The following is a 288,358-nucleotide window of genomic DNA, read 5'->3' as shown; positions in this document are numbered from 1 at the left end:
GAAATGAAAATTTGTCTCATGCGAGGATCGCTTGCCAAACAAGGATTGTGTTCCGAACTTCGACATCTTCTTCTTCTTCTACTTTCTATACAGCTTTCTTGTGCAAATTTTGCCACCTTGCTGGTTGCCGCTCCTGCTTGGTGCCCTTCGAACTTTCTATACATGTTGGAGAAAACATTTCATTGTTTTTGCTCAAAATGAATTGAAACTTCAATCGAAATCTTGGATTGACGTTCGAATTGGTCCAATACTCACTCCGCTTCATTGTCTCATGCTCTTAAAAAGTCACATGGGTTAAGGTGCAATGTGCGAATACGAGTAACTGATCCATTACTACTCATAAACGATGGAGTGCTACTATTTGTTGGAACATAGCCTTCAGAATGATTCTATATTCATCCTAAGTTGAGGGCCCCTAAAAGCTCGGGGCCCCTGGCCCTGGCCCAGTGTGCCCATGCGTAAAGACGGTACCGTCCAACAACTTAAACTAATAATTATACGAACTTTAAACGTAATGTGCAAATCTGGAAAGCAACCAATCGCCCCCAAAATTTACACAGCCGTTTGGAGCCACAAAGTGCACTCAAAAGGAACTGTGCTAGAAAATGGCACATTTGGAGCTTCCCTGCTGCACAGCTGCCACAAATTTGGCAACCGGTTGTGAATCTGGTAATGGTACTGGATAAAGTGGATTAGCAGGTAGATTTCCGTAGATGAGCGTTCCTCGGCGCGTAGTCAACCGTCTTCTAACATAACTGGTTAATATTAGTTTTTTCTTTGTATGCGCAAAGAATTCTCTGTGTAATGGTGCTATTGCATTATCTTTTGTATTACTGGATCAGGTATGATCAGGATGGGTGGTTCAGCCCTCACTACTATTTGAAATGCCGGAAAGATAATGGTCTTAGGGTAATTAAATAGGAAAGTAAGCAATACAACTTAACCGTGTATAGACATAAATGTGATATTGTTAGTTTCTGTCAGAAGTGTATTTATACTAAAGAGCCTGTTTTAATCCACCTAGCAGTGCAATTGTGCCTTTCTCATTTCTCTAAACTATGGCTCGGTGGCTGGTTATGTTCAACATAATTGTGGAAATGTCCATTACATTCTTAGTACACTTTGCATTTATACACAATGGCTTCTATTATAAAATCAAAATTTTCGAGTGTTAGATGTCAAAAATTACGTCCAAAATGGCGGCTTTCTCGAAATAAGATTTTTCGAATCTGCGGCATTCTCGTTTTTTAATCATTCAACCAATTCGCGTTTCCTTTAAGTGCAGTATAGTTAGCGTACTTTTACATGAATTTTTTTTATCTGTGAACCTAAAGTTGAAGCTGATCTTGTACTACGCTATATTCCTCCTTAGTGGGGAACAATTTTGGTAAAAATTATTTTCTCTCCATTAAGGAGAAAATTGTTTAAAGCCATCTTTGCGCGTGAAGCCCACAAAACCCATAACTATATTAGTTATGGAATTTGCGTTTCGACTTCGTCTCATCAGAATCCGACACTAACTTAGTGACAGGACTAAGCAAGCGCCGATTTGACGCTAGCTCCAAAAAACCACCCCGGTGGCACGGTGATAGTTTCCTGAAACCTCCGTTTGTTGTTGTGATGGCGTTGTTGTCAGCAAATTATTAAGCTACATTCATACTGTTCATACGTATGGCGTACATGCATACTGTTATAAATATTTATTAAAAGGTTCACAATGTTATTCGCATAAATTGAATTTGTTTCGAAACAAAGACTGAGCAAAAAAATTAGGTGAAATAAGAAACGAGTGGAAATATCGATTGGAGAAGCAGTATATGATAAACCTACACTAGAGTTGCGGTGTGCAAGGAATTTTCAGGGGTATAGAGTAGGCTTTCCAATCTGTAACTGTATTAAGCCCTTTCACCCTCGCTTAACTAAACTGGCTCAACTGCTAAGCGAGAAGAAACTGGCCCTTAGTGTGTTTAACGATTTGTTTTGATCCACCTACTATAATTTTCTGATAGGTGTAGGAAAACAACTGACCCTAATCAGCCTAATTATTTTTGTAATTGAACCTGAAGGAGTATTTTATGTATCCGGCTTTAGTTTTACAGGGGCACAGAGCATTTTAACAACATTACAAGTAGGATATGGGACTCAATTCCTATATTTGAATTGACCATTTGACAATAAAAGTTAGAGAGAAACGAACACCAAGTAGTGTGTGTGTGTGTGAAAAATATTGAATGAAACTCTGCATCGGATATCTAACTATCTGATGTGAATTAATGGTTCGAGATGTTATCGTAACTCCATCAAGGATGATTGCTTGAACGAATTTCATGGCAAAAATGCGGGGAGTCCACTACAAATATTATCTAACATTTGAAAAACTTTTACGAATAAGCAATCAAACCTAGCATCTTCAAGACAAGTAAATATTAGGAAACTGAGTATATGCGGATGTGCTCAAGGTGTTTTTATTACGTCCATGCGATTTTGTCGAAGATAGCTCGTAAAGGAAATGTAATGATTGTGCAACTAGTCACTATGGTGGGACAAAAATTAGATTCCAGCTCCGAGCAACTTTTTAGGTACCATATGAGTCCTAGAACAAGTGTGCAAAAATTGTGCTCGACCTCTGAAACTATATTTTTGTACTCACTGTTTAAAGTTTACATGGGATTTTGCATGAGAAAATTTACTTTCACAAAATAATTCCTCCAGGAGTCGCCCATTACTTCCTAAAAATAAATAGTTATGTGGCTTTTATAGGAAATTTAACAAAGAAACAATGTCTCGAAAACCACGAAACGATCTGACGCTTGAGAAAAAAGTTATGGCGAGTGACCGCAAGGCTTGCCAAGGACATATCTTTGTGAAACAACTAGCTCCATTGTATCTTGCTCGGAAGAAATTGAAACTTGCCTTGACATATATTATGTGACACGCACATAAGTTTCTAGAATTCCAGGTGCATCGCTGCATTTGGGGAACTGACTTTTCTCTCACGCCCATACTGAACACCAGTGTGGAACCGCCGCATCTACACTTAACATGTACCTTCTGATTGCACGGGTTGCATGGTCCATGGTAACAAATAAAATATATTTATTTTTTCTAGCACCACTGCTATTGGTTATCCAATTCTACGCAATTTTGTTTTAATCTTCTCTTAATGTGTCTAAATCATTTATCTATGCTATTTGGCCAAGGCCATTTTGCAAGAGTTTTGAGGGATAAATTGTGGCTTCTTTTGTACATAATAAGAGAAAGTTAAAAATTTTGTAGATAATTCGACCGTCAGAAGCAGTGATGCTATGAAAAGAAAAAATTTCATCAATCTTCAGGGCATCAAATGATTTTTGCTTAATAACTTTTTCCACAGACATCAGATCGCTTCGCAGTCTTCTAGACTTTGTTTCCTTGACAAATTTTCTATAAAAATCAGACATCTGTTTACTTTTAGAAGGTAACGAGCGACTCTTGGAAGAATTAATTTGCAAAATACAATTTCCCCATACGAAGTCCCATGTAAACTTTAAACCGTGGGCGCAAAAATATAGTTTCACCGATCGAGCTAAATTTGCAGAGTTGTTCTGGGAGCTAAATGGAACCCAAAAAGTTACTCGGAGCAAAATTTTATTTTTTTTTAATATAACCATGTCCCACTCTACTAGTCACACATGATGGTGTGATCGAAGATAGTTAAAATACGAAAACCAGAAAAGTGACATTTTTGAAAAAATTTAAATTCCCAATTACAGAAATATTAAGAACGCTGTTTGATAGTACACGATCTAATGACAAAGTAAGCTTATGCCAATAGTGACATTTAAGTGTAGTTCCAACAGTAGCATACTATTGTAATGTTTACTGGAAATTATGAAAAGTCGATCAATTTATACGAAAGTATCTTTTTTCCTTTTTTATTTAGACTATATCAGCGGCCGAAAATAAAAGTCGCAAGGACAGAATATGCTTCGTAAAACCCGTTTCAAATATATTAGAATAAAAAAATCGAAAATAAGCTTCAAGCGTAAAAATCCGACAGATATCCTTCAGCATAAGAATCGCTTAAAAAGTTCTCACCCATTAAACTCGGCAAGGATGGACCTCAAGTATAAAAACCGGTTAAAAATAAATAAATCGTATGCAGGAGCATCCGTATATCGTGATGTTCAAGAATAAAAAGTCGGCTAAAAAAACTACTTTGTAATAATCGGATATATTTTTTCCGGTTTTAATATTGAAGCCGACTCTTAAGAAGGAGAGTCCCAGTCCGTTTCTTATGCTTGAAATTTATATTCGGTTTTTATATTCTAACATATTTGAAACGGGTTTCATAAAGCATGGTCTGTCCTTGTGACTTTTATTTTCGGTCGCTCACATTTTACATGTTAACAACATTTTTACTAACTTTATACTATATGTACTAAGTCAAATCTCAAATACAGTTAATATACTGCAATAACAACGAGTCAGTGTCACGGTTGTAAAGAAATGTCATTCTCAAGTTAATTCCAATTAGTGGAACACCCATTGACAGTTTCTTTCTAACTGTAGTAGTTTCTGAACAGACCCAGACATAAGCAAGTACATCTTTTTCGACGAAAAGTCACTACCTCTAAAGGTTCAAACTTGATAACTTACTCTAATTCTACAATATTGAATGTTTGCACAGAATATTAGAATGACAATGAGCCGTTTTCTCCACAAATGGAAAGATGATATTCATGTTTTCGTTATTTTAGTGTAATCATTACGAATCGAAACGAATTTCAAACCCCGAGAAAGATTTGTTTATTAATTGGTACTTGAGATTTTTTGCCCCTGTTTGTGCAAAAATTGTATCGTTGGTTAAACCAGAGAAGAAATTTGCTTGCAGTGGTTGTTTTTCAACAAGTTTTTAAGCTTCGTGGAAAGCCAATAAAATTTAAACACTAAACTTATCAATAAAATAATTCACTATTTCTTCAAATGTCGTTGCTCTGCGATTTTTTTACCAACTGCAATCATTTTATACGTTTATTTGAGGTTAAACCATGTGCAGTTAGCATAATGACGGATAAAATAATAAATTGTTTAGTAAATAGTTATTACGCACAAAGACGATGTCGTACAAAACTAGATATGAACATAGCTTAAACGCATTTGCTGACAGCCAATTGAACCAAATGACAGCCGTGTCACCGGGGTGCAAAAAACGGAGACACAATTCGTGTTCCCGAGTAAACCGCTAGTCAAGCGTGATGTCCCGCAAGAAAAGGGCCACATTTCATTTTCTTTATTCTCGTTAGTATTAGTTAGAGATTTTGGGTGATTTGAACGTAAAATGAATTGTTGAAAGCTTTTTGAAGGTATGCCCTAACTCAAAGGTTTTTTGCATAATTTGATTTTAGGAACTATATCCGGTTATTTTCGTTTTTCCAAGAAACGCCTGATGTTATGCATTGCATTACTTTTAGTTTAGTTTTATTCAATCCGCGATCACGCTATACTCATTGGACAGCTTCTATTTTTTTCTTTAAAATAAGCCTATGCTAGTTTTGCGAAAACTTACGATAAGCAGTCATAATTTTAAGAAACTGTTAATGGAGACGCATGGTTATTACTGATATTAAATTTTAATAATCAAAAGATTGCTATGATAAAGACAGTAATAGCTCAAATAATATTGATATCATGGTCTATGCCGGTTTTACTAGTAATCAGGAGAAAGGATCCGAATGGAAAGTATGGTTTCCTAGATGGTAAAGGTATTCAGAATGTTTAAAATCCAAAGATGTCGTTAAATGTTTTTTAGAGTTATTTCTTGATAACTTACCGTGATTTTTGTCATTTTTTTTTGTTCAAGCCAATTTTTGTGTCATTAATGCAATAAATTCCGTATTTTCACCTACACCGCTCTTTTTGGAATTAAAAAACGAGAAAACGATATATTATGCATTTCTTTTGTTTACAAAAATTGATCAAACGCGTGGGGTGTGTTTGTACCCCGGTGCAACGTTCTAAGGTAGGAAAAGTAAGTGTAACGTTCTAGGGCAAAAAAATTGAAGAAAATGTAGTCTTCATATCAATTAACCCAGTGGTGACTTTAACGTTCCAGAATTAGACAAAAACATCTTATTTGATCCGAAAAAAAAATTAAATGATCATTTCTGAAGCACCATAATGACTACTGAAAAAATCAATATAAAATACAAAGTACTTACTTTTGAGCCACCCTAACAAATAGTAATGTAAATTTCTAATACTTTTATGAACAAAGGAGTTTGAGAACTCACACCCCCCCTTAAGGAAATAAAAGTTTTATTTATAAGTGTTATTATCAAAACAATTTATGGCATGAAAGTTAATGTATAGAAAATTTATGAACAATTTCGATAAAATGGATATTTTTGGGACACCCTAATTAATAGTAAACGGTTATTTTGAATATGTCAAAAACGTATTTAGTGTACCAAAATTAAATAAAACGGTCCTATTCAAACTGAGACGACAAAGTTTTGACTTTAGTTCACCTTTGATTCTAAGTTGTACCATTGTGCAGTACCGGCACGCACGAGAGTATAGCTCTTTATTATCCAACGAGAAAAAGAAAAAGACGAATCGATGTTAAATTTTCGAACAATGCTATATCTCCACTGTTCTCCAACAGATCTTAATATTTTGTAAATGCGTCCACAAGATCGGTTAATATTATGACATCAAAAAGCAAGTTTCCCGTGACATGTTTATTTTACCGAGACGATTCGATCGTTGGAAAATTTGTAGCACCTCCTAGCTTTCAGTACCTCAACAACTAGAACCTATCCTTCAAAATAAGATAGTACGAGTAGGTCGCTTGCATCATCGATCCCAATCTTGCGACGTTAACAAAGTAAAACTTTGCAGCAGTGATGCCGGATTTTCTTTGAGCACGCTGAATTACCAAAATAGCACCTTTCTGCATCTCGACAGACTCCTGGTACCACGGATATCCGTACATCGCATCGACAACTTTAGATGCCTAAAGGCGATAGACCTTATAATAAATTTCAAAAAAAATCACTTTTACGTTCCAATAAATCACCTTATCGCTAAGAAGGGTTCCGTTGATGCAGTACACAACCATTTCTCCGAACAGCACAACAAATAATAGGATCACGTTGGCCGCATTTGGTCCGAAATTCTGAAAGAGATCATAGAAGTTACTGCCGATAGCCAAGAATTGACGGAATTAACAAGACCGTCGATATGTAAATCATCAGCAGACACCAGATCAATATACAATTCATCGTTTGGTTGATCAGAATGAGGCTGACAGTGGTTTCCAAGTGCTCCAAATATTTCAAAGCTAAATTATGCAGCTCAATTATTTTTCGAAGTTCGTCTCGACGTTCGTTGGGGTTGACCAATTGTTCCATGGCAGCGATGCGTTTAGCTACCAAATCAAACAATTTAGAGCCGTATTGAATAATTACAAGGAACACAGCTCCCTTAATGGTACTTTGGTAGGCCGAACATGCAGACGCCGGACAACAGAATATCATATAGATTGTATAATGGAGAATGTTGCGTCGAATATCTAGCCAGTAAAATCTGTAAATTTAGAAAACGGAGGTTTATCACCTAATGATAATAATTTGTTTATGATCTTATTCTTACTGTACTTCCATGACCAGTAAAAAGTCGCCTCTCTCCGCTTTGTCCATGAAACACATTTTCACGATCGTGGACACTATCGGGGCACTTAAGTACATAATTAGCATGAAGCATATATAGACAACGTACAACAGGCCAAAAATATGCATTCGTCGATTAAACAACTCAATCTCCTGCCGTAATGGTAGCGGCCAATCCCGATGCAAAAACCGCTCTAAAACCTTAATCAACTGTTCGAACGATTTTCTTCTGTAAACGAAAATTACTATGGAAATGCAATTTTCTGCCAGGAAAATCATCTCCGCTAAGTTTCGAGCCATCGAATCAAATCCAACCTGGCCGGAGCCGAGAATGGCTTTCGGGCCAATCAGTGCAACCACTATGCACGATTGCAGTAGCCCGAATCGGTACCTCTCCCGACGGTTACCCCAGAGACCAATTAGGTGCAATAGTGTCAGTCCCACTGGGAGCACTCGCTGGTTCGAGGCGAGTGTTTTGTTAAAGAGCAACATCATGTAAACTGAGGACAAATTATTAAAACGGATAAATTTATGGTCGCCTTGACGGTGTTGCAATCAGTGTTGCCATATGAAAAGATTTATCTAAAAAAGATTCCATGAAAAATACATAGTTACACACAAAAAAAGTCACAGAAAACAGATTTCCATAGTCGAACAAATAAGTTTAAAACACTTGTGTGAGTATCCGTTAAAACACTATGTCAGCCATTTTGAGGTCTTTATGGGATTAGCTGTCAATTCAATTAGATTCAGTAGTGTACCTAATGGTAGTATCACACTTAAACACTTTAACGCTCAAAATTGATGTCTGCTCTCCGTGACAAAAACAAAACTGCATTTATATTTGAATTCAGGCTATTCTTGCAGTTTAACTTTTTTACTGAATTCAGCACAGGTCACTCGGGACTAAATGGATAGCAATGAGTCTAGGTATGTACAATATGCAAACTAGGCCCGATGACGGATCCAAGACATGTTGTCTTGAATCATATACATTTGGAACAACATCAGATGTTGCTTTAAGCTGTTCTCAACTCTATACGACAGTTTTCTCGACACCACCCGCGTGGTTTGGCCAAACTTGTGTCGAAGGGGGTCAATTGTGATGTACGTTCTGGAAGTACGTTATTGGCATGAACAAATACATGGAAACATCTTTTTCCTGAAAACCGCTGCCCACCGGTGGGAGTTGGGATAGTTAACACACACACATAATTCAGCACAAATCACTCTATCAAACTAAATCTAACACATGAATTGGTTTCGTATATGTTACTGTTTGCCAGTGATTTCAAGTGATAAACGGAGGCTAGGAACGCCGGTTTATTTATTTTTTACTCGTTTCGAGAATTCTGTGTTTACGCATAACCTTCAATTAAAAGGCAGGAGTTCTGCTTAAATTTTCATCGGGTAACTTTCCATTAGTCATCCATGCATGAGGTTAGCAAAGCTATATTATCGTGTTCAATCATTTAGTCTTGGCGCCTATACTGACAGAGAAGGAAAAATCGAAGTGCGTCCGGTACAGCATCTGACCCGGAATGGGCGGCTAAGGGAAACAAGAAGTCGAAACGTTTCTGCCTGAACTTATCCGGAATCTCTACCGAACAGAATCATATAGCAAAATTATAACAGAATGCAATTTTCGTAGCACATTGTGCTATAAACTTGGTCTCGTTAGTAGTTAGAATAACAGAAAACTGTAACCAGAATCAACGCGAGAGTTTTTTTATTATCTTCTGATCGAGTTTATTGCCATAATTGTGATAATTTAATTTTTGAAGAAATGAAATTTCATTCCACCAAAAGCCTATAACAGTAAAACGGTACATGTAGGATAACATTATACTGAAAAAGTAATCACTACAGTTATTCTTTTTTGGTTATGGGACAGACATTAAAAGTTTTTTTCGAACTCCAAATGCAGAAGCACATTTGGCAGCACTGTGCAGTACCGATCAAGGACAAATTTGTGTTGAGCTGCACAATTCTTACAGCAAAAAGAAACTTATCATGTTATTATTAACAGCTGTGGGTTTCGCAGTTCAATTAATAGTAATTTGTTCTTCAATTGTGTTAACAAACCGCTACGATGAATGGTTAATGCAAACAGAATTTCAGTTAAATAAATTAGAACAAAAATCAATGAAATTTATTCCGAGGAAAAGGATTATACGCTAACGGTTTTACGATTGGCAAGAAAATTATTGTCCTTCATCCCGTAAGGAATTTAACCATTCATTTTGACTGATTTTACTTCTTTAGTTGTTGCGGGAGTAAATCATAACGCAGTTAACCCATTATAACCCAGCTATGCTAAAACTTTAGGTAATTTATAAATTACTTCGTGAGCCCTCATATTTTGCCGAATTAAGTGTGGGAAAAATATAATATCCACTTTGGAACGTTTTGTTGCGAAAAAAAACTAACGTATGAAATTTCATACGCTGGGCTGATAGGGTATCAAAAAATCATTACATAGAAAATTCGGCTAAAATCTTTATATTTAGCATAAAATCGAACAATATCTTCAACCTTGCAAGATCATTCATTTAGCAGCTTTTTGTTAAAGATTTTAACACTTCTCTCCTCTTTCGTGCCGTTTCGTCTCATGATTGGTTCGTTGCATCAAACCATCTTTCCTTCAAACTTTGTAATTATTTTAAGAAATAGAACATTTTCTTATGAGAATTTACATAAAAAATATTCTGGGTAGAATCAGGCATGATTTGCAACGTATTAAGCATTTGTTAGCCTTGAATGCACTGATTCAACGTTAAAATCAGCGAGAAAGTTGTGAATCCCCTCCTGGTCCTAAAGAAGAAATAATTTTGCCTTAGGAAAAAAGATATCGGTTCAGCCTAGCGTATGAAATTTTATACCTTGAACTACCAGCAGAATTTTCGCAATTGTTTCACCAATTTCTTCCATTTTTTCGCACTGAGCCACATCTTTCACATTTCTCATGACCATTCGTTTACAATCCGAAACAAGAATTAGTGATTTAGAAGAAAAAAATAATATATATTGTTCATATTTTGGTTTGAATTTTGTCCAACATTGACATTCGAAAACACAATGGAATTTTATAAAAAAGATTATTGAGCATACACATTATAAACTAAAGGGTATTAATTAACGTTCACAGAAGACCAGAAGTTTGAAAACGCCTTTATTGTATAACAAGTATGATCCTGAATTGTGTTGTTTTTGCGCATGAAATTTCATACGCTAGGACATAATGGGTTAAATTTTGAATTTTGTTTCGCCCTTCTATATTGGTAGCATGAAAACATGACTGTTCCGCAATTCGAATCACGAAGGAAACGTTTTTACGTGCACATAATTGCAATTAAATCCGTTATAAAATATTACACAAATTGTGTGGCTTGAGTATGACATTTTAAAATTTTTATCAATATCTACAATATCTCATTTTAAAAAACGCCCCTAGCACGTGTTCGATCAGTTTAATCGGAATTAAATGGCACGTGCGGGGCTGTGCTCACAACGTTTGTTAACATGAATAATTCAGTGAAAAGCTAACAAAACCAAGAAAAAAAAATCATAGTTAATTGAACTGTGAAAACCACAGCTGACAATGATAGCATGATAACGATTTTTGCTGCTAGAATAGCGCAGGACAATAATACATTGATTCATGATCGGTCACGGAGATGCACATAGTGTTGCCAGTATCAGTATAGAGATTTACAAAATAATCAACTACATTTTAATCGATCCTAACACATTATAATTTTCAAACTATGTCTTTCAATACTGTCTTCACTTTGTCTCATCAGTATCATGAACTAACTTAGCACCAGATAGACGCTAATCCAAAAATGCAAACGTCCCGCAAGTACAAAAGTTACTGATGAGAAATGAATTTTGTCCATTGCATTTTGTGATTCTTCGGATTCAGAGTTTCTTGATTCATGTATTTTCTAATTACGGGACGCGAGAATTTTACGATTTATAAGTTATTAAATTAATCCCAGAAATTGTCAATTTCAGTTGTTCTAAATATCTGAATTCCTTATTTGACACATTTCTGAGTTTTGGTTTTCTTGAATCTTGACAATTTTTCTGTTTAACTATCTATTCCTATTTATTGCTTCTTCAATGTTCGGATTTTTTATGCCTTCGCCCCAAGTTTTCGATATGTTTTTCGCGGTGAGACGACACTTCAATTTTTGTATAATCTTCCGGAATAATTAGTCCTAGGAAACATGCATACCGGGATTCATCGATTACGTTCTGGACTGCTAAATGATTTGACTCCTCAGTTTCTCAATTGTGTGACTGCTGGGTTGGGATGTATAGTCGATATACTGATAGTTTTAATTATTAGTGTCAAGAGCGGAGAGAAGAGCGGTCATGAAATCATCTTTCATATTTCTTATCTCAGCGTTGATGCTACTGATTGAGATTGGCAAAGTTGTATTATTGCGCAGCATAGAGCCGAACTACGTCGTCATTCACCTCTGATACATAACTCCTATCTCTTACGTTCCCGCGGTGCAAACCGGGGTACAGGCCACCTTATGCCGTTTTTGCTTGAACCCGGGACTGGATCGGGTTCTATTCCCAACCGCTGTGACTATTTTAGGCAGCTCAAAGTTATTTTCGGGTATTTTGCTATTACTTTTTGGTAAGATTCTATTGTCTTTTTGGTAAAAGGCCACGCAATTGCGCATGGTGATATAAACCCTAGAACGTTACATGGGGGTACAAATGTACCCCAGGCCATTTTTGGAGCCGCGTGAAGACTAGAACTCGGCATTTACCAACCTGGGATCCTAACCATAATTCAATTTTAAGTTCATAGTAAGAGTAGGAAAAAGTAGTAGAGTCGGTTTGCTTTTGGTCTTCGTGTAAGCAGGAGTCAAAGTTAGTGTGGGGTACATTTGTACCCCAGTGTACGGTTGCCGTTAATGTTTTGTTCTGTCAGTGGAAATGTGACTCGTGACGATGCCAATTTAAATACTGGTTGTTTTACTACTTAAGTAACAATTAGTATTATGTAATCATTTTTAATCATTTATTCAATTAATTCAATTTAATTTTGAAGTTGAAAAAAATTTGTTCTCATTTACGTTGCATTTAACTTTTTTGGTTCCTATTTTTTATAGTTTTTATCGATAATCTGCGCACAGTAACTGCTTCAACAGTAGCGTTGCGTGTTACCAATGATTACTGATTAGAAATATTTTTTTATTTCAATTTACTTCCCATTTCGTGGTATTTTCCAATACCCGATTTTTCGATTTTCACTCTTCCAAATAATTGCACCTTTTCAAAAATATCTAAATTCAATTTTATTCCGTTATTGGACCAATCTTTCAAATTTTAGAATCGTTTGATTTTTTTCAAATCGGTCGAAAATTCGCAAACCGCGATTTTCTGGCTTCTTTTTTGTTCAAGTCAATTTGTGTACCATTGTTCAATAAATTCCGTACCTACACAGCAGTTTTTGCAATTAAAAAACAAAGGAAATGTAAACGATGGAATGACGAATTTCGGTAGCTGTACAACTATGTGCATCACACAATCAAACACTTTTTCATTATGTGTGTTTTGTAGGATAATTCAGTCGATTTCTGTGATAGTATTAGTATCAAACCAACGGATTTTCGCCCATTCCCAGCCGGAATAACGGATTTTTGCTGGGTAGGCTGGATAGCGGAAAAAAAATATTTAGGCAGTTTCCGGATCCGGACCAGTTCCCGGATCCGAACCAGATCCCTGATCTGGACCAGTCCCCGAATCCAGCCCATCCCCTTTTCCCCTTAGCAAGCCCGGACCTGAACCAGGCCCAGACTTTGTTAGACATTGTGCCTAGATCCAGACAAGTGTCTGAATCCGGACCCTCGGTACGAATACGTAGCTCCAAACCGTAAGTCTTGCTTCCCGTACATGACGGGCAGGACTGTACATTAGACTGGTTCAATTTTTGAGTTTTAGCTCCACCAGGCTCTACTGATTCATTTTATGGCCCTTAGTAATTGTGCAAGTTTTGGTACAGATCGGTTGTGTCTACGGACCCTCCAAAAATTTCAAAGTTTATATGGAAGTTTGTATGGAAAATCGGTTAACAATGAAAATAAATTCATAAAAAATCACCTCATCAATCAATTAATCAGAACACTATTTATTTCTAAAGATATTTATCTACTGAATACATTCGGGCAACATTGTAAGTTTATAAAAATTCGTGGAGAAAAGTTATTACCTAAAGAAGCAAAATGACTTCAAAACAAGTGGATTATATTATTAATCATAGCAACCCTGCTTGAATAGCTCCATCGTTATACCAATGTAGACTAGACTTGCCACCCACTGCTCGCTTAGGGGAGATACAGCTATTCAAACAGGGTTGCTATGATTAATAATAAAATCCACTTGTTTTGAAGTCATGGTGCATCTTTAGTTAATAACTTTTCTCAACGAATTTTCATAAACTTACATTGTTCCCCGAATGTGTTCAGTAGATGAATACCTTTAGAAATAAATAGTGTTCTGATTATTTGATTGATGAGGTGATTTTTTATGAATTTATTTTCAATGTCAACCCATTTTCCATACAAACTTCCATATGAACTTTGAAATTTTTGGAGGGTCCGTAGACACAACCGATCAATACCAAAATTTGCACAATTACTAGTTAAAAGTCAAAAATTGAACCAGTCTACTGTACATGTTTAGTGCAGTCGCTACCTTACCGTTGATGTCCGTGATAGAAAAGAAATTTCAATTTAACACCGACCGAAATGTCCAGCTACTATTCTGAGTCGGTTTTTTTTATGACTGTGCTTTGAAGCTAGCCGAGTGTGAGCCGATCTTCAAATACGAAATGTGATAAACTCTTCTTTATCCACATTGTGTTCGCTTTGTTCGATGCGCAATACATTTTTCGAAGCGAAATGCTACACGCTTCTAGACAATCCGACGCGGCTATGTTTATTGTATAAAAATTGATGAAACATGAGTGCGATGCAGAGAGGATTTGAATGTGTCGGTATTGTCGTTTAGGGAATTTTTTGTTGGGATCGTTTTAGTATCAACCGTTTTGCTATTAGAGCATTCTTTTCTTATTACCGAAAAGGTATTACAGCCGAGTTTTGGGTGCACCCTCGGTTATTGTTTTGTTTTATTCTCTTTTGCTTGTTTTCCTATACTAAAACATATATGAAAAAGATTTTCAATTCCATATCAACTTTTGAATAGGGCTAATAAGATTTGTAAACAAACTATTGTTTTGCTGATGTCTCTTATTTGGTTATAATTTCGCAAAAAACATTTGAAATTGATTCTACCAAGGGTAAATATGTTGATTCAAGTGTATTTTTCGTGAAATTCAACTCGGCAGCGGAGTAATGAGCGAAAGAAGTTTGTTTACAAAAATCTCATTAACCCTTTTGAAGAATTAATATTGAATTAAGACTTTTTCTCGTTGTTTGCCGTGGCGATTTCAGTAATTTCAGCAAATCCAATTTCAATGCATTATTCATCAAAACACCGTTGCTAATTCCTAAGAAAAAATAAGGAAGAAGCCTCCCGTTTGTCAGCTGTCCGGAGTTCAAGTTACTCGATAAAAATTCTCGGAATTGATCGCGGACGACTTTCGGGCATAATGTCAAGATCATGTTGTCTCTACCAAGCCATACCTCCTCATCTTTGCCTTTTTCTACTAACACAATTCCGTTGAGATGCAAAGGTAGTCTCGGTCTCTATCAACAGTGAGTGTCGAACTAATATTCCTTTCCTTCCCCGATAGAACAGCATTAGACGTGGTCGGTGTCGTCATAGGCCATTTCATGATTTGCTCCTCCCAAGCATTATTTTATTGCCCATTGTGCATTTTCACTCACTTTTTCGGTCAATCACGAAGTGCAACTACGGACAAGATCGATTGCGAATATGAAGTAGCACCATGCGCGTTTAGTTATAGCTGCCTATGGCAAAACGAATCACTGGCGAGTAGAATCTGCATTTATATTTACTATTATTGAACGTCAAATTTGTAATGTTCTGAGAAATTTATTATCTTAACCGGAAATTAGGATCAATCGGCGGCTAACTCATGGGGAAACAAAAAACTTAATGGTGGCAGTTTCGAACAACCTTGCCCGTCGTACTTAACCAAAATTTCTAATTTTTTATAAAAAGCCATTCATGCAAGGCAGTTTTGTATAATTTATAACATGTGTTAAATTAAGCTATGGTAATTGGCAATTCGTACTCGACAGTTTCCATGACGTCACCCACGTTACTGGTTGGTACGGTCAAACTTGTGTCGAAGGGTGTCAAACAAGGTTTTCTGACACGTTCTTTATGTCACATCATCAGCATTAGGACGATCTATGATGAGGTATCTAATTTCTTTTATACCTCAGACTATACGGTAAGCGCGTCAGTAGAGATGATTCGACATATCTAATGGAGCTCTCGGAACGACTCCAAACTTTTTAAAATCCGTCAATGGCTTCAACAGAACACACAAGATTTTTGCGATCAATTCTTTAAGATCGTGGAAATTCGTGTATTTTCATGAAGGAATCCGGATCATGCAACGGCGCAGCCAAGAAACAGAAAGTGCTTGTTTCATATATGCACCACTAATTTGATAGTGGCGCTAATATACCATCATCATATGAGTGTCAAGAACAACGAAACCTGGCGAAAGTTTTTTTAATGGAATCTACCATGTTTTCTGTTTAGGTCTCATGGAACAAAGACAGTCTCTAGAAATGAAATGTTGCTTAAACTATCTGCTGTTAAAAAAATAAACGACGTGCCTTTTTTTAAATTTGAGTCGTCATAATGCCACCAAAGTACCACTAATTTTATGAGTTCAATGTATGGGAATTGTCAAATCCGGCTGCAACGGCCTTTGTAGTCAATGGTTGAAAAGCATCTCGTGGATCGCAACTATGCCAAGAATATACAAATCGTATTGCATTGAAATTTAATTATCATTTGAATTCATGTTTCTGTTTACAATATACATAGTTAAAACATTATAATTAAATATGTAGCAAAAAGTACTACTATTCAGTACACTGGCGACACACATTTTTCGATTTCTCGCGACTGTTAAAACGACTAATCAGGATCAATAGATAGTTTTTTACTATCTCTACTTCCCGTACTCTACTCGCTTTGCCGTAGATACGATTTGCTGTACGCTTTAGCCAAGTTTCACGCGTTTACTTCGACCGCGGCCTAAGTATCGGTTTTAAAGTACCTGTCGAAATTTGTATTCCATAATAGAAAGTTGAACCAACATTTTCCGATAAATTCCTGTTGACTTGGTTTATTACCAATTACCATGAAAAATAAATCGCAATGAGATTTTAGATTTGAAACACGGACGGCGACGGCGGTTGAGTGGTAAGCGTGACCGCCACTCATTCCAGTTGTCCTGGGTTCAATACCAGCCGAGGTCGTTGAGATTTTTTAAGATGAAAAAATCTGTGAGGTGAAAAAATCTGTCCCCTGTCTATGAGTTTGGTGGATCAATTTCTAGTCCAGATAATGGAGTCACCTCTCTGGCGTCGGTAAAGAAGAAGTGATCCAACTTCTATACTAACAAAAATTCCTCCTCCTGTGATACTTGTGGAGTGCGCAGTAGTATATACGGCCTCTAGGAAAAGCAAGTATCGAACTAAGCATTCCTTCCCTTTCCTTCCGCGATCTACGTTCGGGCCTGGCCGGCGCCGGTATTCATCAATACTTTAGGATTACCAGGAGTTGCACATTGAAAGATGTTTCGAGTAGCGAGCATAAGCATAATTATCTACTTATTCTCTGTGCAACTTCAGCTAGTCAAGATCGACAACGGAGTAGCAGCCAGGGGTGGTCGCACAAGCTCACAAGCTCAAATCTGGTTTGGAACCATTTTGAGTCTAAAACCAATTTAAAATAGAAACTTTTATTAAATTTTTCAAGAAGTCAAAAAATTTTTTTTGGGGGGGGGGGGAGGTTCGGACCCCCAGGACCCTGCATCTGGATGATCCGCCACTGGCCAACCAATTCAATTCAACTGCCGTTTGGTCGAGTCCAACTTTCCTAGAGACTCTCACATTTTTAAATCAAAGATGGCGACGTTCGGTTCCAGTCTTCCCTGGACACAACCTCATAACTCTTTTGATTATTAATCATATTGATATTTTAATTTTAGAATTTTTAAGGTGAGAAAAATATGCCAAAGACAGTATTTAAATACTCGAACATCACTCGGTTCGTTTCCCAGAGCCTATCGATAGACAAAATTGGGGACTGCTAAAAACGGGTCTTTAATGTATGTCTCTATGGAACAAACAAAAATGAGATTTTCGGGAGAAAATTAACAAGTAAATGACAGAAATTTATGTGTTAAATACATTTTGTTGTATGTTGTATCTTACAGTCTTAAATGGCGCCATCTGGTAAAGTAAAATTTTCTATGGGCCTAACAATTAGGGTGTTTTTAAACTAGCTGAGTAGATTCCACGATTTACACGACCAAAAGTAGCCATTTTGGATTCTGAAATGACGTCACTCGTCAATTTCCGTCATCTACTTATCACACTCGTTCCAGAAATATCCATATTGTTAGTGTTTTGGACAGTTTTATCCAACCAGAAGTGGCTATCTTGAATTTCAAAATAACGTCCCTCATCGATTTCCGTCATCTAGTTATCACGCCAGTTTCCAAAACATCCAATATCCGTCATGTACCAGTCAAGCCAATTGCGAGAATATCTTGATTCACTGCGCTTGCATTTTAATCGTTTCATTTTATGTGCTATTCTTTACAGTGGTTAAGCATGTATATCTTTAGATCTGTGCTCAAAGACGACCTTAATTGGCCTGTCGGATGTCACAGGCCACTTAAGGTCGTCTTGAACTTCATACTATATAAAACATTGTATCATAAACCTTAAAAACATGCAGAGAAAAAAAATCGTCAATCGTTATTACGCTTATATATCTTAGGTTCTGTATTTCAAAAAGATCGTGGATGACCATAAACATCAATTGGATGCAATTCCTCATTGAACTTTGTAATATGACTCTCCATGAGTAGGTATGTACCGCATCCACATACGAACGGAAGATAAGTGGATTCGTTTGTAGATCTTTAGACCTTCACTCCAAGAAATTCTTGGAATACCTGAAACGTGAGTAAATATGAACACGCCTACTTACCAATTTAATACAGAATAGTTTTTAAATTATACAACCATTCAATTTTGTAAAATGCTTTTTCGAAAGAAAATACTATAAGAATGTGAAAAGAATTTTTTTGCGATCTATATCCCAAATAAGAAACTCTTTTTTTGTGAACCAGTTCAATTTACAAACCCCCGGTTTGGTTCGAAAATGGAGGTTCCAGTGGTTTAAGAATCGACAGCTAAGCCTTTTGAAATAGAAGTCAAAAATTATCCAAAGGCGGCCAGGATCTACTTTACTATTGTTTCGATTTCGAAAAAAATAATATTTTTGCCATTCCCGACAATTCTATCAATTTGGCAACACTGACAGCAACACCCCATCGCCCAATATAAATTTATCAGTTCCGATAATTCGTCAACAGTTTACACGATGCAGCTCTTCAAGAAGTCATTTGCCACGAATCAGCAAGTGCTCCCAGTTGGGCTAGCACTACTCCGCCGTATTGACCTCTGGGGTGACCACCGGAAGTGGTACAAATTCGGACTGCTGCAATCGTGCATGTTGGTTGCGCTAATTGGTCCGAAGGCCATTCTCGGCTCCGGTCAAGATGGGTTTGACTCGAAGGCGCGCAATTTAGCGGAGATGATTTTTCTGACTGAGATTTGCATTTCGATGATGATTTTTTTCTATAGAAGAAATTCGTTCGAGCAGCTGATCAAAGTTTTAAAGCACTTTTTGCAAGAGGATTGGCCACAACCATTGCGGAAAGAAATTGGGTTGTTCAATCGGCGAATGCACATGTTTGCCCAGCTGTACGTTGTTTATCTAGCGAGCATGGTTTCGGTGTTTTTGACCGCCCCGATAGTGTCAACGATCGTAAAAATGAGCCTGGTTGACAAAGCGGATAGGAGTGATTTTTTACTCGTTATGGAAGTACAGTGAGTATAGTATTTAAGTTTAATGACGAAACACTCTGTAACATGAAATCGATTTTCAAACTTACAGATTCTACTGGCTGGACATTCGACGCAACATTTTCCATTATGTAATCTACATGATATTCTGTTGCACGGCGATCCTCTGTTCAGCCTACCAAAGTCTCATTAAGGGATCCGTATTTCTCGTGATTATACAATATGGTTCAAAATTGTTTGAATTAGTATCGAAACGCATCACTGCCATGGAACAACTGAATGGCATAGAAGAACGTCGTAACGAACTTCGTAAAATAATTGAACTACATAATCTGGCCTTGGAATATTTGGAACACGTGGAAACCACCGTCAACTTCATTCTGATCAATCAATCGATGAATTGTATACTGATCTGGTGCTTGATGATGTTATACATTTCGACGGTATGAATTCATTAATTCAATTCATTGCTATCGAAAGTAACCCTTCTTTTCAGAACTTCGGACCGAATGCGGCCAACGTAGTTCTTCTGTTCATTGTGCTGATTGGCGAAATGGTTGTGTACAGTATCAACGGAACTCGTCTTAGTGATGAGGTGATATGCTGGAATAAAAAACTTAACATTGTAATTTTCATTAATTTCAATCGAATTCAGGCATCCAAGGTTGCAGATGTGATGTACGGGTATCCGTGGTACCAGGAGCCTGTCGACATACAGAGAAGTGCCATCTTGGTGATCCGGCGTGCTCAGAAGAAAACCGGTATTACAGCGGCAAAGTTCTATTTCGTGGACGTGGCGAGATTGGGATCGATGATTCAAGCAACATACTCGTACTATCTGGTTCTGAAAGATACGATCTAGTTTGGGGAGTAGATATCTAAAGGATTTGGTTTGGAACGCGTCGATTTTAAAAATATAATATGGAAGTTTATATTATGCATGGCAATTTAAATCAAAATCAAAAAATAAGAAAAATCGCCTTTCAGAACTTTAACGGAGCAGAATGGAAGCCAGAGATTCTTTGTGTCATTCATATTTGAACATTCCAAGTCATTATCTAAAATAAGTGAAATCAAAATGCAACCCCTAATTATACTATTTAAGTTAAGATTTGTGCCCTTCACACAGAAAGAGTTGTTTCATCAAACTTTTCGCCATAGAGAGAAATATAGCACGTATCTAACATCCGCTAATCTGACCTTCACAGTTATATGCCATTATTTGAGGATGAAGAGTGCTTCGGTTAAGAAAAGATAGTGCTGAAGTATGACATGTTGAACGCATGTTTACCATTCGAACTCCGTTTTCGAGTACCTATATGTTCTCTTTGTTAAGGAAAAAAGAGAATTTCTTTGAAAAAAAAATTCAAGGAAAATAGGGGGAACTCGGCCAATTCGGACTTAGTAAGGGTTTTGACCTATAGAACTGGAACGTGTCAACCGATTCACAAATAAATATGTTTTCCTGAAAGCCTTTTCAATTGCGCACATTTTTTAAGGCGACTTTTTCCTATCTTTTCACCCATTTCTTATCGATTTTTTGCAATAGAAATGAAATCCTATTTCGGCCAAAGTTATTCCTATTTGATTTTCACTAAACTTTGAATTGTGTAAGGAAATGTTCTCTTTAATAGATAAAACTTTGAAGTAAATATATAATAAAAAGTAAGAGCTGGGCCCAATTACCTAAAAATAGGTTATGAGCTATAACATTGAAATATGTTAACCGATTTGCGAAAACTTATGTTTTCCTAATAGCTCGACCGGCTGCGCACACTTTCCTTTCAAGGTTTTTCGCGATCGCGTATCAAATCGTTATACGGCAAAAAGTCCCTATTTGACCAACCCATATTCTATTATTCACACACCGACTAAACGAAAACAGTTAATAGTCTCGCCCAAAACAAGATAAAAGATAACATCCGACAGATCCAAAATTACGATAATACATTTGACTAATTATATTGTTGTTGCCAACAAAAATCTTGTTTTTTGATTTACACATTTTTAAAAAAGGGCTCCGAAACAACATTCGCTCGTAGCGCACGAATACTGAGAACCGCAAAATTTTGTGAGATAAAACAGAGCTACATGACATGTTACCGTTCGGATACTTTGCCCCATTAAACCAGCTTAGAGAGACAAGAGAGCAAGAGATAGAAAGGTGTCATACCGAAGTTCGGTATGAACGAGCACCTGATGCAATAGGAGTAATGCCATAAATTAATCGATTAATTGTAAATATATAAATTTGATATCGTATCTTAGAGTAACTTATATTGTAGGTGTATATTTTAAATGCTCATAGCAATATACTAAATGTTAAGTAAAATTATATAATAATAAAAATATCAGTTTGGTAAAATTTATAGTAAAATTATTGTTAAATTAAAGCACGAGAAATATTTTGTTATACACACTGCCCACAATAAACACTAAACATCATAAAATCTACCATAAAAAGGGGAATATAGCTTGGAAAGGATAAAAGGGGAACTGGAATGACAAGGAAATTGGGTAAGGAAACAGATCACTACTGGCATAGAGCTAAGGTCTTTTCCACTTTGACCGCCATTCGAACAACAGCTAAAACACCATTAGTGGAAATGTAATTCATTGTAAAGATGTAGTGAAAATGGTTGAAGGATTGTAAACGGAGTATCAGGTAGATGACGATGGATATATTATCATTCATCGGTAGCAGGCTGGATCTAATTTCCTATACACCTATTCGCCTCACAGGACCCATTAAATTGTTGGTATAAACCGTGGTATAGAAACCCGAAGCGTGCCACACTGTTAGCGGGAAAATCAGCGAGAACGTGCAGGTAACGCAGGGACGGATTGCCAGATCAGCAGCAAGCACACCGAAGGAAAAACAGCGGAAAACGAATCCCATACGGTAAATTGATCGCAGAACCAATTGCCGCAGTAACAAGAAAGGAGACATTCCACAATGCGCCGATGGAAGATTACCCCCCCCCCCTTCTACCGAGAACAGTTCCAGTATTGCCGGCCGGCCACACGCTTCTACAATCACACTCACACACATACACCCCGTCAGTTTTAATAAATAAGTTTAAATGTGCTTCTAGTGTTTTGTGCCCCTGATCAGTGTTCCATATATTGTCCCCAAAGCCGACCTTGAGCGAAGAATCCCTCAAGCTCGAGCTAGCCACTTAAAAGAGGTGAATGCGAGCCCACCCCGGATGGTCCCCGTGGCTTGACCAGGGACTAGGGGCTTTTCCAAGGTTGGCCATCTGCCAGCCGGTAACAGACAACCATAGGAATGATATATACGCCTTTCATAATATTACCATAGCTGAGAAACAGCTGGGGGTCCAAATTGGCCAGCGGTCCGATTTGGGCCTACTAATAGTGAGCGATCATATAAGGGATATTTTTATCATCCTTTTTTTAAATTGAATTAATTGGAGACATTTCGAAAATAACGCATTCTATGTCTGCCTCCAGCTCATCATCTGCTTGTAGTTTGTCAGTGAAGTCGAGAAGCTTAACGCAAACCCATAAAAAATCCTAGGACGCCAAATCGTATGAACGAGCCAATCGTCGTTACCGTTCCTTTGCACATCAAACTAATTTCGGAAACAACGCCATCAATTTCGACAACCCTAGCGGGAAGATAGACACAATAGTCCTTTGTGAAGAGCTTGGAGAAAGCAATATCGTATACCCGCTTGGATCTAGCCAATAAGACTGTGAGTTTGGTTACAGTTGAAAATTGCTCCTTCTGGACTATATTAATATTTGATACATTCAGATTCGACCTCCATTTGGTTAACCAAAGAGATAATGGCTATCGAACGGGATCAATACCGAATGCCAATTGGCCGAATGCCAATTGGCCGAATGCTAATTGTCCGAATGCCAATTGGCCGAATGCTAATTGTCCGAATGCCAATTGGCCGAACTGTGAGTTTGGTTACAGTTGAAAATTGCTCCTTCAGGACTATATTAATATTTGATACATTCAGATTCGACCTCCATTTGGTTAACCAAAGAGATAATGGCTATCGAACGGGATCAATACCGAATGCCAATTGGCCGAATACCAATTGGCCGAATGCTAATTGTCCGAATGCCAATTGGCCGAACTGTGAGTTTGGTTACAGTTGAAAATTGCTCCTTCAGGACTATATTAATATTTGATACATTCAGATTCGACCTCCATTTGGTTAACCAAAGAGATAATGGCTATCGAACGGGATCAATACCGAATGCCAATTGGCCGAATGCCAATTGGCCGAATGCCAATTGGCCGAATGCCAATTGGCCGAATGCCAATTAGCCGAATGCCAATTGGCCGAATGCCAATTGGCCGAATGCCAATTGGCCGAATGCCAATTGGCCGAATGCCAATTGGCCGAATGCCAATTGGCCGAATGCCAATTGGCCGAATGCCAATTGGCCGAATGCCAATTGGCCGAATGCCAATTGGCCGAATGCCAATTGGCCGAATGCCAATTGGCCGAATGCCAATTGGCCGAATGCCAATTGGCCGAATGCCAATTGGCCGAATGCCAATTGGCCGAATGCCAATTGGCCGAATGCCAATTGGCCGAATGCCAGTTGGCTGAATGCCAGTTGGCTGAATGTCAATTGGCCGAATGCCCATTGGCCGAATGCCAATTGGCGGAATGTCAAACGGTATAAGTCCAAACAATATTCTGCTAAATGATGTTCGGCCAAACGGCATTCGACCAAATGTCTTATTCGGTCAAATGGTCCAGTCGACCAAATGACCCATCAGGCCAAGGGCAGCATTGGGCCAAATGAACCATTCAGTCAAATAGCATTCGGCCAAACAGCATTCGTCCGGATGGCCCTTTCGGTCGAATGTATTTAGGACAACCGGCGTTCGGCCAAACAGCTTTCAGCTAAATGACAAAAATACGATTACGGCTTAAAAGCCTACTGTCAAAATTCTCTTTGAAAGGAAATTCTGGACAAACCGTTACTGGCTAAACGCAGTTCATAGCAGTTAATGCAAGAGAAAACTTTTTTCTTTTGTTTACTATAAACATCTGTGATTGGCGGGTAACAGTTTGTATGAGATTTCATTTCAAAGAGCCGTAATCATATGTTTGTCGAGATTTGATCTACGCATATTATACATTTTCGAAAAGGGCACATCAATACCTTTCGAACTGTTTCAATCGGATCGTATTTGAACAAGATATTGACAAATAACTAAAATAGTGCCCAAAAACACCTTTTTTAAAGAAATCTTGAAAATTCACGCAGTGCCTAATAACATCACCAGTTTTGTCGGATTTTCGTGATCTTAGTCTTAAAATTCACGTGAGAAGTTTGCCTGTCACATAAGATTTTAAAAGATTTTTTTTGCTGATTTATTTTTTTATGAAAAATCAACCAAAAATTAGTAATTTTACCGAACATTACTTTTTTGACTTTGGTTGCTCTTAACCCTAAATTGTTGATATTTTATCCTAACATGTTATACATTTTTGCATTGGGGACATCAATACCTTTCGAATGGTTTGTGTTAATCGGAAGATTTGTTCCCGAGATATTGACCAAAAACGGTTCTTTGAAAATGAATATGGTTTTCATGCTCAGCTACCCAAAATTGACTTAGAAAACATCTTTTTTTCTTAACTTCATACAATTAACCCAAAATTTGTAAACTAGTGTAATTTACTGCTTTTCTGCGATATATTATATTACTAAATAAGCGTCACTTCTACTGAGATCTCGGCAAATGCTTTATTTGCTGTGTAAAGCTCGGTCAAAGTTGCGTAAAAACTGAGATTCGGTTGAACAAAATTAACTGTGTAGAACCGATAGTTACATTAAATTAAGCATTTTTCGAAAAAATAATGATTCCCACCCAAGCCCCTTCCAAACAATATTTCTGGCTACGACGAAACTAAATTCCTTCTGACAACGTTCCAACACAAGAATGCAAAAATTGTTCACGCCTCGTGTATTTCATATTCGAATACTTTTGAGTATGTTTATGAATCCTGATGAAAATTGAATCCACTAAATAAACAATCCACCCGGATCAAAACTCTGTCCAGTTCGATTGCTTGCTAAGACAACTAGAAACGCTACAGGAATTGAAATCGAGCGACCACATCCATCTGGAATAGACTTTAGTTTAAATATGCACAGTATTACAAGCTCAAGCGAAATCAGAATTATTAATCAAACTAGCAACTGATTCCGTCAGTTTTAAATCAAGTGTCTTGCCAACACATCGTGTCATGGCGCTGAATAAACCTTTTGGAAAACTATCGTACCCCAGTTTTAAGAGAAATGAAAAATTATGGAGCTTGGTATGTCAGGGCAAACTACGTAGCATAAAACAGAACAAACGATAAATGAACAATTAAATAAATGTCTTCGGTACGTAAAGTATAACTTTTTGTAACGTGCCCACACAAAAACTGAATATGTACCTACAAGTTTGTGGTTTTGATTTTATTACTCTCTGTGCCGTGTGTTGAGGTGGTGGGTGTTTTGTGTGAGGCAAAATTTTATGCCAATTCGAAAAGCCATAACCATAAAGCGCAATAAAACTGTTGGTCCTTCAGTCACAATATGTTTCCGTTGTGAGCAGTGAGTACGGGTAGATGTGAATTAATGGTTGATTATATAAAGTTTGAGCTTCGTATCCACTGAAATGAGGTTATTTTCGTATTCACGTAACAGACTGACTCAGCTGAAATCCAAACAATAATCTCGACATTTTAGTACTCAAATGTAGTTGGAATGCTCCGGAAAACAGTTACGAACAAAGTTACGAATTAAATGCACTATTTTTCCACAAGTTAATAATAGCACACTTTTTGGCAACGTGCGAATGTTTCGGTTTCCGGAGCAGAGTAGTATAGTATAGTAGCAAAGTATTCTACTCAAGGTAACACAGCCCGCCTAGCTTAATTATATGTAAGGTATTTTGTTCAGTTTCATATACATTGTTTTCAAAAATGCATAAACCGTTCGTATCACAACCATTCCAAGAGTAACCGAATGTTCCGCGAACTTTTCAAATTCATGCATCAGTTTAATCACAATAATGTAAATATGACGCACACATTTTCGTTAAAATTAAGTGCGAAACGATGAAAATTCTAATTAAGTGCCACCGCAACCGATTCCAACTGTGTTAAAAACTTTACTTCCCACTGAATTTCACAACGCCCTGTTACGTTCGAGCTGAAGCAAAATTTTCCTCCCCCACTAAAACCACAACAACGCCGGTCCTCATGCGGAAGCTCCGTTAGTCGTCGGGGTAAGGTACGGGCGTAAAGTAAACAAATAAATAACTGCCGGAAAACTTTTCAAACAACAAATCAATTCGCTACTAATGGACACAATTTCCACGTGTAACTTAATCCCTCGAGTTGCAACTGTACGGCAATCGGCGCGGCGGCGGAACTGCAAGCTGGAACAAAATTCCAGACAGACTTTTTTTGCTACCATGCGTTTCCCCAGCAACTCGATCCGATTACCGACCGCTGCTGTCGAGGAAATGGTAATGAAGGCGGTAATGAGATTTTAATTGATATACTTTTTTTTCGCTAGCTAAAAATATTTTCGCTCAATTAGCAATTATGGAACCAATTGACGCTATGCGTTATCAGGGTAGCTGACAGGCGTTTGATGGAGAAGCGCTAGATGCCACCGCGCTTGACTTTGTTAGTGCTTTATTAGCAAGTTTAGCTTTCCTGTCATGTGAGCAGGATAGTCAATAATGATTGATAACCTTCGGGCTGATGATGGAGGACAAATGATGAATGAATTGGACCGTGTATGTGGATAATTTTTCTTGTGCTATTAAACAGGAAGAAGGTTTCTATGGTGAAAACGATTCATTGAATCAATATTTCCCTTTTATGATGTTGCCTAAGATGCCATGGTCAATCTGAATGCTTTTGTATATAAATTTTCCTAATTAGCAGCTATAATAACAACTATGATGGAGACGCAAGGTTAACTGTATAAAATGAAGGTCCAAATGTTTCGATCGAACTTAATTTAACTTAACCAAATATAAATTACTAATTAAATCACACAATCCCATCAAATTTAATTTGTAAAAAAACTATTCTTGGCTTTGTTACAGCAAAGAATAGTGATTAACGTTGAAAACAGACATGCTTTGTATTATCTCAGAATCGATAGCGTCGAAAACTCAAATGCATTATTGTTACTATCATTATTAGCTTCATTAAGAAGATTTTCAGTCTGCTAGTGACAAGTTGATTTCCGCAACTGGAAAGCAATCAATGCGCCTATACAAATGCGTCGTTCTGAATCCATTGTTTGTTTTACCCTCCTCTTGGGATTATGTTGAGATAAGCTGTCGGTTAAGGGGTTGGCCTGCTTTAGAAGGAAACTGTTCATCGCGATTGGATGAAAATGAAAGAAAAAATCTTAACTTTTTGAAAATTTAGATGTATTTGTACATATATTTGAGGAGCTCATTTTTTTCCTTTGAACAATTTCACTGAATGGCGTGAAGTGATTGAACATTGCAGTTCCTAAATGACGGGAAAAGTGCAGCGTAATTCATGTTCAAAACAATGAAACTAGAAAAATTTTCAATTTAAAACATAATTTCTGGACGAACCTAAAAACCCATAGTATTACGCAAAATTGCAATTTTTTGAGATTTCCTATAAAATGCGTGCTATCTGAATAAAATTTTAAAAATTAAAAGTGTCGAAAACTCAATTGATGGGAGAATGGCACGGTCTTCCGTGCACTTGTATACCTGTTTTACGTTCCTATCCGCGAAAATACTTTGAATTGGGTTTTGAAATTGTTGTGGTAAATCCTTGGACAGTTTATCAATTAATATAAACAATAAGGTGAAGAGGTTTTTGGTAGTGAGTATAATCTTTTTAGAGATGATCGTGATTTACCTTTAACTTAAAGAATGTCAGGTGGAGGAGTTCTCATCGCAGTTTTATCTATATTTAATTCTGATCTTATTGTTTCACCAAAATTCAAAGAATTTGAACATGTATGGGTTAAAGCACATATCGCTGATGAAATCCACATTTTCGTCTAAGTGTACTTTCCACCGGATCTAGCTTGCAAATCAACATATGAGATTTTCTTTCAAGCAACTGAAGAAATAATCTCTAATTTTCCTCCAGAATTTAAAGTTCATATATATGGTGATTTTAATCAGCGCAACTTAGATTTTATTCCTGACCCTAAAAATGAGAGCATTCTACTTATATTCTACCATTTGAGACTAGGTTAGTGAAATTTGGTTTTCATCACCGAAGTGGTTTTGGATCTGGAATTTGACTGGAACACTGGGACTTCCGGAATTATCGATAGTGGACAGTACATTCCAATAATTTTTGATTCGCCATCAGTGATGTAGGCCTGCGAAGTAAATTTCTGTTTATTTCAATAGATTTTAAATCTTCGAGGTATTACAATTGTACGGGTTTATATGAGAAGTTCCTATGTGACCGCAATTACCAACCTGTAACTCCGGAACCAAAAGTCAGAACTGAACGAAATTCAATAGCATTCAATGAGAGTATTATATTTTTCATTTGAAATCAAGTTTGTTAACATCGGTTAAGAGTTTGCTGGGAAATAGGTGTGACATTAGTTCGGAAACTTTGCGAGTTCCCAGGGGGCATCAAGATCCATCATAGGTGTGATCAATATTACTTCAATTGGTCATTAGTGATCTAGACCCGCAAATTCAAATAATGTTGAACCCATTTGAATATGTATTACATTATTCGGACATCATAGGGTTACCAGTTTACATGGGAATTTGCTGTGTGACCACACTCTTCAACCCGTAACTCCGGAACCGGAAGTCCGATCAACTAAAAATTCAATATCGTCTTATGGGAGCGTTATACCGTTGATTAGAAACTAAGTTTGTGAAAATCGGTTCAGCTATCTCTGAGAAAATTGAGTGAAATTATTTGACACACACATACATACACACAGACATTTTGCGATCTCGACGAACTGAATCGAATGGGACATGACACACGGCCCTCCGGGGGCCTCAGTTGGAAAAGCGATTTTTGGAGTGATTGCATAGCCATTCTTTATATGAGAAAAGCAAAAATCAACACAATCGTTATTTAGTAAACAGTGCATCTAAAAACCCAGTTTGAAATTGTTGTGGTAAATCCTTGGACAGTTTATCAATTAATATAAACAATAAGGTGAAGAGGTTTTTGGTAGTGAGTATAATCTTTTTAGAGATGATCGTGATTTACCTTTAACTTAAAGAATGTCAGGTGGAGGAGTTCTCATCGCAGTTTTATCTATATTTAATTCTGATCTTATTGTTTCACCAAAATTCAAAGAATTTGAACATGTATGGGTTAAAGCACATATCGCTGATGAAATCCACATTTTCGTCTAAGTGTACTTTCCACCGGATCTAGCTTGCAAATCAACATATGAGATTTTCTTTCAAGCAACTGAAGAAATAATCTCTAATTTTCCTCCAGAATTTAAAGTTCATATATATGGTGATTTTAATCAGCGCAACTTAGATTTTATTCCTGACCCTAAAAATGAGAGCATTCTACTTATATTCTACCATTTGAGACTAGGTTAGTGAAATTTGGTTTTCATCACCGAAGTGGTTTTGGATCTGGAATTTGACTGGAACACTGGGACTTCCGGAATTATCGATAGTGGACAGTACATTCCAATAATTTTTGATTCGCCATCAGTGATGTAGGCCTGCGAAGTAAATTTCTGTTTATTTCAATAGATTTTAAATCTTCGAGGTATTACAATTGTACGGGTTTATATGAGAAGTTCCTATGTGACCGCAATTACCAACCTGTAACTCCGGAACCAAAAGTCAGAACTGAACGAAATTCAATAGCATTCAATGAGAGTATTATATTTTTCATTTGAAATCAAGTTTGTTAACATCGGTTAAGAGTTTGCTGGGAAATAGGTGTGACATTAGTTCGGAAACTTTGCGAGTTCCCAGGGGGCATCAAGATCCATCATAGGTGTGATCAATATTACTTCAATTGGTCATTAGTGATCTAGACCCGCAAATTCAAATAATGTTGAACCCATTTGAATATGTATTACATTATTCGGACATCATAGGGTTACCAGTTTACATGGGAATTTGCTGTGTGACCACACTCTTCAACCCGTAACTCCGGAACCGGAAGTCCGATCAACTAAAAATTCAATATCGTCTTATGGGAGCGTTATACCGTTGATTAGAAACTAAGTTTGTGAAAATCGGTTCAGCTATCTCTGAGAAAATTGAGTGAAATTATTTGACACACACATACATACACACAGACATTTTGCGATCTCGACGAACTGAATCGAATGGGACATGACACACGGCCCTCCGGGGGCCTCAGTTGGAAAAGCGATTTTTGGAGTGATTGCATAGCCATTCTTTATATGAGAAAAGCAAAAATCAACACAATCGTTATTTAGTAAACAGTGCATCTAAAAACCCAGTTTGGTTCAACAAGGAAATTATTAATTTAAAAAATCGGAAGCAGAATTTTTTCACTATAATCAGGATATTTTGGAAAAATACCTCAACATTCGCGACGAACTAACTTTAACTATTTCTTCGGCACTAACTGTATATAATGCAAAAACTGAAAATGAGATCAAGTCATGCCCAAAAACCATTTTTAATTACATCAAAACTAAGTTGAATTCATGCAACTTCCCATCAAAAATGTCTTTGGATGGGAAAGAGGGTGAAACTTCAAAAGATATTTGTAATCTCTTCGCAACATTTTTCCAAGAAACTTATTCTAACTATTCAGACAATGATCGTGACTTTGAATATTTTTTTTATTTTCCTGATTATTCAAGAGATGTTGGTGTCGGTCACATTAATGTTCAAGACATCTTGTCTGGTCTCAATGATCTAGGTGCCACTAAAGGCTCAGGACCTGATGGAATTCCACCTGCTTTCATAAAGAGTTTAGCAACTGAGCTCACCTCACCTTTATTCTGGCTGTTCAATAAGTCACTATAATCTGGTACTTTCCCAAAAGACTGGAAAAAATCTTTTATTAATACCTATTTATAAATCGGGTAAAAAATCTGATATTCACAATTACCGCGGAATTGCCATTCTATCTTGCTTTCCCAAACTTTTCGAATCCATCATAAATAAAAACATTTTCAGCCAAATCAAACATAAAATAACAAATTCACAACATGGGTTTTTTAAAGACCGTTCAACTAGTACAAACCTTTTAGAATTTTTTGATTACTCGTTAAATGCCATGGACGAAGGAAATCATATAGAAGCTCTTTACACTGACTTCAGCAAAGCTTTCGATAAACTGGACATTCCCATGTTAATTTTCAAACTTGAAAAATTGGGAATCGAGATGAGACTCCTCAATTGGATTAAGTCGTATTTAACAGATCGCCAGCAAATGGTAAAATTCTATGAGATGAAATCTGATATAATTAAAGTTACTTCGGGGGTTCCTCAAGGTTCACACTTTGGACCTCTTCTTTTCATTTTGTATGTCAATGACATCTCTCTTATTTTAAAAAAACATTAAAATTCTCATATATGCGGATGATATGAAGCTATTTTTAGAAATTAGAAATAATAATGACTATAATGTTTTTCACAATGAAACACAAATATTTTATACATGGTGTTGTAAATGTTTACTGGAATTAAATGTTAAAAAATGTAATCTCATTACTTTTAGCAGAAAACGAATCACGACCTCCGTGTCAATTACATTAGGTAATCAAATCGTTCAGAAATGTGATAAAATAAGAGATTTAGGAATTATCTTAGAAAAAAACTTAACATCTGTGGAACATTACAACACAATTGTTCATAAAGCTAGTAATATGCTTAATTTTATAAAACGCTTCGGATATCGCTTTCAAGATCCTTACACAATTAATACTTTTTACGTAGCATATGTTCGGTCTATTTTGGAATATTGAAATTTGTTATTTTATGTTTTGAACCTATTGTTTGGTCAGCATTCATAAAAAACACGAAGTGAGAATTGAGTCAATTCAAAAGCAGTTTCTATTATATGCACTACGCAAGTTAAGATGGACAGCATTCCCTCTTCCATCTTATGAAGCACGTTGTATGTTGATAGATATTCAATCATTAAAAGAACGTCGTGACTATGCTATGATCTCGTTTCTAAACGATATCGTCATGCAGCGTACTGACTCATCATACATATTGTCAAAATTAAATTTATATGCTCCTACTCGTCAATTACGCAATAGAAATTTGTTCGCGATAGGTCATCACCGTACAGATTATGCTAAATTCGGACCACTAAACCAGATGATGGCTATGTATAACGAGCATTGTGAAAGTATTGACCTTACCATGCCACGAACAAGTTTAAAACAGTTTTTGAACTCTTTGCGAAATCATAGTACATAGGAATAGTACACAGTATAGTATATAAGCAATTAATGTTTGTGTAATGTAGTCTACAATTGATTGACGAATAAATAAATAAATAGCTCGATTTTACACTCTTATAACGCAGGTTACCCCCTTAAGGTAACTGGAAATAATGGCGAACGCTGTGAGAAACGTTTTGGATTTCAATGGAACCTCCTGGAAGAAAAGTTAAGTCGATTGTATTATGAACACATAATCGGGATGTCGATTTATTCACTTTCTGTTGCATGCGTATTGATGCGACGGGTGTTTCTGATTATTTTATGCCACCGACATATCTCGCAGCCGGTTACATTATTTACAGAAAGAACGTAAAACAACTACGTGCAATTCGCTTTCAATCATGGATGGATCGCTCCAGTACATTGAAGAGGCCAACCCGAGCAAACGAATAGCCCATATTACTCTCATGGCCATGGTCCACTTCCACCGCATGGTGTGTTGATAGTGTTTTGGGATCAACCCATGAAAATATCATGTCCATGGTCCGGTAGAGCCTATATAAACACCATATTTTGGTGTATTTATGGGTTATTGATACCATTTAAGAATGTTTTCATGGTTGTGAAACTTGGCACGGCCGATATTTATGGTCTTTTTAAGGTGATGTATGGTGTCTGAGCCATGAGAATTTACTCAGGAATACGCTACAGCGATGAAAATAAAATTAAAATCGGTTTCAACCTCAATATCCAAACTCTTGATCACCTTTGTGTCAAAAGAGGGTAAAACGCGATGTTTGATTCTGCTATTAACCGCTATTGCAAATGCTCCACCGAATCCAACAATTCGATCAAATCACTTAACAACAAAATTAGAGTTCCTCTTCAATTTGACATATATTTTAAAAAAGTTTCGGTCACAACGGCAGTACACCCAGGTTTGCGCGTTTTTTACGAGTTTTTTTTACGCGGATTTTCCAATTAACGCGTTTTTTGTGCGGATTTTCCAATTATTGCGGTTTTGCAAAAATATCCTAAGTCCTTTTGAATGCAAAAGACTTTTTTCTGAAATTTTTTTTTAAATGCAAAGAACTTCGAAGAATTTTGACAGTTCTTATTTTGCGCGGATTTCGCAATTACACCGCAAAAAATATTGAATGCAAAAGACTTAGAAGATTTTCGGAAAGATGGAAGAGACGGGTCTGGAAGACTCCTTATCGTCCGCACTCCAACAATATGGATATTTTCGGAATGGTCTTGAAGAGTAGGTGCCAGAAATTGATTGAAATCAAAGATGGCGACTTCCGGTTTAGTGAAATTCGCTATAACCCAATCAATATGAGTATTTTCGGAATGGTTTTGACAAGTGGGTGCTAGAAATTTATGTTTGACGCCACTTTAAAATCAAAGATGGCGACTGCCGGCTTAGTGGAAATTCTCTACAACCCATGCAATATGGGTATTATCGGAATGGTCTTGAAGAGTAGGTACCAAAAATTTATGTTTGGCGCCGTTTTTAAATCCATGATGGCGATTTCCGATTTAGCGAAATTCGCTATAACCCAATCAATATGGGATTTTTCGGAAGTTGAAGTTGTAGTACAAATAGTTTTAATTAAACAGTTGAATTTACTTAAATTTAAGCAATATGTTTAATTTGAATAAATTCAAACCCCCAACTCACACCACATACGTCTCTTTCTTCTCTATCTTCCATTCTAACCGCACTCTTCTGTATGAACACATAAAAATATTTTGCATTTTGCTGGTTTATGATTAGATCTTATATTTGAGGGTGATTTAGATGATTGCACAGATTTTTCATGCGGGAATTTCGGTAAACCGGAAGTCGCCATCTAAAATTTAAAAATAACGCCAAACATCGACGTTTGTCTGCTACTCGCCAATGGCGCCAAAAATCAATTTTTCATGGAAAACTTTGCGGAGAAGTTGCAAATTTATTTATTTCTGGCACCTACTCGTCAAGACCATTCCGAAAATACTTATATTGATTGGGTTACAGCTAATTTCGCTAAACCGAATGTCGCCATCTTTGATTTCAAAATGACGTCAAAAAACAATTTCTGGCATCTACTCTTCAAGACCATTCCGAAAATACCCATATTGTTGGCGTGCGGAAGATAAGGAGTCTTCCAGACCCGTCTCTTCCATCTTTCCGAAAATCTTCTAAGTCTTTTGCATTCACTTGCAGAAATATTTTCTCAAAAACCGTGTTGATTGCAAAATCCGCGCAAAATGAAACCTGCCAAAATTCTTCGAAGTTCTTTGCATTTAAAAGGACTAAGAATTTTTTTTCAGAAAAACTTAGAATATTTTTGCAAAAACCGCATTAATTGCGAAATCCGTACGAAAAAAACTTCCAAAGTCTTTTGCTGAGAATTTTTTTTTACGCGGATTTTCGAATTAACGCGGTTTTTACATGGCTTTTCCAATTACGCCATTTTTACCTAGATTTTTCAATTACGCGGTTTTTTCGCGGATTTTCCAATTAACGCGGTTTTTACGCAGTACGTATCCCCCGCGTAAAAAAAACCTGGGTGTATATACCTTCAAGAAGTTAAAACATTCATCTTTGCGCGAGCATCCCAATTTAATAAATACAACGTGTTCAATTTTCTTCCACCGTTTTTATCCTGGAATTCTAAATTTAATTGTCAAAAAGCACTTACAGATTCAAAACATTGTCCATTGCTCGCGACCACTTTCACCCATCTCTCCGCAATTTTCGGATCCCGTCTCGAAAATAGCAGACGTCCTTCGATGCGATCTATGATTGGATCCATTTTTCAAGTTCCCCGTACGAATCAAAATGCTAATCCACCAAGCCGTGCGCCATGGAACGAAACAGATGGTAGTCGGAAGGAGCAATATCTGGGGAGTACGGCGGGTGAGTTAAAACCTCCCATTTCAGGGTTGCAAGGATGTCTTGGCCACTTTTGCGACATGTGGCCGAGCATTGTCATGCCGTTGACATGTCTCTCTTGGTACTGTGGATGATTTCCTTCAATGCTCGACTTAATCGCATGGTTTCATTCGGTTTCAGTAACTAGGGAGCCAAACGTCTAGCATTATGCAATGTTAATTCCCAAAAAGACGAATCTCGCGCCAATGTCTGAACAAATCTTGACAGCACCCTATCAGATTTTAATGAAACTTTCTGTACATAAAAACTTCGCCACAAAAACCACTTTGCATACTTTGTTTTTCCAAAAATGATCTAGAAAAGGGTCAAACTTTTTTACCATTTTTTTCAAATGTCTATAGTCTCAATATGACAAAACCTACAAAAAAATGTTGTAGGAATGATTTTTATAAAATTAGTCAATTTTTTTAATAAAAAATCTTCGTCGACTCCCACACTGAAAAAAATCGATTTAAAAAAATTAAAGTTAATTTACAAAAAAAAACCATCTTTGATTTGGATGAAATGTTGTGCCAAGATAAATAATTATGTGCCCTACCTATCGTCAAAAATTCAAGTTGGGCACTTTCAAGGAAAAAAAGTTATTTCATTGTCCAAACTGAAATTTTTTCCGTGTATTTTTATCGATAACTAAACCAATGAAAGTCATAGTCATCTCAGAATTCAATTTTCCAATTACTAGTTGTCTGATACATGCAAAAAGAATCAGTAACAAATTTAGTATTCGTTTCGCATATTACCCTGGTTACCTGTACCTTACCTACATCGATACTCAATTTACCAAATAACAGTACTATAAAACTAAAGCCATGAAGCAGTCCAGTAACAGCAGTTGTGAAGAGCAATTCTAGTAAAATTATCATTATGGATCAATCGTATAAATCAAAGTTAAACAGAATCAAGTGCAGTGCAAAGATAAACAATCCGAAGTGTAATCGTAGTAATTTACGTCCGGAAGTTGCCATCTTGGATTTTAGCATGGCGTAAGACATAAATTTCTGGCACCTACTCATCAAGATCATTCCGAAAATACCTAGTCAGTCTAAATTCTAGACTGTGAACTGTGGACTCTGCACTCTTCACACTGGATTCTAGACACTGGGTTCTGACGTTGATATTCTATGGACTCTGAACTATGGTCTCTGGGGTCTTGATTCTGCAATCTGAAATTTAGACTCTAGACGCTGAACTCTGGAATCTGCATTCGGGACTCTGGATTACGGACTCTTGGCTCTCCCCTCGAGACTCTGGGTTCTGGTCTCTGGACCATGGACACTGAATTTTAGATTCTGGACTCTTCACTCTCATCGCTGGATGATGGACTCTTGGCGCTGGCCTCGAATTTCTGTACTATGCACTCTGTACTCTGAACCATGAGCTCTGGTAGCTGGGGTCTTGATCCTTTACTCTGGAATCTGAACTTTAGACTCTGGACTCTGTACTTTAGGCTCTGCACTCGGGTCTCTGGATTCTGGACTCTGGGCTCTCTCCTCGGGACCTTGTACTCTGAATTCTGGTCTCTGGGCTCTGTGCTTTGGACTCTTAGCTCTGGACTCTGGGCTCTCAACTTGGACACTGGGCTCAGTATTTTGGGTTCAGGACTCTGGCTCTGAACTCTGGTCTCAGGATTCTCGTCTCTGGACTCTGAGCTCTTGATTCTGGACTTTGAACTCTGGATGCTGCACTCCTCACTCTGTGTTCTGGACTCTCGCCTCGAGATTCTGTATTATGGACTCTAGATTCTGGGTTCTAGGCTCTGTGCTCTGGAGTCTGAACTCTTTCCTCAGTATTTTGGGTTAAGTACTTTGGACTCTGGATTCTGGTCTCAGAACTCTGGACCCTGGGCACAGTAATTTGAGTTGGGACTCTGGACTCTGTACCCAGGATTCCCAACGCTGTTCTCAGCACTCAGAACTCTGGACTCTGCATTCTTAACTCTGGATTCTGAGCTCTTGCCGCGAGATGTAGACTGTGGACTCTGGACTCTAAACTATGCACTCTGCATTCGGGACTCTAGATTCTGAACTCCGGATTCTGAGCTCTCTCCTCGGGACTCTGGGTTCTGTTCGCTGGGCTATGAAGTCTAAACTCTGAATTATTGAATCTGAACTCTGGATTCTGGATTCTGAACTCTGGAATCTGGACTCTAAACTCTGGTCACACTAATTTGGGTTGGGGGCTCTGGACTTTGGGCTCAGGGCTCTGGATTATGTGCTGAGGACTCTCGGCTCAGTATTTTGGGAGAAGAACTCTAGACTCTGGTTTCTGGTATCTGGGCTCCAGGTTTTGGACTCTGGCATCTGAGCTCTGAACTCTGAGTTCTCTACTCTGCGCTGTGGACTCTGAACTCTGCACTCGGAACTCTGGATTCTGAACTCTGAGATGCGCTATGGACTCTGGGTTCTCTACTCTGCGCTGTGGACTCTGAACTCTGCACTCGGAACTCTGGATTCTGGACTCTGAGATGCGCTATGGACTCTGGACTCTGCATTCTCGACACTAAACTCTAGGCTCTGGACTCTAGAATCGCCTCAGTATTTTGGACTAAGGACTCGCGATTCTGGAAAAATACGCTAAAAAATCAGTTTGGACAAGGAAGTTTTTTCCAAATAACTTTTTTTCCTTAAAAATGCCATACTTGAATTTTGATGGTGGGTAGGGAACATAATTACCTATCTTGGAACAAAATTTCATCCCAATCAAAGATGATGTTTTTTTGTAAATCGACTTTAAATTTTTAAAATCGATTTTTTCAGTGTAGGAGTCAATGAAATTTTTTTCAATATTTTTATTTAAAAATTCGACTAGTTTTGTGAAAATCACTTCTACACCATTTTTTGTAGGATTTGTCATTTTTAGACATAGCCATTTGAAAAAATTGGTAAAAAAAGTTTGACCCTTTTTAAAAGACAAAGTATGCAAAGTGGCTTTTTTGTGACAAAATCTTCATATACAGAAAGTTTCATTAAAATCTGAGAGGGTGCTGCCAACTCTGAATACGATTTAGCGCGAAATTCGTCAAAGGGAAAATTGGATTAACCCAAATTGCGCTTTCTCGTCAGCAAACCAGAGCTTCTGCTTTTGCTTCACATATGTCGTGTGAACTGTTTGGATTTTTTTGTGTCTAACATGTGGTAATTTGGGTACTAGTTTATATACTCTCATACATCTCACTAGACATCCAGTTGGTGCTAGGTACTGACGTGTTGAATCCGAAATACAAAAAAAAATCATACTTAATTTAAGTTACGTTTTGTGCCCTTAACCCTCAAAAAGGCAAGGGATCTCAGACACCCGGCTAGTTTCAATGCATTTGTAATTTGGAATACAAATGATCGAGCGTTTTCAGGCTTTCGATTCTCTCACTGGTAAAATGACAAAACGAGGCTTTTAAATTCATTGGGTCTTGGGAGCGATGCTTGTTGAGGTCATAATTTTAGCTTGCCTTTTAGAGGGTTAATGCGCAAATTGGTTTAACCCAATTTTCCCTTTTGGAAATTAACATTACATAGTAAAAATTTGGCTCGAAAGCAGATATTTTGGATAGATAAAAAGTTTAAAATGCAAGCAACTTTCACAAATACGGCGATGTTTAAACGCTGTCCACATGCGCTTTATGATAATTTTGATCTGCGTATTTTGTCCAGCGCTCACCGCTGTACCATCTATCGGAATCAATGAAACGGAAATGATTATTCTAAATCATTATTTTACTTTTAATTCGTTACAATTTTGTTAGAAAACTTCCACCCAGTTTGAAAAGTTTCATAAGGTAAAATTTAGCTTTTCAGTCATCATTTGAAACATTGACGGCTGCAAAAAAATTCAATTTATCTTCCGTAATGCTACCTAGATCCACTGAAAGAAAGAAAGCCTCATGTAGAGATGAAATTGAAGGCGTGGTAGTCATCGTTCCTTTAGCCGCATTGCCTGCCACTGAAGCATAACATGACGCACCATTGTGGGATGATGGCCGAGATGGATGTTCCTTGTACAGGTAGGGAAGTTGTATATTCTATATAAAAACGAATTAACACGTTTAAACAGATTTTGCTGAAAGGTACCAGAAGAAGTAGGTACATTTTTAATTTGGTGCTTTGTGCAAGAACTAATAATTTGTTCTCGAATAGGACATGCCCCGAAATTGGATTTAAGGTCTCCGCGACAATTAGCGCAATTGAAACTTTCTGGGGTTTCTTTGGCCGAAATAGGCGTCCTTAGTGCGCGAATTATCACTATTTATCATTTAGAATGTAAGTGACAAATTTTAGGCCCGTGCCCAAAGCCTTGGCATCGATTCACTACAACACAACATAACATCGATTAAGTTGCTATAATCATTTGGGTTTTCGGGTGGAGAAGTAACCCTTTTCCCTATTTCGTTTCTTTTTAGTATTTGAATGAATGGCGTTCAAAAGAGGCTAACCTACATTTTTTTTCCGAAATCAACATTTTTTGATAGTTCTAAATAATCCACGTGGACTGCCATTTGAGAAAATTGAAAATAATTTTTTAGATTTTTTTCTATTAGCAGTCAAAGTTGACCATGGAGGTAACCCCACGTTGAGTCTTAAGGAAATTCGAATTTTCTCGCTCGTTTTCCGAGGTTGTAAGAAAAAGTAGTCTATCGATTCGCCATCAGTAAATGTTATGTTGAGACTCACATATCACTGAACTCGATATGATACTGTGTTGGACCCTGTTGTGTTTGATCATTCAAAAGACAGGTACGACGTGCGGCTAATATTTAAGTTCCGGAAGGAAGGTGGTGGACCAGCAAAGAGACCACGGTATTTACGGATCGGATTGGCGAATTTGAATCCGAAATATTTCAGTGGACACGACACTTTGGTAGGGTTCGGTGTAACGAAATTCAAACTTCTGCTACGCGGTCGATTGCACCTTTATTAAAAAAAACCTTAGCACTTGGGTAGCGTTCAAATTTATTCCTCGTGGTGGTTTACTGCAATATGACTGTACCTCGAAGGCAATATTTCAGTTGACGTATAAATTTTAGTGATGGTGGCCGGTCATACATGTATGCAAATTTTCCCTTCACCTAAATTTGTGGGTTCGGCTAATATACAGAAAAAAAATCGAATCGGAACATACTGTTTTTAGTTGGATAGCATTGTAGGTTGACGTCGATCCTGAAGGTACTACTTACTGTGCATGGCTATTTACTATCTAATATATATTTGTGCGCGAATGTATATTGTTGAGCGCATTTTTTCGAAAATTCCAGTGAAAGTGTCGCGTTTTTCTCTCTTACGCTCACCTTGGATCGCTGCGATTTAGGTTCTTTCCGATACATGTTCGGAATTGTATCCGAACAATGATGATCGGATCCGTTCGGCAATGCGATTCTTCCTCAAAAATTTGGATCGCGATCTATGTTCGCCTAAATCGAAAATCGATTCAATTCCCACCGCATGAGAGCGGGAGCGGTGCTTGCGATTGTTTGCATTGACGCTGCCGCGGTGTTTCGTATCGATGGAGTGGTGTAGTGTCAGTCGAGTGCATGTGCGTGTTTGTAATTTGCTAAGCGAGCAGATTGTCCCTTTGTATATCATTCATATTCCACATAGGTATAAATGAATAGCGGACTTTACGCGTTCAATATTTTTGATGCACATCATCAATCCAACTTTGTTATACCACAATGGATTATTGAACGCTTATGGCTCAAGTTACCTCAAGGCTTGGTAGTGTGCGTAAGAAAAATTATGCTCAGCTTTGCCACCAGATTATCCATTTAAACCTTTTCAAAACTCTCAAAGAAGAATATCAGTCGATTTATTAGATCATCACGATTCAATTTATGCAAAATACCTACTGGAACAACCATCGGCTTAGCTGAATGGTGCTTTTGAAAAAGTGGCTGTGGTTTTTTCATTGCGCAGTTGTGTTGTGTACCCCAGCACGGTGTGGTAGTGTGACAAAAAATCACAGCCACTTTTTCAAAAGCACCATTGAGCGAAACCGATAGTTTTTCCAGCAGCTATTTTGTATGATTTGAATCGTTGTGATCTAATAAATCGGCTGATATTCTTCTTTTAGAGTTTTGAAAAGATTTAAATGGATAATCCGGTGACAAAGCTGAACACAATTTTCCCACCCATACTACCCAGCGTTCAAAACTAACACTTGCTCAAAAAAGGTAACTTGAACCTTAAGAGCCGCTAATCATTAACAGACTTTGGAGTTTTTGTTTTCAAGACAGTTTGATGTTTTGCATAATTTGTAGTATGATAGTACAGTAAGTTGACTTTGTGGCCAAGCCGGGGTGCGTGGAATCGGTTTCTTTCACTAGGCTGTTCACAGTGATGTGTGGATCTAATTCGGAATGATGAGCGGTCAAGAATGGATTTGGAACGTGATGTTCCGGGTACGACGATTTATCCATCTGTTCTAAATATTGTTTTCCCGATGTTTTGATTGCTTATGCTTTTTGTGGCGCTTTTTGTTATTTCTGCTGTCAATCATCATATATACTAGTAAATAATGTTTGATCTTGTTTGTGTTCCGTATTAGCGGTCCTTACACGTTCAGTTGTTTTGTCAATACTGGAGCGTATTGACAAGGTTTTTCAACGTGTAATGGAATGGAGGAAGTATTAACGATATGTGTTTTTTATGTTTCTTGGAGGCTGTTCAATGATAGTACAGTAAGATTCCGTTTTTGGCACGTTCCGATTTTTGCATGCTCCCTTTCGGTACACTAAGATTTTGGCAACAAATGGGTTCCGTTTTTGGCAACATTATTGTTGTACATAATAGGTCTTTTAAAAATGTGCAATGCATATTTTTTGTATCAATTGATATCACATTTTACTTTATTTCCAAACATATTACCCTCAAAGGTGCAAATAATTTTTTAAAAATTTTGTGAAAATTGTTTCCTAGTTTCAATACATTACTGTGATAATTTTGAGATGTTTTGCGTAATATTGTTTTAAAACAGCGTTATGCATTTAAGGGTTAACTATATTTTATGCTATACGTGTTATATTTATTGATTACAATGCATAGAAATGTATTATTTATGTATAAAATAACTGGTAACAGTGTAACTAGTGTCTGACGGAATCAATTTTTATAGTAATACCCAGAGTCTGTGCACTTTAGGAGTCAAATACAGAGGAATGCGCTACACTGGGTAATAAGACTATTTCTGGAGAAAATTTTCAAAATAACCTTTTGTTTGGACAGTTGAAAGTGATTTTTACAACAAAAATGGTTTTCTTCAAACCTAAATATCTTCAGGCATTACAATTCGATTTTCAATCTATCGAACTCGGTCACTAAAACATGACGACAGTAACGCACCGGGTGGAGATATCCCAATTAGCTTCGACAACGTTAGTGATTTTTACACAAGTTGATCGCTAAAGATGGACGTTCTCTGTGGTATGTGCTTCTCTTTCAGTAATAAGCTACTACTCAATGTTTACTTTCCGAAGCACAATAGAATTCCCCTAGAATCTTTGCAAAAATCCAGTTGCTTGGAAAATATAGCCGAAGACTGTCCAAATTGATAGTATTTATAAGTTCTTCAGTTCTACGCAGTTCTGTTTCGTAAGTGCCCCAGTTATCGCAATAAACACCATTCTCAGCAGATAGCTAAGCTTTTACAGGATTGTCATCACTTCTTCCATCTGACACCACACAAGAACATTATAAAACATACAATTTTTTATATAAACTCAAAGATGTAAGTCGATTTGAGACTCTAAGTTTTCCTAATAGCTTTTCTGTGCTGTCTGAAGGCTTTTCACATTTTTTTTTGGATCTGACCCTAATGAGAACAGTTTAGTTTAAATTCTAATATAATTCGCACAATACTCACAATCATAGAATTGCGACCTGGATTAAAATTCGCATCTTCGTAAAATTAACCATGTAACATTTTTCAAATTTGAATCTTAGGAAAGTATCTTTATACCGTGAGATTTAAACAATTTTCTCTGAAAGTATTATATAACATGGGGTCTACTCTTAATATTAGATTCAAACTCAACTGATCTTGTCCGATTAAGAAATTCCAATCGATTTGAAAATACTGTGATTTTAAACAATTTGAGGCGGATCGAAATGTTGTTGGCCAGTTATCATGATTGGAAAAATATATGGCTACGAAAGTTGCACACGTTTTCCATCCCCGGTTTTTGAATGATGTCTATAAACAAATTCATTCACACCGATCACTCGAAACCTTTTATGCTAAACTTTTTTTTGGTTTGTTTGTATCAAGAAACACTAAAAACCTCTGATTATCAAGAGTGATGCTTCTATCAGAGTGCTATGACCTGCGCAATTGTTCAATAGCCCATAGCACAGGAAAGATAGACAAAGATTGTTTACATTTATGTGTTTTTATCAGTTTTCAATAATAATGCAATATAACGAAAATATCTGTACAAATATCATTTTCACTGCTAACTGAAAATGTCCCTGGCAGCACTGCTCCAGCGGAATCCTTTCAGACTAATATCAATAACTGCAATGCTATAGATAATACAACTGTAAGCGCATACATGAATGGTTATAGTCCTAGTTACTAGCCTTATCTATTTTCGTGAACAAATCTTGCCTGAAACAAACACCAATAGTTACTCCGCCAGAACGGTGATCCTTGTTACTAAATATCACGCAATCCACATTCCAATTATTAGTTCCAAGAAACTTAATAAACTTAACAGCATTTCAGTGAAAATTTCGCTTGGTAAACTGTTTTTAAAATTTCGAATTATCTATTACATTTTATTATATTGTTATTAGTTGATACATATGATTCCCTTTCTATCTGTTTATTCACACCTATTTTCATGCACACAAATAAGTATGAACTTTATGCACCGGACTCGTATGCCCTAGCACGAATGCGTTTTTGTTTGATCTCGAAACTGAGTCAGGTTTCAACCGAAACTGTTATCACTTAATTTATTTTGACATCAATTTGAGTTATAACCTGGGCCAGCTTCGTCTCAAGCCAAAACCACCTAAACGTGGATAATAATATGATTGAAGCAAAAGATATTATCATTACAGTTAAAAACAAGAAAATTGATCAGCGACAATCGATATTTTGTCAATTTTATGCAAATGCATATCACCGGAGTAGTGAGTATTCGCGCAATGATACGCTATAAAGCGCACAACTTTCGAGATTATTGGCATAGAAAAGAAGACAAATCTAAGTTTCCTCTCGAATGCAGCGCATGGAAGAAGCCGAACGCGCCTGAGCATTGAAAATTTAACTAAATCCAAACAAATCTAAACCACATCTTGTCTACATCGTTAGTACGGCATTTGTACATACAATGGTAGAGTTCAACTCGAGCGATAACATGCGCATGATAGAATTAACACGCAGCAAGGAAATGACTGCGAGTTGAACCTACACAGCAGAAACTGCCACTCCGTGCGGTGTCCAGGCGGACACTGACTCCTACCGATATTTTCAGGCCAGCCATATATTTCAATCGTTTAGTTTCAGGATTGCGCACGAAGATTTGGATCATTTTTCCGAACGAACATGTTCACTGCCGAATATGTTCGATGACACTCATTACCTCACTGCATCGGCAATGCGGAACGCGTTAAAAAATTTTGCGATTTCCGATTCTCTTTCTCTTCGTAATCGCATAAGGTGTGATGCCGAACGAGTTGTGTGGGTCTGTATCTTTTTAAAGAGAGCGTAAACCCCCGACGATGTATAAGGAAACAAATTCATGTACGCTCATGGCGGTGAGCGAGTTTTCCGCACCTTGCTGAGGAGACTTGATCCCCTTTTTTATTTTTCAATCCTACTCCGTAGAATGATACAAAAACTATGTATTTTTTGTAGTTTTATATTGTTTCTAGGGTTGACTGATAATCATAAAAAAATTACATGGAAATATTATACTGGACATGAGCCATGAGCATTTTTGGAAAACAACAAAAAACTGGAAAATTCTTTGATTAGTGGAGACTCGATCCCTAATTTGGGGACACTTGATTATTTTTTCAAAACGTGTTTAAAAGAGCATGTAGGGTAATAAGCCTATTTTTACCCTTTTTCTATTATCATCCTACCCATCTGAAGCCTTTGGTTAGAGAAGCGTCTGGCATATTTGCTCAACGCAATGGCTCAAATGGTGTTGCGATAATTGGGGTACTCGATTAGAGTTTTTGCTGCACTCAAACAGAAGATTTTCACCATTCTCAAGACAATTTTGTTATTATATTGGCTCTTAATAAGAGCCGAATGACCTGAAGGCTAAAACCTCTATAATCGAAATAAAAAATGGCTCCTAATAACAAAGCAAAGAAGCTGAAATAATAAAATTAATAATGAAATAATGTGGTACCCTCCCTAATAGGACAAAAATAGATACCTAACCCCATTCAATGTTATAAATGTATTGTGGTATTGATTAAATTGTTGTGATTAGATATTACTATTTTTGTTACTACATATTACGCATCTCTCACAAGATTTTTTTTACGAATTCCCCAAATCTCTGTGCAATTATTTGAAAACTGTCGTTATTATGGTTGAGGAACGTCAAAAGTGGGATCATGGTTGCTACGTATACTGTAGTAAACAATTACAATTAAGTTTCTGTACGATGAAGCGTTCATTTTTGACAATCTTTTTTGTTATTTTATTGCAACAATGACTTCAATTGTTCTGGTGTGAATTTGGTTATTTTCAGTGGTGTGTATGAAGCATGGCGAAGGGGATCAAATCTCCACGAATTTGAAGGGATCAAGTGAACCCATAGCATCTATTTCGGCAAACTTTAGTACAAGTATAGTTGAACAAAAAAATCAGCTCAATCATAACGTATTCATATAATTGACATTCTCCTGTAATTCTGTATGCAAAAGTATAGTATGTAGTGGATGACTTTATCAATTGTATAAAAGTTTGAAAATTTAGAAAATAAATCTTCTTCAGTTCTTCTGAGATTTTTTTCTTTAAATCGGTAAAAAGTCGGTAACACATGTCCAATTTATTTTTTTGTGTTAAAGAAACTTATGTTTAGATAAAGCTGCGCAACTTTCTAGTATATTCGATTAATGTATTCTGATCCGCTTTTGAGTTACAATGATGGGATCAAGTCTCCCCGGGGATCAAGTCTCCTCAGTCTCCCCTACATTGTGGCGGAATCGGAAAATTAAAAAAAGTCGAATCAATTATTATCTTTCGTTAGAGAGTTATGGTGTCTTCGGAAAAGTTACTGTATAGCACCTAGTGCTTTATTTGGTTGAATAATACTAGTTCGGAATACAGCGGTTAGGGCGGTGCTGTTATCAACTTTTTATTAATTCTTCGAGACAGTTGTAGGTCCTATCATTTTAAATATATTTTCTGAACATGCAAACTTTGTAGGTCCTGTATGTTTTAAGATAGAGCATATCTTGGTTAAAAATTTAACCTACAGATTGCGTTTTCATAAATGCGCCATATTTCAAAACTTATAGGACCTACCTAGTATCTTATAATTATCTGACATAAAACTTGGTCGTAGATACCATCTTTCTATCTCGTTCCATTAAAAAGTTGATAACAGCGCTGCCCTAGCGACTGAATTTCGAACGAATATGAAATGATCAAATAAAACGCTAGATAGCATGCAACAACTTTGCTGTAGACACCATAACTCTAAAACGAAAGATAAGGAAAGGACGTGTGAATTGCGCTTTTTTGTCCTTGTACTTTGCTTGTGGTTTTGGTCCACACTAAGCTCCGTTATTATTTTGGAGATGTATCGGTAAACTCTGCATCTGACACTGTCCTTGACTTGGAGTATCCCGATATCTTCCTGCTATCGACGTACTGTGTGAAAGTTGAGCAAACTGCAGCCTTGCCACGCGTAGATGGCACATCGGCACCCACTAGGTCGGATTGAAGCCGGACCCCGGTAGCGTGAATGTTTTTGAAGCACCCACAACCCGTATTGGCCGGCCGCTCGGTAAGCGGAGAACCCGGTACAGACCACTCGCCAGGACACGCAACGGACGATGACCACAGGCTTGGTCTTCTGCATAATAGCCAGGAGTGACGATGTGATTGAACGCTGAACAAGAAATCATATACCGAGAGGTGATACATCCGGCACTTGTTCCACCTGACCATGTAGGCAAGGAGATATTCGCCTGTGGCCTGCTTTCACGAGGACGTTGCGACCCACTACGATAATGCTATTGCTCCCCAGGAAAACAAAACCGCCCGGCAGTCAAAACTTTTTCCAAATCCAAAGAAAGGTTTTTTTTTTGAAAAAAGATTGTCCCAAAAAAAATTTACACTTTTGTTTACCACTAAAGATTTTGTTTTTCAAATCTTCCTTTTTTGTTTTGTCATCGGAGCTCATGCATTTTCAAATTATTGGGCGTTATAATTAAATTTTAGATCTCCGATTTTTTTTAAGTTTTTATGTTCTTGGTACCATTTTTTTCAATTTTTTGCGGTATTCGTTTGTTTTGACACTACACTGATATTTGTAAATCGCTGCGAATTAGATTCGTACAGACAATTTTCATAAAGTATACGAATTTTTCGTACATATGATGAATCATTCGTAGTTCTATTGATACACTTTTATATTTTATTACGAGTTTTTCGTGAAAACGAAACGACTTTCGTTGGCTTATTACGAGATATTTGAATGGGCACACGCTTCCTAGAAAAGACGACCAGTTCCGTTTTCTCCGGGGAGAACTCGATACCGAGCTGAAGAGCCCAAATAGACAAATTGTCCAAAGTATCTTGCAATGGTCCTTTCAAATCGGCAGCATTGGACCCTGTAACAGAGACAACCCCGTCGTCTGCTAGTTGCCTTTGCGTGTATGAATTGGCAAGACAATTGTCAATGTCATTCACGTAAAATTTGTAGAGTAGGGGACTTAGGCATGAGCCCTGGGGAAGACCCATGTAGCTAAATCGCAATGTTGTTAAATCGCCATGCGAAAAGTGCATGTGCTTTTCAGACAACAGGTTTAGCAAAAAGTTATTTAAAATCGATGAAAGACCATGCTGCAGCTTCTCTGACATAATATTGATAGAAACTGAGTCAAAAGCCCCCTTGATATCCAAGAAGACTGACGCCATCTGCTCTTTGTTAGCATACGCAAACTGGATTTCTGCATAGTATTTGCCTTTGCGGAAGCCAAACTGTGCATCTGACAGTAGGCCATTTGCTTCCACCCAATTTTCGAGGCGAAACAAGATAATTTTCTCGAACGAGTTGTGGTCGGAGGCTGGTTTTCCTGGTTTTTGGAGAGCAATGACACTCACGTGTCTCCAGTCATGAGGGACAATGTTATCCTCAACAAACTATTAGAGAGTGGAAAAACATATGCATTTACGCTCCAGAGGATTTGCTTTGCGTGTACAAGGTAACATCACTAAGTCGACGGTTGGGATGAATGCATAAAAACAGTAATGAAATTCCAAAGAATGTACTCCACTACATAGATGGTTGATTCTGTGAAGAGGTGTTGTTGCCAGGGGCGGATCCAGAAAAAAAATTTTGAGAGGGGTTCGAAATTTCGATTGCAAAAAGAACATTGTACAATACGTAATACGTAAAAACCTTATTTAATGAAAACCAGTATTGGTTTGGTTTGAAAAGATTTTGCGTTTGAAACTAATATAAAATTCAAATTAATTTAAAATTTATCAACAACTTGAAAATTTTCGGGAGGGGTCCGGACCCCCACGGTGGAAATTGAGTCATCAGGAAATGAAATGAATAGAAGGGCTGAAATGAATTTGGGTGTCTACCATGTGTTTAGTGTGTGCTAAGGCGCGCGACTCATGTTCATCCAATACCATTTACCGAAACATCGTGGAAGTTTTCAGAAAAATGATAATAATTCAGCAATGACTTATTTCAGCTCTCGATCATTCTGATCACATTGTCCGTCAAGATATGGACCATACCGACTCGTGAATGAAAAGAGGATACATCAGACTGCCCATTGTTGTAGTAATTCTTGCTTTACTTTCTGAGTCACAAATCCTTGAAAATATTTTTGCTCTCAGTTTTAGAATAACTTCCAAGTAACATGGAATAACGGGGAACAATTAATTTTTGGTTATATCTTTTCATGCATATTGTTGCAAAATTCGGTCTTAAGTAACTCCCTGTCGGGTCGAAAACTAATTATCAATCACACTGTATACTATGATCCACACAAAACCAACCCTTTCTCCAGAGAACATCAAGCAAGTACCGAGAAGCCAAACGAATACCATAATCTGACGTTCTTGTCTAAGCCTTTCTCAGCCCAAGCGAGATGACATAGTTGTTAAACATGCCTTTAGTAAAGCACCCTCCTGTGTCACTACAATCTACATTGGTTTACAATACATCCGAAGGTGATGGAAAGCAATATAACCAGTGCCGTGCTCGATTGATGTGATTTGAATATCTTCCGCGCGGAATTCATTGACGATGTCTACGAGCTACATACATACCAATCTTGCCAACCAACGCCAAGCCGTACCTTACGCGAGTGACGATGGAGGAGAGTTGGGTCAAATGAGCTCTGAAATTATGAAGGATTGTTATTTTTTTTTTTTTTTTTGAACACCGTAAATACAACTAGAGTTGAGGGTTCCGTTTCATGCTCCGACTGTTGAAAAAAGAATAAATCTGTGTAACATTTTACCGCTTAATCGATATTACAATCGAGCAAGCAGTTTGAAAGGATCAACTGAAGTGACTAAAATTCCAGGCAGCCCTTTCCTCTGACGATGCTTGTTTACCGTGCTTTTATCTTCTTATCGTGTCTTTCCAGAAGAAGACTGCAATATATGACGTGGGTAGCTTCGATTGACGTGTGTTTATTGAACATCGAGTAGGCTTGATACGTTCGCCTCTGGTTAAGAAAATCAGCCGAAAGGGCTGTCCTATGGTGCTGATCACGATTAGCTCCGAATCATAAACTGTCTGGCGAGTGCTTCGTTAGCTTGCACTACACGGCGGCACACATCACCCTTTCTGATTGAAAATCTTCCAAGAACGAGCGCATATGTAAGATTTCAACAAGATGAAAGCTTCTAGGCTTCAACACTTCATCATGGCGGTACGAACGCGGCTCCCAATTGAAAGTGACTCTTCGCGACGCGGAAGCTTTTACTGCGGGTTGGAATTGTAGACCGCGAGAAACAGGGTATACCAGTGTACAGTGGTCGAAGAATGAAAAAACCCATACAAACTCGCTCGGTTACAATATATTACTAGAAATACTACTGGTAAAAGTAGAAATCATCTCAGAAGTTGTTCGATTAAGTCTTTCAAAATTCGCAGTCTTCATACATATTAAAATGCTGTTATTACAAATTTCGAAATATTTCAAATGATCCAACATTTCAATTGGACCACCATCGGTTACCACACCCTACATCTCTCGTTCGATTCATGCATGCATAGTCGCCTAAGGGATGAAAGTTGCCACGTAAGTTTTCTCACAGCCTAGTAGCAGCGGAAGCCATTAACACTTGCCTGTGCACGGCGTACAGTCTCAAGATACGTGTACCTACCTAGGTGTACCTTTTCGGAGCTCATATGTTGCCTTCTTAAGTTTTGCAGCGTGGAAACACGAGCAAGACAGCTGCAGGTGCTGGAGATTGATTTATATAAGAGCCAGGATAAATCGGATCATTGCTAGCAATGTTCGTCCACCGCCGCAGCCAGCCTTGGGTATGAATCACGGAAATGAACCCCGAACGAGTAATCCGGCGAGAGTTACACTCACGCGGAAGATGACAAACTGCCACCATTCGAAAGAGTTAACGGTGTGGAAGAACGGTCGTGATTTTGGTTTCCGCAGCGCTAGCCACGTTTTGTGTGTGTGGTTTCACCGAGCGGGCTTGATTTTTCTTCGCTTCTATTTCTGACATTTTTCATGACTACAGGTGAAATTGGATGGAGGTGATTTATTGTCGCTATTTGCACCTAGATCTTATAGTCCATTCTAGAGTGATGAATCTGGAAAACGTAACGCAAAATATTTCACTGTGCTTACACCTACGAAGTTTTGCAAAGGTGTAAACAATATAAGCGTACGTGAGCAGTTTGGAAGTTTCGGTTGTTTTTATTTAGCTAGGTAATTTATTATCACCTTTCGGGGCGTGTCTTCAAATGATCCTTTGTTGATGACATTGGATCTGTTTGTGTGGATCATCAATCAACTGGAAGTGAAGCTTTCCTTATTCACCGTTTGTGAGGCACCATAGGTTTATGATGTATATTTTATTGTTCGAAAAAATGTTTACTTGAGCATTTAAACCAGCACAGTAAGAAATCGATAACATTTTCCTTCGTACAAATTTAAGCCAGTAGTGTCAGCCTAGAGAGAAAGAATAAATTAGTTCCAGTGCCACTTTAAATTAGAAGTGATTCAGAGTAAGTAGGGAGAAATTCGATGGGATTGATTCGAAATTCTGGGAATTTTGAATGTTACTCAGAATCCATTCAAACATAGAGGAGAAAATATTGCGTTGCGTTGCGAAGTACGGTGTTATTCGTAGATCGCATACTAACGACTATCATGTTACCTATAGGTAGTTGAACTCGTTCTACTTGTGAGATAAATGATCGGGAATGAACTTTATCTCGTTTGAATTCTGTAAACCAATAGCATGAGAATCGTCATTGCCGGCCACGACCATCTTCACCGATAATCAGGATAGAGAAAGAAATGTTGATGTAATACCTACTTAAGGAAGGCCACCGACTCAGCGAGGCTTCCATAGGTCCTACGGAGTAGGATTGAAGGACAGGTATAGGTCTAGGATTCGCCACAACCAGGCAATGCAGCCACGAAATGAATACTATTTTATTTATTCTGTTAAAACTCTGAATACCGATTATCGAGAGAGATTTACTTTTTCCCTAAATTACAGCAATCTGAGCTCCAAACAGCCAGCCGTGGCTGTATGGCTAAAACTGTGAGCTATTCTGATAGCCGGTAATGAATCTATTTTTATTTTGTTCCTAAGATGTTTCCACGTTCAACAAGGTACAGTTCATTAAAATTGAGTGAAGAATAATAGAGATGTATGCAATAGAAAATGATAAAATTTAATATGAATGACAAAAGGCCCTATAACCCCAACTTCCCGTATTCTGACAAAGGCCAAAAAGGTACCGTTCGATTTCTGAGATTTTCTCACATTAGAAAAACTGCAAAATATGTATGAGTTGCATCACGGAACAGAAAAATTATTGAAAATAGTGAAATTTGGGGATAAAATGGCCGAGGACCCCACTTTCCCGTATTTTTCGAGAAACAAAAATATCTCCATTCAAATAATAAGGTTATTCCCTTTAAAAAAAGATATGTATTGTAATTTTCTGAGTGCTATTTCAAAAGTTTTAGCATTTAATATATTTTTCCTCCATTTTTTCCCATAGCATCAATTTTAAAAATTTCAAGCGAAGTGGGCGGGGGTCTAGAATTGTCCAAATGATGTGAAATTTGGCATCTGAGCTTACTTTGACATTTGTCACAAATATGAGAGGGGGGCCTTCGAGAATTAAAAAAAAAAATTTTTTTGCTATGCCCTAGAACACAACTGGTTTACAGAAGTTTTCGACTTCCAAATCTAAATTTTTTGAGTGTATATTCTAAAATCATAAATAAATATAATTTCATGAACATTGTATCAGTGTCAAAAAATTAGTTTTGTTGAGTAAGATAAGTCATCTGACAATTTAGAGAGCTTATTTTCAGAATATCATCAATTTATTCTTTCCCTTGGTGTGTTTCACCATTTTCGGTTTTAGTTCGAAGAAAAAATAAAACAACAGTCTTCCAAAGAATCAGGAAATTGAAATACAGTGGGTCAAAAAATTACATGTTCAAGTTCACTAGCGCTTCCGAATGGGAAAATCCCATACTATTCGATATACCACCTCGAAGGTTTTGATCTCGTGAGCAACTTTGCCGAAAGCTTTTTTTTTTATTTATTAACAGTTTAAGGCCGAAGTGGCCTGTGCCGTATACAAAAGATTCCTCCATTCCACTCGGTCCATGGCCGCGCGTCGCCAGCCACGCAATCTGCGAAGGGTCCGCAAATCGTCTTCCACCTGGTCGATCCATCGTGCTCGCTGCGCGCCACGTCTTCTTGTACCGGTCGGATTGCAATTGAGAACCGTTTTCACCGGGCTATTGTCCGACATTCTGGCTACGTGCCCGGCCCACCGTAGTCGTCCGATTTTCGCGGTATGACAGATGGGCGGCTCCCCCAACAGCTGATGCAACTCATGGTTCATTCGCCGTCTCCATGTGCCGTCTTCCATCTGCACTCCACCGTAGATGGTACGCAGCACTTTCCGTTCGAAGACACCAAGTGCGTGTTGGTCCTCCACGAGCATGGTCCAGGTCTCGTGCCCGTAGAGAACTACCGGTCTAATCAGCGTCTTGTAGATGGTCAACTTCGTACGACGGCGAACTCTGTTCGACCGAAGTGTCTTGCGGAGGCCAAAGTAAGCACGATTTCCTGCCACGATGCGTCTACGAATCTCTCTGCTGGTATCATTGTCGGCGGTCACCAGTCAGCCCAAGTACACGAACTCTTCAACCACCTCGATTTCGTCGCCACCGATGCAAACTCGAAGCGGGCGGTTCTCATTCTCTTCTCGTGAACCTCTTCCTATCATATACTTTGTCTTCGACGTGTTGATGGCAAGTCCGACGCGCTTGGCTTCTCTTTTCAGTCTGATGTAGGCTTCCTCCATCTTCTCAAAGTTTCGTGCAATAATATCAACGTCATCGGCGAAGCCAAGTAGCTGAACGGACTTTGTGAAAATCGTACCACTCGTGTCGATCCCTGCTCTTCTTATTACACCTTCCAGCGCGATGTTGAATAACAGACACGAGAGACCATCACCTTGCCGTAACCCTCTGCGTGATTCGAAGGGACTCGAGAGCGTCCCTGAGACACGTACTACGCACATCACCCGATCCATCGTCGCCTTCACTAATCGCGTCAGTTTGTCCGGGAATCCGTACTCGTGCATAGTCTGCCATAGCTGATCTCGATCGATAGTGTCGTATGCGGCTTTGAAGTCGATGAACAAATGATGTGTGGGCACATTGTACTCGCGGCATTTCTGAAGTACTTGACGAAGAGCGAACACCTGGTCCGTGGTAGATCGTTCGCTCATGAAACCCGCCTGGTACTGCCCCACGAACTCTCTTGCAATTGGTGATAGTCGACGGCATAGTATTTGGGAGAGTACCTTGTAGGCGGCGTTCAGCAGGGTGATTGCTCGGTAATTACAGCAATCCAGCTTGTCGCCCTTTTTGTAGATAGGACACACGACACCTTCCATCCACTCCTCCGGTAAAATCTCCTCCTCCCAAATCTTGGTAATCACCCAGTGCAGCGCTTTAGCCAGTGGCTCGCCACCGTGTTTTAGTAGCTCGCTTGGTATTTGGTCAACCCCAGCGGCTTTATTATTTTTGAGCCGGCTAATCTCCTCCTGGATTTCTTGGAGATCCGGAGCCGGTAGTGTAATGTCTTCCGCGCGTGCTCCCAGGTGCGTTACCGTGCCATCCTCGTCGTCTGCTGCATCGTCGTTCAGCTGTTCTTCGTAATGCTGCCGCCACCTCTGGATCACCTCACACTGGTCCGTGAGAAGATTCCCGTTTGTATCTCTGCACATGTCGGCCTGTGGTACGTGGCCCCTGCGCGAGCGGTTCAACTTCTCGTAGAATTTCCGTGTGTCTTTAGCGCGGTACAGCTGCTCCATCGCTTCGCGATCTCGGTCTTCCTGCTGGCGCTTTTTGGTCCGGAAAACCGAGTTCTGCCTGTTCCGTGCCTGTTTATATCGCGCCTCGTTCGTCCTCGTGCGGTGTTGCAGCATTCTCACCCATGCTGCATTCTTCTCTTCGACTAACTGCTCGCATTCGCCGTCGTACCAGTCGCTTCTTCGGTCCGGGCCCACCGTACCTAGTGCAGTGGCTGCGGTGCTACCTATGGCGGATCGGATATCTCTCCAGCCATCTTCAAGGACAACTGCACCTAGCTGCTCTTCCGTTGGTAGTGCCACTTCCAGCTGCTGCGCGTATTCTTGAGCCACTCTGCCATCTTGTAGCCGCTCGATGTTTAGCCGCGGCGTTCGGCTTCGACGAGAGCTATGCACTGTCGAAAGTTTTGAGCGTAAGCATACTGCAACCAGGTGGTGGTCCGAATCTATATTCGCACTGCGATAAGTGCGGACGTTTGTGATGTCCGAGAAGAATCTACCGTCGATTAGAACGTGGTCGATTTGATTTTTTGTTACTTGGTCCGGTGATCTCCAGGTGACTTTGTGGATATCTTTGCGAGGGAAGAAGGTGCTTCGGATTACCATTCCACGAGAGGCTGCGAAGTTCACACATCGTTGGCCGTTGTCATTTGATACGGAATGCAGACTGTTAGGCCCGATCACCGGTCTGTACATTTCCTCCCTTCCTACCTGTGCGTTCATGTCGCCGATGACAATTTTCACGTCTCGCAGAGGGCAACCGTCGTATGTCTGGTCCAGCTGCATGTAGAACGCTTCTTTCTCGTCGTCGGGTCTCCCTTCGTGTGGGTAGTGCACGTTGATGATGCTGTAGTTGAAGAAACGGCCTTTGATCCTCAACTTGCACATCCTTGCGTTGATCGGCTGCCACCCGATCACACGTTGGCGCATCTTGCCCAGTACTATGAAGCCGGTTCCCAGCTCGTTGGTTGTACCACAGCTCTGGTAGAAGGTAGCCGCTCGATGCCCGCTTTTCCACACCTTCTGTCCCGTCCAGCAAAGTTCCTGCAGCGCCACGATATCGAAGTTGCGGGGGTGTAGCTCGTCGTAGATTATCCTGTCACATCCTGCGAAGCCGAGCGATCTGCAGTTCCATGTTCCGAGTTTCCAATCGTGATCCTTTATTCGTCGCCTGGGTCGTTGCCGATTGTTCTGGGTCGTATTCTCTTCTGTATTGTTCGTTATGTGGGTTTTTTAAGGGGTGGCTTATAGGGCCTACGCCAACCACCTGTCTCGCCGGTGGGCCATCGTGCCAGTACTGCTTAAGGTCCCACCTGGGCACCAGGACAGGTTTACACCTTCCGAAGAAGGGTAACCCCCGCTTCCCTGCTAGCATACGACCAAAGTTCCCACCGGGGTTGGTTACCCGATCTTCACTAAGGTTACTCGTATCCCAGTCGACGCCACGAGGAGGCCAGGGCTAGGAGTTACTGGGCAGGAAGCTAAGGACCACAAGTGGGGTCTATTTTATGCCTTCAGGTACGAGAGGCTTACGCACTGCCCAGTCATTGTCGGACTTTGCCGAAAGCACTGACTCGCTAAAAAATCAGGAGCTTGAGATACATTAAGTTGAACGACTTAGATGCTCACTAGCCCAACGGTAGTTCTCTGGAGCAGCTGCTATACCACCTCATAGGTTTTGATTTGCTTAGCAACTTCGTCGAAGACACTCGTCTACGTCGAAGGACTTTCTAAAAAATCTAGATATTGAGATACAATAAGCTGAAAAAATAACATGCTCACTGACACCACCTAGCGGCAGAATTTTATTTCAAACTAGTTTTCCTTGCATAGTCTAGATATTGATCTTCTGAACAAATTTACCGAAGAAAGTGACCTTATACATGATCGAGATCACGAGATATATTGAACAGAATATTGTTTGGTCCAAATTTTCCATATCGCGCGTTCTATTGGTCTGGTTTTAACAAACAATTTCAGATTGTATGGTTGCACTTGAGGTATATCAGTGCATGAAAATGCTTGTATCTTGTCCAAAACATGTTATCTGGGGAATACATAAAGGTTTGGCATTTATAAATGTCTTTGCAACAAAATGATAACGAAAAATCCCAAAGTGTTGTTAAAAGTACAACAGCGGGAGTGCTCGAGGGTTAAGGGGGGTGTCTGGTGCTCAAATCGAAAGTTATTTTGATTTACAATTTTGGAGGCAAGGCAACAATGGATGTTTTGTGTAATGGTAAGATTTATTTATACATTCGTTGTGTACGACAAAAAATATCTTCAGTCACGCAGAGCCACAAATACGAGCGTCCCAAGAGTTGACGTCCAACCATTTCCACGTCGAAGAGCGCCGCGGCAAGCACGATAACTTTCAAAAAAAATTATCTGATACGGGGAAATTCAATAAGTTTTGTAAAGCTTAGACTTGTAATTAATCGATGAACTACAAAGTTCGAGTTTCGGAAAATGGCTTCATGAAAACCGACAAATCTCATATTTTACTGTAAAATTCACTCACTTTTCTTCAAAATAATAAGGAGAATTTTTTTACTCAGTTTTCTGTGGGTCATCGACAGGCTACGTATATTGTGCATTCTCATAAAAAATCAAGTCAATTCGTTAATTAATTTTTGAGTTATCGTATTCGCCAATTTGAAAAACGCGGTTTCGAGAAAAACGCTATTAATGTTGCCGATAGAGTAAAATCGGCGTACGAGGCAAATACGCGCGAGGAATGCAAGGCTTTTTAAAACAAAAAAAAATTCAGCGTAGCCACCGAGATTTTGGAACTATTCTTGAGGTTCAATACTAACAATTAAGCGAATAAAAAAGAAGTCGATTTTCTTTGCCCCTTATACCAGACGTCCGGTCTGCAGACGCCCCCCCTCCCTTAATTGCATTTTTGCAGTGACTACTTCTAGCAGCCAGAGGGTAGAGTAAAAGGGGTTTTGGTACGCCACTAACAAGTGTTTTCGAAGACTGAAATGTGTTTTAGAATATGAAATTTCAATATATTTTACCTTCGAACTTCGAGAAAAAAAAATTGAAATGGAATCAGAAAACACGATACGACCCTTGTATGCTCCCTCGATATTTATGCAAACCTCAAGGCATTTGCAATCACTTGCTGTCTACTGTTACTAAAACCGTAACCCTGCCTCCGGGAATGATGTCCAAAACCAGTAAATAACTGTGAAAATCAGTCAGCCTTCCATTCCTGCACGATATAACAGCAAAATCAATCAGTAAAGTAAACAATACTATCTACCACTTTGTTGCTTCTCCACTGCACAAACAATATAGTATACTAATCTCTGGCTGTGTACGGGAAAATACAATTTCGATTTTCTTATATTAGTTCTGCATTCCACGAGGTGGAACAATTAGAGTAGAGTGGCGTCAAGCAGGTCAGTTTTTTTGGCGAATTCGTGGGATGCAATTTTGACACTGATTTTGACAAACAAGTATTCATTGGAAAAGCATACAAACGCGTCGCACCCTGCAGTGTTCAAACCAAAGGTCACCCTACCCACCCACTTGACAAATCATCGTGCATACACGACTCGAACTTATCGCACCCGTTCCTTTACTGTGTACATTTGCGCAAAGTGTATCGGGTGCTCTTTACCGTGCTGTGCGATTTAAAACATAGCATACACGAATGAATTCGTCTATGCAAAGTTTGAGATACCATCACTGCCATGTCTCTTATCACATCGTCCGAACATTATTGTCCAGGTCCTACTCGCGCGAAAATCGAGCAACGACTGACGCAAACGAACACACGGTTCCTCTATAAATAGCCTCCCTATCTGATTGAGTTGCTTAGGTGCTCCCTATTAACGGCTCTGCGCGGGATAGATTGACTGATGTATGGGAGTTTTCACGTTTTCCGAGATCTATTCATTTTTGCTTGTTTTTCAATAGTGTGCTATTGAAATACACAAACAATATAGTAATAGAACATAATTTCAGTTAATTCCGAATTGTTTGGTGATAATCAGACGGAAATCCGTTCATAAATAACAAAGTTATTAACGTTCAAAATAGACGGGACATCGATTTTAGAATGAAACCCTGCCTCAGATAGTGCAGTAAGACATTTTCAATGTCAAAACTCACATGACATTTTTTACATTCATTGAATGTTCTGTACTGAGAACAAAAGATAATGCGTTTTCGTAGAACAATACACGGAAACATAAACGAGGCCAAAACTAATACAGCTGATCCACAGTAACAACCGAAATGATCGTCGTCAACGATGTTCTCTACCGTGTATCTAATTCACGCAACATGAACAACCTCTGCAATAACATAGCAAGGATAATGCCCTATACCTATTGTACCCTATACCTATTTGACCCCATTCTACTCTACTGAAAGTAAAAATGGAGCATAATTTTAAGGATACAACAACTACACCAGCAAAGGCATAAAACTTCATTGCGAATAACAACATGAGCTTGAGCTTGTGCGACCACCCCTTGGTGCTACTCCGTTATCAATCTGGACTAGGTGAAGTTGCACAAGTTATCAGTAGATAATTATGCTTGGGAGTGGCGAAGCAGCTTTCAATGTGCAACTCTGGGTAATCCTAAAGTGTTTATTGATCAATACCGGCACCGGCCAGGCCCGAACGTAGATCGCAAAAGGAAAGGGAAGGGATGTTAGTTCGATACTTGCTTTTGCTAGAGGCCGTATATACTACTGCGCACTCCACTCCAGGAATTTGTTGGTAAGTATAGAAGTTGGATTCTACTTCTTTTTTACCGACGCCAGAGAATTGACTCCACCATCTGGACTAGGTATCGATCCATCAATTTTTGGATTGGGGACAAACGGGTTTACTCCCCTTTCGAAGGAAGGCCAACGGGAGTGAGTGGCGGTTAACTTCCCTTCCGAAGGAAGACGTGACCAGGCCAACTTGAATGAGTGGCGGTCACGCTTACCACTCAACCACCGGCGCCGTCTTCATTGCGAGTGAAGAACAACATGTAACACTAAGTCGAACATGGCAACGTTAAAACCTGTAATAAAGAGTTGAACTTCCTGGTCACCCTATACCCATCTAGCACTTACCTCCACTGTATCATATAATATATTATGAGCATTGTCGTAGGAAAACCCATACATGTACATAGCTAACGCTAGGTGCTGCATCACTCAACATTTATTGTAGACAACCAAGTAGAACTGACAAATAAAAAGCTACGCTAAAAACAAAACCAAGATCCCTCTTTACATTGATGACGATGAAATCGAAGCACGTTCACACGACCTAGCACCATACACTAAATCAGACCACATTACTGCGGAATACGAAGAAGTGGAACCCTTTACGATAACTTTTGTAGCCAAACGAGGAAAATACATCAACTCTAAACAAATAACACTCTGCACCTACTTTGGTCAGATTCTTACGTATCAATTCAGTAAACAGACGGTACATTACGGTAAGCCATGCACCGAAGCCGAGAAGAAAAGTCAACCCTACGATCAACATGGAAAAAAAGCCATCATAATACAAAATCCATCAAATAACTGATGCATTTTGTATCTTGAAACCTAGTGCCGGTTCCAACTGAGCAATAACAACGACTGCGCCCAGTGCCTCCAAATCAGCAACCAGCAACACCAATAAAGAAGCAAATCGTCGATGAAGATGGCTGACTCGTGCCGTTTTGACCTTTAATTTGGGAGTCAAACGAATCGTTTACTCGGCGCGTTAGGAGCAAACAAACTGCTCCTGGGCTTAATGGAAGGGTATTTGTGCGTATTTGAAACGTCAAATATTTCAATTCGAAAAAAGGCAGGCTGATTGAAACCCAATATGCGGTGTAACACCGCAAATGCTTCACTTACAAATCTTTTCAACACTCACGACCTTGCTTAGAGAACTCAGACATGTTCTTTCAGAATAAAAACAAATCACAGGGATGAACTATTCTTAAAATAAATAGATTCAAGAAAAACACTCAATAACACTTTTCCACAAGTTACATTATTCAATAATTTCAATTATTTCGAAGTTTAATGTCCAAAATGGTTATTCCAAGTGCACTGTAAAGTGCACTGTAATATCGCAAATTATTAGCAAACAATGTGTATCTGATTTTTAAATAAATTTGAATACTTTCTTACTTTCATATTATTTTTATTAACACCTTATGTCGACACTTATTTAATTTTTATATAACATACTTCCCTCCACAGTGTCAACGAAATTGATCCGCCATTCACAATTGTCCAGCGTTATCATCGCACAATTAGGTGCATTGTTGCGGTTTTCACAAATATTGCAATTTTCCACATGATCGTGATAAGCAACAAAATCGCAGGATATCGATTTTTGTCACAAAAAAAAACTTTCTCAGTTCAGCAAAAAAAACTCCGCTCCGCTTGCCGCGGGGAGGGTAATTCGATAAATGCCTCAAACGCGGGTGCTCAAATGTGTACCGCGCCTACTCTGCCACTGCACCGACCGGTAATAATCAATCAATTGTGACGGCTATGGTGGAAATAATCGCTCCGTTGTACGCTTGAATATCCTATTGTCACTGTTCGGTTCTGACAGCGATTATCGCTCCAATAGCGAATTCGAAATGCGCGTGAATTCATCCGAAATGTTCAATTCGTACTGGCATGGCAGGTGCAGGTTAACACATGTATCGTTCAGGGTAGATTATTTATTTTTGGTCCGTTGCTATTGTTTGCCGACATGCTTCAGTTGAGGATTGACAACGTTTTTTTTTCGATTTGTTCGATAATGAAGTTGATCCATGTTTGGCTTCGACAGTGTACATTCTTCCGTACAATAATGTAGAGGACAATTGTTTTAATTTATAGATCACCAATGATATATTTCAACTTTTTGGTAATTGGTATTGCGTCGGAGTACCTGCCACCCAACGGCTCCCGTCGACGGTCACCAACCGTTAGCCAAACAAAAGGTCATGCCTGTTTCGGATGTGGACTTTTCGAATCAAATGATGATGAGCAAATTGATTCAGTGACGTCAATCCCGACCGACAGAAGTTCGTAGTCGGGAGCGGTTCGCTTTTGATAATTCAAATCGATGATTGGAGCTATGGAAAGCAAACGCAATGAGGAGCCAAAATGAAAAGCAAATAAGTATTCGATACTTGCTATCATTTCGAAACAGGCATGTAGATGGATGCTAGATACAACGTTCAGAGCGTGTAATCCGTATGAACTGACTAGGCAAATATTGAACTTGTGTCGTATTGGAATGCTTTGAATATTCCTTTTTATGCCCGGTTCGTTTGTAATTCAATATATGTCATGAGGTAAATCACTGTGCTGTACCCAGTGAATGGATATATGTTCTGCTACATCGTAGAAAGTTTCAACGGTGCATTCCTGTATATTTATAAGCAAAATGCAGGAAAATCAAACAAAAACAAACAAGCTTTTTCCTTGTATGACCAACAACTTACAAAAGAATAGATAAACGTTGCGAGACCACCTGACTGGAATTGGTTATGAAACAAATGTTCATGTTTCATTTATATGTTGAAACACCGTAACAACGTGAAGTTTTGTCTGGTTTCCATTCATTTTGGATTGGACATTAATCACCTGTGAATCCCATGGATCTCATGCATCCCAGCATCATCGTTATGCGGTGAATAGAAAAAGTTCTGTACGCGACTGTAGACTACGTGACTAAAGCCAACTAATTAAACCATATAAAGACCTATTCGCTACACCATTAGCAGAACTCGTCGACAACCTCGTACCACATCTCATTCATATCTAGTTTGAAACCAACACGTTTTCTACCAGTCATAACATTTTGTGAGAAAGTTTACAGCCAGTCCTATTTTCACAGCCTTCCATGTAAAAACAAAAAAAAAGATGGGTGGGTAATGTTAGAGACATAAGCACAATGAAGTAGAATACACTTTTTCCCTTCTACCTAGTGCCGCAAATTATCATCGGAATCTCCAAAGTCGTTTGGGAAGAACTTTTTTTCAAATTCGAAAAAAATATCATCGCGTTTAGTGTTCCGCAATACACGAGTACTTTATAAAATTTTCTCTTGGACGATATTTTCAAGGATTGTTCCTACTAGTATTATTATTTTCTACAAAAAATAATGGACACAAAGCGCAAGTTACCTATTTTTTCTTTTTAATTTTTTCGCTAATATTAGAAGTTTGGTGGAAAATACCCTACTTTAATTGTAACTTATGTGATGAAATTGAAATTATTTCTCACAATTAAAAGCCAGCTCTGTACGGTTCATGCACACTTTCTTATTTTGTTTGAAATTCTGCGATATTAAAGATAGTCGATTCGTAATCTCGTTGTGAAATCATTGAAATTTGAATTGACAATTTGTAAAAATTTAAAGGTTTGGGTACAGGACAGAACCACGGCAACATCACAGATAGACTCCGTTTCAAAAGCGTGCAACAGAATTTGCGCACAAATCTGAATCTATCAAAACTATCGACTGGAGACTATATAGTAAAACACACTACATCACGTTACAAAGCCCTGCTTAATGTTTTTACTTTAAACTAATCGATTTTTTCAATTTATCAACCATCTCTTGACACTAATGGAAAATGATTTTGAGTCCAGTAACGCTGACGTGACATAATTTTTAAACCAAAAAGAACATCCGCTCAAATCATTCGTTTACGAGCGGTCTATTGAGAAGCAAGTGTTTTTTCCAGTCCGTCAGTGTTAGATAAAGAATCGTACTAATCCGCTTTCAAGGTTATCTTGCACATTCTCTACCTCTGGAGGGTTTGGACTTTTTTCTTCTTTTGTGCGTGTGTTAACCGTTAGGCCGCATTCCTCAGCCTTTTGTTCGCATAGTGAGGATTGAACAATAGCCAGCTATATAAGCTGGACTGGTGCACCTCATTTGACACATTTACGGCTTATTCCCGTCTGCGCGGGTACTAACCTGGTCTCAGAGGATTAAACTCAGAGAAGGAGCTCCCAGCACTTCCCGGAACATCAAAAATCCCAAGTGTTCCTCCGTTTCAGTTCGAGAATAATCGCGGCACTGGAATTATCAAACTCTCGGACAGTAAGAACAATTTTAAAGCAGCTGACTGCGAAATAGCCCCTCCTTTCAGCGATTGTATCCTTCGATGGCTAACTCATCGAACGAGGTCACGGATTTGATCACTGTTCTACAGTGGAATTGCAGAAGTATCATCCCAAAAATAGATTCTTTCAAATTTTTAATAAATAGCTTGAGATGCGATGCATTGGCTTTATGTGAAACTTGGTTAACTTCCGATATAAACCCAAACTTCCACGATTTTAATACTATTCGCTTGGATCAGTGGCGGATCCAGGGGGAGGGTCCTGGGGGTCCGGACCCCCTCCGAAATTATTTTATTTGTTAAGAAATTTTAAATGAATTTATATTTTATATTAGTTTCATACTCAAAATCATTCCGAAAAAAACTGACCAGAAAAACTGATATTCAATTAATAAGTTTATTACGTTTTACAAATTGCACAATTTTCATTTTGAAATCGAAAATTCGGACCCCTCCCGAAATTTTTTTCTGGATCCGCCCCTGGCTTGGATCGAGATACCCCCTACGGAGGAGTACTTTTAGGGATCAAAAAGTGCTATTCCTTCTACAGAATTAACCTTCCCTCGATACCAGGCATTGAAATTGTTGCTAGTCATGTAACAATCAAAGGCAAAGATCTTTGCATAGCTTCCATATATATTCCCCCCAACACCGCGATTGGCACCGCCGGCTACATGACATCATAGAATTCCTGTCTGCACCGCGACTAGCTTTAGGAGACTTTAACTCTCACGGTACGGAATGGGGTTGCCTTTATGATGATAACCGTTCTTCTTTAATTCACAATATTTGTGACAACTTCAATATGACCATTCTAAACACGGCTGAAATGACACGGATCCCTCCCCCACCAGCGCGCCCAAGTGCATTAGATTTAGCCCTTTGCTCGACCTCGCTACAGTTGGATTGCGCGTGGAAGGTCCTGATCCCCACGGTAGCGACCATCTGCCGATCGTAGTCTCAATCAATAACGGCTCAAGGCCATTGAAAACAATCAATATTTCGTATGACTTCACACGAAATATCGGTTGGAAGAGCTATGCTGCCTCGATATCCGACAACATCGAATCTACTCAAGAACTTCCTCCGGAGGAAGAGTACAGCTTTTTGGCTGGCTTGATTCTCGACAGCGCGAATCAAGCTCAGACTAAGCCAGTACTCGGCGCGAACATACAAAAACGTTCTCCCAATCCCTGGTGGGATAAAGAGTGCTCAGACGTGTACGCAGAGAGGCCGCCGCGTTTAAGACCTTCCGAAACGACGGGTTATCCGTTAGTTTTCGACAGTACGCGACGTTAGACAAGCGAATGAAGAGTTTGATGAAAGCCATGAAACGCGGTTATTGGCGCCGGTTCGTCGACGGATTAACGAGAGAAACATCGATGAGCACTCTTTGGGGAACGGCCCGACGTATGCGAAACCGAAACAGTACTAATGAGAGCGTGGAATATTCAAACCGTTGGATATTCGATTTCGCCAAGAAGGTTTGTCCGGATTCCGCCCCGGCACAGAAGATCTACCGCGCCGCGCCCCCTCACGATAACGCGAACGAAACACCTTTTTCGATGGTGGAGTTTTCACTTGCTCTCTTGTCGTGTAACAATAAAGCTCCAGGGCCAGACAGAATCAAATTCAACTTGTTGAAGAATCTGCCAGACTCTGCCAAGAGGTGCTTGTTGAACTTATTTAATAAGTTTCTTGAGGCTAACATTATCCCACACGATTGGAGGCAAGTGAAGGTCATCGCCATCCAAAAACCAGGAAAACCAGCCTCCGACCACAATTCGTATCGACCGATCGCAATGCTGTCCTGTATCCGGAAGTTGTTCGAGAAAATGATCCTATCCCGCTTCGACAATTGGGTCAAAGCAAATGGCTTACTATCAGGTACCCAATTTGGATTTTGCAAAGGCTAAGGGACGAACGATTGTCTTGGGTTGCTTTCAACCAAAATTCAAATGACCTATGCTAACAAAGAGCAGATGGCATCAGTGTGATATAAAGGGGGCTTTTGATTCAGTTTCTACCAACATTCTTTCAGAGAAGCTGCACTAGCATGATCTTTCAGCGACTTTAAACAACTTTTTACTCTTGTTGTCGGAAAAGCACATATATTTTTCGCATGGTGTCTTATCGACATCACGATTTAGGTACATGGGCCTTCCCCAGGGCTCATGTCTAAGCCCTCTGTTATACAATTTCTATGTCAACGACATTGATGAATGTCTTGCCAATTCCTGCACGTTAAGGCAACTTGCAGACGATGGCGTGGTGTCTGTTAGGGGCCGTACACAAATGACGTAGCTTTTTTTCGGTGGTATTTGACCCCTCCCTCCCCCCTCGTAGCATTAGGTCACAAAATTCTAACCTCCCCCTCGTAAATAACGTAGCATTTACCTACCCCCTCCCCCTCGTCCTATGTAAAGCGCCGGGTGATGAAAAAAAAATTCCATATGTTTTTTAATTATTTTAATATGTTTGACAACTTTTATCAACATTTTCATTATAACAGCAAATTGCGTGCAAAATAAGTCCATTTCATAACAAATATAGTGTTGATAGTTTTGTTTTGAATTTTATATGTCAAGGGGAGCATGAAGACAAGTTCTCTCAGTTCACGATCGTGTAGCTGCCAATGATTCTAAGAACCATACGTTCATCTAAATTACTAAATTTTGTTTGGTTGAATCCGAAGTGAAAATTTAATTAAGCTTCCAAACTCAGTCTACTAGTTAGCAACATTAGCTAACTAATGTAGCAAGTTAAATCCGCATACCAAATCTTTTGCGATCTTGTAATTCCGTAAATCGTAAAATTTACCTCATGAAAAACCGCATCAAAAATAACTTGTTTGAATTTAAATTCATTTCTCTTGGGAATGGAGGATCATTAAATTGTTTTCTCTAAACAATGGGTCTTAAACTTAATGCTACGTCGCACAACTGCTGACCCTACCCTCCCGCTTGTCACGCTTCGTCACAAATTTGGTATACCCTTCCTACCCCCCAAAATGCTACGTCATTTATGCATGGCCCCTTACGGGTTCCAAAGCTGTCGATCTACAAGGACCATTACAGAATACATTGGACAATTTGTCTGCTTGGGCTATTAAGCTGGGTATCGAATTCTCCACGGAGAAGCGTGAACCAGCACAACTACAGCTTCTATTAATGGGTCAAACAATCGCTCAGGTCTTCACAGTAAAATATCTAGGGGTCTGGTTCGACTCTAAAGGTACCTGGGGATGTCACATTAGGTATCTGAAACAGAAATGCCAACAAAGGATCAACTTTCTTCGTACAATAACCGGAACGTGGTGGGGTGTCCAGCCAGGAGACCTAATTAGGTTGTATCAAACAACGATACTGTCGGTAAAGGAATACGGATGCTTCTGCTTTCGCTCCGCCGCGAACATACATTTCATCAAACTCGAAAGAATTCAGTATCGTTGTTTGCGTATCGCCTTAGGGTGCATGCAGTCGACCCATACGATGAGTCTCGAAGTCCTATCGGGCGTTCTCCCGCTGAAAAATCGATTTTGGGAACTCTCATATCGATTGCTCATTCGATGCGATATCTTGAACCCGGTGGTGATTGAAAATTTCGAAAGACTTGTTGAGCTCAATTCTCAGACCCGTTTCATGTCCCTGTACTTTGACTACATGGCGCATAATATTAATCCTTCTTCTTACAATCCAAACCGTGTGCATTTCATAAATACTTCTGAATCTACTATTTTCTTCTACACATCCATGAAAGACGAGATCTGTGGAATTCCGGACCACATACGCCCACAAGTGGTTCCAAACATTTTTTATAATAAATTCCGAGAAGTCGACGGCTCAAAGATGTTTTATACTGACGGATCAAACCTCGAAGGGTCCACTGGCTTCGGTATTTTCAATCAAAAGTTCACCGCCTCCTACAAACTCAGCGACCCTGCTTCAGTTTACGCCGCAGAACTAGCTGCTATTCAGTATACCCTTGGGGTCATTGGCACACTACCCGCAGACCATTACTTCATCGTTTCGGATAGCCTCGGTTCCATTGACGCTATTCGCTCGATGAAAAATGGAAAGTACTCCTCGTATTTTTTGGGGAATATACGGGAGCTACTGAGTGCTTTATCTGACAAATCTTTCCAGATTACCTTGATGTGGGTCCCTTCTCATTGTTCCATTCCGGGCACCTTAGCTAAGGTGGGTGACCAAGAAGGTGACGTTTATGAAAGACCAATTTGCTTTAGCGAATTTTTCAGTATTACTCATAACAGGTAGCGACGAAACCTTGGTTCAAGGGGATGGATGTGGGTCGTAACTTCATTCGTGTGATGTCCCGACTCATGGCAAACCATTACACGCTGGATGCACATTTCCGGCGGGTTGGACTCGTGGATAGTGGTATCTGCGCTTGTGGCGACGGCTATCACGACATCGAGCACATTGTCTAGGCGTGCACCGAGTACAGTTCCGCCAGGTCTCGGCTAATGGATACCTTGCGGGCGCGAGGAAGACCAACCAACGACCCGCTTCGAGATGTGCTGGCAAGCCGCGATCTTCTCTGTATGTTCCTAATTTGGACCTTCTTAAAAACAGTCAATATACAAATTTGACTGCCCCTTCTTATTTCCTCTCATTTTCAGAAACGCTCTCTTCCACCTGTACCATACACCCACAAAGGTTTGATGCGACTCCAATACGACACAAAACATCTATGTCGAATAAGCCAACAAACACGGGACCTACATTACGAACATCACATGCGCAACTCGAAGTGTTGCCAACCCATACAACGAAATCGAAACCTCTGCCATCTTAAGGAGGACCACCCAGCGTCCCAGTACATGATTCTCCTGATGAAGACCACCCGAATCTGTAATCTATGCCGTTGATCTCCCGATACCTGAAACTGAAAGTTTATAATTTTCTCCCCCCTATCATCTTTGTCCACCCTCCCTCCCATGACTCTTATACCCAGAAGTAAAACCCCTACCCCACCCCCCCCCCCAAATATCTTCGCATTCTCGTTGAAAATACCCTAGTCTACTACCACATTAAACAAATTAACTCTAAATAATTGACCCCCTTCGTTAAAAATTATTTGCTCCAATAATCTCCCTGCTTAAAATGTCAAACCATATTGCCATAAAAACTAAATGACCCCGCTAATCTTACGAAAATTAAATTACCCTTTTGTGAATAGTATAAGATAGCTATAAAATCTCTTAGTTTCATTAAAAAAATCAATATGTAATCCCCTAGTTTTAAGTAATTTAAAATGTAAAACAAAACAAAATTGACACCTTTAAGCTAACGCAAACGTGCCTTATCAAATAAACGAATTGAACACAAAAATAAGGTAGACGGGAAGTGTTGACGCTCTACCTATTTAACGGAAGGTAGGCGATTCATTGTCGCTAAGTTGGAGGTTTAGAAGGGTATAAGGTCTAGGATTCGCTCCACGTAATCGATGTGACCTATAAAGCATAGTTTATTATGTAATTATTTAGTTAGTCTTCGAGTACACGATCCCCCAGAAGTGAAAAGATTTTGTTTAGTTTTCGGCTTCTTTTTAAACTCTGGGTAGCATGCTACCGAGAGTATCCTAGGTTTCCTAAACAAAGGCAATTCGATCCGGACCACTATTTATTACAACAGTATTTAGACATATTTCACTATTTTTCCTCAACGATATATTTACTGGATTGAAAGTTGTGATAGCGCGAGATGTTATAAATCAAGGAAAGTATTTCCTATTTTCGAATTGTTTGTAAAATACACGTATACGAGCTACAATAACGACAATTGAAGGGATTGTTAACCTGATACACGGGTTTTAGCAATTAGGGTTTAGCAATAACGGAACTAATTAGATTCATAAAAACAGACGCGGCGAATATTCAGTACGTATTGACCCGTGATCATCGATACTAGTCAGATTAAACAACAAGACTTTAATCTGACTAGCATCGATGATCACGAGTCTGATTTTCGATTCATTTTTACAGTAGTGTTCTCTCGACTGGATCTGTTCGCACCCTTTCATTCTGCTACTATCGACAGAAGGCTCATAGCACCCAGTCGCCGGTTTAAGGACCAAATGTCATCAATAGACTTAGGGTGCTTACAGAGTGGCGGCGAGAAGCTGAGCTGGCGCTGGAACTGACATTAGAATGCGAGAAACCTGCTTGTTGCAAACCAAATGGGTGATGTCAGAGTGAAAGCCGAGCGGATCGGCGCCTACTGTCCGCTTTCACTCTGACAGGCTCCATTTAATATGCTGCAAGCAGGTTTCTCGCATCTCGCACTCTAATGTCAGTACCAGCCCCAGCTCAGCTTCTCGCCGCCACTCTGTAAGCACCCTTAGACTCGCGTAGAGGCATGAGATAACATGCTTGTGATTGTGAGAACTATGTTATCCCATCGTCTGACGACCCAGCTTAATCGTCTTTATAGGAGAATAATATTCTGGAATTATTTCCAGTCGATGGTATGGTATGGTATGGTATGGTATCAACTCCATCCCAACCGTGAATCTAATACTACAGTGGTCCTATTGTTTTATCCGGAACTGCATAAATTCCCTATATCGAAATTAATGAACGAAAGTCAAAGATGCTGGCGTATTCTTTGTAGTGAATAGGTATGCGTAAGATTAATAAAAATAATAAACTTATCAACACACAAGTTTTTTGCCGCAGAAGCTTCTTTGTTTCCAATAACCCACATATTAAGACACTCTAGCGGTAATTAAAATGGTAGCTCGAGCCATCCTCAACAAGCCGTATAAGTTAGTTAGCAGCAACACAAACTCCTGACACTAAATTCATATTCACAGATAATTATTCAAGCTACCATATACCTTTCTGACGAGGTTCATTCATATGAGATGATAAACGTTAGTTATCGGAAAGGTTGTAACCCTTTCGGACCATTCCATTTCGTTTTGGCATCCCTTTGTGCTAGATTTTCAAAAGGCTGCCGTAATATCCGCCATAATCAGATGAATTATACGTCTAGAAACTGGTTCACCATGGTCGCTCGTTAGTCAAAAGCCGGGGCCCATCTAAAGGACCCGTTACTCGATTTCGGTGCCACGCGACGATATCGAATGTGGCTGGCAGTGTCACACATGCCGTATCCTACATATGTATAGACCCAACGGCAGCCTTCATTAACATTCATCGGATGTGTCCCTCCATTTGTCATTTGTGATATAGATTACGCTCGATGAGCAGCAGATTACGGTGATGTTCGCTAGAAAACAGTAATAAGACGGCTGAATAAAGAAGCTATTTCTATATAAATTCACGATGTATGTTCGGGGTCTGAATATACGGGACATCCTTTAATACCCATGTTCGTCGTGTTTCTGGTTGTTCTTCTACAATGTGAATATTTCCATTAAAACTGTAGGCTTATAGCATAGAATAATGCGAAAAGCCGTCAATTGATAATTATAATTATAATAGCGCCCTATACTATGAATGACGATCTTTGGCATTCCGCGCTTCATACCAGCATTAGTCACCACACACAAATTAATCATCAAAATATATCCTGGACCACGTAATGCAATCCTATTAAAAACCACCATTTTAATACCCGCACCGGAATCCGCAAGCATTCAATCAACTCGCGCTAGTTAACGATCGAAATTCAAATCCAATTTAAATGAGCCCGCGTTGGAATCGAAAGGGAAATCGCTACGCGTCCACAAATGCACAATGTTCGAGCAACACGCCCACCGGCGATGGTCGTTTTATAATAGCGGGGCAAACAGTACACGTACATACATATAAGCTTAGCGACGTGGTTCCGGTGGAAGTACATAAATTACCCGTCACCTCAAATTACTTCCGCCATCATTGGTATATACAACACGATGCGCGGGCATTTGCCTGATGAAGCTGCGTGTCACAGACAGCAGAGGGCAAACAGTAGCAACCTAATAGGATTTGATGGAATTACATACCAATGCTTGGAATCGATCACTGGCGACCGCGGAACATTTATTGATTCATTTCGTGTGATGTACAATCTAGAGTTAATACTGGAAAGCAAACTTGAAAAGGAATGGCATCAAATCATTTTCGGTGCGTTGGAGATTTAGTGGGTCGGATGTTATTATATGATTGAATAATGCATGGTTGGAGTCCTCAAGTTTTCCCGAGTTTTATATCGTGGGATTGGTCATCAACTTCTAGGACATGATAATTAATGGAACGATCGATTTTTGGGTCATGAAAGTCGATGGAACGACATTTGAAATTAAATGTACTTGAGCCATCACGTTCTTTCAAGACTTTGTATGGAAAAGATGACTACGTTTTCGGAATTGAGTCTTCTGTTCATACCCAATACTCATATAGTAGCTATTTTCGCATCGTCTATTTTTCCTAACCGTGCAGAATTAAAAAGTAAATAGAAACAACTTGCATAATCGATCTCGATCGACAACTCCTCAGATTGAATGGATGTCGAGTCAAATATTTCTTCAAATAATCAGCTCAATGGCAAAACTAACCCCGAAGTCTTTTCTTTCCCCCGATATAAGACATATATTTATACATCTCCTTGGATTATCTACTTCCCGGAACCAACAAAATGTCCACGGAATGTCGCTCTATGTGATAAAACTCTACCCGGTTTTAAAATAATCAAAATTTTACATGATAAACTTAAGGTATCTGTGGATGATCACAAGCAGGTCAACAAGTTTGTTCGCTGCGACCTTTTCTAGCGGAAGCATCGTATCTACGTACCCGTTCGGGAAGTTGAGATCAACGGTGTTAGTTACAGGCACGGGCTTGATAGCGAAGAGCAGCTGACGAACTGAAACAAAATGTTATTCAAGAACCCGATGCTACAGTCGGTAACATTGGATTACAAGCAATTGTGTTTAAGAAAAATGATGGAGCATAATAAAATATCTTATTCTACAAGAGCCTCGCTTTGAGTGGCCTTCGTCGGGTTTGTTCTTTTGGACTGAATTCATCTACCAATTTACCGTTCTGCGTCGCGAATCAACTGACCACACAGTCACCAATTGTAGCAATTGGACACGATGTGGAAAATGGGGAGAGAATCATAAGGATGATTTTTGTAGTAGAAACACTAAAAGGTTTCCTTTCTGCATAGTGGTCCCAAACTCAACAAAAACGGTCGAAAGTGTTTGCTGGCTTTCAGTGACGTTATCGTACTTAGTATCATCAGCAAAATTTCGTGGAACATCATCACGCATCTAAATTGATTAGCACCTTAACTTCTCTTAATGGAATATTCTTATTTTTTAGATAAATTTCATTATTAAACAATGTTTTTTCTTCTTCTGCTACGTTTGTGGATTTTATTTCTCGGTGGGTAAACATGGACTGCTTTGTCCATTCCGGCTTATTGTTGATTCTGCCTGCCTTCTCCCTAGCTCGTATGTACGTCTATGTCGTTGTCGCTAGAGAAGATTAGGATTTCACTATTCGATGTTTGATGTTTTTTGTAAGTTTCTGAGTGACTCTAGAAAACTGTTGTCCAACAATTATTTTTCGGCCTGCTCTCTGTGGTGTATCACCGGATGTTGAAGGTTGATTATTTGTGTTGATCGGGGTAGATGATTTTTTGTTAATTGTTTTGGCTCATGGTTTACTGTAGTGGTTATAGAAATGGCACGTCTGCCCAGGATACCTGCATAACGTTCTTTGAATGTAGTTAATACCGTGAGATAATCTGCCCTCGAAAGCCAACTAAGAAGGAATAGATTGGAATAGATCTGTATTCTCGCCACCAAAACAGCGTTCAGCCAGCGAAAAAAAAATCCAAATGTCACTTGTGGGTCTTTAAATGTAATCTGTGCTATTACACTGTGCCAGTTATATCGTTGTCCATATACAGAAGGATCTTGGATTTAACAATGTCGTATTTGACGACTTGTCATGTTAGACGTTCTTCTTCGCCACCAAGCTTCTGCCTTGGCTAAACTATTGAACGTTGTTAGTACAACATTACTTGTATGATGTAGTTGTATGTGTTACACTTCCGTAAGCACAGGATTCATTTTCACTTTTATCAACTACGCCGATCTCTCCGTTGCATTTCTGAAAGAAAATGGTGTGGCGAAAAGTTTGAGCTGTAATTTTTTGGTTAGTACGTTATTGTTAAAGGTTTTGAGAGAATGGAGCAGACTCTCGATCAGATCATTCAATCGCCCGATTACAAGGTTCTTTTACTGGAGAATATCCTCTATGCATGACTGAACCCGATCACTTGAAGGGGCAGGGCAGAGTTCTCAGCTATGGAGGAAATTGATACTCTTCCAAATTTGTTCAACTTCTTGCAGATCAATCTCGAAGTTTTGGATTGCTTGCCACCGAGATCTGCTGACTAGGGGTACTCAGTAGCAAATATCAGTGAAGCAAAACCTCCTATCAGTGAATGACAGTTAGAGCTTCGCATGTGTTTGGGGACGCTGTGTAGCTTGTTCTTCAAATCACCTGCTTTATCTGTGCAGAGCATTCTAACGCATGGAAATGTGTTTTTAAAATAAAAAATATGCGTAAATTTTTCCCGTTTCCTGTAAAAAAAAATAAAAAATGGGGACTACCTGCTTTTGGACACTAACTTTTCAATTATAGGAGGGAACAAATTTCCAATTGGCTGATCCTGCATTTTCACTCAGTGGATTTTATGCTTATGCATTTTGCGATTTTTTCGAAATCTGAAAAAAAATTTCCCTGGGAAACTTCTACCAACTCTTAATGATTCCGTAATCGGTTACATCAAAAGTGGAAGACTTTCGGTTTCCAATCGGTCTCTACACATCAACTTGACGTTGGATTATTTACAGGCATTGATGTGTCGATTTTCATGGGAGGAAGTTGACATCATCTGGCATAAGATGAATTAGGGCGCAGTAACCCTACGACAGAGATTGTACATTCCGAAATTTCGGATGCTCATACAAGGAAAAAAAATCCGTTCATAAAACCATGAAAACAAAACCCCTGACGATTTTGTGAACTGAAGGATTTACGGAACTCTGAAATTATGAATGATAAACCTCGTATTCATTAAACCAGCGGTTCTCAATCTTTTTCGTGCCTTGGACCCCTTAGAAATCACCCTGGGTTGCTGCGGACCCCCACAGATAATCATCGATTTTGTATGCTATCAATATGTTATTTTCAGTTTGTTAGGAAATAAGACTTGAAATTTCCATATGCACTTGGAAAATATATTGTTCTTCGCGGACCCCCAGCAACGACTTCACAGCCCCCTAGGGGTCCGCGGACCCCAGGTTGAGAATCACTGCATTAAACTATTTGTGTGTTCCAAAAAACTAGTTCGCGTCGAATTTATACATAGCGTTACATTCGAATGTTTGGTAGGGATACTGCTGTTGTTCCCTGGACATGTTTAGGTTTTGTTGTTATCCTTGTTCACAATTTATGGGAATACACAGACAACAGTTAAGCGACGTTCATGATTTCAGGAGCTTATTGGCGATTTGTGTGATTTCTCATCAAGTTACCGTGATATTTTATTCATGAGTTTGCTATCAGATTTTTCTGTCAGAGTAGCATGGTTTATGTTCATGTTCGCAGGATTTTAGTGACGATTTTCATAATTTTCATTTCGTAGTATTTTAGTTATGAGCAGCGTGATTTATGCTCATGATTTTAGGATACTAGTCACGATTTTTGTGTGAGTAATGTGATTTATTTTCATGATTTCAGTATCTTCGTCACAATTTCCATAATTTCTATTCACGTTATCGTGATATTTTAGTCACGAGTAGAGTGATTTAAGTTCAGGATCTTAGTCACGATTTTCGTTATTTTAATCACGAGTAATGTTTTATATTCATGATTTCAGGATCTTAGTCACTATTGTCGTAATTTTTATTCACGTTATCTTGATATTTTAGTCACGTGTAGAGTGATTTATGTTAATGATTTCAGGATCTTAGTTACGATTTTTGATGTTTTTGTCACGAGTAGTATGATATATGTTCTTGATTTTAGGATCTTAATCACGATTTTCGTAATTTATTTGCACGTAATCATGATATTGAATTCTAGAGCTTACTTTCGAATTTACACGTGAAGTGATGTGACTGATGTTCATGAAATCAGCAGTTTTATTATGATATTCGTATTTTCTCTTCGCCTTATCGCAATCTGTTATTTTTGGTTATTATCGGGTTTCGTGCTCGAAGTATCGCGATAATATAAACAAGAACATAAATGTGAAACCAATAAATGGGATCTTGTTCCATGAACTATATCACGAACACGATTGGTACCTCGGTACCTGGTGTTCACGCAAGACGTGTGACTTTTTGGAATTTAGTGTCTAACTAGTGCTAATTTGGGTACTTGTTCAGATACATAGTCTAACTGGACACCCAGATGGTGCTAGTTACTGACGAGGAGAATCCGAAACACTAAAACAAAAAAAAAACCATACTTCATGTAAGGCATGTGCCCTCATGCACAAAGAAATTGGTCTTGTCCAAAATTTTTCCCACTTGGGAATTTTGCATAATTCCAGGCGTTTGGTACTCATACCAAAAGACAGTTTCGGTTCATATTCCTCGTCGGCAAACAGAACCTCTGTGCTTACTATCGAGACATCACTCGGTATAAGCCAGTGGTTTAGTGTTCACGCAAGACGTGTGACTTTTTGGAATTTAGTGTCTAACTAGTGCTAATTTGGGTACTAGTTCAGATACATAGTCTAACTGGACACCCAGATGGTGCTAGTTACTGACGAGGGGAATCCGAAACACTAAAACAAAAAAAAACCATACTTCATGTAAGGCATGTGCCCTCATGCACAAAGAAATTGGTCTTGTCCAAAATTTTTCCCACTTGGGAATTTTGCACCTCTATAATTTATTTTTGGTGCTAAGCGCAGTGTACTTTCTCTGTCGAGACATCAAATCAAATGAATAACGATGTTCTAGGTTCTAATAGTTTTCTTATATCTACTGCTATTATACTAGGAATCACGAACTAGATCACGAATACCTGGAAAAAATTTAATGATTTTGCGAACTATTTCACGAGCACGAATGGTAGATCGTGGCTTTCAGTTCATGAATACATGAATAATATTCTATGATTTCGTGAGCTATTTCACTACCACGACTGGTAATTTGTAACTGGGGTGGGCGTAGCGTAGTTGGTAAATCGATTGCCTTGTACGCAGCGCACCTGGGTTCGATTCCCGACCCCGCACATAGGGTTAGAATTTTTTCATAAGAGATTTTTCTAGCCCGAAGAGTCGAATGACCTTAAGGTTAAAACCTCTATAATCAAAATAAAAAATAAAATTTTTAACTATTATACTCAGAAGCATGAACGAGTTCACGAATACATGAACATTATTGAATGATTTCGTAAAATATTTTCGTGACCATTAAACTAGGGATCATGAACCAGTTCACGAATACATTAATAATATTTCATAATTTCGTGAACTATTTCTCGAGCACAGATATTGGATCTTGACTAATATATTAAGAATCATGAATTAGTTCACGAGGATTGTATGGATTTATGAATATAATTACGAGTTTTGTGAAATATTAAACACTTTAACCGTATAACATTCCACTAAGTCGCTCAAAACAGTGCTTTTGTTAAAGTGTTTGTGAAATAGTTCACGAGAAAGTATCCAGACTGTTTTGATTTAGTGAACTAATGTTCTTAAAATTGTGTACTAGTTCACGAACAGAAAATCGATTTGGTGATGACATGGCAGAAAACAAGACTTAAGTTCACAAAACGAAAACAAATATTTCCATTAATAAAAGCGTTATGCGGGCGTTACTGACCATGATTTTTGTTCATGGTCCTGTTTTCGTATCGTAAAAAAGTGGTTGTTTCAGAATTCATGGCACTTTATTCACGTTTTTGGGAACAATTTTGTTCCATGTACACAAAGCTGGCAGAAGTTGCCAGCACTGCAAAATACAGAGAGCTGCTGATGACATGACTCCCATGGAATCAGGAATCAGAATACAGGGTGTTTGGTTCATGGTTAAGAACCTCTCGGGGGGTGATAGACTGTCATATTTGGAGAAAAAAATTGTTCTACACATACCATCAAATCTCAACCGTTACAGAGTTATTGAACTTAATGTGTAAAAAACTTATTTGTCTTAAAATAACTCTAACTCAAAAAGTATACTTTGTATTTCAAATATTTTAGGTCCACTGGGAAGGTGAGAAAATTTCGCATTGAGTGATGCCCTCACATGTTTCAGCTAATGAGTTTAAGTAGCCTTTTCAAAGTAATTTAGTGAAAATTAAACAATTTTAATCGAATTTTCGTTCACTTCATGAAAATCCTAATATTTAACCTAATCATTTTAATAATCCAGATTGTTAAACTGGAAGAGTTGTATAATTCGTTTTTTGACATGATACACTTACCTTTTCATATTTTCATGAGTTTGGGTTATTCAACTTGCATATTTTTATCTTATTTTCACTAATACCAGCTCTAATTGAAAAAGTATGGCACTTATTGTACTTCTACTACTTTTCTTTTTATTCGAATGCCAGGAAAATTTTACAGAGAAAAATGTATTAATACCTTTCAGTTAAGTAAATTCAGTATTCTTTTAGAAGTAAATTAATTTAAAGTTAGTGATATTATAAGCATTTTCGTTAATTTTCTTAAAATAGTAAAAAATAAACATCGCCATTATTATCATGGAAATAATGCATCTCAGCAAGTTCTACAGTTCTTTTGATTTCGACGCAAAATCGTTTTTATAACATCGTTTCATATGCAAAAATAACGATTTCGAACCCACTACATTTGTGGCTAGGTCATGCTGTGTTAACTATGAAATAGCAGCAAAATGAAAAGAGATATAGACAAAGTGTCAAATAAAAAGTTATAGAGAAAATTAAGGGGCATCAAATGAACAATAGTAACGATAAATTTTGTTGATTAATAATTAGAATAATAAAAAAACTCTCCAAAGAACACAAATTTTGAGTTATTTCGTTAGTAAAAAATCATTTAGTACACTTAACTAAAAGATATTTGTACATACACTGATAGGACATTTTCTCAGCTTTCCAATAAAATCTTGTAAATAACTATATAAAGCATATTTTTCAAATTAGAGCCTTTTAAGCACTTGCAAGTCGGTTACAGGAAAATTATAGTAATGAAATAGCAAAGAAATGAGAAGAAATAGGAATATGTCGTCCAAGAACAAATTATGAATCGTCCTAAAACCCAACTTTTGAATAATGGATATTGTTATAATAATACTTCATTTTTTCGAGAAAATTACCAAAAACCTCCTCAAAAACACTAACTTTTAACTACTTTACAGCTAAAAGGTAATTAAAACTAATCAACTAAAAGATATGAGAACACCATTGAATAGGAAATTTTCTCACCTTTCGAATGGAACTAAAAGGATTAAAATACAAAGTATACTTTTAAAGTTAGAGATATTTTAAGATAAATAAGTTTTTTACACAAAAAGTTCAATAACTCTGTATCGGTTGAGATTTGATGGTATGTTTTCTCCAAATATAACAGTCTATCACCCCCCAATAGGTTCTTAACCATGATCACCCCCCGAGAGGTTCTTAACCTTAACCGAGAGGTTCTTAACACCCTGTATATTGACTCGATTGACACGTTGTGTCTGGCCATGTCTTCTTATCACTTTCCTGAAGGGCAGGGAAATGGAAAATGATAACACAATACAATCACAATACAAAACAGTAAACATTCCGAAATCTTCACTCCCGAGGAAATAATGAACCTTTCTGACAAAGCCTATAGCTCATTACCACACTGGGTTAGCAAAAGTATTCTTAAATTTTAGCTGCCAGTACACAGGTTCATCCATGTATGCAGAACCAAAAATCCGGATACGCAACGGCATTACGGCAGTTACATATCAAAGGATATGAAGCTTCGTAATCGATTTCACAAAGATCACACGAATGATGCTCAGCACACTGAATAGTAGCCATATGATAATTATGATTGCAATGTCCAGTCTGTGCTTAGACTAGAATACTGCAAAAAAGTGCACCAAATTCTTTGCTATTTTTGGACTCACATCCGATAGAAAAGTTTTTGTTTGAAAGAAAGTTTGCAAACTACGCCAATTGTTGGCATGTTCGAATGCAGCCCAAGAGCTAACATTGTGCTTTATCCATAGTTTACGTAGACCTATACACAGCAAAACTTTCAAGCGCCCATCACAACTCCACCAGCAAATATCCAAGAATTATAACTACCTGAAAAGAAATCAGGGACAGTCGTGGGTGATGGCTCCGTACAAAAGTGTGGATAAGTGTATAATAAAAAGATAATCGACGACGATAGTCGTATTTTGGGGCGCGACGCAGTTGATTCGGGATGCCTCGAATCCCTCACCACAGTCAACCAGGCGACCGTGAACCGTTCCGATACTGTTCGTGAGATTGACGAAAGGATCTTCCTACACGGCAACATGGCTTCGCTCTCTGCTGTACCTGATCCGTCCTCCAACAACATCGAGGTTTACTACCAGAATGTTGGTGGCCTAAATTCATCAACGGACAGCTATTTGCTCGCGACCACGGGTTGCTGTTACGACGTTATCGCCTTGACCGAGACGTGGCTCGACAACCGTACTCTGTCTCGCCAGGTCTTTGGTTCAACATTCGATGTCTACCGCTGTGACCGTAATGCCCTCAACAGCCACAAGACATCAGGCGGTGGTGTGCTTATCGCCGTTCGGCGTGGTATAAAAGCCCGAGTGATCAACGATGACCGGTGGGCGAGCTCCGAGCAAGTGTGGATATCAGTGAAACTTGCCGATCGCAATCTGTTCCTGTGTGTTGTGTATTTTCCACCTGACAGAATTCGTGATTCCAGCCTGATCGATGTACATCTTTCCTCCGTTTCTTTTATCGCCTCGATCGCCGCCCCGTCTGATGATATCGTTATACTGGGCGACTTCAACTTACCTGGCTTGACGTGGTGCCAAGCAAGTAATGGTTTTCTAAGATTGGATATCGAAAAATCTGCGCTTATTAACAATGCCAGTTGTATTTTGGACAACTACAGCAGCGCAACTCTTCGGCAAATTAATAATGTCACCAACGAGAATGGACGTACATTGGACCTCTGCTTTGTAAGTGCCCGGGACTGCGCTCCGTACTGCTGCACTGCACCGACTCCTTTAGTCAAGCAGGTGCGTCATCATCCCCCACTACATCTTGTATTCGCTGGTAACTTAGGAGTGAATTTTGAAAACGTCTCAAGCTCCATCGTCTACGATTTTAAAAACGCTGACTACGACAGCATCGTTAGCACGCTGTTGGATATAAACTGGGACGAAAATATTAACAATGACGACGCGAACGAAGCAGCGATGACGTTTTCTAGTATTCTTAACTACCTTATCGACCGCCATGTACCAAAACGAACAATTAGTACCGATGAACACCCTCCCTGGCAATCAACCGTCCTAAGACGTTTAAAATCTGCCAAACGAGCTGCATTTAAAAAATTCTCGAAGCATAAGACACTTGCATTACGAAATCACTACTTTGAACTCAACCACGAATACAAACAACAAAGCAGACGCGCCTTTTTTAGACACCAGCGAAACGTCGAGCGTCAACTGAAATCCAAGCCCAAGTCGTTCTGGAAGTATGTTAACGAGCAGCGAAAGGAATCCGGTTTGCCATCTTGTATGTCGTTTAATGGAGTTTTAGGCACCGACACTAAGGAAATTTGCCAACTGTTCTCCGACAAATTTTCAAGCGTTTTTTCCAACGAGCGCTTGCCACCACAACAAGTCGCTGCCGCCGCTAATTTAACTCCTTCTCTAGGACGAACCATCAACCGAATTTGTGTCGATAATGCTGCCATTCTTGCAGCAAATGCCAAACTGAAAGCATCTTGTTCCCCAGGTCCAGATGGTGTTCCCTCGATTTTTGTCAAAAAGTGCATCAGCGGGCTTCTTGAACCACTTCGGCGAGTCTTCGAGCTATCACTCACTACTGGTACATTCCCTTCCTGCTGGAAAGCAGCGCACATGTTTCCAGTTCATAAAAAAGGAAACAAATCGAACATTGACAATTATCGGGGAATCTCGTGTTTAAGTGCTGTATCAAAACTGTTCGAGCTGGTTGTGTTAGATCCTATTTTCTTTCACTGCAAACACTACATTGCAGATGACCAACACGGTTTCATGCCTAAACGATCGACAACGACAAACCTGCTCTCGTTCACAACATATGTAATGGATGGATTCGCTGACGGATTGCAAACCGATGCTATTTATATGGATCTATCTGCGGCCTTCGACAAAATCAACCATGATATCGCAATAGCGAAGCTGGACAAACTCGGCATTCATGGACAACTTCTGCGCTGGTTTCGTTCCTACCTCGATGGAAGGCAACTCCAAATCAGCATTAAGGACTGTCTATCTGCACCATTCTTCGCTACATCCGGCATACCACAAGGAAGCCATCTCGGTCCAGTAATATTCCTCCTCTACTTTAATGACGTCAATTTCACATTACAAGGACCCCGCCTTTCTTTCGCCGACGACATGAAATTTTTTCAACAAATACGGGATAAAACCGACGCCGAGCTTCTTCAGAGGGATCTGGACAGCTTTAGCACGTGGTGTGATCAAAACAGAATGGTTTTAAACCCGAGCAAATGCTCAATCGTTACGTTCACGCGGAAACGCCAACCGACTCAGTTTAACTACCATTTCTTCGGCTCGAGCATTCCAAGACACTCTCACATCAAAGATCTCGGAGTCATCATGGATTCGGCATTAACATTCAAACCACATACGTCATACATCGTGGATAAGGCATCACGACAGCTTGGGTTCATCTTCCGAATAGCGAAAAACTTCAGGGACGTATATTGTCTTAAATCGCTTTACTGCGCGTTGGTCCGCTCAACGTTAGAATATTGTTCAGCTGTTTGGAACCCGTACTACCAGAACGGGATTGACAGAATCGAGGCTGTCCAACGCAGGTTCATACGTTTCGCCCTTCGTCATCTCCCATGGCGAAACAGATTTCAGCTGCCGAGCTATGAAAACCGTTGCCAGCTTATACACCTCGATACACTCAGCATTCGGAGGGACTGCTCTCGAGCCCTGTTCGTCTCGGACTTACTCTCTGCCAGAGTGGATTGCCCTACAATCCTCGGACGTCTGGATCTTCAAGCCCGCGTTCGAGCTCTACGTAATAACTCCCTTCTGCGAGTTCCGTTCAGGAGAACCAACTATGGTTGCCAGAGCGCTGTAACCGGACTCCAACGAATTTTTAACAGTGTGGCGACGGCCTTCGACTTCGACCGGACGCGGAATGCTATAAAAGCGAAAATGTTGTCAATTTTAAAATGTAATTAGTTTAAGCAACCACCATTGGGGCCAAGGGGCTTGTTGGTGAAGGTAATAAACATAAACATAAACTTTGATAATCAAGTACTTCATCTTCGTCAGACGAATATCTACATAACAGTTTGAGTCTAGCAATTTTGGAACTTCATTACGGGGTTCCTCGAAGCACGCATTACTCGAAGCGAGCAAACTTCTTGTACTGCTACTATCAGTAAGTTTGTTATATCCACGACCACATTCAAGTCACTTTGAGCTTCAATCGTTGGAAACACCCCTAAAACCTAGTCGCCAAACTCTTGTCGAAAAGGTCCCAGTTCGTAGATTTGGGATTACGATATGCTACAAGATCTGGGCAGACGTTTAAATGATCAGAGATGAAATCTTTATGAAAAAATGACGAATAACGGTTCGAACTCGTTCGGACGAGCCAGTTTGCCAACTCAATACTGACAGAGCAGAGAGTTATATCTAACACCTTTTCCCTTCCAGAAACGATGGCAATTTCCTCGATCGAGTATATACAGATTGCTTATGTAATCCGATTATGAGAAGAAACCCATTTCCGACACGGTAAGATACAATTCTTTTGAAATTATCAGAAGGTGACGATGCGAAAGAAATATACCGAACTGTCGACGTATTTTATTGACTGCAGAATTATCGCGTGTGGTGAAGTCGTACAGCATACGTGCTCGGATTTTGACCACTGTTTGTTGTTTGGGGCTTCGGATGGGTTGTTTATTGCCTCGGTAATATTTATAGTATTTTCGGAGATGTATATGTATAGTATATCGGTTAGTATTCAATTTTTTTTCACAAAATCATTATAGGAGATGTTGGGATAAGCTTAGATTTTTCGAATGACCTTGGGTTGTTTGGAAAGTGCAGTTGACGTAAAACTATTTCACTCCGACGCTTAAGTTTCGCTTTGCGCGCAGCTATGAGCGTTTACTCCTACTTTTTGATCACTTGATTCACAGTTCATTTAGAATAATCCAGTAGTTTCTTCATGCTCGCTCGAGAATGGAAAGAACAATTGAGTTTCTCGTAGGCATGGGAAAAATCACATTTCGAACTTTTCGCTCCAGATTAACAAAAAAGCTTTCTTCATCTATGAAGCATTCTGCTTGCATAGAAAATGAAGCAAAGTAACCTGGCACAGCGAACGCACCGACAGTGCAATAACAAATGAAGAAGCAAGTCAAATCCCTCTTTGTTCTTTCCATTCCCAGCATGGATTGCTCTTCTCGAATGGCATGTGGTTTGCATCGGGTTTTCATCAAACAATTCTATTTTGTTGCAATTTCCCTATAACACAATAAATTCTTGGATAATAGCGGCGCCGGTGGTTGAGTGGTAAGCGTGACTGCCACTCATTCCAGTTGTCCTGGGTTCAATTCCAGCCGAGGTCGTTGAGATTTTTCTGAGGTGAAAAAATATGTGATCACGTCTTCCTTCGGAAGGGAAGTAAAGCCGTTGGTCCTCGGTCCATGAGTTGATGGATCGATATCTAGTCCAGATAGTGGACCTCTCTGGCGCCGGTAAAGAAAAAGTGATCCAACTTCTATACTCTTACTAACAAAAATATCCTCCTCCTGTGATACTTGTGGAGTGCGCGGTAGTATATACGGCCTCCAGCAAACGCAAGTATCGGACTAACCATTCCTTCCCTTTCCTTCCGCGATCTACGTTCGGGCCTCGCCGGCACCGGTATTGATCAAAAACACCTTAGGATTACCAGAAGTTGCACATTGAAAGATGTTTCGCTACTCCCAAGCATAATTATCTACTGATTCCCTGTGCAACTTCAGCTAGTCCCGATCGATAACGGAGTAGCAGCCAGGGGTGGTCGCACAAGCTCAAGCTCAACTCAATAAATTCTTGAATAATAATTTATCATTTATTGGATATCCGATAATCATAATCGTAGAGGGGACTGGTGACCACAAGGAGGTTGATATCACTATTATCTTGCTGTGGACAAACCCAGCGTATTGGAGAAAGTTGTGGAAGAGACCTTTGTAGAATACTAAATTCTTCCACCAATTACTAACACCAATGGAATTCAATTAATTGCAGCCTTTTAGCTGCTCAGTTTGCAACTATATACCGGCACATGTCTAACTTCGGGAACACTACCTAGTTCATACCTCTAAAAGCAAAAAAAATCATATTTCTAGCGTTCGAATTATAATAGTTTCTTCTTAAATACAAAAAAAATACCAAAACATTGAAGTGCCAAAATAAATACCTTGAATAGGAGGAGTACACGTGCCCCCCATCCCATCAATTCAGAGTTTCCTCTTGAAACCAGCGGTGATCATTGATAGCAATGCTATTTTGTGTTTCTCCTGCATTCAAATTTTCCCAAAAAAGCACAATTTTCTTTACAAATAGTGTACAGTTGCCTATGTCAAACGACACAATCAACCACTTGGCGGTACAGACTGGTAGGTACACTGAAATGAAGCAACTGAAAAGCCAAAGGCACACAAACAGCACACCAACTCTGCATCGCTTCTGCTTGATCTGCGCCGATGGTTGTACCTACCGTCTGCTGAAAGAACCCGTTACGAAAACCCTCTTCACTCAAATAAAACAACATTCAAACTTAGTCCCACAGAAGTGTAAACATCTTGCCGGATATTTACCCCCACGACATCAACTGCACTATAAATTTCCGTTTGTCGTCGCGTTCGGCTGCGGTAGCGAGCGGTACGATTGTACTTTCCGCAGGGTACTCCTCTGGTGAAATTGAAATTTATATCGCAATAAAGTGTTTCAATCGTGTTCGCCGGTCGTTCGGGCCGGTCGGGTTTTGGCACGAATGAAATTGAATGTACTGAACACGAAATAAGTAAGATGTCAACCTTATTCGATCTGTCCTCTTCAACCTACCGAGTGCGGCAAGTGGCTTCCGTCCCACTCTATGTAGTAATCGCTTCGGGGGGATACTGATTTGCATTCGATAGAGCGTTCTCTGTATCCTACAGCAAAAAGTGTTTGTTGAATTGAAATGACGTGGCTTTTGATTGACTCAGAAGCAATCGAACAAATAAATGCAAATTCTGGGGAAAGATCAAAGCGTCGTGAATGAACTTGGAAGTATTGAACAAATGAAGCACCATGCGACCCCATCGTTTGTTCCCGGAAGCGAACGCAAAGTTAAATGTTTAAACTACAAAAGTTTCATTTACATTTATTGAACTCTATTTCAATTTATCTTATCTTTCGTTCGCAGCAATACCACCGATCACGGTCAAATACGAGCGTAAGTCACGTACAATGGTTTTTCATTGCCACCTTTGAAACGAAGCCCCACAGCTGGTCTGCCTCTGACAGGGAATAGCACCGACACTCCAGCCGGCCCCTCAGTACACACCGAACAAAGATAACACACAGGAAATGGAAAAGGCGATTTCGGTTTGCGCATGTATGTGCAATTTCCGCCTGCATGTGATTGGAAAGGATTGCTTCCAGTTTACATCGGCTCATTCCGTTAGTTGTTCGGGCCCACACAGTCGCAACCATCAACCCCACCAACCTCGTGACCGTGATTGCCGGGCACGGTTTTTTTTTATTTACAAGGGTAAAGCTTTTATGGTCTGTTTTAATCTTTGCTACACTTATTTTGTTCGGCTTTTCAGAGTACATGATGCGTTCTGCAGTTGAGCGGATGATATTTTTTTTGCAGATTCCGTTACCCACATAGTGTTTCTTATCGGGGGGGTACTTAACAAGTATTGAATTCCGTACGACGGTACACATAGATATAATTCCTACGGAAGTGTAGATGTTGGTTGATAGTTTCGAACACAAATTCAGTAGCGAATCAAAATGGGTTGTGGATTTAGTATCATCAACATTTAACAAAATGGATTGAAATGAAATACACTTTTGCCCATTCTAGTTTTTGAACCAATTTTTGCGGTTAACAATTTAAGTGGTAAGTATATGAAAAACTTGTGTGTAACAAAAAATATACGTATTTATGTCCTGAAATACTACGAGAACCGTAACATAGTGTTCTATTAGGTTCTTAAATTTTTTTCAAAAATATGTTTATACTTGTTTCGACCCCTTAAGGTAATTTTAAAAGTTTCGAATGAAAAATACTTGCCTTATAGAAAATATTCCGTAATTAATAAATTTGTGTTAAATGATGTAATTGATTATCAAACTTTGTATGGACATATCTACTCGACTAATTACTTTTTAATTACTCATATCTCCGCTGTTGTGCAATCTCATGACAAACGCCATTTTGGGGTAAACTGAGTTAGATATGCCACATTACCTGTCTGAAAAATCTCTATAAAGTGGTGTTTTCAGAATTTTGACCTTCTACTTGGTTAGGGGCTGGTTGGCCGAGTTTTGCTTTCGGAAATTCTGTACTCATTCCGGTTAGACTTTTTGAAAACCGGTTTGCACTATCATGAAGATACAACCCTTGAGCACATATGTAATTTTTTTCATTCATGAAAAAATCAGGGAACAAGTTATTAAAATATTATATTAAAATCGGCCAACCAACCCCAGGGCTGGGGTAGGTTGACCAAGTTTGATAAAATAAGTTAAACACGTCAAATGTATCAGTGGAAAACTTTTAATTCCAAAAAAAAATATCGTTTTTTCATACATGGGTAAGGAAAATTAAATCCACTCTTACCTTTTTAGTCTTTTTGACCTTTTTGAACTTACCTTTGGCAGCTTTAGTCAACTTTTTACCAACACTTGCTGATTTTTTTTCCTCCGCCAGCGTACGCTTACGTTTGATTTCATTTTTCTGCTCATCCAATACTGCTTTTATTGGGTAATCGGTCAAAATTTGAGACGATCGGCTTTTACGAACTTACCACTTCTTCGAATCAGATCGTGCACTCGCCTTGGGAAGAAGTCTGACGTCTTCAGAGGGGCTTACATCTGCAGCAGCTTCTATGCTAATGGACGAGTTTTGTTCGGGGTTGGGTCGATCTGTGACTAATCCTGCCAGAAACTCTTCAGGAGGAAAAATTTCAGGATTGAAGCGGCACACACCAGAGACTCTAAAACCTGCTTGGCATTTAATTCATAAAATATCGGAATCAACTTTTTAATAAACAATTTCCGACTTTTAATGATTCTAATCTCTTATTTCTATTTGGTAATAATTTTAAATCATTTTTATTACTTATTTCTCGTGTATATTTTTCCTTATAATCATCAACATTAGCATAATATCAAATTTTGCTTTGAAAAAGGTTGGCATTTCACAAATATCAAAGTGCACATTACTCTACATTAAATTTACAACTCGGTCAACCTACCCCAATGTATATTTTCGAGAACAATCACGATTTACACAAACAAATATAAGGTTACACTGGTAACCGTTATACTATTTTGTTGGGTTTTGAATACCCTTTCCAGCAATACAAAGTTATTGGAAATCGGATGTAAATTGATTCGTGTTACACATATTATTTTTCAGAAACAGAAATTTACTCACCAGTGCCGAAAAAAACAAACGTGCTCCTGTACAAATGACACCACCAAAACAACTGAAATTACATCGGTGACCTAATACCCCACAAAAATCACTATAGATGTCGCTACTGCGCATAATAGCCTTTTCATAAAAGGCACTCGGCCAACCTGCCCCTTCGGCCAACCAGCCCCGGTCACCCCTACTGAGATATAGCGAAAACTTAGCTTAAGTTATCTTCATGTATAAAATGTTTTTATGTTTAAAACCATCCGAGGAACACAGTGGCAAATGTGACGCTTTAAATTTCTTCTCGAAAGGAAACACCCCAAACGTGATGCACACAACTTACCAAGTCTAATGTCGGTTCGCAAATGGGGAGTATATGAACATACTTTCGTATCGTGTGTCTGTATTCTCAATTCATTCCGGGTTGCCAACACTCGACGGCTTCCCTCTCAAGGCTTCCCTTCTTGGGACGTTGGTGCCATCTATATCTCACATCTCCCCTCTTCTTACAGGGAAACAAAATTCCTTATAAAACAAATGATTATAAACAATATTTATAATAGACTTTTTCCCATGATCTCGTACACAAATTTACAATTCGCCAAATTGATATACGTTAATGCCTGTAAAATCTGAAAGCTGACCATCTTCTTAGTATGATATCTGTGGTAGGAAGGAAGTGGCTTTCTTACCGTCCGCTAGGCGGCGCGTTATTAATTGACAGCTGGAAAAGTTTTCGGAACGATTTATTTATCGTTTCATTTTTTTTTGCGAAGCAGATGCACAAGATAGGAGCACTTCGGGTCCCTAAGGTTAGTTTCACAGAATAGCCTAAGTGTAGGTTAGATTTGCAATAATTTGCCGAAATACAGTGCTAACAGACAAAAGTCATCCCCCGTGGACAGGCTCTCTTCGATGCACAATCCCGCGATTGATTCGCCGCCCATCAAGATACAGAGAGAGCACTCAAATGGCACCTTAAACTGTGGTAACAACGAGATTTCAGGTAAGTAACATTGAATTGGTATAACATTAATCTGAAAGAAAAACAAATTTTAGATGAAAGATAAGAACAAAAATTGGATTCATTTATCCAAAACGTCGCTATCGACCACATGCACAAAATCTCGCAGCTGTGAAGGACTCTTTTTCTCTCGTCCAGGTCGCTCGTGCCTTGGCACTTTCGTTAGATGATGTCTTCGAATTTTCCGCCGACTTGTTACCCCTTTTTTGTTTGTGTTACGTAACGTTTCAACATCGTCTACCAACATCAAACTCCCGTTTTTCTCCTCGAGTAGCGTTTACCGCTTTAGGTTGAACCTAGAATCACCCTTTGTCCGGCTCTGACGTTCGACAATGACAACATCGCCGAGCTTAACTCGACATTCTCGAGCGGAACGTCGATTGTCCTCTAGCGATTTACCTCGAAGTTTAGCTTTGCGATCTCGTTCTTTCAGCAGGTTCTCGTTGTGATAGGTTCTAGCTCGGTTTAAGAGTGGGAGACCCCTTTTAATTTTCCTTCCGAACATCACCTCTTTTGGTGATACCTGAGTAACAGCGTGGGTGGCCGCATTATGAGCCCTCACTGCTGCCTGCAACTCCTCGTTGTAGTTGTTTCCCGAACTCACAGCAGCTGTCATAGCTTTGTTTACCATTTTCATATAGGTTTCGGCCAGACCGTTCTGCTGCGGAAACAATAGTGTAGAAAACCGATTTACGATGTCACGTTCAGAATAGTATAATCTGTAATCTTCGCCATTAAAAGGTGGTTCATTATCGCTCTTTATAGTTTTTGGAAACCCCTCTTTATCGAACACCTCTGCCAGAACAGCCTTCGTGTGCTCGAAACTTGTTGATTTGACCGAGCTATCACGTACCTCGATCTATAATCTAGGAGTAAAAAAATATAGATGCCCCCGAATCGTAAGCATGGCCCATTGAAATCTACCGCAATGGCTTCCCAGACCGCATTAGGTGCAAAGGTTCGCAGCATTGGTGTGAGCTTCTCTGGTTTCCTATTAACTGTACAGACACGACAAGCTTTGACCCAGTTCTCAGCATCTCCAGACATACCAGGCCACCACACACGTTCTCTAAGGATACTTATTAATTTAGCGCGAAAGAAGATGCCCACTGTGTGCTACTTCCAGTGTCTTCTTGCACAATGAGCTTTGGATAACGATACTACCATTTTTCACTATCGAACCACTTGAGACATAAGGATCTGATGCGACCAGCTGAAATTTCCTCAACGGTTTCGGCCATTCTCCTGAATTCAAAACGCGACATTCGTAAGTGTTTCGTCGCGAGCACTCTCGTCTTGGATTTCTTTTTCCGTAAGAAACCCAGTTACATTTACTTCCAGTCTAGCTATTTACCACGGACTGGTGTCTTTCGAATGGTTCATTACTTTCAGTATAGAGTCGAGAGGGAGAATCAGCTAGGTTATCGTTGCCCTTAATATACTCGACCTCATAACTGTTAGGGCGAAGTCGCAATACCCCCACATCTGCCCTTGTGAGTACTCTCTTCCAGTCTTCGCATGAATGAATGATATATACCCTTCGAATCGCCCCGCATTATAAAGTGCCTTACCAAACGAAAATTGGAAAAATGCTTAACTGCAACTGCCCACAAGGGTCTTGTCAAGTCAGCGAAGCTTTTGATGTGAGGAATCAGAAACGAGGCCAGACCTAGGAAACTGCGTAGTTCCGATACTGTTGCTGGTCGTCTGAATTCGCGAATTAATTTTGCTTTTGCTTCGTCGATATGAAATCCTTGCTCGTCCAGTTCATGTCCGAGGAATGTCACACAACTTTTGTCAAACTCGTATTTATCTGGGTTCAATGGCAAGTTGTTTTTCTTGCATTGCGAGGTAGAACTCTGCCTTCCAGCAAACAACTCACGGCAAAAATTTTCTATCAGTGAGAATTGCGAGGCAGAACTTTGCCTTCCAGCAAACAAATCACTGCAAATTTTCCATCAGTAGACAGTTTCCTTCTCCGCAATTCAGCGAAGGTCTGGCATATTCGCCAATGTGACGCTTTATATTTCTTCTCGAAAGGAATCGCCCCAAACCTGATGCACGCAACTTGCCTAGTCGGTTCACAAATGGGGAGAATATGAACATACTTTGGCATCATGGGTCTGTTTCGTTCCGGGTTACCAATACTCGACAGATTCCTTCTCAAAGCTTTCCTTCTTCGGGCGTTGGCGCCATCTATATCTCACAATTACTAACATTTACACGACATTTTACGCAATAACTAATGTTGGGGAAACTTGACCAAGATTTTATGGGGAAACTTGACCAAGTGGAAACAAGCTGGAGAAAGATTCAAAACTTCTGATATTTACTATGCTGTGGTACCTACTGTTAATGTTAAACACGTCACACAAAAATCTCACCTCAATCATCAGTCTATATCTTTAAGTACTAGTACACAAAGTTAGCAGTAATATGTCTGATTTCGTGACGTGTGAACATGCAGTGTAAGCAATACAGTTAATCCTTGAAAGGAAATGCATAAAAAAATCAAAATTTATGAAATGCAAAATGGGTTTTATATTTTTTACTGGTACTTAAGGATCTCGACAATATGTAAAAATACGAAGACAGCATGTTTTATGTCTGAATTTATTGTTTTAATTTTACAAAATTCTCTTGGTCAAGTCTCCCTACACCTTGGTCAAGTCGCAGTGGGGAGACTTGACCAAAAAAAAATCATCTCTGAAAAACTTTTATAACTTTGGAAAAAGTAAACCAAAAACTCTGCAAAAAAAATCATGAATATGCACAATACTGCTGCGCATTATGTTTAAATGAGTTTTGAAGGATTGAAAACGTTTTTAGACATTTACGTAGGTTTAACTGAAAACGTGGTCAAGTATCCCTATTTTTTTATTTCGTTTATTTGACACGGCTCATAGCGGTAGCTTAACGGAGCCGTGGATCTTTTATGTGTTTACAATATGTAAAAAATAAAAATAAAACAAATATTATTGATTGTCCGTTGGATCTCGTGCGCGCAACTTTTTATTGCAAGCGGAGACCTTCTTTCGCGGCTCGCCTACTGCGTCATGGGGATCATTTAATTCTCTCCTATCCTCCACATCAAGGTCATCATCGTTAAAAGTGCCTTGGTGCTCGCGACCAGATGTTCTGTCCTGCTTCTTGCACTTACGGGTGACGAATGTAAATCCGTCGTCATTGCTATTATCTTCATCACCGATGTTGCTTACAGTGGTTTCTGGGGTGCTGGTGCTGCTTTGGCAGTTGTTAATATGGACTGAACAGCTGCCACAAATTTGGCAACCGTTTGTGGTTCAGGTATTGGTATTGAAAACTCTTTTTTGGGTTGGTTTACCGTGGATTCGTTGGCAATCGGTAGAGATGCATTCTCCTCTGTATCTTCCGCGCAAGGTTGTCCGTGGTGTGCTATTTGATTACAATACTTGCACGTGGGAGTTTGCCCCTCATGGGTGCATAACGGAGTTTGATCAATAGTAGCTTCGTGGGTTTTGAGTTTTATAGTCAAGTGGGAGGGGATAGGTTTTTCGATCCGCATCCTCACCACATGAGCACCGTTAGGTGTACCCGGGAAGAAATTTCTCCACGTATCACGTGTAACTGATTCTACTTCGCCGTATCGCGACATGTATTTTGCGATTACCAAAGCTGTCGAAATTTCAAATTCACCTTCTGCCGCCCGCTCCACGACAGACGCTTTCTCGAGCCGCTCCTAGGACGAAAAACAGACATTCAGTTTTCCTTTTTCATAAAAGCATAAGAGTAAAAATTCCACCGATAATTGTTATCAGTTCTTCAAAAAGGTTACCCTCAGTTGGTGCTATGGGGTGGTAAGCGATATGCGTACTGCAGAAATGGATGACCATATAACCATATAACCACACAGTGAGAGCGCACCAAACAGCGATCGCACAATACAACCAAACGATCATGATACACTGCTTGGTACAACCGTCAGCTGTGGAAGGCGGAATGTTCGAAAATCTGCTAACAAAGGCAGTTGACAACAATATCTCGAGAAATATAAAATATTATTTCTACACGTGAGGTTACACACTAGCACACGCGACATACAAACGCCCACGCAATCGAACACGTTCACACACAGGCCTTCGAGCCCTTCGCGATAAGACAAGCGATCGTGAAGTCCCAACGCCCGCACATATCTGAACCGTACAATGAATATTACTTTCAGAATCTCGGCAATTGGTAGTGTTTTAGTGGGTGACATTTCCCATCTCGTCTGCAATTGTAGTGAGTGGTTCTGTCGGGGAGCCCTTGGAAGATTCTAGCTCTACAGATCCTGTAGGACAACTCTCGAAAAAGAAAACTAATTTCTGTTACCAGTGGAGATCGTTTTTCGCCGTAGTGTAGTGACGGTCTTCCTTCTCTACCGTTGTCGTACATGGGTGCGCGACGTTTGGCATAAATACGTTAGACATAATGGACGATAGGTATAATTCACAAAAATATAAAAGTAATCGCAAGGCTTTCGTTATTATAGAGATATCAATCCTACACTTGTTTTTTCGGGTTTAACGAGAGACTCCAAAATGAAAAATACCATGCGACATATGTATCCCTTGTAACTGTATAGTTTTTTTTCCTCTTTTTCCGTGGACAAGATGAAGAAAGTATCTCTTGATTTAAGTCAACAGTTTGGTACAAGTACATTTCAAGTCTATTAGATGTATAACCAATACAGTTGCATCCAAATATTTAAAATGACAAATAATGAACAAACAATAAGTTTTGGAGCCTATGGAAACTTGCACTGTTATGTACAGCATCAGCCTTAGGCTAAAAATTTTACGTTTATGACGATACCTTTTTCGTTTCAGTACCTCGTCACAGTACACAAATAAACTCTCTCTCGTATCAGACAGTTTCCGTAATTCTATTTTGATGACCTCAAGAATATAATCATTGAACTTAATAATATAGGAGATAATCAATATTGAGGCAGCAATATTCTTATATTCGTTGAATAAATAATAAAATGCATCATTCTTTCTTTCATGAGCTGTTCTTCAAAAGCACATAATTTCTTCTTGGACATGTATGTATGTACCATACATGTATGTAAGATCTAAGTTGATGTGCGTTATTCATACCTTAAGGGGTTATATACAAAGTTGTGGCGATAAAATGAGCTAAGTTCGTGATTTTTTTATAGGGCTTTCTGCAAATTTTATTTGAAAAAGCGAAAAACAGTTCGTTGGGAGTACTATTAAAGATAGAAAAGGAATGTGGAATTAAACGGAAGACATCTATATTAATAATAATGAAAAACAATTGCTTTTCACCATGAATCAGATACTAGTATTTCAAATATTACTTGTAGTCTTTTTCAGTGTTCATATCAGTCTAAAGAAAATTGCTATTTTAGTCATTTGAAATTTATAGGTTGCACGTGGAAGAATTAACGCAAACTGAGTTTCCGCATACCACGCATTCAGTCTGCTTCTTTTATTTGAGTTCAGATTTATTCAAGTATATACAGTAGAATAAAACGTTGATCGAGCTTGATCAGCTTCTAAAGTAATTCCACCACATCCAAAATGTTCAAACATTAACGCTCTTATCATTCTGGGCCATCACCGCCAAAAAAATTTTTCTTGGAGTGATAGTTTATGCCTAAGGTCCATTATATCAATCGTCCATTACCCCTAACCTATGTTATACCTAACGTCCATTATGCCTAACGTACGTATGCCAAACGTCCGTATGCCTAACGTATTTATGCCTAATGGGGTACACCCGTCGTACACATCCGTAGTTGTTGTTTCGAAGCTTACGGTCGGATGTTGCTGCCTGCTGAGGCATTAGCTTTGTTGCTGGTGGTATCGGCTGTTGGTTTTGAGCTACTGGGCACAATTATGGCCATTGGCTGTGTAAGAGTTTGCGGCGTGGCAGAAGATGTCGCTGGCTGTGAGTTGATTTTTATTGTAGGTGATTGGATTTTTTCTAATGCGGTGCGATTTTTAATGTCTGCCTTGGGCGAGATGTGGTTGTTGGTTTGGAGGCACTAGACGCAATCGTTGTTACTTCGCTAGATGTGTTGGTAGTTAGTTATGAGAAAATAGGCGTAGCAATGATTGGTTGGGCGGCTATCTGTGATTTACCAGTAGATGTTAGTGGTTGTTAGAAGTTGGTTTCCATACTGGATAGTGTAGCCTAATCAGAGTAAATGTGAAAATACGACTCTAGATATATTTAATCTAGTTGCGTAAGATAATGGAATGAAGTAGCATTGTAATTTTAAATCAAAAAAATCTTAAAATTCGTGTTTTACATATAATTAAATTGTAAATTTACTGCGAAAAACTCAATAGCTTGGTAATAGCATAACATTAATCAGACTCAAAAGCAGATATTTTACTATTCTATAATTCCACCTTGGTGGAGGATAGTTTTGGATAATACTATTCTTCTCCATTAAAGTGCTTAAAATAAGCTTCTTTTCTTGCGGAACATCACGCTTGACTAGGGGTTTGTTCAGGAACATAAATTGTGTCTACGTTTTTTAGAGCTAGCGTCAATCCGGCGCCAGCTTTGTCCTGTGTCGTGTGTAGTATCTGATTCTGATGAGACGAAATGCAAATTCCATAACTAATTTATATATACTATTTAAGAGAATAGTTCAGTGCATTTGTGATGCTCCTTGTTCGACGAAAAACTACAAAGAATAGGAAGAATATAGAAGCTGAGGTGACCATTTCTCCCAGAACATCCAAAACCCAGGGATAAAGTTGCCTAATAAAACACAACCTGTCTGATAGATGGATTCGCGCAAACCCCCACCTCCGATCAGAAGCAGAAAAATGCCACCGTTAAATAATAACACAATTTCCGCAGACTGATTTTCGGTGCGTAATTAAATTAATCGCGAAGCGGACGACCATGGCCACAAAAATTACGCATCACCCACGCACCCACGCACGTCAATCGGAGATAAAACGCGTCACTGGATCACACTCCAATTAATGCAAAGTTAAAATTTTAATATAATTTTAATTGATACACCGATTTTTTCACTCGATATAATCGAAAGTCAGCACGCTGGAAAATTATAATCCGCTTCCACTTGATGGGATGCGGGATACATCGCCTGTGGACAGCGCACAGCTTTTTCGGAGAGCTGTTTTATTTCATTCTTTTGATTGCGCTTTAAACACAGGCGTTGATAATTCCGGTTCACATGAGCAGATTTAATTAGCTTTATTCATACGATTTGAGCTTAAGGTAGCATCTGGTAATTTGTGGAAATTGCTTTTATTCTTGATTAACGAATTCAACGGAGGATGTTCTTTGGAAGTTCAAAATCAATCAATTCGCAATGAAATTTTGCTTGCCCCGTCTTGCCATAAGCCACGTTAAAGTTTGCCATAAGCCACGGCGAAACTTTCCTTGTTCGATTTTATCCTCAACTGTCCTTTTGGTGAACAAAATACTTCGTACGACTTTTGTCGGTTTGGGGTGATGAGCCTGTTTTGAATTGATTAGTTAAGTAGGTGCCGAACTATTTCGATAATTACTCGGCCTTCAATGAATGGAATGCCTATAAATTGATATAAATATCTTTACTGCGATAAGAATCAGAAAATAATTAAAATAGACTGATTGCCCTAACGCAAATATTTTTGTTAATTTTCCAATAAAACTTCTCGTTGCATCTAATAATAATAAAGTTGAAATAGTCTCAATGTGTTTTATTGCTTCGCATATGGTACACGATTTCACATCGCATCAGAGTGTTACGGTGTACAGTTTTTTTTAATAATTTTATATGAAAGTTAACGAAAATATATTAAATTAAATAACCCCGAAAAAAAATCACCATCCTGAACGGTGGTGTTAATGATATGAAATGCAAACTGAAAACTAAATCATCATTCAGGGAGACCGTTCTGCAGGGCTCCGCTCACTCGGTCGAGATTTGTAAGCATCAGGATGCGATACACTTGTGTTAAAAATTCATGAAACTCGAAATGTGCAACTTATGGTGATGATAACTAAATGCAGAGTGCGGTCCCAATGAAGCAGTTCGGGGACTAACATCGGGCGAATCGTATGTCATAGTCTCGTCGGATGGAATACAAAAAAGTGAACCAGATGGTGCTTTTTCCTGGGAAACAATGGGACAATCAATTCAGTCATTCACTCATTTTTTGCGTGAAGCGGCAGGTTTTGCAGAATGGTTTTGGTCTTTAGAGATTCAACACTGAAGGTGCTAAAGATTCATCAATTCAGAGTCAAGGTTCGTTTATGCGGAGTTAAAATTAGTTATGGGCACAGTACTGCGAGAAACGTCCTTGCAAATATACGGTAAATATTATTCAACCGATCTTGACTTAAGTATACGACAGTTTCTAATTTTACACATCGTTTAATATCATGGTCCACTCAATTTCACTACATATTGACGTCTGTTTCAAGCGTTCGCTAGTTCAATGTCGTGTCGTTTCACACTTCATTGTAAAATTCGCTAATAATTTGTCAGAATAATAATAACCGATAATAATTTTTGTTCAATTGCGTTATGCTTAAAATCACGTCACCAAAAAATAGTGTTTTTTTATGTGTAGCTCAAAATCAATGACTAAAATCTGCTCCTTCACTCCTGCCTCTCGACTACAGCCAAATCAAACCATTTATCGAATGTACAATGTATAGCAATCACAGGTACAAGCACCATCAATTTAAATGTTTCCCTCCGGGATGGCGCTTGATTCACCCCGAACCACCACTCTTTCGCCGCACACCAGACGAATCACGGGTAATTTCCCACCATTCACTGCCCAGCTCGCCCCCAGACGCGGACTTCAATTTCAACGCGAATTGGTCCGCGAAAGCAATAAAACATTCATTGGAATCAGTTTCGAATTTCGTGCACCTGCACGTCCCATCTTTTCATCCCATTCCGAGAGGAACTGTGACGGATCATTTTCACACAAAAAGCAATCACACATCAAATCGATATTCGATTTCACCTCTGGCTGTGAAGCCTGACAACAACCGGCAAATCGGCATCATTTCTAATCTTTGCCATCCGGGAAGCCTTGATCAAACGTATGCGTGGAGAGGTGGGAATATTAAATTTTAATGGAAGCCAATCTAAAACATGAGTTAACACGGAGTAACGTGTGTGTAATTCACTAGAAATCAGAAGGTTATTACGAGTACAGGTGAAATGTCGATTCAAATTTCTTAGTAGTTTATTTCAAACAATTTTGATAGGGCTTGGTGGAATTCCTCCTCGTCCTCCTATAGTAGTTTATCCTACACCCGAGCGACTCGATTGATATAGCAATTGATATATCCTGAATATCTTACAAGACTTCATTAAACACTAAATGATAGTAAGCAAGAGAATAACTGAAAAAGTTACAGAGAAAAAGGGAAGTGTTGACCCTTTAATCCAATTTTTTACATTTCATATAAAAGACTTGTACATTCATATCTCCGGAACGAGAATTCCGAACGAAACAAAATTCAATCGCAAGCTATGATGATGACTAGAAAGTGACGACATAGTCATCAGCTTTGCTGTTAAAATTATTTTAAACTATAGACAATAAAATAATCATCAAGACAGCCTAGAAACTTCACACTCCCTTCTTTTTACTTCTATACAAATGAATACCTTGACATATGTCTGTCTTTTTCACGGCATACCTTCATTCTCTGTGGCTTTCTTTTAAAGGGGCTTGAACGCACATTCGATCTTATTTCAGTTTTTTTTTTTCAATTACGCTTTAAAATGCTGAACCTCAAAATTCAAATTCTATTCCAAACTCCTAAACACAAATGTTTACAACATCTGTCGTGTTTGAAAATCCCTTTATAAGTGTCTTACATAATTATCAATTCGAACAAACCATTTGCGCAAGAAAAAGAGACAAAATATTTTTGGCCATCAGTTTGTATAGAACCTTCCCATAGTGCGTTGGCCATTACAAACAAAAATAAATATTTTTTTTCGAAAATCTGGCACTAAAAAGACATCTTTAAATTCCATAACAAAATTTAACGTTCTAGTTTTGAAACACTAGATAATTCTAAACGATACTGTCAAGAAACGAAGAACGAAAACGAAAAGGGAAGAACAGAAAATAATTGAGGCACTAGAAAGTGCATTGTATCATAATAAGCCACATCTTATTGTGAACCATTATTTAAACAATGGGATTTTCATAAACGTTTCAAAACTTTCTGTAGCAATGGTTCTCAAATTGGTCTAATTCGTTTTATTCAGTAATTTGATATATTTCATTAATTTGATTCTTTAAATTCATTTTATTCAGTTTAATCAGTTCATGCATTTCATTCTATTATTCATTAAACTAATTTAGCTTTCATTTTATTCATTTTATTGGTATTTTCTAGTTCTAGTATTTTACATTTCATTCAGTCTGCGAATTTTATTAATTGAGTCCAGTCATTTCACCCTAATAGTTTTATAACTTTTTTAACATCATTAAATTTTAGATTTCATGATTTTAACCAATTTTCTTTATTCTAATCATTTAAATCATTTGATTCCTTTTATGTTTTTACTTATTATTCAGTCGATTTATTTTGATAAGTTTATTCTTTCTATTCATCTATTCATTATTTCATTTATTTTACTCTCTTTTATTTTTATTTGATTTATTTATTTTATATATGTGATTTAAATTATTCAGTCCAGTTATTTTATGAATTTGATTACTTTTTATCACATTTTTGCCGTAATAATATTTTAATCTCATTTATTTTTATCAATGTTCTGTTAATTTCTTCGGTTTATTTGACGTTTTATTCGTGCAGGACTCGAAACTCTGTTCATCCCACTTCTAGTAGAATGCATACTTCACATGAATTCTGCAAACTAATGAATGCGTCAATAATGATATGTGTATGTATGCTTCATCTCAATGCTATGTTCGTTTTTTTCTGGCAATTCAAGGTGTTTTCGTAAATTTTTCATGTATATTATCCGACAAATCAGCTATGCATAATATATTTTTATATATGCTTGTAAGAAAAGAGTGTTAACAGTGAAAAGTCACGGTGGCGTAATATCGTTGATTCGAAAGGACGGGCAACGTTAGGCATAACATACGTTAGGAATAATTTGTATATTTTTATATTAGTTAAATGAACAATAATAAAAAAAATCATTCTTTATTTCATGAGTTGTTCTTCAAGGCAAATATCTGCATTTTGGCAATTGCAACATGCATGTATGACAGAATGAATCAGATCAAATGTGTGTTATCCATGTCTAAATACAATTGAGACTAATTTGAAAGAGGAGTGTTGGGCATATTGTCACAACAATCATAAGAACCTGCTACTTTGAGTTAAGGGGATCTTCTCATCAGTGGCTCATAAAAATGTAGTTTTTCAGGAACATAAAAACAAATTATCTTTTGCGTTTTTTTTTTCGAGAGTTGCCCTACTGGAGCTATAGAGCTAGGTTCTCGGAAGGGCCCCCGTCAGAATCACACACTACAATTTTCAGACGGGACAGACAAATGGCGCCCACTAAAACACTGCTTTAGGGACTCGCGATGGCGTGTATCATCGCGAAGGGCTCGAGCATTTGTACGTTAACGTGTTCGATCGCGTGTGCGTTTGTATGTCGCGTGTGCTAACGTGTATGTAACTTCGCGTGTATAAATTCCATTTTATAACCGTGTGCCTTTCGCATATTCGCATGTGTTCTAGAATGATCGCGCGCGGAGCGTGACTCTGATATTTTTTCGTGTACGAATTCTAATACTTATTTTTTCGTGTACGATTCTAAAAGAAAGTGGGTTCTTCCATATCACTAGAGTTCCCAGTCATGTCGCAGTAGAACGTGTGGTCTAGTGGATATGAGCTTTAGTATTTGATTGGTCCAACTAGATGTATGGACCTAAGTTGCTAGAATGAAAAAAAAAGATTTCCGGACGTGGCCGATGCATGATCTCGCGCGTATGCTGGTTCGCGTTTGAGACCGCGTTTGTAACTTCGTATGTAGTAAAACGTCCACATAATTACCGCAGTGTTATCAAGTATGCGCGATCGTGGGCATAGGTGTGCGTGGATGATCGCGAAGAGCTTAAGCGTTCGTATATTCGTATATTCGCGGACCGTCATTCATTTAGTTTTCGGTGTACGGATCACATTCTGACAGAGAGTGAGTTACCCCATATCACTAGAGTTCCCTGTCATGTCGCCTTGGAACGTTTTGTCTAGTGGATATGGGAGTTATTTTTCTTAATTTTTCATTTTTTTTTTATTTATTAATGTGGACCTAGACTGTTAGTACCGAGGATAGAGACTTTCGGACGATCCCGACTCATGATGGTGGAAACACAGGAGTTTGTAGGTTGCCACTTGAGACCGCGTTTGAGAATGTGTGAGTGTTAAGACGTTCACTACCACCATCTTTGCTGACCTAGCTGAAGGCGGGTGTAGAATGGCAGTATAGGACTCGAAAAGAAGAAATCAAAGACTATATATGAGAGACGTAATAGATTAGACAGGTACAAGATACAGCTGAAGTTATGATCATCACATGAAAGATATACATTAGTACTTCAAACTCTACTAATACTTGAATAGCCAACGACCACACATAGCACATCCTTTCTCAATTATCTATTTGTTACTAATTGATTGTTGGTTATGAACGGGTAAATAGAGAAAAAGTATAAATCAGGAAAAAGGCTCATATCAGCCATCCCGGCCTCCTCGGTACACCACTATCGATGCGTATTGTAATCAACATCTTGAAGCGGGGTTCTTATATAAATCAAATCCTGAGTAGTCCTAATGATTGGTGGATTATTAGCATGAGAACTAATTAACATCTAGTAGTAGAACTTGGTGCAAATAGAAACTAAAAAGAGCGAAGGTCCTTACATTTAAATAACTCTATTGAATCTATTGTGGCTTGATGATGTTTACAATACAGTCAATCCCATCAATCTGCGAGAGGGAAAAAATCTTTGGCGTATTTTTGAATGATTTTTATATGATTCACTCAACAAATGTGTCAAAAAATGCCGGATTTATAAACAATCTCTTGTATCAGATCGCCGCGGTCAACACAAACTCCGTGTAAGATAAGCCCGTAATTTTTACCTAGATCAAAAATTAAAATATTTTATTATCTGGAAGGCTTTTCTGTACAGGATCGACTATTGTGGTGATTGGAATTTAAAACTTCATTATAGCATTTGAGGAATTCAACGAAGATTCGTCCGAAAATATTTAAAATCGTGACCAACCATCTTAGATTCCTTCGAAACTTTTAACGTTTGATCGGTATGGATGACTAAACATTTTCCACAATCAGTGAGATTATTTTGACTCAAGATTAATTTTTTAAAAAGGCGTACATATGTCTAAGCGCAATAATTTCGCGTTACCCCATCATAAAATGTCAAAAATCTAATGTTTATCGTTTTAAAGACGTAAAAGAAACTTTTTCAGTGTATTTGAATCATGCTTTCAATAAAAAGATTTCCTAACAACAACTTTTGACATATTTTTATAATTCATACTATTTGCAGTCAAAAATACAATTTTCTTTTTGAATATGATTCTCAACGCTCATAACAAAAATTTTCTGAAATGTAGTAGTTCTCGAGATACTTCAAATTTTGTTTTAACGACTCTATTCTTTTGGTTTTTTACGACCTTTTCGTTATCCGTTTCTCCATCAACAATATTAAGTTTTTCAAAGGGCTCATAACATTTCCTGTAACTTTCTCTTTGACGTCAAGGTGATATTGTGAACCATTTGAAAGCTATAAGAAAACAATCAAAATACTATTCAACCATAGGGTCTTATGATTAAACTAATTAGTTCGATCATATTGTGGTTGTTTTCATGTAGCTTTCAAATGGGTTATAATATCGACTTTATATCAAAAGAGAAGTTACAGGAAATGTTATGGGCGTTTTGAAAATCCTATTGTTGTTGATGGAGAAACGCGAATAACTTCTAAAAAGATCGTAATAAACCAAAATAATTGTGCTTTGAAACCAAATTTAAAATATCTCGAGAACCACTACATTTCAGATTTTTTTTGTTATGAGCATTTTGATTTAAAATGACGTTTAGAATCATATTCATAAATTAAATTGTGATTTTGACTGTAACTAGTATGAATTGTAAAAATATGTCAAAAGTTGTTGTTAAGAAAACTTTTTTATAGAAAGCTTCTCCATGATCCAAATACACTGAAATAGTTTCTTTTACGTATTTAAAACGATGAAAAGTAGATTTTTGACATTTTATGATGGGGTAACGCGAATAATTTTTAACGAGGGCATAATCGCTCTAATTACCTGTTTTGCTGGAACAAAATTCCAGATATCTCGAAAACTATCGCAGTTTAGAAGATTTTTGTTAAATGAATTTTGATTTAAAATGATACTTAGAATTATATTCAATAATAAAATTACAGTTTGGTATGCCAATTAGTATGAAATTTTAAAACACGTATAAAGTTATTGTTAGAAAAACTTTTTTACTGATAAGTTCTTCATCATACAAATATACAATACAATTTAAAATGTTTCTTTTCTGTTTAAGTTTCAGTTGACAAAATATGACAAATTCGAAAAAAATGGTTTTTTTGCTATTTAAATTTGTAATGCAAATTTTTGTTTTTGTGAAAAATTACACATTTTTTTCAGTGAATATTTTTTCGTACATAAATATTCATTCCTTGAAACTCGTTCTCAGAAAGCTTTTAATTATAAAATACAGTAATCAAACAAAAAAAATTGAAATTAATTCACGTAAAAATGTTTACGCCCTTTTAAAAAATTGCTTTTGTATCAAATTATTGAAATTATCAAAGAAAATCATGGAGATTCATAAACCGAACAAAACTTAAAAGTTTCATTCGAATCGGCGATGATCATATTTTGTGGTCGGCCGGTTTCTCATGGAATCCCTCATTTATAGTTTTTTTGTAATCATGCACGGAATTTTGAAAAACATGGTTTTCAAAAATGGACTTTACAGTTTTTAGAAGGAAAACAATCAAATTAAAGGAAACTTACGGCATGAGGCGTTATCAGCTATACTCTGAAACATTGTCAGAATATTCTGTGATAATAATTCTAACAACACAAGTAGTGTTTCATTTTTAGACTCTTATACCCAGAAAAATAACCCCTACCCCCCAAATATCTTCCCGAAGCATTTAGCCTTCCTGCTTCTTCTAGTTTTAACTATTATATTACATAATCTCGTTGAAAATACCCAACTCTACTACCACATAAAAATAACTCTAATTAATCTCCCCAGAATCTTTACAAAATTCAATCGCGCCACTTAGTTATTACTACTTTTAAGATAGTTGTAAAATTGTCCCCTTAGTTAAAAATTATTTGCTCCAATAATTTCCCTACTTAGAATGTCAAACCATATTGCCATAAAAGCTAAATGACCCCCCTAATCTTACGAAAATTAAATTACCCCCTTGGTTATATGTATAAGATAGCTATAAAATCTAGAGCACTCTAGTTAGAGTGTGGCCAAGAGGCCATGACGTATCCAAACGAACATAGAATTTGACGTATACACAATAGAAATATGTCAAATTTCATGTTCGTTTGGATACGTCATGGCCTCTTGGCCACACTCTAACTAGAGTGCTCTAATAAAATCTCCTTAGTTTCATTTAAAAAATCAATATGTAATCCCCTTGTTTAAAGTTTTAAAATGTAAATCAAAACAACATTGGCACCTTTAAGCTAACGCAAACGTGGCTTATCAAATAAACGAATTGAATAAAAAATAGTGTTTCATTCTAACCCCATGTGTCGGGTTGGGAATCGAACCCAGGTGAGCTGCGTACAAGGCAACCGATTTACCAACTACGCTATGCCCATCCCCACTTTCGTAGTTTGTGAGCACTTCTTTTTGACAAATTTTAGTAAATTGTGCTGAAGACATGCAAGCTCTATCTGTCATACTTTCTATTTACAAAAATACATTTTTTTAAAATCAAGATTTAAGGCGTTTGTTTGTTTGTTTTATTCATATAACTTTTGCGGTATTCTAGTCTAGTCTAGTCTAGTCTACACATACACAGCCAATACATGTAGGGATCCTGGAAAAATGCAAACGTTCGTCCACAATTTTTCTTGTCATTATTAATGTTTGTGGCAAATATTGAATATGACACAAGCATTAAAGCGGCCAGGCCAACTGTGCAGCGTACAAAATAAAGATGATACAAAATTATACGGCAATCAAATTATTCATTCAATGAATAATTTAATCAACGGATTATTTTGAACCTTGAATAAGGAAGAAACGTGGACAACCGTACACAACCGTTTCAATTTGATGGGGGTTTGATAAATCGTTGGGAGTGACTTTGCTAAGAAGGTTAATGTCACTCCTTTGGTCCTTGGTTCCTGGGATGGGACAGAAGTATTTAGCCCTGCCCTGGCTAATGAGCCAGGGTTATAGCGCCCTTACTCGCTCTCTGAAACAATAGAGAAAATGGGTGAAATCAGTTAATTAGTAGTAATATAAACAAAAACGCATAAAAATACAAACCAACAGACAACTCACCACCGACAAAAATCCATACAGGACTTCTATATCCTAATAGGCAGTACAGGATCATGAAAGAATTACTTTGTCATATAACTTTTGCGGTATTGATTTAAAACTGAAGTAGTCTTTGAGATTATTTTAAGGCGAATAATTTGTTTCATGGCACCACATTTCTAACTATTATCGTGGGAAAGCTATGAGCACTTTTCCTACAAAAATGAAGTTTTTTGGAATACCAATGTCACCGATCGGGGCAAACGAAACATATTTTTTTTCAAGTACATAAACGGCCATGATTCAAGGTATAATTGAGCAAAAATGGCGATGACAATATTTTTTTTAAATTTCACAAAATTCATCTCAATTAATTATGAAGCAGAATACTTCTAACGTTTCATCTAAAATAGAAAAAATGTTTTGGAATCCCAATAATTGCATAACCTAAGGCGATTTACAGCTACACTTTTGTGCAATCCCAACAGAAAACAAAATTAAGTGCTTGTCCAATGAGCTTTCTGTCCCGTTGTTGTAGTGAATTATGACCCCTTATTGTGGTGAAGTTTACTCCCGCACAGGTGCATTTTGCCCTGCCCATTTTTCAAAGTGTAATTTATAATGATTTTGAAACATTGCATATTTTTGTAAAGCGTTATGATTGCGATTACAGGGGAAAATGTAGGTTAAAATATAATATTTTTTTTTTTTCAATTCGTTTATTTGATAAGGCAGGTTTGCGTTAGCTTAAAGGTGCCAATTTTGTTTTGTTTTACATTTTAAATTACTTAAAACTAGGGGCTTACATATTGATTTTTGAAATTAAACTAAGGCTAATTTATAGCTATGCATATACACAAGGGGGTAGTATAATTTTCGTAAGATTAGAGGGGTCATTTAGTTTTTATGGCAATACGGTTTGACATTTTTAGCAATGAGATTATTGGAGCAAATAATGTTTAACTAAGGGGGAAAATTTTTACGACTATCTTAAAAGTAGAAATAATTAGAGGGCGTGATTAAATTTTGTAAAGATTCGGAGACATTAATTTGAGTTATTTTATGTGGTAGTAGAGTTGGGCATTTTCAACGAGATCATATAATATAATAGTTAAAACTAGAAAAGGCAAGAAGAGCTAAATGCTTCATGAAGATAATTGGGGGGGGGGGGAAGGGGTGTTACTTCTGTGTATAAGAGTCAGGGGAAGTAGGGTGGACAAACATGGCAGGGGGAGAACATTATTTCAGTTTCAGACTTCGGGAGATCAACGGATGGATTACAGAATCAGGGTGGTCTTCATCAGGAAGAATCATGTACTGGGACGCCGGGTGGTCGTTCTCGAGATGGCAGGGGTTTCTCCAGACGATTTCGTAGTGCGGCTCAGATGTTGATCGGCTACATTTCGAGTTGTGCGTGTGATGTTCGTGCTTTAGGTCCCGTGTTTGTTGGCTCATTCGACAGGGATGTTTTGTGTCGCCTTGGAGTCGCATCAAACCATCGTGGGTGTATGGTACAGGTGGAAGAGAGCGCTTCTGAGAATGATAAGGAAAAAGGGGCAGTTAAAGTTGGATATTGATGGTTTTTATGAAGGTGTATATAAGGGACATATAGAGGACATCGCGGCTTGCCAACACATCTCGAACCGGGACGTTGGGTGGTCTTCCTCGGGCCCGGAGGGTGTCCATAAGCCGAGACCTGGCGAAACTGTACTCGGTGCACGCCCAGACTATGTGCTCTATATCGTGATAACCGTCGCCACAAGCGCAGATACCACTCTCCACGAGCCCAATACGTCGGAGATGTGCATCCAGCGTGTAATGGTTCGCCATGAGTCGAGACATCACACGAATGAAGTCACGACCCACATCCATCCCCTTGAACCAAGGTTTCGTCGATACCTTAGGGACTATCGAATGTAGCCACCTTCCTAGCTCCCCATTGCTCCACGAGGTTTGCCAACTTTCGAGGGTTCTCTGATGAGTAATACTGAAAAATTCGTGGAAGCAAATTGGTCTTTCAAAAACGTCACCTTCAATGGCACCCACCTTAGCTAAGGAGTCCGCCTTCTCATTGCCCGGAATGGAGCAATGAGAAGGGACCCACACCAAGGTAATCTGGAAAGATTTGTCAGATAAAGCACTCAGTAGCTCCCGTATTTTCCCCAAAAAATACGAGGAATGCTTTCCATGTTTCATCGAGCGAATAGCGTCAATAGAACTCAGACTATCCGAGACGATGAAGTAATGGTCTGCGGGTAATGTGTCAATGACTCCAAGGGTATACTGAATAGCAGCTAGTTCTGCGGCGTAAACTGAAGCAGGGTCACTGAGTTTGTAGGAGGCGGTGAACTTTTGATTGAAAATACCGAAGCCAGTGGACCCTTCGAGGTTTGATCCGTCAGTATAAAACATCTTAGAACAGTCGACTTCTCGGAATTTATTATAAAAAATATTTGGAACCACTTGTGGGCGTATGTGGTCCGGAATTCCAATAATCTCATCTTTCATGGATGTGTCGAAAAAAACAGTAGATTCAGAAGTATTTATGAAATGCACACGGTTGGGATTGTAAGAAGAAGGATTAATATTTTGCGCCATGTAGTCAAAGTACAGGGACATAAAACGGGTTTGAGAATTGAGCTCAACAAGCCTTTCGAAATTTTCAATCACCAACGGGTTCAAGATATCGCATCGAATGAGCAATCGATATGAGAGTTCCCAAAATCGATTTTTCAGCGGGAGAACGCCCGACAGGACTTCGAGACTCATCGTATGGGTCGACTGCATGCACCCTAAGGCGATACGCAAACAACGATACTGAATTCTTTCGAGTTTGATGAAATGTATGTTCGCGGCGGATCGAAAGCAGAAGCATCCGTATTCCAGTACCGACAGTATCGTTGTTTGATACAACCTAATTAGGTCTCCTGGGTGGGCACCCCACCACGTTCCGGTTATTGTACGAAGAAAGTTGATCCTTTGCTGGCATTTCTGTTTCAGATACCGAATATGGCATCCCCAAGTACCTTTCGAGTCGAACCAGACCCCTAGATATTTTACTGTGAAGACCTGAGCTATAGTTTGACCCATTAATAGAAGCTGTAGTTGTGCTGGTTCACGCTTCCTAGAAAATACAACTAGCTCAGTTTTCTCCGTGGAGAATTCGATACCCAGCTTAATAGCCCATGCAGACAAATTGTCCAAGGTATTCTGTAATAGTCCTTGTAGATCGACAGCTTTGGGTCCCGTAACAGACACCACGCCATCGTCTGCAAGTTGTCTTAACGTGCAGGAATTGTCAAGACATTCATCAATGTCGTTGACGTAGAAATTGTATAACAGGGGGCTTAGACATGAGCCCTGGGGAAGGCCCATGTAGCTAAATCGTGATGTCGATAAGTCACCATGCGAAAAATGCATGTGCTTTTCCGACAACAAGTTTAGTAAAAAGTTGTTTAAAGTCGCTGAAAGACCATGCTGGTGCAGCTTCTCTGAAAGAATGTTGATAGAAACTGAATCAAAAGCCCCCTTTATATCTAGGAACACTGATGCCATCTGCTCTTTACTAGCATAGGCCATTTGAATTTCGGTTGAGAGCAACGCAAGACAATCATTCGTCCCTTTGCCTTTGCGAAAGCCAAATTGTGTATCTGACAGTAAGCCATTTGCTTCGACCCAATTGTCGAGGCGGGATAGGATCATTTTCTCGAACAACTTTCGGATACAAGATAGCATTGCGATCGGTCGATACGAATTGTGGTCGGAGGCTGGTTTTCCTGGTTTTTGGATGGCGATGACCTTCACTTGCTTCCAATCGTGTGGGACAATGTTAGCCTCAAGAAACTTATTAAATAAGTTCAACAAGCGTCTCTTGGCAGAGTCTGGCAGATTCTTCAACAAGTTGAATTTGATTCTGTCTGGCCCTGGAGCTTTATTGTTACACGACAAGAGAGCAAGTGAGAACTCCACCATCGAAAAAGGTGTTTCGTTCGCGTTATCGTGACGGGAATATTGGTGCAAAAATCCCGCCATGCATCAACCTGTTATACAATTAATCTGGTTTTACGGATATTTATTTCACTTTTTCCCAGTTTGCCTCGAGGACCGAGTATTTTAAGATTTCCAGGGTAATGTAAAAATGCTCTATAAACTCGTAAATAAACTTTACGAAGTAACTCATATCAAATCATCAACAAAAAATCATAATAGCATCCAATAAGCCAACACCGTCTCCTTTACACAACGAAACAAGTAGTGTTTATCAAATCGTCAATCGCACCCGCACTACCGCTTGCCAGAGGAAACACAAAGACAAATTCACTCTGGAACGCGTGCCGTGGTGATTTTAGCTGAACACGCACCTGACGCCACATATATTTTAAAAAGCAAGAGAGCGCGATTCTCTCGCATCAAACCACCCCATCGCAAATTCATTTATTTAGCTCCGATAGAAAGAGCTCTCTGCTTTTTCTATGGTGTGTCACTGTTGCATCTCCTGTGTAGGTTAGCATGAAACTGGCACGCCACTACGCCAGTGCATCATTAGAATGAAATGCAATTAGCGCGTGGTGGCAATCATGTGATTATTACCTACCACCTAAGAATGCGAGCTGACACGAAACGCAGCAATCGCTACACTTACAACGTTAGAACACAAACTAACGTCTTTTTCTTATGCTCCCTTTCTATACGTGTCGAGGTTCATTGGATGACAAAGGGACAATTCTAGAGCAACGCTCGCTGCCTGGTCAAATTGTACCGACCAATCATGGATCAGATAATTACTGGTTTCATAAAATAAATTAATTCCGTTATTTTTAGACTCGAATTTGATTTGCACGCCAACGATTTTAATAAGCTATAAATACGATACTGTTCAACGTGCAATACGATTGAATGTGATCGATTTAACTTGTAAATTTATCAAAAATGTAATGTCGAATTTAAATCATATTTGTTTTGATATACGATTACAAGTCAACTTTAAAAGACTAAAATTTATGCTCGATTTTTTATCTAAATTGACATAGGATTTATTGTTTTACAGGTAGGTATTTACAGTTTTTAAAACGCCCAATTTCAAAACCATTTAAAAAAATTAAGGTAGTATATTACAACAATGGAAGCAACTACACATACCAATTTCCAACTGTTGCTTTCCTTCGGTAAACTCCTTTCAAGCTATAGATATATTATTCTTGAAATTAAGGTGAAAATGAAGCAAAAGTTTTTTAAATTATTTTCAAGGAAGTCCAACAAAGTTATTTAAAGAATCACATGGCTGATTATCACAGGCGTTAAATCAATTCTGCCAACTCGTGCGGTTATTTGAATGTATGCACATTGCACCTACTAGAATCCCAAGTACATATTTTCATTCTGATTTACTGGAACAAACGACGTTCTAAAGTTTACGTCCTTTCCTTTGCTGCAATATCCACAATCCGGTGTGAAATATCGCCCAGTTGGCTCTTCTAACTGAATAACGTTTCTTCTTAGTAGTTCATTCGGACCATCGGCTTTCAGCGATTGGGAAGGTTGGACGGAAAGGCTAACGGAGGCTAGAGGAACCGAAAAAGTCCAAAGACTGAAAAGTTAATCCGGTTCTTTAGTTGGAAAGTTACTCGAGAGCGTTTAATCCCAACGAATTGAGATACGTTGCGGCACCACGAAATTGAATGTTTTATTTACCAAAACGAAACTTTGAAAGTGAGCTCCCTAACGGTCAAAAGAACCACAAACCAAAAATTAGCACTTTTAACGCAGACAATGAACAGCAATCGAAAAACTTGTAGGCACGAGAAAAATTACATTAAAAGGCAATTTGTCTGCCCCCGTCCAAGGGACGGGCTATCGCAGCGGAAAATCCAACATGGTGATGATGCGGACACACGAACTATAGGCTATCAAATTTCACTTTTCCGCAGTATCGAATAATATATTTTCGCTACACTCGTTGGATCGCACATTTTCTCCAGCTCCAGCTTCCCGTAGTACGAACATACAGACTAAAACACACATTAACAAAGGCACACTAGCGTGGCAAGTTCAGGTTGTAAAACAGAATGTTTACAACCTTAGACCAATCGGAAGTATGTAAACATACTTTATTATATGTAACCCTCATTTGTTACGTGATACTTCAGATCACCAGAAACGTAAGGGGAAGCTGTTTATAGACAGATAAGACTCCATATAAAACAAAGAATTTGGACTCGAACTGTTTCGTCCCAAAAAAGTAATCATTATTGAGGAACAACGTGAAAAAATGTGACGCAGTGTTGCTTCCTCGCGAATATCATTTAAAAAAATAGATATTAGCAGGAAGAAAATCATTCCAAAAATGAAACCGACATTATCTGTATCCTAGATTTCGAATCTGTTGCATCAACTATCTTACCTTGACTCATAAAGCGTTATTTGGATACGAGTTAGGACTGACCCAAAGTTTCACCCCAAGATAAACTCTCCCTGGCTACACAAATTCTGGCACTGCAGGTCGCCTCCCTTTCCCAACTGGCAGTTGGTTGTGCGCCCTACAGTTACGCTCCCTGTACGTACATGGCAGTCTCAGCTGGCGATGCGGGCCCGAGATATATGGCTTTTTGATATCCATAAATTACGCTTTTGGCACGGGCATCGATTCTTGAACAAATTGGCCTGGCAGGAAGTATAAGCGTTGTTAGTCCCGGTGCGCTGGAATGGTGGATGGCGAGTGATAAACGAACTCTGACAAAGAGCGTAACGATATAATGGATATCTATGCTGTTCAGCTGGCGAACAGGACACTACTGGTGCTAAACTAACACGTGTGTGCAAGTGTGTGAAAAGATTGAGGACAAAGTTATGGAAATGATTTCCAGTTTATGACTTCTGGTGTTGGAAAATGTAGCTGTTTGGGTTGAGCTTTTGAAGTGATTTAGCTGGAAGTAATAGTGTCACCTTGCTATAAAAACATCGAAGCGTGGGTAGAGAAGTGCTTTGAAATGATCCTGCATCTATTTAACAGAACTGATTTGTTTTGGTTGCAAAAAGTTATTTTGTTCTATAATGCTGCGAATTAGTCAAAATTTGTTTACAGATTGTTCGGGGTTTTATTCGTCCGTTTCAGAAAATATTCGTAGCTTATATTAAAATACCTTCTACAGTTTTTATTCAAATCACCCTTATATTGATAATTTACCACCTTACAAACGTATAACAAGTCGTTTGTGTTATTTTTGAATCAATAATACAACACCGCTGTTCGTGATATATTTTGAAATTCTAATTTAAATGTTATATTCTGTATTGGACACATAAATGGAAACATGACCAGGATTATGAGTGACAATATTTAATATTCAACAATATTGATATTGCAAAGAAAGTCACTATAAATACGGCATACGAATAAAGCCTTTGCATATCACCAAAATATCAGCCCCCTGCGCATACGACCAATATCAGATCAGTCGGGCTCACAGCGCATTGAGTACGTCTCTACGGCGAGAGGCAACCAACGAACACCGCTGCGCGACACCATACACCATATCTCTGTGGCAAGAGCGAGCGGCATGGGGGAAAATACTCATAATGCCAGCCGGGTCAACTTAAGTATTTTTATCATCTTGACATTGTTCAAACAGAATATAGTACTTTAAACTGATAGTCGATGTGGTGTGACAGAATATTGGTTTGATTAACCCATTCCCAAGTTACAAGTGATACCTCCCCAGTCCAGTACGTTAAGAAAAATTAATGGCCACAAAAATGCTCATATTCACCTGGAAGTTTTTTTTAAATTTCATTTGAATTTTGGTTTCAAACTGTGCTGCTCCGTTCCAATTTTTTCAAAAATTGGATTTCGAAACAATAAGCATTTTCTTCATGGTTTTATGGAATGATAAAAGATGATCATTTTCATTGGTACCTTCCCTATTGAATATTCCTAGTTCTCCATACAAACTTCGATTTTAAACGGTGAGGCCCTGTTTCAATTTTTTTTTCAAAAAATTTGTTTGCTTTCTCATCTCATACAGATCAAAAGTCAAAAAGGATGTCAACTGTTTGTTCTTCATACTTTTTGGCAAAAAATATTACCCGCATCGATTCACTATAGCGTGTAATTGTAAACTGTAAAATCCTGTTGCCCCCAACTCTGAGTGAAATTAATAAATTGCTTCCATTACGGGAGAACATAATCGCGATTGACTTTTCGCAGACTCATTTTAGACCCAGAAGGCGCGAGGTGAAATATGATCAACTGATCAAGGTGAAAATGGAGCATGTGCTTACAGAAGTGTCACACATACAGCAACATCATATGAGGCAAGTAATACTATTCTCAATGGTGTTCGGGTAGTGCGAATGCGGCTGAACCAACCTATATCTTCTTACTTGACTTTCGAGAGCAGATCATCTCAAGGTGTTAACTACATCCAAATAATGCATTGCGCATACCCTGGGCAGATGCCCACGCGCTAGTTCTGTAACCAGACGGCACGCTACAGTAAGCTACAACCAACACTAACAAACAGCCTTCGATATCTGCTGATATACCACAAACAACTGGCCAAAAAATAAATGCTGAATAAGCAATATTACACGGGATTCCCAAACTAATAACTAACATACCTAGGAAAGTAATAAACAAAAAGAAAGTCTGCTATAATAGAGTCTCTCAAAAACACAAAAATCACCAAACATTTAACAGCGAAAATCAAAGCTCTAGCGACTACGACATGGACCCAAGACGAGCGATGGTGAAAGCAGACGGTACCGTTAGCAAGCAGCAAAGGGCAAACCTGACCATCGAGAAAGAAAATTTACACAAGGAACGGAAAGCAGTACGCTCAGGATGGACGGCAGCACTAATATTTTTTATCTTTCATGAATTGTAATTTTTCATATCTTTTAATGGGCGATTGACCCTCGAGGTTAAACCTTAATAAATAAATAATAATATTTTCAAAAAGAAAACATTCGTATTCCAAATCTCTGAAAATAAACCAAAAAAATTATTTTTTTGGTGAATTTAACCTTGATAGTATGATTTCCTTGGTAATTACTTTCACCGTGGACAACATAAAAGTTTCAGTTTCGTTCTCACGGTAAAATTTTGCACTCTAGAAGACTTTGCCAATATCTTAACTGGTGGTTAGGATAGTTCTAAATTTATTAAAATCGTATAAGTAACTTTTTAAAGGTTCGAGACAGAGTTTCGCGGTCTTTCATAAAATTGAAGAAAATCAAATTTTATGAAACTTTGTCGAAGACAAAAAAATCGTTCGATTTTTAGACGAATTTCGCGCTAAATCGTATTCAGAGTTGGCAGCACCCTCTCAGATTTCAATGAAACTTTCTGTACATGAGAACTTTGTCACAAGAAGCTACTTTGCATACATTGTTTTTCCAAAAATAATCTAGACTGTCTTTTGAAAAGGGTCAAACTATTTTTACCAATTTAATTTAAATGGCTATAGTCTAAAAATGACAAATCCTACAAAAAGTGTTGTAGGAGTGATTTGCACAAAATTAGTTAAATTTTCTAATAAAAATGTTGAAAAAAAATTTCATCGACTTCTACACTGAAAAAAATCGATTTAAAAAATTTAAAGTCGATTTACAAAAAAAACCGATTTCGATGAAATTCTGTTCCAAGATAGGTAATTATGTTCCCTACCTACCGTCAAAAATTCAAGTTGGGCACTTTTAAGGAAAAAAGTTATATGAATAAAAAAATTTCCTTGTCCAAACTGAATTTATTTTTTCAGTGTATTTTTATCGAAAACTAAACCAAGGAAATTCATAATCATCTCAGAATCCAATTTCTGAACTGCTAGTTGTCTGATACATGCAAAAAGTATCAGTAACGAATTTGGTATATATTCCTAACAAACTTGAATGAGGGCAAAGATAATCCATTTAACACCATCGATATATGCGAGATTTAACTAAATACCACTTGGCCGTGTACGAAGAAGTATCTTGTCTATGTACCCGCCTGGGAAGTAAAGATTGATGGTGTAGGGGCCTTAATTGCGAAGTATGGGGTTCGCTCCTTCAAGAACACTTTGCTTCGGTCAGTAAAAATTCTGGTTCGCTATCCCATAAATTTCCAAAAGAGGAAAATCAGTTTTCTCTGCTAAGCTTCCTCGTAAAGGCCTGAGAGTGTCCTTTGAAGGGTGCTGTTATAAAACCGAAGTAAGTGGTTCCTGGTATCGGTGATCTTAGAAACTCGCGGGAATTTCTACATGGTACATCAAAAACCCCAAGTGTCCCTATGTTTCAGTCCCTACATTTCCCCCCAGGATTTACACAATGCATTTGCTCTACGATTAAAGGTCAGACGAAATGAGTACTCGACGCGAACTACCGTGAACATTCTGCTACTTTGTGGTGGGCAGAGATTGCTTAGAATTATACGCGAAAGAGACTTTTTAAGGTCGGATCGCCCGTTTTTTTATGAAACTTGATGAAAGCTGAAAAACGCGATTATTGGCACCGGTCCGTCAACGGATTAACGGACACATCATCAAAAGAAACATTGTTTCGTCTGGTGGCTAGGGCCTACGTTGTGTATTCGATTCATCCTGTGATTGGAATACACGGAACGTTCGTCATATGATGACAGCTATTCATCGCTTTTATGCTAATTATTATGACAGTAGTGTTGAGGCTGTACTGCCAACATTCTCCCCACAAAATTGATGGTTTTATATTTACATCTCAACGACCATACCCACATCGTTACAGTTACAGGAGGCTCTCCATTTGATGGAGCATGAAAAGCACTCTGTATTTCTTGGGGAAAACATGGAAGTTTTCGAGTACTTTATCTGAAAAATCATAGCAGATTACCTTAGTTTGAATTCTTTCGCAGTGCTCCATCATCCGGGTAATGAGAAGGTGGCCATTTGGATTAGAATGATAATGAGAACGTGGACATTTAGGAATTAGAAGGTAATATTTATGAAAGATCACGTAGCTTCAACGAGTTTTTAAATATTTCTTCTCAGAGGACACTCGAAATTTGGCAAATTTCGTGGAGCGATGGAAGTTTAGGAATCCCAAAGGTATCAAAAAACCTTGGTCCAAGAGAATGGATGGTCATGACTTCATTCGGGTGATATCTTGGGTCATGTACAATCATTAAACGTAGAAAGCCCATCTCCGGTGTATTGAGATCGTGGAGAGCGATCTCTGCACTTGTGGTGGCGATTATCACTATATTAAACATGTTGTCTGGTCGTGCGCTAAGTATTCTAGTACCAGATCTCCGTTAAACGAATCCCTTCGGCCTCGTTCCAGTCGTCTATACCAAATTCGTTACTGATACTTTTTGCATGTATCAGGCATCTATCAGTTGGGAAATCGGATTCTGAGATGATCATGACTTTCATTAGTTCAGTTTTCGATAAAAATACGGTGAAAAAAAATCAGTTTGGGTAAGAAGTTTGTTTCAAATATCTTTTTTTCTTTAAACGTGCCCAACTTGAATTTTTGACGGTAGCTAGGGAACATAACTACCTATCTTGGAACAAAATTATATATGAATGACAGATTTGATGGTTTAACATTTGTGTTCGACGGCACGAGATGGTATCAAATCAGTTACTACCAGTTGTTAATTTGAAAATAGAGGAGCATGTCGGTTTGTCGACGGTTCCACACAAACTATTGGTGGTGTTATGGTTGCCATCGTACTGGATTAACGGAATGCTATGGGTTTGAGCTTATTTAATAGCACATCTGGCGTCCCGCAGGGAAGCAACTTAGGCCCAGTACTGTTTGTAGTACTTTTCAACGACGTAACGTTTCGGAAAAAAATATATCATTCTCAAAAAACATTTTGATGATACAGAAAGTGTTTGAAAAAGTCAATTTCCATACAGTTACTCAACATTTGAGCAACATTTTTCTAAATTTTCATCGCAAAATATTGAAAATTATGTGAGTGATAGTGAATTTTCAGGAGGCACAAAATTTTCTGGACCAATCGCTCCGAAATTTTGCACAATTCTGCAGTACAATAACTACAATTTCTTTTTAATTTTTGCAATGATAATTTAATCGATTTTTTTTGGCAAAGATCGGTTTTTTGGCTTCAAAATTCTACGAACAATTTAAAATCCGAGCAAAAAAAGAAAGCTTCTGTAGTTACCTGGGGAATAATGTGAAGAAAAACTGTGCAAAATTTCAAAACGATTGGTTTACTCCCTGTATCGCCTGCAATTTTCGAAAAAAAATGTCTTTTTTATCGAATTAACCTTGCCCTACCAAACCTAACTATAGAAATCCAGCAGGTTTGTGTTTCAACATTATCTCCTCGAAATCTGGCTTTTGCTCATGGCAACAGACTGAGGCTAGTACAAAGTTGAAAACATTACTTGCGCTCGCATTTAAGCTGCTTCCAATTTTCGATGTCCCCAAAAAGAAAAACTTCAACTTGCTGATAAGGCATATGGAAATCGAACCTTATTTTTAGACAGCAAACCAACGCATAGCAATAATTTCTCATTAAGGAGAAAATTGGTGTATATTTTATATTATCTGGTGATATATTTTATATTACTTCAGATAACCCTAAAAATATTGTAGAGTAACTGCACTTTTTTCTATTAATTCTTTCCATTTGAAAACATTGGTGTGCTGGGATAATAAAATTGAATTAAACTAAATTAAACTTCTCGCTTCGCAAAAGCCAAGTGTTTAGTATTTAGCATAATTTTCACAGTTACATTTACATTGCTTCTTAGAAACGCTGATTAAGGGTGTATAAGACAACTGTCAAAATTTACTTTGAATGGAAATTCCAGACCAACTGTTACTCGCCAATCGCAGAATAAACAGAAAAGAAAAGTTTTCTCTTTCATTAACTGCATTCGACAGCTCACCTGGATTCGATTCCCAATCCCTCACATAGGGTTAGAAATTTTTCTAAATATATTTTTCTAACCCGAAAAGAGGCGAATAAGGTTAAAACTTCTATAATCAAAATTAGAAATTGTCCGGAATTGCTTTTCAAAGAGAACATTGACAGTTGACTTTTACGCCGTACTCGTATGTTTGTCTATTATTGATTGTTGGCCGAGTTTTCAATAAAATTGCGCTATACTAGGAATAATGAGATGAATAAAGCATCATTTACCCTGGATTTTTTTTCCGCTATTTAAAATTTATTTCGCAAATGCCCACCGAACATGTCTACGTTTCTGACAAGTTCCGCTGAAACTGTCATACAGTAATTTTTTCACACAACGTGTCAACCTAATAAATATAATAACCTTTGGAAATAAAAAAAGAACAAAACAGAACAGCAGGAACAACATCCTGGCCGGGATGTTTGAACCTGAACGATGTGTTAATTTCCGCTTAGTGCAGATACGGCGGACCCCACTGCCACATACGTTCGGTAAATATTCCAGCGATTCCCAGGTCGGAAATTGTCTAATGGAATTGAATATCCCGCATACACATATGCAGTTCTTTGCTCTCCCTCCGGTGCATACTTTACAGTCATACCTTTGTTGGTTGGTTTGTTGGAAAAATCACACAAACCGAGTAAAGTTCAGCCGTAAAATTAGCTGGACTTCTGGAGGGTTCTGGTAAGTATTTCGTATCCAGTGACACAACCGATTCTAATTAGAATCGGTTTTGTCACTGCAGCGCGATATGCTAATAATAACCAGCCAGCATTCCGGATTATTTTCCAGCTAAACTTACTGGGAAAGGATGCCTCCCGGAAAATTAAGTCAACCGAAGTTGAGTGCTAAAAGTATGGTACAAAAAGGAACATAACTGTGGCGTGTGCCTCACTAAGGGCGAGGCAGGCATATGAATAAACTGTGCTTGAGTTCTGATGCTCCTGGGTAATTGTGTAGGTACATATCGAGACCGAAAAAAGAGTTTAGCAGAACATAAAGGGTGAAAACACATTTTAGCGTAGTTTAGTTTAGGTAAATTGACTGTCTTGTATGCAGCTCACCTGAGTTTTTTTGGCAAAAAAAATTTTTTGGGAGAACAGAAAAAAATTCACCCTTGTGAGAAATTTTGGTGCTTAATAAGTTAGGATTTGTGCCTTTCATGTACAACTAGTTTTACCCAAAAAAAAATCACCCTTGCGAGAAATTTTGGTGTTTACCCAATTTTTCTCCTTAGGGTAGAATATAGCATAGTGCTTTCGCATGGGCCTGCCAAGCCAAGACAAGCTTCGACTTCACTGTGTTTTATCGGCATAAACAGAACTTCTGCTCGGACGGGACATCACGTTTGACCAGTCGTTCGATTGAAACACAAAGTGTGTTTTAGTTCTAGGGATTTAGTGGGCGCTAATCTATTCCGACAAAAAATTAGTGTCGATTTCTGATAAGACGAAGTCGAAACGCACCCATAACTTTAAATTAACAAGCAGAGCGATTTGCGTCCAGAAACTCCTTCTCGAAATCAGTCAATGTCACAGTTGGTGCCAAATCAATATTAATTATTTCATCTTCTTCAATGATCCTAGCCAAAACAGTTCGGTACAAATTCTCACTTTTTGATGACATCAAGTTGTAAACAAATTGGAAAATATGTTCGTGAGACGGAGCAGATGAACCATGGATGGAAAACATTTGACGGAAGGGACCAGGAACGATATTAAAGGTTCCGACCATCACCTAATACTTGGAGGTCGGCAATCTTCGCAATTCATCGTGTGTCCCACATATTAACGCTTTTTCGCTGGCCAAGATGACATCTGCTAAAAGATATCTGTCTCCACACACAATACGCATCAATTGGTCAGGAATAACGATGACTTCCAACGAATCAGGGTTATTTGTAAAATTCCGAACCCACAAATTTTCTACAATTTTCCGCTGGGCATTTGTTGTGATCCTGTTGTACACTGTGAGGAAATTGTAACGAAGCAGACCGCAAAACTTTTGCTGGTTTACTCTGGTTTACTCTGATTTTCCGTAGCATACCGTTTAAGAAAATTGCGCAGCTTCGTTTTCGCGACGTGAATCGGATCAACCTCATGGTTGATCCGATTCACGTCGATAACGGTATTGTTGTCACCAACCTTATTTGTTACCATCCAAGCAGGGCACTTTTTCCGGAATATTTCTCGCAATGGATTCTCCCTTTGCACTCCCAGTAATTGGTAACTTCAATCTAAAAAACAAATAATATATTACGTAACCACTACAAAATATACTGCTGTCGTTAGGATGTTATCTAATATAGTAAACTCCATTTTGGTCGATGTTCTGCATATGGATACATACCGGTTTTCTATTCATATAAAACAAATATCCTTTGTGGCAAAACAGTTTGGACTTGTGTGTATGTTGCATATTTATCATAAGGTCGGAACCCTAACCTCTCTCTAACCGGTTTTTCCAAAGTGTTGTTTTTAATACATTTCCTTAGTGTTCTTGCTGTGTGCCTTATTATATATCCTAAGTAAATGGTGCACTCAAGAGTTAAATTTTCCTCATTAAGGGGTCTTTGTTTAAGACCTTCATCTTTCAGACCCGCAAGTACCCTATCTTGAATCGCTATGTCCTTAAACGCTCTGAATCCATAGAATTCCGCTTGCAGTTTCACTGCCAAAACGAGATCTTCTACGGATTCGTCAGGTTATTGGACGCGATGACTAAACCTGTACTGCTGTACTAGATTTGGTTCGGTTCGGTTTGTTTTAATTTGCTTATAATTTCAGTATATCCTACTGTGATTAACGTATCCTTTTGAAACACAAGTTTCAATTGTGAATACACATATGGCCCGCATAAATTCATGAAACGATGTTTCCGCTGAATTTCGGAAACCTCATTTGCCAAGAAAGTGTATTCTAAACGATCGGCCCAGTCAGAAAAGCACGTGCCTTTCCTGTACGGCTCGATACTGGAAGCCATGTGGCCGTTATTTTGAGCCATTGCTCAAAAGGTATACTTTTAAGAATAGCACCAAAACAGCAAACGAAAAGACAATCAACTGTAATTGCAGTTCGCTCACCAAATAATAGCTCAAGAACTCATACGTAGCTGGTTGCGGCCTTTGCCTATTATCGTACTTTAATTTTGTTTCCTTATTCACCAGTATTATCCTTATTTTTATTTATTTCCAAAATAGCACGATCTCCAACAATGTAATCCTTTTCAACTAAAATACACAGAGAAAAACGCTCTTAATTGTTTTATATAAAAACTTTTGAAAAAAAAACAATTCTCCTTGAACAAAAGTATCCGTAGTCCTTTGTAACCTAAACCAATAGAAAACTCCAGCACAATACAAAGAACAATCTCACCTTTATCACAATTTAAAACCATTACTTTTAATTTTTATGCGCTATTTCGTCGAAACGAATCTAAAGAAAAGCTTCCGAAATGTTCCGGTTGATTATTTTCCTACCTTCGTTCTATCGTATTGGCCTCCACCAACGACTTTACAATTTTCGGCCGACCAGCCTTTTTTCCATAAAAAAAAAAACTCCGCCAAAGACCTCCTTCGAATCTGCCCTAAAATTACCGCCGAATCTTCAGCAACCAGTCTCTCGAATCCTCTCAGGCCGTCCTTCGAAATTGTCCTGGCCTGTTCAAACTGCCTTCAGTTTAGCGACGCTAAACTTCGTCTGGTAATCGCAATTGCGTCACTCCCAGGTCGTCCGCGCACACTTTGTTTCGGCGTTGTTGCCGGCTGGACCCGTCTGGGTTTCAACAAGAATACTTTCTTTAAAAAAATCACTTCACCCGCGAAACAACTTTCCGGTAAGCTTTTTTTGCCTTTCTCAATAGAAAGGTATTGCAATTGCTCTGAAAACCGACTTTTTAACGGAGGCCCGAGTGACATATACCATTCGATTCAGTCCGTCGAGTTCGGCAAATGTCTGTGTGTGTATGTATGTGTGTATGTATGTATGTGTGTGTGTATGTGTGTGTATGTGACCAAAAATGTCACTCATTTTTCTCAGAGATGGCTGAACCGATTTTGACAAACCTAGTCTCAAATGAAAGGTGCAACGTTCCCATAGGCTGCTATTGAATTTCTAATGGATCCGACTTCCGGTTCCGGATTTACAGGGTGATAAGTACGAACACGCAGAAAATGTCGATTTTAATAAATTCTGCAATGAATGTATAAAGGTGAAAATTTTTCCAAAATACGACCACAACTGCTTCGATTTGTAGTATTAGGTCACTAACATCCATTCAAAGTCTATTTGGCCACATTGGCCACCATCCTCGGTTCCGGAAGCCCCGGCGGAAGTATCTAAATTCAGAATAACAGTCACATCGGTTTCTCGGAGATGGCTAGACCGATTCGACTAAACTTGGCCTCAAATGAAAGGTATTGCGTCCCCGTAAATGGCTATTTAATTTCATCCCGATACGACTTCCGGTTCCGGAGTTACAGGTTGTGGCATGCGATCACATAGCAAATTGTGATTCAAACCGATACTCCGATGAAAGCAAAAAAGGTAAAAATTTCGCTAAAATGTCTCTCAAACAACTTAAATTTGCTGTTCTAGGTCACCGACGGCCAACCAAACTTTCGTTGACTACATTGACCACCATAAACGGTTCCGGAAGTGCCCGGGAAAAGCGGCCATCTTTCAAAATTTACGAACTCACATCAGTTTCCCGGAAATGGTTGGGCCGATTTTCACAAACTTAGTTCCAAATGATAGCTATAATATCCCCATAGATGTCTATAAAATTTCGTACGGATCGCTTATATGGTTCCGGAAATATAGACTAAACCGTCCGGTCACATATGAAATTCCCATATAAGCCGGAACTCAATTTTTTTTTTCAAAGGGGGGACCTCATGAAATTTCAGAAATCGAATTCGTATTTTTGATGCCAAACATCTTTAAAATGCATGAAACGTCGAGATTTTATGTTATCTCGAAAAAAATTTTTTATAAAAATCGACTTTTTGGGACTTTTTTAGTTCAATATTACCGTGGCTGTTTTTTCTTTTTCAAAATTTTAGAACTCGAATAATGATTTATTTTCCTGTATATAGTTGTCATGTGATGTATAATAATAAAATGTAATATATGCATTTAAAAGCTTTTAATGAATATAAACAACGCACACATTCTCGTGATTCATGATTGAGAAAGGCACAATTGCACCGCTAGGTGGATTAAAATAGGTTTTTTTAAACTTGCTTCAAAATTAATTCCTCGTCGCCAGTTAATAAAGGGCGGTTCTCAAGAAGAGAAAAGCCGACTCACTTCGTTAACAGCTCACCATAAAGTGATTGGTATATTTCGTTACCGGTTAACCTAAACCTACGCCATTCGATGGCGTTATCTAACGTTACATTGTTATATCTATATTTACAAGATTGACGGGCGCACTTTTTCGAGAGCGCGTATAGATGAATACATCAAATTGAGTTCTACAAGATGACGACACGAATGAACTCAAGATGAATGAAGTTCATGTTTGACAATTCTCGGTGGTTTGTTTACTTCATCAGCTGCGTGAGTACGAGTGCAACAGTTGCTCATCTGTTACATTCAAACTCACATAATTCCAATGTAAACAAACCACCGAGAATTGTCAAACGAAGTTCACCCGGCTCGTTTTGCGGGGTTATGTCCGTTGGTGTAAAACCTAATACAAACCATCGAACCACAGTTTATAAAGAACAGTTGCGCAAAGACTGAAGCAAATCTACCTATTGAACACTCAAAACGTCTACCTATCGGACACGAAGAATAACAATGCTCGAATGCGTGGGGAGTATCGTTATTATGTGATTATAATTATGAGAAAAAATTCAATGATGTAATATTAACATTTAAATAATGTTAATATTTCGCTTAATGACAATTATTAAAAAATATATGTTCACTGATATTCAAATTTGGCACTATTTCAAACACCGGAACAGCTCTGGGTAGTGTTAATAATCTTCCACCGACAGTGGAAATATGAAGGTATTTCTCATAGTTAAAGTGCAGCTAAAATTTTGACAAATTTGTGTATGCATTCCACTTATACATATGTACCTGTTTCAAATTTATCTTACGCTGCAAATTCGACTGTTTTTTGTCACACCCCAACCAGACGGCAAGCGGCAAAAATCAATGCAGTTCGTTCTTAGTTGCGGATCAGTTGAGAACCGGAAAAAGCTTAAATTCTTTTTACGATGTTATTTATCGTACTGATTTTTAAACACTTAATTTTAAATTTTTAAATGCGCAAAGTTAACTTCTAACTGAAGCGTTCGGGTTAAGTCATTTGAAGTTTAACTAAAAATAAAAGGTTGCCAAAATTTAAAAAAGACCAATGATTGGTTCAATGTTGCCAATCCTCTTCACGCAACTATACTATTAAAAACTCTGTTCTTTATAAACTGTGAAAACGTCTACCTATCGGACACGAAGAATACAAATGCTCGAATGCGTGGGGAGTATCGTTATTATGTGATTATAATTATGAGAAAAAATTCAATGATGTAATATTAACATTTAAATAATGTTAATATTTTGCTTAATGACAAGTATTAAAAAATATATGTTCACTGATATTCAAATTTGGCACTAATTTAAACACCGGAACAGCTCTTCCACCGACAGTGGAAATATGAAGGTATTTCTCATAGTTAAAGTGCAGCTAAAATTTTGACAAATTTATACAAATGTACCTGTTTCAAATTTATCTTACGCTGCAAATTCGACTGTTTTTTGTCACACCCCAATCAGACGGCAAGCGGCAAAAATCAATGCATTTCGTTCTTAGTTGCGGATCAGTTGAGAACCGGAAAAAGCTTAAATTCTTTATACGATGTTATTTATCGTACTGATTTTTACAAAATAAAACTAAACACTTAATTTTAAATTTTTAAATGCACAAAGTTAACTTCTAACTGAAGCGTTCGGGTTAAGTCATTTGAAATTTAACTAAAAATAAAAGGTTGCCAAAATTTGAAAAAGACCAATGATTGGTCCAATGTTGCCAATCCTCTTTACGCAACTCTACTATTAAAAACTCTGCATCGAACGTAGTTACTTCACTTTCTTCGTCATGGCGCTGCCGTAAACAAACTGGTAAAGCTGTCAATAGTTTTCTGAATATCCCAGTCAAAAAATGCGGACAAACATGATCAGGCGATTTAAACAGTTTGACGTTTGACTCAACTCGCCTGTGCTAATTGCCCCTAGGAACAAATCTCGACAAACATATAATTACGGCTTAAAAGCCAACTGTCAAAATTCTCTTTGAAAGGAAATTCCGGACAAACCGTTACTCGCCAATCACAGATGTTGGTAGTAAACGAAAGTGAAAAAGTTTCTCTTTCATTAACTATTATGAACTGTGTTTAGCCAATAGCGGTTTGTCCGGAATTTCCTTTCAAAGAGAATTTTGACAGTTTGCTTTTTCAGTTCTTAAACAAATTTTTTGGCGGCTGAAATGGACTGGGTTTTTTTTCGCGTTTTTCTAACATGGCGGTTCATGTTTGGCTTAAGCTTAAAATTGTTATTTTAAACAATTGGCGTGTTCTCGCTTGTACTTTGTTTGTCTAGTGCACTTCATTTAGTCAACGAATGTGGGAAATTGTGGAATCGTATGTAAGTGTAGTAGAACAAGATCTCTGACCTAAAGTCTTATTGAACGTCAGATTGTGGAAAGTTTTGGTGTGCAATACCAATTTCACCATTGATTCTTCCAATAGTTTAGTGTTGATTACCTAGTACACTGATAAGTTTATGTGAGTAGATAACGAATGCGAAAATAAGTAATATTTATAATTCTGATATTAGGCAATTAGGGCGATTAAATGGCGCGCTCCGTGGGCGATTTAAGGGGGGGGGGGTAGGTCGGCTAAAAAGTGGCGGTGGCTATTCGCCCAAATGTTGCATTTTAAATAGCCCCCTCATTGCCGGCATCCGAGTTGGTAAATTGCCCCCCGTTAGCCAACAACTTGCCCTTTTTGACTAGGATATAGCCTACTTATATTTAGACTTTTTTACAATAGGTCTAATCTGCAAAAGAGAGCCTCTCTATGTTTACTTTCTCTTCCGCGAATTACTCGGTCACCTTTCTGATTTCCCTTCAACTCTATGCATAGTAAGCTAGTAAAAATCTTGGTCTTTCGAAACATACTGATAAATGTTTAAAAAGTTTTATGGTTAGGACTTGAATGAACGCTTTGCGTTTAAAGGGTCCTAATAAACAAACAACAACAAAAACAGTTTTATTGTTTCGCAGTAATAAGCGAAAGAGAAAGCGAAAAAAGAGGGCTCTCATTTGCAGATTGTACCTAATGAAAAAGTCTTCATTTATGTACGATTTAACGGTGAACCCACCACCAAGTGGCAATATAGCCGCATGAAAAACCGGTGAAGTTTGTATATTTTTAATACAAACTTAATGTGCATAAACCCACGGAAATAATTCTGTAAATCGCTGCCAGAAAGTCAATATAATTTACACACACAAAGCAACCAGACCAGACTAAAACGTGCAATAGCGCTTTGGTGGCTACCGTATCTGCACAGACTAACAGACGTACACTAAGAAATAAAAATATGCATGGTTAGCATGCTTTCTATTCCCGTCTCTTTTCTTCTGCTGTGATTTTTATACATTTTAATTCATATACATCTAGTAAGCATTCAATGAGTGGATAGACCGAATATGTCCAATGCATAAAATTTACAGCAGAAGAAATGAGAGGCAGATAGAAAAGTATGCTATCGATGCATAAATAAAATTCTGCGTGTAACACTCGAAAACAATGCTTCGCCCGCTTTAACGGTCATTTTAAATATTAGCGCATTTCCCCAAGATTTCACGCGGCCTTTCCTGATCGAAAGGAATGGTCGCGCTTATCCAATCTGTCATAATATTACAAATTTGCATAACGAAGGGCTGAATGAATAAACAAGTTGTTCCAAAAATCAGCCCTGTGTTATGCATCGTTTTGTGAAGGTTGAGTATACCAGATGCAAATGGTGCCAAATTCATCACGTTCAGTAAAATTCAAAAATTCTTTTTAGAATACGGAATTGATAAAATAGGTTTAATGAGCTATACTTATCAATTGAATTCTGTTATAAAAATTGTCTTGCTGGCAACCTTAGAGCGACGTTTAGTAAGCAGTTGGTGCGGCGTGAACGTTTCGGTGAGTGTCTCAATATATTTGTAGTTGCGACTGTGACCCCATTTGCAATTATGGCGTCACTAACATATGAACGAGCATGTGGGGGATAGACCACTAGTGAAAACTTGTTCCTAACTGCAAATGAGTGTTTGGGACCGGTACAGCTAGTGTTCTGGGAAAATTGCCGTATCGATATTTTTGAGGGAATTCCCCCATAGTATTATGTCTGTTATTATCTGCCTATAAATCCTGTAGCTATGAACGCCGGATGTTTAGGGTCTACCCGGTCTACCGTAACAGCCTGCCCCATATAGCAATATACGATCTGTTTTGATTTTTGATATTTGTAATGCCTATAAACATTTGCAAAACTTGTATAAGGTTTCTAAACATTTGCAGACTTGTATAGTGCTTATAAGCTGTTATATAGTTTATATGGTGCTTACTTTAGACTACATACTACAATGTTGCAATGGAGCATCAGTCGATATCGCGTGTAATTATTGTAATTCTCAATTTCTATGGAAACTCAAGACCAAATGTTTCTGGTCAATAGCCTACTGCTACTACCTACAACGAAAGCGAAATGACATGAAATCACCAACACAGAATGAAAGTCATTGCCAATGTTTTGACCTACTATTGCTCTATTTCGGATTATAGAAATGCATTTCCATATGTCCTGCATTCATTGGGCACACTTTGTCGGCAAATATTCTAATGTGTACAACATTCCAGTTTACCACTACATAATTTCCTATACAAATATATACATGTGCATGTTTGCCGCTGCAGCGGGACCAGCTTAGATTCTCTTTCAGAGGCACACAAAAAGGACTACATTCCAATTCGACGCTATTCAAAAAGCATGGCAGAGCGGAATGTGCGTGTGTGCTTGAAAGTGTATTCCAATCGTAGCAGCAAAGGGTGTTTGTTGTGTGGCGTGTGACAGATAATAGCTAGCAGCTTACACCGTTTTGGAGTAGTGTATTTACTATGCAGTGTACAGTTGAACACGGGAAAATTGAGGATTTATTTATATATTAATTAATTTCCAAGAGAATTATTTTCATCCATTTCTAATTCCTAAACTGGCAATTTGAAACTTGTACCACGTAAGTAACAAACGTTGCATAAGCTTCTGAATGTTTTCTTTGTTTTGTTATAGAGAGTTTAACGAATTCGTCTGAAACTAACAAATGCATGCAAATCACGAAAAAGTGTCCACTTGCCTTTAAAGTTCAATTGAGAAAGCTTGGAAAAGCGGTCATCTTGAAAAACGAAAAAGGCAGTTTTCTCTCACACCATTGGAAAAATCTTCATGAAATTGAATCTGTAATACTCTACCAATGCCCCGACTACATTGATTCATTTTCATGGAGATTTTCCCAACGGTGGGATAAAAAACTACTTTTTTCGCTTTCCAAGATGGCCGTTGATTGAGGCGTTCTCAGTTGAACCTTAACCAGACTGAAAAATACAGTTTTTTCGTGTCCTGTCTATCATTCACCTGCTAGCGACAGACCGGGAAAAAAGCCTGGTCATTCCACAAGTATTGAATTTACCCCTTGCCGCATCGTGGCAGCTTTTTTCAGCGTAAATAAAGATTACTCCCTCGTGGCTAGAAATTCAGGCCATGCATTCAGGGTCGCCGTTTTTTTTTCTACACCACGAACAATCGGAATTCCTCGGGCCTATGTGGTATTTACATATCAGTCGGCAGACGTGCGATCTAAAACCGTTTCTCGATTCAATTTAATCTGCTTATACATTCAATCCTCTTTCCACCAAATCGGTATTTAGAAAAAGGATGTTTGGAATGAAAGGACTGTAGGTGTTGAGGCGAGCTTTAATTCACTTGTATATTTTGATGTGTTTTAACAACAAAGCTTATGGTAAAATTACCTAATTTACATTTTTATTCGAAGTACTGAATTTCATTTCCCCTAGCCCTCCATTTGGTAACATGTGGGAAGATAACCTGTTATGTGCATCCCTAGCTAAGCACCAACCGATCAACCGACCCAAGTTAAATATCCAAAATATGCTAAGAAAGCAATTGCAACCATATGTTGACAATTGCCACACAACACGATTTTACTCTATCCCTATGACCCACTCGCGACGAGTGGTAAAGGTTTCATATTGCACAACCTACAACTCAACTGACCTACTGGCTAGAACATGTGCGCTCCAGCGGTCTCGCTGACCCAAAGCGTAGGGCTAGAATAAGTATGTAAACACAGAATGTAAATAGGAAAACAGTATAAAAACACTTGCGCTGCGACAAATAAACGATCAGTTGATCAGTTAACTTTTGGCAATCGGAACCTTGAATATTCGGTCCATACTGGTGATTACTTTCGTAACCCACCATAGTATGGATACCGAATTATACCAACGGTATCACAGCCTTCTCCGCCCACAAAGCTAACCTGCTACAAACCTTTCGATACTATGCTACGATAGGCTCATACCTCTCCCGAAAGACATTACAAATTCTTTGGAAATATTCAGAGTGAAATATCTTGAGGTTAAAGGCAGATGGTTCAGAGCAGGAATGACTCCGAGGATTTCCGATTTATTGCACCAATGGAACTCGTTTTGAACTTTTTTTTAACACTATCAGTCTTTGCAAATCTTGCCCGACAAAACAGACAAAAAGTCCCTTGATCTACAAAAAATCAGATAGCTTCCCTAAACCGCAGAACGTGCGAGCACAATCAAGTGATTTACCCGGTCTGATTGCGGTGCTGAACCGGGATTAACAACTGGTTAGGTTGCCCCTTACCCTCATCTTATGCCACAAGCTGGGTTAGCTCTAGGCTAGCAAGGAAAGGTTTGTTGTCGCTGGTGATGTGATGCAAATGCTTTCCCACTCGCATAGGAGTGCCTACGGTGAATATTAATTTTGACGGGGTCCGCCAGCGGGCGCACAAGGAACGAGGTGAACGCGTTGCACGTTTGATTTTTCCTTCTTCCCTTGCTAGGCAGAATGTAGGTCGGCAAATTCATCAAAATGAAAGCTGATGGCTCTTGGTGATGCTGATGGAGAAGCCTTATTTTTAGAACGATTTATTCGAGGTGATGACGTTCACATTTTTGGCTTGGGATTATATTTAATTCTACTATATTATATAGGAGCATGCGGCACGTCTCGATTGCGCATGGCGGGTAGGAATTTTAGAACGGAATTAAAAATTCCTAATATTTTATCAATTAAACGGTTCAGCACGGCGACTAGACAATCTTATTAAAATATTTCGAGAACTTCAAAAATTGACCAATATTTATTTATAATAAATTATTTATCTTGGTCCAACGGAAAAACTCGAACTCGGGTTTCCTCGATGTCAGAGACACATAAAAATAACCTGCAGTGTAAAAACCGGACAAACCAAAAACAGGTTTTTATTAAGTTGGCTATTTAGCCGTTCTTTTTTTTTTTTTTTTGTTGGAGACGAACCACTGCGACCAGTATTTAGAACTATTGCGGTGCCGATTTTTACTTTGGCATACAAATAAAAACTAGCTATTTATTTTACTGGGCTTTTATCCTGAATATTTTTTCTCAGCAGACCTTTACGGATGCAAGCGCCTTAGTAACCCAAATATCCAAAGAATATCGGTTAATTCTGAAAGTGCTATTGATCTCAGGAATGCACGATTGATTTCAGCAAATAAAATTTCCCCTTCAGACCTAACCAATGCTGCCAGATCAACTCGAATCACACCACCCTAATTCTGAATTAGGAACGACATGCACCCGATACCAAGACTTCGGACAGACGACGTTCGCATGACGAACGCTGGGACTAGTTGAAATTCCACCCCGTTGAACTTGCCCTACAGTATCAGCGTATCTTCTTCATCCTGTGATGCGGTTTTGCTCGTTTTGTTTTTTTTTTTCGTCCTTTCTGAGAGGTGCAAGTAGAGATGGGTTGACATGTACACATATATGAAACAATGTCTCGTGTCTTTCTCTGTGTTCAGTATGTAGGTGCCGTTACGGAACGGAGCCTGGAATATGCTCTCTGCTATAAGTAAACCGACACTAATGTAGAGGATAGGAATGTAGAAATCGTGGTGGAAATGGAAAGCTAGACAAATGGCCGGAATAAATTTGCATACAGACAGTCAGTCTCTTTATCATTCGAGCATGCCAATCGCGGCATTGTAATGTAAAATTTCCGGTGTTTCCGGGACGGTAGTTTTTCATCTATAGATTGATGGCATTGGACGAATCTATTAATTTCATAGTTGAAGCTTAAATATCTTCTTCACATCAGCCGATTACTTGTTCTAACAGCGATACATTGCCAAAATCACAGAGTACCGACATATAAACTAGAACAAACTTTTCCGAAAAACCTGTGTGAACACTTTAGTGACGCCCGTTATACAGTACTACGGGAGCCCCCGAGCGCTCCAACGCAGTCATGCTGCCAGCCAGCGACATGCTTAGTCATCCCGGCCCTGCGTTCGGAGGTCGTAAGGGGGTCTTCCAAACTCCCTTCACAGGCGTATATTTAGCTGTATATGATGATCCGCTTCCTGAAAACCTTTTGGTTTCTAGCTTGCCATCAAGTACATTATGTTCGAATAACATGCCGGGACAACTGTTTAGCGTTGATGGTTTGCGGTTGTACTACCAAAACGTCAGAGGGTTACGGGCGAAAATCGAGGACCTGTACTTGGCTGCAGCTGACGGCGGCTTATCGTGCGGATCGATAGCGATAGCAACAGCAAACACGGTCGCTGCGGAGGAGTTTTGATAGCTGTTTCTTCCGCACTTGTCTCCTGTGAATTTGGTGTGGATAGTTCATCATGCATCAAAGCTGTTAGAACGAAGATTACCACGTCGATGAAGTGCAACCCAGGGACAACTTGACAGATAGTGCTTGTTTCATATATGTACCACCGATTTGATGGTGGCGCTAGTATGCCTTATCTGTACGAGTACCACGAACAACGACACGAAAAAGATTCAAGAGAAAAGTGTGTTTCGTTACGTGCGTTATGAACGCCGACAATGCGGCTAGAACAACATTTAGAAAAACCGTATTCCAAAATGTGGATAAAGAAAACTATTATTAGAGAATAAATTTATCCCTAATTGGAAACCTTCAGCAAAGTTACATCAACTGCAAGCAAACCCCAATACACAGCTCTCATCAATATCAACTAAATTACAAACAACCGGAGTTGCAGCTCAGGCACCAACAAATGCAGAAACAACAGAAACTACGCGTATCGTGTTGGATTATTGTGATACGCTTCCCAACCAACTGCCAGCACCACTGACAATAAAGTAAATGACTAAAATATAGATACACGATCATAGGTCCCACAAACAACTCAAACCAGTTAATCGTGAAAGCCTATACACCATCAAGAGCAAGGACTGAATGGACGAAAACAATGAACCGAAAGAACGCGGACTAAGTGATCCCCAAGGATTTTCCACAAAATAGAAGATCTTTACGCGAAGTAACAAATCGCGTACGACGAATTTCGCGCCAAAGCGTATTCAGAGTTGGCAGCACCCTCTCAGATTCTAATGAAACTTTCTGTACATGAAGACTTTGTCACAAAAAGCCAGTTTGCATATTTTGTTTTTCCAAAAATGATCTAGACTGTCTTTTGAAAAGGGCCAAGCTTTTTTTACCATTTTTTTTTCAAATGGCTATAGTCTAAAAATGACAAATCCTACAAAAAATGTTGTAGGAGTGATTTTCTCAAAATTTGTCAGATTTTCGAATAAAAATATTGGTTTATTTTTTTTTTATTTCAATTATAGAGGTTTTAACCTTAAGGTCATTCGCCTCTTCGGGTTAGAAAAATCTCTTAGGAAAAATTTCTAACCCTATGTGCGGGGTCGGGACTCGAACCCAGGTGCGATGCGTACAAGGCAATCGATTTACCAATACGCTACGCCCACTCCCAATATTGGTTTAGTTTTCGATAAAAATTCAGTTTGGGCAAGGAAAACTTTTTTTAAAGACCTTTTCTCCTTGAAAGTGCCCAACTTGAATTTTTGACGGTAGGCAGGGAACATTACCTATCTTGCAACAAAATGGTTTTTTTTGTAAATCGATTTTAAATTTTTAAAATCGATTTTTTTCAGTGTAGGAGTCAATGAAGAATTTTTTCAATATTTTTATTAAAAGATTTGACTAATTTTGTGAAAATCACTTCTTCAACATTTTTTGTAGGATTTGTCATTTTTAAACTATAGCCATTTGAAAAAATGGTAAAAAGTTTGGTCCTTTTCAATAGACAGTCTAGATCATTTTTGGAAAAACAAAGTATGCAAAGTGGCTTTTTGTGACAAAGTTCTTCTGTACAGAAAGTTTCATCAAAATCTGAGAGGGTGCTGCCAACATTTGTTCGAGTTGGCGCGAAATTCGTCGTAAACTAGATCCGATGGATATTTAATAAAACCGATTTTTTTTATTTACACATTTTCAACAGCTCTACAGCTCAGATAAGCTAACGCATTGAGCCGTGCCAAATAAACGAAATAAAAAAATAGTTCCAAATTCACGATTAACATGGCTTCACGTCTGGTCGCTGAACAGCGGCTAACCTGCCAACGGTTTTTATATAAAATAAATAAATTTGGAATCAACGCTAGGTTTTGCAGCTGCTTCCATCCTAGCTCTCAGATCGTGAGATAATGGTTATCATTGGAGATTGCCAGATATAGTGCAGATAAGCTACTTGGGACCGTTGATGTTTCTGCTTTCCTTCAATAGCCGGTATTTAGTGCTGAAAACTTCGCGGACCTGCGCAGAAGATCTCCAAATATATCATATCATGCGCTCATTTCAGGGTTGTCGAGTTCTTCAACAACAGCATGAAAGTTTCGCTGATGGTGGTGTAGCAATAACTGCATGTTTTTAAATCCGAAAAAGTGCTGATGGAATTCTCATGAAAAATTTTCTGGCTTCCTCGCACACCCAGAACTTTTTACTGCCGAAGCCCTGCCTGTCAGACCCCAGAACTTTTTAGCTGCCGAAAACCTGTGAAGAAGGCACAGCCGATAGAGTGGGAAAGGGGAGTTGCAGGCCCCTTTCGTCTGTCCTGGTTTTTTACTCGCCTGATATGGTCACCCTAGACGTGCTGAACTGTAAACATTGCTCATCTAAAGGTTTTAAACAACCTTTGAACAAAGACAATATCAATAGATGTCGTTCTCTCTTTCACGAGGGTCTTAGATATATCAATAACATCAGCATCGAACAGGAAAGACAAGGGAAAAAGTTTTGGGTTCAATCACCAAATAAGACTGGATTTGTTGGATTTCTGACTGCCATACAAAGTTTCTCCGATATATACAATCTATATGTCGAAGAAAAATTTGAATTGGATCAAACAGCATGCTACCGTTATAGTCAAGATCATATTGAAACATTTTTTTCAGCTATAATATCAAAGGGAAGCAATAACAATAATACTACTACCATACAGTTTAAAGCCGCATACAAACGTTTAATTAAAAATAACAACGTGACGTTGACTGCTTATGCCAATTGCTTTGATTTCGATGAAATTAAAATGCTGCACGCTGAAGAAAAAGGAGGATTCTATTTGAAATCGATAAATGGTAGGACAGGGTGCGACGATTCGTATGTGGAAAAATCATTGCACAACAGTTATGATACTGAATCTTATGTATCATGCACAACTGTGGACGATAACTTTATTCATATTGCAATGGTCAAAATAGCAGTTGTAGCACAGACTAACAGACATAACACTATGAGGGAATTCCCACAAAAAATATCGGTCCGGCAATTTTCCCAGAACACTAGCTCCACCTTTTATTCACAGTCCCAAACACTCATTTGCTGATGGGTAACCCCTAAGGTTTGGGAACAATTTTTCACTAGTGGTCTATCCCCCATATGCTTGTTCATATGTCAGTGGCGCCATAATTTGAAATGTGGCCACAGGCCCAACTACAAATATATTTAAAATGACCGTTAAAGCGAGCGAAGCATCGTTTTCGAGTGTTATGTCTGTTAGTCTGTGGTTGTAGTCCAAACAAAGTTAATTCGCCAAATTAAGTGCGATGTATGCTTGGACGAATGACTACGTGGTACGAGTAACGGTGAGGTAAACAAAGATTTATTGCTGATTTGCAAAGTGGCAGAAATGGAATTCACGATTCTAACGAACAAATTAGATTCTATTAATTTCGAGAAATATTCCGACATAATAATGAATCGAACCATCTTTAAGATAATAAGTGATTATTCAACAGTATTCAATGCCATCTCAGAACACATCTTAAGCCAAAATGCAGTCTCAAATCATCAAAATTTATTAATTAAGTTGTGTGCAGATTTCTATTTTAATTATCGCATTGATGAATATGTCAAGAATTTCAAAACATCTAGACTTTCAGTTAGAAAAAAGCTAACAAAAATCATTCTTTTCAAAGGGGATTAAGATTCAGTTTTAAAAATACATGAATTTATGACAGAATGTAAATGATAACAAATCAAAGCAAATAGCACCATCGCGACATTGTATACCCAACAAATGGTTTATTTATTCTACAAAACTTCATCCATTTTATTATGGATACACTATACACTATACGATTGACTATAGGCCATAATCAATAATAGAAGTTAGGTACATATGAATGAAAACACTTAATAAATCAGTAATTTTTCATTTTAGAATGTTTTTCTCTTCGTATATAAAATAGACCTTTTTCAAATGTCGCTCTACTAAGCCGCCATGACATCACCGAATCACCACAAATTTTGCTTATGAGTTGTATATATGGGAAATGTCAAATTGGCCCCGGGCTGAATGCCATGCTTCGGTATCTAAAACGTACTCGTGCCAAAACTCTTCGTGCGTACACAAATCGACGATGTCATTTTCTCAAGCGCTTTTTTCCAATACCCAGTAATGAGTATCGCTGTTACAATAAACTGCTGTACAAAGGATATGTGAACAGCATTCAACAAAACTTACGAAGAAATCCCAAAGGCTTTTGGTATTTCGTTAACACGAAAAGAAAAGAAACCTCCCATCTAAGATTGTTTACAATGGCGCTATTTCGCCAACTACGACTGCGGCAAAATGCTCACCATTTGCCAGTTACTTCTCGAGTGTTTTCACGACTGATGTGCCATCTGTTATCGAGCTGCGGTTCGTGATGTTCCCATTGATGCTGTGGATATGGATGTATTCACAATTCAGAACAATCGGATCTCTCTGCAATTCGGAAAACTGAATCGTCGTTTGCTCCAAGACTAAGTACTATACCCTCTGCTATTCTGAAAAAATGTTCCGATATATCCGATCCCACTGGCACACCTTTTCAATATGTCACTTCAGCAGCAAAAATTGCCCAATGAATGGAAGTGGTCGGTAATATTTCCGGTGTTCAAAAAATGTGACAAATGCATCATAGAAAATTATCTTGGAATAACTTCATGGCGAGTCAAGTCGAAGGTTTTCAAATCGCTCATCAACGAGGCGCGATGCGCTCAGCTTGCCGACACTACATTAGCACTTGTCTCCACGGTTTTTTCCCCGGTAGATCGGTTGAGACGAACCTGGTCTCTTTCACGTCCTTCTGCACAGAACAAGTGTCCAAACAACTGCAGGTGGATACGATCTATACAGATGTTAAGGCTGCGTTAGACACTGTTAACCACGAGATACTGTTAATGAAGCTTGATAAACTTGGATGCACTGAGCGATTCTGCCGCTGGATTCGATCATACCTGGTTCAACGTGAAGTCGTTGTCCAAATTGGTGACAATGTATCTGAATCCTTTTCCAACCATTCTGGAGTTCCTCAAGGTAGTACGCTTGATCCGCTACTGTTTTCACTGTTTGTGAATGATGTGGTTTTCATCTTAATGCGTGGAGGTAAACTGTTCTTCGCCGACGACTTGAAAATATTTCTATTAAAATATTATAAGGAAAGAAACCGATTGCCGTGAGCTATAGTATCTTGTTGATACCTTTTGCAGTTGGTGTAAAAGAAACATGATGGTTCTTTGTGTTGCTAAATGCTTTGTTATCAGCTTTTATCGAACGAGGAACATATTTACTTTCAACTACAACATTGCTGGAACTCAGCTGCAACGCGTTGACCATGTAAAAGATTTGGGCATCATCCTAGACGAAAGGCTAACGTACAGCATTACGTCAGTTGCCTTGGAATGATCCGCTGAACTTTTTAGCATACGAAGACCGTTATCGATTACTATTAGCGTACCCTAAAAGACCGTAGACACGCCTTGCAAACCACCTTCGTATCTAAGCTTCTTCTGGCTGAATGTGATGTTCCCGATCTCCTATCACAAATTAACCTGTACACACCAACTCGTGTTCTGGGAAAATTGCCGGATCGATATTTTTTAGCGAATTACTTCACAGTGTTATGTCTGTTAGTCTGACGGCTGGCACACAAAAGTGGAAAATAAAGGACTTTGACAAAGACCTTTTTCTGTTGAAGCACCACCCTAAGCAACGATAAGGATTAAGCCATTGTACAATACATTATTACATTTGCATATACATTTGCATTAATGTTGCATTGAAACTCCACTGTAGCATTTATAATGCAATCAAGCTCTGTACTAGCATTATAAATGCATACATGTACAGCCGAAATAAATCATTATCCCTTGCTCTATTTACGTATATACAGCTGACATTACACATACATGCTTCGAGAATTTTTAAAGCAGATATGCTTTACATAGGAACCATCCATAAATGACGTAGCATTGTGTGGGGGAGGAGGGAGTTTTGTATTTTGTGATGATGTGTGACAAACGACGAGCTCGCAGAAGCATCGAAGCGCCTGAAATCAAAGAAAGCCCCCGATCCGAATTGAATACCGAACGTGATGCTAAAAGTGTAGCGATACTAGCAACACGGCTTCCATAAACTTTAGAGTTAATCTTATCATTTGCGCATAACAGTGTATTTTCTCTTTCATGTATCTCTTTTTCTACTTCCTGTATCACTCTGAACAAAAGCATAAGAATAAAAGCCGAGTCTTAACTGTACCGCGTGTGTAATACGTTTATTCTGATTTTTCGCCGAATTCCGTACGATTGTGCGTGTCTGATTGAAAAATCCCAGCGCACTGAAGTCGCGAGTATTTATTCGGAAATTGGTGGTTTATTCGGAAATTGTTCGTTCTGCGCGGTTAATTTTTTTCATCTACCAAGATGAGTGAAAAAACTGGTGTCTTTCACGAAGTTGAATGCTTCCAACTATGAAAACTGGAGCTTCAAATTGAAGCTACTCCTGATTAAAGACGGGTGTTGGGAGGCTATCGATCGTGTGCAGCCAGTACCGGTTACCGTGGCGTGGCAGACGAAAAATCAGCAAGCTATGACAACTGTCGGATTAGCGGTCGAGGACAGTCAATTGATCCACATACGAAAAGCGGAAAATGCTAAGGAAGCATGGGAAAACCTAGAAAAAGTTCATGTGAAAAGGACCCTCAGCACAAAAGTTTCTCTCATGCGAAAGATTTGCCGTCTCCGGTTGGAGCATAACGGTGATATGGAGGCACACATTGTAACGCTGACGGATTTGGTGGAAAAATTAAACGGCTTGCAAACAAATGCCGTTTTAGACGATCAGTGGTTGGTGGCCATTTTGTTTAGTAGCCTGCCAGAAGAGTACGAGACTCTAGTGACAGCTTTAGAAGCGAGGCCGGACGCAGATTTATTCTTAGATCTCGTAAAAGGCAAATTAATCGACGAGTGGTTGAAGAAGGCAAATCGAACGGACGGAGATAAAAATGCACTTGCAGCTTTGCATATTACAGCCAGTAGGGAAGTTTTGTGCTATTTTTGCAAAAAGCCGGGCCATAAGAAAGCGAGCTGTGATAAGTGGAAGAAGTGGAAGGAAAACAAGAAGAAAAATTTACCCAAGGATGAAAAAGTTGATAATAAGGCTAACAGTGCTGTGCAGATCGACTGGGCGTTTGCAGCCGGTGATATAGTACCGGGTGTTTGGATTCTAGATTCCGGTGCGACGTGCCATATTGCGAACAGTCGTGATTTTTTTGGATCGTTTGACAGCAGTGTCAGAGAAGATGTGAGTGTGGCTAACGGAATGAAAGTAAGATCCGTAGGAAGAGGTTCCGGGAAATTGATTGCTGTTGACAATGTGAACAAAGGTTGTGTGATCACAGTAGATAATGTGTTGCTGGTGCCTGAAATGAAAGCAAACTTACTCTCAGTGAAGCGGTTAGTAAGCAAAGGGTACAAAGTGAACTTTGATGCAAATGGTGCAACCACAGATAACAGACGTTTAGGCTCGATTTGCATCGTGTGTAAATACCCGCTACTGAGATTCCGAATAAATCAGACGTCAGAAACACGTTTGGCAAACGTTTGTAGATGGCGCAGTGATCGATACAATGCAGTTAGAGTGCAGCTGTCAAACACGTATAGCAAACAGTTGCGCAGATGGCAATAGTGAAACACGGATTTCCAACGTTTATTATTTTGAAAGTTTACACAGGTTTTTGATTTTTTTTGTTCTAGCCTAAATGTCTGTTATCTGTGGTGCAACTATCAGCCGAAACGGGACAGTTGGTGCAGTGGCCGAACTTTGGAATAGTTTATTCGTAATGAAATTGCTGAATGAAACGGTATCGCTGGTGACCGAGACCACCGAGTGCATTCATGAATGGCACCGCAAACTTGGACATAGAGACAGTGACGCACTAAAGAAGCTCTCATTAATGGTATCGGGTATGAAGATTAAAGAATGCAACTGTTCGGAAGAGTGTGAAGTGTGTATTCGTGGAAAAAATGCACCGAGTGCCGTTCCCAAAAACGTCCAACAGCAAATCGTCGGGCGTTTTGGATCTGATCCACACAGATATTAGCGGACCTATGCGTACAGCAACCTTGAGCGTGAGGCGCTATTTTCTTACGTTTGTGGATGACTTTAGCAAGTATACAGTTGTCTATATTCTGAAACGCAAGTCGGAGACACTGGAGAAACTGCGCGAGTATGTTGAGATGATTACCACAAAGTTTAGTAGGAGGCCTAAGATACTTCGCTCGGATAACGGTGGAGAGTACACTGGGGAAGATTTTCGTCAATTTTTGAAGCAGAATGGCATAATTGGTCAGTTCACCGCACCATATTCTCCTCAACAAAATGGCATTGCGGAGCGTAAAAACCGGTATCTTGTAGAAATGACCTTGATGACCGGTTCTGGGGTGAAGCCATAGTAACAGCAAACTATCTTCAAAATCGTCTTCCTTCTCGTACAATTCCAGTAACGCCGTATGAACGTTGGCATGGAGTAAAGCCGAATCTCAGTCACGTGCATCCATTTGGCGTTGACATGTACTGCTACATTCCGCAAGAAAAAATTTAAGGGTTGTGTACAAGACACGACCACGATGACATTAAAAATGTAGCCAGTTTTATAAGCAATCAATATTATCCGTGGCCAAATTAAAACCCCTTAATGCCACAGACTGTTTCAGAACTACACACAGGCATGCTATTCTTCACTAGAGATAATTGTTGAATTTTTAAATTAAAATCGATAACCTATAGTGTGATAAATTCAAGTTTTAAAAAAGTTTTATTCAAATCCATGAAATGGGAACATCAATTAATGATGCTCACAAACAAAACCTTACATCTATCTTTAAATACCTGCTATCAAATTAAATGTTTGCAAGCATGATAGAAAATTAACTAGTCATAACTCAAACTATTCGTAAACAAAGAAAGTTTAACATATGTATCTTTATATATTCGGTAGTATAATTAACATTAACTCTGAAATGTTCTATATTTGGAGTCCATTGGTGGAATCCTGAATGGGACTATTTGTGGAATCCACAAACACGCGTGATATGGAATGAAAAGTACTAAACTAACTAAGGGCTTTTGGTTTAACAAAAATCACATGCAGAATGGAACAATTAGTCAGCTGCAAAACAAGGTCTGCCTTCTCACGCTACTTACATCAGATAAATATTTCGAAATAACAAGAAACAACCCTTCCCTTCAGAATCTAATATGAAATACTGATAGCTTGGAACGTGACATCGGCTTTTATCTCTTTCGCACTGATGATGGAAGGACTACCTTCACGAAAATAACGAAAAAATATTTGCGAAAAAATATTTCACATCCTCCGATTTCTATAATATTGTAGACTTTTGGATTTGGTTTGATTTTCGCCAATTTCAGCATGACAATATACTTTTAAATAACTGTACATTTTTGTATTGTTTCGGAAGGATAATTTTAAACAAATCACAGATTGTTGTAAATTTCAGATTGTCAATGTACGCGCAAGCAACAAGTAAAGTTTTTCAAACTTGTTCTTCATTGTTGGTTAGAGCCCTGAAAAGGGCTTTTAATTTACAAAAATAACATGCGAAATGGAACCAACAGTCAGCCGCAATAATGGTTTGCCGTCTCTTCCAGCCACGCGCTACTTACATCGGATAAATAATTAAAATTGGAAAGAAACAAACAACCTTCCCCTTCAACAGATAATTTGAAATACTGATAGTTTGAAACGTGACATCGGCTTTTATCACTTTCGCATTGTTGATGGAAGGACTGCCTTCATGCAGAATAACGAACAAAAATTTGCGGATTCTTTTTGGTACGGCATTCGCTAGTTGGCAGTGTTGCTACATTCTCCAATTTTCTGAAACATTGCAGAATTTTGGATTATGTTTCCGAAAGATTATTTTTTAATAAATCACAGGTTTTCACCAATTTCAGCCTCGAAATGTACTTTAAGTAGCTGCCCATTTTTGTATTGTTTCGGAAGGATAAATTTAAACAAATAACAGATTGTTGCAAATTTCAGATTGCTTGCGCGTGTGCAAGCAACAAATAACGAATATAAACTGCGCAATTGAATTATCGCTGTCAATGATTGGAAATATTCAAATTTGTTCTTCATTGTTTGTTATAGCCCTTAAAAGGGTTTTTAATTTACCAATAACATGCAGAATGGAACAATTAGTCGGCTTCAACTGAGGTTGGGCAACTCTTCCAGCCGCGCGCTTTTTACATCGGATCACCCCCAGCGGTAGCAGTGATCAAATGCAGCACTCTACGCAGCGCATTGTCAACATGCATGATTGCTACTGCTGTTCTTTACGGCCCGACGATCGACGGGAGAATGAAGTCGCTCGAGAAATGATATTCTTTAAATTATCGAGGATGACGTCATTCATAGAAGCGTAGTGTGCTAGGTGCTCAAATCTGTCGTACGAGACGCTATAGATACGATGTTATTTGGCTGGCAAAAGAGCAACAACTGATTCAAACAGGCACACGGCACATTTATTTATAACTTTTCGTGTTCGTTTGAATCACTAAGCTGCTCCCTTTCGACGGCGCTGCCGGGGATAGATTGACTGATGTATGAGAGTTTTCACGTTTTCGAGATCTGTTCATTTTTGCTTGTTTTTCAATAGTGTACTATTGAAATACAAAAACACTATAGCAATAAAACATAATTTCAGTTAATTCTGAATTGTTTAGTGATAACCAGACGGAAATCCGTTCATAAATAAGAAAGTTATTAGCGTTCAAAATAGTGACGCAAAAACGTGACATCGTTTGATTTTAGATTTTAGAATGACACCCTGCCCCAGATAGTGCAGTAAGACATTTTCAATGTCAAAAGGGGCAAGCTAGACGACAAGGCGAGAAAGCTTAAGTTTATGGGCTTAAGCGAGGTTACAAAAGCATATCGTCTGATCGACGTTTCGACTGGAAGGATCACGATTAGTCGGGATGTGAAGTTTTTGAATAGTTTTGTGTCTGAAGCAGAAGATCAGTTCCCATGTAGCAAAGTTGTTGTACCCTTATCGAAAACTGCGGCAGAGATTCCAGCTATGATTGAGCAAAATAAGGAAGCTGTGGTAGATCCAGAAGAACCAGACGTATGGGAGGATGCGACGACTGCTAATGATGAAGATATACTGAGAAGGTCAACCAGGACAACCAAGGGTCAATTACCAACTCGGTATGCTTGTTCGGCGGAAGTTGCAGTTCAGCAGGAGCCCCGAACACTAAAGGAAGCGCTGTCAGGTGCGGATAGTGCAAACTGGAAGAAAGCGATGCTGGATGAACTGGACTCGATTAGTAGCTGTGATGCCTGGGAGTTGGTCGATGCCCCACAAGGAAAGCGAATATTGGGGTGCAAGATATTTAAACTCAAGCGCACTGCGGACGAGAAGATTGCCAGATTCAAGGCCAGGCTCGTAGCGCAAGGCTACAACCAGCAATATGGAAGTGAGTACGACGAAGTGTTCGCACCCGTTGTTCGTCAGACTACTTTTAGAACTCTCATGTCTGTTGCAGCGAAGCGAGGAATGGTCGTTAATCAGTACGACATGAAGACTGCATTTCTAAACGGCGACCTTGAGGAAGAGTTGTTAATGCGTCAGCCTCCGGGGTTTGTCGTCAAGGGTGCTGAACGCAAGGTCTGTCGTTTCATACGTAGCATATACGGATTAAAGCAAAGTGCTCGTTCGTGGAACATAAAACTTCATCATGTACTTGAAGGTGGCGGTTGCAAGAGAAGCAACGTGGATCTGTGTTTGTATAGCGAAATGGTGAATGATAAACGCTGTTACATTTTGGTTTACGTTGATGATCTGATCATCGCCAGTGAGGAGGAAGAAATCATTACATTGATTAGCAAGACACTAGCTCGTAACTTTGAAATCGTCAGTCTTGGAGAAGTTCGTAATTATGTCGGTATTGAAGTAGAACATGATAGTTTCGGTGATTTCCACATATCGCAGCAAAAGTACATAGCGGATATCATTATGTCAGCTGGCTTATACGATTCCAAATCATCTAAGATTCCCATTGATGTTGGTTATTTCAAACAGGACACCGAAGCTAAACCTCTTGCAGATAACTCGGAATATCAAAGGTTAGTGGGGAAGTTGCTGTTTGTTGCAGTGAATAGCCGACCTGATATAGCAGCTCCTGTGTCGATTCTTAGCCGAAAACTTTCAAATCCTACACAGCGAGACTGGACTGAATTGCGAAGAATTGTGCGTTATCTTAAGGGGTCGATCAACCTAAAACTTCGACTGAGTCGCCGTGAAGCTAAATCTGGATTGGCACACAGAAAAAAAATGTTGGTAAAAATAAGAGTTTTTCACTCTTAGCAAAAAACAACCAACGCATACTTTTAGTTTACAAATAAAACTTTTGTTTTGAGTACTATTCTTCATTTGCTTAAAAGGAAAACTTTTACTTTGATTATTATTTTTGATTAATTTAAAAGTTTTACTTTCAACCTAATAGTTGGCACTCTTATTTTTACCAATATTTTTTTTCTGTGTGTAGGTCATGCTGACGCTGATTGGGCTGAATGTCGAGTGGATCGCAAATCAAACAGTGGATTTCTGTTCAAGTTTTGTGGCGGTACAATATCATGGGCGTGCCGCAAACAGACCTGTGTATCCTTATCCACAGCGGAGGCCGAATTCGTAGCCTTGTCTGAGGCATCGCAAGAAGCGATTTGGCTTCAGCGACTTTTACGTGATTTGGGTGAGGACGTTCACACAGTTCAGCTGTATGAGGATAACCAATCTTGTTTATAAATGATACAGTCGGAAAAATAGAAGTACAATTTCGTCAAGGATTTGAATTCAACTGGAGCTATCAAGTACGTGTACTGCCCATCAAAACAAAAAGTAGCTGATCTGCTCACCAAGCCAGTGGCACGTATACGAGTTGAACAACTTCGACGATTGAGTGGCCTGGAGAATTAGGAAGCCAGTGTTAAGGAGGAGTGTAGCGATACTAGCAACACGGCTTCTATAAACTTTAGAGTTAATCTTATCATTTGCGCATAACAGTGTATTTTCTCTTTCATGTATCTCTTTTTCTACTTCCTGTATCACTCTGAACAAAAGCATAAGAATAAAAGCCGAGTCTTAACTGTACCGCGTGTGTAATACGTTTATTCTGATTTTTCGCCGAATTCCGTACGATTGTGCGGAATTCGGCACACAAAAAGATGCGATCCTGGCATATCGGGACATGTTCAGGATGGTGCTGCAGAAGTGTTTAAACGAAGGCAACTTCCCCGAAATGTGGAAGGTATAGAAGCTGGTATTGCTGCTGTAGCCAGGGAAGCCAGCAGGCGATCCGGCCTCGTACAGGCCTATATATCTGCAGGTGAGTGCTGACTTTCCAAAATTTCCGCAAAGGATCATCGATAGTGGACGCAATTCAGACAGTGCTCAAGAGTACTGAGAAGGCATCTAAACAGAAGAGAAGAGAAGAACGGTACTGCGCTGTGGTCACGATAGATGTGAAGAATGCATTTAACAGCGCCAGCTGGGAAGCCATCGCTGCAACGCTGCACAGAATGACGATTTACGACTATCTATGTCAGATCCTGAAGAGCTACTTCCAGAGCGGAGTGCTACTGTACGAGACGAGCGAAGGGCAGAAATGCACTTTCTTTAGCACTGCGGGAGCCTAGGAAAGTGAAAATCGTGGTTTTCGCTGACGACATGTCACTAACGGTGATGGATGAGACGCTTGAAGAAGTAGAGGGGTTGACTATGGAGACAATAAACGCGATCGAGAGGTGGATGAACGGAGTCAAGCTGCAGATAGCCTACCACAAAACGGAGGTGTTGTTGGTCAACTACTGCGAAGCGGTTCAGCGGATGCAAGTCAATGTCGGAGGGCACGTGATTGCATCGAAGCGTGCATTGAAGCAATTATAAGTGATAATCGACGACCGGTTGATCTCCAACGACCACGTCGACTACTCCTGCGAAAAGTCGACAAAGGCAACGAACGCAATAGCGAGAATCATGCCAAACGTCAGCGGTCCGAGAAGCAGCACGAGTCGTCTGCTATCTACTATTTCGTCATCGATACTCCAATATGGGGTTCCTGCCTGGAGTGCTGCGCTGAAAACCAAGTGGAACGTGAAAAGCTGAACAGATCATTCCGGCTGATGGCCGTACGAGTCGCGAGTGCGTACAGAACAATATCGTCGGAGGAAGCATGTGTTATCGCCGGGGTGATTCCCATCTGCATCACTCTGGCTGAGGACGTGGAAAGCAACCAGCGGAGAAATGTACATAATGCAAGGAGACTGGTCCAAGCGAACTCGTTAGCTAAATAGCAGCAGGAGTGGGACAACGCGGAGAAAGGAAGGTGGACCCACCGACTCATCCTAAGTGTATCGACTTGGGTGCATAGGAAGCATGGAGAGGTGAACTTCCTTTTGACGCAGTTTTTGTCCGGGCACTTGCATCGGTTTGGACATGTTTCCTCACTCCTTTGACCGGAGTGTGTGAACGTGCAAGAGAAACCGGAACACGAGTTTTTTATTTTGATTATATAGGTTTTAACCTTAAATCTCTTTAGAAAAATCTCTAACCCTATGTGGGGGGTTGGGAATTGAACCCAGGTGAGCTGCGTACAAGGCAATCGATTTACCAACTACGCTATCTCCACCCCACTTGGAGCAAGTGGTCTTTGAATGCCTTAGGTTCAAACAAGTTCGTAGGGGTATACCTGGTGTGACAGTGCACAATATCGTTGAAGAAATGTGCTACGACGAGCATACCAGGGACGCTGTTGTAGAGTAAATAGTATGTTGATCACAGCGTCCGATTACGGCAGCTATCAATAGAGTGGTTACGAGTATACTCTCCGAGCTGCAGAGGAAGTGGCGAAGGGACCAACAAAGTAGCGCCATTGGCTAAAGAGTCGACATGAAACCAAAAATCGGGTTTCGGGAGAAATTCTACTCTCCAATGATGTAGACTGAGTCCACCGCCGGGGCCCAGTGTAATAGTACGCTACGTAGCACTGGGGCGCCAGCGAACCAGACGACAGGCTTCGCCGGACCGACCTCGACACCCTACCGGGTAGCTCATGAGTAGGCTAGATCCACCGCCGGGGACTAGATTGAGTAGATCGGAACGAAGCGGGGAGATAAATGGCTCACGGAAACGAACATCGGGAGAAATCTACCGCTCGGTTTCAGGAGAACCTCTCTGGCCGGGGAATTTTCCGTCGGAGTAGGCTAGATCCATTATCGGGAACTAAACCGAGTAGTTCGCGAACAAGATTTTAGCAAACTCGGGTGCTGAATGGCTCATCGTCCCCGCTTCCCAGTGGGGCGAAATGTAACGAGGCGGAAACCAAAGGACTTAAAGGCGTTGCGGTGCTAATTGGCACCGGGCAGGGAGCCAAAGGGCTCAAGAAGTTGTGGTGCTAAAACCAAAGAAGAATCGGTATCGGGAGAACTTCCTTCGCCGGAGAACTCTTCGTCGGCGTTAGCCAGATTCACCACCGGAGACTAGACTGAATAGACCGGCACCAGCGAACCGGACGCCCTGCTCCATCGAAATCGCCAAACTGATCTCAACCATTGATCGGTTGGCTCGATTTCGGGAGAACTTCTCTCGTCGGGTAATTCTCCGTCAAAGTAGGCTAGGTTAATCGTCAGGGGAAGTCCGGAGCTCAACGAGCAAGTGGTGTTGAATGGTACGACAATGGAGTTGCGGTGCTGAATGGCACAAGGGAGCCGAAGAACTATGTCTCGACACACAGCCAGCTTTCCGACTGCCATGCACAAAGTGCCAGTCTTTGTGAACTAACTACGAAGTATTAAAGTGGGAACTATGCACATAAAAAACCTCTTTCCGAAGTAATGCCGTAAGGTAGTGCCGGGGAAGAAACAGGGTCTGGGCAAGAGCAGTAGTTTTTGACGAGTCGGGTGATGGCCCCCTGAGACGTTAGGGCTTTGTGCATATTTTCCTGCATTCTCTGCTCTCTAAAAAACCGCTCACACACACACATACAGTTGGGAATTGGGAGCCAACAGAATGAAGCAAGAAACTTACACATATGAAGTAGACGCGGCGAATCCCTTCGCCAAAAGCGGTATAACGAGGTTGCCACCTCGGCAAAGCCAACCAGTGCAACAACAGCACGACCAGGAGAAACAGCAACTGCAGCTTCAACATCAGGAGCAGCCTCAACAGCACCAGCAGCCGCAACTTCAACAGAAGCGGCAAAAGCAGGAGGGGAGCGCCTGGTTGAAAATACCAAGCTTGCCGAGTATAACAGTAGCTAAAAAACTGGAGAACTAACTGCACAACTTTGTTGACAAAAGGAGTAATGTGCACAAGGATATCAAGACACTGGTCCTGAAGATACAATGTAACCTCGGATTGGCCGTCAAGGAATGGAGAACCTTGGAGCAGAAAGCGGAGGTAACCGGAAAGAGCTGTTGATGGCTAAGAAGTCCTTGGAAATAAGACAAACAGTGGCACCACCGAAAGTGAGAGAATCTCACGAGGCGAAAGACAAACCACAGGGCACAGACCTCTCTACACCGAAGAGGCCAAGAGCTTCCCCAGGTGATGCGAGACCAGGAGGTTCCAAGAAACATAAGGAGGCTCCGGGCGAAGTGGTACGCGTAGCGAACGAAGCACACAAACCTGGATAAAAACACCAAATGGGAAGTCGTTGGCAGCACAAAATGGAAGGCGAACAATGAGGATAGGTCCGAAAAGCGAAAACTTTTCATAGGACAAAACAAAGGTGACATTTTTTTTTTTTTTTTTTTTACAATGGAGAATACCTTTATGTCCTAGCCTAGTACACGTGCTAACGGTAGGGTCCAATCTACCACACGGGGTGCACTGGGGGCGTGTCGGACTCGAATGGTGACCAGCCATTAATACCGACTAAACTCCATTGGGCTCCGCCATCATTCCTCCCAGGAACTACCTCTCGGTATTACTTCTGGGGGGATGGCTGTACTGAATGTACTCATTCACTCTCACTCGCGCGATTATACATCCTGTATGAGGCTTACTTGGGTGCTCTCTCAATCACACTTTGATTCACTCTCAAACACTCCCACATGAGGCTGACTTTTGTGCTCACCTTTTACGTTCCATGCGAGGCTGACTTGTGTGCTCACCTTACTCATTCCTTGCTAGGCTTACTTTTGTGCTCGCCCTACCCATCCATGTGAGGCTGACTTGGGTGCTCACCCTATCACCTGATTCACTCTCAATCGTGCCACTCTATTGTACCTTTGTCACTCCCTCTGGCATCCCATGTGGGACATTTTTCTTAGGCCCGATAGCTTAGTTCCAACATACTACGCTACGACCCTCCCGTCTTGGCATGAGGCAGTCCACTTATACGCCTATACACTCACTCTTCTGTCTTGCTTCGGGGTGGCTGGGTTTACCCCTTACGCGGTTGCCATTCGCTGCGCCAACCTACCTCGGCATGAACAGACCATTCACTCTCTTATTTTGCGCTTGGCCTTTTTCGCTCCAGCTAACCAATCACTAGTTAGCCGTGCCCGCCGTCTGTTGCTCGGTTCGCCAGATTACCTGTAGCCTACTGGCAATCTGGATGGTAGCAGCCGAGACTGCGTTCCACTTCTCCACCGTTTGACACATCCGCTGAATAAGGGTATCCGGGGTTGTGTCCCAGCCACAGACGTCAAGCATTGCTCTTCTTTCGACGTCGAACCGATGACATACGAACAGTATGTGTTCGGCAGTTTCATCTACACCTGGGCAGTCCGGGCAGACTGGGACCTCCGCGTGCCCGAACCTGTGGAGGTACTGACGGAAACAGCCATGGCCTGACAGGAATTGTGTCAGGTGGAAGTGAACTTCCCCATGGGGTCTTCCCACCCAGCTCGATATGCTAGGTATCAGCCGGTGGGTCCACCTACCTTTCGAGGAGTTGTCCCACTCACGCTGCCATCTGGCGACCGAGGTCACCCTGGTGCGCTCGCGGGCTCCCCTATTTCCACGTAGCTCAAAGCACTCCTCATCTTCCCGAATGACCAGCCCGACTGGCATCATGCTCGCTATCACGCAGGATGCATCGTGTGATACCGTGCGGTAGGCAGATATCACTCTGAGGCACATCACGCGGTAGGTGCTCTCCAGTTTCTGTAGGTAACTGGTTACCCTCAGTGCTCTTGACCATGACGGGCCGCCGTACCTGAGGATAGATACGGCAACGCCTGCCAGTAACCTACGTCTACTGGCGCACACCTTTGAGCTGTTGGACATCATTCTCGATAGTGCCGCAACAGCAGTCGACGCTCTCTTGCACGTATAGTCGACATGGCTGCCGAAGGTCAGCTTGTCGTCTATGATGACTCCGAGAGACTTCAGACTTCGCTGTGAAGTGATCGCGACTTCTCCCACATGGATAACTGCATGTTGTGCCGACTTGCGGTTGTTGACGATAACTACCTCCGTCTTATGATGAGCGAGCTCCAGGCCTCTCGCGCTCATCCATTCCTCCACCGTGCTAATCGCGTGTTCTGCGGTTAGTTCTACCTCAGGGATTGACTCCCCGTAGACCTCCAAGGTTACGTCGTCAGCAAAGCCGACGATCTTGACCCCAGGAGGGAACTTCAGTCTCAGAACCCCGTCATACATGAGGTTCCATAGCACCGGGCCTAGGATCGAGCCCTGCGGGACTCCGGCGGTAATCGGAACCCTTTTCTGACCGGCATCGGTCTCGTATATCAGTACGCGGTTTTGGAAGTAACTTTCCAGGATCCGGTACAGACCCACCGGAAGGCTAAGCCGGTGTAACGAGAGCGCGATGGCATCCCAGCTTGCGCTGTTAAATGCGTTCTTCACGTCAAGTGTCACTAACGCGCAGTATCGAATACCTCGCCTTTTTCGTTGGATCGCTATCTCGGCAGTATTTATCACTGAGTTGAGAGCGTCCACTGTGGACTTACCCTTCCGAAAGCCAAACTGGTTGCTTGACAGACCGTCCGTACCTTCCGCGTACGGGGTGAGCCTGTTGAGGATGATCCTCTCAAGCAGTTTGCCAGTCGTGTCTATCAGACAGATTGGTCTGTACGCCGATGGGTCGCCTGGCGGCTTCCCGGGCTTCGGCAACAGCACCAGTTTCTGCCTTTTCCATCTATCGGGGAAACGGCACTCGTCAAGGCATCTCTGCATAGCTAGCCTGAACATGTTCGGGTTCGCTATGATCGCTGCCTTGAGAGCGTTTTTTGGAACTCCATCCGGCCCTGGAGCTTTGTTCATTGCTAGGGATTTAGCCACTGCGAGTAGTTCTTCATTCGTCACTGGAGCCACCATTTCGACCGTGCCCGCACTGTCTCGTAGTGCAGGTGGCCAGGGGCTTGTGGCTCGAGACGGGAAGAGTACTTCGATAATCGTTGCCAACCGGTCCGGAGACCGTTCTGGGGGTGAGGAGCCCCCTTTGGTCTTGGCCATCACAATCCGGTAGGCGTCACCCCACGGATTCGCGTTGGCACTCTCACACAGGTTGTCGAAACACGCTCTCTTGCTGCTTTTAATAGCCTTGTTAAGGGCTAATTTCGCAGCTCGAAACGCTTCACGGCGGTTCTCTCTTGCATCCTCGGTGCGAGCTCTTTGCATCCTACGTCTAGCTCTGAGACAGGCTGACCGTAGAGCTGCAATCTCGGCACTCCACCAGTATACCGGGCATCTACCGTTTCTTGGCAGTGTTTTTCTCGGCATAGTGGCGTCGCACGCGCGTGATAGAACAGCTACCAGCGCATCCCCGCTTAGACTGTCGGTGTTGGCCTCCAGTCCCAGGGCCGCGGTGAAAGCTTCGCTGTCGAAGTGATTGGACTTCCACCCGCGTACCTGACAGGGATCTCCCGCCCTCGGATGCTGCACACCATAGTTGATCTTAAAGCGGATTGCTAGATGATCGCTATGGGTGTAGCCTTCGTCTACCCTCCATTCCATGCCTGGAGCCAGACTCGGGCTGGCAAAGGTCAAATCAATCCACGCCTCCACTCCGTTTCTACGGAATGTACTAGCGGAGCCATCATTAGCTAGCACAGTATCGAGTTTCGCAAACGCTTCCATTAGCGCTTGACCCCTGCTATTTGTACAGCGGCTGGCCCACTCCACTGCCCAAGCGTTGAAGTCTCCCGCTATTACTACCGGTTTCCGGCCCACGAGGTCCGACGAGAGCCTGTCGATCATCTGGTAGAACTGTTCTATTGGCCACCTTGGTGGGGCGTAGCAGCTGCAATAGAACACATCATTGATCTTGGCAATCGCCACACCCTCGGCGGAGGGGTGTATTACCTCTTGAACCGGGAACCTTCCCGTTGTACAGATTGCCACCATTCCAGACCCGTCCGACACCCAATTGCCGTTGCCGGCAGGGATGCTGTACGGGTCTGATAAGAGGGCGACATCTGTCCTCGACTCCGAGACCGACTGCCACAGCAGCTGTTGGGCTGCTGCACAATGGTTAAGATTTAGTTGTGTGACTCTCACGGCTTCTTCTTATTTAACTCGCCGAAGGGACACGAAGGTCCGCCCATAGCATGTTTATGGGCTTGCTTCTTAGCGGTGCAGATAAGGCACTTATATGCCTTAGTGCACCCCCGCTCTTTATGCCCCTCCTCGCCGCATCGACGACATAGCTTGCTCCTGTCTATGCCTTTGCATTCGTAAGCTTTATGGCCGGATTCTAGGCACCGATAGCACCTGTCCACTGAAGGCGGCTGGGGTATACTAATAGGGCATACCGACCAGCCGATCTTCAGCTTCCCTTTCTCGGTTACCTTTTTGGCATCCGCATTCAGTAGCCTGAGGTAGGCTACTTGGGTGCCAGAGGGTCCATCCCTCAATCGCACAGAGGCCCGCTCGATTGTGACGCTGCAGTGCTCCTTGACGGCTGCGACGACGTCTTCTGCGGTCGTGAACTCGTCCAAGTGCTTGCACTGGAGAGTTGTTTCCGCACCTAGCGACCTGATTTGGGCGCCCTCACCAAGGACCTCTTGGGCCAAGGCCTTATATACTGCACTTGATTGTGCGCCTCGCTTCAGCACCAGGAGCATCTCTCCCGTGTTGGTGCGTCTTACGCTACGCACATCCTGCCCAAGGGCCGAGAGACTTTCGGCCGCCTTCATCGATTTAAGGACATCGGCGTATTTATCCTTGTCGGTTTTTAACCACAAGGCTTCGCCTCTGTCCTTGGCCTTCCTCACAGGCCGCGGTACCTCCGGTTTCGGTGCCGGCTTTTTCTTGGTAACCAGCGTCCAGGGGTTTGAGCCCCCCTGCTCCGGTCGTGCCGGGTTGCTGGTACCATCGCTCTCCACAGCGAGGTCACTCTCGCCCTCGCTTACCTCACCCAGGCGGCGTTTGACCTTGACGGTTGCACGCCGAGTGGTGTCGGTTTTGGCACCCTCGCCTGGCGACTTCCTAGGGCGCTTCGCATTCGATGCCGTCTTGCGATTGCCCTTTCCCTTTCCCTTCGAGGGGAACTCGGTCGCCGCTCCGATCGACGTGGCTGCTCCGTAGAAGGTAAAGGCCACTGTCTGTGAACCTCTATCGACCTTCTCTCTTTCCTCCCTATTGGAGGCCACTGTCTGGGTTTCTCTGTCGGGCCTCTCCCGACATTCCACCCTCTCAACATATGCCTGCTGTTCCTGTCTTGCGACACGAACAGCTTTCCGGAGCTCCAAGAGGCTCAACTTCAACTCCTTGGCTATGTTCTGCTTTGCGCTAGCGAAGTCGATTATAGAATCGAGTTGCTTCGCTACTTTGCGCATCGCAGCTATTGGCCCCTCCGATGCGTTGGTAGGGATATTGCCTACCGCTGCTGGGGGGTCACTGGTGCTTTCGGATGCAGCACTCATCGCACCACTACTCTCCCCACGGGGGGGAGACCTCGCCAAACCACCTCTTGCGAAGGGGTTTGGCACCTCCGTCTGTTTATTTTTATTTTTATTTACCTCGATGTATAGTCCCACGAGTAGCGCGAGAAATATATGTCCGCCACGCCAGAGCTCCGCATTAGCGTGGTAAGGGACGCTTACTGTGGGGGTTGCCCAGGTACCCCACAGGCTCCGTTAACGATCGAGCATCTTTTTCACCCCCTCGATCACTCATCCCTCGGCACGGGTCGCTTCACGCCTTGGAATTGGGGTTATGCCCTACCTTGCTTTACGTGGTGATCTCGGCCCGGATCATCACAACCATCCTCCTTTACCAGGGCTTTGGACCTGTAGCTCTGGTTCTCAATAGTTCCATGTACGTATGTTATTACAGACATGCTACTATTGGGATCCGTCATTCGCTAGCGGAGTTAAACAAAGGTGACATAGCCATAGTCAAAGGTAACGATGACTCATACGAGGAGCTACTGCGCGCAATGAGGACAAACCCGGTACTCAAGGAGCTGGGTTCAGACGTCAAGAAAATCAGGCGCACCCGCACCGGAGAGATGATTCTGGAACTGAAAAAGGAACCGAAGTCAAACAGCTCTACTTATAAAGAGCTCACCGAGAAAGCTATGGGTGAAGCGGTGAAAGTGAGAGCCTTGTGTCCGGAGGCATGTAAGGACCTGGATGAGATACCCTCGGAAGAAGAGCTAAGAGAAGCTCTGGAAAAACAGTGCGAGCTTGGAGAAGTGCAGATGATGATCCGAATGAGGAAGGGACCTTTCGGCAGGCAAGCAAGCGGCTTCAGTTAGACTTCCAGTCGAAGCAGCGAACAAGGCACTTAAAATTGGCAAGATCAAAGTTAGCTGGTCGGTATGTCCATTGAGTGTCTCTCAACAACCGGAAGTGTGCTTCAAGTGTCAAGAGTTCGACCATCTGGTAAGAACCTGCAGTGGACCTGACAGGAGCAATTTACGCAGAAGGTGCGGGGAAGAAGGCCACATGGCTAAAGACTGCCGGCAGGCTCCGAGATGTCTGATCTGCGCAATCGAAGGAGGTAACAACCACATTACAGGAGACCCACGATGTGACTGCAACGAAGTCACAATGGAAGTAACACAAATCAACCTCAACTACTGCGACAAAGCATAACACTTGCTGCGGCAATCTGTAGCGGAATCTAAATGCGATATAGCTATCATTTCGGAGCCTTACCGTATCCCGGCCAGCGATGGAAACTTGATAGCTGATAACGCAAAATCAACGGCGATTTGGATGGCGGGGAGATATCTATTTCAGGAAGTAGTTTATCGTGCGGATGAGGGCTTCGTAATCGCTAAAATCAATGGAGTCTTCTGCTGCAGCTGTTACGCACCTCCGCGGTGGACGACCGATCGATTCACATAAATGCTCGATAAGCTGACAGAAGAGCTTATCGATCGGGACCTGTCGTTCTAGCCGGCAACTTCAACGCTTGGTCGGTAGAATGGGGCAGCCGCTTTACCAACTCAAGGGGGAGTAGTCTACTCGAGGCCTTTGCAAAGCTGAACGTAGAAGTTGCAAATGATGGTACAACTAGCACCTACAGCCGCGAAGGACGACATTCAGCTATTGACGTTATCTTCTGTAGCCCCGGGCTGATTGGAAGTTTAAATTGGAGAGTGTGCGAGGGGTACAGCCACAGCGACCACCAAACGATCCGGCACATTAGACAGTCTAGACTAGACACTAGACAGTCGGAAGCGCGTGTGATCCAATCAAACGAGCGAAGGTGGAAAACAACGAAGGTCGGCAAGGGAGTCTTCGTCGAGGTGTTGAGGTGTGAGTTCAATCACATTGACTTTAGTGCAGATGAAGTCATAACGGCATTATCAGGAGCGTGCGATGCAACCATGCCAAGAGAAACCAAGGTACAGTCGCCGCCGAGCTTTCTAGTGGAATTCGGCAATTGCCGACCTACGTGCATGCTGCCACCGAGCCCGGAGAGTGCCCGAAAAGTTGCGGAAAGAGATGGTCTAAGACCAACGTATAAGGTGACAAGAGCCGCACTTAACATGACCATCATTGGCAAAAATTTGTGCGGACAAAGAAAAATGGGACGTGGTGAACAGAACAGTCGTTCATGTCAGCGTTGCAACAAAGCTGGCGAGAGGAGCAACGACCAGCAACGTAGCAGTACACGGCCTCGGGTCGTTGAGGCACCGATGAACCGGAAGTTGCACTCCAATTGAAATTGCCGAACCGAGCACGGCACTTGACAAGTCAGTCTGAAGAAGAGAGATAAAGTAGACCACCGGGCGCGACCGGAGTGCGCTAGATCCACCACCAGGGACTAGACTGAGCGCACGCACCTGAGAACCGGAAGTCATCCTCACCCCGGAATCGCAGGACTGACCTCGGCACCTCACCGACCAGCATCGAGATAACGGTTTCGAGAGAAATTTCCCCGTCGGAGTAGACTAGGCCCACCGCCGGGGACTAGTTCGAATAGATCGGAAAATAGCACCGGCAAATGGTTGTCGGGGCGCCTGTGAACTAGAAGCCACCATCAACCCAGAATCCCAGGACTGCCCTAGGCATCTGCCCGGGTAGCATCGGTTTCGGAAGATCTTCCACTGCCGGGGAACTCTTCGTCGGAGTAGGAAAGATTCACCGTCCGTAGCGAATCGCCAGCTTGAATCGTCGGGGCACCAGTGGACCGGACGCAATGCTCCACCCGGAATCGCTGGACTGACCTAGGCATTCTGCCGGACTACATCGAAGGATGAATAACGCGTCCGTCAACGGTTGCGAGAGACATTGTTTCGTCGGGGAACTCTCCGCCGAGGTAGGCTAGATCCACCGTACGTCGGGGACTTCGCCGAGTAGCATCGAACGCGTTAAACCACCAGTATAGGGTCGTCGGGCTACCAGTGAACCGGAAGCCACCCTCCAACCGGAATGGCTGGATCGACCACGGCATCCAACTGGTCAACGTAGAAAGGTATCATGCCGTGCAGGGCTGATATGGCGGTTATGAGGCCAGCGAAATCTAGCACAAGCTAGACCTGGAATCAAGTGAAGTGTATTAGTACGCCTCCCTCCGAAGTAGTCATTTCAAATGGAATCCGATGGATCAGGCAAATGTCGGACTCTTTGGTGGACTTTGGAGGAGTAGGGTTCACAGTTATCTTCTCTGTTCAGAGTCCCTCACTCTGGCACACGATGGACGAAATCGGTAGTATGGTCTAACTACTGAACGTGTGCTGGGTCGGCGTAAAGCTTTACCACCAAGTAAAAAAACACACACGCACACTAGACAAGGAACTTCCCGCACCGTAAGGTAAGTTGTGATATAATTAAATGACTTGGACTGTTTGCTTTGTTTCCAGGAGTATTTATACCATTATCTTGAGAATATTGCTTTTCTTTTTGTACTCTTCAGTTCTCAGCAACATTGCAATCACTTATAAACACCCCAGGAAACGGATTTTATCTTGCTCTTTCCCTTACAACTTGACGGTTACTTTCGTTGTCTTTACCTTCCCGCTGGTATCTTGTCCGTGAACATAAAATACGAACTCATAAAATATCCGTTGGTTTCCCGGATTCCCCACCGCTAGACAAGATACGAAAAAAATGCAATTGTTCCAATATCCACTGGTTTCTCCACACCGTTCGATCCTTCCCATTTGCCGCAAATCCTTTGATTTGGCATCTCCGTTCTGTTTGAATATGATTGGAAATGCTGGCAGCGGTTTGTCGTGATATGATGATTAATCCTTTCGTCGATGAATCGGAATGACGGCTTTGTCGAAGGGAGATTTGTACTTGATGCCCGAATCGGCGAAAAATTTGTCCGGGATGCCCAGGTTGCACAGGTAGAGCCGACCGGTGCTCGTTTCCGGTCCCAACCCGTTTAGTGGCAAGACAGGCAGAATTGAGCATTTGACTGGAGTGGCTTCGAGTCCCCCGACAGGCGGATCAATCGCCAGCACAGGGGCACGGCTTTCGGCCAGCCAGTTGCGAAGTGGATCACCAAGGTTGCGCGATTTAATCGCTGCAATCACAAGATCCGATGATGGAAGCGCTGAAAAGAATTAAAACGTTAGATAAGTTTGCCGATGAAAAATAACCCAACGACACTCACTATTGATATTAAAGGTAAAAAGATTTCCTGTGGCTGCGAATAGCTCCAGCTCGTGACTGGTCCGTGTTGACTTGGTCGCACAGGAAACGTATACAAACACCTTCAGACCATGGCAGGCCAGCATCCGTCCGGTAGCAATTCCGATTTCGCTTAGTCTTGCATTGTACGGTTCATCACAGACCACCACAATCTTTGGCCACTGGTGCTGATTATTAGGAGTCAGCCGGCGTGAGCCTCCGAGCAGCTGAAGAGCAAGCTCGGTGGCCCCGCGGGCTAGGAGATCATTCTGACGTTCTGTTGTTAGGCCATGATTTTCCGCCAACTGTTGTACCAGGTTTCGTGTGTTGCGAGGTATCGATGGTATCACAAGTCCTTCGTCTGTTACGTATTCGTCGCTGTCGGAACCTGTTGCGCCAGAGTTTTCCACCTCGATTTGGCGATACTGGATTGGTTCCGAAGCCAACACATTCTCATCATGACGGTATTTTTTCTTCCCAGACGCCACCGTCTGTCGTAACAAATCCGGCCTTTGCTGGATGGCATCAATTTCATCAAAAATTGCTTGCTTATTAAATAGTGCAAGGTTTTTCTCAAAATCAAAATCTTGGTCCATCATCGGATCGTCAACAGGCGTCCCAAACGCAGAGTTCTTATTGGTGAAGCGATAGCTGCCATTGTTCCCATTGCCATTTCCGCTGCGCGACTTCTTTTTCTGATTCTCGTTTTTGTGCGGAGTAATGGAATTGACTTTCTGTGAGCCACCGCCGTTAATGTCAATTGGACGGCTTGTACTTTTTGCAGATCCATTCTCATATCCGTTTTTCTGTTGCCCGTTAGTAGCATATCTGCTAGGACCAGGCGATTTGGCGGTCAACTTTCCATTGAACGATCTTCCCTCACTTGGGGGCGTTTTGATTCGGACTGTCTGCTGTCCATTTGGATTTGTTAACTTTAAGTTATCTATTTCAGTTAATACAGAATCCTCCAACTGATTGTTCTGCTGAACCTTAGCCGGGAATAAATTCGGCAAATTTGTGCTGGAGATTAGGTTCAGTTTCTCAATATCCTTACAGGTGAGTGTCACTTCGACACTCGTTTTCTTCAGTGGGATTCCATTTCGCACTGCCTTTGTTATCACAATCTCAACAGGACTGACCTGTTTGATAACGCCCTGAAACACTCCAATATTCCCGCGGCATTGGATGGAAACAGATTTGCCAACCCAATTTTCGCTCATGTCTCGTACTATTTTCTAAATGTCCACCGAAAAAGTGTAATGGCCTCCAGCTGGTGATTGTTAAGCGTTTGCTGACCTGAATCCCCCTCTTCCTATCTTGCACAAGAGGTTGCGTATTAATGTGCAGCACGTCCTCCACTTTCTTTGTTGTAGCCTTTCTAATTTGACACGTTTCTTGCTACATGCACATCTATCGCGTAGCACTACAGTCACTTTCAATATTAATGCTGAATTGGACAATTTTCTAATAGTTTAGAAGTAATTTTTGCCAATAATCACACACAACACTCATTCTGGTTCACGATATCTCGTTTTTCTTTTCAACATTTTAGCCCATGCAAAACTTTGACAGTTTGCAAGAAAATGAGCAACAAATCGGTTAGTCGAATAGAGCAATTTTGGCCTTATCGACCAAACGTTTACCGCAGAGAGAATATAGCCCGGTCAAACTATTCGGAATTTGATTCGGAATCCTGAATGGAGTCAGTATGGATTCCAAATCAAATGCAACAACCGATTCTGAAACCGATTGAGTCGGAATCGGTTGTTGCATTTGATATGGAATCCATAATGACTCCATTCAGAAATCCGAACCGGTTCCGGAATGAGTTTATCTGCCCCCCAGTTAAACTCCCCTCTAAGAACGGTTGGTTTCAAAATCGTCCAATGAAGGACGTTCGTTGGACCAATTTGGACATCGTCCAAATAACCGTTCAACGAACGTCCATCGTTGGACCCGTGTTGAACGATTTTGAAACAATTTTTTGGACGTCTCAGTGGGTCATTCCGAAACCGGTTCGGATTTCTAAATGGAGTCATTATGGATTCCAAATCAAATGCAACAACCGATTCCGACTCAGAATCGGTTGTTGCATTTGATTTAGAATCCATACTGACTCCATTCAGGATTCCGAATCAAATTCCGAATGGTTTGACCGGGCCACTGAGAGGTCCAAAAAATTGTTTCAAAATAGTTCAACACGGGTCCAGCGATGGACATTGGTTGAACGGTTATTTGGACGTTGTCAAAATTGGTCCAACGAACGTCCTTCATTGGACGATTTTGAAACCAACCGTTCTTAGAAGGTGGGCGGGAGAGAGACCGAAGATACCCACTGAGACGTCCAAAAAATTGTTTCAAAATCGTTCAACACGGGTCCAACGATGGACGTTCGTTGAACGGTTATTTGGACGTTGTCCAAATTGGTCCAACGAACGGCCTTCATTGGACGATTTTGAAACCAACCGTTCTTAGAGGGTAATAAAACAGAATGGTTACGATTACACGCAAACCAAAAACTACCTAAAATTGAGTTCTTTTGACTCAATCTCGGGGTATCGTGGAGGAAGGTAAAATTAGATAAACTGTGTTGAAGGTAGTTTCCATTTAACCACGGCAAAAATTACAACTCATTGATAGATTTTTTATACTCAAATTTATGTTGAATTTACCTAACTTTGAGTATACCCAAACAAATCAAAAATACCTTCCCTCACGGAAGACCTCGACTGAGTCGAATCTCTCGTTTTGTTTTTGACAACACTAATAAGTGCGAAAGCGACGCACAACTCAAAAGTAAGTTAAAAGAACTTATTCTGTAGGTTGTTTTATTTATCCGTGTATTTCATGTACCATTCAAATATGACCCCTCGTTGATTCTGGTTCACTGTCAAATTGGCATTCTGGGACTCGAACAGCCCCAGTTAATACAGAATCCTCTGTTAAAGCGTTGTAAGCATGAGAAATATAATTTATTTGCCCAAATATTGAATAAAATTTAACACCTACACTTTTTTATTTGACTAATTTCTATAAACAGAATCGAACCCCCGAGAATTTTTTCACAGAATTCTGAATCGCCAAACACATCAACAACCGAAAGGAGGTATAAATCGAGGGGCGGCTCACTCTAGTACTTTCGATTCAGGCTAACGTATTGAGAGACGTATTAGTGTATTTTTCACGAAATGATATGTATTTTGTGTATTGATGAGTATTGATTATTTCTTTCATAATACTTACGTATTAGCGAATTAAGAACGTATTTGTGTATTTTTCCTCTAAATGCAATGTATTATGCGTATTGGTGAATTATTTCATAATTTTTATGGATTAGTGTACTAAAACGTACAATAGACCTTTCTCGTCAGACCTAACCCCCCTTTTTCTTATTTTTTATCGAAAGATTTCATATTTTTATAAACATTTCCGTTTGAATGAGTCTTTTAGAGCGATTTCCGAATTTTTAATGAAATTTCAAAAAATGCGAATTGCAAGAATGTTGAATATTTTTTTCACCAAAGCAAGAATGGTGAGATGCAAAATATGCGTTTCGGCAGCACTGTTTAGGATATTTTAATTTCGTTTATCGGGAACACTGTAAATGAAGTGGTGAATCGCGATACTACATTTATTCATAACTGAGTGAACTTCACCCTGTCAAGTTTGGCTTTTTGTAAACAAAGTCATAGAACTTTGCACGAAAATGTTTAACCTCACTTTTCTGACAGTTCAGAGAGCTTGTTTACTTGGAGTTTTTGATTCCACTCATTAGAAAGAACTTGGTTCGAATAACTTAAATTCTAACACAATTTAAACAAGCTTGCTGAGCTGTAATTTTTTCGAGCATTGTTACTCATGTCGTTTTTCATTAAAATATACCGGGGCAGTGGATTGCACTGGTTTTGCACTTTCTAGCAGAAGTGGGAATGAAACACGTCTAGTGGCTTACTCTTCTGCTAGAAAATGCAACACAAGTTCAATCCACCGCCCCCGAGTTTTTCAATGAAAAACCCCATCAGTTAAGCTCATTCCGGAACCGGTTCGGATTTCTGAATGGAGTCAGTATGGTTTCTAACTCAAATGCAACAACCGCTTCCGACTTAACCGGTTTCAGAATCGGTTGTTGCATTTGAGCTGGAATCCATACTGACTCCATACAGGATTCCGAATCAAATTCCAAATGGTTTGACCGGGAAGGAGCGGTTATTTGGCGATGGTGCAATGGACCAATTTACGATGAATCCAAGAAACACAATGTTCGATGCAGTGGTAGATTGGCCGCAAATTATACAAATTCACCGTTGTCAACAATTGCAGCAAATCAAAGAACGTGTCAAGTTTAGTTTTTTCACTGCCTATTTCAGGAGTTTTTTTGATTTTTTCTGCATTTCGCCACATACGGTCACTGGCACGGTCAACTATAAAATCACAGAGAACAGACGTCCATCTTCAGCATGCAACTTGTGTAAAATCGCTAACGGTTTCGAAGGTAGTTGGGATATCCAAATCAGGTGCGCTACCGTCATGTTTTTTTGTGGCTGAGTTCGACAGAACTGACAGCGGTTATTCCTCTACTCAGTCAAACTAGTCCGGAACCGGTTCGGACTTCCAGCATGAATTCCAGCTCAAATGCATCAACCGATAGAGACGGAATCGGTTGTTTTCTTTGAGCAAGATTCCATACTGAATCAATTCAGGATTTCGAACCGATTCCGGAATGGATTTGACGGATAGTTGGGATAGGTTGGTGTGGCGGCGCTAGTGTTTATCGTATAATAATTCAAATGTTTACACACGTTTTTTAAATATTTTTGTTCGATCATGGATGTCTGTTCTCTGTGATAAAAGTATTTATTTTTCGATTATTGAGGTTTTAACCTTGAGGGCACGTCTGATGAGAATGATCTCATAGAAAAATATTAAATAAATTGACCCGCTGACGACTCCCGGCGTTATACACTCTCGTACAGGACAATGTGTAGTGACAATAGTCGTACTGGCGCTTTAGTCATGATATGTGAAACGAATGAATGCTTTAGTTGTTACCATCAGATGGCCTGTAGTCGCAGTTCTCCAACTTTGTTTTTCTCTTTAAAACTAATAAATAACCAAGCTACACGTTTTTCTGACTTTCCTACCTCACTAGCTGTAATCAACAAGGTTTCTATAAGGGGTAGCAATAGGAATCAGATTTTCTTTGGAGCTTCTCGTAAGAAAAAAAATTCCGCATCCTTCTGGAGGCCCTTTGCGAGCAAAGCAATAAATTTCAACGCATTATCTTAAGCTAAACGACATCTAAATTTCCATAGCATTCGGATCACAGTTCGAGAATAATTCATAGCTCAGGCGTGAATCATAATATTTTATTTGTTTTGAAGACAAGGTATAACGAGATCGACCTTTTACTTGGGTTTACTTACAAATCATGACACGCTTAGGATCCATCAATAATCGCATTGCAAAACCGGGATACGGAAGTACAAAGCAAATTTTCGGCAGATCAAAAGTAAAATCACAAGTGATTGTTAGAATATGATGATATTTCCATACATATTATAATTGTTCCTCAATAGTCGCTAACCAAATAGATAGAATGGATGCTGTAAAATAAATGAATGATCTTGTCTCATGATTTTATGAAAAATTAAAGGTAGCATGTTGAGATTTTTTACAGCTGGACATTTGTAATTATTTGATGATTTTGAAAATGATAAATGCTAAGTATTTGTTAAACATTATTTAAAAATAAACTCTGCGAAGGCGATCTTGATTTTTGAGCACGTATCACTTGCTCCGAAACCGATGTAGTCGAATATTTTGCACAATTCATTCTGCAAATGCTCAATACAAAACAACTACGGAAGCGGTCTTATCGGCAGACTTGTGAAGTATTTTTCTTTGGAGGTTAATTAAAACTGCGGACGATAGCCGGCTGGACATTATCTTGCCATGTCATTTACTTTCCCTTTTCATCGTATTGATTTACGGCCTGCAGTGAACCCACATGTTCTTGTTACTACTAATTGACACGAAAACCATCCAAAACAGTTTCATTCACTACTCCGAACTACTGGACTACTGTCGAAGCTTCCATTATAGTAAAAATCCGGTAGATTGTAAATAGTCGAAAAAGGCTTTCATAAGACTATCTAGTAGTATTACTAACAGTAAGGATGATAGCGGTTTTTCATCCTATACTAATCTCAGCCATGATCAAGAAGTTAACAAAACAGAGCCGCTCCGTTTTGGACTCAAAAGGGTACTTTTTCTAAAAGCGGTCGGTGTGCTGTAAACAATAAGTAATATTAGTGTAATGAATTATAACGAAAGACACTTCTTACCGGTAGCAATGTTACCGATGATGATAACAGTTTCACTGCCTTATAATGAAAAGCTGTATTGCAATTGTTTATCCGCTTCGTATTCAGCGGATTTTCATGAGCCACGATTGGGAGCTAAAGACACTGTACATAGCAAAGAAACGACGATGGAATAGGAATTTCGATTCAAAAAGTGAAAATTCAATTCCAAACAGAACACGGCGTTTCATCGTTATTAAATCAAGCGATAGCGAATCCCTGGAATATGTGAAAGTAGAGATGTTCTTATTTTGATTTGATACGTGATGTGATGAACAACCACCAGATTAAAACGATTTTATATTCGGTAAGATTGGCATTAAGTAGTTATAACGAAAAAATATAATCACGAAGTTTCTTATGCTTAACATTCGTTGTCACTTTTTTGTTGCTCTAAATAACATGGGTTGCTATGGAATCAACGTAGAATGAATTATTGTGGAATCGCGGTTGCCAGATCGATTTATGCAATAGCATACAGTGTAAATCTTCAAAGTCTGCAAACTTCTGCAAGATACTTGAGGGAGGAAAGAAGTGCGATGATTTTTATAATAATCCAAAATGTTAAATATTTGTTGAAATTTCATGATAAACGCTTTGTATTACAAAATATCTGCAATCTGCAAAAAATCTGCAGTGTAATTGAAAAATCTGCAGATTTTCTGATAAATTTGGAGAACTGGCATCTTTTTTCATTCACCACTTGAAATTCATCCAAATGGTGTAAAAAAATGGAGAAATGAGTCAAGATGGATCTTCAGAATATGGGGTGAAATGAGCAGTTCGCCGATTTTTTTATTTTTTTAATAGTTAGAGGCACTTAAAACTGGCGGCAATATGAAATTTCGACTCAGGGATAAAAAATGAAGCATTTTAGCAATTAAAATTTTTTGACAAGAAACGTCTATTGAATGCACGCATTGTATTTTTGTTGAATAATCAATTGAAACCGAATGTTACTGAATTTTGACGTTTAAATGTTATTGTAGAATGCAAGTAGAATAATTTCATAAACGCAAATAATAAAATTAGTACAAATGGAATTACTAGTGATTTTTCAAGATTCTTGTGTTTTGTATTATTTTTTAATATTTTGATTATAGAGGTTTTAACCTTAGGGTCATTCGCCTCGTTTCTGGTTAGAGTAATCTCTTGTGGAAAAATCTCTAACCCTATGTGCGGGGTTGGGAATCGAACCCAGGTAAGCTGCGTACAATCTTGTGCTTTGCATTCTCAATTCATCGAGCGTTGGTTTCGATTCTATTCCCCCAACGAGTGTTGATTTATAATGCAACCTATATATCTAAACAAAATGATCCATCGCAATGTAAACTTCGAACTTGCAAGATTTCAGAGCTTCACTATTTAGGGTAAACATTAAACCATTGTTTATGTCGATAAATTGAGCGAATTCTTGATCAAAAATTTCCTACTGATGCTAGTAGGAAGTTTCGGATTTATTTATGTTCACGTCCCCTGGGAGTATTTTCAAATGTACGGGATGTTTATTTCCATTAAAGATTATGGGATTGTTCCTCTGAATCAAATTCTGATTGATTTCTGCCTACTTGTCATTCTAATGATTCACCGATTCTGAGTCCGTTTGCTGGGAGTCCCAATTCCGAGAAAAGGAATGGGGAATGAACTGCCTCTCGGTATAAATGTGTTCACCAGTACCAATATATCCCTTTTGGACTTCTTTTCTATGAAGTAATACGAATTATGGTATTGTTCATACCAAAATCAGAACATACCTTTGTGCAGCAGCATTATGGAAACATTCCCAAGCAACCAGAAGTTCGGATAATACTTAAAAAGCACACTTTAAAGTTCACATAAAGTTCTTAGCGAACTTTCAGGCTGCTTAAGCTTCAATGGAACTTGAAAGCTGCTTAAGCCGCTATTAGTACACAAAACGTATCGCAAAATTACTTAAAACGGGAAGCTTATGCAGCTCCCTTATGCTCACTTTTGGTTGCTTGGGTTCTTATATATTCCAGTGGTGTTTATTATTTTTTTCAATAGTACGCTATTTTCCATGGTATTAATCTGGGACGGGACATGCGAAGACGGTCTTCTTTTTCTCTTCCGATATTGATGTTATTTTGCAGGAAAAAATCCGCTTGCAAAATAATTTCAAGCAAATGTCGATGATATTGCTGTGCCGATGCGGCATAAATTTCTGCCGATGAGGTACAGATATGTTCCGAAAATAATAGAGCTCAACCCGAGGGGAACGACACTCCGTGATTTGTTGATGGAATAAACTTATAATTTAAAATTCTGATTGGATTTATAAAAAATGGTATAGATTATATCAAAATGGATTCGAATTTACTACATTAATTGATAATGGTTTGGAATGGCCGAGGATAGTTTCAAATGTGTCATAAAAAATAAATTGAATTGCTCGAAATTCACGTTTTGACAGTTTCAGTGCTCGATAAAATCAAGACAAAACATTGCCAGCAGCATAACTGCAGGAACAAATCAAAATAAAAACATAAATTTTGTTGCCAGGAATGTTTCGAAAATAGAGCATGCAGAGTTGCCAGTTACATCAAATTGATCGTAATTCGAGCAAAATTGGATTGAGATTGGATAAATTTGTTGATTTTTTTTCAAATATTTTAGCAATACTCGATGTGATAGAAATTTTTTTAAATTTTCTAAAATTGCCGAAAAAATGAAAATTCATGCAAAATCGAACGGAATATAACAATTATTATTCTGAAGTGACGTTCCCCTCGGGATCCCCAGTCTTTGTCTTAGCATTTTGCCTTATCGGCTAAACGCCAGATTAGCACAATTTATGTGAGTTTCGGTTCAGTGCATCATCCCTGTCAAAAAAAATGCGGACGAACATGGTCAGGCGATTTAAAAAGTTTGACGTTTGACTCAACTCGCCTGTGCTAATTGCCCCTAGGAACAAATGCAATTTGCGAATGCGAATTTCAATACTTAGACAAATTTTCTGGCGGCTGAAATGGACTTGGTTGTTTTTTGCGTTTTTCAAACATGGCGGTTCATGTTTGGCTTAAGTTTAATTTTTTTTTTAAACAATTGGCGCGTTCCCGCTTGTATTTTGTTTGTTTAGTGCACTTAATTTAGCCAACGAATGTGGAAAATTGTGGAATCGTGTGTAAGCGTAGTGGAACAAGATCTCTTAGTCTAAATGAAAGTCAGATTGTGGTAAGTTTTGGTGTGCAATACGAATTTCACCATCGATTCTTCCTATAGTCTGGTGGTGATTACCTAGTGTACCGATAAATTTATGTGAGTAGATGGTGAATCCGTTGTTGCATATAAAATAGCCCCCTAATTGCCAGCAAATTGCTGGCAAATTGTAGGGCAATTAGCGCATCCGAGTTGGCAAATAGCCCTCCGCTAGCCAGCAACTTGCCCTTTTTGACTGGGATTTGCTGTCAAAAACTCCGAGGCGCATTTGTTTTGACCGTTTTGACAGTTCTTTTTTATGGTGATCAGTAATCGTGCGAATCCGTTCTGCAATTTTCTGATTCTTATTGACGGTATTATCAGAAATTATACCGTTTGAGAAAGAAGCATTAAGTGTAATATTTATCTACTGTTGAATAAAATCGATTAATCAATCTCCAAGATGCCACGAATTATGATAAAGGGTGGTGTCTGGCGAAACACCGAGGTACGTACCAATTTCAGTCTCTATACCGAGTGTGTGTAGAAAAAGGTATTGATTTCTGACCATTTCGCAGGATGAAATCCTAAAAGCGGCTGTTATGAAATATGGCAAAAACCAGTGGTCTCGAATCGCTTCTCTGCTCCATAGGAAATCAGCTAAACAATGCAAAGCACGTTGGTATGAATGGCTGGATCCGAGCATTAAGAAAACCGAATGGTCTCGGGAGGAGGACGAGAAGCTGCTGCATTTGGCCAAGCTGATGCCAACGCAATGGCGCACGATTGCACCAATTATTGGCCGAACGGCGGCTCAGTGCTTGGAGCGGTACGAGTATCTACTGGACCAAGCCCAACGCAAAGAGGAAGGCGAAGATGGAGGTATGGATGATCCGAGGAAGCTGAAACCAGGAGAAATAGATCCAAATCCTGAGACAAAACCAGCCCGTCCGGATCCGAAAGATATGGACGAAGATGAATTGGAGATGCTGTCGGAAGCGAGAGCTCGCTTGGCTAACACACAGGGTAAGAAAGCAAAAAGAAAAGCTCGTGAGAAACAGTTGGAGGAAGCAAGACGGTTGGCTGCGTTGCAGAAGCGACGAGAATTGCGTGCTGCTGGTATTGGTCTGGGTAATCGAAAACGGAAACTCAAAGGAATCGATTACAACTCGGAGATTCCGTTTGAGAAAACTCCTGCTTTGGGATTTTACGATACGTCAGAGGAACATGTGGTCCCCATCGCAGCGGATTTTTCCAGTCTTCGTCAGCAGAATCTTGATGGTGAGTTGCGAACTGAGAAGGAAGCTCGCGAACGAAAGAAGGACAAGGAAAAGATTAAACAGAAGAAGGAGAATGATATCCCACTTGCGATGCTTCAAAATCAGGAACCGGCAAAGAAGCGGTCAAAATTAGTTTTGCCTGAGCCCCAAATTTCCGACCAAGAGCTGCAACAAGTTGTCAAGTTGGGACGCGCCAGTGAAATAGCTAAGGAAGTAGCTTCCGAGTCCGGAGTAGAAACTACTGATGCGCTTCTCGCTGACTACAGCATTACTCCGCAGGTAGCGATGACTCCCAGAACTCCCGCACCGGTTACAGATCGTATCCTACAGGAAGCTCAAAACATGATGGCTCTCACACACGTTGATACACCGCTCAAAGGTGGCGCTAATACTCCACTCATTCAGTCCGATTTTTCGGGAGCTTTGCCCCAGAGTCAAGTGGTAGCTACTCCGAACACAATTTTATCCACACCGTTTCGTTCGGTACGTGGACCGGATGGAGCAGCCACTCCAGCCGGTTTCCTAACACCGGCCTCGGGTGCTTTAGTTCCGGTTGGAACAACGCCCGGTGGTCAACCGGGAGCAACTCCTAATTTCGTTCGAGATAAGCTTAACATTAACACGGAGGAATCCTTGGCCGTTAGTGAAACTCCGGCCGCTTATAAAAATTATCAAAAGCAGCTGAAATCATCACTAAAAATGGGACTCGCTTCACTGCCTACACCTAGAAACGATTACGAAATTGTGGTGCCAGAAAATGAGTCTGATGCCGCCATGCATGACGGAACCGATGCAGAACGTATGGTAGCCGATCAGGCCGATGTCGACGCTCAGAAAAAACGTGAGCAGCAAGCTAAGGAAGCGAAAGAGCTGTCACTACGGTCGCAGGTCAGTGTTCAAAACAGAATTTGCAAATGTAGTTTGTTAATAAATGTCTTCCCTTATTCCAGGTCATTCAGCGCGAACTACCTCGCCCGTTGGATATCAACATGACCGTGTTGCGTCCATCCAACGAAATGCAAGGACTAACAGAGTTGCAGCGAGCGGAAGAGTTGGTCAAACAGGAAATGGTTAAAATGCTAAACTACGACGCGATTCGCAATCCGGTGATAAATCCACAAGCACCACCGACCAAAAAGAATCCCTTGTCGCAGCATCTGGCCTACCTGGAGCAGAACCCGTACGAGGATGTTGACGAGGCCGATCTGGATCAGGCCAAAGAAATGCTGCGCGAGGAAATGGGCATTGTCAAAGCTGGTATGGCTCACGGGGACTTGTCGCTAGAAAGTTACACCCAAGTCTGGCAAGAGTGTCTATCGCAGGTACTTTACCTACCCAGCCAAAATCGGTACACCAGAGCAAATCTCGCTAGTAAGAAGGATCGCATTGAATCCGCCGAGAAACGATTGGAAATCAACCGGAAGCATATGGCCAAAGAAGCCAAACGATGCGGCAAAATTGAGAAAAAGTTGAAGATCCTCACCGGAGGCTACCAGGCAAGGGCACAAGCTTTGATTAAACAGTTTCAGGATACAAATGAACAGATTGAGCAAAACAATTTGGCGCTATCTACTTTCAAGTTTCTGGCTGCTCAGGAAGATTTGGCCATTCCGAAGCGAATGGAATCTCTGACGGAGGACGTGATGAGGCAGACCGAACGTGAAAAGGCATTACAGAAGCGATACTCACAGCTGATCGAAGAATTCAGGGAGCTGTCCAGAGAAGAGCGACCGAGAGTACAGTATCTGTCACAACAACAGCAACCACCACCGCAGCAAATAGTTGAAGTGTCTAAGCAAAATGGAAGCAAGGAGGTAGAAATTCAAGAAAGGGAGAATGATACGGTTGAAGACGAACGATCAAATGAATTGCAGCCACTCGAGCAGCTTGCAGAACAGAATGACGTCGCTATGGATTGTCAGGAGGATGGTGAAGACGACCAGCAAGACTAGGGAATACGACTGGCTGCGGAAATATTTAAGCGTTTAAGTTACATTGTTCTATACCTAATGATTGTGCTAGACAATGGCTTAATAAACTGCTCATGAGCGTTCAATTGATAAATCGAATTGCATACTGAAAGCGTTTTATATGTTGTCTTGTTTCGAAAGAATGTGGTGTATGTATTTGTTTTTATTTGTTGTAAAGCTTTTACGCCGACCCAGCACTCGTTCAGTAGTTAGACCATACTACCGATTTCGTCAATCGTGTCCCAGAGTGAGGAACTCTGAATAGAAAAGATAACCATGAACCCTTCTCCTCTAATCTCCGGATTTCATTTTAATACACGATGTTCCATGTCACATTTCACTAAATTCGCAACTAATGAAGGGACCAGACTTGTTGGTGCTACTGCCAGGCGTAATTTGTAAGTTCCGCGAAAGACGTATCGGGTTTGGAGGCGACATCGAGAAAATGTTTCATCAAATACGAATCAAACCTAAAGATACTCATGCTCAACGATTCCTGTTCCGCTTCGACGAGAGACTGGCGCCAGATGTCTATATTATGGATGTAGCGACATTTGGTGCTAGTTGCTCGCCATGCTCTGCACAGCAAGTGATGCACCGCAACGCAGATGAAGGTAGCAAAGAATTTCCTGAAGCATCGGCAGCAATCAAGGAGAAAACCTACATGGACGATTATTTTGACAGCGCCGATACACCAGAAGAAGCATCAGAACGTGCGCTGCAGGTGAAGTTGATTCATTCACGAGGTGGGTTCAACATGCGGAATTGGGTCAGCAACAGCGCCGAGGTCTTGCAACCTCTAGGAGAATCGTCCGAGCAAAGGCTGCTTTCTATCGACTGCAGCAAAGAAGAAAAACGGCAGAGGGTTCTTGGAATAGCCTGGGATCCTGAAAAAGATATTTTTGTGTTTTCTACAAGTTGGCACAGTGATCTAGTTCCGTATGTACTTCGGGATCAGAAACCAACGAAGCGAATAGCTCTACGTATCATCATGAGCCTCTTTGACCCGTTAGGAATACTTGCACCATTTTTAATCCATGGCCGAATGTTGATCCAAGATTTCTGGCGGCTCAACTTGGGCTGGGACACCAAAGTAGGCGATAAGGAGTATGAGAAGTGGCCACAATGGCTCAACTTGCTTCCGGCTATCAGTAGTCTGGAGATCCCACGGTACTATTTCAGAAAGACTTGTCCTGACAGTTACGAAACGTTGCAGATGCACATCTTTACTGATGCTAGCGAGCTGGGATATGGTTGCGCTACCTATTTCCGTGTTGTAACAAGCCGAGGAACGATAGTAGCGCTAGTTATGACTCGAAGTAAAGTGGCCCCACTCAAGTATCAATCCATTCCGTGGATGGAGTTACAAGCAGCGCTTTTGGGAACAAGGATGATGCAAACCGTATGTGATAATCACACACTTCCAATCAAGGAAAAATATTTGCATATAGACTCCGATACTCTGGATTCGCTCGCAGCACCGCAACTACAAACAGTTTGTGGTGTACCGAGTAGGAGAAATACTGTCCTCGACCGATCCGGCGAATTGGCGACATGTACCTTCCAAAGATAATCTAGCGGATTGCTTGACAAAGTGGGGTAAGGACACTGTACCCGATTCGAACGGAAGATGGTTCAATGGTAGGAATTCCTTTCTCTATCAGGACATGCAAAACTGGCCAAAACAGAAACCGGTAGCGGAGCCCATCGAGGAGCTGAGAGCTCATCGCCTATTGCATCACATCACGGTACCCGAATGTTTGATGGATTTCGGACGATTCTCAAAGTGGAGCGTTTTACTTCGGACTGTGGCACTGGTACATCGGTTTGTGTCCAACTGCCGTCAGAAAATGGCGGGACTCACTATCGAGACTATCAGGGCCACCAAAAACCAATACAAGCTCTCATCGCGGACAATCCCTGTCGTGATCGTTCCTCTGCGCCAGCACGAATACCTAAAGGCTGAACAGCACCTGTGGCGAGTGGCACAGAATGACTCTTACGAAGTACGAATCCTCCTAAACAACCGAGATGAGCCGCAACCAATCGAATGGACTAACCTGGAAAAATCTAGCCCACTGTACAAGTTGTCTCCCTTTGCGGACCAGTTTGGTGTCATAAGAGTGGAAGGACGGACGGCCAACGCGAGCTACGTAACATTCGACGCTCGATTTCCAGTAATACTACCGAGAAGTCACCAGATTACCACACTAATGTTGAACGACTATCACTGTCGCTACGGTCACGCCAACCGTGAGACGGTAGTCAACGAGGTCCGACAGCGATTTTACATCTTCAACGTGCGAGCGGCTGTAGGCAAAGTAATGAGAGAATGTCAACGTTGTAAGATTGCAAAGTGCAAACCACAGTACCCGCGAATGGCTCTCCCTCTCCCCAAAGAACGATTAACTCCATTTATCCGGCCGTTCTGTTACGTGGGCGTGGACTACCTAGGCCCGCTTGAAGTGACAGTTGGACGTCGAAAGGAAAAACATTACGTGGTTGTCTTCACATGCCTAGTTACGCGAGCTGTCCATCTCGAGGTGGCTCATTGTTTATTCACAGACTCCTGCATCATGGCCGTGAGAAGATTTGTTCGCAAACGAGGTTCACCGGCGGAAATATGCTCGGACAACGGTACCAATTTCGTCGGAGCCAGCAACGAGTTGATCAAGCAGATCAAGGACATCAACAGCGAGTGCGCTGACACTTTTACTGATGCTCGTACTAAATGGACATTCAACCCGCCGTCTGCACCACACATGGGTGGCGTGTGGGAACGCATGATGAGGAGTGTCAAAGAAGCGATGAGGGCGCTTGATGACGGGCGTAAACTGAATGATGAAATACTACTCACGGTGCTGGCTGAGACGGAGGGATTTATCAACTCTCGACCACTAACCTATATGCCACAAGAGTCCGCGGATAGCGAAGCCATCACACCGAATCACTTTACCCTTGGAAACTCTTCCGGTGCTCATGATAAATTCAGGACTCCAGTTGACTTGGCCGTGGCGTTGAGAAGCAGTTTCTTTCAGATGCAGTCTGGAACCGTTGGCTGAAGGAATATTTCCCCACATTGAACAAGCGCTCGAAATGGTTCACGGAGAGTAAGCCGGTGCGGGTCGGTGGCCTGGTTTACGTAGCCGAAGGGGATCGTCGCACATGGGTACGTGGTAAAGTACAACAGGTAATTGCCGGAAATGATGGCAGAGTACGGCAAGCGATCGTGAGGACAGCTGGCGGTAGAGAGTTAAAGCGACCGGTCGTCAAGCTAGCGGTTATGGAGGTAACTGCTGCTGAATCCTACGAGGAGTTCGATGGCCCGCGTCAGGACCCACGGGGCGGGGGATGTTCCGGCATCACTGCGACACGGACTGATCTGATGGGCGACCCCTTGTTCAACGGAGTGGAGAAACGTCAGTAAAAATTATGCGAACGTCATTGCGGGATAACCTGAAAACTGACATTATCACGTGGAACCTAAAGTGGAGAGTTCAGTTAATTTCCAAAATTATATTAAAAGATTACTACCTACTAGCGAGTGTAGGAAACCTGGAAAAAGGAATAATTACGATACTATTAAATTTAATTGAAGGTAGGAACACTTTGAATTTGCGAATTACTTACCTTATTCCATGCTTAAAAATACCTAAATGTAACTTTAACCTGAAAATACTTACCTTTAGGAGAAAATTGAATAACCCATACTTACCTGCGTACATCGACTGAATTAAAATTGATTGTTTCGAATAGCCAGAATAGAAGGGAAGACTTGATGTAAGTAATCTACTTTATTATATACCACGTTTCTTGCAAATACATACTTATTACAGCTTTGAGCTGCTGCACTGAGCGTGGGGCTGCTACAAGGAGTTTCCCAATATCCAAACAATCCTCCGAACATACACATGACTACTTCAGAGGACTGTGCTCATGCACTTTGCTTGATTCCAGGTCTACTGCACGGCATGGTATTTTACATGCGCTCCTCTCTGCGTTGATCAATTGCATGCCGTGGTAGATCCAGCGTTCCCTGTTGGAGGGTGGCGTCCGGTTCAGTGGTGCCTCGACGACCCTATACTAATACCGCGGTCTGTCCAACGATACCGGGTGAAAGATTGCGTCCGCTTCACTGGTGTCTCGACGATTTAAACCACCGATTCGCTACCGACTACTCGGAATAGCCCCTACGTTGGATCTTTCCTACTCCGACGAAGAGTTCCCCGGCAGTGAAAGATTCCGAAACCGATGGTAGCCAGACAGATAGCGAGGTTGGTTCTGCGATTCTGGGTGGTGGGTGTCTTCCAGTTCACAGGCGCCCCGCGAACCATTTGCCGGTGCTCCTTGACGATCTACTCGAACTAGTCCCCAGCGATGGGCCTAGCCTGCTCCGATGGAGAAATTTCCCGATGTCGAAAGTTCTCTCAAGACCGTTATCTCGATGCTGGTCGGTTAGATGCCGAGGTCAGTCCTGCGAGTCCGGTCGGGTCTCAGAAGCCCCGACGATCTATCGTCGACGATGCGTGTGCTAAGTCTAGTCCCCGGCGGTGGATCTAGCCTACTTCGGTCGTGCGCTTTATCATGGTGCTCATGCGTTTCCTCTGTATCACTGCATACGGTGCAGAAACAGCAAACTCGCGTGGCCGAACCTATTCAGATACTTCTTGAAAAAGCCAAGAACTGCGTCATGCGGAAGTTCACTTCACAATGCGCTCTGTTCACCCACACCTACAGGCAGGGAATTAGTCGATGGATCCATCTACCGTTTACAGCGTTATCTCCCTGAGGTGGCCACTTGCTTAGGGTATCGTTTACGGACTCCTCTCGTTCCTAGATCCCTATATCACTCGCTATCTTCTTCGAGTAGAAGGTTTATGGGAATCGTTCCAGCTATCACGTAGGCTGCCTCTAACGAGATAGTTCGGTACGCGCTAGACACCCGCATGGCCATCAGCCTGAACGTGCTGTTCAGCCGAGATGTGTTCCTCTTCATCTGCAGTGCCGTCACCCAAGCAGGTCCTGCGTATCATCTGAGCACCGATGTGGAGACACTCGCCAGTTGTCGTTTTATACTGCTGCTGATCGCCAAATTTTTGGCATGATCCGAGATAGTGCCGAGATCACTTTTACGACCCTCCCGCATGTGTGGCTATTGAAGCTTAGCCGGTCGTCTAACATCACTCCCAGTTGTCTAACTTACCGATTTGAGTTGATGATATACTCTCCGACCGAAATACTGCCTACTGCTTTCCGGTTGCTTATCAAAACCATCTTAGTTGTGAGCTAACGTCAGCTTCTTCTCGGGCATCCAGTCTTCCGCAACATCTATCGCCTCCGTTGCGAGTACTTGTACTTCCTCTAGTGATTCGCCGGTCACTAGCAGCACCACGTCATCCGCAAAACCGACAATCTTCACGTCCCTGGGGAGGCTCAGCTTCAGCACTCCGTCGTACATGGCATTTCAGAGTTGGGCCGAGTATGGAACCTTGTGGAAAAGCCGCTGTTACGGTTACACTTCTTTTTCCGGCATCAGATTGGTAGATCAATTGCCGGTTCTGGAAGTAGCTCCTCAGAATCCTACAGAGGTAATCAGGAGCTCTCAGTCTGTGCAGAGAATCGGCGATTGTGGCCCAACTAGCGAGGCGTTTTTTTACGCCCAGTGCAACCAATCCGCAGTAGCGGTTACCTCTTCTCTTTCGCTTCTGCGCAGCCTCCATAGTTTCTATCTTTTCGGAAACCGGACTGCATATTGGATAGTCCATTTTCCCCCTCTGTGTATGTTTGTAAGCCTGCTAAGGATTACTCTTTCAAGCACCTTGCCGACTCTATCCAACAGGCATATCGGCCTGTATGCTAAAGGATCTCCAGGGTGCTTACCTGGCTTCGGCAACAGCACTAGTTTTTGTCGCTTTCAGATGTCGGGGAAGTCACCATCGTCGATGCACTTTTGCAACGCGGTTCTAAACATATCCGAGTTCGATAGGATTGCTATTTTCAGAGCCACGTTGGGGATATCATCTGGTCCCGGGGCCTTTTTGGTTCTCAAGGCTTTTGCCACCTCCATCAGCTCCTCGTTGGTTACCCGAGCTTCTTCTTCGAAGTCATACTGCGTTCCGTATGGCGTGGCGGCCAGGCCGCCGGTTCATGCTGTGGAAATAGCGTTTCTACGATGACTCATCCTCTCCAGGCACCTATCCGGTGGTACTGCCGGTCCTCATATCTTCGCCATGGCAACTCTATAGGCGTCGACCCACGGATTTGAATTGGCGTCTTCTAGGCCTGCTTTCTTATTGAGCTTGATTTCTTTGTTAAGTGCGGCTCTTGTCGCCTTGTACGCTGGTCTTAGAACATCTCTTTCCGCGACGTTTCGGGCTCTCTGCATCTTCCTCCGGGCTCGGTGGCAGTATGCACGTAAGTCGGCAATCGCCGAATTCCACCAGAAAACTCGGCAGTGACTGTATCTTGGTTTACCTTCCCTTGGCATGGTTGCATCGCACGCTCTTGCTAATGCCGTTTACTGGATCGCTCGGTGGTCGCTGTGGCTGCACCCCTCGAACACTCTCCAATTTAAACTTCCAACCAGCCCGGGGCTGCAGAAGGTAACGTCAATAACTGAATGTCGTCCTTCGCGGCTGTAGGTGCTAGTTGTAGCATCGTTTGCAACTTCTACGTTCAGTTTTGCAAAAGCCTTGAGTAGACTACTCCCCCTTGAGTTGGTAAAGCGGCTGCCCCATTCTACCGTCCAAGCGTTGAAATCGCCGGCTACAACGACAGGTCTCCGATCGCTAAGCTCTTCTGTCAGCTTATCGAGCATTTCTGTGCATCTATCGGTCGTCCACCGCGGAGGTGCGCAGCAGCTGCAATAGAAGACTCCATTGATTTTGGCGATTATGAAGCCTTCATCCGCACGATAAACCGCTTCCTGAAATGGATATCTCCCCATCATCCAAATCACCGTTGATTTTGCGTTATCAGCTATCCAGTTTCCATCGCTGGCCCGGATACGGTAAGGCTCCGAAATGATAGCTATATTGCATTTAGATTCTACTACAGATTATCGCTGCAAGTGTTGTGCTGTGTCGCAATGGTTGAGGTTGATTTGCGTTACCTCCACTGTGACTTCGTTGCAGTCTCCTGTTTGAAGGCCGGACATCGTGGGTCTCCTGTAACGTGGTTGTTACCTTCTTCGGTTGCGCAGATCAGACAGCTCGGAGCCTGCCGGCAGTCTTTAGCCATGTGGCTGGCCTTTTTTCCACGCACCTTCTGTATAATTTGCTCCTGTCAGGTCCACCGCAGTTTCTCGCCAGATGGCCGAACTCTTGACATTTCCGCTCGCAGAGAGACACTCAATGGACATACCGACCAGCTAACTTTGATCTTGCCAATTTTAAGTGCCTTGTTCGCTGCTTCGACTGGAAGTCTAACTGAAGCCGCTTGCTTGCCGAAAGGTCCCTTCCTCATTCCGATCATCATCTGCACTTCTCCAAGCTCGCTCTGTTTTTCCAGAGCTTCTCTTAGCTCTTCTTCCGAGGATATCTCATCCAGGTCCTTACATTGGATGGTTGCCTCCGGACACAAGGCTCTCACTTTCACCGCTTCACCCATAGCTTTCTCGGTGAGCTCTTTATAAGTAGAGCTGTTTGACTTTGGTTCCTTTTTCAGTTCCGGAATCATCTCTCCGGTGCGGGTGCGCCTGATTTTCTTGACGTCTGAGCCCAGCTCCTTGAGTACCGGGTTTGTCCTCATTGCACGCAGTAGCTCCTCGTATGAGTCATCGTTACCTTTGACTATGGCTATGTCACCTTTGTTTTGTCCTATGAGAAGCTTTCGCTTTTCGGACCTATCCTTATCGTTCGCCCTCCGTTTTGTGCTGCCGACGGCTTCCCATTTGGTGTTTTTATCCACGTTGTTGGCTGCTTCGTTCGCTACGCGTACCACTTCACCCGAAGCCTCCTTGTGTTTCTTGGAACCTCCTGGTTTCGCATCACCTGGAGAAGCTCTTGGCCTCTTCGGTGTAGAGAGAGAGACGTCCCCTGTGGTTTGTCATTCGCCTCGTGAGACTCCCTCACTTTTGGTGGTGCCACTGTTTGTCTTATTTCCAAGGACTTCTTGTCCATGAACAGCTCCTTTCCGATTACCTCCGCTTTCTGCTCTAAGGTTCTGCATTTCTTGACGGTCAATCCGTTACCTTGTATCTTCAGGATCAGTGTCTTGATATCCTTGTGCACATTACTACTTTTGTCAACAAAGTTGTGCAGTTCGTTCTCCAGTTTTTTAGCTACTGCTATACTCGGCAAGCTTGGTTTTGGTCTATGGCTTTTGCTGCTTCTGTTGAAGTTGCGGCTGAGGCTGCTGTTGCTGTTGAGGCTGCTCCTGGTGTTGAAGCTGCGGCTGCTGTTTCTCCTGGTCGTGCTGTTGTTGCACTGGTTGGCTTTGCCGAGGTGGTGACCTCGTTAAACCGCTTTTGGCGAAGGGATTCGCCGCGTCTACTTCATATGTGTAAGTTTCTTGCTCCATTTTGTTGGCTCCCAACTCCCAACTGTATGTGTGTGTGCCGGTCTATTCAGTCTAGTTCCTGGAGGTGAATCTGGCTTACGCCGGCGAAGAGCTCCCCGGCGAAGGAAGTTCTCCCGATATTGATTCTTCTTTGGTTTTAGCTCCATGGGCCCTATTCTCACAGTCACGTCACTTGGTGACTAGAAGGAAATTTCCTTCTAGTCACTAGGTGACGTGACTGTGAGAATAGGGCCCCATAACTTCTTGAGCCCTTTAGCTCCCTGTTCGGTGCCATTTAGCACCGCAACTCTTTTAAGTCCTTTGGTTTCCGTCTCGTTACATTTCGCCCCACTTCCCCGATGAGCCATTCAGCACCCGAATTTACTAAAATCTTGTTCGCGAACTAATCGGTTTAGTCCCTGACAATGGATCTAGCCTACTCCAACGGAGAATTCCCCGGAGAGAGAGAGGGTCTCCCGAAACCGAGCAGTAGATTTCTCCCGATACCGATATTCGTTTCCGTGAGCCATTTAGCTCCCCGGTTCGTCCCGATCTACTCGATCTAGTCCCCGGTGGTGGATCTAGCCTACTCAACGAGCCAGGCAGTAGGTGCTGAGGTCCATCCAGCGATTCCGGGTAGAGCGCAGCTTTCGGTTGACAGGCGCCTCAACGACCCTCTGCTAGCTATTCGATGCGGTCTACTTGGTCTAATCTCCGGCGGTGGATCTGGCCTACTCACGAGCTACCCGGTAGGGTGTCGAGGTCGGTTCGGCGATTCCGGCGAAGCCTGACGACCGGTTCGCTGGCGCCCCGGCGACTCAAACCCAGTGCTTCGTCGCGTACTACTCAACTGGTCCCCGCCGGTGGACTCAGTCTACATCATCGGAGAGTGGAATTTCTCCCGAAACCCGATTTTTGGTTCCATGTACACTTTCTAGACAATGGCCCTACTTTGTTGGTCCCTTCGCCACTTCCTCTGCAGCTCGGAGAGTATACTCGTAACCACTCTATTGATAGCTGTCGTTATCGGACGCTGTAACCAGACAGCTCCTTGACCGCCGTTGCACTGCTGTGCGTTGCCATTGTAAAGCGCACTGCTGGCTGCTGCTTGTGCATCACCGGCTCCTATTTGCCGCGGACTTTGGACAGAGGGCTTGCAGTTGCTCTGTTCCCGAAGAACAGAGGGCTCGCTTACTCATCTACTTGTCACTGGCTTTGGGAGTTGATTTTGCTGATGGCTGCTGCTGTCCTTCCATCTCGGCGTCCTAATTGCAAGGGACTTGCTCGACCGTTGCGCACGCCTTATATAGCGGTAGTACTCGTTCTTGTTTCGGTTTTAGGAGGGGATTCTATACCGATGGCTAGCGGCAGTGCTCGCTCTCATCTCGAGATCGGAACGGGGTGAATCGTTAGAAGACAAGTACTAAGAATAATTTAATGTCCCAATCAGCGAAAGTAAAAGAGATGTCAATCAAATTGAATCGTGCTGATTTAATGCAAAGTTATTTATTTATTTATTTACTTTTATTCTTTCAACATACTATTTACTCTACAACAGCGTCACTGGTATGCTCATCGTGGCACATTTCTTCAACGTTATTGTGCACTGTCACACCAGGTATTATACCTATAATAATAATAATAATAATAATACCCATACGAACTTTTTCGAACTTAAGCCATTCAAAGACCACGGGTCCTATTCTCACAGTTCCGAGTGGGGTGGAGATAGCGTAGTTGGTAAATCGATTGCCTTGTACGCAGCTCACCTGAGTTCAATTCCCATGAGTCGGTGGGTCCACCTTCCTTTCTCCGCGTTGTATCACTCCAGCTGCCATTTAGCCAACGAGTCCGTTCGGACCAGTTTCCTTGCATTGCGTATATTTCTCCGCTGGCAGCATTCCACATCCTTAGCCAGAGTGATGCAGATGGGGATCATCCTAGGGGCAGATCACTTGTGATGCATTTTTAAAAATCAGCGAAATTAAATGCATTTATTTCCATCAAAATAGAAATTCATAATGTATTTTGCGTTGCGTGCAATGTTTTTGCGTTGCCTGCAATGTGCTTTGCGTTGCGTGTAAGACGTCAAAACCCTACAGAAAAACTAGCCCTACATTTAACAAAACGTCGATCAAAGTGGATCAGCGTAGGACATTTGTTAAACAAACTTTTCTGCGAGAGAGTGCCAAGCTGATGCAAAAATGGAAATTAAATGCATTTTTTCTAATTTGATGCAAATTTGTTATACATTCTTAGAGTGATCTGCCCCTAGGGATCATCCCGGCGAAAACGCATACTTCCTCCGACGATATTGTTCTGTACGCACTCACGACTCGTACGGCCATCAACCGGTATGTCCTGTTCAGCTTTTCACGGATCCGCTTGGTTTTCAGCGCACCATCCCAGGCAGGAGCCCCATATCGGAGTATTGATGACGAAGCAGTGAATAACAGAGTCTCGTGCTGCTTCTCGGACCGCCGACGTTTGGCATAATTCCCGCTATTGCGTTCGCTGCCTTCGTCGACTTTTCGCAGGCGTTGTCGACGTGGTTATTGAAGATCAACCCACAGAGAACAGACGTCCATCTTCAGCATTCAACTTGTGTAAAATCTCTAACGGTTTCGAAGGTAGTTTGGATATCTAAACCAGGTGCGCTACTGTCGTCATGTTTTTTTGTGGCTGAGTGCGACAGAATTGACAGCGGTTATTCCTCTACCCAGTCAAACTAGTCCGGAACCGATTCGGACTTCCAGCATGAATTCCAGCTCAAATGCGTCAACCGATAGAGTCGGAATCGGTTGTTTTCTTTGAGCTAGATTCCATGCAGAATCCATCCAGGATTTCGAACCGGTTCCGGAATCGATTTGACGGATAGTTGGGATAGGTTGGTGTGGCGGCGCTAGTGTTTTTAATATATTAATTCAAATGTTTACACACGTTTTTTAAATATTTTTGTTCGATCATGGATGTCTGTTCTCTGTGATCAACCGGTCGTCGATTATCACTTATAATTACTTCAATGCACACTTTGATGCAATCACTTGCCTTCCAACGTCGATCTGCATCCGCGGCACCGCTTTGCAGTTGCCGACCAACACCACCTCCGTTTTGTGCTGAGCTATCTGCAGCTTGACTCCGTTCATCCACCTCTCGATCGCGTTTATTGTCTCCGTAGTCAACCCGTCTACTTCTTCAGGCGTCTCATCCATCACCGTTAGTGACACGTCGGCAGCGAAACCCATGATTTTCACTCTTCTGGGCACCCGCAGTGCTAAGACCCCATCGTACAACCCATTCCAAAGAGTTGGACCGAGAATGGAGTCCTGAGGAACGCCCGCTGTGACTCGCATTGAGTTCTGCCCTACGTTCGTCTCGTACAGTAGCACTCTGCTCTGGAAGTAGCTCTTCAGGATCTGGCATAGATAGTCGGAAATCCTCATTCTGTGCAGCGTTGCAGCGGTTGCTACCCAGCTGGCGCTGTTAAATGCATTCTTCATATCTATCATGACAACAGCGCAGTATCGATCTTCTCTTCTGTTTAGATGCCTTCTCAGTACTCTCGAGCACTGTCCGAATTGCATCCACTGTCGATGCTCCTTTGCGAAAATCTTGGACAGTCAGCACTTGCCTACAGATATATGGGCCTGTACGAGGCAAGATCGCCCGGTGGCTTCCCTGGATACGGTAGCAATGCCAGCTTCTGTACCTTCCACATTTCGGAGAAGTTGCCTTCGTTTAAACACTTCTGCAGCACCATCCTGAACATGTCCAGATATGCCAGCTTTCAGCACCACGTTCGGTATTCAATCCGGACCGGGGGCTTTCTTTGATTTCAGGCGCTTCGATGCTTCTGCGAGCTCGTCGGTTGTCACTTGCCGATCGTTCGTGTTTGCTCCTTCTTCTTCGCCGTACGATGTTGGTGGCCAGATAGTTGGATCGTGCTTGGGAAAAAGACCCTCGACGATTATCTTCAGCTTCCTCGGGCACATTTCGGTTGATAACACACGCGAAGGCTTCGTGATCGCCAGGATCAACGGTGTATTCGTCTTTAGCTGCTATTCTTCCCCAAGATGGATACTACAGCAGTACCACAGAGAACAGACATCCATGATCGAACAAGCATGTTAATAAAATGTGTGTAAACTTTTGAATGAATATACGTTAAAACACTAGCGCCGCCACACCAGATTATCACAACTATCCTTCAAATCCATTCCGGGACCGGTTCGAAATCCTGAATGGATTCAGTATGGAATCTGGCTCAAAGGAAACAACCGATTCGATGTTTGTGGTTGGGACTGTGGCCACATTTGAAATTATGGCGCCACTGACATATGAACAAGCATATGGGGGATAGTGAAAAATTGTTCCCAATCCTGAGGGGTAACCTATCAGTAAATGAGTGTTTGGGACCGTGAATAAAAGATGGAGCTAGTGTTCTCGGAAAATTGGCGGATCGAGGTTTTTTGGGGGGATTCTCTCATAGTGTTATATTTGTTAGTCTGTGCTATAATCAATGTCAATTCAGTAGAACTCAGCGTTGCGTTGTGACGATGATTTTGGCGGATTGCACACTGACTTCATCATGTTTGACTGCTGATTATCTAATAAGAAAGTCTGCTTAGGAAGTGGTAAGTAGGAATTCATACCAATCCGACCCATATTAAAACCTGAATAGCATGATAGCCATCATTGCCGGCCGCCCCCATCTTCATCGTTCACGGGGAAGGATAAAGGATAAGGTAGACGAGAAGTGTTGAGGCTCCACCTACTTAACGGAAGGTAGACGACTCATCAGACTCTTCCATAGGTGTCGCGGAGTTGGTGGTTTGGAAGGGTATAAGGTCTAGGATTCGCTCCAAGCAAGCGATGCGACCTGTAATGCATGGTTAATTAGGTAGTAGTTTAGCTGGTTTTCGAGTACACGTCACTCGAAAAAGAAAAGATCTTATTTAGGTCTTGGTTCTTTTTAACCTCTGGGTAGCCGGCTACCGAGAGTATCCTGTTTTCTATACAAAAGCAATTTGAACTTTACACAGCCGACCGCGGGAGTATTGCTTAGGAAAAATAATCTTATCTGCGTAATGGACCGGATCTCTATTTATTGCGACAGTATTCAAAGAAAATTCGCCAATCCTCTTCTACGATATATTTATTGGGTTGAAAACTGCTGAGTGACACGTTGACGAAACTCGAAATTAGATTCATAAAAACAGACGCCATGTATTTTCAGTACGTATTGACCCTTGATCATCGATACTAGTCAGCTTGAAGTCTTATTGGAGGTGATTTTCGAACAACTATTTATCGAGAAAAAATATTTGTCGAAGTTTGTATACAAAACGAACTTACAAAAGAAAACCAAGAAATAATTTTGAGCTGCCCAAAATAAGCAAATAGTTTCGCGCGCGCGTCGTTTATCCCTCTTCCCTGTCAGCATACCACCATAGATCCTAGAAGATCTTCACTAATGCCACTCCCGCTCGAAACGAAACTGAGACAGGCTCCACTCCGTCAACCCGTCGAAGTGAACGAATTGACAGCGGTTGGGGATAGAACACGATCCAGTCCCGAGTTTAAGCAAAAACGGCAAAAGGAGGCCTGTATCCCGGTTGGCACCGCGGGGAGGTAAGCGATAGGAGTTCTGTATCAGAGGTATTTGTATTTGTATTTAAACAATTTCAGTCCATCTGACATTGAGTCTTAATGAACTATAACTATGACTAAACTATACAAAATTAACCTAAAGTGACAACAAACGGTTCCGAAACTGTACAGAACTAATGACGAAGTCGAAGGTGTCGGTAAAATCGTTGAGGCGACGGACCATTGCTAATATTGGGCTATTAGCAGCGTAGTTAGTGCTGCGCATTTCAGTCTGTAGCAGTGTTCGAGGACGAAGGACACGGGTTGGTGCATACAGGTTAATTTGCGATAGGAGATCGGGAACATCATATTCAGCCAGAAGAAGCTTAGATACGAAGGTGGCTTGCGAGGCGTGCCTACGGTCTTTTAAGGTGTGTTGTCCTAATAATCGACAACGGTCTTCATACGGTGGCAAGTTCAGCGGATCATTCCAAGGCAATTGACGTAACGCATATCGTATGAATCTGCGCTGGACGGCTTCAATTCTTTGGCTCCAAGTTGCATGGTAGGGACACCATACGACGTTCGCGAATTCCAGCTGTGAGCGCACCAGTGAACAGTATAAAGCTTTGAAACATAAAGGGTCCCAGAATTCATTGGATATTTTGAACATGAAACCTAGTAGACGATTAGCTTTGTCAATGATCCCTGAGAAGTGATGGGTGTACGTTAGCCTTTCATCTAGGATGACACCCAAATCTTTTACATGGTCAACGCGTTGCAGCTGAGTTCCAGCGATGTTGTAGTTGAAAGTAAACATGTTCCTCGTTCGATGAAAACTGATAACAAAGCATTTAGCAACACTAAGAACCATCATGTTTCTTTTACACCAACTGTAGAAGGTATCAAAGAGATACTGTAGCTCACAGCAATCGGCTTCTTTCTTTATAACTAGAAATATTTTCAAGTCGTCAGCAAAGAACAGTTTTCCTCCACGCATCAAGATGAAAACCACACCATTCACGAACAGTGTAAACAGTAACGGACCAAGCGTACTACCTTGAGGAACTCCAGAATGGTTGGAAATGGATTCAGATACATTGTCACCAATTTGGACAAAGACTTCAGGTGAATGGCGACATAGATTGGCCTCATGTTGCACGATAATACAGCTTTGCCAACCCCTTTTCTTTGTTTGTGGTAGTTGTCTCTAAACTTGAAGTAGTTCTTCTCCATGCAAAGCCGTGTTAGCTTTAGGTGACACCGTATCTTCCATTTTTGTTCCATTCGTTGTCGTTGCTTTGTTAAGGTAATCACTCTTCCGAAAGATTAAAGGACTCTTTTACTTAAACGTTTGAAAATAATGCTGTTACCATGATTTCGTCGTCTCTTTAGTTCTAGGAAGGGCGGGGTTTGATACTCGTAGATTACTGATTGATGCTGGTTTTGTTTACTCATTTCACCTTGGGCCCTATTCTCACAGTCACTAGGTGACGTGAATTTGAGAATATGGCCCCATATCTGGGAGTGTGTTCGTTCTCTGTCGTCTGTAAGGTCCGTAATACCAAAACCGAAAAAAAACCTTTGAATCTTAAAACTCAAAAAAACCCTTAACGATTAGTTATCCTTTAAAGAAATGCAACACCTTTGAAATATTCAGGAATGTGATTTTATTTTGCAATTAAAAATCATCGGCTAATTCACTGCCAATCATAAACAGGAGTCGAATAATATTTGCATTTTATTAAAAATTTAATAATACATACGGGTTTCGTGCTGATCCCCACGTTGTGTGCGAGTTGTCTTACCCTATCGGCTAGTTTAATCATATTTGTATCCTTCTCGTATCTAGTATGCTTTCACAATTCCGACCAAAATCCGGGATAAATTCAAATAAAATGGTACAATAATTTAATAATCACTGGGTTTTGCCAAAGCTGAATTGCTCTTGTAAACTTTTTGATAACTTTGAACATTGCTACTGGTTGCTAGCTGCCCCGTGTAAACTATAAACTTGGTAAATATATTTGGTGACTCTAAACGTAGGATCAGTTTCGTTTTTTAAATCTTTATTTCAAAGCCATTGCTTGAGGGTTTCGGAATTGCAACTTACTAGGCAAGCATGTTTCCCTCTTGGAACATCTTTTTGCAAGGCACTCTCACTTCTCGCTGGTACTAGTTTACTAGTCTATTCCAACTATAGTCAGGCAGAATAGTGTTTTTGCCTTCTTTTTTTTGGTTGAGGAGACTCGAATCGTTATGGCAGACTTTGTTGATTTGCTTTGAAAAATTGTTTCCCATTCTACGATTGCGATTGCACGCAATCAGAACATTCTGTTCGCTCCTTAAAGCTAGTAAAAATAAAAACGGTTCGCCACTCCTCCACAGCAGAGAAACTATGCTTTGTGTAGTGTGTAGCAGCAGCTGGTGTGTTTGATTTGTGTGCTTATGTTGGGGAAGGAATGTTTGTTTAATGGAAGCAGCGTACTCTAGTCAACCCCTGCAAATCCTTGACTGCCCTCAATCGCTTTGACCAATTTGTCCTTGAGCTGCGAATAACTTTCGTACGGTGGGAGATCCAGTCGATTGAAGCTTTATTGATAGGAAGATATTATGATCGTTAGAATCAGTTAACATTAGAATAGGTTGAGAATTGGAACTTACCATGTGTGTGCCCTCGGGTAGTTGTTTGGTGTACCCCACTTCTCGATCGTGAACATCTGCGGTCCATTTGATCCGTAGAGTTCCTTGAAACCATTCATTGGTACCCTGGAGGTACCAGTCACGAATTGCAATAGCCTGGCACGCATTTCATTGCTGAATGACAGAACCGCCCGCCAGAACCACTGAACTACAACGTGGTTTGCATAGTAATCTCCTTTGTACAACGAATTTCGCTTCCAGTCATTCACATCAATACTTTGGATACCACACATTAGCAATTCCAGTTCATTCTCGTCGAAGATCTTGAGCAAATGCAGCGGTATTAGCGATCCGAATCCATCTAGAAATGCTTGCATCTGGTTTTTGACTCTGGCTGCGAACCTCCACTCGATCACCATTTTAATATATTCGTCTTTGTTCTCGTCCGTCACTTCGATATCGGCTCCGTTCGGTTTCAGCTCCCGTTGACTAGTGGTTCCGAAACTCTCCTCGTCCACACTGAAGGTCAACATCAGCTCGGACGGATCATTTTCCTTGATGTAGAGCAACGAGTTGTAATACTCGGTGTCCACCGATTCCATGTCATTCAGATCGATTTGCTTCTGCAGCATCATTTTGTAGAACGGCCTAATGAAGAACGCATCCAGCAGCTTACCGTGATACACTGCCATTCCGGCTATCCGACCGATAAATCTGGCAAATAGTAATGTGCTTCATCAATCCACTACAAAGGAGGAGGTTGGAAAACTTACTTGAAATAGTTCAAATGCTCCTCGTTGCACAACCCACTGAAAGGATTAATCTGCAGTGTGTAGTTGTCCATTGCCGAGTACTCGAACAGACCGTAGTACGGGTTGAACATCTCCTTCGATAGCAGGTAGAACCATTCCCGTGCCAAACCACCGTAATCCAGACCAGCTTCACCCTCGAACTCCACCCATAGTTTAGTCTTGAGCAAGTCGACCTTGGTGACGGAGTTGATTATTCGGTACGAGTCCTCCAGGATCGAGGTTCGCCTAATTTTGATGTCGATCTTGTTCGGAACGTTGGCCTGAGAGACGCGGGAGAAAACGAGTATTAGTAACACTGCGTGATATCCTGATTTGTTCAATTTAATAAATCCTATTTTTTATTTCCTGAAACTAACAAACTAGCTCACCGGTTTTTTCAGCTGACTCTTGAGATACTCGTACTTCTGCTTGTAATCCCTCGAATACGGCACTACTTGGCCGGCAATTTTGGGATTCGACAGCCGAGGATCGTCCCACTGTGTCGCTCGCGTGTTATGGTCAATGAAGAAGGTCCTACCGTCGCTGTGCACTCGTTCCTCCCACCCCTCGGGCAGTGATCCCAGCTCATCTTCCTGTCGAGCGTTTGGACTAGCAACGCCACCAGCGGCACCGATGCTGGCACCCACCGCAGAGTTGTTATTCAACGAGGCACTTGGGATCGAACTAGCCACTCCCGTCCGGGGATCAACCCAGGAGGTTTTCTTACTGATGTGGTCTATGAAGAACAGTCGTCCGTTGGCGGCAAACTGCATTGTCCAACCGGGAGGGAGCCCATCCGAACTGGGCAGTTGTGATTGCTGGTTGTGAGCCCCCGGAATTGGTGAACTGGTGAGAGATGAACTAGCATCTACTGATCGAATAGATGAATTATCCGCCTGAAATTAGTAAAAAGCAGTAATTTACTTTAATTTGAAAAGTACAACAAACATTTAAACTAGAACCATCACCCAGAATTTGGTTACAATTTGTACTACGATTCGATTAGTCATTGTTATGGTTCGCACTCGCCCAAAACCGTTTGGTGTGCATTAGTAAAAGTAACAGTGCGAACAAAAGCGACCCGCAACCGCACAGGTTTCAGTAAGGGATGGCGCAGGCGTGGAAATTGTGCATTGTTATAAGATGGAAGCAGAGCGCGTAAAGACAGAACTACTGAATTACTACCTCCGGTCGGCCGTCATCTGTTGACTGGATACCTCCTCCGGTATCGTTGAGTAGGATTGTACCGTTCATCCTGTTGTTGTTATCTTCAACGGCAGCATTGTCCTCGGGGGAGTGCCGACCACTCCCCTGTGAGACCCTAGCGATAACCTGTGGGGGTTGTGGTGCAAGACGTCTGCCACTGGTTGGGGTAGCGCTGGTTGAAGAACTCGGTGATGCTACTGGTGGTAATGGAGCGGGTCTAGTCGGTCTGCTGTTGGTGCCATTCGAGAGAGATGTTGACGACGGTGACGGAGACAAGTCACCTCTTTGAACAGATTTCCACAACATAAAATTATCACACGGTGGGGGTGGTAGAAAAAAGAGTTGTGTCAGAGAGGGTAATTTTCAATGTTTGAATGGTGTGATGTGCAACCTGCTATTGTTGTTATTGTTGTTGGAACCGCTAGCATTCAGGGAACTGATGGAGCCGCTGACAGATCGGTCCAATCTTTGACTGCCATTACTCTCAGAGGTGATGCTTAATGTATCCTGTGACGTAGGGAAAAAAGCATTTCTACATTCATTTTTACTGTACATGATGGAAATATTTATTTCCACTGGTCGAGTAATTGTGCAGGCGTGTGGTACGTTTTCTCAAAAATAAACTCTCTATCTACATTAAGGCAACCGCCTGAAGATCTAAGACCATTTCGTCTGAATTTCAGAACGTTGTTCAAACTCAGTGCACGACGCAATTGCCGCAGGGTTAACAGGAATCGTGCAAATAATAAATAATTCTTTCTTCAAAAATATGCAAAATTCAAATTCACTCGTGACTGATTATCGAGAAATTTCAAAAATTCTTATCGGTTTGAATGATCTTCCTTTGTATGCTCCGCTTGAAACAAGCATTGATAATGCTTTGGAATCATGGAATTTATTAAGGCTTTAACCTCGAGGGTCAATCGCATTTTTTGAAAATAATATACATTTCAAAGATACAATTCAATTAACAATTCATGAAAGATAAAAAATAATTCAATATATCCTGGGCGCACTGCTCTCCACTCCTTGTTTTAATTTTCTTTCGCGGTGGTAAGCAATGGTCAGGCTATTGTCGCTAGAGTAGCTTTGTTTTTTGCTCTAAGATGTTTGGTGAAAAACTGTTTGTCTGGCATGGCGTACTAGCTGTCTCTGACGTATCGGCATTTTTTTGTTATTTCGGTGCGTGGCTTACCGTAGTGTGCCGTCTGGTTACAAAATTGAATGTGATTTGTGACGGATTCCACTTCTCCATATTATGGCATGAATCTTTTAATATAATCCGCATTAGTGCGCGGTGCCAATTCGGGTAGGTAAATTTCCGTAAGCGGCCATATACACGGGCATCGTAGTTTTGAAGGTTTCGTATTCGACATCATGGTCTTCTTATTCTTCGCTACGAAGCATTCTGCCTAAGCTAATAAGTTGAACGCTATTAGCACTACATGCCCCGCGTATGATGCAGCTGTATGTGCGACACTTCTGTAAGCACAAATTTCCACCGTAATCAAGTGTTCCACCTCGCGTACTGTAAGTTACACGTAAACGCCAAATCGGAGTGGATTGGGTAGTGTTTTGTTTGTATGCTGTTCGCAAACGATGCACTCTTTGACTTCTAATCTGTACAAGAGGAAAAATCAGGCTGCGAATCTTGTTGTTTGTTATAAGGAAAATCAGTTCGAAATGGTGCTACAGTGAAGACCCGATTTTATCAGCCTCCGATTTTATCTGCTCCCGATTTTATCTATCCCCAATTTTATCAGCTTATAGTTGGTAGTTTGATGGGCTCTAGCAGACGAACCAAGTTGAATTCGAGTAAATCCTTTCTTGAGCATATTTTTCTCTTCTTAGAGATCCGAAATATGCCAAAAAAAATATTTTGCGCTGTTTTAAGGATAGTTTATGATTACATTGAGTAGGTCTCGTAGAAAACTTTTGAAGAACGAAGCCTTGTATAACAACATTCGACGATAGGTGGTGAAATACCAGCACAAGGCTTACGTGCATAAGACCATTGATCAATAATGTTTGAATATCGTGGCACGCTTGGTTTGGGACATGACCGTCATCCGGGTCGTGTGTTTCGCAGAATTTCCTATTACTTACTTGAGTTCGGACATGCCCACACCTATTTACACAGTTATATATTATGGTTTCAAGAGTTTCCGGATAGATTTGGTAGATATCAAAGATATGTTTCAGCAGTTTCGTGTACGGAAAGGATATAGGATATGAGAATACATATAATTTTTCTGAGAAGTTTTCCATCACAGCACATAATAAAACAGTTCTGATGCGATGGAGTTGAAGGAAGTCGAAAAAAACCTTCGTCGTTGTATGATGCAGCGCAAGCGATGTCCATTAGGTCTAATGTCCATTTGGTCCAAATATCCATTCGGTCTAAATGTCCATTCGGTCTAAATGTCCATTCGGTCTAAATGTCTATTCGGGCTATATGTCCATTCGGTCTAAATGTCCATTCGGTCTAAATGTCTATTCGGGCTATATGTCCATTCGGTCTAAATGTCCATTCGGTCTAAACGTCCATTCAGTCTAAATGTTCATTCGGTGTAAATGTCCATTCGGGTTAAATGTCCATCCGGTCTAAATATCCATTCGGTCTAAATGTCCATTCGATCTAAAAATCCATTCGGTCTAAGTGTCCAATCGGTCTAAACGTCCATTCGGTATAAATATCCATTCGGTCTACATATCCATTCGGTCTAAATGTCCATTCGGTCTAAATGTCTATTCGGGCTAAATGTCCATTCGGGCTAAATGTCCATTCGGTCTAAATGTCCATTCGGTCTAAATGTCCATTCGGTCTAAATGTCCATTCGGTCTAAATGTCCATTCGGTCTAAGTGTCCATTCGATCTAAATGTCCATTCGATCTAAATGTCCATTCGATCTAAATGTCCATTCGGTCTAAATGTCCATTTGGTCTAAATGTCCATTCGGTCTAAATGGCCATTCGGTCTAAATGTCCATTCGGTCTAAATGTCCATTTGGTCTAAATGTCCATTCGGTATAAATGTCCATTCGGTCTAAATGTCCATTCGGTCTAAATGTCCATTCGGTCCAAATGTCCATGCGGTCTAAGTGTCCATTCGACCTAAGTGTCCATTCGGTCTAAACGTCCATTCGGTATAAATATCCATTCGGTCTACATATCCATTCGGTCTAAATGTCCATTCGGTCTTAATGTCCATTCGGTCTAAATGTCTATTCGGGCTAAATGTCCATTCGGGCTAAATGTCCATTCGGTCTAAATGTCCATTCGGTCTAAATGTCCATTCGGTCTAAATGTCCATTCGGTCTAAATGTCCATTCGGTCTAAATGTCCATTCGGTCTAAGTGTCCATTCGATCTAAATGTCCATTCGATCTAAATGTCCATTCGATCTAAATGTCCATTCGGTCTAAATGTCCATTTGGTCTAAATGTCCATTCGGTCTAAATGGCCATTCGGTCTAAATGTCCATTCGGTCTAAATGTCCATTTGGTCTAAATGTCCATTCGGTATAAATGTCCATTCGGTCTAAATGTCCATTCGGTCTAAATGTCCATTCGGTCCAAATGTCCATGCGGTCTAAGTGTCCATTCGACCTAAGTGTCCATTCGGTCTAAACGTCCATTCGGTCTAAATATACATTCGGTCTAAATATCCATTCCGTCTAAATGTCCATTCGGTCTAAATTCCATTTGGTCTAAGTGTCCATTCGGTCTAAACGTCCATTCGGTCTAAATGTCCATTCGGTCTTAATGTCCATTCGGTCTAAATGTCTATTCGGGCTAAATGTCCATTCGGGCTAAATGTCCATTCGGTCTAAATGTCCATTCGGTCTAAATGTCCATTCGGTCTAAGTGTCCATTCGATCTAAATGTCCATTCGATCTAAATGTCCATTCGGTCTAAATGTCCATTTGGTTAATGTCCATTCGGTCTAAATGTCCATTCGGTCTAAATGTCCATTCGGTCTAAATGTCCATTCGGTCTAAACGTCCATTCGGTCTAAATGTCCATTCGGTCTAAATGTCCATTCGATCTAAATGTCTATTCGGGCTAAATGTCCATTCGGTCTAAGTGTCCATTCGGTCTAAACGTCCATTCGGTCTAAATGTCCATTCGGTCTAAGTATCCATTCCGTCTAAATGTCCATTCGGTCTAAATATCCATTCGGTCTAAATATCCATTCGGTCAAAATTCTATTCGGTCTAAATGTCCATTCGGTCTAAATGTCCATTCGGTCTAAATGTCCATTCGGTCTAAATGTCCATACGGTCTAAATGTCCATTCGGTCTAAACGTCCATTCGGTCTAAATGTCCATTCGGTCTAAATGTCCATTCGATCTAAATGTCTATTCGGTCTAAATGTCCATTCGGTCTAACTGTCCATTCGGTCTAAACGTCCATTCGGTCTAATATCCATTCCGTCTAAATGTCCATTCGGTCTAAATGTCCATTCGGTCTAAATGTTCATTCGATCTAAATGTCCATTCGGTCTAAATGTCCATTCGGTCTAAATGTCCATTCGGTCTAAATGTCCATTCGGTCTAAATGTCCATTCGGTCTAAACGTCCATTCGGTCTAAATGTCCATTCGGTCTAAATGTCCATTCGATCTAAATGTCTATTCGGGCTAAATGTCCATTCGGTCTAAGTGTCCATTCGGTCTAAACGTCCATTCGGTCTAAATGTCCATTCGGTCTAAGTATCCATTCCGTCTAAATGTCCATTCGGTCTAAATGTCCATTCGGTCTAACTGTTCATTCGGTCTAAACGTCCATTCGGTCTAAACGTCCATTCGGTCTAAATGTCCATTCGGTCTAAATGTCCATTCGGTCTAAATGTACATTCGGTCTAAATATCCAATCGGGTTTAATGTCCATTCGGTCTAAATATCCATTCGGTCTAAATGTCCATTCGGTCTAAATATCGATTCGGTCTAAATGTCCATTCGGTCTAAATGTCCATTCGGTCTAAATGTCCATTCGGTCTAAATGTCCATTCGGTCTAAATGTTCATTCGGTCTAAATGTCCATTCGGTCTAAATGTCCATTCGGTCTAAATGTCCATTCGGTCTAAATGTCCATTCGGTCTAAATGTCCATTCGGTCTAAATGTCCATTCGGTCTAAATGTCCATTCGGTCTAAATGTCCATTCGGTCTAAATGTCCATTCAGTCTAAATGTCCATTCCGTCTAAATGGCCATTCGGTCTAAATGGCCATTCGGTCTAAATATCCATTCGGTCTAAATATCCATTCGGTCAAAATTCTATTCGGTCTAAATGTTCATTCGGTCTAAATGTCCATTCGGTCTAAATGTCCATACGGTCTAAATGTCCATTCGATCTAAACGTCCATTCGGTCTAAATGTCCATTCGGTCTAAATGTCCATTCGATCTAAATGTCTATTCGGGCTAAATGTCCATTCGGTCTAAGTGTCCATTCGGTCTAAACGTCCATTCGGTCTAAATGTCCATTCGATCTAAATATCCATTCCGTCTAAATGTCCATTCGGTCTAAATGTCCATTCGGTCTAACTGTCCATTCGGTCTAAACGTCCATTCGGTCTTATATCCATTCCGTCTAAATGTCCATTCGGTCTAAATGTCCATTCGGTCTAAATGTTCATTCGGTCTAAATGTCCATTCGGTCTAAATGTCCATTCGGTCTAAATGTCCATTCGATCTAAATATCCATTCGGTGTAAATGTCCATTCGATCTAAATATCCATTCGGTCTAAGTGTCCATTCGGTTCAAACGTCCATTCGATATAAATGTCCATTCGGTCTAAATATCCATTCGGTCTAAATACCCATTCGGTCTAAATGTCCATTCGGTCTAAATGTCCATTCGGTCTAAATGCCCATTCGGTCTAAATGTTCATTCGATCTAAATGTCCATTCGGTCTAAATGTCCATTCGGTCTAAATGTCCATTCGGTCTAAATGTCCATTCGGTCTAAATGTCCATTCGGTCTAAATGTCCATTCGGTCTAAATGTCCATTCGGTCTAAACGTCCATTCGGTCTAAATGTCCATTCGGTCTAAATGTCCATTCGATCTAAATGTCTATTCGGGCTAAATGTCCATTCGGTCTAAGTGTTCATTCGGTCTAAACGTCCATTCGGTCTAAATGTCCATTCGGTCTAAATATCCATTCCGTCTAAATGTCCATTCGGTCTAAATGTCCATTCGGTCTAACTGTCCATTCGGTCTAAACGTCAATTCGGTCTAAACGTCCATTCGGTCTAAACGTCCATTCGGTCTAAATGTCCATTCGGTCTAAATGTCCATTCGGTCTAAATGTCCATTCGGTCTAAATGTACATTCGGTCTAAATATCCAATCGGGTTTAATGTCCATTCGGTCTAAATGTCCATTCGGTCTAAATATCCATTCGGTCTAAATGTCCATTCGGTCTAAATATCGATTCGGTCTAAATGTCCATTCGGTCTAAATGTCCATTCGGTCTAAATGTTCATTCGGTCTAAATGTCCATTCGGTCTAAATGTCCATTCGGTCTAAATGTTCATTCAGTCTAAATGTCCATTCGGTCTAAATGTCCATTCGGTCTAAATGTACATTCGGTCTAAATATCCAATCGGGTTTAATGTCCATTCGGTCTAAATGTCCATTCGGTCTAAATATCCATTCGGTCTAAATGTCCATTCGGTCTAAATATCGATTCGGTCTAAATGTCCATTCGGTCTAAATGTCCATTCGGTCTAAATGTTCATTCGGTCTAAATGTCCATTCGGTCTAAATGTCCATTCGGTCTAAATGTCCATTCGATCTAAATATCCATTCGGTGTAAATGTCCATTCGATCTAAATATCCATTCGGTCTAAGTGTCCATTCGGTTCAAACGTCCATTCGATATAAATGTCCATTCGGTCTAAATATCCATTCGGTCTAAATACCCATTCGGTCTAAATGTCCATTCGGTCTAAATGTCCATTCGGTCTAAATGCCCATTCGGTCTAAATGTTCATTCGATCTAAATGTCCATTCGGTCTAAATGTCCATTCGGTCTAAATGTCCATTCGGTCTAAATGTCCATTCGGTCTAAATGTCCATTCGGTCTAAATGTCCATTCGGTCTAAATGTCCATTCGGTCTAAACGTCCATTCGGTCTAAATGTCCATTCGGTCTAAATGTCCATTCGATCTAAATGTCTATTCGGGCTAAATGTCCATTCGGTCTAAGTGTCCATTCGGTCTAAACGTCCATTCGGTCTAAATGTCCATTCGGTCTAAATATCCATTCCGTCTAAATGTCCATTCGGTCTAAATGTCCATTCGGTCTAACTGTCCATTCGGTCTAAACGTCCATTCGGTCTAAACGTCCATTCGGTCTAAATGTCCATTCGGTCTAAATGTACATTCGGTCTAAATATCCAATCGGGTTTAATGTCCATTCGGTCTAAATGTCCATTCGGTCTAAATGTTCATTCGGTCTAAATGTCCATTCGGTCTAAATGTCCATTCGGTCTAAATGTTCATTCAGTCTAAATGTCCATTCGGTCTAAATGTCCATTCGGTCTAAATGTACATTCGGTCTAAATATCCAATCGGGTTTAATGTCCATTCGGTCTAAATGTCCATTCGGTCTAAATATCCATTCGGTCTAAATGTCCATTCGGTCTAAATATCGATTCGGTCTAAATGTCCATTCGGTCTAAATGTCCATTCGGTCTAAATGTTCATTCGGTCTAAATGTCCATTCGGTCTAAATGTACATTCGGTCTAAATATCCAATCGGGTTTAATGTCCATTCGGTCTAAATGTCCATTCGGTCTAAATGTTCATTCGGTCTAAATGTCCATTCGGTCTAAATGTCCATTCGGTCTAAATGTTCATTCAGTCTAAATGTCCATTCGGTCTAAATGTCCATTCGGTCTAAATGTACATTCGGTCTAAATATCCAATCGGGTTTAATGTCCATTCGGTCTAAATGTCCATTCGGTCTAAATGTCCATTCGGTCTACATGTTCATTCGGTCTAAATGTCCATTCGGTCTAAATGTTCATTCAGTCTAAATGTCCATTCGGTCTAAATGTCCATTCGGTCTAAATGTACATTCGGTCTAAATATCCAATCGGGTTTAATGTCCATTCGGTCTAAATGTCCATTCGGTCTAAATATCCATTCGGTCTAAATGTCCATTCGGTCTAAATATCGATTCGGTCTAAATGTCCATTCGGTCTAAATGTCCATTCGGTCTAAATGTTCATTCGGTCTAAATGTCCATTCGGTCTAAATGTCCATTCGGTCTAAATGTCCATTCGATCTAAATATCCATTCGGTGTAAATGTCCATTCGGTCTAAATGTCCATTCGGTCTAAACGTCCATTCGGTCTAAATGTCCATTCGGTCTAAATGTCCATTCGGTCTAAATGTCCATTCGATCTAAATATCCATTCGGTGTAAATGTCCATTCGATCTAAATATCCATTCGGTCTAAGTGTCCATTCGGTTCAAACGTCCATTCGATATAAATGTCCATTCGGTCTAAATATCCATTCGGTCTAAATACCCATTCGGTCTAAATGTCCATTCGGTCTAAATGTCCATTCGGTCTAAATGCCCATTCGGTCTAAATGTTCATTCGATCTAAATGTCCATTCGGTCTAAATGTCCATTCGGTCTAAATGTCCATTCGGTCTAAATGTCCATTCAGTCTAAATGTCCATTCGGTCTAAATGTCCATTCGGTCTAAACGTCCATTCGGTCTAAATGTCCATTCGGTCTAAATGTCCATTCGATCTAAATGTCTATTCGGGCTAAATGTCCATTCGGTCTAAGTGTCCATTCGGTCTAAACGTCCATTCGGTCTAAATGTCCATTCGGTCTAAATATCCATTCCGTCTAAATGTCCATTCGGTCTAAATGTCCATTCGGTCTAACTGTCCATTCGGTCTAAACGTCCATTCGGTCTAAACGTCCATTCGGTCTAAATGTCCATTCGGTCTAAATGTACATTCGGTCTAAATATCCAATCGGGTTTAATGTCCATTCGGTCTAAATGTCCATTCGGTCTAAATATCCATTCGGTCTAAATGTCCATTCGGTCTAAATATCGATTTGGTCTAAATGTCCATTCGGTCTAAATGTCCATTCGGTCTAAATGTTCATTCGGTCTAAATGTCCATTCGGTCTAAATGTCCATTCGGTCTAAATGTTCATTCAGTCTAAATGTCCATTCGGTCTAAATGTCCATTCGGTCTAAATGTACATTCGGTCTAAATATCCAATCGGGTTTAATGTCCATTCGGTCTAAATGTCCATTCGGTCTAAATATCCATTCGGTCTAAATGTCCATTCGGTCTAAATATCGATTCGGTCTAAATGTCCATTCGGTCTAAATGTCCATTCGGTCTAAATGTTCATTCGGTCTAAATGTCCATTCGGTCTAAATGTCCATTCGGTCTAAATATCCATTAGGTCTAAATAACAATTCAGTCTAAATGTCCATTCGGTCTACATGTTCATTCGGTCTAAATGTTCATTCAGTCTAAATGTTCATTCGGTCTAAATGTCCATTCGGTCTAAATGGCCATTCGGTCTAAATATCCATTCGGTCTAAATGTCCATTCGGTCTAAATGTTCACAGCAAACCTCTGCCAAAAAAAAGACTTTAGGGGATAGGCCATAACTCCGCCAACCTTTTTTTTTTAAATATATTTGTTTTTTTTTAACTTCGATAGTACTACCAACGAGCTGTCTTTCGCTTTTTCAAATAAAATTTGCACAAAACATTTTAAAAAAATCACGAACTTAGCTCACTTTTTCGCCACAACTTTGTATTTAACCCCTTAATCACAGTTTTCCATAATAATGATTTTTGTATTGAAGATGGCAAAAAATGGAACATATTGTATCTCCTCTCTAAAAAACCAAAGAATTAGATTCAGCTGTCAAAATTAATGTATTAGATTAGCGGTTGCACGAATATGTACGACAGTTAGGTCTTACGATTTTCTGACAAAATCGAGGGGGTGCGTAAGTACCCCTACAGTCTTAATAGCCCCGGGTCCCCTACCTAATCTAACTAGTAAACTTCAATACGTGACGAATAAAACGTTATTTAAAGTCACGTAAATAAAAACAAAAAAAAACTTCGATGAGTCTTTGTTCCAAAAATTATTTAAAATTACTACACACATTGTCCAAAATGAGATAATATTTCGCAGTATAAGATTAACTGTGGCAAAACTACGGCATTGTTCTGATTTTACATTTGTCTTTAACATTTAACGCTTGTTAAACTGGAATAAAAGTTATCAAGGGGGTCCTTTACTATCGAGGCCCGAGATTGGACTGTTTCTAGAAACAAATTGCAAAGAATCTACAGGTAAGATATTGCATGTTTATTTTTCATTTTGAAGCTACATGTTTTGAGTTTTAAATTTTAATATTGGAGAACAGAAAAACATCATTCGCAACATTGAAACATCATTGATTATATTGATGTTGAAACTGCTGCGAATAAGATATTTCATAAAAGGTCCGATTACAATATTTTTTTAAATATTCTATAAACAAACCGCTATGTTTTCCGAGTACGATTTGCAAAGTTTTACATTGTTTCATTTTCTCTAATGTATCGAAAAATGGCATCGAAATTTAAAAAAAATGACAAATCGTTGTATAAATTTTACAATTTGCAAAATAAAAAATCTATCCTGGAAAAACATAGCCTATGATCACAGAGAACAGTTATGTAAACTAGAACAAACATTACAGAAAAACCTGGCCGAATGCACATTAGAAACATTTAAATGAAAATACATTGAAAATCCCCATCGCATATACAGGTTCGCAGGCATGAACCACCATTGTATTCAAGCTTGCACGCAACGCCTGTACAACGTTTGCTGGCCGATCGTGGCGCCGACTAGTGCCAAGTTACATACATTGAAAACTTTACTTGTATCTCTGTTCTCGATGCTATGATTATGAAAAATATCAATTTTCTGATGACAAATTGCTCCACTGACGACAAAATGAAATTTAGAAGTCAAAACCTGTAGTTTCAAAATAAAAACTGAAAATTCAAAATCTATTCAGTAGATACTTTGCAATTTATTCCCCAGAAACAGCTCAATTTCGGGCCTCGCGAATAGAGGACCCCCTTAAAAGGGAACTCAATGGGATATCATATCTTCAAAATATTGGTTCTTTGAGTAAAATTTTGTGGTATGCGCTGTACTAAAACTTTGCGAAATCAACCATTTTTCCATATAATCAATAAGAAATAAGTTTTTATAGCGAGGGTTTTTGAATTAACACGATCAAATTATAATTTAATTTTGGATGTTTTTCAAAAAAGTTGTTAGCAATTTTCAAAGTATAATTACTCAAAAAAATTTCAGTGCCATATCCTGGCTTGAAATTTTCTTTTACAATTACTACTACGAAAAAATCATCATCCCCCAGCTGTTTGTTTTGATTATACTTCGTACGCAAACAACATGCCAATGTTCTGTGCACAAGTGTAAGTAAAGAAATATGAGGAAATTTCATTTAAAACGAGAATAAAACTCAACGACAAGTACACTACAGTCAAAATAACCACTTTTAGTTGAGGTACGGCATGTTACTTTGAAAACAAACACTCCCATACCCTTGATCTGCGTACCGCCAATTCTACTGCAATGTTATCAAGTCTCGCATCTACTCGCAACGGCAACCGGTTCAGCGTCTACAAGCATCTACAAGGCAATTAGTCGTTATTAGCCTTCGAACCAAACGAGATGAATGCTGGTGCGCTTAAGTACGGAAGCTTGATTAGAGTTATAGTTTGATAGGTATAAAATATTTTTCTAAAGCTTAATGTTTATTTTTCAAGGTCAATCATCATCCTCCTGTTGGGATGTTTAGCACAAGCTGCAGTGGAACATCACACATGCATTCCAACGAGCTACACCAGCATCTGCATCCTGGAGTACGTGTACTACAGTCGAAACGACACGACAACCCACGTCTTTCCCAAAGGCCATTCACACGTTCGTATTGGCAGTGAACGGTGGTTCCACAGTATCAATTCCATTGTACGGGAATTTGATACCAAACTGTACAATGAACTTGATCGACCGCAAGCCCTCGAAGTGGTCAACTCGGGAATGACGTCGTTAGAAATACCACGAGCACTGGAATATGCGAACTTCGCGGACAACAGTCTCAAAGAGTTTTCAATCGAAAGCGGTGCTGGAGAAACATTTCTCACCTTTTTGGACCTCTCCAGTAACGCGTTGAGCAACCTGACTAACATCAGCAGCCTAGTTAATCTGGAATCTCTCTACTTGTCTAATAACGAAATCCAAACTCTCGAACCAGATGTCTTCAAACAACTCACCCAGTTAAAAGTGCTGGAACTCAACCAGAATAAAATCACATCTGTGCCGGAAAACGCACTTCCCCGCAGTTTGAGCTCTCTCGGGCTGTTCAGAAACCAAATCCGCGAGCTGAAATATAACCACATCTCACTGCCATCGCTGGAAGTGTTCAACATAGAGAGTAACCATTTGGAAACATTTGACGCTGCAGCGTTACTGCTGGCAATGCCGAAGCTAAGAATTGTCCGTTTTGGTGGAAACAAATTCGATCACGGTGTCCTGAGGACAGCCATCGTTACGCTGCAGCGATACAACATTAGCTATAGGAACGATTTCGACGATTCGTCATGCTACTACGACAGGGAACTCGTCGATGGGGTTTGCATGCGGGACCAGTACTGGGAGAATGGTTGGGCCAAGGCAACCGGATTGAGCATCCTGGCCATACTGGTTGCCGTCTTGTTCGTGTTAGTTAGCCGGTGGATTTTCATTGCGATGAATCGATAGGTAGGAGGGGTGAGGGCGAGGGTGAGTTGTTTAATGCGGTGAAGCGTAAAGAGATAGGGTTCAAGTTAGCTGTATAGTTTACATAACATGGCATTCAATGTCAACAATTGTGCTTTACTAATCTGTTAAGTTTCCGGTAGTCAGCATATAGTCTAGTGAAAGTCTGAGGAAATAAAATGAGTTGCGGTTAACCAACGCGGACATAATTTTTCAATGTGATGTGATAAATAGAAATCCTAACATGATCCAGTGATATCCGGGAAGTGCCGTGTACGCACCAAGAGGCGCAGTGAAGTAATTTCCTCTATTAATTAAGTTTGTTTCAATACAAAAAATAGAAAAAACACATTACCCTTCCTTAAAATTTATTTCCATGACAGGGTTTTGACCACTTTATTCATAGAAATTGTTAATAGGAAAAAATAGGCTATAAAAATACATAATTTAAAAGCTGATTCTAACTTTGCGCACAAAATCTACATTGTTTCTAGCTTTGTGCGGGTGGTGCCTAACTTGGTGCATGTTTTAAAAAGCACGCTGGTTTTAATAGAATAGATTTATTTTGTTCATGCATTAAATGGATAAGGAATATGAGACATAGGGTTACTGCTCCCTAATTCATCTTAGCTCCTCTATTCATCCCACCCATTTGAACACATTAGTTAGAGCATTATCTGCTATCTCTATTAAACGTAATAGCTCAAATGGCTGGATGAATAAGGGTGCGTTGTACTCGACTTTTCACTTCGCTCATACGCGAGTATTTTACATTTTCAAAGCCAGATTGATCTATATCTTTTTAAGAATGAAGCAAAGATGTTGATACCTATTTAAGCGCAATCCAGTCACTCTAAGTCGAGTTATCAACGAAATAGTGTGACATCCTCACTAATGAAAAAGGGCTCGTCTAGCCTAAATGCAACACGAACGGACAGTAGGTTTCAAATTGTGTTACATTCATGGACTTTTTCTGTGCGACGTAATGTACATTCCCGGTCAAAAAAAGCGGACGAACATGGTCAGGCGATTTAAATAGTTTGACGTTTGACTCAACTCGCCTGTGCTAATTGCCCCTAGGAACAAAGGCAATTTGCGAATGCGATTTAAAGGCAATTTCAATACTTAGACTTGGTTGTTTTTCGCGTTTTTCCAACATGGCGTTTAATGTTTGGCTTAAGCTTAAAATTTTTATTTAACAATTGGCATGTTCTCGCTTGAATTTTGTTTGTTTAGTGCACTTCATTAAGCCAACGAATGTGGGAAATTGTGGAATCGTGTGTAAGTATAGTAGAACAAGATTTCTGACCTAAAATATATTGTGGTAAGTTTTGGTGTGCAATATCATTTTCACCATTGACTCTTCGTATAGTTTGGTGGTGTTTCTGTGAGTAGATAATGAATCCGAAAATAAGTATTATTTGTAGTTTTCATATTAGGCAAAATAGGGCGATTAAATGGCGCGTTCCTTGGGCAATTTGGGGGCGATTTAAAGGCGGGTAGGGCGGCAAAAAAATGACGGCGGCAAATAGCTCAAATGTTGCATTTGAAACAGCCCCCTAATTGCCAGCAATTTGTTGGCAAATTGAAGGGCAATCAGCGCATCGTAGTTGGCAAATTGCACCCCGTTAGCCAGCAACTTGTCCTTTTTAACCGGGTTGCTATACAATTTTGTTTCCTTTTGACGTGGCATGCGTGTCGTTCACATGGCAAGTGGGCGGAAAGATGAATTGAAAGGATTTATGAACGATGGTTTTGTTCTTGCGGATGCAACAGTGAGAAAGGCTAATTTGTTTCAACACAACACCTCGAGAATTTGATCACGGAATTTTGTTCCCCAGCCATTTCAAATGGGAGATAGATTTTTGATTTTCTGTGACGAAAAAAAGTCTACACGGAAAAATCAAGATTACCGAAGTGTGAACCCAATTCTGGAAAACGTCACGGATTTTAAAAATTCTCCGCACCAAAAATCCGGCCTGAAACAATTCTTCATGAATTGTTTTCGACAGAAAAATCATGTTTTTATCACGTTTAAAAATCTGTGCTGTTCTGACACAACTGGTGTTTTTTAGAAGCAGCAGAAGTCTTATTTTGACAGCTTGGAGAGATAACGGGGGACGATTTTTCGCGATCAAAATCAGGCACAAAATCCCGGCCCAAATCCCGTGATCAAATTCCACAGGTGTCCAGTAGCCCTAACTGCGGTTATCGCAATTAACGTGATTGGATTGCTGTCAGGGATAGTTTCAGTAAACGGCGAAAAGTAAATTAGGCCATGTCTTCAATATCTTGAAATAGAATTGAAAACTGATAATACCTATCAACCCTACAACGGTTTCATGACTTTTTTATACATGAACGGTTTTGTGGTGTAAGAGATGCATTTGAACTTGATGCTACGCGAGCATAAATGCGGTGTCGTAAAGCTTACTTCAAACCTGTTCTCTACATAACAAACCTCTGTGACATAATAAGGTAGCTCGTACCACAATCGACCTTTACTCGATTTGAGATTAGTGGTAGTTGATTTACCGCTATTTCATAATAATCATACTAAAGATAACCTGTCGCACAATGTGGTCCAGATGATTCTTCTTTGTTTCGTTTGTCTATTCATTATACTGTCTTTGTCGACGCGCCGACTTGCTCCGGCATAGCTACGCCTCGCCGCATTGAGTAGATGAATCAGTGATTGCAGCTTCGTTCGCTGTTGGAAAGATTATTACCACCCCGACCCGTAATGCCTATCCTTGGTTGGCCTTACTATCTTCGAGCACGTCCAAGAGAGCCACCTTGATCGCTGGTCGTTGAAGAATACCCGTATTCGTTTGAACATCAACTTTACGCACCTGACCATCGGGTCCCTGGTATGCCTTAATCACGCGGCCGCGTATCCATCCGTTTCTTACTGATTCGTCGACCACGATTACAAGATCACCGATCTGTAACGGTTTTGTGTTCGAAAACCATTTCGTTCGCCTAGCAATGGTTGGAAGGTAAGCCTGGATCCATCGTGACCAAAATTGGTTTAGTAGATGTTGCATCAATTTCCAATTGGTTAGCAGAGTAGTTGTTTGCTGAATTGTAACTCTACTTGGAGTATTGGCCCCCGTCGAGCTCATAAGCAGAAACTTGTTCGGCGTTAAAACTTCTTGCTCTGGTGTTTCCAATGGTATAAACATCAAAGCGTGGAAGTTAAGAATCATCTCTACCTCAGTAAAAAGTGTGGTGAGTCCTTCATCATCCAGCTTGTCGGGATGTGATAGCGTTTTGAACGCCTCTTTTACGGATCGAACTTTTCGTTCCCACACGCCACCCATATGGGGGGGGGGCGGATTGAAGTGCCATTCTGTTTCCGCGTTGGTGAATGTGTCCGCTAATTCGCGGTTAATGATTTTAATTTCCTCGGCTAGCTCGAAAGTTTGTACCGTTGTCACAGAATATCTGTTGAGGGATTCCTCTACTATTAATGAATCGAATCTATGACAAAAGGTCGAAAGACAAAAGATCGAAGAGACAAAAGGTCGAAAGACAAATGGTCGAAAATACAAAAGGTCGAAGAGACAAAAGGTCGAAAGGACCCTTCTAGGAACTAAAAATCAAATATCATAGCCAATATATTCATAGATAAAACTTTAAAGGATTGCCAATGTTCTGTAGCAATCGCGTGTATCAGAGTTCAACTAGCTTCCAATTCAGAAACTCCAGTTCCCTATTCTTCCATCTCCTAAGATGAAGTATGAATACCGGGCGGCTAGAACAAATGTTCAGCTTGCGTACAAGCCAAACGACGTTTTCTCTCCATGTCGTTTTCTGTTTGCTATAGCGCGGATTGTGAACTTACAGGCGATACGAAGTGCGGACAAAGACGCACCGCCACGTGCGTAAGGCAGCACCGCTAAACGCCGTCCACCGGATCGTTGCATCCGTATTTTGTTTCTGGTATGCTCTGCGGAGATCCGACACTACCAGCAGTTACCGAACTCCAAGCTAGGACCTTAACAATACCCTCGCGCAAAATTTAGCAAAACTTCACCGCCTTGGGGTTGGGTTTCTGGTCGGGCAACCTTGAACGTGACAAGTGGTCCTCGTAAGAGGTGGCTCTCAAACCGCTTGTTCAGTGAACTGGGAAACGCTTAAGCAGATAGATCCGTAGCTATATCTTGCAGGCTACAGTTCAAACAACGTGAATTTGTATTTTTGAAAACATCATTTATTCTTAGGAAAATAGTTTATATTATATTTAGAATTATATGTTTCTCTGTATATTATAGCGAAACAAAAATCGTTTAGCAATATTATATATAGAATAAAAATGTCGCATACCAATCATAGTTAGTTTATCATTTTTAAAGCAGAAGAATAAAAGAAATAAATATATTAAAACTGCCGCCTAATGTGGCTACGCCACATCGCTTTACTTCGTGTGCTGCTCCGCTCAGTCGGACCTAAACTAATTTATCGACTCTATGGTTGAGTAAGCCAGGCAAACGAGTGGATCACAGATTTGCTTGCGAGGGGCCGCCGCTTCCGACGGCGGGTCGGCGGCCACCTCGTCCAGCGGATCCTCAGTGGCTTTGCGCCGCTTCGATTCCTTGGCCTCGGTTATGCGGTTATTGTATTTCATGATTTAAAATTTTTATAGCAAAATTAAAGTTCATGGTAGAATTCATTATTTGTTTAACATTAACATATAGGTTAAAATCGATTTTCAGTAGTTTCAAAAATATAGCTTTATTCAGATTATTTTTAAATTTAAGGTACGACTTTCCCCCGAAAGCCATTCCCCAGAAACTAAAACATCGAAGTTTTTTCCCCAGAAGAACCATTCTCCAGAAAACCATTCCGTCGAAAGTACCAATTACCAGAAAACCTTTTCCCAGAAAGTATTTTTGCCCAGAAAACCGTTACCCAGAATGAACAAATACCCAGAAGTTCATACCCCAGAAAAAACCATTTCCCAGAAATTGAGGTATTTTAACTGAAGATGACTTATTTTTTATTAGTATTAATATTCTGGTTTGGTTTTGTATTATAAGAGCTATTGATAAAATGGTATCTTTTAATGTTGTACCATCGTCCTGGTCGGCAATTAAAACTTCTTTTTTTGTCTCCTGTATGTTTTTTTTACAGCGACGCCGGTTTATCATATCTCCTTGCAGATATTGCATATATTCCGCCGACGTGGACCGGTCTTCCTCTTTGAATGCTTTCACAACCGCATAAAGTTTAAGGGCACTGGTACCTTTTAAGAGTGCATTTAATTGGTTGTGATACCCTTCTATTGCGTTTGAGGTTCTGGGTATGTCATTGAGGGTGTTGTATCGCATGGTCCATGGTGTTGCATCGCATGTGAAATTCAGGGGAAAATCTGGCCTGTGCCTGTGCGCAGTGATTTCCAACCCTTCGCTTCCGCAATACCCAAGCCTTCAGGCACATCTTGATGCTTCAAAAAGTCCAAGGCCTGGGTTTGTCTGAAAGAGATCTGCATTTGCACGCTTTTCAAATAAATTCCAAATAATCCCAATTTTTGGATCCGTTTCCACCAATTTTTCGTTAGGTGGAAAAAGCAACCATATCGCACAGAATTGGGAATAATCCTTGCGATAGCGTTTATCTCAGCTGTTTCGAAATCTGTTAATGCAATCGACGGGTTAATTATAATATTGTTGTTGGCTGCTATGGTTTTTATTAGTTCTAGAGCTTTTTTGTAGTTGGATTCTGATTTATCTGGAAGGAGCATGTGTACTAAGGGTAGGAACGTTCGTTCAATGCTCAATGTTCCGATTGACCCGCGGATGTCAATTAATGTAGCAGATGAATCAATAAGGGCATGACCTGTGATCAACTCGTATGCTCGGTTTATTCAAACATAGGAGTTGACTCCTTCTTTTAAACATGAGCAATTCTTTGAATATGTATGCCAAATAGCCCTCGGAATGCAACTTGTTATCTACTCGTCTGACAGGTTTTCTTAAACATAGGGTTGATTCATTCTTTCCAGCACACTATGGAATAGCTGGAGCAAAAAGTTGGCTAAAATAGGAAAAACATATTCGAACTATCACATTAAAGATTTTTATAACATTCTTCGATGTTTGTTGCACCATGTACCATCGAAATTTCAAGGGGGTCCTCTACTCTCGAGGCCTAAAATTGAGATTTTTTGGGAATAATTTGCGAAAGGTCTACTGAATGGATCTTGATTTTTTTATTTTTATTTTGTTTCGGCTTTTCAATTTAACTTTAAACGACAAAAACAAACATCTCTGCGACCTTGAAACGTCATTTGTGACATTGATGTTTAAATTACATGGGTCCCGCTTAAGTAAAGTTTCGGCTAATGGGGTTCTCGTCTTCAAAAGTGAAATTCGAAAGCCATTACCAAAAAAATGTTTCATTTCTTCTAAAAACTGTCCGTATGCAAATTTGCGTCGATTTTAATGACGTTTACAGCGCTTTTTCATTAACAAGTGCACCGTTTCACAAAATCCTACGTCGCTTGCCATTGTACCAAGAAATCGAGAAAAAAATTTAGTTTAGCACTAGGTAGCCAAAGCTTTGTGCTCAATCATTAACCGTCAATGGCACGCAAAGCGATAGAGATTTGAGGTGTCCTACTAGATATTTAAACTAATGGAGCTCTTTTTATGCTTCTAGATCTTCAGGTAATATTACATGTCTTTGCAACTCAAATGTATTATAGAGTTTTGGGATATTTCCGCGGCACGAAGCCGCAAATATCGAAAATCGACGATTGTTGAATATTTAACAAACAACAGGGTGGGTGCTCCAATAGCCGCGGTGTACTACTAGTCGCAGTAATAGGCTAAACGCTTGATTAAAATGCCAACCGCCGTTAATTATTTCTTGCTTTGTAGTTTGCACTAAACTCGCAAGGCAACACAAGTTTTATCATAGAAGTTTGCTCAAAAAACAACTGTAATAATGAGTTTTCCTTGATTTTTGAGCTCTTATGCAGCTATAATGGGCCAAATGTACCTAGAGTTGCATGCTTCAACAGTAATCAATGGGTTTTGCATCTATAGGAACCGGAATTAGCAATTCGGCCACAGCGGTTTTAAATGCAAAAATTGGTTCAAAACCAATTATATTTTTTCTATCAAATAGGAATCGAAAGCTTTCATTTAACTTATAATCATCACCCATAAATCTTTCCATCCTTTTTAATGCGTTTAAATTTAAGCACAATGCGTTAAAATTAGAAAAAAAATGTGAATAGCAAACTTATAACAAGTATTTAAGTACACATGATCTAAATGTAACGAATTGTTTATTGAGAAAATTGAAGAAAAAAAAAATCGGTAGAATAATTTTCTGGGTTTTGGTACTTTCTGCGGAACAGTTTTCTGGGCTATGGTTCTTTCTGGGTGAAAGTTTTCTGGGCTTTGGCACTTTCTGGGGATCAGTTTTCTGGGAATTAGTACTTTCTGGAATATGTGTTTCTGGGGAAAAAGCTTCGGTATTTTTTCTTCTGGGGAATGATTTTCGAGGGAATGTTATACCATCGGAAACTGCTTATGAATGATAGATAACAGACGGCAAAGAAGCAGTTATCGCAGATTTCCGAACTAATTCAAAGGCCCCAAATCACCATGAAAACAGAACAATACACAGTCAATAGTAGTCAGAGAAGGCAAAAATAAAAAGGAATTGTCTATTCCATTTAAACACAACACAGTAACGAACTAAGCAAATAGAAATACATGGTTATTAATGAAATGCAATTGAAAAGTAACAGACAGTAAAAACCAGTAATTGATGGTCTTGGTCGTTTACATTCAGTTACGATTCTAATTAAAACACTATGTTAAGAAATACTGCGATGGAATAAGAAACCGCGTGAAAAGATCCCCTTTATTGTCTTTCAATATTACATCTTTTCGACGTTTTGTCCCTTTCGACCTTTTGTCCATTTCGACCTTTTCTTTCTTCGATCTTTTGGCCTTTCGACCTTTTGTCTTTCGACCATTTGCCTTTTGTCCATTCGACCTTTTGTCTTTCGACATTTTGTCCCTATACCAATGAATCGACATAGTGCCATTTTGCACGACTCTTCAGACAACGAATGCACCACCTCCAAATGAACGGCACGTACCGTGAGGCAGGTGAACAATGCCACCCACCGTTTGACGTTGGTTCTTTCTTTCTTTACTATCAGCGGTCCAAAATAGTCTACACCAGTAATGATGAATGGACGTACACACTCTGACCTGAGGGAGAGGGGCCATTCTTGGTTCGTTAGGCCTGGCTCGATAGACGCGACACCACATGCATTTTTTCACCACCGTACTAATCAACGATCTCAACTTCGACACGTAAAATTTCTGCTTAATCTCATTCAACACCGTCTCTTTGTTGGCATGACCGCAGTGCTGATGTATGCGAAGGATGAGTAGTCCGTCACATAACTCTGTCGGGGTAAAATCACTAGATTGCAGAAATCGAAACAATAGAATGCGGCTTTTGGATCGATTCTACTTTCCAGTCGGAGAATACTTTCTTCATCTAGCAATGGAGACAAACGTTTCCGAGCGCTAGAATTTGCAAATTGCCTATGCTGCTTTAACGGTAAATTTGCATTTAATTTTAGTATTGTTATTTCATCAGGATACACTTCAGCCTGAACCATCCTCCACAAGCTTTGCTCCGCCGCCACATAATCCTCCCGATTCAGCATCACATTGCATGTTTTCACTGATTTTGTTTTATGTAATCGACATTTGTTCACGAAATAATGAAGATATGCCAATCTTTTCAATAGGTCTTCCAAGCGAAAGAAATCTGAAAAGGTGACAAGTGTTTGAATCTGAACATCTCGGTGCACTTGGACAACCCGTAGCTCCTAGGTCGGTTCTTCTAAATTGAATTTACTCGTTGGTCATTCTGACTCTGAAAGAAGTAGGAAATCCGGTCGCAAAACCATCTGCTGCCGGGGTCGAAACTTGGCCCACCACCCCATTTCGTTGCCTCGTCCGCGATGTTCATACGGGTTGGGACCCAGTGCCACTCGTCGAGTTTTGTTTCGCCGAGTATTTCTGCAATCCTGAATGCTACGTAAGGACGACACTTTCGTGGGGCCGCTCTGAGCCAGGACAGTACAGTGGTCGAATCAGTCCAGATAAACCGTTTCTGAGTTGGGAGATTGTGGGCATCTGCTATTGTCTTCAAAAGACGTACACCCATCACGGCGGCGTTTTGTTTATTTTTTAGGATAGCCTGCGGTCGTAATGGAGTTACTTTAGCTTTAGATGCTACCAAAGAACACCTTGCAGAACCATTACCATCGACGGTCCGAAAATATGCAACATAACAATATGCCAACTCGCTCCAAACTTCCACAAGTCTTTAATGAGGATTTTTCCATGGATTGTAAAGTTAGCAATGATCCCGAGCGGATCAAACAGGCTCATCACAACTTGAAGTACCTGACGTTTGGTGGGAATAGTATCACCAGTCAGAAGTGGACGAAGGTCTGCTCGAAATTGTGCGGTGAACACAAACACGTCCTCATTTGCAATCCACATCATCCCTAGGACTCGCTCAGCCACTGAAGCCTTCTCGACCGTAAAGCTTTTATATAACATCAAAGGTGTCTCCCTCGACCCGTGTGAGAACCTGCTGAGAGTTAGACTGCCAATTCCGGATCTCAAAGCCAGCTTCACTATGTATTGTACGAACTTCGCACGCCAGGCACGGTGTCTATTCAACGGTGTCTCTGCTATCCTGATAGTCGTCGACGTATGTGTTGTTAATAATAGCTAACGCTGCGTCAGGATGATGGTCGGTGAACTCCATCGAATTTAAATTTTTCACATATTGTGCAGAGCAAGGGAAACATGTTGCACCAAACGTGGCCACAGAAAAATCTGTGAATATGGTAACCCTGCATAGAACCGATAAAAGGGGCGTTAATAAGTCCGGTCCTTTCAATATAGCGGAGTTGAAGAGATATTCTTCCGACCATGGTAGCGGCATCCCAGACAACACGAATTTTATTCGCCTTATGAGGGTTACTCCCAATGGCAAATAGGGTTCGTCTCAGATAGTTCTTTTGTGGTTTCTTCATATCCGCGTTCCAGATATTCGGTAATTTGTTCGGCAATTGATTTTTATAGTTCTGGTTCTGCCTGTAGTCGACGCTCTAAACATTTCAACCGTCGTAGAGCCATTTCCATAACTATTTGGAAATTCGACATCATCGGCCTTCCAAAGCAACCCCGCACAGAGGAGTAATTGGGGTCGAATCTTGGCCAAAATTATTTGCTGCTGCAATTGTTGTTATTATGCCTTAATATGAACTAAAAATAGACAATTACTAGTTTTTGGAACAATTTGGCATCTACCCACCAACCAGTGCAGAGGCCAATTTTCTATACCCTTTCGAATACTAGTAATTTCTGGGTGATCTTTGTGAATACATTTGTTTTTCCAGTTGCATAAACATTTGATCAGTGGAAAAGGGAGAAGAAAAGGGACGCCTGTGCATATTTTCATAGAGATACATTTTGGCAAACATAATATTTGGCCCTACCGCATTTCGGTGTGCCTCAAATTAGTAAAAATTTCAATATTTTCAAATTGCTTGTGCTTGGTGGATCGGACAAGATCGGAAGAGTTCGAATATTTTTTGTATAGCTGAAATCTTGTTTTGTAATACTGCTTCAGCAACTTGGCCGGATCTAGCCGTATAATGTAACTTTTTTATCATTCAAATTTGGAATAAAATGTTTAAAAAAGGTATTTTTTAAAGTTGGTGCAATGCACAGCAAGTCTACTTTTTTAGTTAGTTTTAAACTGAAGTTAAACAAACGGTTGTGTTGAACTAGTTTTGTAATAATATTGTCTTATTTAATACAGTCATCATCACTGGAAAGCGATTCTACTGAATATATAACGAAAACGATTAAAATATCCCTTAAAATATCACCATTGGGCATACATGCAAAAATTCTTTAACAATTTTTGATATACTCCTAATTTTGCCACGGTATATAGTAGGTTCTTAGGTATGTAAAAAAAATATAACGAAACAAAAAAATCGAAGAAAAATATTTTGGTTTTTGGCCAAGAATTTGTTCTAGTTACTCCTCTGTGCCCCGTTTCACATCTGCCGGAATCTGTCCGTTTTGTTGTATGCTGTAGAATCATACGCGCTCGTCGATCTTCAGCCGACTCCGGTACAATCAGGCTTCCAGTGTCAACATTGTCCAGGGCAAAATAATCTTTCACCAGATCATGAAGAATTTGGTCCTCGGAACAGTTGCGTACATGAAACATGATTCCATGAAACTCACCCGATTCTCGTTGTCCCCCAAATATAGTCCATCCCAGTCGCGTTTTCCCGTGTCTCTCCGGTCTCATTTTTTTATAGGTAGTTTGAGTCGTGCATTGTCGAACTCGATTAAGAGTCCCGGTAATGCCTTACTATAGTTCTGAACCGGAAGAACGCAAATCGCTGTGAGATATCTTGGTAGTCCAAACTTTGAGTTGGTAGCCCAAGATTCTCCACCGTTCTAACATTTAGTAAGAAATATTCCTTCTTGTCGTCAATCCCTGATAGATTCTTTCCTCGTTACGTTGCTTCCTCGTTACGTTGCTAGTGCATTGGAGGCAAAGTGGACATTCGATCCCATCCAAACCGAGTTCATTCGCGATATATACAACAAATAAAAGTTTTACACAACCATAGCTAGACCATCGACTTACAAACTACTTTGATATTAAATTCGCTCATGACCCCTGATTTCATCTCAATCCACCTTAGTTATCTTTTAGCAATTCTCATATGCGGCCTAATTAATAGAGGTAATGAGAATCAAAATAATAGTCGGCATTGAGTATCATTATACCCCAATAGATATTACACTCGAGTTTGTGGCCTTTCTTGAAGTTAGGACATATAAGGCAACACAATCAATCCAAAGGCATTTTTTACAACGCCGGTCACACCCAACTTTTGGGCGGGGATTCCTTCATTGCAAACAGCATCCCTGATCATCATCTAGTCCTCTCAGGAGGAGCTCAAAATGTTGCTTCCACCTGGCAGTCACTTCAGTACAATCTGTCAACTGATTACCGTCCTGGTCGTTAATCTTGACCGGCGCCAGGGTTCTTTTTCTCCTTATATTGTTGATCGTTTTGTAACACTTTCGTGCGTCATTCCTGGAAAAAAAATTCCTCTGCCTCAGCGAGTATCTTTTCGTCGTTTCTCCATTTCTTATACCGACGAAGTTCGTCTAAGTTGCCCTTAACTCACCACACCATAGCGTTTATCCCGTATGTGTCGAGAAAATTGTCGTCAGCGAGAGAAAACTGGGGTCCTTGTAATTTTCAATTGACGTCATTAAAGTAGAGGAGGAATGATACTGGGTCGAGATGGCTTCCTTGTGGGATGCCGGATGCAGCAAGGAATGGTGCAGACAGACAGGCCTTAATGCTGATTTGGAGTCGCCTTCTTTCGAGGTAGGAACGTAACCAGCGCAGAAGCGCAGGAATACCGAATTTGTTCAGCTTCGCTACTGCAATACCATTATTAATTTTGTCGAAGGCCACAGATAGATGTAGATAGCAACCAGTTCGATGTTAACACAACCAGCTCGAATAGTTTTGATACGGCACTCGAACACGAGATTCCTCGATGATTATCAATGCTCGATTTGTTTCCCTTTTTATGAACTGTGAATATTTGAGCTGCTTTCCAGTAGGGAGGGAATAGTTCAGTAGTGAGTGATAGTTCTTCGAGCCGAAGGGGTTCAAGAAGCCCGCTTGTGCACTTTTTGACAAAAATCGAGATAACGCCATCTTGACCAGGGGAACTAGATGCTTTCAGCTTGGAATTAGTTGCAATAACAGAAGCATTATCGAGGCAAATTCAGTTGATGGATCTTCCTAGAAACAGAGTGAGATTGGCGGCGGAAGCGACTTGTTTTGGTGGAATTTGTCGGAGAACAACTGGAAAATTTCCTTAGTGCCGGTGCCTAGAACTCCATTGATTGACATACAAGATGGTAAATCGGATTCTTTTCACTGCTCGCTCACATACTTCCTGAACTGTTTAGATTTCAGTTGATGCTCGACGTTTCGCTGGAGTCTAAAAAACGCGTCTGCTTTGCTGTTTGTATTCGTGGTTGAGTTAGAAGTAGCGGTTTCATAATGCAAGTGTCTTTTGCTTCGAGATTTTTTTAAATTCAACTCGTTTAGCAGTTTTTGTTTTCTAAGGATGGTTTGAAGGGTGTCCCACATCAAATTTCATCACGGAAACAACGCTGTAAAAATAACCCATTGGGTATTTTCTCTTGAAAATTTGACTAGAAGTAGTTTAGAGTGTATTGTTTACACTGTAGGTTTATCGCTGTAAGTTTTTCGAAAATATTAAAAAAATGGCGTCACCTGAAAACCAACGTCGCGAATTAATTTTAGGCAAGCACCTGTAAAATTCTCAACACTCTTATCGGGACATCGGAAAAGAAACCGTCAACGGTGTGTCGTGTGATTAAACGTTACGCGGTCAGAACGGATGTTCTATTAGTGATCAGGATCACAAGCCTGTAGTGAAAGCGTTCAAGCGGAATCCCAATGTTTCCGCCAGGAAAATGGCCAAAAAGTTGAATTTGTCCAAGTCTTTCGTTCAGCGAGGCAAGGACCGGGAAGGACTGCATACGTACAAAGTGCAGAAGGCTCCAAATCATGACGAACGGTAAAATACGGTCGCAAAGTCACGGGGCCGTAAACTACACCCAGATGCTGACGAAGCCCCATTGTCTCATGAATGATGAAACTTACGTTAAAGCGGACCTCCCGCAGCTTGCGGGGCTACTGTTCTTCACCACCCAGCACAAGTTTGATGATCTGGAAAAACTAAGGAAGCAGAAACTTTCAAAGTTTACCAATAAAAACATGATTTAACATGCGATCTGCTCATGTGGCCAACAAAGTGCGACGTTCGTGACTACCAGGACTGTAAACGGGGAGATCTACCTCAAGCATTTCCTACAGAAGCGTCTGCTTCCTCTGTTGAAGCAACACGGGGGGCTTAAGATCTTCTGACCGGATGTTGTCCTGGAGTGGTACGAATCCAACGGGGTCACTTTCGTACCCAAGGACATGAACCCCCAACCACACCGGAACTAAGGCCCATCGAAAAATACTGGACAATTATGAAGCAGGCACTACAGAAGCATCCCAAGGAGGTCAAATCTGAGGAAGACATGAAGAAAAAGTAAATTTCCGTACAGAAGAAGCTGTAGCCAGAAGTTGTATATAACCTAATGAGTGGTGTTAAGCGTAAGGTGCGAGCATACGGTTATGGTATTGAAGTTGAATGAAATGAACATGCCGAAAACTTATAATGGGTTATATTTTATCGTCTGAAGGTTTCAAAAGGAAATTATTTACAGCGTTTTTTCCGTGATGCAATTTGATGTGGGACACCCTTTTTTGCCACGGAGGGTCGAACAGTCGATTAGGTTGTTAATAATCTTAGAAAACGTCATCACTACATCGTTCACGTTTTTATCTTAAATACGTTTATTTAGGCCCAAATGCTTTAGCTTAACGAGGCCGATAATTCATTTTTTTTTTTAATTACATGTCACATGTTAGTGGGGGAAAGGAAAGCCGTATTTAGGGGCGGCTTGCTCCCCTCTTATGTAAGTAAAGGAAAAAGGTAGGAAGTGGGATACATATTGTGTAATTGACATCGTCGTTTGCTGATTGATCATTGTGGCGGATATGCACACTTTGTTGTAGTGTTGTAGTTTCCAGCCTGTAATCGCAGGGGCGAGGGGAGGGTCGATATTTTGGATAATTATTGGCACTCTGATACTGTCATGATGTTCTCTATATCATCTGCATGTGAGGTATGTCATGATGTTCTGGGTAGACGGTTATCAAGAAGGGTATGCACCGAAGACTCGTGAAGCAATGCCATATTGTAGATACAGGGATAGGTTGGTGAGATTCTACTGTGAATGAGAGAGGGGAAAATGTATTAAACTTGGACATGAATGGTTTTCAAAAAGATATAGATAAGAAAAATATAGGGGTGGTCACGGCTTGCCAGGACGTCCCGGACTGGCACATAGGGTGATCTACCTCGGGCCCGAAGGGAATCTATTAGTTGGGACCTGGCAACACAGTACTCTGCGCACAGCCAAACAACATGCTCGATGTCGTGGTAGCCGTTCTCACAAACACAATGATTACTTTCAGCAAGCCCTATACGACGGAGATGCGCGTCAAACGAGTAATGGTTGGACATGATCCTTGACATCGTACGAATAAAGTCCCGGTTCACATCCAACCCCTTAAACCAAGCATTCGTTGATACCTTCGGGATAATGGAATGTAGCCACCGTCCCAGATGCCCATTGCTCCATGAGGTTTGCCAACTATCGAGCGTCCTCTGACGAGAGATACTGAAAAATTCGTTGAAGCAAATTGGTCTTTCGTAAGTGTCGCCTTCTAATGCGCCCACCTTGGCTAAAGAGTCCGCCTTCTCATTGCCCGCAATAGAACAATGTGACGGGACCCAAACCAAGGTAATCTGGTAAGATTTTTCAGATAAAGCACTCAGATATTCCCGTATTTTCCCCAGGAAATACGGTGAGTGCTTTCCAGGCTTCGCCGCACGGATGGCCTCAATGGAGCTGAGACTATCCGAAACGATGAAGTAATGGTCTGAGGGCAGGGTGTCAATGATCCCGAGAGTATACTGAATGGCAGCTAATTCTGCGACGTAAATTGAAGCAGGATCATTGAGTTTGAATGAGGCAGCAAGATTTTCGTTGAAGATACCGAAGCCTGTGGACCCGTTGAGAATTGATCCGTCAGTGTAGAACATTTTGGCGCAGTCGACTTGATGGTATTTGTTATAGAAAATATTTGGGACCACTTGTGGGCGAATATGATCCGGAATTCCACAAATCTCTTCCTTCATGGATGTATCGAAAAATACAGTGTGATCAGAAGTATCTAAGAGATGAGCACGGTTGACGTTATACGTAGATGAATTGATGTTCTGTGCCATGTAATCGAAGTACAAGGACATGAATCGGGTCTGAGAATTAAGCTCGACAAGCCTTTCGCAATTTGCAATCACCAATGGGTTCAGAATATCGCATCGAATGAATAATCGATATGAGAGGTCCCAAAATCGATTTTTCAGAGGAAGAACGCCCGCCAGCACTTCGAGACTCATCGTATGGGTCGAGTGCATGCAACCCAAGGCAATACGCAAGCAACGATACTGGATTCGCTCCAGTTTGATGAAATGTATGTTCGCAGCGGAGCGAAAGCAGAAACATCCGTACTCCAACACTGATAATATCGTTGTTTGGTACAGCCTGATTAGGTCTCCTGGATGGGCACCCCACCATGTTCCAGTTATTGTACGGAAAAAGTTGATCCTTTGTTGGCACTTCTGTTTCAGATACCTAATGTGACATCCCCAGGTACCTTTAGAGTCGAACCATACCCCGAGATATTTGAATGTTGAAGCCTGAGCAATAGTTTGATCCATTAATTGAAGCTGTAGTTGCGCTGGTTCACGCTTTCTAGAAAATACGACTAGCTCAGTTTTCTCCGTGGAGAACTCGATACCCAGCTGGAGAGCCCAAGCAGACAAATTGTCCAAGGTATCTTGCAGTGGTCCTTGCAAGTCGACGGCTTTAGGACCTGTAATAGAGACCACACCGTCATCTGCAAGCTGCCTTAGCGTGCAGGAATTGACAAGACATTCGTCAATGTCATTCACGTAAAAATTGTAGAGGAGAGGGCTTAGACATGAGCCCTGGGGAAGGCCCATGTAGCTAAATCGTGATGTCGATAAATCGCCATGCGAGAAATGCATTTGTTTTTCAGACAACAGGTTTAGCAAAAAGTTATTTAAAATTGGCGAAAGACCATGCTGGTGCAACTTCTCATAAAGAATGTTGATCGAAACTGAATCGAAAGCCCCCTTAATATCCAAGAATACTGATGCCATCTGCTCTTTGTTAGCATATGCCATTTGAATTTCTGTTGAGAGCAACGCAAGGCAATCGTTCGTCCCTTTGCCTTTGCGGAAGCCAAATTGTGTATCTGACAGTAAGCCATTTGTTTCGACCCAATTGTCGAGCCGAAACAGGATCATTTTCTCGAACAACTTCCGGATACAGGACAGCATTGCAATCGGACGATACGAATTGTGGTCAGAGGCTGGTTTTCCTGGTTTTTGGATGGCGATGACCCTCACCTGTCTCCAGTCATGTGGGACAATGTTACCCTCAAGAAACCTATTAAATAAATTCAACAAGCGTCTTTTGGCAGAGTCTGGCAGATTCTTCAATAAGTTGAATTTGATTCTATCTGGCCCCGGGGCTTTATTGTTACATGATAAGAGAGCAAGTGAGAACTCCACCATCGTAAACGGTGTTTCGTTCTCGGTATTGTAAGGCGACGCGGCGCGGTAGATTTTCTGTGCCGGGGCGGAATCCGGACAAACTTTCTTGGCGAAATCGAATATCCAACGGTTTGAATATTCCACGCTCTCGTTAGTACTGTTTCGGTTTCGCATACGTCGGGCCGTGCCCCAAAGAGTGCTCATCGATGTTTCTCTTGTTAACCCGTCGACAAACCGGCGCCAGTAACTGCGTTTCTTAGCTTTCATTAAATTTTTCATTCGCTTTTCTAATATCGCGTACACTCGATAACTAGCAACTAACCCGTCGTTCCGGAAGGTTTTATACGCGGCAGCTTTCTCCGCGTACACGTTTGAGCACTCTTTGTCCCACCACGGGTTGGGAGAACGTTTTTGGGTGTTCACGTCGGGTACTCGTTTCGTCTGAGTTTGAATCGCGCTATCGAGAATCGAGTTGGACAAAAACTTATATTCTTCCTCCGGGGGAAGTACCTGTGTTGAATCGATAGTTTTGGATATCGCAGCAGCGTAGCTCTTCCAATCAATGTTTCGTGTGAGGTCATAGGGAACATTGATTGGTGCCGATGGTCTTGAACCAGTGGTGATTGCAATTACAATTGGTAAGTGGTCACTACCGTGGGGATCAGATATTACCTTCCACTTGCAATCTAACCGTAGTGATGTCGAGCATAAAGATATGTCCAGTGCACTTGCTTGCGCAGGTGGTCTAGGGATCCGTGTCATTTCCCCTGTGTTCAGAATTGTCATATTGAAGTTGTCACAAAGGTCTTGAATTGTCGAAGATCGATTATCGTCGTATAGACAGCCCCACCCCGTACCGTGAGAGTTAAAGTCTCCAAGAAGCAGGAGGGGCGAGGGAAGGTGTTCAATCACGTTGGAGAATCTTCGATATCCCATCATGGCCCTAGGAGGAATGTAAATAGAAGCAATGCAAAGATCTTTGCCTTTGATTGTTGTTTGACAAGCGACAACTTCAATGCCTGGCGTCGAAGGGAGGTTGATTCGATTGAAGGAGTAGCACTTTTTGATCCCTAAAAGTACCCCCCCATATGAGTCTTCTCGATCCAAGCGGATAATGTTAAAATCGTGGAAGTTGAGGTTTATATTAGAAGTTAGCCATGTTTCACATAGGGAAAATGCATCACAATGATTGTAATTTAGCAAGTGTTTTAATGAATCGATTTTGGGGATAATACTTCTGCAGTTCCACTGTAAAACAGTGATCAGATCCCTGATTCCGTCTAATAAGTTAGCCATCGAAGGATACGATCGCTGTAAGGAGGGGCCATTGTTCAGTCAATTGTTTTAAAAATGTTCTTACTGTTGGTAGAATAGCAACCAGCAAGCTTTTCATAGGATCGGTAATGTTGAAAGCTGTGAATATCCAGTCCACAATGTCAGAAAATTTAAGGAATCCCGTTTTAGGGTGAGTTTCTGACTGTAAAATTGGAGCACTTGGGATTTTTGGTGCCCCGGGGAGTGCTGGGAACTCCTGGTTGTATCTCAATTTCCCAAAACCAGGAGGTATTATCTTCGGATTTGTACCAGCACTTCCAGTTGATGAATTATTTTTATTTTGTACCCTTGTTTGGGACAACCTAGGACCCTTACGAGGAAGTTCAGGTGAGTTTTGATTAGGTCTTTTCCTAGAGTTTCCAAGCGGAGCCAAAGAATGCCCCTCGCAAGGGTCGTTAGAGGCGTTATCGTCAGTTGGCAAGAGAGCGAATGGGTTTTCGGAGATAAGTGGAACAGCTCTTTTAAGCATTTCTGCGTAAGAGCGTCTGGAGCGATCTTTGGCGGATCGCTTCAGTTTATCCGCGCGAAGTTTGTACGTTGGGCATGTCAAAAGTGCATGCGGATTCTCCCCACAGTAAACACACTTCTCAGCGGGCCTACTGCAAGTATCATCCGCATGGCGTTCCCCACATTTACCGCACCGTTGCTTGTTGCTACAGTAGGTGGCCGTGTGACCTAGCTGCTTGCAATTGGAACAATTCATGACCCGCGGTACAAACAGGCGTACAGGTAGACGAGCTCCTCCCACTTCAACGTAGCTCGGAAGTGCAGATCCGGCGAAGGTTACGCGAAACGAGTCTGATGGATAGTAATTACCATCTTCGATGGACTTTGAGTGCAATTGCTTGCACTCCAAAATCTTAACTGATTGAAGGTTAGGGTCCTTAAAGCGGCCAGCCCCATCATTCATCAGATCATCGACAGTTAGACCCGCATCACTTACCACACCGTCGATCTCCACATCACGAGAAGGGATGTAGACGCGATACTCCAGCGTAAAGAGGCTATTGCTAACGATATCATTGGCCTGTTTCAAGTCAGTAACGACTACGCGCAGTTTATCTGACTGAACCTTTTTAATCTCGGTTACGGCCGAGTAACGTTTTGTCAGCTCCCGTGCAACAGTTATGCTGTTTAACGGTTTATTTTTGGGCCGAAAGTATACCACCCAAGGACCAGCGGATCCATCCTGGTAAACCTTGACTCGGGGGGGCTGTGAGACATTGGGGGGAAGTGGATCGATCATAACATTATCTGTCTCAGTATCAGATATATGTTCTTCTTCCCCATAATATTCGTCTTCGGAGGGTGATCCTTCTGTTTGTTCCATTTTGTTGCGGGAGCAACACGCTCGACCGCACTGTTTAACTTAAATCAAAATAAAAAATCAAAAGCAATAAAAAGAAAAAAAAAATCGATAAGAAAAGTAAAAAACAAAACACTTCACCAGTTGGTTCCTGACGAGCTGGTAGGTGAATTGATCCTTCGTTTGTTTTATCCGTCACCCGCGTGACCTTCACACAATAGAGCTGATATAGCTCGTCTAAACAAAGCCGTCTTTCAGGCAAGAAAACTGTTTAGTAACTTCACTGCACCGATATCGTAGGTAATAACTATCACTCGCGGGACTGTTTATTACTAATGCTTTACTGCAGCCTCTGCCACAGCAAGCACCTTCGTACCACCGAAAAAACTAAACCACACCGGAGAGAACAAAAAGCACTTGTTTCCCGGTACAAAGTTGGGTTACGAATGATCGTTCACGTTGTCATTGTAAATATTTTCGTCCAGTTTATATCCAACAGTGTACTAACGATACTGTCGAAGTCAGCGTTTTTGAAATCGTAAACGATTTCTAATGAACTAAAGAAGTCGGAGCAGCGCAATAGTGCAGAGCGTAATCCCGGACGCTTACAAAGCAGAGGATCACTGTACGCCCATTCTCGTTGATGACATTATTGATTTGCCAAAGAGTTGCGCTGCTGTAGTTGTTCAAAATACAACTAGCATTGATGATAAGCCCAGATTTTTCGAAAGCCAATCGTAGAAATCCACTACTTGCCTGGCACCTGGTCAAACCAGATGAGTAGAAGTCGCCCAGTATAACAATATCCTCAGTCATGGTAGCGATCGAGGTAATAAAAGAAACGGAAGAAAGATGTACTACAATCAGGCTGGAATCGCGAATTCTATCAGGTGGAACATACGCGATACACAGGAACAGATTGCGATCGGCAAGTTTCACTGACTTCCACATTTGCTCGGAGCTCGCCTACCGGTCGTCGATGACCACTCGGCCTTCTATACCATGGCGAACGGCGATAAGCACACCACCACCTGATGTCTTATGGCTGTTGAGGGCATTGCTGCCACAGCGGTATACATCGAATGTTGAACCACAAACACCTGGCAAGATAGGGAACGATTGTCGAGCCACGGCGATGACGCCATAACAGCAGCCCGTGGTAGCGAGCAAATAGCTGATCCTTGATGAATTTCAGCCACCAACATTTTGGTAGTAAATCTCGATGTTGTTAGAGGACGGATCAGGTTCAGCGTTTTGAGCGGGAAGGTCCTTTCGTCAATCCCACGAATAGTATCGGACGGATGACGGTAGCTTAGTTGACTGTGGTGGGGGATTCGAGACATCCCGCATCAACTGAGCTGCGTCTCAGAATACGACGATCGTTGTCGCTGGGAGAAATGATTGATACCTGGTCATCTGTCGGAGCAAAAGGCAAATACTGGAAGCGAAAAATACATCAGCGCTTGAAGTGTTCGGAGCAGATTAATACTTGCCATTTGAGGCGAGTTGGAATGCGTAGCGTCCCAGTAAGCACCCAACACCGACACTACTTCACAATGACGGTGTAGCTGGATATGCTGGCATTACCAATCGTTACAAAGTGTCCTTGTGACCATGTGTCAGCTGTATCGCGGTGCTTCTAGAGAACTCAAACTTTGAAGGATATGAAATTCAAAGTGCTTACGTCTTGTAGCAGGCGGAATAGCCTTTATCTTCTCGTTGCAATTTAATCCTTCTTTGGACATTGTTTCGGCATCCTTCGAAGAAAAACAGATACAACCAGAGCAACGGCTTGTACTGTGCCAATGTTGCTATTAGCTTTTGACCGCCAACAAAAATATTGCTCGGATCAGGCCCATCCTCGCGATAACGTTTTTGTGCTGGTCGAGAGGTTACGGGATTTGGCCGGGCAGGAGTAGCTGTTGAAATCTTTCTAGCGGAGCGCCAAATTTGCTGGTTATTTTTTGTATGTCTCGGCCTTCATTTCAGCACAGACGTCATCCATTTTCCCAGTGGTAACACACCCCAACGATGTCGTGAAAACGAGCCAATCTCATTAGCTTGATACATTCTTTGACATTTAAAATAAATTTAGTATGCACTATGGTATATATCTTTGTAAGGAGAAATATAGCATAGTGCATTTTATATTTCCCACTAGTCGGTACGATGGAATATTGGAATCGGTGTTAATAAATAATTTAAAAACCTTATGTGGCTCATGAGAAAATACGGTGACTCGTAAACGAATCTTTCACCTTCGTAGCTCCGGATGAACAAATGATTTATCATCATTATCATCGTGACTGAACAATTTGGCTGCTCCGAATCATAACCCAGTATTTTAGATTTCCAGGTTGCTACACCTTGGATGGCCCCATTCCAGTTTCCTTGAATGCTTGCCGCACACATCCAAAAAGAGCAGCATCTGCCTCGAAGTCGACGACCTTATCTAAATTTTCTTCTTAGCATAACTTTAGTTGATCTATCTTTCGGCATTCGCGCTACATTTCCAGAATATTTTATTAGTTTTTTTTTTTGAATTATTATTCTTGCTGAGTTTATGGCGTTCTAGTGCGTCGTGTTCGCCGTATTTGCGATGGCGCGAGTAAAATTCCTATCTCTTGACGAAAGACAGCATGGTGAATCACTCCGTGACGCTTACATATACCGTATCTCGGTCGTGAGAGCCGCTTATCATCGGACTAAGCTACTTTGTTGACATCAGGACCACTCGACATTAACGCAGTAGAACCAATTCGTGTTTCTAATATTTTATCCAAAATATTCGTTAGTTTTCCGATTCTAGTGTAGCTGATGGAAAGGACGCTAGGTGGTATTCTTCGTAGCAAAAACATCTTAAATAAGTCGCCTGCTGCATTTAACCGAAGACTGCATATCAAGAAGACTGGCAACTCTGTCCAGAATCTGGAGACAGTAACAGTAACGCCACTTGCGGGTAAAGTTGGTACTTCCCATAGTGATGCACACACACATATACACTTTTACATTAAGCTTCCTACCTTCCTCCAGTAGAGGCGCTGGAACCTCTGTCGCTCTTCGTTTGTATGGAGAAAGGAAAGAGATATCAGTCTTCTTAATATGGTGTCTTCGATTTAACCCAACTATTATATCTTTGCGAGTAAGTGAGTTGATCGCATATCACCCAAATCTGCAACTAGATTTTGCAACCGTATTGCTGCATGCAGAACATTGGCTTGGCTAGTGCTACAACTCTTTTGTCACTAAGAATCATTCACGCCAAAGGTACGGACACAGCACAACCTAGAAATAGTATCCTTTACTCGTTGCACCATAAACCGGGGTGATTAATATGATTTGAAACTTATTGAAATGGGTGTCACATTGCTTTGATTTGCAGAACTTGATTGCAGATACATAAAAAGAGAGGCTTCTGGCACATTCCCCAACATCAATATTGATTTTGATTCATATATGTTAATGTCAAGTGAACTAAGAATATAATAGACATCTCCCATTTTTTAGAACCTAACTAACCATGGACTCTCATAAATTTCAAATGGAAACACAAGGAAAAAAAAGTGCGGTCTGTTCAGCACGGATTAACGCAGAATAATTAATTTCCAAATTATAGACCAAAATCCAAATTCTCTGCACTGTGCCATTTAGCATCAAGGTTTGCCATCTTTTCTAATGAATCAAGCGAACATACACAAAGTTGGAATTTTTCCGAAGAAGCGTCGAAGAATCTCGAGTTGAAATAAACAACACGCCCTACCATACAGGACAATTTAACAAAATAAATAGCATTAGCGCAAAAAAAAACACTTACCGCATTACTATTGGTACCCTCGGTATCACCTGGGTCGTTGCTAATGTGAAAACGTCGCTGGAAAGCAGCCGCCATCTCGTTGATACCATGCTGAGGTGGCGCAGCCGTAGGTCGTTCCCATTGCGTAGTGCGCGCGATGTGATTCACGTAGTAGGTTCGCCCTATTGCATCCTGTCGTTCCTCCCAGCCGGACGGTAGAGAATCCACGTTTACTACCGCAGTCTGGGCTGCTCGAAGCTGCAGGAGATAAAACCAGATATTATAACTCATTATGCAAACAAAGTCGGTGCGGTATGTATTTACACTAGCCGACATCGGTTGTTCACCAGCTCCCCAGGAACTCTGCTCGCCTGTATCCTGGTCCCGCATGACCGCATGGTAAACATCTAACGATCCTCTTATCTTCGATCGTAACATGCCGGAAACTTTCTTCGGTCGGAGTGGATAATTTTTTACGGGTATTGTTCGCCCCTCCTGCTCACGAGGTAGATTGATAAGAGTCAGCTCGACCATACCCAAGAATCCATCACGAGTTAGACGATTCTCGTCATACACCTGGAAAACCAGTTTATGTTCGTTTGGCTTTACCCTAAAGGTAAACTCTTCGTTCCATGTTGGGTTGAGGGTCTGAAGAAATAGATTAACATTATTTCTGGTTCACAAATTTAAACTAAACATATGCTGAGTGATATCTTAGGTTAAATAGTTACCTTTTTCTTGGTCTTTGTGACCATGGAATCGATGTTAACATCGCCTACAATTGTGTTGATGTCTACTTTGACGTACGGATCACTGTTACCGAAGATGTCCTTCTTGGTCAGCGAATGAGCTGCCACGACCTTAATCCTCACGAGACATGTATCCTCGTCATTCTGTGAAAAAAGTGCAAAAAAACAAAAGCACCATTAGTAGACGTCATTCACTATAGCGCAAAGATTAAAGCCCTTATCAACTATTTTTGCCAGAGCCCATCGTAGCAATTTACCAAAACCATAATGACAGACGCTTTCGCAGTGCCGACTTCTCACTCAAGAACAACTTGACCGGACCAGCGCTACTCACTCACGACGCTTTTTCACATCTCAAAGTCACAAGACTGTTTCAACCTGGACCAAACGAGGAAGAACCAGTCAACCGTCGTAGTGTCAGTAGATAAACTGCGCTCGGTACCCTTCGTCAGCAAATTGTTGCACTTATCACTGATAAGCTTCAACGGCGGCAATAACGACGATAACACATATGGCCCGATAACGGTACTGGAGTTGGCTTGTAGCGCAGACCACCAGTGTCTGGTAGTGGTAGCAATTTACGGTGGGGGTTTACAAAAATATTTGGCATACCGTCTCCGCGTAACGAGTGCTAGACGGTGTGGAACACAAGATTGAGAACTGTTTCGTTTGTTGTCGTACTAGTTGGTGAATCGGTGAGTTCCATGGGGGATTTAAAATAAAGTGACGAGCAGTTTTCTGAGAGTATTAGGGTGGTCAGGTTATCACATTCGCAAAGTTTTCGGTACAATTTAAAATCCGAAACCATTCGGTTTGGCATAGAACTGCGATTTTTCACCTTGATCCTCAAACAGAAATCGATAATCACTATTTCAGTTAATTCTGGTAAATAATGGGGGAGGGGGTGAATTGATAACATCTTCAAAATGGCTTTCTAACTACTTTGCAAAGTTACTAGAGCTTCGCAAAATAAATTTCCGTGCTGTGGGAGATATTCACCTCTACTGTTAAGGACCACGGATCCCCTGAACAAACCCAATCCACTTGAACCGAATAAATAACTACACTCAAGTTTTTTTTTACGCGGTTTTTTTTTGCGCGGTATTTTTTTACGCGGTTTTTTTTTACGCGGATTTTGAAATTTACGCGGTTTTCATTTACGCGGATTTTGAAATTTACGCGGTTTTCATTTACGCGGTTTTTGAAATTTACGCGGTTTTCATTTACGCGGTTTTTGAAATTTACGCGGTTTTCATTTACGCGGATTTTGAAATTTACGCGGTATCGATCAATGAGCTTCCCTTTATCGCGGATTCTTAAATTTAAGTGGTCTTCATTTACGCGGATTTTAAAATTTACGCGGTTTTCATTTACGCGGATTTTGAAATTTACGCGGTTTTCATTTACGCGGATTTTGAAATTTACGCGGTTTTCATTTACGCGGATTTTGAAATTTACGCGGTTTTCATTTACGCGGATTTTGAAATTTACGCGGTTTTCATTTACGCGGTTTTCATTTACGCGGCTCGTATCCCCCGCGTAAAAAAAAACCTGAGTGTATATTAATTAGACATTCAACACGAAGGTATCACATAGATCTGACGCGGTGACCCGGCATTTCTAAGACATTTCTCATAGATGTTAGTCGTGCGCCCCAGTCCTGAGCCACCAAATTAAGCTATTCAATAGATAACGCATTGGCTGAAGAGGGAACAATAGTCTTCATTCTACTTAAACCCAACAATGCGTATTTCCTCTGTCTAACTATTAAACTACCCAAAAATGAGTTCCTAGTTGATCGTATGATTTTTTTCGATAGCTGTCCTACTGAAGCTGAAGAGCTGAGTTCTCGGAAGTGCTCCTCTTTAGAATCAATTTACGATCGTATGGAAATGTCTTTGTATATCATCGTGAAGGGCGCGGGCATTTGCTAGTTAACCTATTCGATCGCATGGACGTTTGTATGTCACACGGGCGTTTGTATGTCACATGTATGTAACTTCACGAGTGTAAATTCAATTTTATAACCGTGATCAATTTGCATATTCGCGCGTGTTCTTGGATGATCGCGCGTAACGTGAATCTTATTTCTAATTTTTAGTGTACGACTTCGATTCTAGAAGAGAATGAGTTCTCTCATACCACTAGAGTTCTCGCTCATGTCGCCATGAAACGTGTCGCCTAGTGAATATTAGCGTCATTTTTTTATTGGTCTAAGTAAAAGTATGAACCCAGGCTTCCAGAACCGAAGGTAGAGATTTCTAGATGTCACTAAATCACTATTGCGCGAGCATGGGCGTGCGTAGGCTCCCGGTTGAGACCGCGTTTAGAAGATTATTAGTGCTAAAACATTCACTTAATCACCGGGGTGTTTTCATGTTTGTGAGACCTCGGGCTTTGGTGTGCGTGGATGATCGCGACACTCTTCAGCGTTTGTATGTTAACGTGCTGTATACTAGAAGAGTGTTCCGGTCATGTCGCCATGTTGTTTAGAGGACATAAGCGTCATTTTTTTATTTGTCCAACTGAAGACATGAGTCTAGGTGGCTAGGATCGAGACTTCCGGATGAGACCGGTTCATGATCGCGCGAGCAGTGAGTTAATGCTTGAGACTGCGATTGTAAATTTATAGGTGCAAACGTTCACTTAATTAACGGGGTGTTTTAATGTTGGTGAGATCCCGAACGAAAGTATCGGTGTAAGATTACAATTGCATGTTCGTGTTTAAGACCAGTTTTGTGTTATTGTGAAGGCCACGAGCGTGTGTACGTTGGGAATGGGAGAGATTGTGAGTGTGTATGAGAATATATGCAATTGATAGTGTTAGTAAGTGTTAGTATAGATCAAATTTAAGATATAATTATAAAAGAAAACAACATGAACCATGGAAAAAAAGAACACATGGACCATGGAATCAAACTACTTGTTCTGGTCTGAATGCCAGCAAATGGTGTTTATTTACCATTAACGACAATTGCATTGTGCTAGAATTGTATCATACTATGTTACGTGCGTCGGTAAATTAATTGTACCTTAATTTATCCAATCCGATTTTCCCGAATTAATCAAATCGAATGCATAAATTGAACACCGAAAGAATTACCCACTATTCTATTCTATACGCCAGTTCTGCATCCATTCCCTGGTCCAGCTGTCACAAATACTCAGACGAACACATACACAGATAGGCATACGACTTGCACATACCAATCGTATACTAGTACTACAAACTACAATTATTACGACCACCAAAAGGCTTCTACTTTTACATTTATTTAATTAGTCTGTGAACGATGACGAAGTTGGCCGATAAATCGACGAAAAATGACCCATACCATCAAAATTGCCACTAAACTATGGAAAAAAGTCTGCAAATACGGCCCACAGCAAAAGTCAATCCACGTCGACCCGCCGCCACGCCAGCGCGCACAGACTTGTGGTTGATCATTAGTTATAGCTGGTGCAGAGTATGAAAACACACAAAACATAAAAAGACCCATAAGCCCTATCGATCTCCTCGATGCGCCACTATTGAGGCGTAATGCGATAACCATCTTAAAGCAATTGTCTGCCAGAGGTTCTGTAGCGCTGATGCACGTAATATGCTGGATGATGTTTGCAATACCGTCAAACACCTCTACCTTGGGGAGGGCAGGGCAGATGATGCTCCCCAATTTTGTTCAAAAAATGTATCTGTGGGCATTTTGAACCAGTTCGACGAGTCTTCAAGCTATCTCTCGTTACTGGAATATTTCCTACCTAATAAAAACCTCTCATTCACAACGTATGCATTCGATGAATTCGGACTACAAATTAACTAGATTAACTCGATATTCACAGACAACTTCAGAACTGGCTTCATTCCTATCGCGATGGAAGGCTCCTCGAAAACAGCATTAAAGATTATCTATTTTTTTTTCTTTTTTTTTTCGAGAGTTGTCCTACTGGAGCTGTAGAGCTAGGTTCTCGGAAGGGCTCCCCGTCAGAATCACATACTACAATTTGCAGACGAGACAGGCAATGTCGCCCAATAAAACACTGCATTAGGCCAATTATAGCGGGCCGTGATTCTGAATGTGATATTCATTGTACGGTTCTGGTATGTGCGGGCGTAGGGACTCGCGATCGCGTGTATCATCGCGAAGGGCTCGAACATTTGTACGTTAACGTGCTCGATCGCGTGTGCGTTTGTATGTCGCGTGTGCGTTTGTATGTCGCGTGCGCTTTTGTATGTCGCGTGTGCTAACGTGTATGAACTTCGCGTGTATAAATTCTATTTGATAACCGTGTGCCTTTCGCATATTCGCGTGTGTTCTAGAATGATCGCGCGCGGACCGTGAATCTGATACTTAATTTTTGATTTTTGGTGTACGGTTCAGATTCCAGAAGAAAGTAGGTTCTTACATATCATCAGAATTCCCATTCATGTCGCCGTAGAACGCGTGGTCTAGTGGATATGAGCTTTATTTTTTTTTTTTTTTGATTGATCCAACTGAATGTATGGACCTAAATTGCTAGAATGAAGGCTAAAGATTTCCGGACGTGATCGATTCATGATCGCGCGCGTTTGCGGGTTCGCGTTTGAGACCGCGTTTGTAACGTCGTAAGTACTAAAACGTTCACACAATTGCCGGAGTGTTATCAAGTTTACGCGATCTCGGGCATAGGTGTGCGTAGATGATCGCAAAGGGCTTAAGCGATCGTATGTTGACGTGTTTGTCGCGTGTGCTCGCGCGTATGTGACTTCGCGTGTATAAATTCGATTTTGAAACCCTGCGGCCATTCATATATTCGCGGACCGTCATTCCGATCTTTAGCTTTCGATGTACGGATCACATTCTGACAGGGAGAGAGTTACCCCATATCACTAGAGTTTCCGGTCATGTCGCCATGGAACGTTTTGTCTAGTGGATATGGGAGTTATTTTTCAATTTTATTATTTTTTTTTATTAATTAACAAGGACCTAGATTGTTGGTACCGAGGATAGAGACTTCCGGACGATCCCGATTCATGATGGCGCGAGCGCGGGAGTTTGTAGGTTGACGCTTGAGATCGTGTTGCTAAGTTTATGAGTGCTGAGATTTTCACCTTATCACCGGGGTGTAATCACGTTTGCGAGTTCGTGGGCGTAGGTTGCTTGGAAAATCGCGAGGGGCTCTAACGTTTGTGCGCTGACGTGATTTTGTAACGTGTGTTCTTGAATGGTCGCGCGAACCATGAGTCTGATATTAAATTTTCGGTGCGCGGTTAGAATTCTGGCAGAGAGTGGGATCGTTTATATCGATAGGGTTCCCGGTCATGTCGCCATGAGACGTGTTGTCTAATAGGTATGAGCGTATTTTCTTAATTGGTCCAGCTGAAGGCATGGACCTAGACTTCTAGGATCAAGGATAGACTTCCGAACGTGATCGATACGTAACCGCGTGCGCGAGGGCTTTTTTATAGGTTCATGCTTGAGACCGCGTTTGAGAATGTGTGAGTGTTAAGACGTTCACTATCACCATCTTTGTTGACCCAGCTGAAGGCGGGTGTATACTGGCAGTATAGGACTCGAAAAGAAGAAATAAAAGACAATATATGAGAGACGTAATAGATTAGATAGGTACAAGATAGAGCTGAAGTTATGATCATCACATGAAACATACATTAGTACTTCAAACACAACTAATACTTGAATAGCCAACCACCACACATAGCACATCCTTTCTCAATTATCTATTTGTTATTGGTTGATTGTTGGTTATGAGCTGGTAAATAGAGGAAAGGTATAGAACAGATAAAAGGCTCATATCAGCCCTCCCGGCCTCCTCGACACACCACTATCGAGGCGTATTGTAATCAACATCTTGAAGCGGGCTTCTTATATAAATCAAATCCTCAGTAGTCATAATGTTTGGTGGATTATTAACATGAGAACTAATTAACCTTTAGTAGTAGAACTTGGTGCAAATAAAAACTAAGAAGAACGAAGGTCCTTATATTTAGATAACTCTATTGAATCTATGGTGGCTTGATGATGTTTACAATACCGTCAATCCCATCAACCTGCGAGAGGGCATTAAAGATTATCTATTTGCACCATTTCTCGCTACATCCGGCATCCCGCACGGAAGCCACCTCGGCCCTACAATATTTCACCCTTATTTTAGAGACTTTAGAGTCACATACTGTCTTACATTGGTTTATTGCGCGTTTTTTCTGTAGTTTGGAATTCGTACTACGAGAACGGGATGGTCAGAATCGGAACTGTCCAACGCTGGTTCATACGCTTTGCACTTCGACATCTCCCATGACAAAAAAGGATTGCGAGCTATGAAAATCGTTGTCAGTGAATACCCCTTGTTCCGGTGAGGCGCCCTATCACAACAGCGCCATACTATTAGCAGTGGGTATTCCCACTTTTTGCAACTAAAAAGCAGTGCATTAGCAGACGTCGCGAAGTACAGTTGACAATAAAAATTCGTTTGATTTAATACCGCGTGTCACGTATTCATTTTCCTTTTTTTCGGCTCGGAATTGTCCAGCTCAAGTTCTAATAGATTTTGATGTACAGTCCACCTAGACCCGAGAACGTTTGGTCCATCTCAACTGGATAATGTCGGACCTTCCGGGACTGTTCAGTCGGAGGAACGCCATTTTGGCTCAAAAGAGAGGAGAATATTCAATCGCGAATAACCTCCAAGCGCGTAAACCGTCCCAAAGTGAGGTTAAAGACCGACTGAAACAGCTCATGGAGCTTGCTGATCGTTTTCGAGTTACGCAAAATTCAATTGAGGAACACCAGGAAAATCCTGAGGCCATCGCCTCGGTATTCGATGTTCGAGAGGAGTTTTTTGGCATGTACTATCGTGTAAAAGATGCTTACGAGACATTTCTCGACGAAGACGGATCGGAGAACGGATCTATTGCAACTGGGAAATCAATCGCCGAACCCAACGACATGAGAGAAGCAATGCGGTTGCTCATCGAGACGCCACGGCAGTTAATGCTAAATCAGTTAGCAGCACAGCGCGCGGGACTGGTATCGAATTGTTCATCAAACGTTCCGGAGGGCGATCAGGCATCGAATGGTTTACCGCATCTAAACGTTCGACTTCCGGCCATCAATGTACCAACATTCGATGGAGATCGCAAGCAATGGATGACGTTTAAAGATCTTTATGTTTCGACCATCCACAACCGAACCGACCTTTCCGAATCATTGAAAATGCAGTATTTATTCTCATACTTAGAGGGGGATGCAAAGCGACTGGTCAATAAATTTACAATTTCAAGTGCTAAATGCGTGGGAAACATTGACGGGCTACTACGACAAGAAACGTTTCACCGTTTTCTCGCTGGTTCGTGAGCTCATGTTCATGGAGTTCATGAACCGTCAGTCACAAGCGCCACGTCGCAAACTCTGAGTAAACTCGTGCCGTGTTCGGATGAGATCGTGCAGCAGCTGGATGCCCTGGGAGAGGAATTCACAAGCCGAGATCCCTGGTTGATTCGTCTGATATTGGAGAAGTTAGATAAAGAGACCCGCGCTGCCTGGTCGCAAAGAGTGATCGAGAAGGAAAATCCAAAATTTGAAGAGCTACTTTTGTTCCTGAAGAAACGTTGTGAAGTACTTGAGACATGTTCAACCTTTTCGGGTAGGGCTTAAGAAGAAAGAATGGAGGTAAACAAGTGAATGAGAAGAAATTGAAGACGTTGCATACAATTGCAACTAAACAAAAGTGCGCGAAATGCTCAAAAGAGCACAATACGTTTCAGTGCGACGAGTTTAAGAAGATGAGTGTACAGGATAGACGTGAGCTGGTGAAAAATGCCAGAATATAATTGTTTGCGGCCTGCGCACTCTGTAAAATCGTGCTCTTCGAAATCACACCCCTGAGTGTAAACAACGCCACCATACGTTGCTGTGCCATATAGCGAAGAAAACTGAGTCAGCAACAGAAGAAAGTGGAAACATTGCTTCGCCGGCAGTGGTTTCAGAAAAAGAAGTAATCGCTTCGCTGGTTACGGAACTACCGGAAAAGAAGCCGCTGGCCATATCCCTGCTTCCGACAGCAATTGTGAAGGTGCGCAGCGGCGACGGGAGCTACATTCGAGCTAGAGTGCTCATCGATTCTGGATCGCAAGCATCGCTGATAAAGGAAGATTGTGTTCGGAAGTTGGAGCTGCCAAGAAGAAACGGCAAACTGATTGTGAGTGGTCTTGGGCAGCAAGAGGCTGGAACAACACGCGGCGTTGTCACGCTAAACATAGCTTCCCGGTTCGACGACATCGTGGTTATCACTACAGAGACCTTTATTCTAGGGAAGTTGACCTCAACCATTCCGTCGCAGCGTTTCAATGCAACTAACAAGAAGTCTCAATGACTTGGCAGATCCGGAATTCAACCGACCGGGTCCGATAGACATTATTCTTGGATCGGACGTCTTTCTTGCGCTCTTGGAAGGGGGCCAGGTCAAAGACGAAAGCGGCCTAACGGTGGCCCAACGCACTGTCTTTGGATGGATAGTTGCGGGGAGATACGACGACGAATCTGTTGTTCACTGCAATCATGCTATCATCAATCTACACACAGATATGGATGTGAACCACATTTTACGACAATTCTGGGAGCAGGAGGAGATCTTCAAAAAACCATCTCTAACTCCTTCTGAACAGCAAGTCACTGAACACTTCAGGTTGACATTTTCACGGTACAAAAGCGGGCGCTTCATCGTCGGATTGCCATTTGACAATTCGAAGCCAGCGCTTGGCGACTCACTTTCTACCGCAACAAAACGATTAATATCAATAGAAAGGCGATTCCGGCTCCAACCAGAGTACCAGCAAGAGTACACTGCTTTCCTTCATGAGTACTTGGAGCTCGGTCACATGGAAGAGGTTCCAGACGATCAAGTGAATAAGGATAGCAGCGAATGCTACTATTTACCGCACCATGCGGTGATCAAAGAAGGTAGTACCACGACGAAATTACGCGTTGTGTTTGTCGCGTCTTGTGCGTCATCATCGGGAATTTCACTCAACGACCGATTACTGGCAGGATCCAACAATAACGCAGACCTATTCTTAGTATCCTTACGATTCCGTTCACACAAGGTGGCATTCTGTGCAGACGTTGCCAAGATGTATCGCTAGGTACTTATGCACCCGGCAGATCGGGATTACCAATGCATCGTTTTTCGGATGGAGCTAGATAAACCGATTAAGCACTATCGTCTCTGCACTGTGACATACGGGACCAAAACTGCACCATACTTAGCAATCGAGTCAATGAAAGAAGCAGCCAAGGCGTACGCGGATGTTTACCCCCACGCAGTGGAGTGCATCAAACATGATTTCTATGTGGACGACTTCTTATCAGGCGCGGACAACGAAAACGAAGCAATTTTCTTAAAACAGCAAGTGACTGAAATCCTATCGGCAGCGGGATTCAAATTACGGAAATGGGCCTCAAACTACAAATATCTAATAACTGAGGACTCTGCAGACGAGCTATCACCGGTACCAGTAAAACTCTCCGACCATGAAGATGCAATTAAGGCTTTAAAAATTCAGTGGCTTCCAATGCAGGACGAATATGGATTCAAGGTTAACCTCTCTCCAGATAGCGCTAATACGAAACGTCAGATGATCTCCGATTTACAACTTCTCGAGAACATACGGATCCCACGATATATCGCCCCCGTGCGTGGTCAATTGCAACTCCATGGATTCTCTGACGCCTCCGAGCAAGCATTTGCTGCAGTAGTGTATGCCAGATCAGTTAACGACGGTAAGGTTTCGATGGTTCTTGTAGCTGCTAAATCACGTGTGGCACCCATCAAGGAAGTGTCGCTTCCACGACTAGTGCTGAATGCTGCTTTGTTGCTAACGGAACTGATGCAGCGTATCACTGAAGCAGTATCACATCTTGAAATAGAGCATTGGGCGTGGACGGACTCAACATCGTCTTAAACTGGTTGTCCTCTCATCCACGAAAATGGAAGACCTTTGTAGCTAACCGAACATCTGCTATACTTGAGTATTTGCCACGTAGTTGCTGAAATCACGTCATCAGCAAAAAAAAACCTGCAGACCTCGCATCCCGTGGTCTCTCACCGGGCGAACTTGTCGATAATCTACTGTGGTTTCAGGGAGCTTCATGGTTGAAGGTCAATAAATCCGAGTGGAAGTTGTACCCAGTGCCAACTGTCGAAGACCTTCTAGAAATCAAACCTGTGAAATTACTACATCTGGCAGTTATCTCGAAGCGTACCAATTACGATATTGAAATGCAGCTTATGAAGAAATGTTCCAGTTTTTTGTTCATCATCCGCACATTGGCCTGTGTTAACCGGTTCATCAACAATCTTCGATCAATCGTCGTCGACCGACGGATTGGGGAATTGGTCCCAATGGAACTGCAAAACGCTAAATTACAGCTGGTTCGATCTATTCAGCACACAGCATACGCATCTGAATTGGAATTACTGGAGAAAGGTAAATCGCTGAGTTTCAAACATATCCTTTCCCCCCTCCACCCGTTTCTCGATGACCAAGGCACCATGCGCGTGGACGGTCGTCTGCAGAACTCGGCGCTACCATACGTCCAGACACATCCCTTAATTCAGCCCCAGAATCACGTGGCGACTGAAATGCTTGTGCGTGAATTACACTTGCGCAATTTGCACGCTGGGCCGTCATTGCTGACTGCCACTATCTATCAACAATATTGGATCTACGGAATATTGGTAGTACGCAAGGTGGTGCAAGGATGCCCGCGATGTGTTCGTCTCAAATGTAAAACTGCTAAGCAACTGATGGGCTTCCTACCACCGGTAAGGGTCCGGGCATCAAGAGTGTTTTCGCACGACGGCGTTGACTACGCTGGTCCAATCAAACTCAAGGCATCCTATGTTCGAGGAGTGAAGGTCACCAAGCGTTATATCGTGGTGTTAGAGTGTCTCTCAACTCGAGCAGTGCACCTTGAAGTGGCAAGTGATCTATTCACGAATACCTTCATTAACGTTCTCAATCGGTTCGTATCACGGCGCGGATATCCGAACGAAATATGGTTAGATAATGGGACCAATTTCGTTGGAGCTGATCGTGTTTTGCAAGAGTTTGCCGAGAAAATTAAGTCGCACAGCAAAGAAGCAAGCCGATATTTATCCACTCTTGGCATAAAATGGACATTAAACCCTCCATCAGCACCGCATATGGTCGGTATATGGGAGGCTGCTGTCAAGAGTACCAAGAAGCGCCTAGTAGCAGAACTGGGGGACGAAGCGCTCACATTTGAAGACTTGTCGACAATCCTATGTCAGGTTGAAGCATTTCTTAACTCGAGACCATTATGTGCGTTATCCAGCAATTCGGACAGTGTTGAAGTGTTGACCCCTGTACATTTCTTGATCGGATAGGCGATTAATCTTATTCCTGAACCAGATGTGCAGCATCTACCAGTGGGACGCATGGACCGGTGGCAACAACTTCACAATCGCACCGTCAGAATCTGGAATAGATGGAAGGATGAGTATTTAATCAGTTTACAGCCACGCAACAAGTGGCGCACCTCGCAACCTAACATCAAAGTGGATCAACTGGTTCTAGTTAAAAATGACAACGCTCCACCCACTCAATGGGAACTAGCACGAGTGGTGCAGACCCATCCGGATGCAACTGGGGCGGTTCGTACTGTGACTCTACGACGAGGCTCAACTATATATCAACGACCCATCCACAAGTTGTGTCTGCTTCCGGGGAATTGAGGCACTGGCCTCAAGGCGGGAAGGATGTTCCGGTGAGGCACCCTATCACAACAGCGCCATATTCCCACTTTTTGCAACTAAAAAGCAGTGCAGACGTCGCGAAGTACAGTTAACAAAAAACAATAAAAATTCGTTTGATTTAATACCGCATGTCACGTATTCATTTTCCTTTTTTTTCGGCTCGGAATTGTCCAGCTCAAGTTCTAATAGATTTTGATGTACAGTCAACCTAGACCCGAGAACACCCCTCGATAATCTTATCATCCAGAGGAGTGACTCTCGGGCCTGATTCGTCTCGGCCTTACTATCTGCTAGTGTTCGAAACTAACAGCAAAAACAAACCATTAAAATCAGCCTTATATTTCGATCGTGAACCGACAAATGGGCCTAAATAACAAATGTACGCAAACGAAGATTTGATTAATATCTTATAGTATAATAAATATAAACTCATTTATAAATGTTTCACACTTTATAAAAATCAATAAAAAACAAAACGGCGGATCCGACTATCAACTGTAAACAAACCGCCAGGCGGGTTACGCCTCTGCATTTCGAAGGTAGTGTATACTATAGTTACTATATTCATAGTTAGGCGGAGACACTGAGCGGAGCCAATTGAACACGTCAAATGGCGGAGCCAATCGAGCATGACGTCACATAACATGTTCTCTTTGGATGTATATGGAAAAGGTATTGTAATTATGGTCATAATTATTTTACTCTTTTCTTGTGTTATCGAGTGTAGAGAAACGAGAAGATCAAGACTTTTTTGTAACACAAAGAGATATTCGCACAAGTATGAAATCATATCATCAGATCTTCGAATTGGTTTTCTATTCGTACATGTAAAGTTCGTACTCACGACGACAATGAAATCATTAAGCTAGAGCTTGAACATTTGCATGGGTTGCTAGTGTTTTCTTCCTGGAATAAGAGCTGCCAGTTTTCCGGCTTTTGTGTCCGCCTAACTCTATATATAGGAACTCTAGTGTATACGGGCGAAATTGACAGCACCATTGTTTACAAGGCCCGTCAACAGAATAGCCCTAAACAAAAAGCAAATGTTTGTTACGCCCCGAAGGAATAACGAAAATTCCCCCGCGGGCACGGCGAAAACCACATTTCGATCATGAATCGACCAAAAGGCCGAAGTCGCAGTGATATCAAATCGAGAAAAATAGCTTTGAAAATTCGCTTCAGAAAATTAAATCGTATTTTAACAGTGTTTGCAAACTGCGCTTTCAAATCAATTGAAACACTTTAAAACAATACTAGTTTTCGAAAGCATTACTACAATGTTTTATATAATAACGTTTTCGTTGATAAAATTGAAAAAAATTATTTCGCCGAGTGTTGTTATGAAATGTTGATTAGGCCATTTTCGAATCACCCTCTCGTTTTGACGACTCTCACTTTCGCCCTGCAGTATCGTCAGAAAACAAAAATCAAATCGATCATGAACCGACCAATGGGCTAGTCTGGCTGTCACTCATTTAAACCTTCCAGTCCAGTTTCGTCCAGGTTGCGTGGCGGATCCTCCCATCACCAGACACGATTGTTTGCTCAACTACACAACGCATTCAGCATTTCCAGCTCGTGCCGTCAGTGACATACAAAATCAAATCCTCTGTTTTTAGCGTATTGGATTCGCTGAACCTCTCCGACTGACCCTTGGAACATACCTTTTAATCCAACACTTCCACATCTCGTTAGCGAGCTGCTGAAATCGCTTATAAGAATCCCATAAAGCTTTGGCTGGATGGGATGGTGGTGGGACTGTGTTCGGTTCGTTAGGTGGTACTCTCCGAAAAATGGTTCGAATTGAGTGGCTCTTCTTCCAGGGATTCCTGATGGGACACGCACGTCAGTGGACGAGAATTAATCCTGTCCTCAGGTTCAACGATGGCAGTCCAAAGTACTTCATCCGTTTGTCGCCTTGCGTCATCGAGTGCTACTAACGCTTCCTTCACTGAGTGAGCCAATCGTTCCCGAACCCCTACCATATGGGGTGACACATTGGATTGGACGTCTGCTTGGTCCGAGCTGTCGTGTTCTCAGCGCAGTCTTCATCGATGTTGTTAATAATTTGCACTACCTCCTTGCTAGCTCCTCGCAGATTCGTACCGTTATCGTTATTGAGAGCGGTGTCTCGCTTGCACCTTGGGTGTCGAAAGCAGATTCACCGAAGAAGACTTTTGCGTGTATCGTAATATCCTTTGAGCTACCGGAAAAGGTGAGCGAACATAATTTTCCTATTCAGAATAATGCTGAGGATTCGAAGACCTATTTCAAATAGTAAGTCACTCAGCTAAACTGGCTCACAAGGAAGCGGGTTACTGCTAAATCAGAGCAGTTACCGCCTAGCCCGACCTGAAAGCCCTGCTGGTATTGTCGATTAGATACACGGCAGTATGGCTTACTTACCGTTCAGCCAGCCTCGCAGTCTTCAAAGGGTCCGCTGTATGGCTAAGTACTTTTCTAGTTCAATTTTACGTAGTAAAATTGTAATCAACATCGTCCGAATAAACCTGAACTAAAGCAGCCAATTGCTCTCTCAAAATATATGTGGCCAAATTAGAAAAGGCTCCACATGGTACCTTCTAGAAATACCATCAAAAGCAGAAAACACGACTGTCCAGCTCTCGATACAACCAGAATGAGCTCAATGATCTTTGGTAAAGGATTTCCAGATCGTAAACAGATCAGAAAGACGCACGAATTTAAGCACTATGCTATATTTCTCCTTTGTGGAGTACAACTTAGGTAAAAACTACTTTTGCTCCATTAAAAGCACAAGGAGAGCACAAAACTTATAACTAAATTAGTTATGGAATTTGCGTTTCGACTGTGTCTCATCAGAGTCCGACACTAACTTGCATTCGCTTGCTAAGCCAAACCAATTGTTTTGATTTTATTAGTTCCCATCAACTCCTTTACTTGCGGGACATCACGCTTGAATAGGGATTTGCTCAGGAACACAAATTGTGTCTTCGTTTTTTGAACTAGCTGATGCTTTGTCCTGTCACTAAGTTAGTGTCGGATTCTGATGAGATAAAATCCAAACGCAAGTGTCATAACTAATTTAAGATATTAAGATTTTTTATGAAAACTTAACGGACGGATGCATTCTGCAATGCGCACCTAGGGGATTCACATTCACAATTCTATGTGAGGGCTAAGTAATCGGTTTTTTCCCGCCCCGTATAATTAACAGTAACGAATAGCTATGTAGCTTGTTGTGGCTAATTCTCAGCTGTTTGTCAACTGTGTTTGAACAAATGAGTACATTTGGAAAATATGTCTTTAATTTCTTTAGGCTCCATTCACTCTTTATCTGAGGTGGATAGCAGCTTTGAATAGTTGGAGCAGTTAGAAGCACGTGCTTGTAGTCGGACTAAATTGTAATCTAAAAACACCTGCTGCTCCATTTCCTATTGTTTTTTTTATATGGCATGTGTAAATACCTTATTCCGCATATAGCTTAACCGAGAATATTATATATCTCACAAAGATAATCCAACTGTTTCAATTATTGCTAATAATTTCAAGCTAGTGTCCGTTATATTTCGATTGAACATCTTCGCACACAAATAACCATTTACTCAAAGACACCAATCGGAGGAGCCGAATATAAAAACAGACCAGAGGGTAACATCAAAACAGATCTAAAACACAGTTAGCATTAATGGTCCCAAGCAAGAAAATTAAGACAAACAGTAAACCTTCGCTCCATGTTAGTAGCTTATCGGATATGTAATTATCTCGTACTCTCTAATTAACTCAAGGTCACTTGCAAGTTTGGACACTGATGAATCCACATGCTATATTGTGACTTTTCTTCGTCGCAATCACATTGCAATGTGACAAATATCGCTCAAAATTATGTACCACAATCATAATCGTTCCCATTCCGATTTCATGTTCGAAAGCCAATTCTAAAAATTAGTCGCATCGGATCACAGCAGCCCTATCCACCCGCATTCAACTTGCACCAGCCGCATTTATCAAGTATTGCTCTTATCTTATCAGAGATTGCGCTGGAATAGCGCAATATACGCTGCTCCTTGAACAGGGGGAAACTTGTTACGGTAAGCGTTACCTCCCCGTCCCGTTAGACTAGCCTGAACCTATTGTTTTGCAGCGAAGCGACAGTGCTCTTGGCTTACTTGTCGCTTATTTCCCCCCATGATCTTCCAGCGAGTACGAAACCTACGAGCAATGCGCATACCATCTGACTATGGTTCTTTGTTCTGCTCCAGTGCGCTTGACCTTTCAGTGAGTTCCATCCTGGGGTACTACTTACTCTAGTTTTGATCGGAACAGATTAGGGACAATACTTACAGCATTGAACAACGATCCCCGCGGAGTCGACGACGGCAGGACCATTGCACTGCCGTAGACAGAGTTTCCCACCGACTGAGCTCTGCGGCGGGGTGGTCGCTGCGGCATGACTGCCGACGTAGCGGAAGTACTTCCGCTGGGCGTAATCAGCGACGTGTTGAAAGGGCTAAACTGCGATCTCATTGTTGTTTCTCCTTGAGCGCTGTTTTTTATCTTCTCCACGAAACTAATTTTTCGCCATCAGATTACCTACCCCATAAAAAATTTGACATTTGCGAAATTGTGCACTCGACCGACGAAATCGGGTGCCTTCAAGATCGACCTACTAATTTACCGACTAAATTAAATTGCGTCGGGGGAAGATTTTCGTCACCATATTAATCAATGGATTTCCTCTGTTTAAATCTTGTACCCGACCCAATCGGCTGAAAAATCGGTCGAAAAAAATTTGCTGCATTGAAGCAAGATTTAATAGTCACATTATTCAGCAGACGAAATCGGTTCTCGTATTGTTGACAAATGCAATAGTCGAAAATTTTAAGCGCCAATTTTAATTTTGATTTGTTAAACATTTATTTTCTTGTAAATTGAAAATAAAAATAGCGAAAAATTACAGCGCTTATACCTTTAAGAGAATGAAGTGATTTTAGACTCGGCCATCGCTCGGATAGTTTTAGGTAAGTCTGATTAATGCTTTTGTTGTTCGTTCTTATTCATTTCTAATAATATGTAGGTAGGTGCTATTGATTTAATTTGACCATAGCCCGTACGTACCTGAACAAGGACGTCAACTAATCCGCATATCAAGAACAAACGGAAGATCCGGAATCGGAATTATCGATACGTCATGCCAACTTTCAAGTGTAAGTCTTTTAGATATAATAAAAGAAATAATATAAACATATTTATCTACTAAAGCCTGTCTCGTATTTACTTTGAGAAATTTCCAGTGAATATGAGGTCCACTGATATGAACAATTTTAAACTGTCGACTGATCTACCTATTTAATCGTTTTCCATCAACCGATTTCCACAAATTTCGTCGGCCCATTTCGTCTGGTATTGCGTCGACAGACACTCATGTTAAACTCTCATAAGCGTCGGTGCAACAATCTATAAATTCGTCGGTGTCAAAGTCAAGCGATTCAGCCGACCAAACCCGATTTCGTCGTGGGTTAAATCGGGAGGATTTTTTATGGGGTACATGTGATTTTCCTCGTTTGACACTCGCACTGTATTTTTTTTATCAAAATTTATATTCCGATTGCACAAGAACGTGTTGGTTTTACACTCCACCCAACCTAGTCACTTTGAATTACTTTTCGTGGCAGAATGACGCGTCTGCAGCAGCACAATGTATTCGTGACTTCCAAAGTTAATTATACGAATTGAATTGATAGCTATTGAATTACGCAAAAATACACAACACTCCCGAGAAATCTACTTCAAAATCAGAAGGAATTCACAAGGACAAAGCTGTTTCTAGTGGAACATATTCAACGTTCAAAAATATTAAACTGCGACAGCGGAGAAAAAACAGATCACTGACAGAAACACCACTGAACCTGAACCTGTTTCTGTCCAGCTCGCAGCAGTTTCGCAGAACCGAAAATTCGCTGTCAGCTCGGGTTTGTTTTTTTTTCTTTCGTTTGATGACAATCCGCAGACAGCCAGTGCGTTTCGTTTGGAATGGGTACGCGTCAGTTGATTTAGCACCAAAAGTTAGTACTTCAGCTGCATAATAAACAGGAGGGTGTCACTCCTGTCATCCGCTACAGACTTTTCTACGGCTCATGTACGTACACGGCACATGAAACAAACACTACATCACTAGCTGGTGGAAAATAATAAAGGTTCCCCCACACTGACGCGATTTTGTCGCAGCGACTGCGAAAATTTCGCGAAGCGACTTGTCGCTAGCAACTCTGCTCATGGCGACAGATGTGCGCTCCCATACTGACGCGAACTTTTCGCGTCGGCTGTTGCGAAATTGCAGCGATTTTTGAACAATCGCTGCGTGCGAGCATTGTGTCACAGTCGCTGGGTGTTCGCCAGATATTCAAGATGGCGCAGACTAATCAACTATTGTCATTTGGCGCATCTCAACTTTACATAAGTTGACCAGAATTCCGAAAAAAATGAAAATAGTTATACGAAAAAAATCGCCTAAATTTCAAAACCAAACTGATGGACGCTTCTATACCACTACCAAGTCCAACAAAACTATTTGAAAACGAAGATTACATACCGTATAAAAGCCAGGTAAATCGAATAAATACTGGAGCGGTAAAATTGAATTGAAAGTAGGGTGGTTAGAGCTATTTACTATAATCCAGTGCTTCAAGTCCTCCGAGAATAAAAAATATTCCAAAGCGGACTCATCTTTCCAAAGAGCTGATCGAAAAATAGTTCGACGAACCGAACGATTCCGACGTAGAAGAATTAGTGAAAGCATTGGAAAAACGAAACGTCGGTAATAATACGGATGATGAGAAAGGCCTCCCGGAAAAGGACGATCATTTCTTGTTCAACGAAGATGTTTTAGCATTTTGTTTGAGGGAAGAAAACGCCAATGAACGGTTGAACATGTTATGCCAAAGATTCCATAACAATCTGAAATATAAGAATATAAAGTTCATACCGCAAATCGAGCGGGAGATTGAAGTTCCCCACAACATAAAGATAATCGATGAAATCTTGGGTACGGACTCGATCGGAATTCCCATGCGATCAGATGATAATCATGTTTCTTCAGCTGGACGAATAAATAGCAACCTCTCGTCGAGCAAGTTCTGTATGTTGGTTAACGGTATAACCCAATAGAGCAAGTGCACATCAAATCAAAATATACTCACACTAGCTTTGTTCCAGTACAAGGAAATCACTCCGGAGTAAACAGGAGCAAAAAATTCTTGCTCCTTTTTACTCCGGTTTGCTACCAGAAGAAGAAAAAAAAGAAGAAGAGAGTAAAGGAACGATTTTCTCCGGAGTACTTCCAGTTTCTCCTGGAACAGACCTACTGATAGCTGCTCAATTTCTCACGAGTATATGTACATTCGCAATCAAAACCCCACTGCTTCTGGTCGGATATACGTGCAGCAACGACGAATCATCTGAATACACCTCTATCGAAGACTGCATATCAAGAAGACTGCTAACTCTGTCCAGAATCTGGAGACAGTAACAGCAACGCCACTTGCGGGTAAAGGTGGTACTTCCCATAGTGATGCACACACACATATACACTTTAACATTAAGCTTCCTACCTTCAGACAATAGAGGTGCTGTAACCTCTGTCGCTTCTCGTTTGTATGGGGGAAGGAAAGAGATATCAGTCTTCTTAATATGTAGTCTTCGCCTCTATGCTAACCGGATCTAATCTGCCGTATATGCGAGAGTTAACTTACATCTCCTTGTTTATAATCCTGGTACCGAATGTGGAGACTCCCAAGTTCGGCACCAACGGGCTGGAGTGTGTGGTGTTGCAGCAGACTGGTGCGTATTTATCTGTGAGGAGAGGAGTACCGCAGCGAGTTTCCCAGGAGGGGATGCTACCGCTAGCAATGTTGATCAGTGGCGAAAGGGTCTGCGTTACAAGGCTGCTTGGTCCGATCAACGTTCCCTTTGTGATCGATGAAAACGTGGAGCTAATGATATATAGGCGATATGTTTCGCCAATTCCTATTCACTACAACATGGACGCATGTTCACAAATTGGAATTCGGTCCACTAACCGAGTAATTTTTAATCGGTTCCAAAGATAGACAATATTTATGAAGCCAAGCTTCGCCGAAGGATTAAGGTGTTTTATTACCTTGTTTTACATCTTTTTGGAGTACGATGTGTATCTTATCTTAGGACAAAGTCTCCTAACAGGCGATAGTACTTTTGTCATTATACGAGAGAACAACGATTTCTACTTTGTAGATCCAACCAGCGGTAAAAAATAGTCCAGCTCCGATACGTACTGTCCTTTAAGTAGAATTTACTACTTTGTCAATCAGGACAACGTCTAGGGAAATATTCAAAAAGAGAACCGGGTGTTCCTGACGCAACTAGATGTGAACAAATCAGCCTACTGAAGACCGCTATTCAATCGATCTCATGAAGCTCCCACCGGTTGTATTCACGATGGAATTTACTTGTACAAAAATGCACTGAATGTACGAGATTTGTAAAAAACTATTGAAAAAAAGATTGTTAAGAAGATTGCAATTTGGAGAACGCACCGTAAAATTACATGGAACCGGTTAGTTTATGAAGCTATCAATTGTGTATTCTCGGATGGTATGCTATAGCAAAAAACGCAATAACTATATTCTAGTTTCAGCCATATAAGTAACCAACTTGCATACGCCCTTCCCAACTTTCAGTCGGACACTTGTCTGGAAACTAATACGAATGGCAATCTGGAACTGTTCAGTCAACTGTTATCCTTTCCTCAATAGTATATACAATATAAAGTATGCTACAATTTAAACTTTAAACTTGCTTTTCTCGAAATCAATATATTGTCACTTAGCCCGGTCTGACGTAACTCCGACCAGTTCGCTCCCAGCAAGACTTATTCATTACCAGCCATCGAAGTTTAGTCTTTGGTCGTGGTTGCCGAACGAACCATCGCTGATCCGGATCGCAAGAATCTGGGGGATTTGTGTAATCCTCTATTTTCTCCACAGTTATTTCCACCAAACCTTATGACACTGTTGCTATAATTTGTATTTTTCGTTATTTTGCAGTTTTATTACGTACGAAAATCTGTTAGTTTACACTGTACATCAGGTCAAGGAAAAGCATTTTTGGTTAAAGTTAACAATTAACATAAGGAGCGAACAATTATTTATAATCTTTTGCGCAGCGAATGCCTGCTCAGCTTTATACTCGTCGAAAGCCTCTACGAGGACAACCCGCTTGATCTCGCTACATCTTACGAAGTAAGATAGCTCATTTAGAATTTTATCCATGGTATTGCTCAATTGGGGGCTTCTGCAGATCATTGTTCTCGACAGTTTCACCGGGTGTCCGACGGTTCCATACAAATAGCTACATTGGACCCACAGTATGATGTACGGGTGATTGGTAGTTAGTTTGCACCGCTTCTCCTTCTATCGCTGTATTGTAGCACAATCTGTATCTGCTTCGTAAGCGGAACCACTCACAGGGGCAATGGTACTCACCCAGCCCAGGTAGTACTTTAATATCGCCGTTAGTAGTGCGCTGATGAAAAAATGTGTATCCTTAATGTTGGCCAGCAATAGCAGGTAACAAAGATCGTTCATAAAATTATTATCAATTTTAAGCGCAGCCCGATTAGAACATGTACTGCTTTGAGTTCCAAGAGTGCACGCACCACTGCTTAGCGTTAGCCACATGGGATTTACCAGTTTGGGTACAGTAAAAAAATCCACTGGGCACTGCTGCGTTATGCCGGCAACCAGCATTATCTGTAGCAATAAATTAACACAACTGTTTGAACAGGTAAGTGAAGGGTTTCTATCAAGCCTACCTGGAGTAACTGCGGCTACCTGTAGCTTGCGTTTTCCGCCGCCATTCTTAAACGACACAGCATTGATTCAAATATACTCATGTGTTCCGAGCTGAATGCTTCAATTTCCTGCAGCATGTCATCGTTTAGTTGAACGCACAGCACAATTCCTAGACGTGCCTTTTTGTGCAAAGGTCTCCCGTGATAATTGGTTGCAGTGGAAAGAACTTCCCCGCTAAACGCTTTTTGTCTAGTCAGTACTATGGTTTCACTATTCCGTCGATTTTTACCACCGGCGCAACCATCGCTCGCTGTCACTTGACTGCTAATGTTCACCGAACCGGTCGTATTGACCTCGATGAAAGCTGCCATACTGACTATAGTCGTCTAAACTTGTGCAATTCAGAGACTGTGAAATATCAATACTGGTATCTAAACTAAGTCTTCGAAAACACTCGAAATCACTAGAAATTGATGCTAGACTGTTTCGGTGCGATGGCGTGGTTGACTTGATGAAAACGCCCAAGGTTCCGTTCCACCATACCCTGAGTCAAGGCCACTTTTGGTTGAAAGTCTCGGATCTGCCAGATGCTCCAAATGCGCAAACTCGATTGGCAGTGGTGGCCTTTGTCTGTGGTTGTACGAAGTATCATATTACATCAAAGTGGACGAAGTAACAGTAAACGACCGTAGTGACGTTGTACCTATGGAGCTACGATCACTTTCCGACGTATGTCGGCCGTTGTATAGTGCATTCTGACCGATACTTGGCAGTTCATAGCCCAAGTAGGTGGAAGTGGATACTTTTTTACTGCTGTTGCTGCTACTGTTGGCTACTGAAACACGTAAGCATACTCAATGGTTTTTCGAATTTTTAATCAATGTACCTTCAAACTGCTGTCCTGGAAGACTATAGGTGCAGAACCAAAAATCATTTCGGCCATCGACGTGGTATCGCTTTTGGTATACATAGCTGTTGCGCTGATATAAAATTTTGCGATAAAATTTCCCACGCTGTTGGATCGCTTTGTATTGCGGTACTGAAAGTGGACGTTGTTGCTGCATTGGATTCGCCGGAAATTTTCTCGACCGCACTGGAATCAAACAGTAGTTTACGACCTCGAATGTCACATTCGCGGACAAGAACACGAACCTGGTCAGCGGTGAAAGTTGATTCTTCTGAGGTATATTTCTGTGTTGCTGAACTAGCACTGCGCTTCTTGGTATACTATAGTTGAAAACAGATTGTTGAATAATGCAATATTTATAGTCAACTCCATATTAAATTTACAAAAGGGCGAATAAGATTTGTAAACAAACTTTTATTTTGATGGTTTCTCTTAATTTACTATAATTTCAAAGCAGAAAACAATTGAAATTACTTCTACGAAGGGTAAAAATTTACATTAACGCATATTTTTCATGAAATTCCACACTGCAGCAGACTAATGAGCGAAACAAGTTTGTTTACAAAAAACACTTTCGCCCTTTTGACGAATTAATATTGAACTGATTTACTATCCTCTCTTCTTGTTTGTTTTCTTACTGTGTCTAGATTGTGTCGAGCAAACGACCTGCTTCACGCAAAGATGTTTTAAATATAAAGACACGCGGACAAATACACTATTCTCACTGAATGGCTGATAAAACAATCGAAAATTTTTTTTTTAATTTTAGGACAACATACGTCGTATTACCATGAGATTAAAATTGAGGTTGTCCCATCTAGCTACTATAGTTTGCAAATGTCACTTTGTGTCGCTTGTAATGCGAAATTCGCGCCGGTGTGGGCACACATGCGAATCGCACTGTCGCAGGAAGCGCGACGAAATCGCTAAGCGAAATTTTCGCAGTCGCTGCGACATAATCGCGTCAGTGTGGGGGAACCTTAAACAAAGACGGCAAAATCAAATGGGATTGTTTTGAACCAGGAAGCTGCAGAAGTGTTCGTGAGACCGGGCGACAAGAACTCAATTGAGATATACAGACTTTGACAGTAGTCAACATATGTGGGCCTAGCCGGCTCTATAGGGTGACCATACGTCCTGGTTTCCCAGGACATGTCCTGGGTTTTCACTGACTGTCCTGGTGTCCTGCGAAGTCAAGGAAAACGCTTGATTTGTCCTGGTTTTTGTCCTGTAAGCCTAAAATATTTTTCTTTACTGAGTCTTCGCTTTATTTTCTCTGGTTCAGATCACTGTTATGACCGATCGCAACCATAATTGCAACGTAAATTCACCCTCAAGCAAAATACGACAAACAAAATTTTAAGTACTCGAATCCCTCAATTGTACAATCCGATGTCTTTTTTAATCCCTCAACTTTCTTCTCTTACGTGGATAATGAAAAGAAAAACATGAGCCGTTCGTACATAACATGTGAATGACCTGTACTACCGTGATAAGCATAACAGTCCCATATGTATAGAAAATCGATAGTAAATGGGACTCTTATGCATATCACGGCAATGTGATCCGTTTTCAAGGAAATTTGGCAGCCGAACAAATCGAAATGGTTCCAGTTGTGGACCAATCTCTGGCCGATGGAACAATGATAACTAGAGTTTCTTCCCGGCTTAAATTGCCTTTCAATCCAGGATCTCAAACTGATATTATTTACACCAACCAATCCGCTATTTTCATATAACAATTGATAAACTGGAGGAATTTCTAATCAATGGTAGTTTTTGCAGCTGTTTAGATCATAGTTCTCAGATCGAGAGATAATGATTGTCATTGGAGATTGATAGCTAAATAACTTAAAATCAAGAATGAAGTAGGGAAGTTACTTTGGACCGTTGATGTTTCTACTTTACTTCAATGACCCCTCGCCGGTGCTGCACAGATGATTTCAGAATATTTCGTATCATCCGCTAAATTGATGATAGCCGATGTAGCCAACAACATCATGTTACATTTGCTGATGGTAATGTAACAAGAACTGCGTGTGTGTAAATCCGAAAAAAGAGCTCGGTGATCGAATTCTCATGCAAGACTTTTTGGCTGAGCTTTGCCTGTAAGACCCCAGAACTGTTTTACTGCCGAATAGAACGTTTTAAGCTGCCGAACACGTGGGGAGAAGGTATAATCGATTAAGAGGTGATGGAGGGTGGTAGTCCTTTTTGGACTGTCCTGGTTTTTCACTCGCTTGATATGGTCACCCTACGGCTCTAGGCTTATGTCGCCCGTGCAATAGCATTGGGTTGTTTTGATTTCAACAAAGGCAGATGTTGGCTAGGGCAAAATGGCTGCCTAGCAGGGGCCTGATAATAAACGAAGCCGTACAGGTGCACCTCGGGAATTTGAACACTAAACTTGGCATGGGATTTTGCACCAGGTATTGACCATAAAAAATATGCCGTTATCTCTCCAAAAAACAATTTTTTCCCGTTCTAAAAATTATCATCAATTTCAAAATAAAACCGATGAGATAAATAATAAATAAATAAATGATAAAAATACATCGATGAGACAGTACGTACGATCGTCTGCTATAACCAAAGAGGAAGCCTAGGGGCAGATTACTCTAGGAATGAATAACAAATTTGCATGAAATTAGAAAAAATGCATTTAATTTCCATATTATAACAACACTCAAAAACAAAACAAAGCTTCGCCCGCTTTAACGGTCATTTTAAATATATTTGTAGTTGGGACTATGGCCACATTTGAAATTATGGCGCCACTGACATATGAAGAAGCATATGGGGGATATACCACTACTGAAAAATTGTTCCCAAACCTGAGTGGGTTACCAGCAAATGAGTGTTTGGGACCATGAATAAAAGGTGGAGCTAGTGTTCTGGGAAAATTGTTAGATCGATATTTTTTTAGGGAATTCATTCATAGTGTTATGTCTGTTAGTCTGTGGTTAAACCACAGACTAACAGACATAACACTCAAAAACAAAGCTTCGCCCGCTTTAACCGTCATTTTAAATATATTTGTTTTCAGTCCCAACTTGTGGCCACATTTGAAATTATGGCGCCACTGACATATGAACAAGCATATGGGGGATAGTAAATGCTGCTTATTGGGGATAGTAAATGCTGCTTCTGCCAGTAAATGAGTGATTGGGACTGTGAATAAAATGTGGAGCTAGTGTTCTGGGAAAATTGTCGGATCGATGTTTTTTGAGGGAATTCCCTCATAGTGTTATGTCTGTTAGTCTGTGGTTAAACGTCAAATTAAAATTTTGTATGTGATTTCATTAAAAAACGATTTCGATTCGGGTCGGCACAATCAACTCGATTCAGTTGATCCGAAATGAAGATATGCATTGAACATTTGCTATTCAAAGCTGTGCAAACGCAAGCGGTCACCTATCACAGCGCCCAGCGGTCAACTATAATAGCTTCAAATGCGGTGATTAATCGGTTATAATTTAGTTGGCCTATTAATATACTGAGGCTAAAAGTCATGTACAAGCTATTTGCTACAAATTTCGTTAAATTTACAAACTATTTTCTACAAATTTTGATAAAAAAATCGTCCATATTCAAACAAACTTTGCAAAGGTCTTAGCAGAAAATGGCATTTTTCGAGTGGTTTTACACCGCATTTCATTGGTTCATATTAATATCGTACATAATGAATTAGGGTAATTTAATACGGAGGTTAGAATCCCTTAATTCTCGCTACTCTCATACAATTTAGCTAATGAATAAATTCACGAAGCAATTACAGTCGTGATTCGTTGGTTGGGCCACAGCCTATGTCCAACTAACGAATTTAATTCGCTAGTTGGACCGACTGGCAAATGACAAAAACTCTCCAAAGAAGACATTAGTAGTGTAAAAGATTGTTAGATAGATTGTCGAAGTCAATTTGACATGAGATTTTGACGTTCAGATGCTTTTTAGTTGGAGAATGGTCCAACTAGCGGAGGTCCCACTAAAAAGCGGTCCAGTTAAAAAGTGTCCAGCCAGCGAATCACGACTGTAATAAATATCAACGTAAAAGTCGCTTGAAAACAAACGAACAAATTTCAAATTTAGCGATTAACATTTGAGTTGAGAACATAAATTTGCAGGGCTCGTCGAAATTGACATTACTGACGATTTGTCAAAATTGGTACTGTACGGACAAATTGTCAAAATAGAGTGTGCATTTGAATACGCAGCCGCCAGCAAAAAGCTAAATACAAGGTTAAAACTCAAAAAATCGATTTTTTAATTGAATATTCTGAAAGTACATGATTTTAAAAATATCTGTGCGAAATTCATCCAGATCGGAGTGCTAAATTTTAAATTACATTCGTTTGCAGCGCGCTGGTTCTTTCACGAATGAAGTTAACACAAAACTTAAAGCGCAATTATCTCGGAATAGAGTTTCTCGAACAGTACCGTTGCGGTGAACATGCTATCTCAAAAACTAGTCATCCGATTTTGAAAAACTTTTTTTATTGTATTTATTTTCTCGTGTACTTGAACGGTTCGTTTTTCATCAAAAAATTTCAATTCTTTGGAATGAATTTTTGTTTAAAATTTTGAACACCACAAAACTAATTTTTTTGGTTAATATGTTTTTTATGCAAGAAAAGAATTTTTTATTGGGAAAACGATCCGTTCAAGTACACCACAGTACAATAATCTTTTTAGTTTTTGAATTTCAGTCGAGCGGTTTGGCTTGGAGAGCGTTCACCGCAAACCTCTACCAAAAAACACGCTTCGGGGGATGGGTCATAACTCCGACAACCTTGAATATTTTTTTAATTCAACTTGTTTTTTATATCTTCGATAGTGCTACCAACGAATTGTCTCACTTTTTTAAATAAAATTTGCATAGAACACTTTTAAAAAATCACGAACTTAGCTCACTTTTTCGCCACAACTTTGTATATAACCCCTTAATAAATTTGAAACAAATACTAACAAACAGTGCCTTGAATAAATAACCAGATTTTCCCACCAAATGAGTCAGCTTATGTCGATACAATCGGCTAACTAATGGACGGTTTATTAGTTGGTAGTTAAAAACTGGGGAGCCAAGTCGAAACGACTTTTTTTTATAGATTCGCCTATACATGAAAACTTTCGTTTCGATATGTGGAATGTCGCCCCAGCTTTACACAGATTAAATTAGGCTATTGAAAGGGTGACGAAAATTATTCACCAACGAAACTTCACTTAGTGGTTTAACCCACACTACTTTTACAATAAACTGTACTTTACGGCAGGTAGCTTAGAACACAGTTTCTTTAGCCTACCGATCACCAGCATTTAGTTTAACCACCTCTTCGTTCACTTGGAATAATTTGGTCGACCTCAAACCAGTCGATTTTGTCGATCTTAGGGCCGATTTCTTCACCCTCGCTTAACTTTTAAACCAGGTTCACCTGTACGTTTAAATCTGGTTTAAGCGTTAAGCGAGGGTGAAGAAATCGGCTCTTAAACTTGCGCAACTAGTCGAACTAGTCTATTCTGGTTGCAGTTAAAAATCGAAATAGTGAACTTGCGCCTTTCGATTTTTCCTCTATTTTCAGCATGCGGAAATAAAGCGCTTTAGTTGCCCACTCTGCAAATAGGGAAAAAACGAAAGGCGCGAGTCAATTTTTCGATTTTCAACTGCAACCAGAATATTTACTGATATTTCGCAAGCTTCGGCCCACTGTGATAGAGCTCCATGAAAAGATTTTAGTACTCAACAACATCAACAGTCAACACAACAAAGACGAATCCTTCTGGAATGACACGGAGTGCATTTCCCAATGGGCTATTTGAAGTGAAACGAACTTGTTAATACGAACGGAACATTATCTTCTGTGCCGGGCAAAATTGATTAAACAAAAAATCATTCAAATTATACTTAAAATAATGAAATTTGTGTCAATTGAGCTTATTTCCGCTATCCTTTTGGCCACGATATGTATTTGTCATGCAAACGGCGACGGGAAGCTGAAAATTGGTGTGAAAAAACGCGTCGAAAATTGCTCTGTTCGCACCAAAAAGGGGGACCTGGTGCATATGCACTACACGGTAAGTTAAAAGAATTTCTGTCCTAAATTAAAATAAATAAAACTATTTGTTAACAGGGAACTCTGGAAGACGGTACAGAATTTGACAGCAGTATTCCCCGGGGTGAACCGCTTACTTTCTCACTCGGAATGGGACAGGTGATCAAAGGATGGGACCAGGGGTTGCTGAACATGTGCGAAGGAGAAAAACGAAAGCTAGTCATTCCTCCGGAGTTGGGCTATGGAGCGCGCGGGGCTGGCGAAAAGATCCCCCCTAATGCGGTGTTGGTATTCGAAGTTGAACTGGTAAAGATCGAACGTAAAACGGAACTGTAGATGGTGAGTCAACCAAATCCTTTTTCAATAAAAGCTTTATTTCGATTTCATCCCGCTGGGGTAATGTTTCTTTTGTAGTCTGTCGGAGGTGAACACTTCTTGTTACTCTTGGTGGAGTGAGGAATTAGGTTACTATATTAAGGAAAGGGTATTCAGTTTATAATCCATACGTCTAATACTTTTTGATTGCCTTTCTAATCAACGCTAATCGCTGCTTATGGGCTTCGGTTACCGTCGCACGCTTGTAGGGTCTCAATTCATCCGTTCCAAAGCCCGGGATCCACATGTTCCAGTTGCGTTCTAAATATAAAATGAAAATATATAAGAATTTTTAGTAACGGGATATGGTCAGAGTAACTTACCGAGATGAAGCTGAACATCGCGAACTTCCACTTTGGAGACCTTTCGATGTTTGGCCAGTAGACAGGCCGCGTTCACTGTATTCTCAACGAAATCGTCCGCAATTTGCAGCAGAAGTTCCTCTACTTCCTCATCCAGCTGCTCGGTGGGATCGATTTCACGCACCAATTCTTGCAGGCGGGGTTTGGTTAGAACCTGGAAAACGAAGCGTGTAATTTCAATACAGAACAGACTCATTCGGGTTTCGAAAGTTAACCTACCTGAGTAGTGCTATCGGTGACTCCACTGGAACTTCCTGCAGCTGCCGCTAGAGATGCCTTATGGCTGCTGGAACTGTTGCCACCAGTGGAAGTAGCAGCTCCGGACGGTGCCGAAGCAAGTGGACTGGCTTGTGATGGCGATGCCATGTTTTGGTCACAGTCAGCGTTCTGCTGGTAATCGATATTATTGGCTATTACGGACATTTTTTGGTAGATTTTTAATGGGATAGTTTGTGATGTAAGTGTGTGTATGTAAGCGAGAAAGGGTGCAAAACTCAATTCTTAAACAGGCGAAAGGAAGAACAGCAGTTAAAAGATCGAAGCTTTTCCGAAGAGTTTCGGGAATAAAACTAGCCAGCTGCACCCGTGATAGCAAACTCCGAAGAAGAAGTTGTTGGAAAGTGTAGTGTATAGATTCCCACAAAGCCACTTCCACGAATGGACGCCAACAAAAACGTGGATCGAACGTATTCCACGGAGAGTAAACGAAAATAATAAACTTTGTAAACAGACACCGAGACACAATATTTAGGTGTTGAAATGGATTCTTAAAACCTGTGGTCCTATAGGATCGCGTTTCGAAGCGCCACTGAATGATGATGTCGGGGAATCAGACTGACTGTGCACTTGTCATTGTCGCATCATTTCATTTTTCGATGAGAGCGATGATGGGAGAAGAGAACGTCAAACTGTAGCAGCGTTGCCAGATATACCGACTTATCGGTAGTTTATCAATTATTGTACTTTGTACTGGAGAAACCTCCAAAAATATCGATTTTTTCTTTATTTTATTTTTTTGGCGGACAACTACATATTTTTTCCAATAATAAGACTTTCCAAAAGCTGCTATACATCTCGGAAATTTGATCACGGAATTTGACACGGGATTTTGTGCTGGATGTTGATCACGGAAAATTTACCCGAGCAGATCTTCTATACACCAACAATGCACTGTATATGGCATGAATTTCAAAAGTTTAAGTTGTAATTTCCACCAAAAAATAATTTATTACATATAAATATTAGCTGTACACAAATAAATAGGAGCTCAACGCCTGATACCGAAATCACTAAAACTGTACTTATGAATCTCTCGCATTTCGCTAAAAACCGCTTTATCAATGCGGCTGCTAGGGCTGCCTTTAGTTTGTAACCAATGCTTCCTGCAATTGTGGACAATTGAAAAACACATACCCTTTATATTCAAAACCATTCGACACTTACATTTCGTTGATATTCCTCTCCTCGCCTTCCATCTGACCCTTTACGGTGCCGTCACGGGTGTTCATGCACCAACCATGGAGGCCCAGACTGGTCGCCTGTTTTTGTGTGTACTGCAAAAACCAGAACGATCGGAATGCGACTAGGATAGCTATTCTATTTTTTTTAAAGTGCTTACCTTCCGGAAGAAAACTCCTAGAAGGATGCAGAAATGATTTCAATTAGCGTAAGTGTGTCGTTTATATAACGAGCGTACAAGTACCTTGAACAATTCCAAACACTTCGAAATCGCAGGCGCACAACTTGCTGGCCATCTTCTGGTAGTGGTCCGTTCGGTCGTAGTTTTCTGCCAAGTTATACAGGTCCGGCTTGTCAGCTGCCGTGCAACCGGGAAGTGATTGTTGTCGTTGCTGGTCAAATAGACCGACGGTGGTTGCTTGGATTTGTTTCCATGTAAGTAGAATCAGAGGAATCAAAATAGAAAGTTCGCGTCGCCGCATTGCTTCTTCAAAAAGGGTTGAAGTAGGGCTCTGAGCCGATACTAATTTCTAAACATTCTTATTCATTCGCTCGACTAGTGAATTTATTTGGGTGAAACATTATTGTCTCGTATTTTCAGTCTTGAATGTTAGGGTCACTGGAAGTTTCAAGTTTTTGGTTGAAATTAATTTAATGCTGCGCGGGTATTGGAACCCAAATCGATTGGCTTGCATCGTAACAAGCCTACCTCAACTTATATATACTAAAAATCGAACATCTGTTAAGAAAGGTCTAGTCTAGCGTAATGGATTACAAATTTTACAGATTGTATGGGGACATTTCTTCGCATACGTGATTAAAACACTTGAAGTATCATTTATCTAACAAATAAGGTAATCATCGGAATCTTCGGCCTAGGTGAAAAAGGCAAGCACAAAATTTGAGAAAACATTTGAGAAAAATACGCGACTATTGGTAACACAGGAAGAGCTCGTAGCTTGCCTTTCCACTTACTCCGAATATACCGACAACACCCTTACGCTTTCATATTTAATATGCTTCAATATCATGGGAAGACAATTTTAAACTTACAATCTACCGAAAAATAAATGCACTTTCCATTGAGCAAGTCACCCGCACACATTTAAGCGAAAATATCAATTCTTAAAATCCTTCACCGGATAATGTTCCTTGAACTTCTCGACGTGTTCCTCCATCTGCTTCATCTGATCCTTCAAATGCGGTAGCATCTCGTGATACACATCCTGAAATACCTCACGCCAGTCCGGTTTCGGTATCTTCTCCGATTGATTGATCTGCGCCAAAACCTGCTGCCGAATAGCCTTAACGTGCAGAGATTCCTCCTTCTCGTCGAACCAGTGACGCCGCTTCATGTAGTTCTTGAGCTTCGTAACGGGATACTCGATTGTGTTCCAAACCTCCAGCTCCTCGGCCGGACGATAGGCAGTGCTATCATCCGAAGTCGAATGGTGGCTAATTCTGTACGCCATCGCTTCCAACACGATCGGTTTGTTGTGTTTCAGAGTGTATTCCCGCGCCACCTTTGTAGCGTTATACACTGCAAAGACATCCGTGCCGTCGACTCGAAGAGCGGCAATACCATAGCCAGCCGCACGACCAGCAATTCCATCACCACGGTACTGTTCCTTCGAGGGAGTCGAAATGGCGAATCCATTGTTTCGGCAGAACAGGATCACCGGGCAGTCCAGGGTAGCGGCAAAATTAAACGCGGCATGCGCATCCCCTTCCGAAGCAGCACCTTCGCCAAAGTACGTGATCACACATCGATCATTGTTTGGCTGCTGCTTAAAAGCGTAAGCAGCACCCACGGCTTGAGGAATCTGCGTTCCCAGAGGCGACGAGATCGTTACGAAATTCAATTTCTTTGATCCATAGTGCACCGGCATCTGACGCCCTTTACCTTCATCCTCCCGATTGCCATAGCACTGATTGACAAAATCGGAAATCGTGTATCCGCGCCACACCAACACACCAGCCTCCCGGTATTGACCAAAGACCCAATCCTCCGGACTCAACGCAGCAGCACTGCCGATATGACTAGCTTCCTCCCCGTAATTTGTCATGTAGAACGAGATTCTTCCCTGTCGCTGCGACTCGTACAGAATTTTGTCCATCGTATTTAACAGTACCATATCCCGGAACATTTTGTGAACCGTTTCGCGACTCAGCTTCGGATCCTGCTCCGGATCGTCAATCACACCGTCCGCATTCATGACCCGATAGATCGGGATAGTTTTTACACTTTGCGGCAGAGAAACCGTCGGTTTGCCGACGAACGCAGCTTTTGCCCCTGGGAACCGAGGATATTCGCGGTCGTTTGTCGACTCCGAGCTCTGCTGGGTCTCGCTGTGGACCGTCCGTGTTGCCATGCACTGAAACGAGAGGCATATTCTGCGTAATAAAGCTAGCGAACTGAGGTCACCATTAATAAGAATCCTACCTGTAGGACCAGCTGATTCCGGTTAATAAAACGTGCCAGCATGTTGGCGGATCTCAGAAGAGACATTTTCGCACAGAAGGTAACTTTTTCAGCGTAAATTAAAAATAAAATAGATTCGACCAGGAACGAGCTGTTACGTCAATATGGAATTTTGACAGCGAATTATCTGAAGGCCTGAGTTGTCGGCGCAAGCGATAAGCGAAGTTTGCTATTTGCGTATGCGATCGGTAATCGCGAACTTGGTCAATCAAACAAACACATAAAAAGGAATCGAAAAAAATAATATTTTGTTTTGTTCAGCGTTTTAACCAGGGTTGTCAGATGATTTTATATTATATCGGTATAACTTTAAATAAAAAATCGGTATTTATCGGTATAATGCAAATATGAAGATTATACTTACGGGATAATGATAAATATTTATTTTTAAAAATATGTAAATTTACAGCAAATTTGAAGCTCTGATATTTTGTATGCAAGCGATTAGTCTGAAAGATATTTAATTAATTATTTGAACATCTTATTATTACATTGTATTACTTACATTTCACGTTATACATGTGACTATTGAAATTCTTTTTAACAAATCCGGTTAGTACTAGCTTTCCATGTACGTCCATATGAGTTTTGACGTAGTCTTTGGTTGCAAGTATTCCTTGCATTGCATCAGAAGACAGACGATTTCTCATTTTCGTTTTATTCAAATTGTATTGAGAAAATAAACGTTCTACGCTGGCCGACGAATGAGGTAGTATTAACAACTCCGCAATAAATTTCCGCAAATGCGGGAACGAAAATTCTCCATTCGTTCGCTGAGCAGACAGAACCTTCGACCAAAATGCACTACTACTTCTACGCTCCTCTTCTGTATACTTTCGAAAATCGACATTCCGAACTTCACGGAATTCTGAATCCATTTCTTGGATGGTTTCACTTGTCACTAAATTTGGGAATGCGTTGATTAGTGGCAAAATAGATTCATGGACTCGCTCAATTACATTTTTGGGGTCAATAATGATCATGTTAACAAGCACCGGTTCTTCAAAATGAATGCGGATCTGAATTTGATTCGCAAGTGAAATATAATAGTTCATTATGTTAGTTAAGAACTGTGTTACATCATTGCGTTGGATTAGATTGTTCGATTTTATTCCCTCAAGGTGCGATTTTGCTGCTGTGCCAATGTATAAGGCATCCAATTCCTTGTAGTTGCGTTGCTCAAATGTAACTTTTCCCGGGTCTTTGCATGATAGCATGTAATCAGCATTTAAAAAATTATCCAAAATGGATCGGTATAGCTGGGAAACTTCAGTATGAAGCCTGCAGAGCTCGGGTGTTTCGGATTGAAACAATCTGTTTAATTTGTTTATCGCTGGCAGAATATAACTCAGAAAGAGAAGATATGTTTTCGTGAGTGGGTTTACTAACACCTTGCGAATAGCTGCCTGTTTTTCGCGGGTAGATTTGTCGGCCCGATCGTCGATAAAATTAAAGTATGTTAACAGTACATCGTACCTATTTACCATTCGTAAAACTACTGCCTCCAGTGAGAGCCAACGTGTTGCTGAAGGATGAAGCATTTTTAACGGTTGCAGTTCCAGCAGACATTGCAGATCGTTGAACCTTGCTTGTCGTTGCCCTCCATATTTTAAAAAATTATAAACATCGCGGCAAAGTTGCTCCACCTCACTTGGAATGTTTTTGCATGCATACGACGAACAAAGCGCAAATGAGTGGCAAATACATTTCATGAGAAATATATCTGGACAATCTTGCCGAAATAACGATCCAACAGAATGATGCTGACCCATCATAACATTGGCACCATCTGTACCGAGTCCTATCAAATTGTTTTTGTAAGGCACATCATCTTCATCAAACTTTGAAATTATCAGTTTGTGTAGAGCAGTAGCAGTCGTTTCCGTCACCGTGGCAATTTTGTAAAAATAATCGCGAAGGACTAATACACCATCCCATTTATATGTCCGAATTACCATCGCCAAAGATTTTTTTACCTGTGAGGTCTGTCGACTCATCGACGAGTAAACTCCATTTGTTAACTTTCATTAACTCAATAAGCTCTTCTGTTTGGCATTTACCGAAAACATTAGTTTGAATCGCGGTGATTTTAGTCCGACCAAGTTTCACTTTCTGTGCTGTCTTTGAGTCTTTGAAAATGTCTTTGGCAACTTTGGCAAAGCTCTCAATCGTGCTCATAGGAACGTTATGTTGTACTCCCCACGCACAAAGCCGAAGCTCCGCTTCGGTGGATCCGTCCTCTTGCGACAAAAAACTAGTCATGGCATGAGTGCTACTGATAATTTTACTATTCTTGCTATTCGAAATATGTTTAGTAGTCCCTCCGTGCCTTTCCAAATCCGTCAAACCACCTGTGCTCTTGACGCTTTGTTCGCAAACTGTGCAGTACGCATAGAGATTACCTTTCGGGCTTTCGGTAACCCATTTCAACTTTTTCTCCCAGTCCGTTGAATATCGCTGAATTGATTTTTTCAGTTTTTTCTTTATAGGTTCGATTTTCTTCAAACCTGAATGTAAATGGTTATAAAAATATCGTTTCACTACAATATACATTACATAAGAATATTCTAAACTTTTAATCATTAGGTCATTATTTGTTCTGAAGAGTTTATAATTAGGATGTTTTTTTTTAAATACAATTCCATTATAAGTAAATAAACATAATACATAGTAGAATATATTTACCTAATGAAGACGAAGAGTCCTGCGAAGAGGTTTCACTTTCTTCAAGAGCGAATGAAATATGGTTTTCTGAATCTGAGAGAATGCATCGAATTTGAATTTTTATGCCTATTTATTTAAAAGTTCACAATACAACTTACTAGAATTGGAGGGAATCGATGGCTTAATAGGAAAGGTGTTTTTCTCTTCAGGCGCCATTGTTTCAGTGGCAACTTCTCCATCCTTCTCAAATTTTTGAAATGTTTCCTGACTTGGGTGACCTGCCGAAAACAAATTGGAATTATTTGGAGCCTTTACACTACTATACTCTATACTACTTACGAGCTCGATTGAAATACTTTTGAATGTTTTCACTTTGTGCACTGCTCTTAATCTTCCGGTATCGAGGCATTTTGTATTTTTGAAAATGGCGCTTTATTCTACAGGTGCATTGGAAGAAAAAAGCGAACTAAATGAAAAAGGCAAAAACTAGTTATTCTACACTAATTCGACAAGAGACGGCTAGTTACGGCGAGTAGCCTAAAACAAAATTTCAATAGCCTACCGCTCGCCAGCATCTATTTAAACCCGCCTAGTCGATTTTTCGTTTACCGGGGGCGCTCAAAAGCTGAGAGGTCCCAGTGAACGAAGAGGCGGCTAAGCGCGTTAAACTAGATGCTGGCGATCGTTAGGCTAATGAAACTTTGTTCTTGGCTACCAGCCGTAACTTGCCGTTTACTTTAAAAGTAGTGTGGGGTTCAGAAAGATACATTCTAACAACCAATTAACCATATATCAAATTTAAATTTAAAATCGGTATTTATCGGTATAAAAGATAAAAAATCGGTATTTTTAGAGGCTTTATCGGTATATCGGTATTAAGTATAAAAATCGGTATAAATACCGATAAATCGGTATATCTGGCAACGTTGGTTTTAACAAAAGCTTACACGATAAGTTAAGAAATGATCACAAAGTGAGTTAATTATCACCAAATTTTAAGCGTTGAAAAAAATATTAGCACAGATATTTAAAACTTTTAAGTTAATGTACAAATGTAAACATAAGGCTTTTTTCATACATGCGAATGAGGGCTTTGAAACGCAACCAATTAACCTAAAAATTTGGATTTTACGATATTGCTGTCTTAAACCACAGAGAACAGATCCATCCATCCATGATCGAACAAAAATATTTAAAAAACGTGTGTAAACATTTGAATTAATATACGATAAACACTAGCGTTACCACATCAACTTGTCCCAACTATCCGCCATATCCATTTTGGAACCGGTTCAAAATCCTGAATGGATTCAGTATGGAATCTTGCTCAAAGAAAACAACCGATTCCGACTCTATTGTTTGATGCATTTTATAGCTGGAATTCATATTGGAAGTTCGAACCGGTTCCGGACTAGTTTGACCAACGGTTTGACTGGATAGAGGAATAACCGCTGTCAATTCAGTCGAACTCAGCCACACAAAAAGACTAGCGCACCTGGTTTGGATATCCTAACTACCTTCGATACCGTTAGAGATTTTTACACAAATTGAAAGCTGAAGATAGACGTCTGTTCTCTGTGCTTAAACCACAGACTAACAGACATAACACTATGAGGGAATTCCCTCAAAAACATCGATCCGACAATTTTCCCAGAACACTAGCTCCACCTTTTATTCACAGTTCCAAACACTTATTTACTGGTGGGTTACCCCTCAGGTTTGGGAACAATTTTTCACTAGTGGTCTATCCCCCACATGCTTGTTCATATGTCAGTGGCGCCATAATTTCAAATGTGACCACAGTCCCAACTACAAATATATTTAAAATGACCGTTAAAGCGGGCGAAGCTTTGTTTTTGAGTGTTATGTCTGTTAGTCTGTGCTTAAACTACAGCAAAAATACAACGGGCGAAACTGTATTTTTGTTTCTTTATTTAAAGTTTCGCCCTCCACGCTCCATGCAAACAAATAGGGCGATACTTGATTTGCTACCAGTTTAGAGGCGAAACTGTTTTTTCGTATTTTTTTTTTTGGAAAAAAAATCCGATTCTTACAGAATAGTTTTTGTTAACCAACTTTTAATCTTGAACATCACGATACGGATACTCCTACAAGCGATTTATTTATTTTTAACCGATTTTTATACTGGAGGTTCATCCTTACCGAGTTTTACGGGTTAGAACTTTTTGAGCGATTCTTTTACTGAACCATTTCCGTCAGATTTTTATGCTTGAAGTTTATTTCCGATTTTTATATTCTAACTAGCCCACCGCGCGTTGCTTCGACTTTTAACGAAATAGGAGGACAACAATGTGTTCCGAAGCGCTATCTAGCGGGCAGGCAATCCCCAACCAATAGCACACAAACACGCTCCATAACAAATGCCTACTATGTACAAATTTTTACGGCAATCGGTTAAGCTGTTTGGGAGTCTATATACAGGCGTGATTCGCTGGTTGGACACTTTTTAACTGAACCGCTTTTTAGTTGGACCTTCGCTAGTTGGACAATGGTCCAACTAAAAAGCATCTGAGCGTCAAAATCTCATGTCAAATTGATTTTGACAATCTATCTAACAATCTTTTACATTACTAATGTCTTCTTCGGAGTGTCTTTGACATTTGTCAGTAGATACAGAACACTAGATTGGGATTGTCGCTGGCATCAGTGGTAGGAACATCATTGTTTTGATTCCGGGATATACCTGTCAAATGAGCCAAATAAAAAAAGGCAAAAAAATAATCCTCTATCGTCGTTTCATAGCGACTAATCATTTTTGTTTCTTTTAGCCAGCAAAACAATGGCCATTCTTGGCTTATGTGTTTTCACTAATTAGAATGCACAAATTGTCTAAACTTGTACTGAATTTTGATAAATTTTCATTTCCTTGTGCGGTATACACAAACTCTTTCATTTCATAACAATAACAGTCGAAAATTTACACCGAGAAAATTCGTTATATTGAATATATTGATTTCACACATAATTTTTTGCAATTTGTAGTGGAAGATAAAAATTAGCTGTCACGCATAGATATCATGTGAAAATTAATGAAATTATAATAGTATGCCACATAGAAATTTGTTACATAGCAGATATCACATCATTTTTCTGTTTGCCTCTCATTTATTCTGTTGCAAATTTTATGCATTGGACGTTTTCGGTCTTGAATGCATAAAAATCACAGCAGTATAAACGAGACTGAAATGAAAAATAGGCAAACTCAATTTGAAGCTCAACTAAACGGTTTGTGGTTAAAAGCAGGCCATATTTTTCTGCGTGTACCAAAAGCGCGGACCAAAGACTTTTACTAGAGAGACTTTCGATACTTTGACAGATATATACCGGAAGCAAAACAAACATGTTCCGAGGCGAAAACAATGGGAACACCAGCGACAATCCTTATCTAGTGTTCTGCATCTACTCATTTGTCAGTCGGTCCAACTAGCGAATTAAATTCCTTAGTTGAACAAAGGCTGTGGCCCAACCATATAGATATATTTGAAACGGGTTTTCTATCCTTGCGACTTTTATTTTCGGTCGCTCAATTTACAGTAAGTTTTAGCGTCATGCTACAACACAAAAACAATAAACTTTAACGTATTTACCGTAAATTTCAACGTAAAATCGACTTTATCCGTCAAAAATCGTTGTGGAAAAAATTGATTTTTCTCTAAATAGTTTTTTCTCGAAAACAGTAAAGTTTAATGTGAATTTACTGTATCAGTTTTTTGTTGAATAGTAAAATTTATTTATAGTAAATCTACTGTCTTATATGGCATACTCTTGTTGTTCATAACGTCCCGGACGTTATGACGCCCACTGTTTTGGGACGTTATAGCTGGAACGTTATGACACAGTATCTGTGCGGCAAATATCTCACGCTATGTATGCGTCACGGTGTTCGTTGCGACATAAAGTCCGAAAACGACAGAGCGTCATAACGTCCGAGACATTATGACTCACAACGGGTGGGACCGACTGATTGCACCCAAGTTTGAATGAGTTTAGCAATGACTAGACCGGTGTAGTGTACTGTCAAAAACGAAAATTCCATTATATGAACTAAGAGGTTACACCCACTGTAGAATTTTCAAAACATCGACCATTTTTATTGGAATGCATCACACGTGATATCCCGAATAAAAAATATTATACACGAACTTTAACCCATATAGTGCAACGATTCCACATATTGTTTGGATGATACCCTGAACAGGTCGTTAGGCTCTTGAATCATAACTCGACAAACATATGATTACGGCTTAAAAGCCAACTGTCAAAATTGTCTTAGAAAGTAAATTCCGGACAAACCGTTACTGGCTAAGCAAAGTTCATAGCAGTTAATGAAAGAGAAAACTTTTCTCTTTTGTTTAATACTAGCACTTGTGATTGGAGAGTAACGGTTTGTCCGGAATTTCTTTTCAAAGAGAATTTTGACAGTTGGCTTTTAAGCCTTAATCATATGTTTGTCGAGATAAGATGTTTTTGCCCATAGATTGAAGCCAAAGGGTCTGTTGGTGAGAATACAACAAATAAAAAAAAAGTTTAAAAATGGCTCCAAAGTTTTCTAGAATGGTACTTATTTACACAGGAAGCTGGTTTTTTTGGTGGAAAATAGTTGTCTGAGAAAGTTTACGCATTCTTTAAAATGTGCATCCTCCTAGCTCCGTCTTTCTTTACCAATTGCGCACGCGAAAATGGCTAAACTTCAATTAAAATGGATTGTCATTTTCGTCGTATTCAAAATACACGCCTTTTCGCAAGCGGCATACCTTCTTCGCCAACGTTTTCCATCAGGCCGAAGAGAAACGTCAAAAACGAGGGATAAGCGAGGAGAAAATTTCGCAAAAAATCTTCAGTTGAAAAGAGAAAGTGAGCAAAAGCAACAGCCGAGGTTCTGAGGAACGTCATTTTCACTGATACATTTTTCAGCTAATATTCAATAAAAATACGTTCCCATATCCGTGAATGCAATGAAATTGTGCATCGAATTAGGCCAGCGAGTTGAATATTAAAATTGAGATTTTTTAGCAACGGGAATAAGTAGGTGTAGATGAAATGTCGTCTTGAACGAGTGAAGAGAAAATTATACCACCATTGTTTCGTCTGTCAAAAATTGTAAATTCGACAGTCACAGCCATCGTGTGCGGAAGCGAAGACTTTGTTGAGTAACGAACCAGGACCAGCCTTCCGGATTGCTATTTCAATTGTAAAAGCATGAGATTTTTCTATTGATACACATTGACGAATTCACGGATCGACGAGTTCAAAACATTCTTGCTGGGCGCAATTTCAGGAAAGCAAAAAGCCTTCGCGCTGGGTGAGCTAAATCTAGGTCAGGTGCTGCCAATTTTGTTAGCATTTTTTGCCAACTTGGAGGAAGCTAGCAGGATTTGGGCGAAGATTCGTAAGAAGATGGACGGAAGTAGTGTGGGGAGTGGTGGTGGTGGAGGAGGAGGAGGAAACGGAAACGGTTCTGGTAGCGCATCCGGAAGTGGCGGTCGCAGTATTCGTGATAGCGATGATAGTGGCGATGAGAATGCCCTTGACAGATCTGATGGGCGGCAGTCAAGATTGGAGCTACAGCTGAATGCAACGGTGCCCAGTGGTAGTGGACAAAAAAAATCCTGGTCAGAGTTGAAATCGATAGTTAACGATATGAGACGACAAATGACTTCTCTGGCAAGCATGTTCCCAATGAATGTCAATTTTCGAACTTTGTCGGATGGTAGAACACGAGTTTATTTTCTAAGTCCTCCTGCGTCCAACGGATGGGATACGGTGCTTTTCTATACGGATGTGCCCGCTAGCGAAAACGACAACTGTGCGCCCATGAGATTAGAATGGAATCCCGTACTGGAACCGATTGTGTCCCATCTGTCCACTAACAATTCTCGAGAGGTCCAGCTACTGTTGGAACGAAAACGTCTCTCCATCTGGGGCATAACTTCGTACGAGTTGCACAAATCTAGCGGGAAAATAGTCTTTCCAGCATGCAACACTCTGTACCAGTGTTTGGACACTGGTTACGGGGAGGGAACACTATTTCCATCGGAACTTCGCATCTTCCAGCGTTCAGCTGCCATCGACCCGCAGATTTGTCCCCAGAATTCCGACCTTGTGGCGTACGTTTGCAACGGGGATATTTGGGTTATTCACACTGTCAGCGGTCACAGTGAACGGTTGACTTTTGCTCACGATGGTCGAAGATCGTTCGCTGAGGATCCACTCACAGCTGGTGTTCCATCATACGTAATGCAGGAAGAATTTAGCCGGTACCAGGGCTTCTGGTGGCAACCGAGCAGCGACGATGAAATCTATCGAATAGTGTACGAAGAGGTGGACGAAAGTGATGTAAGTTTGTACACTTTTCCATCTTCCCAATCCGTGGGCGGGGACTACGAAGAATACCGTTTTCCTCGTGCCGGTTCGGCGAATGCCAAATCCAAGCTGAAACTGGTACAGTTCCGTCTGTCAGAGTCGTTGAAAATAACGGATACCTGCATCAAGGAACAACAGTGCCCGTTGACTTATGCCTTTCCGTGGTTGGAGTACGTCGTGAGGATCGGTTGGACGCCAGATTCGAATTAGTAAGTTGCGTTTGATTGTAGTTCGTTTTTTTAATCGATCTAACCATGTTTCAGTGTGTGGGCTCAGCTGGTAAACCGAGTGCAACAACGCTTGGACTTAGTTCTGATCCCGCTGGATAATTTCTGTGAGCTTTACAGTAGTTCAACACCGTCTCCTCCTGAAAGCGGGAGCCGTGCAACGCCGGACGTGAAACCATCCTCATCCTCAATTTTGGAGTCTTCCAACGACTACTGGAAATCTCCGCTGGCTCGACTGACGCGACCGATGCAGGTCATCTACTCCGAAACCTCCAGCAGCTGGGTAAATGTACACGATGTGTTGCATTTTCTTGAAATCACCGAAGATCGGGTCGTGTTCCTATGGGCCTCCGAAGAAACTGGTTTCCGGCATCTGTACTTGGTAACATCTAGTCTTGCCACGAGCGGCTTCAACATCATCATCAACAGTACTAGTAGTAGTAATAGTAGTAGCAGTACTGGTACTAGTAACGGTAGTAATAGCAGCAATCACAAGGTCGACAATATCAACCACAACAATCACTGTCATCACACTAGAGACGGTTCTACGCTTATGGAAGGAGTCAACAACAATAATCAGGCGAAGCATGCGGCAGGACGAAGTACCACGGCGGTGCATATCGATGGGTGTGGAACATTGGAGCCGCGCATTGTAAATAAGGTAGGATGGGCTTTAGATTCATTTCATGGAATTTCCTAGGCCAGCTACAATTCTAAGCTTTGTTTCGGCCGTTTTGTGTTTTGTGACGACAGGGAACTTTCAAATTTGAACTCAAGTTATTGACTATGTAAAGAGGTAATTTAATTACAAAGAGCGGATCATAATCTCATCCAATATATTTTGTCAGAAGAACAATTATTTATTTAACACACCTCGACAAGTTGTAATCGGCCACAATAACGGAAACAAGTCCGAGACAGATGAAAGTCAAACAAGTGTGACAAACAATTTTAGATGCGTTTGCTCGAAAGAGCGTTTCTGCATAACGCTTTGGATCATGCTAGGATGTTGGCTCGCTCTGGTAAAGCTGGTGAATCGATGCGTTCTGATGGAGAATTTGGTAAAGTTTCGCGATACTACGAGCGCAATATGCCGTATCCAACATGACTTCTAGATCCTTCACGCAACTTACTTGGGGAAGAAGAGCTTCCGAGAAGTTGTATTCTAACTTAATGGGTTCTTTTTTCTAGAGTGCGATTTCACAGAATATTTCTCAGGACTCAGAAGCATTCGGTTGTTTTCCACAACCGGCTGAAAATGTCAAATGCTGCAAATAAAATGCAATTGTTTGACTTGTAGTTCTATTGAAGGTTGTTAGGTTATCTGCATACGACAATAACGGACCTTTCAGTTGACTTTCACTGCTACAGTTGAGCCATACTACAAACGACAATGTTTATAAGGTGTTAGGATAGAGTCTTATCAACGAACACACTTGAAAACTTAGGCGTAAACAATTTGCAGATAGCTTGCGAATCATTCTCTATTTCACCATTGTAGAAATCAGGGAGATAAGTAATTGTTACTGCTATCCATAAACCGGGAAAACCAGCCTCCTACCATAATTCGTATCGGTCGATCCTTCAACGTTTATTCATAATCCTCAATATGCTTCCAATTTCATTATGTTCTTTGACACGTCGATGCAAGAGATATCCTTTGGGATCGTAGGAGATTCCAAAATATGTTGCAAATGGATAAATACGAAAGCGAAAAAATATTCTTCATTGAGGCATCACGTCCAGTGTCTTCCTTATCAAAAATATTTTTTCGTTTATAAGCTCAACGATCCTGCTTTCGTTCACCCTCCCCAAGGTTTAGGGGTTTGACGGTATTGCAAACATCATCAAGCATCAATTGCTTTAAGATGGGTACTGCATTATGCCTCGATAGTGGTGCATCGAGGAGACCGAGAGGGCTTATGCGCCTTTTTTATGTTATATGTCTTTTCATACTCCGCACCAGCGCATACCAACGCTATACCACTGGTCTATGGGCGGTGGCGTGGTCGACTGGCGGATCGACGTAGATTGACTTTTGCTGTGTGCCATGTTTGCAAATATTGTTCTATTGGTGGTATTCATGGACGGGGCTCACGGAGGGAGTCATTGTGTGTCCATTTATCGGTCGACTTCGTCATCGTGCATATACCAATTAAATTAATTTAATAATTAAATTAATTTAATAAAGTAGAATAAGTAGAAACCTATTAGTTGTAGCTTTGTGATAATCGTTGTTTCTCGTACTAGTGTACAACTGTTATGTGCTAGTCGTATGTGTATCTATGTATGTATTCGTCTGAGTATTTGTGACAGTTGGGTCAGGGAATGGATGCAGAACTGACGTATATGATAGAATAGTGGCTAATACTTCTGGTGATTAATCTGAGCATTTAGTTCTTTTCATTGGGGAAAGTCGGGCTGGATAAATTAGGGTAAAATAAATTTACCGACGCACGTGAGTCATCCATTCCCGGCCAGCATAGCATGATGAAAGTCTAACAGCATGCAATTGTCGGTAATGATAAATATACAACATTTGCTGCATTTAGACGAGTTTGATTGCATGTTACATGTGTTTTTCTATTCTACTTCATTGGTCTGTTTCTTCTGTGCATCTATTAGTTTGCTTTTCCATTATTTATGTATACCAAAATAGTATTGTTCAATTTATACACTTCTAGTCAAGCTCTTTGCATCTTTTTTTCTTTATTCAGCATGTTATGATTCCTTTTATTAGTATATCTCTACTATACTCTATCTATACTCATATAGTACAAACGCTCGTGGCCTTCGCGATAACACAAAACTGGCCACAAACGCGACCATGCAATTGCAATAATCCGCATATACTTACGCCCGCAATTTCGCCTGCATGAAAACACCCCAGTAATTAAGTAAACGTGGCATCTTTAAACTTCCATATGCGGTCTCAAACATTAACCCACCACTCGCGCGATCATGAAACGGTCACGTCCGAAAGTTTTACCAGCCTGGACTAATGCCTTCAGTTGAACCAATCAGAAAAGTGACGCTCATGTTCACTACACAACATGACCTGGAACTCAGGTGATATGGGGAAACGGACTACTATCTTTATCATACACCAAAAATTAAGCTTCAGATTCGCGGTCCGCGCGCGATCAAACAAAAATACACAATCCGTCATTATAAAATCGAAGTTATACGCGCGAAGTCACATACACGTGACAAACACGTTGATATACAAATGCTTGAGCCCTTCGCTATCATCCCCGGTATCTACATCAGCGATCTAGTAAACATGATCGCATCCCACTGATAAAGTGAATGTCTCGGCTCCTAAAAGTTTTCAAACGCGGTCTCAACCGTGAACCTGGAAACTCCCGCGCTCGCACGATCATGGATCGGTCGCTTCCGGATGTTTCTATCCTTGATATCAGCAGATTAGGTCCATGCCTTCAATTGAATAAATTAAAAAAAGAAAGCTCACATATCCACTGGACACCACGTTACATGGCGACATGACCGAGGACTCTAGTGATATAGGGTAACTTACTCCCTGTCAGAATGTGAATTGTACACCAAAAACTAACTATCAGAATGAAGGTCCGCGTGACCATTCAAGAACGCACGCGTATATAGAAAATGCCACACGGTTACAAAATACAGTCTTGTACACGCGAAGTCACATGAACGCGAGCACACGTGACAGACACGTTAACGTACGAACGCTTAAGCCCTTCGCGATTAACAACGCACACCTACGTTCGCGATCGTGCAAACTTAATAACACCCTGGTAATAAGGAGAACGTTTTTGCGCTCGCGAAGTTTCAAACGCTGTCTCAAACACGAACCTACAAACGTCCGTTTTCGCGCGCTCATGAATCGGTCACGTCCGGAAACCATTACTCTCTGTGCTAATAACTTTAGTCCACACATTCAGTAGGACCAAAAAAGCACATATCCACTAGACAACACGTTCCATGGCGACATCAGCGGGCACTCTAGTGACAGAAGATCTCACACTATTTTAGCATCTTAGCAGTACACCAAAAAATAAAGTATTAGACTCACGGTCCGCGCGCGATTATCCAAGAACACATGCGAATATGCGAAAGGCATACGGTTATAAAATAGAATTTATACACGCGAAGTTACATACACGTTAGCACACGAGACATACAAACGCACACGCGATCGAAGACGTTAACTACAAATGCTCGAGCTCTTCGCGATGATACACGTGATCGCGAGTCCCTACGCCCGCACATACCTAAACCGTACAAGGAATATCACATTCAGAATCACGGCCCGCTACAATTGGCCTAATGCAGTGTTTTATTGGGCGACATTGCCTGTCTCGTCTGCAAATTGTAGTATGTGATTCTGACGGGGAGCCCTTCCGAGAATCTAGCTCTACAGCTCCAGGAGGACAACTCTCGAAAAAAAACGATCCTGCTTTCGTTCACACCATAGAATCAGATGCAGTTCAATATGCCGCAGCATGGACGCTGTCCACAGACCATTAGTTTTATCTTCATTGACAGTCTAATTACAATTGGTCGGTGTTAAGTCAGACCAAACTATGTGACATTGCGTTGATTTCGAGAAAAACGAGTTTACTATTTGAATCGCACCATTCTTCACGTTATAATTTGAAATATTTTTTTTGTCACAATTCTTGCTTTTCATAACATACCCATTTGGCTTGTTGAGGGGATTGGACCCGTTGTGCCAGATTGGTTGGTAAATGAACGGGCAATGCGTAATATAGACCCGGTGGTTCGCCACAGTGGTCCTTAGCCTCTTGTCCAGTAACTCCTATCCTTACCTCCCCGAGGTGCCACCAGGGGTACGAGTAACCATAGGAAAGATCGGGTAACCAACGGGCTCCTCCTTTCGGAGGGTGAGTCCATCCGAGCGTCCGTTCCCTATGTTAGGGGTGGCTCAAAACAGCGTCTGTTCTATCGTCCTCGTGTCAGCGTGGGACTCTAAACAGAGCTGACACGATGGTCCTCCGGCGAGACAGGGGGTTGGGGAATGCCCAACAAGCCGCCCTGGAAAACTAACCGTTACGAACAATGCAGAAGAAAATACGAATCATAACAATCGGCAAAGACCTACGCGACTAAATAAGGACTACGATTGGAAATTCGGAACATGGAACTTCAGGTCACTCTGCCTTCCAGCTTTCGATAGGATAATCTACGACGAACTGCAACCACGCAACTTTGAAGCTGGGAACCGGCTTTGTGGTGCTGAGTAGGATGCGTCAACGTGTGATTGAATGGACTCCGATCAACGCAAGGATGTGTAAGTTGAGGATCAAAGGCCGTTTCTTCAACTACAGCATCATCAACGTACACTGCCCACGCGATGGGACACCCGACGACGAGAAGGAAGCGTTTTATGCGAAACTGGAGGAGGTGTACGACGGCTGTTCGCAATAGGACGGGAGGTAATGTTTAAACCGGTAATCGGGCCAAACAGCTTGCACACCGTATCGAATAACAACGGCCAATGATGCGTGAACTTCGCAGCCTCCCGTGGCATGGTAGTCCGAAGCACCTTCTTCCCTCGCAAAGATATCGCCAAAGCCACCTGGAGATCACCTGACCAACGCACCGAAAACCAAATCGATCACGTTCTAATCGACGGGCGATTCTTCTCTGAAATCACCAACGTTCGTACCTACCGCAGTGCGAATATAGATTCGGACCATTACCTAGTTGCAGTACGCATGCGCTCAAAACTCTCGGCGGTGTACAACACTCGTCGTAGTCGGACGCCAAAGCCCAAAATCGCGCAATTTCGGAACGCCGGGCTTGCCCCAGACTACGGACAACGGCTGGAAGCAGCACTACCCACGGAAGAACAGCTGGGCGCAGCTACTCTTGAAGATGGCTGGAGAGAGATCCGCTTCGCCATAGGCGGCACTGCTATAGCGCCACTAGGTACAACGATTCCGATTCGAGGAAACGACTCGTTCGATCACGAATGTAAGCAGTTAATAGAGAAGAAGTATGCGGCACGGGCGAGGATTCTGCAGCACGGAACGAGACAGAATGTGGAGCGATACAAACAAGCACGGAACAGGCAAACCTCAGTCCTCCGAAGAAAGAAGCGTTAAGATCGCGAAGCGATGGAACAACTGTACCGCGTAAACGACACACGGAAGTTCTACGAGAAGCTGAACAGTTTGCGCAAAGGCTACGTTCCGCAAGCCGATATGTGCAGGGACTTGGACGGCAACCTTCTTACGAACGAGTGTGAGGTGATTGAGAGTTGGAAGCAGTATTATGACGAGCACCTCAACGGTGAAGCAGCAGAGGACGAAGGCGGTATGGCAACGGATCTTGGAGCACGCGCAGAAGACGATAGGCTTGCGGACCGTGATCTCCAAGAAGTCAAGGAGGAGATCGGTCAGCTAAAAACTACCAGCAAGCTATTGAATTACGGTGGTGAAACACTGGCTAGAGCGCTGCACTGAGTAATCGCCAAAATTTGGGAGGAGGAGATTGTTCGGGAGGAGTGGATGGAGTGTGTCGTTTGCCCAATCTACAAAAAGGGTGACAAGTTGGATTGCTGCAACTACCGTGTGATCACATTACTTAGCGCCGCCTACAAGGTCCTCTCCCAAATTCTTTACCGTCGATTGTCACCATTTGCATGGGAGTTCGTAGGGCACTACCAAGAGAAATTCGGATCTTGGCGGGAAATCGTGCCTACTTTGGGTTCCGAAAATTCGCCGCCGCACGAAGTTGATTATCTACAAGACACTGATTAGACCGGTGGTCCTCTACGGCCACGAGACCTGAACTATGCTTGTGGAGGACCAACGCGCCCTTGGAGTTTTCGAACGCAAGGTATTGCGTACCATCTATGTTGGCGTGCAGATGGAAGACGGAACGTTGCGCAGGCGAATGAACCATGAGTTGCATCAGTTGCTGGAAGAACCATCCATCGCGCATTCTGCAAAAATAGGACGTTTGCGGTGGGTTGGAATGTCGGACGACGACCTGGTGAAGATGGTTCTTGAGGGCGACCCTACAGGAACAAGAAGACGGAGCGCACAACGAGCACAGTGGATCGACCAGATAGAGGACGGCCTGCGGAGCCTTCGAAGACTGCGAGGCTGGCGACAAGCAGCAATGGATCGAGTGCAGTGGAGACGGCTTCTGCATACATCAAGAGACAACAAGGCTCTAGCCTGAACGGTAAGGTAAGTAACACCATCTCACAAAGGTATATGAATGAAGCTGTCGACCGTGTCGCTAAACATGCGTGCCTTCATGAATACGACATTTCACTCTCAAGTCGTCGATGAGCGATGGAAAAACGGCCGACCGGATGGAATAGAGCCGATAAAAGCAGATTCGGTTTCTACGACACCATGGTTCCAGTCAACAGTGCTCAATAAAAGGCATATTATAATTTATCGAAACTAACAGTTAGCTCTCAACAGTTGCAAAGAGAAGTCGCAAATCAAATTTCTCCTACGATTGTATCGAAGCTGTGATTATAATAGCAAAAGCAGTTGCTCCGGTCTAACCGGTTTCGCGTCCGACGTGTACTCGTCTCGTCGATATTATCCGAGATGAATTCACCAAAACGCCGCGAAAACGCTTTCCGCATCGAGTATGCTGGCATGCCTCGTAGACAGAATCTCGAAGAACTACACCAATTCGTTGGCCAAAATTAGGTCTCACTCGTGAACAGCTAGTGCGTATTCAAGTCAATCATACTCAAAACTTTGCCTTAGTTCAATGTAGTGATCTTGCCACCGCAAAAGACGTGGTAGAACAACACGATAATAAGCATGAAATAGTACACGACAAAAATAAAGCCAAACTTCGCCTGCGGCTGGAAGATGGCAGTGTGGAAGTTAAACTTCATGACCTGACACAGGAGGTAACAGATGAACAAATTAAATGTTACCTATCTCAATGCGGGAAAGGTCTTACAATAAGGGAGTTGCTCTGGGACGACAAATTCCTATTTGCAGGTCTTCCAACGGGTATTCGTTCGGTGAAAATGATTCTTAGGGCACATATAAAGTCCCACGTCAATATTGCTGGTGAAACCACACACGTATCTTACGAAGGCCAAAGGCAGACATGTCGCCATTGTGGCGAATATATCCACAATGGTATAACGTGCATACAAAATAAAAAAACTGCTTTTGCAAAAAGTAAGTGTAAATGATCGACTGAGATCGACAGATAATTCATACGCTGCGGCTGTTAAAGGCTTTTCGCAGCAACCGTTGTACTCAACAAAGTAAACGAACAAGCACGCTCTGACCGTCGTCAAATCTCGGAGCCTGTTTCGAATACCTTTAGACTCTCAACAGATCGAATCACACTCTAAAACCGACCTCACGGTTGAAACTCACACTAAAGTGTCGGAGTTCAAACAACCAACGACAATTCTCCCTGAGCGCGCGATCATCTACAGTAAACGCTCCAAAGATGACGAATATGGCAGTGATGCATCCAATGCTTCATCGATCAACTCAGAGCGTATGATTCGAACTCGCTCAAAACGGAACAAAGGACAAAACGGTTCGGACACGGAGATTGATGTTACATTCCCCTAATGAACTACAATAGCTACAATCTTGCAACAATTAATATATGTACCATTACTAACGAAACGAAACTCAACGCACTTTGGAACTTCATACGCTCATTAGACCTCGATATTGTGTTTCTCCAAGAAGTAACAATGTCCGATCTCTCAATTCCCGGCTTTAGCGTTATAGCCAATGTCGAAGAGGGACTGCGATCGCGCTGAAACTTCATATGCGATTCTCTCCAATCGAAAAAAGTATCAACTCGCGCCTTATTGCTCTTCGAATAAATGAGTGTATCACCCTACGCAATGTATATGCCCCTCTGGCAATCAGATGCGTTTACAACGTGAACGCTTCTTCAATGAGACCATCGCACACTACCTCCGACAAACAAACATACATACGATACTAGCGGGGGACTTCAACGCGGTTATCCATCCCCGAGATTCATCTGGAGAGAGCAACTACAGCAACGCTCTAAAAAACACGGTCCAACAATTACAACTGCACGACGCATGGGAGAAGACGAACGGCACCAGACCTGGACACACCTATGTAACTCATAACTCGATCTCCAGAATCGGTCGATTATATGTGAGCTCCAACCTCAATACTCAACTAAGAGCGGCAAACACACATGTGTGCTCCTTCACAAACCATAAAGCACTGACGGTCGGTATGTGTTTACCAACACTGGGAATGGAATACGGCAGAGGCTTTTGGTCGTTGCGTCCACACATTCTCATCCAAGAGAATATGGAAGAGTTCCAAACCTAATGGAACTTTTGGACTCGTCAATGAAGAAGCTACCCATCATGGATTCTCTGGTGGGTGGATTTCGCTAAACCAAAAATTAAGTCCTTCTTTCGTTGGAAGACTAGAGAAGCATATGATGAATTTCGCAGCGAACACCAGGAACTGTACACTCAGCTCCAAACTGCCTATGATACCTATTTCCAGGACCAGTCTGTCCGAACCACAATAAATAAAATAAAAGCGAAAATGCTTCTGCTGCAGAGAAAGCAAACGGATATGTTTATGCGAATCAATGAAACCCGAGTAGAAGGAGAGCCTATGTCAACATTTCAGAGCGGAGAGAGAAGGAGATGGAAAACGTTCATCGAGAAATTGGAGCGGGAACCGAATAACGCAATTGAAGAACACAACGAAATTATAGAGCACGTGACAAACTACTACAGAAACCTTTACACTGAAGGAGAGACACGAGAAATCCCCGCATTTGTATGTGAGAGAGTGGTACCGCAGGACTCTGAGATCAACAACCGTATAATGGATCAAATTACCACCGATGAAATCTACAAATCAATACAGATGAGCGCTTCGAAAAAATCACCTGGTCCGGATGGAATACCAAAAGAATTCTACGTATCTGCTTTCGACATCATCCACAGGGAACTGAATCTTCTCCTCAACGAAGTTCTTTCGGGTGACTTTCCAAGTGCATTTGCCGATGGTGTAATTGTTCTTATCAAGAAGAAAAATTCTGCCAACACCATCAAAGGATACCGTCCTATATCGTTACTCAACTACGATTACAAATTGTTCTCACGGCTGCTCACCAGAAGACTCGATCGTGTGCTTCATGAACACCAAGTGCTCACGACATCGCAAAAATGCTCAAATGGAGAAAGGAACATATTTCAGGCCACTCTAGCCATGAAAAGTAAGATAGCAGAACTACAAACACGGAAACGAAAAGGAAAGATGGTCAGTTTCGACCTTGACCATGCTTTCGATCGTGTAGATAGACGATTCCTCTATAAAACGATGAGACCTGTGGGCCTAAACGAGAGTTTTATTCAGCTGCTCTCTCATATTGGTACTCGATCTACATCCCGAGTACTAATAAACGGTCATCTCTCTCCTCCCTTCCCAATTCAAAGGTCTGTTAGACAAGGAGATCCTATGGCAATGTGTCTATTTGTGATATACATGCATCCTCTTCTAATACAACTCGAACGTGTGTGTGGGCCCGAAGATTTTTTGGTGGCATACGCAGATGATATAACACTAATCTCAACAAGTACCGAAAGTATTCAAAGAGCGCGAGAGATATTTTTACAGTTCCAACTGGTAGCAGGAGCGATACTGAACATGCAGCAAACAATTTCGACCGATATTGGATTAATCAGTGGAAGTAACCGGCTAACTGTTCCGTGGTTACAAACTGGCGATAAAATTAAAGTTCTCGGAGTAATATTAGCCAACTCAGTACGGTTCATGACTAAATTAAACTGGTATAACTTAGTGTCCAAATTTGCACAGCTATTATGGCTCCACAGAATGCGAACATTGACCCTCCATCAAAAAATAATACTTTTGAATGTTTTCATCACATCGCGCATATGGTACGTATCATCTGTGCTGTGTCCGTTCAAAGTTCATGTAGCAAAATTGACATCATTAATGGGCTCGTTCATTTGGACAAATCATCTTTTCGCATCCCGATCCATCAATTGACACTTCCGATTGCAAAAGGTGGGCTCAATCTACAGCTTCAAATGTAACGCGGTCTTAATCAACAGACATATTCGAGAACTCGAATCGATTCCATTCTACCGTGCATACATTTTAAACCAATCGTCCAGACCGCCGACAAACTGCCCCTGTTTGAAAACAGTCTGCCAAATATATCACACGCTACCTACATCAATCCAAGCTAATCCCACAACCGGGACGATTCATAGGCACTTAATGAATGCGATTGAACCTGTAAAAGTTGAGCAAGATAACCCGGAGGTTGAATGGAAACGCGTGTGGAGGAATATTTCAACGAAAAAACTGAACTCTTTGGAACGACACTGGTACTACCTTCTAACCAACAAAAAAATACTGCACCAAAATCTCCTGTTCATGACAAATCGAGCTAATATGCCGACATGTACGCATTGTGGATTCGCCAATGAACATTTGTCACATAAATACTCATCCTGCTCCCGAGTCATTGACGCCTGCGGCAACGGATAACAGTGATCGTCGCAAATATAGATTTTTTATTTTCAGACTTAGCGCAACCTACCCTTACCCACATCTCAAAAAGAAATCGAGTTAAAATCATGAAGATGTTTATACATTATGTAATTTTTATAAACAATGCTGAAAATGCAATAGATGTAAATAGTTTAAACTTTGAACTAGATATATTACAATAATTATCAAAAAGTATTTTAAGAAATTCGCTGACCAATAAAACATAATAAAAAAAAAAGCAATCACTGTAGGCTTCCAGCGCATCTGGGAAGAAATGGCATCATCACAGATGTTACATGCTCCTGCGTACAAGCAGTTGTGGCTCCCGACAATTGTGTGTTCGAAATGTGAAAACCGAAGGCAACATGACATAAAAATAATTTCGAATTATAACGTAAAGAATGCTGCGATTCAAACTTTATACTTAGTCCGGTCTAACTTAATATCAACCATTTAATGTTTTGAAACACCTCTGCCAGCAGCTTCAGATCTTAGACCACTGTTTCGTCAATTTCAGCATTGCTTCTATTCTTGGATAAAAACCGATCTGTGGATATTAATAAATATTTAAGCAAAAAATTATGTTTTATCACAAAAATGGATTTTAACGAAAATTTTACACATATTACAGATAGCGCTAACCTCCGGCGACTGGGAAGTTTTGGGTCGCAACGTTTGGGTGGACAAACGACACCAGCTGGTATACTTTATGGGACTTCGCCAGACTCCGCTGGAAAAACACCTGTACGTAGTCAACATGCTGAAACCGAACTGGCTTCGGCTGCTCACCGTCCCCGGTTACTCATTCACCGTAGAGTTCAACGATGTTCGTTAGCATTTTTATTAACTATAAAATCGGTTTCAAGTAATAGATTTCTTTCCCCATAGGATTGTACCATGTTTCTGCAAACGTACTGTAATATCCAAACACTGCCCTCGTGGGAACTAGTACACATCAAGCAAAACTGTTCAAATGGAAACGTTGCCGGGCTGGAGCTGATTTCGATGGGATACCTGTTCGAGGGCGGTCCCTCGGAAAATACTCAATTTAATCCGACCATCTACAGTCCTCGGTTGGCGTCCGGCGAGTCTATCTACGCAATGGTGTTCAAACCACATAATTTCACGCTGGGTGTGAAGTACCCTACGGTGCTAAACGTCTATGGCGGCCCGGAAGTACAAACCGTGAGCAATACGTTTAAAGTATGTTTGGGTTAGTAATGATACCAACGACTCTAGTTGCTAAGCCGTTTTCGTCGTTCCAGGGTATGAGACAACTGCGTATGCACATGCTCGCTGCTCAAGGGTACTGTGTAGTGTGTGTCGATTCGCGAGGTTCTCGACATCGTGGAGTACGATTCGAGAGCCATATACGAGGTCGGATGGGTACGGTTGAGCTATCCGATCAGGTAGAAGTGCTGAAAATGCTTGCCGAGCAGTTGGGATACATCGATATGGATCGTGTAGCAATACACGGGTGGTCTTATGGTTGATCATTCATGATATAATAAAACAGTATCCAAACTAATCTATTTCTGTTGCAGGGGGTTATTTAAGTTTGATGGGGCTGGTGCAGTATCCGGAGATCTTCAAACTGTCGATTGCGGGTGCGCCAGTTACAAGCTGGGAGTATTACGATACGGGTTACACTGAGCGATACATGGATCTTCCCGACAATAATCGGTCCGGCTATACCGCTGGTTCGGTTCTTAGCTATATACACAAGTTTCCGGATGAGTGAGTATCATTTCCTTTAACTTTAAGAGGTTCTAGCTGTGACATGTTTCCGATCATTGCGTTTCTTTGTATTGTTTGTTCTAAATAACCTCATGCTACCTCTTCAGGGACAACCGATTGCTAATCATCCACGGTCTGATCGACGAGAACGTACACTTCTTCCACACATCACAGCTCGTGAACGGACTGATCAAGGCCAACAAACCCTACCAGCTGCAGGTCTATCCGAATGAGCGCCATTCGTTGCGCAATCTGGAAGCGAGTAAGCACTACGAAACGAAGCTACTATCGTTCCTCCAGAACCATCTGTGAGCGTTTCCGAAGGTCGCACCTCTCCGAATACCTCTCCCTCTTTTCTTCGGTCTCAATTATTATGCTTCCAGCTGTTGTAGTTGGCTTGTGTCGAAATGTAGCCCTTTTTCGGTTTGCGACCGAACAGGGGACGCTTATGATGTAGTGTGTAGATAAAAGTTTGCGCTTTTGTAAGTTGTTGATTGGGGAAGAATCGCCGCATGCGATTGCCGGTAAGCAATCTGTTGTTCTGTTTTACGCTCCGATCCGATGGGACGAGAAACTTGCACTCTGTACCCCGTATGGCTCGACAATGACTGGAAATCTGAATCGGCCGGAAACACGCAAAGTCATTAGCTTTAGTCACAGGTGTTCGTTCGCTCTTCGACGATACGTTTTTGTTTTGTGCAGACTGTTATACCTCGTAGGGAAAAAATAAGATAGATCTATGTAAGCGTCACCAGCAACTTACCTGCACTAGTTGCATAGCATTAGCTGTAGGGATAACTTGAAAGAAACCAAAACGCAATTTGGTCGAAAGACGCCCTTTTTTCAGGTTTTGTTTCAGCTCGAGTAGCATCACGTGTGGACTGTTAGAGGCAGTATGCGTAGCGAATGTGTTATAATTATTATGCAATTGTATATCAGTTTCCTTAGCAGCAGCGGATTGTGTTTGTTTTTATTGACGATTTTACGTTTTTATTTAGGTAAAAAGCCAAACAGAGAGTTGAAGATTAATGTTTGCGGTTTAATGATTTTCGTGCCGAAAATATATTTTTCTATGAGAGAAGTAGCGTTAGATTTTGCGAAGACAAGAAAACACCACTAAAAATACGGTTTTTGTGCTGGTGCAAGAACAACAACTCTCTCGAGATCAACAGAGCTAAATATAATATATTTATTGTGCACAAAACTATATGCGCTACAAATCTGTTGCCTTTATTTATGCCGAAAATATGTATCTATTGGATTACAGCGTTAGTGACAGCAAACGAAAATATACGAACTGTAGATGGAAATGAATAGAGAAAATTGTTAAATTTAAACCTGGGAATAATGGATATTTCAGAACGATCGATCGTAACGATTTCGAAAAATATCGGTAACTACTTCTCCGATTTCGAATAATGAGTCGAATTGCACATGACACTCGAACCTCCGGTCAGGATTTTCAGAGTGGTTGCATAACCTTTCTATGAGTCATGTGGTCATGTAGCTGGGGTACAGCAACCTTAGTGAAGATTAGGTATTCAACCCCGGCAGGATCTGGGGGAGAATGGAGCTACCAGAACGAATAATTTTGGCCATGCAATCGCAGAAGTACACCCCTACTATTACTGGTCTTAGGTTGAAGCACGAGATTGCGAACGACCAGAGGTTGGAAGTGGGACGGCAGGCTTCAAGAAGAGACGAGCCCCAAAGGCTTTCATTAAGAACGGTCAGAGATAGCTTAGATAACCCACTGAATGTAACACCTGTGAAGAATGCTGCATCTAGAAGACGCCAGTTGCTCCACAAGCTTGACGATGGACAAATTCGTGATCCATTCACACTATATTTGTACAAATTCTGAGACCGACTGGAGCACAAGACCTCAGATATTCCAGAAGTTTGATTAGGCGTACCCAGAGTTTTGCGGACGCCTGAATCAAAATGTGACAGTAATGCGTAGAACAATTATTCGCAACAATAACTCAAGCAGAAATCGATTTAATTCAGCAGGAAGGGTAGATTAAGCTGCAGAAGGAACAATGGAGCAAGCAATGTGCAGAGGTGCAGTTAAGTTTGAGCGCATCATTAGCGAGTTAGGGTCGCGAATCCGCACTGGTTGAGTGAATTGCTGTCATTGATCTGCAGCTACTTCGTGATATGCACCCTTATTCTTGTTTAGGACGAATGAAAGATTCGTTCGAAAGCGATTCGAACGAATAGTAATACCATTTGATTTTGCTGTCGTAAACTCGAATACAAACCACTTTCGAACGAATCTCGCATTCGTCGTAAACAAGAATAAGGGTGATGATTTTCAATATGGGCGAAGCGAATGCGCTTTATCGCAAGACGTCGCCATGGTGCATCCAGCATCTCCAAGTATTCTCGCGTGTTAAGTTGCTCATCTCAGGTCATAAACTGCAACGTTTTACCAATGCACTTGAAACTTTCGCAAACAAAGAAAGATTTTCAGCTAAAGGTGTTCTGAACTGTAGTGGCCATCATTAGAATTTGGGCATACCGACTTACACGATCGACCCTAAGATTACTGGAAAGGCAAGAGGCAGTGGCTAAGGCGCGAAGGGGAATATGATAGCGAAGAAACTGATGAGATACCAACTATCATCGTACACAACGAAGTACGCAAGGATAAGCGGATCCTTAGAAACCGAGCAGAACCTGAATATGACGGTTTGAAAAACATTTGGCACTAAACACTGACCATAGCACATTTCACGATAGCTGTATGTATCAACAGGACGATCCATGTATAACACCGGATTTCATCAATCGTGGTGATGTTCTGTACACTAAGAATCGGTTGCAAAGCCTGTCGCAAAAGAAGGTCAAGTTCCACCACGGTTTTGCGTTGCTTTGCATGGCATAGCAACAACACGTAACGACATAGCAACACATTCAACTCATCAAAATGTATACCAATACCTATCAAATCTGTACAGGATCTTGAGAAGCAGTATCATCATACTTACGTGTAAGCTCGTTGCAAAACAGAATAGCATAAAGGCAAAGAAGGGGGCGAAAGAACAACACACAAGGCTGCAAAGATAAAGCAATAACCGATGCCCAACCTAAATTTATTACAAGAAGTCATATGACTTCATACCACATTCATCCCTCATCCAGGTTTTGGAGATGCATAAAGTAAATCCTGTTGTCATGAGGTTCCTGCAGTGGACGAAAACCCTGCAGATCAGAAATGGGAAGAACGTGCTGTGGTCTAGATTGTTCCGTATCTTGACTGGTATATTCCACGGCGATTTC

General features: G+C 40.9%; 12 protein-coding genes and 2 long non-coding RNA genes across 16 annotated transcripts; 6 read left to right on the top strand and 8 right to left on the bottom strand.

Annotated features, from left to right (window-relative positions):
• Positions 1-6,790: 6,790 nt before the first annotated feature.
• Positions 6,791-8,144, bottom strand: LOC131680929 (odorant receptor 63a-like). Its single transcript, XM_058961647.1, has 4 exons — positions 7,636-8,144; positions 7,218-7,569; positions 7,061-7,159; positions 6,791-6,997 (listed from the first exon to the last, which is right to left on the bottom strand). Exons 1-4 carry the CDS (start codon positions 8,142-8,144, stop codon positions 6,791-6,793), a joined length of 1,167 nt encoding a protein of 388 aa, XP_058817630.1.
• Positions 8,145-19,244: 11,100 nt separating this feature from the next.
• On the top strand, positions 19,245-20,591 carry LOC131680928 (odorant receptor 1a-like). The gene is made up of 4 exons (XM_058961646.1): positions 19,245-19,753; positions 19,821-20,172; positions 20,226-20,324; positions 20,385-20,591. Exons 1-4 carry the CDS (start codon positions 19,245-19,247, stop codon positions 20,589-20,591), a joined length of 1,167 nt encoding a protein of 388 aa, XP_058817629.1.
• A 138,995-nt stretch (positions 20,592-159,586) lies between these two features.
• Positions 159,587-161,936, bottom strand: LOC131685227 (enhancer of mRNA-decapping protein 3). Its single transcript, XM_058968807.1, has 2 exons — positions 160,355-161,936; positions 159,587-160,294 (listed from the first exon to the last, which is right to left on the bottom strand). Exons 1-2 carry the CDS (start codon positions 161,589-161,591, stop codon positions 159,981-159,983), a joined length of 1,551 nt encoding a protein of 516 aa, XP_058824790.1. The 5' UTR covers positions 161,592-161,936; the 3' UTR covers positions 159,587-159,980.
• A 4,147-nt stretch (positions 161,937-166,083) lies between these two features.
• Positions 166,084-167,109, bottom strand: LOC131681898 (uncharacterized). The gene is made up of 3 exons (XR_009303991.1): positions 167,017-167,109; positions 166,716-166,952; positions 166,084-166,660 (listed from the first exon to the last, which is right to left on the bottom strand). It is a non-coding gene; the product is annotated as an uncharacterized LOC131681898 (long non-coding RNA).
• Positions 167,110-170,209: 3,100 nt separating this feature from the next.
• Positions 170,210-173,238, top strand: LOC131685226 (cell division cycle 5-like protein). The gene is made up of 3 exons (XM_058968805.1): positions 170,210-170,397; positions 170,468-172,057; positions 172,120-173,238. The coding sequence occupies exons 1-3, from the start codon at positions 170,353-170,355 to the stop codon at positions 173,119-173,121; spliced, it is 2,637 nt and encodes an 878-aa protein (XP_058824788.1). The 5' UTR covers positions 170,210-170,352; the 3' UTR covers positions 173,122-173,238.
• A 256-nt stretch (positions 173,239-173,494) lies between these two features.
• LOC131680927 (uncharacterized) lies at positions 173,495-176,566 on the top strand. Its single transcript, XM_058961645.1, has 3 exons — positions 173,495-174,541; positions 174,618-176,150; positions 176,228-176,566. The coding sequence occupies exons 1-3, from the start codon at positions 173,495-173,497 to the stop codon at positions 176,564-176,566; spliced, it is 2,919 nt and encodes a 972-aa protein (XP_058817628.1).
• A 12,357-nt stretch (positions 176,567-188,923) lies between these two features.
• LOC131685221 (E3 ubiquitin-protein ligase Nedd-4-like) lies at positions 188,924-245,661 on the bottom strand. 3 transcript variants are annotated; one of them, XM_058968799.1, is made up of 10 exons: positions 245,397-245,661; positions 229,284-229,445; positions 228,877-229,200; positions 228,574-228,810; positions 192,259-192,374; positions 191,847-192,150; positions 191,051-191,557; positions 190,644-190,942; positions 189,892-190,584; positions 188,924-189,819 (listed from the first exon to the last, which is right to left on the bottom strand). In XM_058968799.1, the coding sequence occupies exons 1-10, from the start codon at positions 245,577-245,579 to the stop codon at positions 189,717-189,719; spliced, it is 2,928 nt and encodes a 975-aa protein (XP_058824782.1). In that variant the 5' UTR covers positions 245,580-245,661; the 3' UTR covers positions 188,924-189,716. The 3 variants fall into 3 exon arrangements, with proteins under 3 accessions (XP_058824782.1, XP_058824783.1, XP_058824784.1); XM_058968800.1 differs by lacking the exon at positions 245,397-245,661 and adding an exon at positions 229,559-229,709; XM_058968801.1 differs by lacking the exons at positions 191,847-192,150; positions 192,259-192,374.
• On the top strand, positions 203,460-205,175 carry LOC131685222 (leucine-rich repeat-containing G-protein coupled receptor 4-like). Its single transcript, XM_058968802.1, has 2 exons — positions 203,460-203,645; positions 203,721-205,175. Exons 1-2 carry the CDS (start codon positions 203,626-203,628, stop codon positions 204,712-204,714), a joined length of 1,014 nt encoding a protein of 337 aa, XP_058824785.1. The 5' UTR covers positions 203,460-203,625; the 3' UTR covers positions 204,715-205,175.
• A 3,827-nt stretch (positions 245,662-249,488) lies between the features above and the next one.
• LOC131685225 (uncharacterized) lies at positions 249,489-252,361 on the bottom strand. Its single transcript, XR_009304752.1, has 4 exons — positions 252,035-252,361; positions 251,769-251,975; positions 250,903-251,714; positions 249,489-250,840 (listed from the first exon to the last, which is right to left on the bottom strand). It is a non-coding gene; the product is annotated as an uncharacterized LOC131685225 (long non-coding RNA).
• Positions 252,362-257,587: 5,226 nt separating this feature from the next.
• Positions 257,588-258,221, top strand: LOC131685224 (peptidyl-prolyl cis-trans isomerase FKBP2). The gene is made up of 2 exons (XM_058968804.1): positions 257,588-257,857; positions 257,914-258,221. Exons 1-2 carry the CDS (start codon positions 257,696-257,698, stop codon positions 258,169-258,171), a joined length of 420 nt encoding a protein of 139 aa, XP_058824787.1. The 5' UTR covers positions 257,588-257,695; the 3' UTR covers positions 258,172-258,221.
• Positions 258,222-258,267: 46 nt separating this feature from the next.
• On the bottom strand, positions 258,268-259,405 carry LOC131685223 (transcription initiation factor TFIID subunit 12). Its single transcript, XM_058968803.1, has 3 exons — positions 258,792-259,405; positions 258,534-258,726; positions 258,268-258,471 (listed from the first exon to the last, which is right to left on the bottom strand). Exons 1-3 carry the CDS (start codon positions 258,993-258,995, stop codon positions 258,344-258,346), a joined length of 525 nt encoding a protein of 174 aa, XP_058824786.1. The 5' UTR covers positions 258,996-259,405; the 3' UTR covers positions 258,268-258,343.
• A 368-nt stretch (positions 259,406-259,773) lies between these two features.
• Positions 259,774-260,535, bottom strand: LOC131681897 (acylphosphatase-2). The gene is made up of 4 exons (XM_058962996.1): positions 260,275-260,535; positions 260,191-260,207; positions 260,016-260,125; positions 259,774-259,954 (listed from the first exon to the last, which is right to left on the bottom strand). The coding sequence occupies exons 1-4, from the start codon at positions 260,510-260,512 to the stop codon at positions 259,840-259,842; spliced, it is 480 nt and encodes a 159-aa protein (XP_058818979.1). The 5' UTR covers positions 260,513-260,535; the 3' UTR covers positions 259,774-259,839.
• A 327-nt stretch (positions 260,536-260,862) lies between these two features.
• On the bottom strand, positions 260,863-262,751 carry LOC131685220 (2-oxoisovalerate dehydrogenase subunit alpha, mitochondrial). Its single transcript, XM_058968797.1, has 2 exons — positions 262,474-262,751; positions 260,863-262,405 (listed from the first exon to the last, which is right to left on the bottom strand). The coding sequence occupies exons 1-2, from the start codon at positions 262,537-262,539 to the stop codon at positions 261,149-261,151; spliced, it is 1,323 nt and encodes a 440-aa protein (XP_058824780.1). The 5' UTR covers positions 262,540-262,751; the 3' UTR covers positions 260,863-261,148.
• Positions 262,752-270,028: 7,277 nt separating this feature from the next.
• Positions 270,029-286,282, top strand: LOC131685219 (dipeptidyl peptidase 9). Its single transcript, XM_058968796.1, has 7 exons — positions 270,029-271,769; positions 271,824-272,448; positions 283,968-284,162; positions 284,225-284,539; positions 284,602-284,824; positions 284,881-285,073; positions 285,181-286,282. The coding sequence occupies exons 1-7, from the start codon at positions 270,595-270,597 to the stop codon at positions 285,383-285,385; spliced, it is 2,931 nt and encodes a 976-aa protein (XP_058824779.1). The 5' UTR covers positions 270,029-270,594; the 3' UTR covers positions 285,386-286,282.
• Positions 286,283-288,358: the final 2,076 nt, after the last annotated feature.

Source organism: Topomyia yanbarensis, chromosome 2 (genome assembly GCF_030247195.1).
Source record: "Topomyia yanbarensis strain Yona2022 chromosome 2, ASM3024719v1, whole genome shotgun sequence".
NCBI lineage: Eukaryota > Metazoa > Arthropoda > Insecta > Diptera > Culicidae > Topomyia > Topomyia yanbarensis.
Note: the sequence above shows the minus strand (reverse complement) of the source record. Positions and strands in the feature narration are given on the sequence as shown.

Excerpts from the sequence above, each read along its gene's own strand:
- LOC131680929 (XM_058961647.1), bottom strand. The coding sequence starts at position 8,144 with ATGTTGCTCTTTAACAAAACACTCGCCTCGAACCAGCGAGTGCTCCCA. Across the intron at positions 7,160-7,217 it reads TGATGATTTACATATCGACG|AATTTCGGACCAAATGCGGC; the intron begins GTCTTGTTAATT and ends GATCTCTTTCAG. Across the intron at positions 6,998-7,060 it reads GAACCCTTCTTAGCGATAAG|GCATCTAAAGTTGTCGATGC; the intron begins GTGATTTATTGG and ends TATCGCCTTTAG.
- LOC131680928 (XM_058961646.1), top strand. The coding sequence starts at position 19,245 with ATGCAGCTCTTCAAGAAGTCATTTGCCACGAATCAGCAAGTGCTCCCA. Across the intron at positions 20,173-20,225 it reads TGATGTTATACATTTCGACG|AACTTCGGACCGAATGCGGC; the intron begins GTATGAATTCAT and ends CCTTCTTTTCAG. Across the intron at positions 20,325-20,384 it reads GAACTCGTCTTAGTGATGAG|GCATCCAAGGTTGCAGATGT; the intron begins GTGATATGCTGG and ends AATCGAATTCAG.
- LOC131685222 (XM_058968802.1), top strand. The coding sequence starts at position 203,626 with ATGAATGCTGGTGCGCTTAA. Across the intron at positions 203,646-203,720 it reads ATGAATGCTGGTGCGCTTAA|GTCAATCATCATCCTCCTGT; the intron begins GTACGGAAGCTT and ends TTATTTTTCAAG.
- LOC131685221 (XM_058968799.1), bottom strand. The coding sequence starts at position 245,579 with ATGAGATCGCAGTTTAGCCCTTTCAACACGTCGCTGATTACGCCCAGC. Across the intron at positions 229,446-245,396 it reads GGGGATCGTTGTTCAATGCT|AATGACGAGGATACATGTCT; the intron begins GTAAGTATTGTC and ends CTTTTTTCACAG. Across the intron at positions 190,585-190,643 it reads GAGCATTTGAACTATTTCAA|ATTTATCGGTCGGATAGCCG; the intron begins GTAAGTTTTCCA and ends ACTATTTGCCAG.
- LOC131680927 (XM_058961645.1), top strand. The coding sequence starts at position 173,495 with ATGAAGGGACCAGACTTGTTGGTGCTACTGCCAGGCGTAATTTGTAAG. Across the intron at positions 174,542-174,617 it reads GAACAAGGATGATGCAAACC|CACCGCAACTACAAACAGTT; the intron begins GTATGTGATAAT and ends ATTCGCTCGCAG. Across the intron at positions 176,151-176,227 it reads GGACTCCAGTTGACTTGGCC|CGCTCGAAATGGTTCACGGA; the intron begins GTGGCGTTGAGA and ends ACATTGAACAAG.
- LOC131685227 (XM_058968807.1), bottom strand. The coding sequence starts at position 161,591 with ATGAGCGAAAATTGGGTTGGCAAATCTGTTTCCATCCAATGCCGCGGG. Across the intron at positions 160,295-160,354 it reads TTTTACCTTTAATATCAATA|CGCTTCCATCATCGGATCTT; the intron begins GTGAGTGTCGTT and ends AATTCTTTTCAG.
- LOC131685220 (XM_058968797.1), bottom strand. The coding sequence starts at position 262,539 with ATGTCTCTTCTGAGATCCGCCAACATGCTGGCACGTTTTATTAACCGG. Across the intron at positions 262,406-262,473 it reads GGAATCAGCTGGTCCTACAG|TGCATGGCAACACGGACGGT; the intron begins GTAGGATTCTTA and ends CTCTCGTTTCAG.
- LOC131681897 (XM_058962996.1), bottom strand. The coding sequence starts at position 260,512 with ATGCGGCGACGCGAACTTTCTATTTTGATTCCTCTGATTCTACTTACA. Across the intron at positions 259,955-260,015 it reads GAGAGGAATATCAACGAAAT|GAAGCATTGGTTACAAACTA; the intron begins GTAAGTGTCGAA and ends CCACAATTGCAG.
- LOC131685224 (XM_058968804.1), top strand. The coding sequence starts at position 257,696 with ATGAAATTTGTGTCAATTGAGCTTATTTCCGCTATCCTTTTGGCCACG. Across the intron at positions 257,858-257,913 it reads TGGTGCATATGCACTACACG|GGAACTCTGGAAGACGGTAC; the intron begins GTAAGTTAAAAG and ends ATTTGTTAACAG.
- LOC131685226 (XM_058968805.1), top strand. The coding sequence starts at position 170,353 with ATGCCACGAATTATGATAAAGGGTGGTGTCTGGCGAAACACCGAG. Across the intron at positions 170,398-170,467 it reads GTGTCTGGCGAAACACCGAG|GATGAAATCCTAAAAGCGGC; the intron begins GTACGTACCAAT and ends ACCATTTCGCAG. Across the intron at positions 172,058-172,119 it reads AGCTGTCACTACGGTCGCAG|GTCATTCAGCGCGAACTACC; the intron begins GTCAGTGTTCAA and ends CCCTTATTCCAG.
- LOC131685219 (XM_058968796.1), top strand. The coding sequence starts at position 270,595 with ATGGACGGAAGTAGTGTGGGGAGTGGTGGTGGTGGAGGAGGAGGAGGA. Across the intron at positions 272,449-283,967 it reads AGCCGCGCATTGTAAATAAG|ATAGCGCTAACCTCCGGCGA; the intron begins GTAGGATGGGCT and ends CACATATTACAG. Across the intron at positions 284,825-284,880 it reads AATACACGGGTGGTCTTATG|GGGGTTATTTAAGTTTGATG; the intron begins GTTGATCATTCA and ends TTTCTGTTGCAG.
- LOC131685223 (XM_058968803.1), bottom strand. The coding sequence starts at position 258,995 with ATGTCCGTAATAGCCAATAATATCGATTACCAGCAGAACGCTGACTGT. Across the intron at positions 258,727-258,791 it reads TCACCGATAGCACTACTCAG|GTTCTAACCAAACCCCGCCT; the intron begins GTAGGTTAACTT and ends TTCGTTTTCCAG. Across the intron at positions 258,472-258,533 it reads CGATGTTCAGCTTCATCTCG|AACGCAACTGGAACATGTGG; the intron begins GTAAGTTACTCT and ends TTTTATATTTAG.